Consider the following 276,741-nt stretch of genomic DNA (forward strand, 5'->3'; position numbering starts at 1 on the left):
CTACGAGGCGTTTGTCATGCCGAAGAGAAATGCGATTTTCGCGAGATACAAGTTTAGTGAGAAGACGCAAGGTATAAACGAGACTTTTGATCACTTTGTAACGGAGTTAAAATTGCTGGTGAAGGACTGTGCTTATGCAAACGAAGATGAGATGGTCAGGGATAGACTAGTGTTTGGCACAAACTCAGCAAAACTGCGAGAGAAACTTTTAAGTGCTGGGTCTGAGCTAACATTAAATAAAGCCGTGGACATCGCAAGATCGCACCAGATAGCAAACCTTCGATGCATGTACTCAGAGCGGCTCACGTGAACTGACTGTGAATGCAGTATGCAGACAACAAGCAAAAGCTCCAATGAGCGCTGAACAAAAAACGCATTACACAATTGAGAAGGCAGCAAAAGAATATGAAGCGAGTGATGCATACAAGCATATTCATAAGTGCAGCTACTGCAGAAACAAAGCACATGGTGGAAAAAGTCAATGTCCAGCTAATGGAAGACAGTGCAAATGAAGATGAGATGGTCAGGAATAGACTAGTGTTTGGCTCAAACTCAGCAAAAGTGCGACAGAAGCTTTTAAGTGCCGGGTCTGAGCTAACATTAAATAAAGCAGTGGACATCGCAAGATCGCACGAGATAGCACAAGCACAGCTGAGAACCTTCGATGCATGTACTCCAAGCGGCTCACGTGAACTGACTGTGAACGCAGTATGCACACAAAAAGCAAGACTTTTAAACAGCACTGAGCAAAAAACGCATTACACAATTGAGAAGGCGGCAAAAGAATATGAAGCATGTGATGCATACAAGCATATTCATAAGTACAGGTACTGCGGAAACAAAGCACACGGTGGAAAAGGTCAATGTCTAGCTGAAGGATGACAGTGTAAAAAATGTGGTAAATTGAACCACTTCGCTAAAGTTTGCAGGACTGGGAAAGGTAAACCCGTGCATGCAGTGTGTGATGTCTCAGATAAAGAGGAAGATGAGCTGTTTATTGATGCAGTAAGAAAGGAACAACCCTCTGAAGCTGAACAAGCCTTTGTAGACATATCAATAGGAAAGCAAGGTGTAAGGCTTACGTTTAAATTAAGTTCATAGATACGCTGCCGCTAAATATTCACAGGTAAATCCACAACTTAATACTGGGAATGCCTGTTAAACATCTTAGATTCATGAGTACTGATTTGGGTAGTGAACACTTCGATGAATGAAACCTGTTATCTTTACAACAGTTGACAAACACGCAATATAACTTGAACACAAAACATCCTCCAAATACGAACCTGATTGAAAGAAATAATGATAATCAAATCCTTGATGACAGCAACACTCATAACAGTCACAAAACAATTACATTGACAATCATGTTACATTATTTTTAAAATGTTTCCTTTTCTTTTTCATAACTTCTTTAACACACTACTTCTCCGCTGCGAAGCGCGGGTATTTTGCTAGTAGTGTATATATTGGAATATTGTTTTTATATATACATAATCAAGAGTTAATTTCAGGCTGGTGGTTTTACTTTGTACATATACTATACATACAAACAAACTGTTTATATAACACCTTCCCAACATATTGTTACTATCCCTTCCCCACTTGTCACCAGCATACCATCCTTCTTCTTTAGCCTAGCTTTTACTCACCTCCTTCAATTTTCGACTAAAGGCTGGGCAGTGATTCCTGTCAAGTCCCTTCAACAGAAGTCCTCTATAGCTTATCTACACTTTCTCTCCTCACTTCTTTATATTTGGTTTATGCTGTTCTCCTTCCATATCCTGTGGAAACACCAGAAGAACTTGCAGACTTTATGAAGACGTTAACCAAGTGGGGTAATAAATCAGACAATCATAAATCAAGGATCATTGCTATGTTCCCAGAAGCATCACACACCAATTCACTATCACCAAGGTGTATTTGTGCAGCCTAGAGGACGGATCTACAGATTCATAGTTTTTGTTACATTCTTATCGTGACATCAGTGTGAATGAATCAGACCCAGAATTTATTAGTCCGAGTTATTTTTCTGTTCATGTACTGTTTGTACTCATAAGAACATTGCAAATACACCATTCTGAATTAAGAACTTGATTGGGCTGTTGCCTTCCATACAGCCTCTGTGATGACACAATGCCTCTTTCTGCATTTTATCTATTTACAAATCATGTCATCCAGTACTGATAACAGCCCTACCCCAAATATTTTTAGGTGTTCCATTATTCTTATACATATGATCCATTGTGTCACTTTCAAACTCACTTAATTCTGCACCTTCAGCCACTTTCACTTGAACCACACATTCACAATCTGTTGCTACATGCATTAAGTAGCACTATCTGTACACATTATGCCACCACTAAAAAAGTGGTCACTCAATGTGGATGGAAATGTGTTTCATGTTCCGGTTTACAGTATCCTCAAATTTTTTAAATGGATGGTTTGGATACCTATCTCCACTAATATAAATTCAGCCTCATTTACAACTTTATTTCAGGTCAAGGACGTAGGTGTACCAACCATTTTAAGATTCTTTACATTGCCCTATGTCTCATTTTCCCCCCATACTACTGTATACCAGTTTGTCTAATTAACTAAATATATTGCATGCATTTATTAAATATAAAATTAGCCAAGTAATTGATTCAAGCTCACTTTATACCTATGTCTTTTTTACAAAAGAGTAGGCAATGTTAAAATGACTACCTAGTTAATACTGATTTGAGTCTACAGTAGTTCTCCCAAAGTGTCTGACTGTGCAGTGATCGATAGCCTCTTGACTCTGCAACTCTGACCTAGTTTAGGCAGTCTTAAAAATGATATGGTTAAAAGCACTAGCAAACATGTAATCTTGTGCCACCTTTAAATGATGTGCCATGCTTTTTGTCTTTTAATACAGCCAATCCCCACTAATCAAATATTTGAAGAAAAGGAGGTTTGTATTTGCTCAGAAACGACAAGATCAACTCGGCTGGTAATATGTGAAAACAGGCTAATGGAGCAATGCGACATCTGGCTGCTGAAGTACGTCGTGAAAGTCCCATCACCCACCTGTTAGCTGTGCAATTACGAAACATTGGAATAGGATCTGATGAGATTGCGCCATGGGTGACTTTTATATTACAAAACTATGGGGATGGTGAACCTTTGCCATGCGAGTCTAATATGTCCCTATTTTTAATGCAGTTTGCTGTTGGTGACCTGCTTGATATCCATCCATTAAAGAAAAACCAATTTAAACCGTGTAGGGATACTAGTACTGTATCTCTCCCCGATGAAAGATAGCAAGGCAAATTTTGGTTATTTGTGTTCAAGTTAGTACAATTCATTTTGAAGCTGCTCAAAAAAATATCCAAAGCATTTACACCAGTGTTTCCCAACCTCGGTCCTGTGGCCCTCCTGTGACTGCAGGTTTTTGTTCCAACCAGCTTCTGTTTTTAATTGGACTCCTGGGCTAATTAAGTGAGGTGTTATTTCCCAAGTTCTGTGGATATCTTCAAGGTTATGCTAATAAAATAAAGCATTTGTAGGATTTGTATTGATACCATTTTAATGAACACAATTAGGATACTGTTTTGCCTTACTCACATATATTCCAAATAGCAGCACAACTGTATCCTCCCCACATTCCAACTGCTAATGGGTATCCTAGCCAAGAGAGTTACACAGGATAGCAAGAGATTCAGGTTGTGAGTGCACTTGGATTGTATAATGTGTAACTGCTCCAAAACAATGCAATCTGATATACGGTATACATTTACTTGTTTTATTCTTTTTGGTTTTCCAATTGGAGCAAAGGCAGGTCAAGTGACGTTCCTCATGATCAAAGAGTGTCAGTAGCGGGATTTTACCCACAACCTCAGGGAGTGAAACCCAAAGCCTTAACCACTACACCACACAACCTGCAGGAAGGTAGAGTGCTGTAGTGGTTAAGGCTTGGCCCCCTAATTCCTGTGATGGTGGGTTCAAATCCTGCTACTGACACTGGGTGCTATAATTGAAAAAAATAAATCTGTAATAATTATATCTCAGCATTGTAAGCGACTTCGGATAAAGCTGTCAGCCATGTAAAAACTATAGCCTCTTTTGCTCTTTAGACACACATGAATGAAACCCGCTGAAGCAAATGGTCTTCTATACAGTTACAAATCCCAACACCATTTTGCATAACACTGTGGAGAATATGTCAATAATACCTTCCTATTTATTATATTAACAGTCATGGTAACCCAAAAAATGTCAGCAAATATAATTCTGAAAAAGGATTTCATTTTTATTAAAAACATTAAAAAGGACCAACCATTCAGGTATGTTTTTCACATAAATAATATTTACTCCCTGGCATTATGCCATCTCATAACTCATCAGGTCTATGATGTACATAGATATACAGTCCGGTGCACATCAAAAGTCTGAAGGTACTCTGTTGCAATACCCCAAACCACCTAAACATTTCGGAGAATTCTTATAAAAATCCACCTCCTTCTGTGTTATCAAAAAGCAATTACTAGTATCTGATTGGCGGAGACTGATATTTATTTCAGCAATGGCTGCATTCTCCAGAAGTTCTGTAACTGGTCTGGCTGATATTGACAGTCACCTTCACTCCTCCCATTGAGCACAACATATTAGGTAAGTATCAGTCAGGAGGTGGCCGGCTGGAGTTGGCCACGATGCACATAATCCAAGGCAGTAGCAATGGTCCTCATATCCATTTCAATACTCCGTGCCCAGTTCTCAACATCACCAATTTCCTGAAGAAATAAAATACAGGGACATGGTTACAGTCGCATATAACTTGGAAAAATTCAACAGCTTTGCTTCAAGTCTAATTTTGAAAACACACACAGGCCTAGTCATAGGGGTGTCACACTCAAAAGCAGTAAGCCATCTTAAATATGTTTTGCTTTTCTGCAAATATATAGAAGATGTGTCGTTTATACTGTATGAGAACAAATTAAGATCAAACACAGACAGAACTAATTCAAAGAGAGAGGGTTTAGTGACAAGTAAAAGAGCAAACCACCAAGCCATGGGAAATAAGAGACAACTGAATCCTGAAGAAACAGAGGACTGCTAATACAACTGTCATTTCACATTCAGCTGTATTATCACCACATATCAGTGTGCCTGTGAAAAGATTAAAAATGCGGATGATGGTGACTGTTCTAGCTAATTCAAACCAAAATGGTGCATGTTTCATGCTACCACATGAGACAGAAAAAGCTTTCATTACTTTTTTCTTTAAAGCATATACTCAAAGAAGCCCCAATAGACTGTTATTGCATCGAAATTTATAAACTGTGCTTCATGCTGTTAATTTTGAGCATGATTGGCCAAACTCTGGTTTTACCAAATTATTAATATTGGTTATAAAACTGAATCCAGACTGAAAGGCATGACGAATGATTAGCTGCTGCTAGTTGCAGTAGTGAAGGGGGTGGTGATGCTTTGAGACTAACATGAAGGAACAAAAGGATTACAAATGAGCAAATTTTAATCAGCTCAGCTTGTGAGAAATGACTGGGAAACAAGTTGATCCCAATCAGCTGGGCAGCTTACGAAACCTTCTTACAAAATTGTTTGGAGAGTTTAGTCTCTAAATAGGTGGACAAATATCAAACATTTTGTTGGAGATTATCATTCCTTCTACAACATCTAGGAGTTTATATTTTGGAGAATGGGGCTGCTATAACAATCGTCAGTGTCATCCCACTTTTCACTAATTAGTGGTGACAAAACAAGTAGAACTGGCAATCAAAAGCAATTGCAAAAGACCAGCAGAATAACACTGAGCAGTACAATTACAATTACTAACCAGAAGAGGGCAGCATTTAACAGGCAACTAATCTGCAAAAAAAAAAAAAAAAAAAAAAAAAAACCACACTAACAAACTAGAAACAAAAAGAAAAGAAAAATAGATTCAGATGGAATTATTAAAAAATACTGAAATCCAGTACACTCATGATATGGAAATATAAATAAAAATGCCTACTTGTTAAACTGTTTCATTTTTGCAAACTGCAAAGTAAGGAACTTAAGATTTGTTTATTTTGTTTAAGTGTGGCACTTGATAGCCAGACTGTATAAGGAGTAAACTTTTTTGAGCTTGACCTATCAAGAGAAACAATAGTAAAAACAATTATTATTATTATTATTTATTCCAACTAAAATATTTTTTAGTGTGCAAACCACTCTTCTCTAGCTGACCTGAAATCATCATTATCATATGAAAATTCCATGAAGGAAACCATTTATACTGTTATCAATGATATTACTCAAACCGGACCTGGAGCCTCATGCATAATGCTGTGTGTAGAATTCACACCTAAACATGGCATATAGACAAAAGCAGAACTGTACGTATGCACAAAAAAAAATCCAGATGCATGAATCTATGCATACGCCAACTTCCATGTTCTTCCACTACATAAATCCTGGTCAGTGTGAAAAGTAACGCACGGACATGGGGCCTGCCGCCACTCCCCTCTCCTCCCAGAATTACACCTCTTTGAATATGCAAATCAATATGAATAGCCCTTTAGCTGAGCACTCTATGAAAAGACAATGGCAAAATCGCGGGGGAAAAATAGAAAAATTTTAGAGAATACCAAGTGGAGGCAAGGAAAAATGTACTATTTGTTGGTTTAAATAGTGGTATAAACAACAAAAGGAAGTTGATTGAGTGACATAAAGTGTCAGAGAAACTCAAAAGCTCAAGTTCGCAAAGTCGCACAGTGCCCGAAATAAAAAAAGAAGTTGCCAGATATCAAAGTCGCCGTGAAAAGGTGAGTTGCAGCCCACCATCTGAGTGTCATATAGAAGCTTATTAGGGTACAGAGAAAAGACAAAAAATAGGCACACAGTGGCAAAGAAAAAAAGAAAGCTTGAAATGCCAACTTAAATCTCAAACTTTCTACTTTAATCACATAGTTTATTGTGTCATTAAAGTAGAACATCATAAACTACATCTTAAAAATCGTTTAATTTACTAGTTTCTCAAATACCATTGTAACTAAAATAGCACGTTAAATGATTTGTATTGTATGTGTTCTTCTATGTGTGTGAATTACTATGTGCTTCTTAAACGAGCTTTCTCTTCCTCCGACAGGACACAGAATCCATTACATTCATGATATTACAGCTCTCTGAATTAATGAAATACTGAGATGTATACTTGATATAATTTTCATGATGATAGGAATTAAAGCATGTTATTAAAGATGGGAACACAGTGGCGCAGTGATAGTGACAAACTGGCACCCCATCCAGAGATTGTTTCTGCCTCACGCAAGATGCTTGCTGTGCTGTGCGACCTTCAATGAAAACATTTATTGCAGCAGTACTGTCTCTTTCAAACGTACTAACCTCCTATTCCCATCATTCCTTTTCCAAATACCCAATCACCACACAATCAGCTCTGTAGATGTCAAGCCATCCGTAAGCTTAGAACGCAGATTCCTCAAAACTCTTAAGGAACATTGAAATATCTTCATAGTACGTTTAATTATTCTATCCATCTATCCATTCAGTGTCGCGCCAGCCCCAGCAAGAATATAGCGCTGCAACATGCTTAATTACCACCAATATAGATTATTTAAATGAAGTTAAAGTTTAATCTGTTGTGGTCTTTGGCTGGCTTGTCATCCCAGCCAATACCCCCAGGTTGCCAGATGGAGGTGTCCCGAAGACCAGCAGGGAGTGATGGACTATGTAGTTTTTATACACGACCCTGCTGGATACCACAGGGGCTGCAAGAGGGAGCTGCAGGGAGGGCCGAAGAATCATTTGTGCCCTATAACCCGGAAGTACATCAAAGGAAGAGCAACGTGCTTCCGGGGTGAGACGGAGGATTCGTACCTGACCCGGAAGTGATAGAGAATCACGTGGACTGGGGATTGGAAACACTTCTGGGTCAGGGAGGATAAAAGGACTGTGGGAGCTCCCAGACGGCAAGATGAGCTGGGTGGAAGGGTGGCAACGCGTCTGGGAGTCGGAGGATTGTTTATTGTAGCGATTATTGTTTGGTTTATGAGTATACTGGAGGAGAGGGTGCTTTGTGCACTGTGGCATTTAAATAAAGTCATCATTTAGACTTTTATTTGGTGTTCGGAGTCTTGGACAGGGGTTCTAGGGAGCGATACAGCCCTAATCTGTCACAGTGGCGTAGTCGGGCAGGATTCTCTGGCCGTCCTTTTGGCAAAGGACCAGTACATACATTTTCTGTGGGCAGAGAACCCCAAGACAACGGCATTCAGCCTCACCACAACATCACCAGAGCCTACCTTCACCAAGTCCAGAATGGGAAGAAAGAAGGGTAAGCAGAGCGACAACGCCAGCGGGAGAGCCATGTTTGAAATGGCTGACGCTCGGGAGGAGTCATGGAGTGGCCTTACAAGTCCGGAGAAACCTCCAGGTACCAGAAATCACTCTGGAGGTACGTGCCGGGAACGTCATTGACAACCTGTTTAAAATAACACACTTTGTCCCATGCATGTACCTCGGAGATGATCACCTGGAGGCTCCGCGGGAGAAATGAGACTGTCCTGAAGACGATGGCACGCTCTTGTTCGAGCCAGGGCACATGGGAGAAGACTTCCGCATGACAGCGGCCAGCGAGGGACACGTTAGCAGTCCCAGTGCTTTCTGGGAAAGAGGAGGTCCGCGTCCTGCTGTTTGCGCCTTCAAACCCGAAGACACGGACTTGGACTTTCCGAAGGGGAAGGGGGAGGCGAGCGAAGCACCACTCAACCCAAAAGAAGGTAAGGAGGGCCGAGAAATGGCTGATTGGGATGTCGGAAAATTAATTAAGACAGACCGCAGCTTGCCGAAGAAGGCGACCCGGCCCTCAACCAAAAAGAACTCCAATTCCCAGAAGCCTCCGTGAGACCCGTCAGAGTACGTGCCAGAAGCGGGCATGCTTATTGGCTCCCGGCCGGCAGGTAAGGCAAAGGAGGAAGTAAGCCTACCGCCGGTCGAATTAATTAACTCTTTGGACTTGCGGGAACTCGAGAAGTTAATCGAGCCCGTAAATAGTTTCTTGCAGATCCTGGAGAACATTGAGAGGATCGTTGGGGAGTTGGGAGTAGCAGCCAAAGCGCCGTTGGAGAAGGTGAGGAGCTACATGCAGTGACTTGGTGGGGAGCCACCCGTAATACATGATGCGGCGGTACAGGTAAGCGAGACCCGTACCGTAAATAAAGAAATAGGGACGCAGAGTGAAAAGGGCCCACGTTTAATCAATAGCGGGTGCCAGACAAATGTGTGCCCTACAAGAGAGGTTGGACCGTTAACCGAGTGGCCGGGGGAAGGGCCGATCAATCCAGAGCAGCTAGACAGTGCTGACTCCCGGAGCGAGGCAGCCCTAAAGACGCTGCCACCGGTCATTTATAAAACAAAATGGGTGCAGACAGTAAAGGATCTCTCTTTATCTCATAGAGAGACTCAGACTATGGACAAGCCCCAGATGAAACAGGAGATCAATAAAATAAAACAGGGGTCTCCTGACAAGTTGGAAAGGGGCCATAAAAATACAAAGGCGGCTGGGGATTCTCCTCAGTGGAGAAAGGGGTGGGGCCAGAAGTACCCAGGTGCTTCAAGTCCCACAGAGAGAGACTACCAAGGGGACTGCAGCTGTGCTATGAATGCCGCAGGCCAGGCCATGAATGGAGAGGTTGTCCTAGGAGGACAAGGGTGCAAAGCAATCATTCTTATATTGTTCCTCCTGGAGGAATCCACTTAGTAGTCTAAGTGGGCTACTACTGGAGGATGATGGGTCATCAGCATACTATTTGTTATCTGCAATTACAGACTGACTTTAGTATATACACAGAGTAGAGGAGGTCAAGGAGGCTTCACAACTACATTTTCCCAACATGTGTTATTGCATGTTGGGAATGACAGGAGATCCTAGACATGAGTAAACCTGGAGTGTACAATGATTCAACAGCTTAATTCTGTTGCTGATGCTGAAACAGGCCTGACCTTGGGTTTTCTTCAAGAGATGTCCTGCCATGATGGAATTCTGCAGCCCATCTGCTGGCTATGGCATAAGAGGTCCTGATACATGTTGATTAGGTAAGAATGAATCTTTGAAGGGGTATTATTGGTTATCATTGGGTAAATGCTACTTTTTTCTAGACTACTGTTTTTGGGGGAGAGAGAAATAATGAGCAAAATAAATCCAGAGCTTCAATCACCCACATACTTACCATTTATAAGAGTCTGGGCAAAAAAAAGGTTTAGTCTGAAAACAACATATTTAAAACTTCTGACCGTGTTTACTTTACAGAAGGATAAAAATGCATGTGGCACAGATTAACCAGCTTTGCTATCATCAGCAGTTTGTATTTGAAACGAATCCTTTCAAATGTATGGAAGAACATATATGAAGGGGAAAAAAACAGGCCATAATTATGATGGTACATTAGTTTTTAATCTTTTATACATTACTTTGTACTTGAATAGTCTTATCTCTTAACAGCTAACAACTGATCACTCTGGTTTCAAGCAGATGAAAGATATTTATTCTTTTTACTATGGTATGGCTCAGTAATGTAAAAAACAATTCCATAATGGCAATGAGCCATCACATTACAGGTGGATAATACAAAAGAGTCATGTAGGTAGCACTATTATGTTTTTTTTCCTGGAAAATTTTGTAGTGACAAGCAAAGCTCTCAAATAATCAGTCAGTGAATGTGACCATATGACTCAAGGTTTAATATGCAGCTGGTTCTGAATGATCAAGAACTGCTTCTCATTGCATAGTAATCTCACAGGGAAAATTGATCTCAGAAATATGTTAGCAACAATAGAACAAATAACTATGAGTCATCAAATGCAGTAGTCAAAAGTATTTGATCTATACTACTGCAGCTCTCAAGTTTTACTCACTACATGTGCAGCGAATGCTATTGTACTTAAATATGACTCATATTTAACATCAAAAGTGGGCAATAAGCTACCAGTACTAATCTTGCAGGCACGCTGTATTATCAGGAAAGCATTCAAATTAGACTGCTACAAACCCATTAAATCCTACAAGCCAACTGTGTTTGAAGATCACTAAAATATGTAACTCTAAAATCAGTGGAGTCTACATAAGCCTCAAAATGTAACACACTGATGTACAACATTACTTGGCAAGGCTGCAGTACTACCCTTCTTAAAATGCACGGAAATGGCAATACCATGGTTGTTAACAGAGCTTACTCAACTCTGAGTAGAGGAAAGAGTCAGTCAAGCTGTAAAGAAGTACAGATCACTGATACTTAAACACATAAATTAGGTCTTCTTACCTTTAGTGCCTGATTAAAATTCTCCACCATACTGATCCATTGAGCAGTTTGTTTAGCAAACTGGCTAGCCTGGATCTGCAATGTTTTCACTTCATGATCAAGTTTGCGCTGGTTGACATAGGCTTGAGCCACTCTGAAGAAATGGAGAGAAGAAGATTGTTTATTTGAAAGGATAATTGTATATTCTCTGCAAACAACATGCAGAAGACTCACAGGACACTAAAAAAATATGGTCAAAATTTAAAAAAGGTGAAAAAAAATGCAATGTACCATTGCATCATTTTTTGTCACGAAATAGGCATTGACAACTTTTCTATATGTCAATAGACGACACATTGCAAATATAAGCAATGCTGCAGAGACTTCCATACAAAAGCACAATCTGTGAACATTTTCCTATTTAAACTTATTATTATGGCACACTACAAATTAGAGTGGCCTATCCAATTCCATTTGATAGGGACACTTTTTTTTTTTTACAAAATTATATAAGCAAAGAGAAAGTGGAAAACAAGAGACCTCAGTTGAAATCGCTTGCCAAATCAGCTGTAGCATTCACAAACATCAACACTGTCCCGATTCTCCAATATTCATTTCTGCTGCAACAAAGCTCCACAAGCATAAGAAAACAAGGCTGATGTATCCGAAAATTATAGCGGATGCAAAGCATCAAAATATCATCTCACCTCCATGGTTATCTAATATGGAACACTTTTTGTTTTTTTTACTTTACATTTTACTGAAAATGCAGAAAGCCAACCGTTAACAAGCATGTCATGGCAATGTATGCTTGTATAGATAAATACTATGTACTGTAAAAGCGTGTAACAAAATTGAAAATATTAAACATTGTAAAATCTAGTATTGTGCGATAGCACTACTAACAATAAGTCATAGCTCATCTCACAAGGACTCTCCAAGACTTACACTTAGACAATGTATAGATGTGTCTGCTGTATACCATAATTGAGAATTCCCAGTCTTACTGTGGGGATTGCCAAGATAAAAATTTGTTGTAGAAATGTAGTTTAGTTAGGTGCAGTAAAATGAGTATCTATAGTTGTAACATATCTCTACTCAGAAAAATGTTTCAGTCCAATTTCAACTTTAATTTCTGTAAACTATAAAGGTAAAAAGGAAAGTGCAATACCTAACAATTGTGAAAAAATGTATTATACAGTATATTAATATAATCAGAATAAGAATGCAACCAAGTATTGCCATGATATTGTCTTATCAAGGTTGTTGGTTTGCGTTTTGGTGATGCAGACAACAATGGATCCCATAAGACTGAGCTTTACTACTTTTAACAGACCCAGAAACACACACAATAAACTTGGGCTTAGCATCCTAACTTTAACAGATCTAACAGGACCAGCATTGTACCTGGAATCTACCAGGACTCAAACTGCATGTAGTCTGCTGTTTGTGGTTATAACAACATCAAACTGCTTGCAAAGTTCATTAGCTATATTTTTAAATGAAAGATTACCATTTTTTCAAAATCAGAGGGCAGTACACTACTTCTACGTGACGAGATGATGTACAAGGAAAACATTACAGAGCAGTCTATAATTTACACAACAATATAAATCATTCTTAGAGCTTGTATTTCTTTTTCTGTTGGAATCAAGCAAGCCAAGGTGATTTCACCATTTTTCCTACTGTTATATACGGGAAAAAGAGTTCCACATCATGAACAACCACCTTAAGACGTTTAAGTCTTCACCCAAATGCTGTAGACATTTACTACAAAATAAAACCTCAGGTGTTATCTGACATTTCTAAAATGACACACTCACCGAGACCTGCCGTGGCGCCATTCAATCCCAACTTTGCTTAAGCTTATTTTACATAGTCTATTTTTGACCCCATGTTAAAAGTTACACTGACAGATGCTCGTTTTGCTCAGGCGCAGAACCACTCCTGTGGTGTCATATTCAGAAAAAAATATATTAATAGCCAAGAGTAGCATTATCTTTCAATGTGGGAGAGATTCACTAATTTACAAGCTAAAACAACATGCTTTTAAGAATGTATCAAGCATCTTGAAGCAATCCAAAGCCCTACCTTAAAATGAAATAGATCATTTAAACACATTTTTGGTTAACACAAATCTGTTTAAAAAAATTGTGATGACCTTGTATTGAAATTGGTAGTCACAGGTGTCACTCATTAAAGAAACTGTTTTCATGAAAAGGCTCCAGTGTTCACAACCTCTAAATTTTTCACTAACCAATGCAGGCATAGACAAAAGGGCACAGTAAACTTCAAGAAAACAACCAATCAATAAACTAGAGCTGCTTCATCTACTATGATGTACAGGAGTCAAGGTGCTAAGTATTAACACTTCAGGCAGGAGGCCAGAAGTTGAATAGCAGTCTCTTGGCCAGAATATGCCTACTGAGAATGCAAAAGGAAACGATTCACTGCTGCCAAGTTTTTTAAGGGAGCTATGGGCCCATTTTATAATGGTATAACTTGTATAATAACTTCCAGAAGAAAATTTAATTAATTTTAAATCAGAACAACCTGCAAATTAAGCAAAGTTCCTTGCAACAATACATAGCCAATACTTGTGGTCCACTCTGGTGTAGGCCAATTCACACCCTTAAATTGAAACTACTCACCATGGAAAACTGCATGCCATGCCTTTACATGCACAGCAGATGTTCCTTACAGTAAGCATTTAACTTCAATAAGCAATAAACTCCACCATGCATCTGGTATCTTTCCTCAAGCAGATTATTTGCACATTTTTTGTCACTTTGTAAATACTTAAATTTGATGTTAAAACTTTTAAATGTGTATGCTTTAGCTATATTCACTGCACTAAAATTCTAGCCATTCATTTGCAAAACACATATAATCCAATAAGAACTATAGCCTAGCCCTGCAACACTTGGGCTAAAATTCTGTCCAAAGTTGGTCCTTGTCTTAAGGGCACACACATCCACTTACATTAGTTAAACCATTTAGCTGATGAATGCTAGATTGATTGATGAGTAATGTCATGTCTTTAAAATGCAGAGAAGACAAAAATAAAAAAAATAAATCCACATACCCAGTTCTCTGGAGCTGTGAGGCAGCAGCACTAACAATATGTCCCACTACCTCTTTGTTATTGTGATAGTAGATTTTACAGTTGTATTCAATTTTTAATTGTCTTCCCCCCCACACAGTACATGTGTGAACTGCATGGTATAATCTACATTTAAAATGGTACATCCCTGACATAAGAATAGTCTAAAAACAAAATCAACTGATGATTTACTTGTATTGCAATTTACTGAATGCCATACAATGTTACAAATAAAATATTTAAATCAGTGATAACCCAGTAAACCCGATTTGCATTCATACAGTGGCTTGCAAAAGTATTCGGCCCCCTTGAACTTCAATCATTCAACATTTATTTATATAGCACATATTCATACAAAAAAAATGTAGCTCAAAGTGCTTTACAAAATGAATAGAAAAATAGAAGACACAATAAAAAATAAACATAAGTCACCATTAATTAACATAGAATAAGTAAGGTCCGATGGCCAGGGTGGACAGAAAAAACAAAAAAAAACTCCAAACTTTTCCACATTTTGTCACATTACAGCCACAAACATGAATCAATTACATTGGAATTCCACGTGAAAGACCAATACAAAGTGGTGTACACTTGATAACTGGAACGAAAATCAAACATGATTCCAAACATTTTTTACAAATAAATAACTGCAAAGTGGGGTGTGCGTAATTATTCAGCCCCCTTTGGTCTGAGTGCAGTCAGCTGCCCATAGACATTGCCTGATGAGTGCTAATGACTAAATAGAGTGCACTTGTATGTAATCTAATGTCAGTACAAATACAGCTGCTCTGTGACGGCCTCAGAGGTTGTCTAAGAGAATATTGGGAGCAACAACACCATGAAGTCCAAAGAACACACCAGACAGGTCAGGGATAAAGTTATTGAGAAATTTAAAGCAGGCTTAGGCTACAAAAAGATTTCCAAAGCTTTGAACATCCCACGGAGCACTGTTCAAGCGATCATTCAGAAATGGAAGGAGTATGGCACAACTGTAAACCTACCAAGACAAGGCCGTCCACCTAAACTCACAGGCCAAAAAAGGAGAGCGCTGATCAGGAATGCAGCCAAGAGGCCCATGGTGACTCTGGACAAGCTGCAGAGATCTACAGCTCAGGTGGGGGAATCTGTTCATAGGACAACTATTAGTAGTGCACGGCACAAAGTTGGCCTTTATGGAAGAATGGCAAGAAGAAAGCCATTGTTAACAGAAAACCATAAGAAGTCCCGTTTGCAGTTTGCCACAAGCCATGTGGGGGACACAGCAAACATGTGGAAGAAGGTGCTCTGGTCAGATGAGACCAAAATGGAACTTTTTGGCCAAAATGCAAAACGCTATGTGTGGCGGAAAACTAACACTGCACATCACTCTGAACACACCATCCCTACTGTCAAATATGGTGGTGGCAGCATCATGCTCTGGGGGTGCTTCTCTTCAGCAGGGACAGGGAAGCTGGTCAGAGTTGATGGGAAGATGGATGGAGCCAAATACAGGGCAATCTTGGAAGAAAACCTCTTGGAGTCTGCAAAAGACTTGAGACTAGGGCGGAGGTTCACCTTCCAGCAGGACAACGACCCTAAACATAAAGCCAGGGCAACAATGGAATGGTTTAAAACAAAACATATCCATGTGTTAGAATGGCCCAGTCAAAGTCCAGATCTAAATCCAATCGGGAATCTGTGGCAAGATCTGAAAACTGCTGTTCACAAATGCTGTCCATCTAATCTGACTGAGCTGGAGCTGTTTTGGACAAGGATTTCAGTCTCTAGATGTGCAAAGCTGGTAGAGACATACCCTAAAAGACTGGCAGCTGTAATTGCAGCAAAAGGTGGTTCTACAAAGTATTGACTCATGGGGCTGAATAATTACGCACACCTGACTTTTCAGTTATTTATTTGTAAAAAATGTTTGGAATCATGTACGATTTTCGTTCCACTTCTCACGTGTACACCACTTTGTATTGATCTTTCATGTGGAATTCCAATAAAATTGATTCATGTTTGTGGCTGTAATGTGACAAAATGTGGAAAAGTTCCAGGGGGCCGAATACTTTTGCAAGCCACTGTATTTATCAAGCATCTCAGAGTAGGAAAACGGTCCTAACTAGCTCAAAACTCTCAGAGTGACACAAATTTGATCCTAATCTTAGAGGAGGAGTAGGAGTAAAAGCATTTTTCCTAATTAAGAAAACTACTTCTAGCTTCACCAGAATTTAGAAGACATCATTAACTGACCTAACTCACTAAGAACTACCAGAAGATGACTTCAGGGAGAGATCTGCATGCACATTCCCAGAAAGGATACCGGTACATGTTTAAGAAATACCGGACAACAATAAACTCATAAAAAGATGTCAGTTTGACAGAAATGGAATATTATTCCTAACAAATCTTGTACATTACGTGACCGTCCATTTACACAGAGACCACTTGATGTTGGCCAAAATTAAATTGTAACGTTATGTGTAAAAACGTCACACAGATATGCGGAGCTCTGCATTTCACAAGCCCCAAGAGCAGGTTCAAGAAGGAAAGCAAAGTCTCCTGAGGCACTGGAAAAATACAGCCTCACAGAAGGTAAGAGGAGATCCCAGAGAGGGACATGGTACTGCACAGTGGAAGATGATAGGGACACTGGAATAGTGACTGACTGTAGAAACAGCACCAGAAGAGTGGTGACTAGTTTCAGGCACTGCTAAATAAATACACCCGTTAAATAAAATGTGCCCATTACTGAACTTTATTCTCATTAGGTGTGCATCTCACTCTTTCCATCTCTGCGCTTCTTAAATTATTCTTTATGCTATTGCAAAGTGGAAACAGTTACATGTAGCTTAAAGCAATATCCCATTCTTATGTTTTTCTTCTTCTTCTACTTTTATTATTATATCTTTGTTGCACAGCCTTAGCGTTAAATCAGAAAACTACAAAACGTCAATGTAACTTCCAATTTGTAGCGAAGGGTGGCATGAAGTTGTGACATCATTCACTGTCAAATGTGTTCTCCTCCTACTCATGCTGGCATTTACACTACGATACTTTGTAAATGCTACTTACGTTATATTCTGAGGTAGGACATTTTATCATTTTAATGTGACTTTCACTGCAATTTTAAGGATTAATTCTGAGCCGCTTGATAAATACATGCCCCAATATTTGATAATTAATGGATGTAACATTATGCAAGAAAGCAAAAAAATATATATCAGTAAATAGACTTACATTTTCTTTCACAGACAAGGATATTCATTCTTTAATAGAACTGCCTTTTGGCCTAGGGGTTTATGTTCCATTGTGGAGTAATAATGAGGCATAATTACTGCATGTTAAGTGTAAATGTTTGGATTATAAAATTATTTAAATTTCCCTTACATATAAAAGTACATTTAAAATACCAAATCTTACTCCTGGAACCAGACCCAGTGGTGTTTGCTGACTCACATAGTCCTGCCGTGTTCAGCCCAGAAGGAATCATATTTTAACGCTATGTGAGCTTGCCACCCACAACAGAAACGGTTTTGCTTAAGTGCAATGCCTATCAGGTGACATACATTAGTTTGGCACATTGATTGCTTTGCAACCAGGTTCTTTTCTGGAGTGTGGATTCTGTTCTACTATGGAATTTCCTTCATACAAGATATGTATCACAGGTGTGGAAATACATACAGGGTCATAGGTGGGTGCTTTACAATTGTAATTTGTACTGGAAGATGAGAAGTTTACTTCTGATGTTAATTGTGAATTACAAAAAAAACTGGTTGCACATATGCACCTAATAATTCATAATATTCTGTATTTTCAGACAGAGTGGATTAGATGCTTGAGAGGATATGGATTACTAACTCAGCAGTCTAAGATACTGAAATGCTTACTTGAAGAACAATCAGAGATGCCTCAAGGGGAGGGACTGGAAAGAAGTGCCTGTCTGACACAAATGTTACTGATGAATTGTTAATAGGGTTCAACGCTAGTCACTTGTCCATAACACATTTTGTTCCAATAAAAAGGTTGCTTATAAGTCTACATAAGATCAAGAGTTTTTTTTAAGAGAAGGTTTAATGATCATGTTTACATCGAAGACATCTGCACTGAAGTGTCATTTACGAATGGCCAGGTAAAGAAAGGTGCCAAGCCATCAACTAACTCTTTCTTGGCTGTTTAGTTGGCTCTGACAGAAGCAGTGTCTAATGAACCTACCTGGCAAACCCAAACAGCAGTGGTAGTGTATTGGGAAGAGCTAGTAGATGCCTTTGGTTGGAATACACCTAGCTTTCACCTCTTGTGGAATGGAGAAAATTTATTCTCAATCCTTATCCCTCATAGACTCTATTAAATACTTCAGTAGTGGAAGAGCTAAGTCCAATAAGCTGATTGATGGGAACAAACCAGAAGTGTAAAATAATGAAGTAACTACTTTGTTACTTAAGCACCTTTTTTTGTCTATTTGTTATTTACTTGATAAAATTTCATTTAGGGCTACGGTTTCAGTATATTTTTATGTCAGATAGCATACTATTTGCTTCACTATATTTTCCAGCAAATCCTTGTTACTCATTACATATACCAACCTAATAAAAAAAAATAAAATTTCACAAAAACAGACCTATCAGGTGTATTATCAGCTTATAGTTTAAAATTGCTTAAAAACAGCCAATAGAATAGACACATAGATATATGCCATATATCATTCAAAAACAAAAGAGCAATAGTGCGCCTTCCATTTATCATTTAGTAGGCCATTCCCATGCTTCCTGGCCACTGTTAAGACATGGAAACTGAGTAGGCACTTTCCCCACAATCATGCTTGAAAACCACATCTAAATAATTTTCTGTTTTCAAATTTGCCATCAAATTTAAAAAGAACATGTAACATGTAAGTAAATGTTTATTTCCTCTTATCTTATATGTAGCCCTTGAAGCACCAAAAAGCAGTGACTTTTTAATTTGTGCAAACAAGATATTATGGGCACAAGTAACATCTTGAGACTGTGTGTTATATACAGTTAGGTGCATAAATATTTGGACAGAGACAACTTTTTTCTAATTTTGGTTCTGTACATTGCCACAATGAATCATTATTCATAAACGCAGTGTTAATATTTGTGATCAACTATCTATTAGATTGAGAGAGACATACCAACCAGATGAACACACAGACATTTATCCTTTTGATAAGTTGGTATGTACAGTGTGTATATACTTAGGTGCATAAATATTTGGACAGAGACAACCTTTTTGTAATTTTGGTTCTGTACATTACCACAATGAATTTTAAATGAAACAACTCAGAAACAGTTGAAGTGCAGACTTTCAGCTTTAATTCAGTAGGTTGAACAAAAAGATTGCACAAAAATGTGAGGCAACTAAAGCATTTTTTAACACAATCCCTTTATTTCAGGGGCTCAAAAGTAATTCGACAAATTAAATAACTGGTAATAAAATGTTCATTTCTAATACTTGGTTGAAAACCCTTTGCTGGCAATGACAGCCTGAAGTCTTGAACTCATAGACATCACCTGATGCTGGGTTTCCTCCTTTATAGTACTCTGCCAGGCCTTTACTGCAGCGGCTTTCAGTTGCTGTTTGTTTGTGGGCCTTTCTGTCCGAAGTTTAGTCTTAACAAGTGAGCATGCATTTCAATTGTTTAAGATCAGGTGACTGACTTGGCCATTAAAGAATTTTCCACTTCTTTGCTTTAATAAACTCCTGGGTTGCTTTGGCTGTATGCTTTGGGTCATTGTCCATCTGTATCATGAAACACCGCCCAATCAATTTGACTGCATTTAGCTGGATTTGAGCAGCAGTATGTCTCTGAACACCTCAGAATTCATTTGGCTGCTTCTGTCCTGTGTCACATCTTCAATATACACTAGTGTCTCAGTGCCACTGGCAGCCATGCACGCCCAAGCCATCACACTGCCTCCACCGTATTTTACAGATGATGTAGTATGCTTTGGATAATGAGCTGTTCCACGCCTTCTCCATACTTTCTTCTTGCCATCATTCTGGTAGAGGTTGATCTTGGTTTCATCTGTCCAAAGAATGTTTTTCCAGAACTGTGCTGGCTTTTTTAGATGTTCTTTAGCAAAGTCTAATCTAGCCTTGCCTTTCTATTCTTGAGGTTTATGAGTGGCTTGCACCTTGCAGGGCCCCTCTGTATTTACTTTCATGCAGTCTTCTCTTTATGGTAGACCTGGATATCAATACGCCTACAACCTGGAGAGTGTTGTTCACTTGGTTGGCTGTTGTGAAGGGGTTTCTCTTCACCATGGAAATGATTCTGCGATCATCCACCACTGTTGTCTTCCGTGGACATCCAGGTCTTTTTGCGTTGCTGAGTTCACCGGTGCTTTCTTTCTCAGGAGGTACCAAACTGTAGATTTTGCCACTCGTAATATTGTAGCAATTTCTCGGATGGGCTTTTTCTGTTTTTGCAGCTTAAGGATGGCTTCTTTCACTGTCATGGCTCCTTTGACTGCATGTTGTCTGTTCACAGCAAAATCTTTCATATGCAAGCACTACACCTCAAATCAACTCCAGGCCTTTTATCTGCTTAATTGTTAATGACATAATGACAGACTTGCCCACACCTGCCCATGAAATAGCCTTTGAGTCAATTGTCCAATTACTTTTGAGCCCCTGAAATGTAGGGATTGTGTTAAAAAAATGCTTTAGTTGCCTCACATTTTTATGCAATCTTTTTGTTCACCCCACTGAATTTAAGCTGAAAGGTCTGCACTTCAACTGCATCTGAGTTGTTTCATTTAAAATTCATTTGTTTTTTCCATCTTTGTCTATTAGGTAAGATCAAGCCTTTTTTATCTTCTAGGGATCTTGAGAAAGCTACTCATGTAACTCGCTGTATTCTGGGATTAACAAATCCCTGATACACAGGTTACAGTTGGTCCAGAATGCTGCCGCTCGCTTTCTGGTTGGGGCAAGAAAGTATGACTCTGTTTCTCCTATTTTAGCTTCTTTACACTGGCTGCCTGTTAGTTTTCGAATTGATTTTAAAATCTTGTTGCTACTTTTTAAAATCTTTACATGGGCTTGCTCCTGCCTATTTATCTGAACTGTGTGTTTTACACCAGCCATCCAGAGTGCTTAGATCTTCTGGTCAGTTGTCTCTTGTTGCCCCTCATATCAAATGTAAAACTAAGGGGGACAGGGCCTTTGCAGCTGCTGCTCCTCGCCTGTGGAACTCTTTACCTCATCACATAAAGGAGTCGTCTACAATTGAACTGACTCCTTCAGTAATACTGGTGGTTTCCTCATTGTGATTATGTAACATTACTTCTATTTATTATGTATTTTATTTTATGTTCATATATTTTATTTCTATTTATGTTATTTATATTATTTGCTTGTTTTCTTTTATTTTATTTTTGTAAAGCACTTTGGCCACAGGATTCTGCTGTTTTAAATGTGCTATATAAATAAATTGACATTGACATACACTCACCTAAAGGATTATTAGGAACACCTGTTCAATTTCTCATTAATGCAATTATCTAATCAACCAATCACATGGCAGTTGCTTCAATGCATTTAGGGGTGTGGTCCTGGTCAAGGCAATCTCCCGAACTCCAAACTGAATGTCAGAATGGGAAAGAAAGGTGATTTAAGCAATTTTTAGTGTGGCATGGTTTTTTGTGCCAGACGGGCCGGTCTGAGTATTTCACAATCTGCTCAGTTACTGGGATTTTCACGCACAACCATTTCTAGGGTTTACAAAGAATGGTGTGAAAAGGGAAAAACATCCAGTATGCGGCAGTCCTGTGGGCGAAAATGCCTTGTTGATGCTAGAGGTCAGAGGAGAATGGGCCGACTGATTCAAGCTGATAGAAGAGCAACTTTGAACAGAAATAACCACTCGTTAAAACCGAGGTATGCAGCAAAGCATTTGTGAAGCCACAACACGCACAACCTTGAGGCGGATGGGCTACAACAGCAGAAGACCCCACCGGGTACCACTCATCTCAACTACAAATAGGAAAAAGAGGCTACAATTTGCACGAGCTCACCAAAATTGGACAGTTGAAGACTGGAAAAATGTTGCCTGGTCTGATGAGTCTCGATTTCTGTTGAGACATTCAAATGGTAGAGTCAGATTTTGGCGTAAACAGAATGAGAACATGGATCCATCATGCCTTGTTACCACTGTGCAGGCTGGTGGTGGTGGTGTAACGGTGTGGGGATGTTTTCTTGGCACACTTTAGGCCCCTTAGTGCCAATTGGGCATCGTTTAAATGCCACGGGCTACCTGAGCATTGTTTCTGACCATGTCCATCCCTTCATGACCACCATGTACCCATCCTCTGATGGCTACTTCCAGCAGGATAATGCACCATGTCACAAAGCTCGAATCATTTCAAATTGGTTTCTTGAACATGACAATGAGTTCACTGTACTAAAATGGCCCCCACAGTCACCAGATCTCAACCCAATAGAGCATCTTTGGGATGTGGTGGAACGGGAGCTTCGTGCCCTGGATGTGCATCCCACAAATCTCCATCAACTGCAAGATGCCATCCTATCAATATGGGCCAACATTTCTAAAGAATGCTTTCAGCACCTTGTTGAATCAATGCCACGTAGAATTAAGGCAGTTCTGAAGGTGAAAGGGGGTCAAACACCGTATTAGTATGGTGTTCCTAATAATCCTTTAGGTGAGTGTACATTGATCAGACAGCCAAATCCTAACTTATCTCACAGACTACAATACATATAGTCAAAAATGCTGTTACTACTTTACAAGAATACCTCTGAAGAAAACAGTTAAACAATGTTAAATGTACATCCCTCACTTGGGGGTGGTCTTCTTTGTGTTTTTATTTTTTTTTTAAACTCTTTTCACATCCTGTTCCACCCATACCAAAAATGAAGCCCAAGAGTCTTCCCAGAAGTTCACATTCCAAGTTAGCTACTCTTTTCAAATGTTCTCAATTGTCTATTATTCATGCAAAATTATAACACCCCAACTCAATGGTATATTTTAATTAACTTGCTTTTTATTACATGTTTTATTTTACTGTTCAGTAAACAGTATATATTTCTCACTTATAGTTTGTTTATATAAAAAAATAGGATCTTTACCACCTCTAAAGAATTTCTGTTCCAGAAAGGAAATGGCTTTGTTCTTTAAAAATCCAGGATGACTTCTCTTCCTATGACTTTTCCAGCAATTTTCAGTCACATACTTTATTCTTAGCGAGTTAAAGGTAGTTGTGGCATGCTCATGTCATGTGGTGGTCTGATATCCACAACAACTCAGTCCAACTAATCTGTGACTTGCTCCAACAATTGAAAAAAGGTTTTTCACTGTGGCACCAAGTTTCTCAACATAACAACAGCTAAACATAAATGGAGATCTGCATGGTGACTGGTAAATAAATACATCACTGTGCTGTGTATAAGTGACAATAAACTGAAACTTGAAATTGAGAGAATATATAGACTATTATGAATGGATATGATGTTAATTTTCAATAATGCAAGGGAAGTTTCAAATACTTGTCCAAGTAAATGTTCTACTAATTAGATATTTATTTTATACAACTCTGTATATATTTAGTTATTGATTCATTGTTAATCTTACCTAATTTAAATTTTTTTTTCTTTTCTTGCATCTATTTCTTTGATATCTTGTAAAGCACCGAGTTATATCCTGTGTATGAAAATGTGCAACAGAAATAAATGCTCTTGTTGTAGTAATAGTCCCTGGTACTACTGGGAGTTTAGTGACTCCTTCACATATGCATATACTGCAAAACTCACTAATAGCTCTCACAGTGTTCTACTGCTCATCTGCCAGATTAGAAGGATGTGAGATGTATAAATTTGGAAGGATTTTTATTATTTGTTAACTAAAGAATAATAATTAAAAAAGGCCTACCCAACATTAAGGTGGTCCACCAATGCTTCAGTCAGAGCTGTAGCGGCTGCAATGGCCTCCCGCCTGCGCTTCTCTGTAAAAATAACAATCATGAATTGGGGAAAAAAAGGGCCTCTGTAAAGTAGCACAGACTAATTGATGACAAATGCCTTTTGGTAACCTGCTCCTATTTGTAAGTCAAACACGAAAGTGTCAGTGGCAGCCAGCCAGACTCTTAACAGTCAAAAAGACCCGATTAAAGTCTGCACACAGAATAGTAATGAAGAGACAGCCTTCTGCAAAGTGCCTACTGCCATCACCCTGTGACTATCACTCTTCTAAATTCTGCACATAAATCACAAAGAAACCTGATCCTGTCATACTTTGGAATTGTTTATCTTACTGCTAAAACCCAAGTATCTGGGGATTTAACCGATATAACCTTATTGTTTTACCTTCATAAAAGTTTACTTAGAAGATGAATTCTTCTAGTCATTAGAAGCAAGCTACTAGCAGTTCAAGTTCCTGTCACACTACAGTATTATAATAATCCAAAAGTCTTTTGCTATTTTGACACACCAAAAAACTTTCCAGAGAAACTCTTCTTTGCTGTATACACTAAAGGCTGAAAGGTCTCAGCTGCAGAACAAAATTATTTAATTACCAATCCAAGTTCATGAATGAAATAATCTCATGCATGGAAATTAATGTGTAGATCTAAGTCTGTATTACTGCAAGTTACAAAGACACTGCCAATTCTGTACAGCCTACTGAAGATTAAGAATACATTTCTAAATGTACTTTGAGGTTAGAACAATGTATGAGTATTAAAGCAAATCTTGGAAGAAAAACTATTAGCACTGAAACACACATTCAATTTAAACATTTAAATAATCTTGTATCACTTAATTATCAGAACTAACTGGATTCACCTTGAAAAACCAGATGTTAAAGAGAAAAACTAAATTTTCTTTCAACGTTTGTTTTATTGGCCCCCTGTTTAGGACTGTTCCTGCCTTGCCCCCAATGACTGCAGGGATAGGCTTCAGCTACCTTGCGACCCTGTCCTAGATAAGCAGGTTAGGAAGATACAGTAGATGGATAAATGGATAACACTCTGAACATTTAAAGGCAGTATTGCTACACTGAAATATATTCAAAAGATTGAATTTTAATCTTGCGATGGTAAGAAAATAACTTCACAGAACTCCATAAGCTAAAACAAGCTCTAGTTCGGATTCCATGTTTAGATGGATCTCTGAATCATGAAAATTAAAAGGAAGTTCACATACACAGACAGACAAGATATGAAAAGCTACTGTCAGATGACCTGTCAATCTCAAACACTCCAACTCCTAACCAATTACACATGAGCTTTGTGACGAGATGGCACAGCAATGAAAGGTGGTTGTAGTAAGGTTTGGTATACTGGTTATTGCTGACTTTGTTTTATTCTGTCATTTGATTGTGGGAAAAATGTGGAAGGTATGAAATCATATTTCCATAACAAGACATTTCACATGGAAAAATCCCTTATTTCTAAAGAAAAAATCCTCATTTCTAAGAATTCCCCCACATTATATATTGCCCCCCCCACCCCCAAATGGGTTAGCAACCCTGCGATAGACCAACATCCAGTCCGGCGTTAGTTCACCTTTTAAATTTGATGGTCTGGATTTTTGCAACCCTAAACTAGATAAGAAAATGGATGAATAAATATTTAGTTTATTCTGGCCTGAATTTCTGTGCAAATTCAGAAATTTCCTAATTGTACATTTTATTTTTTTAAGAAATTTAGTAAAATGTGTACTACCTGCATATTACAATTTTTAATACTTGGTAGTCTGTTACTTTCATACCACATTTTGTCTTTTTGAATCATTTCTTTATAGATCGATGCAAATGAATGGTTATCATATATAGGTTCAGTCAGTGAAGAAACCCAATTGAATATTGTATGTGTCCATCACCAGGAAGTATTTTTTCCACCTAGAAAATATTTAAAGTAATACAGAACAAGTATCTTTACTAAAATCCAGAAGAATAAATTGTGACTTGTGTCTACCAAAAAATTATTAGGCAGGGGAGAGAGAGATAGAGAGGCAATGTGGCTTCATGGCCAAGGACTTAGTTTAAAACAAACTTGCTGGTTTGGTTCATGCCACTAATTTGTAGCATGACTTTGAGCAAGTCCCATAAATAATATATAAATTTTCATCGTGAAGATGCATTGCACTCTTAAAATGCAGTGGAACAGTATTTCCATCCATCCATCCATCCATCCATCCTCTTCCGCTTATCCGAGGTCGGGTCGCGGGGGCAGCAGCTTAAGCAGAGAGGCCCAGACTTCCCTCTCCCCGGCCACTTCTTCCAGCTCTTCCGGGAGAATCCCATGGCGTTCCCAGGCCAGCCGGGAGACATAGTCCCTCCAGCGTGTCCTGGGTCTTCCCCGGGGCCTCCTCCCGGTTGGACGTGCCCGGAACACCTCACTAGGGAGGCGTCCAGGAGGCATCCTGATCAGATGCCCGAGCCACCTCATCTGACTCCTCTCGATGCGGAGGAGCAGCGACTCTACTCTGAGCCCCACCCGGATGACTGAGGTCCTCACCCTATCTTTAAGGGAAAGCCCAGACTTGTTTTGGGAATAACAGATAACATAGAGCACATTTAACACAAAATGGTACACTACTATAGGACATGACAGGAAAACAAAAGGTTAACTAAACAAAGATGTCATAAAGCATAGAAGGGGTGACCTTGGGTAAAGACATTGGTTGATCAGTGTTTGTAGTGTTTCAAACACAAAGATGGTGAACCTTGGTGCCATAGATAGCAATTGCTTTAGCTATACATTTGGATTGCTTTGTATTTCTGGCCATTGAGAAGAATCTTGGTCTTATTAGCTTTACAGTTTAGCCATATCTAACCTCAGAATATCGAAAGGTATATTGGCATGGACTGTTTTTTTTTTTTTTATAGCCCAGCACATTTTTTAATACTTCAAAAAGTGACTTATTTTACAGTTCGCATTAAAAATATAAAGACAAGGGTTTGAACAGAAATTAATTTGTCACAATGGTTTACTTATCCTCTGTGACTTGTCCTTAGTAACTGAATGGTTTACAGTATATCTACCTTGAAAGACACAAAAAGCAACAAACCACAAAATGATGAGGAAAACAACTGAAATGGCAAATGTAAAAACAAACCTCAGAAGAAAGAACTATCTGTACGTGAAGCTTTTTAATGCAAAGAAGAATAACATAATTACAGTATATAAATTAGACTTGTATTTCTTATTGTTTATGTATTTTTCAGATGCTGTGTGAAATTAAATCCTGGGTCAATGTAACCATACCAGGTGGTCCTAGTACAAGAATCATATGTATTGGGTTTTAATTGTGTTTGCATACTTTTCGACCTTTTTCACTCTTTGATCTACCTTTGCAATTTTATTTACATTTCAAAACCTTTAGTGGAGTTCAGAAAATGGGCTTATGATAGTTTGTGTTAGATACTTCGGGAAACTAAAGATTGGGTATTATATCAATATGATATGCTAATTGAAAGCACCTATTACGGATTTCTAAAAGCAAAAAATGACCAAAAGGCATATGGAATTGTCAGATTACCCCCAAAGAAGTGCATTCTAGGTTACTGTATAAACACATCACTGCAATAGTGTTTTAGAAGTGTCCTGACTGGAGTAAATTAAAAACGATTTAAAAAATGCATATGAAAACTTCGATTAAAGAAATCAGTTGGACTGAAAATCAGCAGCTACAGTTGTACCAGAACTACATGGACTGGTCTGGAAGAATGAAATATCAAACTAAACCTGAGAGTCACAGCCAGGTGCAATATCTTCTTATTGTTTGGTTTCATATAAACGTAATTTTTTCTACTTATAAGTGTATTATTCGTAGTATATGAAAATTTAAAGATGCTCCTACATTATAAGGCAGTTTTATCACACATTAGATTGGACAAAATAAAATATAGAAACATGGGTGGTAAACAAGGAACTTTGAATACGGACTCACTCGAGCCCGCGGATGTGACTTACACAGTAGGCCTCACCGGAAACTAACGGGTTTATGGAGCAGCATTTCTTACCTTGCAATTCTTTCCTCTCATTCTGTTTAGCCTGGTGTTCCTTAAGCAATCGTGAAAGCATAGTTATTTTAACTGTTAGACAGATTAGAAATCCTGACAGCAACGATCGCAGCTGCACATTTAACGCTACCCACCCTGCGGAACTAAACCGCACATGCGCAGCAGAGCTGCAGTCAGGTTTTGGAGCGTGCGTCTCTCTAGTGGCAAGGGTGAGTTGAAACGCATTAGTTTATTATTTTTTTCATGTTATTGAGTTTCTTTATTGTTATTTATTTATATAATTAATTTATTTTAAGTTTATGCATGAAAGGTTATATTTTTAAAATGTTGAAGCAATGTTCATCCTTCCATTTTCTCAACCCTCTCTCTTATCCAGGGAAGGGTCGTGGGGATGCTGGAGCCCATCAGAATCTTTGTCCTCAAATATAAATATATTCAAAATATTGAGTGGGACCTACTGGCTTTAAGTCTTTTATTTACAGTTTTAGTTTTTTTTTTTCTTTTTATTTGAATAATATAATTTTAAAATGGTCCTTTTAACATTATTGTTTGGCATAGTGTACAAGTTTAAATAACTGCATTTCAAAGACTTTTAGAGCAGTTGGTAGAGCACATTACCTAATATTTCTTTAACTACTGATATGATTTAACAGTCTACGGTGTAAGCACATCTTTAAATTTTTTCTTAAATAAAGACTGTAACCATCCACTTTGATTATCAAATTTCAAATGTTAAGGCATATTTTAATTCAGAGCAGCAGGATGTTACAACTTTTCCTATCAGACCATGGGCATATGTAAGGAACCAAGCCTGATTACAGCATGCTATATAATTAACACATTTTAATTGCTTTAGAAAAAATGTATACATTACAATGCAATTTTAGGACTATAAAAATAACACATTATTGTTGCATACAGAGTAAAGCTGTAAAAACGTTATTGCTGAAAGTCAGAGTTATTCAGTAACGTGGTGGCTAGTTGTTAGCCGTTCAGTTGCATTTAGTCATCTGTTGCCATTCTTTTGATTCATAGTTTCAAACACTTTCTGCATGGAGTCTGTGTGTTCTGTATATGGACTGTTCACTGGGTACCAGCGTTTCTTCCTCCATCTTAAATATATGCAGGTTAGGTTGATTAGAAATTTTAGATTGGTTTAGTATGTGGCTGTCTCCCAGGACTGGTTTAACTTCTGTCTTCCTGCAGCGTTAAGTGAATTCAAAACTGAATGATGTTTTTAAAAATCTGGTTGTTTTCCTTTTGCCTTTTTCCGACAGTTGTCATTTATTAACGGAACATTTTGCTACATGCTGTGAAAATTGATTGTCAGACTATCTTATAAGGGCGCTGTTCCCAGTCAGTTCCGCATTTTTGTTTTTCTTCATGTGGATTTTATTTATTTTATTAAAATGATCACTTTACACCTTTCATACTATGTAGATCAAACAGTATTAATGAACAATGAAGTGTCTTCTGATATGGCGGTTTATAAAATAAAGATTGATTCTGTTATTTATTATATATGTGTGTATATTTATTAACCTGTTTTTGTGACTTTACACACTCACCGTTCTTTGTTCGATTACTTAATTTTATTAGTATTACTGTTGATCAAGATGGTGGCATTGCAGATAGCATTGTGTAAGGGTGCAATATACAGTGCATTCAGTAAGCATTCAAAATGCTAAAATCCTTTAAATGTATTTTTTCCTTCATCAATCAATACTTAATACCCCAGAATGACAAAACTACAACAAGATTTTATGAATTTTTTGCAAACTGAAATATCACATTGACACATGTATTCAGAATCTTTACTCAGTACTATGTTGAAGCATCTTTGGCAGCAATTAGAGCCTAAAGAGTCTTCGTCGATATGACGTGACAAGCTTTCCTTTGATAAACTTTGACCTGCTTAAATGCCACATCCAGTTGATAGGAATAACAATGTAAATTAGCATTTTTTTTATTTTTCCTCATCTGTAAAAAAATTACTAAAATTGTAATTAATGTGTATATATATATATATATATATATATATATATATATATATATATATATATATATATATATATATATATATATATATATATACACTTTAAAGGAATACATCACCCAAAAGTTATATCTTTTATATGTTACTTACCCCATGTAGTTTATAGTGATGGCCAAGGAAAAAAAAATAATCTCTTGCTTTTATGCAGAATGGAAACAAAAAAATTTCTGATTAAACAAAAGTCCATGTTGAATATATATAGATGGAAAGCAGGTCTTTTATTCCAATGTACAGATGTGTCTGAGCGTGTTCCATTTTAGTTCACAAGAGCACTTTCTGGAAGTGATTTAGTTAACAATATTTTAGTACAAATACATGTGTTTGGGATATTGTAAGCATATGACTGGATAACTTGACATGTGGATTACAGTATATGACACAAGTAACATGAGATTTTTTTCCTTTGCCATTTTCATATTGTTTGCCATTGTCCAACAGCAATAAATGTATTTAATGAAAAATGAATAGACAGTGCCATTTCTGTCTGTGGAAAAAGTAAGTACACCTATGGCTCTAATAGCTGGTATTGCCCCCTTTGACAGAAACAACCTCATGTTGACGTTTCCTATAACTGTCTACTAGTCTGACGTGGACTGAGACAAAGTTTTTCCCACTCTTCCTTCCAGAATTCTTTCTGCTGTGCAATAGTGGAGGTGTCTTACATACTCAGCTTGTTTCAGATCCCCCTGACATGTTGCTGAGATTCAGATCTAGGTATTAACATGTCCATTCCAGAACCCTCCAACTTCATTTTGTCTCACGAGCCATGTAGATCTATTTTGTACAGCCTCTATCTAATTGAAGACTCATACATTTTAACATCATCAGTGGCAAAAACTATACCTGTAGGTCGTTTGTTGAAATTCTGGATTTCATAGAGACTTTTTTCAGCATCTTGGGTTCTGCTCTCAGGTTGCACATGCTGGGATGGCGTTGCCTGGACAAGTTAACAGTTGTTTGAAATTTCCTTCACTTGTACATACTCTTCCAGACAGTGGGATGATTGACTTCCAGATCTTTGGAGATCTTTTTAAATCCCTTTCCAGACTTATATTGTCATTGAGAAAGTTTCTTTCTCTTGAAAGAAACAGTCTGGGAGTCCAGATGGGGATGTAGAAAACATCTTTAGTAGACAGCAATGTAACGAGATTTGGCCATGATAGGCAGTGTGGTGTAATGGTTAAGGCTTTGACTTTCAAACCCTGAGGTTGTCTGTTCAAAAACCGCTACTGACACTATGTGACCATGAGCAAGTCACTTGACCTGCCTGTGCTCCAATTGGAAAAGAAAACAATTTAACCATTTGTATCATAAATATTGTAAATCGCCTTGGATAAAGGCATCAGCCAAATAAGTAAATGTTAAATGTTCAACTGCTTAAACTAGGAAGTGCATTGGTTGACATTACATTTTTGATCATCTAAGCAAAACACTCTCCTCCTTCTGGATCTTTCCACCATTATCTAATGTCCAAGCCCTCTAGAGTCCATCATCTGATCAAAACTTGCCAACATTACTCCATACCCTGTGCAGGAGCTTGAGACTTATTTATCAATCAGTTCCCACCATTTAAGTCAGAATCAGTAGGGCACTCTCATGAGATACTGGGCAGCTTAAACAAAGGTTAGCTGATGCACATGAATCTCTCAAGGTTAAGGTTTTAGCAGCTGCATCTCTGAAACAATGGCGCTTACTTTTCCTATAGCATATGTTATCCTGGGCTTGTCGTCATTCCTTGCTGGTGTCTAAACAAGCAAGAAAACAATCGGGACCAAAGCTGCTAGAAGTAAAGGCAAGTGGCCTTGAGATGATAAACACTGGTGGTTTTCTAGCTGCTTAGAAGAAATAAAATACAGGCACAAGATTTTAATAATTAACTCTTATATACCCTAAAGCTAGCTAATATAACACATTTCACTTTAAAATAACTATAAAATGGATTGATCCATAAACTTAAATTTTCTATAATAGGCATTTATAACCTTCTTTCTGAAGGCCTTAGAGACCTCTTTTGATCTAGGGATGGTGATAACACACACATCAACAACAAAGAGCAAACCAAACTAAATGTCTAAGGTAATGTGTAATGTCTAATGGACGGCCGAGTTCCATGCCCGGCTGGGATGCCCCTGCTGCGTATGTTCCTTGGGAGCAGCCATGGGCTCCTCAGTACCTCCCCCGAGATGCTTGGTGGCAGCCTCCCTGGGTGACGTGGGTGCCTTAGTTTCCCGCAGGGCTCCATGGGAGTTCTCCACAGCCCTGTGGGGATCTGGGGTGGCCGCCAGGGGGTGCTGCATGGATCCCAGAGCCTGTATGGACACCTCTCAGCCGGAGGTACAGTTAGCCACAGGTGATCAAGCACCTGGAGCACTTCCGGGTGGTCCATAAAAAGGGCCAGCATCCACCACGCAGGAGCCAGAATTGGGAGGAAGAGGACGAGGTTACCTGGGAGGAGTGGTGGTGCCAAGGTGGAGAGAAAAAGTGTTTGTGTGTTGACTAAGTGCTTTTGGGACTGAGTTGCGCCTGTGGGACATGGGGAAGGCGTGTCCCATCACTGAAGAGAAAAATAAAAAGTGTGTTGATTTTACATGTGCCTCTGCGTAAGTCTGTGCCGAGTTGGGCGCTATATAGCGCCGTATTACAACAGGTTCCTCCAAGAACGTTTCTAATGATGTTTTAATCCTTAACGCCTGGGGCCTCATGTATAACGGCGTGTGTAGAATTCGCACTATAACATGACGTAAGAACAAAAACCGAAATGTGCTTATGCACAGAAAAATCCAGATGCAGGAATCTGTGCGTACTCCAACTTCCACGTTCTTCTGCTACATAAATCTTGGTCAGCATGAAAAGTAACGCACGTGCACACGCCTGCTGTCCCGCCCCAATTCCTCCCAGAATTACGCCTCTTTGAATATTCAAATCAATATAAATATCCCTTAAGCTCGGTGGTCTGTGAAAAGACGATGGGAAAAGCACGGGGGAAAGTATAAGAATTTCAGGGAATACCAAGTGGAGGCAAAGGAAAAACATGCTCTTTGTTGATTTAAACAGTGGTATAATCGACAAAAGGTAGTTGATCGAGTTACATACAGTGGTGTGAAAAACTATTTGCCCCCTTCCTGATTTCTTATTCTTTTGCATGTTTGTCACACAAAATGTTTCTGATCATCAAACACATTTAACCATTAGTCAAATATAACACAAGTAAACACAAAATGTAGTTTTTAAATGATGGTTTTTATTATTTAGGGAGAAAAAAATCCAAACCTACATGGCCCTGTGTGAAAAAGTAATTGCCCCCTGAACCTAATAACTGGTTGGGCCACCCTTAGCAGCAATAACTGCAATCAAGCGTTTGCGATAACTTGCGATGAGTCTTTTACAGTGCTCTGGAGGAATTTTGGCCCACTCATCTTTGCTGAATTGTTGTAATTCAGCTTTATTTGAGGGTTTTCTAGCATGAACCGCCTTTTTAAGGTCATGCCATAGCATCTCAATTGGACTCAGGTCAGGACTTTGACTAGGCCACTCCAAAGTCTTCATTTTGTTTTTCTTCAGCCATTCAGAGTTGGATTTTCTGGTGTGTTTTGGGTCATTGTCCTGTTGCAGCACCCAAGATCGCTTCAGCTTAAGTTGACGAACAGATGGCCGGACATTCTCCTTCAGGATTTTTTGGTAGACAGTAGAATTCATGGTTCCATCTATCACAGCAAGCCTTCCAGGTCCTGAAGCAGCAAAACAACCCCAGACCATCACACTACCACCACCATATTTTACTGTTGGTATGATGTTCTTTTTCTGAAATGCTGTGTTCCTTTTACACCAGATGTAACGGACATTTGCCTTCCAAAAGTTCACCTTTTGTCTCATCAGTCCACAAGGTATTTTCCCAAAAGTCTTGGCAATCATTGAGATGTTTCTTAGCAAAATTGAGAGGAGCCCTAATGTTCTTTTGCTTAACAGTGGTTTGCGTCTTGGAAATCTGCCATGCAGGCCGTTTTGCCCAGTCTCTTTCTTATGGTGGAGTCATGAACACTGACCTTAATTGAGGCAAGTGAGGCCTGCAGTTCTTTAGACGTTGCCCTGTGGTCTTTTGTGACCTCTCGGATGAGTCGCCTTTGCTCTTGGGGTAATTTTGGTCGGCCGGCCACTCCTGGGAAGGTTCACCACTGTTCCATGTTTTTGCCATTTGTGGAAAATGGCTCTCACTGTGGTTCGCTGGAGTCCCAAAACTTTAGAAATGGCTTTATAACCTTTGCCAGACTGATAGAGCTCAATTACTTCTGTTCTCATTTGTTCCTGAATTTCTTTGGATCTTGGCATGATGTCTAGCTTTTGAGGTGCTTTTGGTCTACTTCTCTGTGTCAGGCAGCTCCTATTTAAGTGATTTCTTGATTGAAACAGGTGTGGCAGTAATCAGGCCTGGGGGTGGCTACAGAAATTGAGCTCAGGTGTGATACACCACAGTTAGGTTATTTTTAACAAGGGGCAATTACTTTTCACACAGGGCCATGTAGGTTTGGATTTTTTCTCCTAAATAATAAAACCATCATTTAAAACTGCATTTTGTGTTTACTTGTGTTATATTTGACTAATGGTTCAATGTGTTTGATGATCAGAAACATTTTGTGTGACAAACATGCAAAAGAATAAGAAATCAGGAAGGGGGCAAATAGTTTTTCACACCACTGTAGCGTGTTGGAGAAACTTGAAAGCTCAAGTTCACAAAGTTGCACAGTGCTCGAAATAAAAAAGAAGTCACATATCAAAGTCGCCGTGAAAAGGGGAGTTGTAGCCCACCATCTGAGTGTCATATGAAAGCTTATTAGGGTACAGACAAAAAAAAAAATAGGCACACAGTGGGGAACAAAGCACGAAATGTCAACTTTAATCTCGAAATTTCCACTTTAATCACGTAGTTTATTTTGTCAGTAAAGTAGAACATCATAAACTTCATCTTAAAATCATTTAATTTACTAGTTTCTCAAATCCCATCGTAACTAAAGTAGCATGTTAAATGCTTTGTTTTGTATTTGATCTTCTATGTGCTCTATGTGTGTGAATCACTATGTGCTTCCGTTCTTTCTCTTTCTCCGACAGGACACAGAATCCATTACATTCGTGATATTACAGCTCTCTGAATAAATAAAATACTGAAATGTATATGTGATCTCATTTTCATGATGATTGGAATGAAAGCATGTTATTAAACATGGGAACATGGTGGCACAGTGATTGTTCATGTCTCACACAAGATGCTGCTGTGCACCTTTGATGAAATAATTTATTGTAGCAGTACTGTCTCTTTCAAACGTACTAATTTCCAGTTCCTGTCCTTACTTTTCTTTCTCCAAATACCCAATCGCCACGCAATCATCTCTGTAATAGACGTTAAGCCATCTGTAAGCTTACAACAACGATTCTTCAAAACTTTTAAGGAACATTGAAATATCTTCATAGTACATGTTTAATTATTTTAACCGTCTATCTTTCCAGTGTCGCGCCAGCCTCAGCAAATATACAGCGCAAAGCAGGAACAATACGTGAACTTGCTAGCGCTGCGGCACCGTGTCCTCACATGTTTAATTATTAACAACACAGATTATTTAAATGAAATTAAAGTTTTATCTGTATAATATAATCAACATATTTTGCTGCATTTCATCTTAAAAATTATATCGTCATCATATGTAAATACGCGCTTTATAAAGTGGCTCAGGTTGTGCGATATTATAACTGTAGTGCAAGTTTACAGTGGGGTAATTGTACTTATAAGTACAAACAGTTCCACAAGGAGCAATTGATTGAGTGCGTTTATAGTTCTTGGGATGAAACTGTTTCTGAACCGCGAGGTCCTTACAGGAAAGGCTTTGAAACGTTTTGCTGTGGCTGAGGCAGCGTGTGCTTGATGCTGTATACCGATAATTCTCTTTCCGATCATCTGCTGCTCTGATTTCCCACTCAGATACAGTGATAAAACTACTCCGAGTGATGCAGTGAGAGTAATATGGAAAAAGATGATCCGCTGTGGCAACCCTTAACAGGAGCAGCTGAAAGAAGAAAAAAAGATGCAGTGAGGTTTTAAACCCAAATTCAAGAACATATTCTTTCTACTCACCAGTACATCATTGCTACTCAAGGATTGATTACTTCTTTAGATAACTTCTTGCCTAAGATTAAATCTTGTAAATACGATGCTATTGTTATTTCAGACCATGCTCCGATGATCTTGGAGCTGAAATTACTAAGCCCCATACACTCACCCCAGATGGCGTCTCAATCCGCTTCTATTAGCTGACGAGAATTGTACTGAATTTATATCCAAACAAATTGAATTCTTTCTAGAGACAAATACATCCCCTGACTCTGGGAAACTCTTAAGGCCTTCTTAAGAGGACAGATTATCTCATATCTTTCCCACAGAAATAAATCCGATAGCAGAGATAAAAGCGAAATTACTAAAATAGATGAAGAACATGCCAGACTACCAAGCGAGACTCTACATAAGAGGAGGCAGGCTCTACATTCAGAATTAAACCTCTTGACAACTAAAGAAACCGAACAACTAATTTACAAATCCAGACATCATTATTATGAACATGGAGAAAGCTAATAAGCTTTTAGCAACAAATTCACAAGCAAGAATAAACACGAATGGAGATAAAATCATGAACACAAAAATATAATGTACACTTTTAGAGACTACTATAAATCCCTATATACTACTGAGTTTAAAGAAGACAATATACAATCTAATGCATTTCTGGATAAATTACAGATACCACAAATTGCGCTTTAGTGTGGAGGAGCTCGATAAACCTCTGTCATTATCAGAATTACTGGATGCTATAAAGTCACTCCAAGGTGGAAAAGCAGCAGGCCCTGATGGCTACCCTGCAGCAGTAATATACTCACCAACTAAATCAAACACCCCAGAAATATTATTATCATTGGATTTTGTGCATGGAAAATATTTGGAATACTATGGCTATTCCCTTCACTGGACCATTATATTGTTACAGGTTAATTACAATAAGATGCATTACACTAATAAACAATATGCAGTTAATTTCTCAGACAGTCTTGTATTTATAAAGCTGTGTTTGGGGTTCTTCCAGGAATGTGGATCTAAGAAAGAAAGTGTAACCACACAGGAACAGTAGCACTGCTTAAATTTTACACCGTTTGGCTTGCTCTCTCTCTCAAGGGTGCTGTTCTTAGCATAATTCTTTTTTTTTAAAAACTTGATTGCTATGCCAGTCTGCAAAACCGAAAGCTGAGAACTTGCATGCTATTCACTGGACAGGGTATGAGGTTACACTAATAAACAATATGGAAATGTATTTATAAAGCTGCTTTACTACCAAGTTTAGGTTTTATATGCATATGCCGTGGCTTTACACCAAGTTTAGGTTTTATACATTGCGATTTGAACGTGGAAACATTCTTACGCAACATTTCTATGCATCCACACCATTTATACATGAGGCCCCAGATCTGGTGCACCTAATTCTAAGTTTAGGTTTTGAGATAGTGATAAATGTAGGGTTGTAGTTACTTTTTCCACATGCATAATTTGCATTTACATTTATTTAAAGGGACTGCAAAACAGAAATATGGCATAATGTTTGTTATATCACCTTTATCTATTGTTTAAATTAAGATTAAATATTTATATGTCAAAATATGTCAAAAAAAAATATTTCATGGGGTGTACTTATTTTTTCACATGGCTCCCTGATCCTGCTCTTCATCAATAATCTGGTATTGCGACATTTATTCAAAGTATGGAGCTAATGGAATAAACACTCTAATGCTAAGCAGCAGTTTTAAATTACTGCTTGCTTGAAAGATCATAATTTGATCATGCCATCCTTAACAGGTAAGATAAACAGTCTCAGTATCTGGGAGGGCCTCATTAATATTGAGTGTGTTCACATAGTTCTTTGAAATGTATAGGGGAGGTATACTAACATTATTTGATTAATATAGAGCATAAATGTATGAACACAGCACTGATTGAATTCTTACCTGTCCTTTACCAACTCTTCATTGCAATGCAATCTCTAAAATGTATAAAAGTACAATAAATAAATATTATCTGTAAACAATTGTTATGTGTCTTATAAGTTACATTGCAAAAAAAAAAAATGTTAATCAAATGGTTATTACATGAAGCATGCTTAGAGAGTAAGCCTCGCCTAAATGGAAATACTGAGTTTATCTGAGTTTAATTTCAGTTCCACCAAAGAAGATTAAGTCAGTGTTTGTGTTGCAATTACTTAGTACGTTTTTCTTAATTTTTCATTTAAGCTGGCACTTAAGTCTCAATCTGCCTCAAGAATGATTTAAGATATGAAGAGGTAGGGAAAGTGATGGCAAAGGTGGTAGGGATGAGAACGGCGCCTGTATGCATGTGTCGCCTGGTCACCCTGCTGGACGCTGCAGAGAGTTGATTCTACAATAAAATAAAACAAAAATTAGAAGACGAATAACCTTGGTGGTCAATCATCACCCCGAAAGCGGATAGTAGATGTCACGTAGTATAAGTATACCAAATTTCAGGTCAATAGTTTAAAGGTTTGCGAGCTACAGGTGATTTAAAATCCTGAACAGACAAACAAACAGCCACGGTAGCGTACCATATAAGAAGATAATACTGTAGTCCATATTGTGTTTTCCTCATTAATAACGTTAAAAATACAAAATGTTCTGTGATTGAAATCCAGCCATTTCAATAAACCTCAAAGTAAGACAGAATATTTATTGCAGTGCACAGGAGGTGTCTTCAGGCAAATTGTGTCACTTCCAAGGAAGAGGATTATTAGTAAACCCTGAATGGAATCCACCCTAGGTTATAAAATGATATGACAGCAAAGGAGACTTAATTGGTAGGTTTACTGATCAGGATTTTCACTTCCACAATAATCAAGAATCATCTTCTCAATTCTGAGGGAAGTCAACGACAACAGACTGTATTAACAAATCAGGCCTGTCCAGCTTTCAGAGATAGTCTGTTCCTACACAAGGAACTTAAGAGATGTGTGTCACAGGAAGGATTTCATTTAGCACTCGAGACTAGAAGCAACCTTATTATTGGGTAACCTTCAGCCGTTGCCACCAGCTCTCATCCTTAACTCCATTATAATTAAGTTATTTACTATAAATTGAATTGAATAACATGTTGTTTTGAAATTTCTAACTGGCTGGCACTTGTTTCCTACTTATGTCTAGTGGCCTCTCAGGTGTAGTTTGTATGTCTGTTTTGCCCAGTGTGCTGAATGCCCATATAACTTATTAGCCCTGGCCAAGTTGTTGTTTCTTCAAACAAAACCGTTTGGGACAGGAAGACTACATGTGAAAGTTATTTAAACTAAAATCACCAAGTTCTACGGCCTTGAACATAAATGCACACACACACTCACATGGCTGTGCTGTAGTTGTAACTTCTTTCTTGCTTTGCAACTTTTTAACACTCTCATTTCAATTATTTATTTGATGTTTATTTTTACTTTCTAAAAATAATTAGCTTTTACCATTATTGCATTGTTTGTAGGACATTTTCAAGATTTCAGTTATCTACTGTTGGTATATGCCTTTATATGTGCAAATGTGTCAGTCCTGTGAGTTTTGTAAACTAAATTTGTAATATGCCTAACTTGTCATATTAGAAGTGTTAATGAGTAGAAACTCATTTTTAATATTGCCACTGGGATTTATGCATACCTTTAATTTCAGTTAGATAATTTGTTAAAGACTTTTTTTGTGTCTTATTCTGTGTTTATATGGTTACTTTTGTTAAGAACATTTTAATTTTCCCACAAAGAGCCTTAGTTACATTGTTCTGGTAAACATCGTTCCAGCTTATTAATGTACCAATTATTTGTAATCTAAGCCTGTTTAGTCAGAATGAAGAATGAACAAGACTAAAGATTTAAATAATACAAATTGATAGTGGGTGCCAGACATTCCACATTGTGCATGTAAAGAGCAATAAGTCTGCTTAGATTTTCATGCGTGCCACTGGCATTGGTGTATATGGAATAGTTTACCAACCTAAAAAAAGATATCCAGCTTACCTCAACAGACTTTTGATGAAAGATGGTGACAAAGGCTGACAAGACTTGATGCAAAGGAATAGAAAGGCTACAGTTAGTCTGCTATAAACTGAATATAACACTAGTATTATGACCTGGAGTGAAAACATAGATTACTCACAAAAGACAAAAATGAGTAGTGACTGAAAAGGCCAGTCAACAAAAGGAAAATGTGAGGCAAAATCTGCAGTCTAAACAAGCAAAAAGAAAAAACATGCTCCTCATTTACAACCACGTACAGAGGTCAGAAGATGGAAATCTGGGAAATAAAAATATATTTCTTATTGTCCATCTATTAAAAGTGTTGTCAGGAAACAAACAGGTTGTCACAATGAGTCACGGAATATCGGGCAAAGGTATGTAGAACAAAGTCCAAAAACAAGCAAAGCAGAGATCCCAAAATATAAAACAATAAAAAGCAATAACATACTAAAGTTAAAATAACTTGACCTGTGCTTTGAATATTAGGGTTTTCTGAAATATTGCAGAAGCACAGTATTAAAGCAATACATGAATATATACCTTCATTTTTATTTTCCCTGTGTCTTTGTGCAGCCTGAAATCAAGCATGATGGCAATAATATAGTGGGCATGTCATTTCCAGGAGCACACAATATTTAGTGAGGTGAAGCATGAGCAAAGTTCCTTTGAGTGTTAACTCACCCAAATCTTTATCTTATTAGTGCCTTTAATTCTTCAGACCTAAATCCAGTCCGTACATAGATTTTTTTAGCTCAGGACTTTGTTTTCTTCAGCCTATTAAATGAGTCCTGGAATAATCGTAGTTGATCTTCTTTGCACAACTTCTATTGTTGTGCTTTTTAATGTGATGACCATAAGTATGCATGGTGTTCTAGATGCAGTCTTGTTTGTGTGCTGCAGAGTCTGATTTATATTCAACAGCTGCCTAGAACGTTTTCACCTCTTTGACATATAGGATAAATATGTGTTAATTTAAACCTCCACATCCTGTGGTAGACTGGCGCCCTGCCCGGGGTTTGTTTCATGCCTTGCTCCCTGTGTTGGCTCGGATTGGCTCCAGCAGACCCCCGTGACCCTGTAGTTAGGATATAGCAGATTGGATGATGGATGGATGGATGGATGTTAGCAGGGTATCACTCACTGCTGTATATAAAAAAGTAAAAACAAAATTATTTTATCTATTTGATAAGGGATGCATTGCTTCTACCAGTACCAAGAAAATTATACTGTAGGAAATAACATTGTATTTTTTAAACATTGTTTAAAAATATAGCAAACAGATACTAAGAGGAGACTTGATTGCAGTTTTTAAAATTATGACATGAATTAGTACAGTGGATCCAGGTTGTTGCTTTAAAATGAGTTATTCAACAAGACTACAGGTACAGAGATGAAAACCTGTTAAGGGAAAATTCTTAAAAACATTAGAGAGATGTTCTAGTCAAACATAGACACATGTAGTACATTACTAAGTAGCATGCTAGAGAGCAGGACATCATTTTGTTATTTTGGAAAAATTCAGTGGAAAGGATTGGCAAACTTTGATAGGCTGAAGGCATTTTTTTTGTAATGTTTCTCAGCAGAATTGCCATTTATTTAATATGCTTCATCCTTTTGTATTGCAGTCACTTGGGCCCATTTTGGGGTAAGGTAAAAAAAAACAGCTCTGGATTTGAGATTAGTACATTACAAGTCTATTATAGTTTTGCCTTTTTATATTATTTTTTATTTCTATATTTTTTCTGACCTTACTTAGAAATTCAGTTTAGTGTTAGTTTTCCTTCATCATGTATTTTTAGTTTTAGTTTTTATTTTTATTTTATTTATATATATATATTAGTTTCAGTTTTAGTTTTAGTAATTATAGTATGGTTAAAGAGCTACTATGGAGTTTAGTTTTTGTGAATGCAATGAGGACTGATCATTAATGTTAGGTAGAATGCCTAGAGGGGATGGGTGGTCTCATGGCCTGGAACCTCCTCAGATTTTATTTTTTCTCCAGCCGTCTGGAGTTTTTTTTGTTTTTTCTGTCCTCCCTGGCCATCAGACCTTACTTTTATTCTATGTTAATTAGTATTCTCTAATTTAAATTCTTACTTTGTCTTTTTTCATCATGTAAAGCACTTTGAGCTACATTATTTGTATGAAAATGTGCTATTTAAATAAATGTTGTTATTGTGCCACAATGAAACAGAACTATACACTTAACAGGTTTGGATATAATATGAATTTAATGTTAGTGGAAGCTTGCTACACTACACAACACACTTTACTATTTAGTTTTGTTTTTGTCTGATAAATACAAGCATAATCAAAAGCAGGTACTGAATATGAACAATTTTACACAATTTTTTAATTTTTAAAATATTTTCTATTTCATTTGTGCTGAACAAATCTGCGCTGACTGTTTGCACTTTTTTCTTTTACTTTTATTGCCCAGAATGGGCCAATTTGTAATGAACTTTAGGTGAATTTTAAGGTATGAGGGTTTTTTACTCTAAATGTCTACAGCACACAACATATCCTGCTCCAACGACAATGTGGTTATAATGAATGCCTTCAATATTTCATTCAAAAATCTCAAACACTAGGCTTTGTTATTTTCTACCAGCCATATTGAACTCTGATTCCATTTTGAGGCACAAACAATTTATAGACAGAATTTTGCACCTGCAAGCCTTGAAAGATATAAAAAATAGGATACGAGATTCTACTGTGCTCTGACAGGTGTAACCATGAAAATCACGGGGGTTAAGGAAGAACAGGGCTCTTAGGCTTTAATCAGTGTGCAGACCCCACCTAGCTGTATTGAAGGAAACAAAGAAAAACAAGCATGTAGTGTGAAGGTTAGGGACAGTGAAACTTGAATAGCCCATGTATAAGAATGGTAAACCCTTAATGAGCAGAGCATGAGCAGGTGATAAGAGTATGGACAGGCACACAATGACAGAGATAGCATCTGAGATTAAGAACAATTTATACATTATCTAAACCTGTTTATCCAGAGCTAAATACAGGAACATGGAGCCTACCCAAGCAGGTTTGGATGCAAGGCAGGAAAAATCTCTGGTATGCAATATGTATGATATGGCTGATGTTAAGAACAAAAATAATATGATATTTCAACTATCTAATTTGAGAGAGAGAGAAACATTGAAAAAATGGGGACAGATCTTTTAAAGTATAATTCTGCTACTGGATTATTTTCACAACATCAGGTATTTTGAGCTGTGAATATGGACTAAAAATATAAATGAATAAATATAGAATAAATACAAAAACAAATTAGTATGTTCAGCTTTTCACCACTTGGAAGACTCTCTTCTCCCACCTAGAGAGTCAGTAGTTCAGTAGAGACATTGCTGACTTGGGAATTTCACAAGGTTTGTAAAGCTTTATTGTTAAACGAAATTTTTAAAGCAAAAGTGATTGGTCAGCAACAATATGCTGATCTTGTATGATGACCATGTCAGTCTCTGGATCAGTGCCGTTTTATTTTCAAAAATCGGGTGTGGTCTCCCCTAGACTTTCTTGTGTACTCAGATATGGAGATGGATATTTGAGGACTAAACCGCAAGACAATGATTATCTTATGTACATTAAAGAACCATCAACAACAAATCAAATTAATAATATACTGAACAATTATTGCAAAAGTAAAGTTGAATAAATGGGACTCTGCAGCTGCATGAATAAAAAAAAAAATTGAGTATGTGTTCAGATAAAGTACCACTTCTGGTTAATGGATTTGGCCCAAAAGTTAATACAGATGTAGTTTTGGTGTAACAACCACATGCCAAATTTCATCCATCTATCTAGTTGCGTTTTTGAGATATCGTGTTTATGCACACACACACACACACACACACACACACATAGACATAATTCCAAAAAATTTTATTTTCGGACTCAAGGAGTTCTAAAACGTCAAGATTCAAAATGAAGAGGTCAATTTTTTTGATGATTAGTATACTTTCTCTATACTTTGTATACTTCGAGTGCAAATTGGCAGGTGAAATACTATCGACAAAAAGCAGGCACCTGAGAAATAAACTGAAACTTTACTCATTCGTGATTTTTTTGTCCATATGGTAAAGTTTTTGTTGAACAGCACATTCCGAATTTAGGCGTTTGAATTACTAGAAGTACAAAGAAAGGCGACACGTAAATCGCTTTCTATTCCACACGCTTTACACACACATTCAGCTTGCTCTGTCACTGCAAATGCTGTGTGAAAACCCACCCTCCGTCACCAGCCGCCGTTCTAGATGAATACGTGTGGGCGGCTCGAGGTGGGTGGCTTTCAGTTTTAGAGTTAAATGTTATAAGGGTTAAAGACTAACAGCAAGAAAATGAATTCAAAAACGAAAACTAAAATTATGTTTAATAATTTATTATTTTATTTCAGTTAGTCTTTCCAGCTACTTTAATAGTTTCGTATAGTTTTAGTTTTCCATTTCAGTTTTGTTAATTATTTTATTTATACGAAAATGTTTTTTTAATAATAGTTTCAGTTTTGATTTTAGTTTTCGTTAACTATACTGTGAAAAATTAGAATTACCAGTTAACCAAAAATGTCTTTTGAATGAACTGGATTAGCTAGAGAAAACTCCTGCAGAGATGTAATGAACACTTAATCTTTACACAGTGTTTCAGCCTAAAATTTGACCCAGGTTTGTGAAGTTTTGAGGCAGTGATGCAAGGAGTGATACTAGCCATCAAACCAACCTAAGTGATAAGCAAGTAAACACAGAAATAAAAGACTAAGGTAACAGACAATTTTTACATTATGTATCTTAGAGCTGGAAATTGGAAATGTGGAGCGTGCAATATGAATTTGCTTATGCCTGTACACTTGAGTGTAATTTGCATTTTTAAACTTTAAATTAGTAATACATTTTATTATTAACTATTTACTTTGAGTTTAATATTGCATAAATTATTTTATAATAGGCTACCCTTGTTTTGGACTTTAGGGGTTCATATTTCTCAAGCATTTTGAAAGCAAAAGAGACCTTTGTTTATTTAGACTTGTTTTCTTACATTTGCATTCACACTATGAATTTAGAATAATTGATAGCAATTATTCTAAATACTTGTCTTTAATATAATGCACATACATTCTGCAGAAAAAACATTCAGTATTTGCATTTTAAATTGACAGTTGCCTCAAAATCTACCAACAAAAAAGTAAACAACTTATAGTGTATTAATAATGTGAACCAAATATTGTAATATGAATACCAAATGTGTATGCAAATATGGTAACTGTCATTCTATGTGTTCATTTTGAAATCTGAATACACAAGTTTAAACCTTCATAAACTTTGTATAGAAAATAAAGTTTAATTATGCATATGATTTAATTACTTTTAATTAAATGCATAATTGCTAGAACCAAGGCTGGCAATGGACAAAAGAAAACTTTTGAATATACCTGACCTTTCATTCCAAAATAACTCGTCAATCTAACTCCTTCAAAATGCCTTTAATTCAAAATTTTGTTTTGTTTGATACTTTATTCTATACATTTATTGGTTTTTTTTTTCTGGATGTAGTTTGTTGTAGAGTTCTTAAAAAAAGTTTCAAAGTCACCCTGAAAAGGGTTCAATGTATGGATATGGTGTGGAGACCATCATAACTCTTTTCCCACCCACACTTCTGAGAAGACGCCCAATTAGGGCAGGTGACTCTACCCCTTCTAATCCAAAGGCTATAAGAGCATGCACTTCCAAAAGGAGGTGTCTCATTTGGCTAAATGCAACCTGCTGTATGGAGCTCCAGTCTGAAGCCTGATTTCTCTTTAGAGTCTTATTGCTTTATCCAATGGCAGAAACAATTTATGTTCTGTTTTGTGCCGCCGTGTATCTGTTATTTTGGTTAAAGTTATTGTTTCACTAAATATGGTGACCCAGTTGACACCTCAACATATCATTTGGACTTGTGTATTCCTCATTGAGATGTTTCTTAGCAAAATTGAGACAAGCCCTAATGTTCTTTTTGCTTAACAGTGGTTTGCGTCTTGGAAATCTGCCATGCAGGCCGTTTTTGCCCAGTCTCTTTCTTATGGTGGAGTCATGAACACTGACCTTAATTGAGGCAAGTTAGGCCTGCAGTTCTTTAGACGTTGTCCTGTGGTCTTTTGTGACCTTTCGGATGAGTCGTCTTTGCGCTCTTGGGGTAATTTTGGTCGGCCGGCCACTCCTGGGAAGGTTCACCACTGTTCCATGTTTTTGCCATTTGTGGAAAATGGCTCTCACTGTGGTTCGCTGGAGTCCCAAAACTTTAGAAATGGCTTTATAACCTTTACCAGACTGATAGATCTCAGTTACTTCTGTTCTCATTTGTTCCTGAATTTCTTTGGATCTTGGCATGATGTCTAGCTTTTGAGGTGCTTTTGGTCTACTTCTCTGTGTCAGGCAGCTCCTATTTAAGTGATTTCTTGATTGAAACAGGTGTGGCAGTAATCAGGCCTGGGGTGGCTACGGAAATTGAACTCAGGTGTGTTACACCACAGTTAGGTTATTTTTTAACAAGGGGGCAATTACTTTTTCACACAGGGCCATGTAGGTTTGGATTTTTTCTCCCTAAATAATAAAACCATCATTTAAAAACTGCATTTTGTGTTTACTTGTGTTATATTTGACTAATGGTTAAATGTGTTTGATGATCAAAAACATTTTGTGTGACAAACATGCAAAAGAATAAGAAATCAGGAAGGGGGCAAATAGTTTTTCACACCACTGTATATATATAATATATATATATATTGTGAACGCTGGCCCGGACACAGACAGACGGACATCGTAATTCTCACCCAACACACGTTTATTTACACAGTTTATATTTACAAGTCAGTGCACGTCCTAGTGCCTCTTGCACCGTTCCCCCAAATGTCCAGGCCACACAAGTCCAATGCCTTTTTCTCCTGGCCGCCTCCAGTCCTCTCTCCAGCTCTGTCCGCTTCCACCCGACATCCACCAATGACTGGAGGGAGGCGGCCCCTTAAATAGGAACCCGGATGGGCTCCAGCTGCTTCCCGGCATTCCTCCGTAGCCACGCCACAATGTGGCGGAAGTGCCGGCTGCGGGTGTCCCCTGTCGTCTTCCCCCCAGCACTTCCTGGTGTGGTGGAAGTGCTGGGCTCCAGGGATATCCAGGCACCGGGGCGCCGCCTGGCGGTGGCCACGGATCCCTACAGGGCTGGGCTTTCAAGCCCTTTACCCGAGACCCCCAACATAACCAGGGCGGACGCCCCCTCGCGGTCTGGAGGAGGCACAATACATATATATATATACACAATTAGGTTCATAAATATTTGGACAGAGACAACCTTTTTCTAATTTGGGTTCTGTACATTACCACAATGAATTTTAAATGAAACAACTCAGATGCAGTTGAAGTGCAGACTTTCATCTTTAATTCAGTGGGGTGAACAAAACAATTGCATAAAAATGTGAGGCAACTAAAGCATTTTTTTAACACAATCCCTTCATTTCAGGGGCTCAAAAGTAATTGGACAATTGACTCAAAGGCTATTTTATGGGCAGGTGTGGGCAAGTCTGTCGTTATGTCATTATCAATTAAGCAGATAAAAGGCCTGGAGTTGATTTGAGGTGTGGTGCTTGCATGTGGAAGATTTTGCTGTGAACAGACAACATGCGGTCAAAGGAGTTCTCCATGCAGGTGAAAGAAGCCATCCTCAAGCTGTGAAAACGGAAAAAACCCATCTGAGAAATTGCTACAATATTACAAGTGACAAAATCTACAGTTTGGTACACCCTGAGAAAGAAAGCAAGCACTGGTGAACTCAGCAACGTAAAAAGACCTGGACATCCACAGAAGACAACAGTGGTGGATGATCGCAGAATCATTTCCATGGTGAAGAGAAACCCCTTCACAACAGCCAACCAAGTGAACAACACTCTCCAGGGGGTAGGCGTATCGATATCCAAATCTATCATAAAGAGAAGACTGCATGAAAGTAAATACAGAGGGTGTACTGCAAGGTGCAAGCCACTCATAAGCCTCAAGAATAGAAAGGCTGAAGAACTTTGCTAAAGAACATCTAAAAAAGCCAGCACAGTTCTGGAAAAACATTCTTTGGACAGATGAAACCAAGATCAACCTCCACCAGAATGATGGCAAGAAAAAAGTATGGAGAAGGTGTGGAACAGCTCATTATCCAAAGCATACCACATCATCTGTAAAACACAGTGGAGGCAGTGTGATGGCTTAACCGTGCATGGCTGCCGGTGGCACTGGGACACTAGTGTTTATTGATGATGTGACACAGGACAGAAGCAGCCGAATGAATTCTGAGGTGTTCAGAGACATACTGTCTGCTCAAATCCAGCTAAATGCAGTCAAATTGATTGGGCGGCATTTCATGATACAGATGGACAATGACCCAAAACATACAGCTCAAGCAACTCAGGAGTTTATTAAAGCAAAGAAGTGGAAAATTCTTTAATGGCCAAGTCAGTCACCTCGGGCCTCATGTATAACGCAGTGCGTAGAACTCGCACTATAACATGGCGTAAGCACAAAAGCCGAAATGTGCTTACGCACAGAAAAATCCTGATGCAGGAATCTGTGCGTACTCCAACTTCCACGTTCTTCCGCTACATAAATCCTGATCAGTGTGAAAAGTAACGCTCGTGCACGCGCATTATGTAACGCCCCAAATCCTCCCAGAATTACGCCTCTTTGAATATGCAAATCAATATAAATCGCCCTTAAGTTCAGCCTTCTGTGAAAAGACAATGGAAAAAGCATGAGGGAGAATTTCAGCGAATACCAAGTGGAGGCAAAGGAAAAACATACTATTTGTTCAAATAAACCATTGTATTATCAACAAAAGGAAGTTGATCGAGTGACATAGCGTGTTGGAGAATCTTGAAAGCTCACATTCACAAAATCGCACAGTGCCAGAAATAAAAAAGAAGTCACATATCAAAGTTGCCATGAAAAGGCGAGTTGTAGCCCACTGTCTGAGTGTCATATGGAAGCTTATTAGGGTACAGAGAAAAAAGGCACACGGTGGGGAAAAAGCACGAAATGTCCACTTCAATCTCGACATTTCCGCTTTAATCACGTAGTTTATTTTGTCATTAAAGTAGAACATAATAAACTTCATCTTAAAATCATTTAATTAACCAGTTTCTCAAATCACATAGTAATTAAAGTAGCACGTTAAATGCTTTGTTTTGTATTTGATCTTCTATGTGCTTTATGTGTGTGAATCACTATTTGCTTCTTAAACCGGCTCTCTTCCTCCAACTGGACACAGAATCCATTACATTTGTGATAGTTAAAGTACGTTATTAAACATGAGTTTCACGGCGCAGTGATTGTGTGCGACCTTCGATGAAATAATTTATTGCAGCAGTACTCAGGGGGCTCTAGGCTTGTGGTGGCACTGGGCAGAGGAAGAATCGGTGGCTCCTTCACCCGCCAATGTCAGTAAGGTAGCTTATGCACGGTGGATGTCCACGTCCATTGCAGACACTGCATAGCCGCCTCGTGCTCATGACACAAGCATTTAACTTTTGCCGAAATTTGTCGCTGTGTTTTTAGCTGTATTGTTATTTTCTCTTTCTGTTTTATATTCAATATATATTGGCGTAGCCACCACTGCAGTCCTTGCATTTCTTTCCCTAAATACCCAATCACCACACAATCAGCTCTGTAATAGAAGTTAAGCCATCTGTATGCTTAGCGCCGATTCTTCAAAATGTTTAAAGAACATTGAAATATCTTCGTAGTACATGTTTAATTATTCTATCCTTCACAACACTCCCAGTGAAGAATATAGGTTATGTAAATGAAGTTAAAGTTTTATCTGTATAATGTAATAACATATTTTGCTGCATTTCATCTTAAAAATGATATCGTCATCATATGTAAATACGCGCTTTATAAAGTGGCTCAGGTTGTGCAATATTATAACTGTAGTGTAAGTTTACAGTGAGGTGATTGTACTTATAAGTACAAACAGTTCTGCAAGCTGCAATTGATTGAGTGCATTTAAAGTTCTTAGGATGAAACTGTTTCTGAACCGCGAGGTCCGTACAGGAAAGACTTTGAAACGTTTTGCCGTGGCTGAGGCAGCGTGTCCTTGAAACTGTATACCGATAATTCTCCTCTCGATCAGCTGCTGCTGTGATTCACACTCAGATACAGTGATATAAATACTCCGAGTCGTGCAGTGAGAGTAATATGGAAAAAGATGATCCGCTGTGGCAACTCCTAAGGGGAGGAGCTGAAAGAAGAAGAAGAAAAAGAAGAATAAGGTGCAGTGAGAGTAACAACGCTAAAGCAGTTATGGTATTTGGAATACTATGGCTATTCCCTGAACCATTATATTGTTACGAGTTAATTACAATCAGATGCGTTACACTAATAAACAATATGCGGTTAGTTTCAGTGTATTTATAAAGCCGCGTCAGGAAAATTAGGAGTAACCACACAGGAACAGTAGCATTGCTTTGACGCTGGGTGCCGCCAGTCTGCAAAACCGAGCGGAGAACTTGCGTACGACAAGGCATGAGGTACCGTGGAAAAGTGCGTGGCTTTGCGCCAAGTGTAGGTTTTATACATCGCGATTTGAACATGGAAAAGTTCTTACGCAACATTTCTGTGCGTACGCATCGTTTATACATGAGGCCCCTGATCTTAACCCAATTGAGCATTCATTTCACTTGTTGAAGACTAAACTTCGGACAGAAAGGCCCACAAACAAACAGCAACCTAAAGCCTCTGCAGTAAAGACCTGGCAGAGCATTAAAAAGGAGGAAACCCAGCATCTGGTGATGTCCATGAGTTCAAGACTTCAGGCTGTCATTACCAACAAAGGGTTTTCACTGAAGTATTAGAAATAAACATTTTATTTCCAGTTATTTAATTTGTCCAATTACTTTTGAGCCCCTGAAATGAAGGGATTGTGTTAAAAAATACTTTAGTTCCCTCACATTTTTATGCAATCTTTTTGTTCCACCCACTGAATTAAAGCTGAAAGTCTGCACTTCAACTACATCTGAGTTGTTTCATTTAAAATTCATTGTGGTAATGTACAGAACCAAAATTAGAAAAAAGTTGTCTCTGTCCAAATATTTATGGACCTAAGTATATACATACTGTACATACCAACTTAACAAAAGGATAAATGTCTGTGTGTTCATCTGGTTGGTATGTCTCTCTCAATCTAATAGATAGTTGATCACAAATATTAACACTGCGTTTATGAATACCATACCAAATGCAATATAACAGAGACATATGTATTGCATGGTTCACTTTAAATGTTAATGCTGAGGTCTACATTGATTACTTAGATTTAACCATTCTTACACACTTAACACAGTTAGTATATTCAGTAGATCTGTGAAAGAGTAGCAAATGAAATCTCCATTCTACTTTAACCACTCCAACTAGACAGAACTTCCTAATTTTATATAAACTTGAATTTAAAAGACAGCTAACAAGCAATAAATCATCCTATAGACTGTGGAAAGTTACTAAAAAGTTAGAAACCTAAAGTACATAGCTTATCACATGATTCAATCTACACCATCTTTTAAGAGAATCTAAAGAAAATCCTTTGTTTTATAGATATTGTGATGGATGGCCAGGGTTCTTTCCCGGGCCGGGATACCTCTTAATGGAAGGTTTAGGAAAGCAGACATGCACAGGGCACTGCCTTCTCCAGTGCGCTAGATGGCATTTCCTCCTGGGTTACAGCGGTTCCACGGATTCCCACAGGACTACAGGGGATTTGGAGTTTGGCACAGTCTGGCTGGGTTCTGTGGGTTCCACCAGAGGGAGCGTCGGAGCCCTACTATATTGGGCTTCCATGACACCTGGGCGTACTTCAGGATAATGATGATGGGCAACCTGAAGTGCTCCCAGGTGCAGCATAAAAGGGACCACCTCACTTCACTCAGGGAGACAAAGTCTGGTGGAAGAGGACGGAGCTTGCGGGAGGATGAGGAGGAGGAGTGGAGGCAGAAGGAGACCGAAGGAGAGAGAGAGAAAGAAAAGAAGTCAAAGTTTGGTGTACTCCTTTAGTACTGTGCTTTTAGTACTATGCGGGGGAAAACTAAAACATTTCCCCCTTGTAAATAAAAATGTGTGGTGTGCTGGATTTCTGCCTTGTGTCTGTGTGTATTGGTTTTGGGGAGCTGGTATGCCCCCTGAAGGCCACAATATACTGTATTTACGATATATAAAAAATAGATTCAAAATAATATCCTTTAATACTTCCAACCAGGGTGTGCAATTTACAATTACCAAATTTCAAATTTGTAGTTTCATTTTAAGGTAAAACCTGAAATATATCCTGTTAATTCCTGCACCATTTTAATAATTGAACGGTAAATTCCTGAGACTTCACATCAAAGGTTTAGAGCTAAAACCTGAAGGCCTCTCACAACTCTTAAAATCAGACAAAAAGTAAAGTGGTACAGCTGTAGCTTTGTATTGTAAAACATTAAACCTGTCAGTTTGGACAGATCCAGATTCCACTAAGAGAAATTGCAGGCAACTTTAACTTGACATGGTTTGATTTATTAAGAGTTGCATTTCAGGCTGTAAGGTGGGATAGTTGCATGCTTTGATAGCTTTGAAAGAAAAAGGTTCCACAATGGGAAATCTGTAAGATACTGAGATCTAACATTCATTTTTAGCATTTTCTTTGGTAGAACTGTACAATACATCATCTTTGATGATTTTTGTACATACTTTATTTTGCTAAAATTTGGAAAGAGTGGGAATTTGCAGGGTTTGTTTATTTTTAACTGTAGGAAAGATATATTTTTAGTAAATGACTGATGTGTTTTAAAAATAAACCTCTGTTATTTGTGAGAGGAAGACTGGCATTTCTGGATATTCTAATTAGATTAGTCTTGGTAGGAGTGGAAGCTTGAGGGTGGGACAGAGTGAGTGAACCTAATAAAAAACATATAAAACACTGTCATATAGTACAAGCCAAGGATTAGTAGTTCAGGACTTAACATCTGGTTTCTATGTTTCTGTTTACAAAAATACATGAGTAAAAGTAAGATTTCACCAAATTAGATAAACAGATTCAATGTTAAAAAGCTATTTGTTCAACAACACAGCATAAAAAAAAAAACTTGTACTGTTATTTTTACAAATTATTGTAATAGGTTGTGTTATATACCATTTCTATTTGTAAGCAACATATTTATCATTTATCTCGATCATGTTTCCAAAGTTTCTAACAAGAACTGTGGCCCCGAATAACTGTGATGCTAGATTGAACAAGTTTGAAAGTAGAAGGTGTATCCATAAGGGGGAGCCAATGAGCCCTGAACCATCAACACTATATCACCCACCATACCTCCGATTTCAAGTAAAGGATTTAATTTATCACCCACACCTTTTCCAGTGAACACAGCTAAAAATAAATACAATTACAAATTAGGTGCTCCTTTTTCACTTTCTACCCTCCTAATAATTTTTCCCACTGTCTACCAATTCTGGCTCCTCAAGGTGAGGTGTTGGGCGTCCTTTAAGGAATGCTTCCCATGTCATGCCATTGTCAATCCAGAGCACTTGCAGGTCATGTGGAAGCCAGGGAATCCCCCATCCCACCACTCCAGGCAGTACCCTCTGATGACACCCAAGAACCCCCTGGCAGGACTGTGCTTATGCACTCCAAATCCCCTACAACCCTGCAGATGTCCTAACTGGGATCAGCCCAGAAGAACACTGCCACCTTCTGTACAGGTAAATAAACTGCTCCTGGTATCCACCTGCACAGTCATTCCATTGTTCTTTGTTCCCAGCCAGGATGAAGAATGTAAGCCATTCCAGGCAGGTTATTTTTCCACTCCCACCATCCTTCCCGTATAGCATCCTGGCCCGGGTGTCTCTCTGTCTTCCGTGGAACCTACAATGTATTGATATTTTGGTTTCCTCCTTTGTGCATGTGAATGTAATAATTCAAAATAAGAAATGATTTATATTAATTACATAATTCCTGTGAAAGCATGTCCACCTTGTACAGTGATTAAACTTGTAATTAGGCGTAGAGACAGTCCCTGCACAATGATGCAGACAAGTTGCAGTCATACATTACTAGATCTCAAATGTCTTGTCTGTAAGTCTTATACTGAAAAAAACTTTGTCGTCTAGTCTTTAATAGTGCATAAGTACCCATCCATCCATTATCCAACCCGCTATATCCTAACTACAGGGTCACGGGGGTCTGCTGGAGCCAATCCCAGCCAACACAGGGCACAAGGCAGGAAACAAACCATGGGCAGGATGCCAGCCCACTGCAGGGCGCACACACATCCACATACCAAGCACACACTAGAGACAATTTAGAATCGCCAATGCACCTAACCTGCATGTCTTTGGACTGTGGGAGGAAACCGGAGCACCCGGAGGAAACCCACGTAGACAGAGTCTTCAAAATCAAATCATAAACCAGCACAATGGTGGTACCTTGTTGATCTGGTTACTTCCTTTTAATGTTAATGCAAATTCACACAAACAACAAAGCTGGCTATGGTTATTTACATTCAGGTGAATTCAATGTTATTGGAGGGTAAAATCAAAGTTAAAAATATAAATACTTCAACACTGTTGAATAAAAATGGGAAGCAATTTAGAAGACAGATGGGGGAGATTGACTGCAATTCATTTTAACTTATAAAGAGCAGATGAATGCAACACTGGCTAGACTAAGAAAGTTAACAAGATTGTTCATACATTGCGTGTATTTAGCCTTAATAATCTAAGTTTATGCAAAATAATTTCTTCTTCATTGTTCCCCCTTTTATTTTGACATACTTTACTTGACTTTGAAAACCACTCATACCTACATCAGTGGAACCACTTTAGATGATATCCATATAATAAATCAAATAATTCATAAATTAGTCATTAGGGACCACAAGGCAGGCATAGTACTCTTAATTCTGAAAAAGGTTGTTTGTTGCCTCTTTACCCTGGACTGCTCTGCTTTGTAAGGTGCTGTAGTGGCTACCCCAAACAGCCTTCTGAATGAGACCCATAGGATTTATTTTGCTAATTTTTCCAGATTGGAAGGGTAAACATTATCATTTTTTTTGTAATCCTATTAAAGGATAAATGAGTGAATGTTATTTTTCATTTATTTACATGTAACTTGTGTTGCAGACCCTATATAGATTAATAGTGCATACAAAACTTTAGCCTTTTAACTTCACTGTACTCTTCTGAATTAAATCAGGCATCACCATTGATTTATTACAAGAGCAAAGGAGTAGAGAAAACCATGACTGGTATCTTGTAAAAGATCTACCAGGGTTCCTTAGGATTCCTTTCTTGGACTTCCCTATGTGGGTTCTTTTTTCAGGCCAGCTTCCTACAGTTAGCTTGTTATTAGAAAAAAATGTTATCAGTTATAACATTCAGAATTATTCCTAGAAAAAGGAAGACTTCTGTTTTTTTCTTGGCAGTTTGCTTTTGAGAAACTTTGAGGTATTTTTGTCCTTTCATTATTTCTAAAGTATGCAAGCTGAACAGTTACAAAATGTATAAACCCTCTCTGCACTCAAACACTATTTTGCAAAATGCCTTGTATAGACTCTTTCAAGACTGCTCCAGAGTGTCATTGCATATAGTGATAATCTGAATGTGGACGAATTCCTGGCTGGAAGTCTGTGCTTTGTTGCATACAAAACATAATATTTAATAAATTCTGTTTGTCATTTATTTTTTGTGAATGTGTAGAAGATGATCAGAGGGATTTTTACTTGGCAACCTTTGTTCTTTTATTTCCCACAGTCCAATAAATTTTTTATTTAACAAAGATCATGAACTATAGCTTCTCACTCTTTTTTTTTGGCTGCAGTGCTGAGTATACAGATGGGAGCCTGAGAATCATTGAAATACTGAGTTTTTTTTTTTTTTTTTTGAGTAGTGCACCTTCAAGGGAGCAAACCAGAGCTCTTTAAACTCCATGCTTGCATTTGATGTGGCTAGATGAGAGGTAAGCTTGGGTTTGCTCACAAATCAGATGAGTGAAGATTATGACTGACTTGGCTAAATACAAACAAGCTCTAGCCTAGGAACAAATGAAACTATATTTCTTACACAATTTTATCTCCAAAAATGGTGAATAAAATGAAGTGTTATGCTTGCTTTCTGGTTAAATGTCAATTCTTGACTACTGCCAAAGATTTTTCAGAAAAATATATAAACACTGCTTGAGTTTGGTTTTATGTCTTAGATTACTTGAAGTGCTCTTTATATGGTATATAGCTATTTGGCATTTGTATTTGTGTGTCCTAGTTTCTTCTGTGTCTATAAAGTACAAGAAATCTATGAGGTGTGTCTATAAATAATGAAACTGTGTTTCTGTCTTTTAAACAAAGCAGCGAGAACTGATTATAAGCACTTGCCATGCAGGTTTAAACCTGCACAACAAACAACAACACTTTCTGCTGTTTAGCTGATTGTCAGTCACCGTTTAATGCAGTTGTGTTTTCCCTTGAGTGCCGGAATCATGCTAAGTTTAAAAGCTGAGCAACGTGTCAATTTGAAATTTTTTGTAAAACTGAACAACAATAATAATAATTAATTTTATAAAAAATAAAAATAAATAATTTTATTTATATTGCGCTTTATATTTAACAATCTCAATGTGCTACAAAATAAGAATAAATTAACAAACAAGATAATCTATAGAAATAATTTAACAAAAAGCCTTTCTAAAAAGATAAGTTTTTAGGTTTCGTTTGAAAGCATCAGTCGACTGTGGGGCTCTCAGGTAGTCAGGGAGAGAATTCCACAGCCTTAGCGCCACCGAAGAAAAGGCCCTATCACAGATACTGCTAAGCTTAGTTCTGGGAACTTGAAGAGTGTTAGTATGCACAGAGCGGAGGGTGCGTGAGGAAGTATGAGGGATAAGGAGTTCCTGTAGATACAGGGGAGCAGATCCATAGATGCACTGATGGGTAAGGAGGGAAACGTTGTACTCAATTCTAAGTGGTACAGGGAGCCAGTGAAGGGTTTTCAAGATAGGAGTGATGTGGCTATGCTTTCGCACCCTCATCAGGATCCTGGCAGCGCTTTTCTGAATGTACTGGAGTCTCTGGATACTCCCAATGAGGAGCGCATTACAGTAATCCAGCCTGGATGAGAGAAAGGCATGGACAAGCCTCTCTGCATCTGCCATGGTAAGTGCTGGACGAAGTTTAGCAATGTTCCTGAGATGGTAAAAAGATGACTTACAGAGATGTTTAATGTGGGTGTCAAAAGTGAGTTGAGAGAACAAAACACCAATGGAATCTTTTCACATGCTTACTGAGGCTTACGGGGAAGACTGCATGTCTCGTGCGCATGCATTTTTCCTAAATTGAGATTGTTGCTAAAAGGAACACATTTTAAGTCAATGGATGCAGTAAAGAAGAAAACATCAGATAAATAAAAGTAAATATCTCATCCTGATAAAAGTAAATACTCATTCTGATGAAACAGAAATCTTATTAGTTGGTACCAAATCTATCCTCTCTACACTACGTGGGCTAAAAATTGACATTGATAGGATCCTGGTTGGACCCTCAGCATCAGTCCGTAATTTGGGTGTCATCTTTGATCAGCTTCTTACTTTTCAATCACACATTAGCTCAATAGTACAGACAGCCTTTTTTCATCTTCGCAACATTGCTCATCTGCATTCTTTCCTCAGTGTGAAAGATACTGAGACACTCATTCACGCTTTCATTACTACCCATCTGGACTATTGCAATGCTTTGTTTTATGGCCTCTCGACTGAATATATCAGCAGATTACAATATGTTCAGAATTTTGCTACTTGTTTACTTACACACACTAAAAAATCTGCTCACATCATTCCTGTCCTCTATGATTTACATTAGTTACCAATTTCTTCAAGAATCAAATATAAAATTATCCTTCTCACCTTTAAAGCCCTTCATGGGTTAGCCCCTGATTATCTGTCTGAGTTGCTGCTTCCTTACACTCCTGCCCATACATTACAATCATCAGACGCTAAGTTACTCACTGTACCTAAATACAGGTTAATAACTATGGGTGGCAGAGCTTTCAGTGTGATAGCCCCTAAAATTTGGAATTCTCTTCTTCTCAGCCCTCGCAAGAAAAAATCTATGATAAATTTCAAACATCTGTTAAAAACACATCTTTTTAATCAGTATTATTCTTTTTCATGTATGTAATTTCTACTGTCTTGTTAATGTGTGTATTGAATTGTAAAGTGTCCTTGAGTGTATGAAAGGCGCTACATAAATAAAACTTATTATTATAACTAAAAGTGAGTTATTGTGTCAGTCTTGTTATTTAATAGACAGACATTTAATAGACAGACATTTTCAAATGTCCTTTGATTTTACAAGTTCCCTTTCTTCTGAGTCTTCTTGATTTTGGCCTGACTGCTTAATGTCACAGGATATACAGGATATATATGGAATCTAGTTTCACAGTGGTGGAGTCCCAGGTGTGAATCTCAACATTGGTCACAATCTTTTGTTTTAGATGCCCTCTTTGCTCCAGAGTCTTGGTTTCAAATCCTAGATGGACATTTCCTGTGTACAGTTTGTATGTTTGCAAGGGTTTTCATCACGTGTCCCAAAATATGCTGATTAGGTTAATTGGTGACATACATTTGGCCTACATTTTCACAATTGGTTCTTGAACTGCACCTAACACTGCCTAAATGGGTACCAAATTCACTTGACTCTGAACATGGTTGGCAGAATATAAAACTTTGTTTACATCTGGCCACTTTCTATTCATCTAAGTGTAGTTTGCTATAGTTAATGAAGTTATCTTGTATATTCCTTCCATAATCAACATACTGTAATACTTCAGATCTTCGTTATCATTTAATCTAAGGGCAATTTTATTCCTGGATATGTCCATTGTTTAACTTTATAGGCAGTTTTCAAGTATTAAAGATTCTATTTCATCATTTAATAGTGCAGGTTATTGCTGCAGACTATATAGGATACTTCATCCAAGGACTGTTTTATATTCAACTTATAGTCCTCCATTTTTAGGATAACTTACTACATTATGCCCCTAGTTATTTTAACCAGCTGCAGTGTACTGTTTCTGTTCTTCAAGGTTATTTAATCCTTGAGCAGCTTTCTATTTTAGTTTTTCTGGATTGTTGAATCCTAGTGTAGCTCCTACTTTAGGCCCAGAGAGGTCTTTTTGTAGGCAGGGACATTTTTCAGTTACCTTCTGCCAGTATACTTCTGCTTCAGTCTAAAATAATCTTGTCTGCCATCCATACTGGTCAGTTACTGAAAGTAGGTCTTCTTTGCTCTGAAAAGGTTTAATTAATTATTGTAAATTGCTATTTGGGATTCTGTAGATCTGTAAGCGAAGCATATTTAAGCCGTAAACATTTAGGTGATTAACATATCTCACTTGCATGTTAGTCATATATTTAAAGCAAATGTAGAAGCATTGAGGCATCTGATTTCCTGGCAGGTCCATTTTTTGCTTGTAAGTCTCTTTTGAATGGAGCTTGATGGACAGAAACAGCTGCAATGTCAGGACCTGTTAGCTGGATGGCTATGCGTGAATCACCCTGGCAGTTTCTTTGTGATCGATTGAGTTGGATGACCAGCTGAAATTCTCTGTTAGGTATACACTGGCATTTGACCAGGGATAAACATTACTGCATGCTTCATTTCTGATTCACACGCTCCTAGTGACTCATCCGGTCAGCCGTTAAGAAGAACTGAGCATTAGCTCATCCTTGCCAAGAAATGCACTGAGATAAGACAGAAGCTATAAAACAGTTGGAAATTGAATGGGTCACTGAAAAGCTGCAGTCAAAATAGTTTGCAGCAATTTCAAGAACAGTTAATGTTTGTTTTAGTGACTTTCAGAAATCAAGACAATACATAGTTTATAGAAAAGGCACTTGCTTGGATTAGTAGTAAGAATAGATTTAAAGAAATATAATGCCATGAAAAATATCTTCCTTTGTGATTTCCTCTATTGTGTCAAATTTTTGACAATAAATGGTTTTAGGTCAAAATCTATTATTAGATAAAGTAATCCTGAGTAAAAGAAAATGTCAGTATTTTTTCTTTAATTAAATTAATTTACCTAATGAACAAAGTTATCCAACACCAATTGGAACTCAGTGAAAACATAAGTGGCCACTAATAACATCAATCCAATTAGGGGGATGATTAGAGTCAGCTACTGCTATTTAATGTGTTGCCCTTGTCCATTCTGAAAAGATTCAGATGTCAATTATTCCTCAACGTTCTACAAATCATTTCTAAGACTTTGGGACTCCATGCTAAAATGAAGGCAATAATCTATGAAAGGAAAACATTTGTAAGAGTTGTGAATTCAACCAGAAATGATCGGCACAGCATAAAATCATAAAGTAGTCACAAAGGATCCTAAAAAATATCAAAAAACTGTAGGGTTGTGTTGCCTCAATAAAGGTTTTTGTTCATAAGTTCAGAAAGACACTGGGCAAAAATTAACTTCTTTGGGGAGTTGCAAGATGGAAACTATTGCTAACCGAGAATTTCACAAATGTTCATCTCTCTTGGCACCACTGATTTTTCTGGAGGTATTTATTTTACTTTGTCTAAACACTGAAGAAAAATAATTCAGTCAGAACGCTATCACAGATATCTTAAAGTAGAATCCATTAGCATGCTCAGTAATTCACAATCACTGGGTTGGCCAGAATAAAACAACTTTAGCTGATTAAAAAAGGCTGTAAAGAACCAAATCAAGAACAATTGGTGCTAACACTACCAGACACCTCCTCAATGCAGAAGAAAGGGTATAACAATCTGTTTTTTTTTTATATGAAACTATTTTATATTATGTTTTTTTTTTTTACTGAAAATGAGATCAGAGCCAGAATTTCACCAAAAATAATAATAATAGCAAATAACTCCAATGAACAAACCAAAACTTTGGTGATGTCCATGGGATTCAGGCTTCATTTAAGTGTTGTATGCAAAGGTTTATGCTGGTTTAATTCAAGTTAATGTTATTCTGGACAATTTAGTAGCACAGTGGTTAATACTGCAGGTCCAGCAACCTAGTTTCATATGCCATACCTATCTGTTGACTGTGTGGGATTTGCACATTATCCTGTGTTGTGTTATTTTTTTCTCAAGATACAAAGTACAGTAGCAATACCAAATTGTAATAGTGTGGGTACATATATAACTGTGTCTTACAACAAATTGACATTGTCTGGTCCACATTTGATTCCCTCTTCCATCCATTGCTTCTGGATTAGGTGGTGTTTCCCATTGGAGTTGATGATCAAACATTGGTATTATTCTAAAATGTTTAAACAAAATTGGCATAAATACCAAGAAATAAGAAACATTTTGTAGTTTTGACTCACTATCCGCTTTTCAACTGAAAATTCCTTCAAAATGAGATTACATCACAAATAGTAATTTTGACTTTGCTGCCCTTCTTAATGAGAATACTGTATGTTACAAAAAGTTGCCTAAGAGTCTAATGTGCATTTAATACTTGTTCAAATTTGGACACATTGAAATCAACTGAGCTCAACTATTACACATTCTTGAAAACTGATCAGATTTTTAGATTAGCAGAAATAATGAGATTTCCCTACAGTAATTTTACTAATGTATCTATTTTTTGCCTATGTCCTTATAGGAGTATACTGTACAGGCCTACCAATGTTTTTCAAAATTGAGCAAGTTGAAATGGGACATTGATACACAGTAAATTTCTTGTATAATATTTTTGAAATATAGAACATTTTCAATCAAATTGCATTGCTGTGTGCTTTCTAAAGTGCATTGTGAGTCATTATAAATTACAAATGAAAACAAATTTGAAGTTCTTATAGTGTATTTATTATTGCACTGTGGTTTGCTAGTCATGGTGTTGCACTGTAACTCACAAGGTTTTCATTTCAGTCCCCACCATTTACTCACTGACAAAGAAGTCACTTAATCTCACTATGATCATATTAAAGAATACATGTGAAACAATCATTTGTGTATTACTTTAACTAAAGCAAAGCCAGAACAAAATAAATATCATATTATAAAATTGCACTCCATATTTCCTAGACACCCAACGCTTATTGAATTGTCTGTTTGTACTTCAAGCTTGTTTTTTTGTCAGTGGTCTACATGGATATCTTGTGTCATTTCCAGTTCCTCAATAGTTTTAATTAGTACTGCCAGTAATAAATGAGCTACAGTAGTCTACTGTGTTGAAAATAAAAACTAACCTGTCTGTCTCATCCTGAATGAGAAATTCCAGTATTATGTTATTACATGAATCTGAATGTTCTAGGCCACTTATAAATAATCCTTATTAGTGGCTGAAAACTGTCTGTTTCAGCAACTTAACCTACCTGTAAACAAAGATGGCAAACTGCCCTCAGTCTTTGTAGACCAGCGGAGATAAAGCACTACCGCAGAGCACTTAATGAGTAGCTGCTGTAGTGCGGTATGAAGTGCTGTCGGGAAGCTATGTGCTGAATCATTTATGGGATAAAAATGCGCAGTGTCCTTAGCATTGAGCTCACAGATGTCACAGCAAGCACACTCTGAAGGGCACCCAGTCAAGAAAATGCAGATGCGGATGAAGTTATTCCAGTATTCAGACAGAAAGTTAAGATGGTCATTGCACAATGAGACTAGGTGGGCACAGTCAATATGCAAACAAGTAATCATGCAAAGATTCTTTTTTCAAGATTCTTTATCTTGATCTTTTTATCAAATGATAGAAACTGGGGTATTTCAGCACTGATCAACATCTTTTCAACCAAAGAGAATTAATTCATAAACGGACGCCCATTTCTGACTTAATTTGCAATTTAAAAAGTTTTAATAGAATTCCAAGTTAATTGTTTTACATATTGCTCAACAAAGATGTACCAAAGTATTGCATATGTTGGTGTCATACCTCAGAAGGTGAAGGGCTCAGCATTTTGTAACCTCATTATGAAGGTACAATAGGTGAGCTACTACCCATACAAGCCATATTTTAAGTAATAACAATACAAAGGAAATCAAATATAACATTTTTGGAAGTAAATATAAACTGTTTATGGTGTATTTTTTGTTTTCCTATTTGCTTTCTTGTTCTTCTGCACATTTACTATTTTCTGGTATTTTGATACTAAAAAATGTCCAGTTGGAATAATACATGGAAAATTACATAGATGATATAGGTAAACTATGAAAAAAGAAAAAAAATATTTCCCATAAAGCAATATATCTGTTTTTACATTCATAGTTGGGAAAATATACACAGCATCAAGGTTTTAGAAATAAGCCAACTGCACACTCAAGCACTGCATAAAGTAAATAAATAAATTCCTGTTAAAAGAGACACCCAGTTTCTCTCTCACATCAGTGTGAGCCTATCATTTACAATGTTTGATATTTAATCAGAATTCTCAGCTGGAATGGCTATACCCTGACTACTGTCAATAGGTAAAGCTCTTCCCTTGATCCAGACAATGGGGCATTTGGCAGGAGAAACAAAGTAATTTTTTTAATGTAGTGCTCTCCTTAAAGTGCTGTCTGGCTTTATATTAATGTGTCCCTCCAGTTTCCACAGCTAAATGGGATCTGTGTATACTGAGTAAAATATACAGAATTCAAACAAATTTTCAACTAAATAGGTTATCCTCACCCATAACTGGTAACTAAATAAAACACTTTAGATTGATATGTACAGGTAGCCCTTGTGGTAGAAAGTTAACATCTCTCTATTATAAAAGAAAATCTTGAGACGAGACATGGCTATTTCCAAGAGATGAGACCATTGGCAAGAGATTTTTTCAAGTCCCGCCCTCCTCTCAACCACGGCCCACGCCCACGGTCCTCTTACCTCACATTCGTGTGAATGCTTTTGTCAGACATAGTTCCTGCGCTCTCAGCTCTTATAAATTTTTACGTTTTCCTTACTTTATGTTCCCAAGAAGAATTTCATCCTGAAGGGTTATTAACAGAAGAAATGAGTACATGGGAAATCCTAGCACCAAGAAACAATGAGGTCAAACGAATTAATGTGAAAATTGCAGATCGGTTACACGGCAAATTGGTTAAATGCGTATCAATAGACTAGGTGATTATGCAGAAAATGAAAACATCAACTTACAATATCCTGTAGAATATCTACAACCATTAACACCAACCGGTCTTCCACTGACCGGATTACTGTTGAAAGAAGGATGTACTGTAATGTTATTGCATAATTTATGTATGAGTGATGGGCTATGCAAAAGGACAAGATTAGTTGTATTCAAAATTGGTCGAACAATTCTGACATATAAAATTTTAACAGGCGAAAGAGAAAGGTAATGTACATCTTCCGCGGATAAAATTAGACACCAAAGGAGATCTTGATATGCCATTCGTATTAAAACGTTTACAGTTTCCTGTTAGAATAGCTTTTGCTATGACAATTAACAAATCACAGGGACAAATATTCAAAAAAGTCGGTTTATCACACACGGGCAGTTATGCATTGCTTTGTCACGATGTAACTCCAAACACGGAATCAAAATTCAAAGCGATATTGATGAAAAGTTAATTCCAAATATTGTTTTTCCTGAAGTTTTACTTTAAAAGTGTACATTTAAAAAGTATTTGCATGTTAATTTCAAAGCCAAACAGAACGAAAATGTATAACACAGTGAATACCTCTAACGCAACACTGAAATATAATTTTCTTTCAATTTATTACGTTTTACTATTCTTTACTATGGTTAATTGCTCGCTGTAATGTAAAATGGTTAGGTCTATTATGCATATGTAACAATTCCCATGAAATAACAATCTGTTTAAATCTGTTTTTACCTACATTTTTATCACTCTTTAATTTAATATTGTATTTTATCAGTATGCTGCTGCTGGAGTATGTGAATTTCCCCTTGCAATTAATAAAGTATATCTATCTATCTATCTATCTATCTATCTATCTATCTATCTATCTATCTATCTATCTATCTATCTATCTATCTATCTATCTTGTACTTCTGCTTCTCCTATAGCCGCGAAGTGGCTAGCACATACCGTCTGCTTCCCCTATAGCCACGAAGTAGTTGGCGCATACCACACGCACAGGGGTTGGCGAGCGAAGCGAGCTGAAATAAACATCCCCTAACAGGATAAATCAGTTATCAGGCATTAGAACACCTGTTCATTGTATCTTTTAATTACTCCTCAGCAAAATGCCTTGTAGGGAACATTTTTCAAAAGCAATCTGTTACAGTATGGTCAGAATGATCAGAATGATGAGGGAAACAAAGACACAAGGAGGTGTCCAGGAGGCATCCTATTCAAATGCCCGAACTATCTCAAATGGCACCTTTTGATGCAGAGGAGCAACGGCTTTTAGCTTTCTGAATGTCTGTGCTCCTCACTCTATATCTAAAGATAAGCCCATAAACCTGGCGAAGGAAGCTGATTTTTAATGCTTGTATTCCCGATCTAGTTCTTTTGGTCACTGCCCAAAAGTTGTGACCATAGGTGAGGATAGGGATGTAGTTCAGCAGGTAAATTGAGAGCTTTGTCTATCAGCTCAACTCTCTTTTTTTCACCGTGACTGACTGGGACATTGTTCACATGACTACGGATGCTGTTCCAGTCTGCCTGTAGATCATCTGCTCCCTTCTTCTCTCACTTGTGACCAAGACCTCCAGATACTTAAACTCTTCTGCAGCACCTCAACCCCAGTTCCACCCTATTCTGGCTGAGAACTTTGACCAAAAGCAAAAGCCCCCTTTCCAGAACCCTTTCATGGACCTCCCCAGAGAGACTGAGAAGTGTGATTCACCCTGAAGTTGGAACACACTCTCTATTCCCCTTTCTTAAAGATGGGGACCACTACCCCACTTTGCTAAACCAGAGGCACTGTACCCAATCATCCAGAGCCTTTAGGAACTCAGGGTGTATATCATTTGCCCCCTGAAGCCCTGCCAGTGACTTAGCAGCCTTAGCTCCAGTGATGGGCGAGTCCTCCTCGTGTTTCCTCAAAGTAGGATTTCGGAAGTCAACAAAGTGCTTCCTCCACTGCCCAGCTCTATCCCCAGGTGAGGTCATCAACACTCTATCCCTGTTATAAACAGCAAGTGTGAAGCATTGCTGCCCCCTCCTAAGTTGTATAGTTGCTTGCCAGAATCTCTTCTAGGCCAACGAAAAGTCATTTTCCATGACCTCATCAAACTCATCCTACACCCACATTTTTGCTTCTGCGACTACCATTGCCGAGCTCCACTTGACTTGTTGGTACCTGTCAGCTGCCTCTGCTGTCCCATAAACTAAGTCCTTCAACAAGACAGGCACTATTGACCTTATGGCCTCTGCTCTGTACTGCTGCCTTAGTAATGGAGGCACGGAGCATGGATTCAGGTTCAATTTTCCCCTCCTCCCTCAGAATGCAAGAAAACTTTGTCTGAAGATGTGAGTACAAGATCTCCTAAATGGAGGCGTCTGCCAAAGGTTTCCATGACACCCTCAATATATAATTTACATGGTCTGTCCAGAATCTTCTCCCATCATGTGATCCAAGTCACAACCAGGTAGTGATTACTTGACAGCTCAGTCTCTGTCTTCACCCAAGTGTCCAAGACATTTGGTCATAGGTCTGATAACAAGAATACAAAATCTATTATTGACCTACAGCCTAGGATGTTCTGGTGCAAGTGCACTTATGAACACCCTTATGCTTCAACATGGTGCTCATTATGGACAAACTGTGATTAGCACAGAAGTCTAACAATAAAATACCACTCAGGTTCATATCGGGTAGGCTGTTCCACCTAATCTCACCCTATCAGGTTTCATTATCATTTCCTAAGTGAGCATTAAAGCCCCCAAGTAGAATGATATAGTACCCAGAGGGAGCACCTCCCAGCTCCCCCATAAGGTCTCCAAGAAGGCTGAATAATCTGACTCAGTTGTTGGCACATAAACACAGACAATAGTCAGGGCCCTTTCCCTGACTCAAAATCATTCATATTGACTTAGATTTTATCAAGGACCCACTAACCACGTATGGAAAATGGAAACCAGGGTCTTGCACTGGTTAGTTTGTTGGTGAATGCCTGGTGGTTGAGCATTTACCCATATGGTACAGCCCGATTGAATAACATGTGGCCACCTCCCTGCAATTAATACAGTATGTATTAATTTTTAAATGACTAGGGGGCTCTGCCCCCTGCTCGCTTCGTATGCCAACTTCGCGGCTTTGCCACTCACATATGGGTAAGCGGATGTACAATTTGAACACATTGTTATTTTCATGGGAACTGAATTTCTAATATGTCTGATCGTTTAACTCTTTTGATTCTATGTTGCATCCCTTCTACATGATCATAAATAAAAACCTGACCGAATTGTGGTTTCTTCGAAATTAAACTTGTAGTAGCTTTAATTGTTGTAGGACCACAGATTCTCACAGCATATGGTCCAGAATCATGCAAATTTACATTTTTAGCATTGAATGATGTGAATGTGAACAGATTATTGTAGATTCGGATATTTTGCCTGTAGAGTTTGTGGATTTCACTTTGACCAAACCACAAATCTTTTAGTTCTCGCGGATACACTTCTTCATTGGGAAGAAACACTACTTTTCCCTGATGGCAACACAAATTAGACGATCTACAAGTCTCTGACTTAAACTTTAAAGCCGAACAATATACAATACAATACAATACAGTTTATTTTTGTATAGCCCAAAATCACACAGGAAGTGCCGCAATGGGCTTTAACAGGCCCTGCCTTTTGACAACCCCCCAGCCTTGACTCTCTGAGAAGACAAGGAAAAACTCCCAATAAAAAACCTTGTAGGGAAAAATGGAAGAAACCTCGGGAAAGGCAGTTCAAAGAGAGACCCCTTTCCAGGTAGGATGGGCATGCAGTGGGTGTCAAAAGTAGGGGGTCAATACAATACAATATACACAACAGAACAATTCCTTAATACAGCATAATAATAAAAATTTTAGAAGTACGGTTTAACAGTAGATGATATGACATAATTAGGTTTGGACATTTTTAGAGTCCTGGAGACCTCATCCATCTACCTGCCTCCCCATTTGGCCATGCCACGGCTGAAACGTTGCTCCGATGAACGGACCCCTCTTTCCCATGATTCCTGTGATCCTCCATCAGGGATGACTTTACCATAGGCAGGCAAACAACTTGGCAGGTGGGCCGTGGCACCAATTGCCACATTTGGGTACCGAGAAAAGAAACAGAATAGGTGAGGGTTAGTATTCAAATATAATTATCATGTTACTTATGTTATAGTGCTAATGACTAACAACAGAGATGCAGTATGTACAGTTAATCAGCAGCTCTAGTCAGGATATGCTAAACTGAAGTAGTGAGTCTTCAGCCGGGATTTAAAGGCTGAGACTGAAGGGGCATCTCTTTTTTTTTTTTTAATTTTTATTTATTAATTTTATTACAATCAATACATAGCAATCAAGTTTTTACAAAAAAAAAGAATTATGCTAAGAACAGATCGATCCCCACCCTTGAGAGAGAGAGAGCAAGCCAAGCGTGTAAAATTTAAGGCTTGTAAAAATACCTAAATTAATAAATTCTCTGTGCTTTATAAACTTATTTTAAAATATTACTGATTAGATCCTGCCATGTTTTGAAAAAGTCTGTACAGATCCTCTAACTGAGTATTTGATTTTTTCCAATTTTAAATAATATAACACATCAGTTTCCCACTGACTTAAAAGAGGAGAGTTTGGGTTCTTCCAGTTTATCAGAATAAGTCTGCGTGCCAACAGTGTAGTGAATGCAATCACAATTTGTTTGTCCTTCTCCACTTTAAGACCCTCTGGAAGAACCTCAAGGGGCATCTCTTATAGTAGCAGGCAGACCATTCCACAGTTTAGGGGCCCTGTAACTAAAAGCTCGACCTCCCACTGTTATTTTATTAATCCTTGGAATCCTAAGCAGACCGGCATCTTGAGATCTTAATGTGCGCTCAGGTTTGTAAGTCATGATAAGTTCAGACAAGTAAGCCGGACCTTGGCCATTTAATGCTTTATATGTTAAAAGGAGGATTTTGAAATCTGCCCTAAACTTAACTGGGAGCCAGTGTAAAGATTTAAGAACTGGAGTTATGTGTTCATATTTTTTTGTTCTTGTAATAATTCTTGCAGCCGCATTTTGGATTAACTGGAGGCTGTACAGAGAACAGTTTGAACAGCCAGTGAACACCGCATTGCAGTAGTCAATCCTACTAGAGATAAATGCATGAATTAATTTCTCACAATCCTGTTTATTTAGAAAGCGCCTTAATTTCCTAACATTTTTAAGATGGAAAAAACATGTTTTGGACGACTTTGTAATATGTGTTTTAAATGACATGCTAGAATCAAGCATATCTACATACTTCTGTCATATCACCTGTGTCCATATATTCAATCTCTTTTCGCTGTTCTGTTGTTAATAATTTCTGTTTTTTAACACTAATGTGATCTTTACTATCAGTTTTTTGAGACTTTCGAATTTTACTACTTATATAATCTGTAACTTGCTCTGCATATGTATTGTGCTTGTATTGAAACTTTTGAATTCCACTGCTTTCATAATCTCTAACCTGCTCTGCATGTGTATCGCGCCAACATTTTTGAACCTCTTTACAACGTTCTACTTTGTCTTCTACTCTTTGTCTTTTATTTCCAACCCCGCTTAGACTTGCTAGGTTTTCTATTCCACTTGGTCCGGGCTGATTATTACTTTCCTTATTTTCTGAATTTGCACTTAGATTATTATTGTTCTTTTTTGAATATTTTGGGCCTCTTTTCCACGCGTTGCCCTTTCTTCTTTGCTTAGTCATTGACGTGTCATCTAGAACATATAAAATTATTTTCCAGAAAAGGACTTGAACAAATGAAACAAATTGATTGTATGTTTAAAAATACTGTCCAGAAAAGCTTCTTTAAAGGATGAAACTGAGGTCTTTTCATAAACGACTTAAAATGAGGAAAAGGTTAAATTTTATGAGCTGAGAGCACTGAAAGTATGTCTGACAAAAGCATTCACATGAATGAGAGGTGAGAAGACTGTGGGTGTGCTATTAACCTGAAATGGTTGAGAGGAGGGCAGGGAAAAATCTCTTGGCAATAGTCTCGTCTCATGGGACTTGAAAAAATCTCTTGGAAAAGTCTTGTCTCGTCTCAAAATTTTCTTTGATAATAGAGGGATATGTGGATACACAATATGTGTCAGTGTTACATATATGAATGCTTACATATAGTATTGTGTCTTTTCAAGATCAGAAACCTCATCCATTTTGGTGCTGGACGTTAGTTCAAAATTTGTGTGATCAACTTTGGTAATAGATTGATGTAAGGGTAAATATTGCTTGGTATTTTGTGTTCAGAATTAGGTCTCTTTTTTTGTTTAATATCTTACTTTGCTTTAATTTAAGTTCAGACATGTGCCTTTTAACGACATTCCAGCTTATGACTTCTTGCCTTAATGACTGAACATCCATAGACTGAATCAACTAGCATCCCAAAGCAACAAAGCAGACAGAAGAATGACTGCATAGCAACTTCTTTACATTATGTATACAAATGTAGTCACAGTAAGATGCTCTCTAGCTATTGTGGCTATTTCAATGGTATTTAAGTGCACCTTGGCCCTCAGACAAGCTCTACAAGTGCTCCCAAGAAACAAAGGAAAGAAACAGAATTTGAAAGTTAAACATAATAAAACAACACAAAGAAGAAAAACATGTTAAGACTATCAGGTGCAAGTTAGATATGGCCCATTCCATTTTCTTGACCATCCTCAAGGATAAATGCAAGATTCTCAAAGCTGTGAAAGGGTATGCTCCGTTGAAAACAACCAGATTAATGAAGTAGTGAGAGGGACCCATATCAAATATAGAAAAATTGCTTATGAAATCGATAGAGAACTAGACCCAGAGTCTAATCTCCATTGGCACCACACTGATCACTAAATATGATGTGCAATTTACTTCTGACTCAGGATGGATGAGTTGCTTTAATTCATTTTGAACTGCAGTGGTGAAGCTGCAAGTGCAGATGCAAAAGCAGCTTAAGAATATATTAAAAAACTGGACAAACATATTACTATAAAGCATGTTTCCTTGAACAGATTTTCAAAATGGGCAAGACCTCTTTATTTTGGAAAAGGATGCCTTAGATAACTTTTATGTATAATGAGGCAAAGTCAATGCCAGGTTTTAAGGCATTCAAAGACTTTGTCACACTTCTGTTGGGTGTCAATGTAACAGCACACAAATGGAAACTGTTAGTGATTTATCATAGTGAAACTCCTTAGGCATTGAGGCAAATCAATAAACACTGCCAGTGTATTATCGTTATAAGAAAGCATGGATGACACAAGTCATTTTCCAGGATCCTCTACTAAAGTGCTATGTTCGGGTCCTGAAAAATACTGTAATAAACAGAAAGGGCCTTTTTTTTTGATTATAGACATATTCCAGAAAAACCACATTTTGTTGAAGTTCATCCAAACATTGCAGTGCTGTTCTTTCCTACAATGCAACCTCCTTAATCCAATCAATGGATCAATGGGTCATTGTAGTGTTTAAAGCGTACTACCTCAAAAGAACATTTAGCCAGTGTATTTTTTCAAGTGGAGAAGAAAGTGGCAAGACAATCAACGACTTCCAGAAGCATCACTATATTTACCACTGTATGTGATGGTCCAAGTTGGCTCCACGCTCGCTGGTTAACTCCGGGAACCTCTTGAACCCAGAACCGTCAGTAGTCATGAATCGGGCAAATGAGGACACACGCAGTCAGCAAGGGATTAGTGCAAAAATTTTCAGTGCTTTATTAAAATCCTAACAACAACAAACAGTGTCCAAAGTGCAGTGGAAGCTTTTCTTTAAATAGTCAATAAATAACCTAGAAAATTCAGGTGTCCAGTGAAGGTTATACTCCAAATAAAAACTCCCATTAAAAAGGAGGTTAAAATCACACCAAGAATCTGTCCTTTATAAAATCCATGTAAAATACATATGAGCCCCAGTGCCTCTCTCTACAATCTGATGTCTCCTCAGCTTACCCGTCAGGACCTCATGAGGAGATGCCTGCAGACACGTGCAGTCTTCCATTAGTCCTACCACCAGTTCTTCTGCATCCATTGGGACTCCCCCAATGAACCCCACTCACATCTCCCTTAGTGTCCATCGGCCTCAACAGGGAGACACTGCACAATGAGGCTACTCCTACTCTTCTTTATTGGTGTCCTTTTGCCATCCCCACACTCGAGTGCAAGCATACTGCCCCACTCTCTTGGGTCATACTCCCGACCACCTCATCTTCTGTATTTTAAGCCCCTTTTTGTGATTTTTTTTTTTCCCCTGCTGCAGTGCAGGCTCCCTTTATACTGCCCAGTTGAGTGTAGGTGTGGTCCTCCACCTACTCCAAGGCATGAATGAGGCACCTGACTGATTCACTCATATTTGCACGTGAATGTGTGATCCGCCAAGCACCCCTATCAACTCCGGAACAAATGTCAGCATGTTCACACCTGCACCCATTCGGATCCTGTACTCCCGATTATTTAAAATTGAGCTTTGCCATGGACGTCTTTTCACACTGTATAAAAAAAATTACTGCTACTTGAGACAATGTGACCAAATAGTGTATGAATGGGATACAGAAAAAAACATAAAAATTTAAGTTAATAACTTTAAAGAGTTTGAGCTAAATGAAGAAACCGGAAAAGAATCCAACAGCATTGGGTTGGTCAACACTTCAAATTTAGAAGTGGATGAAGAAGATATAAGGAACTTTATAGAAACTACTTCTGAAGAACTAACAAATGAAGTTATTTTAAGAGTTATTTGAACTTGAAAAAATGCATTTAAAAGCAGAAAAAAAGCTAAGTGATCAAGAAGAGGAAGTGTCAGAAAAGATACTGTGAAAGGTCTAGCTCATGAATTTGTGATAGTCAATAATGCACTTCATTGTTTTGAGGTCATGAATCCCAGTTCTGAACGTTTTGTGCTGGCAGAGAGAGGAGTAGAAAATGCAATTGGCCCACCATCAAAAGATTTTATAGGAAAAAATTAAACAGACAAGGCAGATCACATTGGGTATTCTCTTTAGAAAACCTATTTCCTACGTGGTATAATCACATTACCAACCACAACATGCGCCAACAAAGTGACCTGCTAAAGCGGGAAGTCACAATCATAGTCCACCAGATGTACTTCACAGGCCATGTGCTCAAACAACCCGAGCACTGCGTCCCCAAGATTGTGATGAACTGGAAGCCAAACAATGGGAGGAGGAGGCAAGGATGTCCATTCAAGACTTGGCAGTCGACTTGTCATGAAGGCTTCAGAGCCGTCCATGTCAAATGAGATGAAGCTGCTACAGTAGAGGTCGATCAATCCCATTGGTAATACTTGCTTCCCAATACACCAAATGATGCAGGAGGAACTAATATAAAAAATATCTGTTATTTATTTCTGTTGCAATTGTATTAAAATACAAAAATTTTTGACATTTGGCAGTTTGCAGTACTGTATATATGGTCAGAAGCAAATGTGGTTGTAAAGCAGTGTATACCTACCTGTCTACTCTGTTTGTAATAGAGTATAGTTTATTAGAATCATAAGTAACAGTACTCCTTATAAAAGTAATTTGAGTTGAATTGAATCTTTCAGTTGACTTTACGATCAATGCATAGTTGGTTCACTGTGTTTCATTCTGGCAGAAATCTTTCTTGCTACTTGATAATGTGTGACATATTAGGACTAATAATAGCCAAATAATGACCAATCATTCTTTTGTAGTGAGAGCTAATTCTAAATATTGGTATTGTAACTACAAAAAAAGTCATGCTTCACATAACTTCACAATGTTTGTTTTATTTTTTATGTAAGTACTACCTACACCAATACACACTTCTTGTTTTAACATCGATCTAGTAAATATCACTTTCCTCTCACTCGGCCACAGAGCCCGCTAACACTGAAATCAGGAGAGGTGTTCTCAGAACAATGCAAACAGGCATCTATTTAAAAAACCTTGATGTGTATTTGCGCTCTAAATGCCAAATCACTTCGGGAACTTCCTTTTTTGGATGCTAAAGGCAAGCACTTACACCCTTCTGGTAAGTGAAACTTTGACACAGTTGGAGGATAAGCAGTGATAAGACACACTTTCATCTCAAATGCTTTAAAGAAATAGTTGAATGTTTTAGAGTATTGGCGAGAGTAGCTGTATTAATTAATGAAATCCATGGAGGGTGTAAATGTAACTTTAATGTCATTGTGTAGTATAGTGGTGGCTACATCATTTAATGGGGAATGAGCAGACAGTGTAACCTAGGAGGCAGGGCATTGGATTTTAAATCTTCTAGATCAATTCACACCTCCAATTCACTATGTGGCCCTAAGCAAGTTACTTAACTTGAATGAGTGTCATTTGTTTAAAAGAAAATGGTCGTAATGTATCCTGATCTTGTACGCTGCCTTAGGCAAAGGTGTTTCCATCAGAACTTGGAAGACACTGGATGTAGTAAAGTAACAGGATTTTATCGCTGTGTGTAAGTGGCAAAAGAGACCCTAAGAACCAATAGCCAGATGTATCCTGGGTTATCTTAAAAATAACACATTTTAATATCCTCAGTTTGCCCTGTCAAACTATGGCATCAGTCAGTTTCAGAATATATGGGTACACAATGAAATTTCAACAATTGTGTATATCCAGTTGACGGAAGCTGAGCAGTTTAGCAACAACAGTGCAAATGTATCAAACTGGAGGCCTATTCTTAAATCTTCTGGCTGATATTTATGCTAAAGGTGGCTCCATCAATTATTGATTCAAGATATTGAACATTTATGGAATCAATTAAGTTCTTGTGTTTTTTTTACTACTAACCTAGAAAAATATATAGATTTCATGTTAAGTTTGACATTATAGAGTTGTTTGTATGTGCTGATCAATATACAAAAATCTAAATTAAATGCATTAAGATCCGGCATAACATGATAAAATGGGAAATGTTCAAGGGGCTTTAAATACATGTCACAGTATAAATTTAGAATTAAAATAAATTCATCTTATAAACCTTTTAAAAATGCAATAACAAAGTGCAGTATAAAATAGCATCAACTTTACAGTTTGGTTTAAAAAAATGTAAATTTAAATATCAAATGTAAATTGAATCCATTTTATGTATTCCCAAGGTTGAATGGAAAACTACAGATTAAAAAAAAATGCAATATTGAAAATGGTGATTTATTTTGCAGTTTTCAAATATTTGAAAACAACACTGTTCATTTTTTATATTCAAAGTGAGAAAACAATGGCACCAAATTAATAAAGTATAAAAAATATACAGATGGTAACTAGAATGAAATTAATGTTACTCTATCAAAATAATGAAAGGAAATACAATAACGTTACCTTCCTGTGTTTAAAAATGTGTAACAGGTTTTGAAATCTTATCAACCAAAAGAAGATACGAGGAAATGATTGCACAAAAAGTCATATGTACAGTCAGCCAGTCATTATCCAACCCGTTATATCCTAACACAGGGTCATGGGGGTCTGCTGGAGCCAATCCCAGCCAGCACAGGGCGCAAGAAAGGAACAAATCCCGGGCAGGGCGCCAGCCCACGGCAGGGCACACACTAGGGACAATTTTAGGATCACCAATGCACCTAACCTGCATGTCTTTGGACTGTGGGAGGAAACTGGAGCACCCGGAGGAAACCCACGCAGACACGGGGAGAACATGCAAACTCCATGCAGAGAGGACATGGGAAATGAACCCAGGTCTCCTAACTACGAGGCAGCATCTCTACCACTGTGCCACCATGCCAACCATCATATGTACATGTAAACTTTAAAAATTTTAACTTTTCAGACATTGAAAATCAAAAATCTCAGAAACAATAAATACATATAAATGTAACAAATAATCTCATTTTACTTTCCAAAATTTGAGGTAATGCTAATGTTTCTGATATGATGGTGGACCTCAGCAACGCATTAAGTGTACTTGCTTGAGCTGTCACCCCTAACAGAAATAGTATCATCTCTTGTTACCAAACTCTTCTTGACTTGATTCCTGTTTACATTTTCATGCTAACACTAACAGTTAGTTTAAGTCTGTCTCAGTTCTTGAAAAGGTATATCATCACTTTTCTAATATTCCCAAGAAAGTGTCTTTTGGTGTTTGTGGAAGGGGTGAGTGAAGTGAGAAGCCTAAAATTCTCATGTTCATATTCAAAAACCCAAATATTCATCCTATCTTTTAAGGTGATTGTTTGCTGTCTGTGAAGAGGGCAGGGAATGACTGTGTCCCAAAGAGTGAGCAACTTCCAGAAAGGGTGCCGGCTATGCAAAATTAATCCTTTTATGAACGACCTCCAACTGTTTGCATAGATTTCCTCTGGGGATTTAATTTTGCAATTCACAGACTTGCTTTCATGGCTCTTGGCAACTCTAACTATGTGTGACTGTAAGTGAGTGTAACAAATTTGACCACAGGGGAGCACAATTAATTTTTTAGCAACTGAAGCCTTGAGAATGAACAAAGGAGAAAAATGTTGATGCTTTTTGATATTTCTGTGAGGACACCATCTTCCATATATACTTGACTGAGTTGCATTCTGAAGGTGGAAAGCATTAATTTTCTATTTTCCAAAAACAGCATTTAATTATTTTTCAAGTATTTAAATTAAATTTGCCAATTGGAAAATAACTTGGAGCATTCAAGATTTAAGCAAAATAAGTATCTTTCCAAAAATAGGTATATACCTTTTGTAATTCAATATTTGGAAACATTTTCCAAGGGTCTGAGTACTGCGTGGAGCTTTGTTGTTGATTCATGTCAGTTGGAGCACTGATAAGTGAAGTGAACTTGCTCATGGTCACATAGTGGAAGTAGCAGGACTTGAACCCACAACCTCAGGGTTTGAAGTACAAAGTCTTAACTATAATGCCACACTGCCTGCACATTATTATTGCCCATAAGCTCAAGTGTGTTAGGGCAATACTGGAGCACAGTTGACATTTCTATAATGAAGCAATATCTTTCCTCTGATCCTCCTCCCATCTCATAGACACTACAGTGTGTGTTTTATTGGAGGAGTAGAGGAAATATGTGGGAGGCCAGAGTGTTTCTTATTTTGTTTTTTCTTCATTGTGAAATAAGAATTTCACAGCTTTTCTGGCTTATCATTTATGTCTTGAGAGCTTTTGCAGGACAGCAGTGTAAATCTGCTCCCGGGTCCCCACCTCTTTCATCCTGCTCATATGCTGGCAGCTTTTCCCTAGAGTGGTGCTATTGGCCTAAAAAAGACTAATAAAGAGGAGGGAGGGGGAGGAGAGAGAGTGACTGGTTGGTGGGAAGCTGGCAGCCAGGCAGGGGGAGTGATCTGCAGAGCTTGCTCTTCCCCTCAGCAGTCTGTCAAGCACTGGAGGGAGAGGCAGTGACGTTCTCCTGTCCTTGCTCTCACTCAGAGCAAGTGTTCCCTTAGCTGGACAGCAGTGCAGCAGTGCGCAACAGAAGGAGGGATTGTGGAAACTGGGGATAACAACAAAGACTAAAGAAGCCAGGATAATATACAATAGTGAACTACAAATTGATTTGCCAGTTAGTTTTACCATTTCATTTGTATGCTGATCACTGAAATTTGCAAATTCCTTTGGAACAAGTATGCTCAGCTTTTTCACCAAATCACCTTGCTTCCTTCTCTTTTGCTGGTGTACCTTCCTCAGCCAGCTGCCTCTGTATTTAGGGTTCAATCTGGATGTGACCAACACATTGATCAAGGAGGGAGAGCCAGGCAGTTTATTTGGATTTTCTGTGGCACTCCACCAACAGGTGAACCCACAGCAGCAGAACTGGTGAGTGTGAATGGGGGTACTTTAGACCGTCTAATGTGTTAATGTGTATAGCGCTACCTGATATGTTTTGGACATGACTTTGCTGTTTTTTTAACATGCATAAAAGCAGCACCAAGTTGCATTTTGTATTTTGACCTTGGTGTATAAGAAGCTGCGGTTCTTTGAATTGTATGTTTGAACCAACATGACAGCTATCTGAAACATCAAAGATCAACTCTGAGACACTGACTTCTTACAACCTGGCACATGTAAGTTTCAAGCAACCTTCATTTTATATAACACTTTCCACATTTAGAGCAGTAAGTCCTTTGTATATCTGTATTTTGCGCAGTTGTAGTACAGCACAGGTTTAATGGTGTACTCAAGAGTCATGGGTAGGAACTAAACTGGCAATCATGCAGTTTGAATTCTAGTGCCTTGGTTACTAAATCATACTGCCAGTCTCAGAATATGATGCCGCTTCTCCTTTCTTTGAATTTTTTTTGAAACTCTGTTCCTTTTATGTTCTCTCTTGCTTTTCCTCCTCTTCACGTTGTTCTTCAATCAGGTGTATATTTAAAAGTCCATTATGTTGAGTCCTTCATGAACTCTCTGTGATTTCCAAGACTCTTTCTCTGGTTTAGTCTTGTTGAGGTCTGGCCAGTCAGTTCAGTGTCATTAACATTGCCCACTGTGCATGGACTGATTCTTATAAGCTGGAAAGCAACTGAGCCATAGCTAAGTCTGGTCAATTAAGGAATCAATCTGTTTTTATGCAGTGTCTTTCAGAGCTGGCACTATCACAAGATGCTTAATGTAACAAACAACTTGAGAAAAAGCAAATTAGAAGATAATTATTTATAGTGCTATTCATATTATGTGGAAAATAAATTCACTCCCAGCATAGAAGTGCTAGAATAGATTGGAGAAACAGGTGACACTGTTGTTGATTTGTGTGTGTTTATTCTTTTTTTTTTAGATGGCACCAAAAAGTCAGGTCTTCAGGTTATCTTATTATTGCTGCTCACAAGACCTAACACAGTATTTGTAATTAAGTGCAAGGTATAGAAGTCAAGATTTATTGTAATTAAGGTATCAATGAAGCTCACATACATATTTTTGGAGGCATTAGCAATAACTGTAAGACAGCTGTTGACAGCAAGACTATATATAATAATATATATCACATCATAAAGTATAAAAATAAAATCTACAGTATTTATCTATTTACCTATGTATCTGCCTCACTGTAATAAAAGTAGTATCCAATTTGTTCTGTTTTCTTTAAGTATGTGATTAACCTTTACCTGTTTTTCATTTTAAAATGCACATAGTCACAGTCATGTATAATATAATATTAACAATAGTGACAGCACTAACAGTTAAAACAAAGGTTTGAAATAAGGTTTCATTACAATACTATTCTGTGGCATTGTGGTGGCATTTGGGATTTGCCTTGGTACTTCATTTTCCTTGCATATCCAAAAGACATGCTTTTTGGTCAACTGGCCCTGGTAGTCTATGTTGGATCCTTTCTGTGTAATCAGTGTGGCCAGGGCAAACTTCAGTATCCTGCAGTCTTGTATTGGAAAAAGTTGGTTCAGGAAATGAATGGATAGATGAATAATAAAGCAAATGGTTACTGCAAGAATGGTACTGTAGAACAGACAATCCAGTAATAATCACAAGTATTATACTGTGAGGCTTCATTTTGTCAATTTAGTACCAAGACCAGTTTGCTGCACGGACAGAGGAGCACACTGTAACCAGATAGCCAGGTTGTGGAGCTGTATTTCACAAGGTTTCAGTGTTCATATTGTTGAAATATTGAAATGACTATTGTATACAATTATGGTTTGCTTTGAATAAACAGCTTAGACTAATAAATATGTGTTTAAGGTGGTAATAGTGTCTTCATAGTGTAATCTATATGAATAAAATAATAATATCTTCCATCTGTCTTTGAAATGTTTGACTTCTTTTGATGTAATTTTTCCATTTTGTTTACTAGGGACCTTGTTTAAACCCACAGACTGAACCTTCTTAGTTTGTGTATTTGTTTTGTATGTCAATCACACAAAATGGTTGAACCAATTTTTTATGAAATTTTGCTTGTAGGTTTTCATAAAATATAAGCTATATGACATTTGAAAAGTTTCATCAGGGACAGGTTTGTAATACGGGGCCACCCAAAAATTGTACAATATTCCAAAATGGCTGTATCAGTCTTAACAAAAGTTTGAACCTTTCATAAAGCCAAATCAATCTGAATCCAGGCTACATGGCGTTTCAAAAATTTAATCAGGAAGGGAGGTTGTAATGGGGTGGTGGGATTATTTTGCACAATAATCTGTGCTTCAGTGTCTTGAGACTTGAAGGAATAAAACACGGACAAACTCCACATATGACTGCACATCACCTATCCATCCATCCAGTTACTTCCTATACTTAAAGGCTGTGTTATTTCTCAATGACAAACTTACATAGGCTTCACTTAGTACATTCAGTATGTTATGTACCGTTTGACACTGTTTTCTCTCCATGCCTTACCAAAAGCAAGGCAGATCATAAATTGGAAGTAGTCTGTAGTCAGATGGACAAGAAATAATTAGAATATTCCATTTACAATTTAGCTTGTGGGAGTTATAATAGAAGCTCCCATTGACTATGCTGTAATAAATAACCGCATATTCTAACATAACTAAGAAAATACTTCTATCAATTTAACATAACCTAACTAACAAATGGCCCTGATAACTAATATAAAGACGTTATACCAGCAAGCCACATTCACATCCATGTTCATACAGATTTCAAAAAGGTGACAGTTACGAAATAAAATATTTGTCAAATTTAATTTTTCATAGCACATTTTACTGTTTTACAACACACACAAAGTTTCAGACAGAAGCAACAAAAAATATGTAGGCGAATGCTTTGAAAAGTAAAAAATAAAAGCTACCTATAAATCAAGAGCTAATAAAAGAAAAAAGGCTCTCTCTCAGGTTATTAATAAATTTATAAGTTCCAGACAAATAAAACCCATAATTTTTGTTTTCCTGTAAATTTCCTGGATTCTAAATTCGCTTTGTGTAAGACTAGTGCTGTGCATTGCAGTTAATTAACACTATGCAATATGCAGCTTCATAACTTATATGAATTTATGGATTATGTACCCAAATTGTAAAACCACTTATATGGTTGTGTGAAACTGGAGCTGTCCCAAGCACCATTTGACACATATCAGAAACTTATGTAATTCATAATAGCTCCATCAAAGGCAATTGTTTTGTTATGGTGAGATTACAGAAAGCTGAAAGCACACGACAGATTAAAAATGTATTACTTGATGGCACATTTGCATTGAATACATTTACCTTTGTTCTTAAATCCGTAATTTTTATTTCACACAACTAACACAGAAGAAAACAAAAGTCTCAAGTTCTTCAAGGACCTGAGGATGAATCAGTTCTTTTTGGTCCAGCATGGCTGCACAAATATTCAGGGATATGAAGGCAAGCCTCCACTTTCCCATTGTTATGTTAAGGTGTACTCCTAAATTTCTCAAGACATATGTGAGGAAGAAAGCACTAAACACATATGTTATATACCGCTAATTAACATTGGAATCGCCTATACTGAAACAAAGTGGGTCGTGCAATGGTTAATAACTGGATGGATATTTTATCTTTTTGCTAAATTTCAGACTTCTGTGTCCTACTGTTTTGATACATTCTGAATGTTGGAAGAATTAAATAAGTTAACATTTAAAAAAAATAAACACTGTATGAATCCCAATACAATAGTTATCTATAATATATGTTTTTGAAATAAAATGTAATAATTTTGTACTATAGTATTTATGTTTATTAGATTCCGTCACTAATACAAATATTAAAATTAAATGAAATATTCTCTTTTGCATCTATCTTTTCTCATTACTCCAGTTTCTGCTCACATTTCAAAGGCATGGTTTTTGACTCTCTATTGACCATTTATCCATGAGTTTATCCAGTTCTGAGTTTGCTCAGTGCTTTGCACCATCTGATGTTACAAGCGTAGATGCATCTCTCATAATTGGTACAGGGTCAGAATGAATGCATAGAGATGTTAAGGAAAATTAATAATTAGTTACAGTTATCTTAATATGAGCAAAAAAAAATCAATGATATTAATGAGGCAGTATATTGACTGAGTCTAAGCATGGGTCTGAGAAATGCACAACAAAGCAGTAGACAGATTGACAAGACCAGGCGCTAATGCAGTTTTTGCTTAACTTTCTCTAATAGGAAAAATAGACTTTGTTAAATATGTTATCTAGGTGTTTATTTCTGCAGGTAAAGTGTTATTTTGAGATTAAGCCCAGGTGTGTATACTGGTGTTACTAAGGGTCATCAAGGTTTCTGCATTTTCTAGTTTTCTGCCTTCTAGCAACAGGATGTTTCATTTAGCCTTCAGCTATTGACCCATCTGAGAAAAGCAGCTGTAATTCTTAGCAACATTTTCCACCACCTTAAAAAAGGGATATCCAAGACTGACAGCAAGTCATGATTAATTTTATCTCCAGGTTTTCATTCACTTTTAAACATTGGAATGATAACACCATAGTTTTGTTAAATGAATACAAACATCATGAATGGAATGCTGTTTGTACTTGGGTACTGAATTTTCTAAGATCAGTAGAAGTCAACAATGAACAGCTAACAACATTAATCAGGGATTTTTAACAAATATGTTCTCAGTAAAGAAGTGAAAGAAAAGTAGACACAATGTTCCAGTTAACAGAGATAGTGGCAGTGCTGTACTTTTGACTTTTGTGTCCAATCCTTAGTGCCCTTTATACACAGTCAGTAGACACTTACTGTGTGTGGTCTGGTGGTCTTGGCTTTTCTCTTCCATGTTGGCTAGGAAGTGCCAGTGAAATCATTCATCAGAACATTGGCAGCTTTGGTTATTATAAAATTGTTGATGTAGTTCTGTGTCTAAGGTGTATCATCTAGATAGTGTCAGTAAATCATGTGTGTGAGTGAGCTATATCATGGTCAAGGTGAAACACGTGTTGTGTAAAAATTAAGAACTTAAAAAATTAAGTGTGCAGGGCATATAATGGAAGGTAACAGTGAGCATGGCAATCTAGATTAGACTTTGAAAAATAAATTGGTGTGCTGAGTAGACTTTTATTATCCCAGAGGGATATTTGTCTGCAGCAGGAAAGTATAAAACTTATGACATTGTTATACAGACAGATGATTAGAATCTAAGAGACATCATAATAAAACCATTATAATCAGTACACACATCCATAAGATTTCTAAAATTAAGAATAATTGATTTTGACAGTACCCAGTAATTAGCAAGAATCCTTACAAATAACAGAATTTGAATTTTTTATAGCTTTAGGGATAAAAGTTCTTAAATCTGTGGTACATGACACTTGGGAATCTAAATCTGCAGGCTGATGACAACAAGTGAGACTTACATGATAGCAACTGTCGTTCTAAATGTTTTTGGTAATTAAGCACAATGATGTGTGTGTGTGTGTGTGTTTGTATTTTAGGATACTAAAAATTTACAGACGTGCCTCTCAGAAGGAGTGAAAATTTTCAGAAATTGCACTACATTCTTATTAGTCTTTCTATTGTTACATTTCATAAAATCATGGAGAGCACTAATACCCCAATTTTGAGAGAGGTGAGAATTGAACCACAGACAAACAGCTACTCGGAAATGTACTTCAAAGTAAACACAGAAAATGACATGAAGAATCATTTCTTTTTCCACTAACAACACCAAAGAGAGCCATATGTCCACTTTGCCCTGACCAAAACTAATGTACATCTGACAAGTGATGCAAATAAAGTGTTGCATATATGATGACTGAGAGTGAACTTTCGAAAAATTATCATGTATTTACAAAGTTCTTTCATGCTTTAAACAAAATCAAGTGCCAACCCAGAAATGCAAAACAAAATCTGTATTGCTACAAGGGCAGCTGTGCGTTAAGGACATATACTGTAGCTGCAGGTGTAAGTTCATTTGGGCTCATATTTAATCTTAGGTGTATGAGTAACAGGGTTAGAGTGCATAACTTGCATCAAGTTGCTCAGTGCTTATAGCTAAAGGTGTTCTAGAACACTTAAAGCAATTTTAATTTTTATATAGCACATTTCATACTGGAGACTACTTGTAGTTTATGTAATTAGATGAGGTTGTTACCCAATAGGCCACACTCACAGTTAAGATCAGCAGCTGCACATGTAGTGTACCAGATTTTGATAATTACAGTGTGCCCCCACTAAAACATATTAGCCTTGATGCTTATGAATCAGGTGAGCTAAACTTGGCATCTGCATTTATGGTATGCCAAGCTCAATATTCACTTGAAAAGGCATCTTAATTATTTCTATCTGACTCCATCCTTTCCCTCTGCTCCAGGATCAGGATGCTCATGAATCATTTAGAAGCACAGAATGGCAATAAACTTTGGCAGGCAGATGTTCCCAAACAGGCATTTGGAGATGTTCCGGACTAAGCCCTGTTAACCTCCCCCACTTCTTGCTCTTAGCAGAAATTGAAGAAATGGCTTTTGGGTTCTTCCTCTCACCACTTCCTAGGGTGCCTTCTTTTCTGAGAGGTTTAACCTGCATGACAGTTAAGGGGTGAATATAAATAATTTACTGCTGGCTTCTTTGTTTTCTGTAATATAGTATTTGCCTGAACGTGAATGGGGAAAGAGGCTTAAGGGCGGTGTTTGCTGTACAGTATAGGCTGACAAGGAGCAGAGGTGGAAATGCTGTCAAACATATCCCATAATCCATCACATATTGCAATTACAGTTACCTTCTTTTACTGCTACTACATACTAAGTATTTCCTGCAAGTACAAAATTCATGTTGTTGGCATTTCTTTGAATCTTAACATCACAAATATTAAATTAGTTTCCATCAGATTGTTAATGGTATTGTAGGACTTTGGTGGCGCACAGAATCAATGTTCTGGGTTTGAATATTATGTCCAGTCATTGTCTATGAGGAATTTGCACATTGTTCCATTGTCTTCATATATTTTCCTCTGGATGCTCAGGTCTTCCCTTAATGGTGATGCAAAATTGGCTCTGTGTAAGTGAAAGTGTGAGAATATGCATGTAAACGCCTCTCACTGCATTCGCATACTGTTCAGAGTTAATTCCTGCCATGCTGCCTGTGCTCCATAGATAGGCTTTGGTCCCCATTATGGTTTGAGAATTAAATGAGATAAAGGTTAAGAATGTTATATTATGTTATTTTATTATAGGACTTGCCCTCCCTTCCAGTAGGCAGCTACTACTACTTCTGCACATATACAGTATATTTATAGAATTTCTAAACACTGTTTTGACTTGGGGAGCACATTCTGTGCAAATTAGGGTTGTTCAAACATCTCTATGTCCAGGTGTGTTAAGATGTTGGGGTTTGCAGGGAATTCAGAAGAATCTGTTTCTTATTTTTCATTATCTCATTACTACATTTTGATGGTTTTTGAATGTTTATAGTTTTGTGCAGAATAACTACTGTAGGTCAAAAATCGTAAGGAATGTATTCCTGCCAGTGTCCTATACATTGGGTAACATTACTTATATTATTTTCGTTTAGACTGTTCTCTATGCCGAAAATTAAAGAATGTTTGATTTGAAAGAGAATGGTCCATCTTGATCATCTGTGGGTGTTTGTACTCTAACTAAACACAAGTAATTAGATCAACAAAGCCTTGCTTTTTTCTTCAAATTGATCTGTTTCAGGGAGCTTTGTGTATTTTTAGACTGACTAGGATTGGTCTGTCCAGATAAAGTTTAGAACAGAATGTAGACTTTGAGACTACACAACACATAATAGTAATAATTGGAAACCCAAGGAAATACCAAAAAATTAGCTATAGATTACAGATGTAAACACTCTATAAATTGGAGAGTTTTTACATGAATGTTTCAGGTAATGAAAAGGAATATTTAAGCAGACAAAGCATATAAGTGGAGTGAGTGTAACAGACTTTTTCTGTGATTAATTTGGGATTGTAAGTGGTATAAAATCCATATAACAGCGGTCACTGTTTTATATATGTTTTATATATATATTGTGAAGGACAGCCGGGTCCCATGCCCAGCAGGGATGCCCCTGCTGCTTATGTTCCGGGGGAGCCGCCATGGGCAGTCCAATACCTCCCCCGGGACGCTTGGTAGCAGCCTCCTTGGCCGACAATGATTCCCCAACCACCCGCAGGGCTCCATGGGAGAAGGAGTCCTCCACAGCTTGGTTGGGGCCCGGGGTGGCCGCTAGGTGGGGCTGTCTGCTTCCAACAGCCCGGCTGGACAAGTCTTCAGCCCCACCTGGAAGTGCAATCAGGACCAGGTGGTCAATCACCTGGAATGCTTCCGGGTGGGCTATAAAAGGGCCCAGCCACCACCACTCGAGGAGCCAGAGTTGGAGAGTGGAGTGGTAGTAAAGGAAGAAGGGACGTGAGCCCACGGGTGAAAAAAAATAAAAGTTTGTGTATTTTTATACGTGCCTCTGTGTCCTTCTGTGTCGGGTCAGGCTCCTATATAGCACCTTTGTTACAATATATATATATGCAGCTGGAGATCCACAAAGGGAGAAAAAAATTAATCACGTATCATAAAGTAGCTTTTATTCCTGCTGCAAAAATGCAGAGTATATATATATATATTATTGCACACACTACAGACAATCTCAACTCTATGTTCTTTAGATTAATATCAATCCATTTTCCAACCCGCTGAATCCGAACACAGGGTCACGGGGGTCTGCTGGAGCCAATCCCAGCCAACACAGGGCACAAGGCAGGAACCAATCCTGGGCATGGTGCCAACCCACCACAGTTAGATTAATATAGAAAATAAAAAACAGTAAAATTTAAATTGTTCAAATTTTGAAAAAAGTAAACAAATAACCATTATAATTACTAAAAGCACATACTGACTTATCATGTACATAAGACTGTGTGCTCCTAGACCAGCAGGCCAACCTCCTCTAAAGTAACAAGTTATCACCCTCTTACTTCAGAGAGGGTCAAGATTGTAACTTGTAACAGTGGACATTTCAGTTGACTGACTCTCCTGCCAGATCATCGTTATGCTTTTTGGACTAAACTACTGGCAGCTTCTAAAGATGTGGTCACTACATACTCAAGCTAAAATAGACTCGGAGTGGACAGGTGACCCTGACCCCATTTGTCAGAGCTTTTGGACAATTGTCTGTGCCCTCCACCCTGCTGTCTGACTCATCTTTATGTGAGGTCTGCATGGACCTTGACAAGTGGCCCTCACCTGTTTAAACAGCTGCCTTTTAAAGATGAACAGCTTATATGGGTGCCCCCAACTCTGGGTAAAATGGAACTTTACCTCCTTATATCTGAAACATTGCTGCCTCTCCTGCGACATAACATCAAGCTTCAGTTAAAATTAGAATCTGAGAGTCAGAAGTCAAATACTTTAGGCCTTCAGAAGCCCCAAATAAATTCTGACTCTGTGTTTGTGTGTGGGTCACACAATCTTGTCTCCCATCTAAATGAGGCAATTAGACCCCTTAACCCTGAAGAGATAAAGTGTGCTGCTGAATATGATGCAAGGATTAGAATGAATTACACTGTTTGCTGTTATTTGTGTTCATGTCTTTGTGCACCTGGAATACCTCTCTGAAAACCCTCCTGCCTGCACTGTATATATTAGTGTATATTTCTTTGTTAATGAGTACCTGCATTCTTGTATACTGCATGGGAGTATCTGCAATCACACATGAATGTGTACAGTATTTCCATGTGTCTTTATGTGCTCAAGAAACATCAGTACCGTCCATATAAGGGGGGATCAGTGTTCAGCCTTAGCTTATTTTCTTGTTCTTTCTTGAGTGCTTTTGTGTATTTATCTCTCTTTATACCTGCAGTACAATATGCATATGTGTGTGTTTGTGTCTGTCTTTTCTCAAATAATGCTGGTGATGTAAATGTTTTGAAATAGAATCTACCATTATAAGTTTATAGGATTATCATTGTCATTACGTGTACCATTTAAAGATAAAAAATGCTTGTCTGTACAAGAGGATCTCTGTGCACCATCCTGCGTGCATTTTTTTTATTAATAGCATACACACGAGGTGTGTATTTGTGTTTGATTTTATACTTTCTTATCATTCTGTTTTTTGCTGCTTTAGACAATGTTAACTGTGAAAGGAGATATATAAAGTGAATAATAGTTGTCTATGTATAAGTGTGATGCTCTCTGTGTCTTATTATTGGTATGTTTCAACTTATGCATCAGTGTACATTTGCATTTCCGCAATTTTCTTCTATCTGCATTTGTACAGTTGTATAATATTTGTGTTTGTTTAAAACTTTGTCTGAATAAGATCATGTGCATCTGTAAACCAGAGTATGCCCATGCAGAATATTTAGCATACAGCATATAAACCTGAACATGTATGTGCAATTATACTTTGTCATGTGTTTGTGACCACAGCAATCTTATAGTCATAAATGTGTTTCTTTCTATACATGTCTGCAAGAGTCTCTGTGTATCTTTTGTGTGTAGGTAGCTGAGTCTTTATATGTCACTAATTGTTCCTTTATAGACTGAAAAAGGATGAAGCCATTATCTGGTACACCCCTGCCAGAAAATGTTGTGATTATCTCTCCCGTCTTACCCTGGAGATCTAGCAGTAATTATTCTTCCTGGGGGTGGGTTCCATTGATTTTTTTTTTTTTTTTTGGTGGAGCTCATATTACACCTTTAATATTTGCAGTTTTTTGCCTGTGTTTTAAGCAAAATTTTAAAGAGCCTCTAAACTTGGTAGGATATCTTATATCAAAGGATCCACACCAGATACGTCTGTCAAAAACGAGAGATGGAGCTGGACTGCAAAGTAAAAGTGAGGCTGTGCAATGTCTAATAAAGGTCAGTAGAGTTGGGTGAAAGACAATAAGATGAGAAAACTTAATTAAGCAGTCCTGTCACATGGACAGGTCAAATGTCAAGTGCCCTTTTTTTAAGGGTCTGCAATCAGAATGCATAGAATTTCATTTTATTTCAAGCCATTGAATCCTGCTTGGTACACAAGACATGTCACTCCATTTCCTTCTGTAGTGAATTTAAAAGTTATTAGACTCTTGTTTCTTGAAGAAAACCCCATCCTTAAATGTAATAAAGGTAATAAAGCCATATATAATTTTAGAATATCTTTTACAGTGAGGAATTCACATACTTAATAACACCTTTTAATTACCAGATACTGTATGTGAATGTGTCAAAGGGGGATGTGGGCATTTTTGTTTGTGGTTTCATTTTCTTTTTTTAGGCACTAGGTCTTGATCTTTGAGGTTATGAACTAGCCCCAGTCTTCACTGACTTTCACTTTCTGTGCTCCATGATTTTTCCCAGCTGTTGTGCCTTGAGTCTATGTCTGATTTGGTGACATCTAAACTCTGCAACTCTGATTATAAAACTATATTTAACTTAGCCCACTGACCAGTTTGGTGGTTAAGTAGATTGACAATTCCAGAGAGGATCTATAGTTGGGGTCTGGGAAGAAGATAGTGAAAGTTATATTTGCTATCATCCTCCTTTCTTTCAAAAGTGCCTCATAAGGTTTTTATTGTTTACTAAGTGGACAAAGTGTTTTCTTTAACAATTGTTCTTTATATATATATATACACTATGGGGGTAAAATCTGTGAAAGTACAAAAGAAAAATTATTATTTATAGGGGGTTTGCCCCCCTGCTCGCTTCACTCAACAACCACCCAACCCCCCCCTGGGCCTGCAATATACCCCAGCCACTTCGTATCTATGCCACTTATGTTGTGAAGAGGGGAGCTGAACGCACCCCAAGGACACACGGTCACTCCTCCGAAACCCCCTCCTAAATGGTGATACAATGGGAAACAAATACAGTTTTACTTTTACCTCCTCTTTGCTCGATCAGCTGCTGGCTTGCTGCTGCTGCCATGCTGCATGATCTGCTTCTTGTGCGGCGCTTCAAACATTTAAAAGCCTGTATAGCAGCTGTCCTACTCTTTGTCTTTTATTTCTGGCCCCATGCATGGTTAAATCTCTTGGCACAAAGTCTTGTCTCGTGGGATGTGAGTTCTTGATATGCTTTAGTTTATAATTAAAAAATGGAATAAGAATCTGAAAATCTAACAACATCACATTAAAGTTTGATAAATTCTGAAAAGAATGATACCAAACATATATATGTAGGTTTTAAAACAATCCCGATTTAAAGCATGACAAAAAACATGACATAAGTCACAAAAAATCATTGCACTTTTAGGCTTAGGATTTTATATATATATATATATATATATATTTATATATATATATATATATATATATATATATATATATATATATATATTGTGAAGGACAGCCGGGTCCCATGCCCCAGGGACGCCTCTGCTGCTTATGTTCCGGGGGAGCTGCCATGGGAAGTCCAATACCTCCCCCGGGACGCTTGGTGGCAGCCTCCCTGGCCGACGGTGACTTCCCAACCACCCGCAGGGCTCCATGGGAGATGGAGTCCTCCACAGCTTGGTTGGGGCCCGGCGTGGCCGCTAGGGGAGCTGCCTGCTTCCCACAGCCCGGCTGGACGAGCTTTCAGCCCCACCCGGAAGTGTAATTAGGACCAGGTGGTTAATCACCTGGAACGCTCCGGTGGGCTATAAAGGGCCCAGCCACCACCACTCAAGGAGCCAGAGTTGGGAGGAAGGAGACGAAGCTTGCCTGGGAGGAGTGGTGGAGAATTGTGGTTTGTGTTGTTTTTTGTTTGGTGCTTTGGGACTGTGTTTAGGCTGTGTGGCACGGGGAAGACGTGTCACACAGCTGAAGAAAAATAAAAGCCTGTGTGTTTTGTACACGTTGCCTCTGTGTGGTCTGTGCGGGTCGGGCGCTATATAGCGCCTTTTACAATATATATATATATATATAAATATCTATATATATATATAAGAATAAATATATTAAATGGATATGTAAAATCTTTGTGTCCAATAACCAGTTTGTCATGTACATTTTGCTGGGGCTAGGTTCATTTCATCTTTCTGAGGCTGGGTGATTTAATTGCATCCTTTTATTTTTTGTTGCTTGTCTTTTAAAGTTTCAATAAAAATTTCTTTGGCAATTTATAAAGAACTACAAACTTCAGACAATGAAGAATGAGAAAAACAGAGTCTATTGGAGTAAATAGTTGCTGGCTATAGGTGGAATTTAGGAAAATAAAAAATAAATAGCAAATATATAAATATTTTTTGTGTTCCCTTCCGGACTACTGAAATAAATGTCCATGAAGAGGAATGGTAATGCCTAATTTTATCTTATCTTTTTTTTTTAGTTTAATAGTTTGACCAACTATTTTATATCCCAGAGAGGCCTGAAAGACCCTGACTACTTCTATTCAGGCATCTGTGATCTTGAACTCAAACACTCTTCACAATCTGAAACATATTTGAACAGTTTGACCACTTTCAAACTCAGGAGTTTTAAGTCATGTGATCCAGAGTGGTCTTATGAACTGAATTCCTGTTCGGTCTCTCTGTTGTCCTGCTATTCGTTGTGCAACTGGTAGCCTTACACTACTCCATCCCACTTAGGCTTAAGTCTGGCATTCCTCAATATTCTGTCATCTTCACACACACCAAATCAGGCATTTGAGATCGAGAAGCATGCCCAATCGAGTCTGGTGTGACGGATGGAGTGGGGGTAGGGAAACACGTTATGGCAATAATGTATTCTCAAGGGTGTTTAAATGATGTTTGAGGTCCAGTAAGACCATCTCCCATGTGAATTATAAACTTAATAAATGCACCACCTTCTGCATCAAAATAAACTATTTATTTTCCTACTTTGCAATACAGCTGTTCATTTTACAGAATTGTTGTTGTTTCCACTTGGCTCACTCTGTTGTAAGTGGCAGTGGCAGGTGGCATTGCTCCACTGGCACCAAGCCACACATTTACCCCTCACTTGGCCCTCAGAGAATCCTGAGAACATCAGCAAGGAATTTAACAGAAGTAAGGCAGACATCACAGGCCACAGCTGGGAGAATAATATTATGGGATTTTGTGTATCACTCATTGTGCAAACTCTACTGGCTCTGGATGAGAGACAAAAAGTCAGGTTGGGGTGCAAGAATTTTAAGATAGTTCAGCACAAATGTTAGCCAAAGTAAGAGAAAGAGGCTATTCACATTTCTAGGATAGCAACACATCTTTCAGTAACATTAACAATCAGTCTTTCATGATTTTTCCAAAAGGTACTTTTGCAAAGTACTAAGCAGTCTGTTATCATGTTATCAAGCAGATATCATTATCAAATATCAATATAAACACAGAAATTCAGTTAGGCATGCACTTCTTGATGAGATTTCAAAAAACAAAATTACATTATGCACTGAAAATTGTACTGACTCCTCCTTTAAAGTACATTTCGCCATTTCTGCCAGCACAAAAGAGTTTAAAATCAAAACATGTAAGGAGGAATGTTTTAATCTTTGTTTAACATAGTGCATTTCACAATAAGTGTCATCAAACAGTACAGAGAATGATGTTGCTAAACCAATCTTTTAGATTTTTTGAGCAGACTACTGCAGTAGTTGACAAAAGCATAGCAAAGCATTCAACATTATTGCTTAAACTTTCAAAAAGCTTTTGATACAGTTTTACTCCGAAGATTAAATGTGATGTTAGAAGCTGTTGACATCAGAGATAACAACAAAAATGAACCTGTAATTGGTTAACTGACAGCAGACAAAGAGTATAGATAAGAGGTGAATGCTTCACGTGGAGTGAGGTCCTCAGAGGAGTCCCACAGGAGTCAGTCCTTTTTGCTGATTTATATTAATGACATAGAGTTTGGTACTGTTAGTAAACTTGTGAAATCTGCAGATGACATTAAAATTGGAGGAACTGCCGACACTGAAGAGACAGCAAAAACAATTCAGACATACTTGAAAATCTTCAGAACTGGATGAACATTTGGAAAATGCAGTTTAATGTAGAAAGTGCTACACTTGGGCAAAAGGAATATCAATTATAAATACAAGATGGGAGACACTGTCCTTACAGGAAGCAACTTCCCAAAAGGATTTAAAGAGTTCATGTTGACACATTTTTATCACTTTAAAATGTGCAGAAGCTATTTAAAGGGCAAATGAAATGTTAGGATATATCATAAAAACTGTTGAATGTAAATTGAGGGACGTTATGCTCAGACTATGTAATGCACTAGTGAGACTGCCTGTGTGCAGTTCTACAGTAGTCACCATGAAAACAAGAAAGACATAGCATCATTTGAAGCTGTACAGACAAGAGCAACCAAGTGCATCTCAGGATTTAAGGACATGTCCTACTCTGACAGACCAGAGAATTAAACCTGTTTAGTCTCAAGCACAGGAGACTCTTTGGGGAATTTACACCAAGTCTGTCTTCGAAATTCTCAAAGGCACTGATAAATTAGATCCAGCAGAATTTTTTTCAACTAAATGGCGAGTCACGTAGTGCAGTGCCATTAGGTCTAAATCCAGAAGCTTTTCTTTATGCAAAGAGTTGTGAAACAAACTACCAAAACAGAAACTCGGGCAACTTTTAAGAAATATCTTGATAAGATATCCAATATTAGGACAACTTAGCTCTTAGCTAAGGAAATGACACTGAGACTGAATGATCTTCTTTCGTCAAATTTCTTTTGTACATTAGTTATGTTTCTTATCTTACTACAAATCACATGTGTTATCATTACAAAACAATTATTAAAAATAAAAACAAAGTTACTTGATTTGGTTTGATGTAGGACTTTTCAGAGTCAGTGCCATTAAAAAGATTTAAATCTTAAAACCAGGAATATACTAATTAAGTCTTTATAACAATTTCCACAGTTCCTGCCATCATGAAGAACTAAGCTACAGCAAACATTAAGTCTTTCAGTCTCTGTTTAGTATAGTGCCTTTCATAATCAATTCCATCAGAAGAATATGCATATTAAATACAGAAATATCATTTATACTTAATATGGCACAGGTCATTTTATAATTTAAGCTTAATAAAATTAAACTTCCTCACTCTAGCTATATTAAACATAATCAGGTGTATTTAAAAAAGGACATGTCACCACAAATGCAGAATAGCAGTTATTTATACATTATTTCTTAAACAGAGCATTTTGAAGTCTCAGCAATTACAAAGGGCATTACATAATACAAATACAAAACCAGTTACTTAGACATTTTCAAAATAATTAATTTCATGGTCAGCATCACCAGAAAAGTCTTTATATCATAAATGCAGGGTAAGCAATCATTTAAGCCTTTACTTTATAATGCACCATTTAGTTGCAAAGATGCAGCCTCTTTCTCTATAGATTCTTCATGGGGATGTCCATGATAAAAATTACAAATACAAACATGCAGCTGACTAATCTCCTTTAAATTAAGGTGCAAGGATCTCATACAAGAGGTTTTAAATGGGGCTTGGCAGACAGCTTGTTGGGTTTTTTTTAAATTAACCACCTTTCCATCCCATCCTCCCACCACTTTTAGTCATGGCAGGAGAACCCAGGAGGAATGCAACACACGCCGTTTTAAAATAGCCCCCTAGTCTGGGAGTCTACAGTGGGGAGTGATGCCAAATAAGGCGAAGGAAACAGCTTCAGCTTGAAATGGCATCACTGGACTACAATGGGAAGCTGCCTGGGAGCCAAGAGAAAAATTCATCATTACCATCTTCCATACTTAACTCCTCCACTGCTGGACTGCCAAGGTCTTTTACTAAAAATACTCAAAACATTACCCAGATACATAGAGATAAAGAGATTCTATCTGATTTGGGGAAAGTCAAGCTATATTACTACAGTAGTATTCTACATTTCAGCACCTGTTCTTCTAGAATATGACACCTTAAAGGCTACAAATCATTAACAATGCTAGCAAATTTACCAGGGTTACATGAGGCTTCATGACACACTCTTTCTGCACTTCTGACACTGTGGTTGATGAAGGACATTCTAACTGCTACGCATAACTGCAAGGACATCTGTGGCTATGCTCTCATATTTTGCTTAATATTTAACCGCCTGCCCCCAGATACCATCATGTATATTAGTGTCCTAAAATGCCCAGGCTTTTGGAGCTTTTTACTCATCACTCTGTCTTGCCAGATATGCCACTAATGTCTGTCTAGGGTTTGTGAAGACATTAAAATGGGGCCAGGGTGTTCTGCCAGATTTTTTGCAGATTTTCCACCCATCTTAGTCATCATGGCATCACTGGGACTGCCTTAAAGTTTTTTGAGTTCTACCTTTTGGGCAGATCCTATAATTTGTTCTGGCGCAGACAAATGTCAGGGGTGCTGGGCCCTCTCCTAATCTCCCCGTGTACCTTCTCACTTTGCCCTATCATACAATCCTATAGTTTCTCTTATGAGTGATACCGTATGCTGATGTTACGTAGCTGTACCTGTCGACCTGTCGTTCCCTCTAGTCAGTTCAGCAACCCATCTCTGTTCAGCTTGGTTCATTATTGCTAACACCTGCCTAGTCCGTACTCATTCTTGAGGTAGTGGTTGATGACCTGCTGTCCTTTATTCGCCATTACTATAGTCTCTTGGTATTACAGATTCACTCTATACAACATCTGCCAGATCAGACCATATGCAGCACAATGCAGCACAGCTCCTGATTCAGGCTTTGATCTTATCCTATTTGTACTACAGCAAAACTGTCTTCTGGCTGGTGTACTAGCATGTGTCACCATGATACTGCAGATGATTCAAAATGTAACAGAATGTCTGCTGTTCAACCAGCTGAGACAGGCACATGTCACTCCTCTTTTCATATCACTACATTGTTTCCTTTTAGTGGCACGTATTAAGTTCAAATTCTTTATGCTTAGCAACAGAATAGTCAATGGGTCAGCACTGATACATATACAGTATGGAGACACTTGGGAGGTACTATGCTCCTTTTTTACCACTTAGATCTGATAATGAATAGTGTTTGGTGATGTAACCTCTGCCCAGTATTAAATCTCAGTCCAGACTATTTTCACGTGCACCTCCTAGCTGATGAAATGAACTGCACATCTCCATTTTAAATTCTGATTTGTTCGTTTCAAGACTCTTGTCTGGTGAATCTCTGTCTAACTGATATTAGCTGTTGGGTTTTTGTAATCTTGAAATTGCAACTAGCTTGTATTTTGTTCTGAACTCTTCACTTGTGATGGTCAATTTTGTGCCCGACTTGTCCTATAACACATTCCCAAACAGTCACCTGACTGATATTTGCTCAAATACGCTAACCTCTTTTATAAGTCACTTTTGAAAAAAAACATCTGTTAAGCAAATAAATGTAAATGTAATAGAAACTATTTCCTGCCTATGAAATTACTCGGATGGCAGAAAAAAGTTTGACTTAAACCTACACAGTTTTAATATCAGACAATTTTTACATTGATTTTCTTTATAGTCCTTTATATCAAATTAGTTTTATGAGTTTTGTCTTTTCTGTTTTTAGGAATAAATTTTGCATGAGTCATTTTTTATGTTTTAGTTTTTTATAACACTTAATCTTTTATGCTTGATGCTATTAGAATGAATCATTTCTCATCTGTAATTATATTTCTTTCTACCTGGTGTAATATTTATTTTTGATGAAATGCATATTTATATTTTTAGAGCCCAGGTAGATTAAACCACTTGCTCTGCATCACAAAATGAATCATTGATCAGGGTTGAATTAAATTAATGTTTTAAAGTCCTGCACTTTAGCCTCAATGTCACAATATTGACCCTTTTTGGAATATTTTCGGGTTGAATTACTGTAATTTATAAATATCTTAGGACCTATTTCAGAAAAAGACTATATTTGCAGCAATCGTTCCACCAACTTTTACACTTCAAGTATTGAAAATTAATTTTTCTTACTTATTAAAGGTTAATGAATTATCACACGCATCAATGTACAGGGTGGGCCATTTATATGGATACACCTTAATAAAGTGGGAATGGTTGGTGATATTAACTTCCTGTTTGTGGCACATTAGTATATGTGAGGGGGAAAACTTTTCAAGATGGGTGGTGATCATGGTGGCCATTTTGAAGTCGGCCATTTTGGATCCAACTTTTGTTTTTTCAATAGGAAGAGGGTCATGTGACACATCAAACTTATTGGGAATTTCAGAAGAAAAACAATGGTGTGCTTGGTTTTAATGTAACTTTATTCTTTAATGAGTTATTTACAAGTTTCTGACCACTTATAAAATGTGTTCAATGTGCTGCCCATTGTGTTGGATTGTCAATGCAACCCTCTTCTCCCACTCTTCACACACTGATAGCAACACCGCAGGAGAAATGCTAGCACAGGCTTCCAGTATCCGTAGTTTCAGGTGCTGCACATCTCGTATCTTCACAGCATAGACAACTGCCTTCAGATGACCCCAAAGATAAAAGTCTAAGGGGGTCAGATCGGGAGACCTTGGGAGCCATTCAACTGGCCCACGACGACCAATCCACTTTCCAGGAAACTGTTCATCTAGGAATGCTCGGACCTGACACCCATAATGTGGTGGTGCGCCATCTTGCTGGAGAAACTCAGGGAACGTGCCAGCTTCAGTGCATAAAGAGGAAACACATCATCATGTAGCAATTTCGCATATCCAGTGGCCTTGAGGTTTCCATTGATGAAGAATAGCCCCACTATCTTTGTACCCCATATACCACACCATACCATCAATTTTTTTGTTCCAACAGTCTTGGAGGGATCTATCCAATGTGGGTTAGTGTCAGACCAATAGCGGTGGTTTTGTTTGTTAACTTCACCATTCACATAAAAGTTTGCCTCATCACTGAACAAAATCTTCTGCGTAAACTGAGGGTCCTGTTCCAATTTTTGTTTTGCCCATTCTGCAAATTCAGTGCGCCGATCTGGGTCATCCTCATTGAGATGCTGCAGTAGCTGGAGTTTGTAAGGGTGCCGTTTGTGAGTAGCTAGTATCCGCTGAAGGGATGTTCGACTAATGCCACTCTCCAGTGACATGCGGCGAGTGCTACGCTGTGGGCTCTTGCTGAATGAAGCTAGGACAGACACTGATGTTTCTTCATTAGTGACAGTTTTCAATTTCAATTTCAATTATCAGTTGCCCTACTTGTCATTTCTTCATGCTTAAATAATCTGAATTCCCTCTTACCAGTCTTAATAGTCAGAATTTTAGTGTCAGTCTTGAAACCTGGAAATATTGGGGGTACCCCCATTCAAATCTTTTAGATGTGAATTATCTTGTGGTCACTCTTGTGTTAAGGCTATGTCATATTACACAACTTTTTAAATAGTTTTCAGTTACAGACTTTGTTTACATAATCTTAGTAAATTGGAATCAGTCACTCTGTCCTCCTGCAACCATCAGTCATGTACTGTGACACATACGTTGAAACATTCCAACCAGTCAGTGAATCATCCTGACAAGATCAAACAAGTTTGATCATCACTAGCATTACCAGCAGTCATCAAATTTGACATCCACTCTGACTAGAAGTGTAATATGAGAATGTTGTAATCAAGTCAGTCAAGTCAAGCTGGGGAGTATGCACTGGTACAGTGCGTTGCTACACCCACTACATGACGTAACAACTCAGGATCCCGGTTGGCAACCCCCCAGGCAGACACACGGTCCAGTCACACCCTCCGGAAATGACCCTCTATCTGGCGCAGCCAGGTATTACGTGGGCGACCCCTTGGCCTGGTCAGCCACTCAGGTCCCCAACAATGAGGATCTTACAAGCTGCATCACCCTCAGGGAAATGCGCCACATGGCTGTAGTGCCGTAACTCACACTCCCTCAAAATGCAGGTGATGTGCCGCATTTGGTACTCCATGAGCAACCGCTCATTCTACACAAAGTCAAACCAACGGTACCCAAGGATTTTCCAGAGAGACACAGTACCAAAGGAGTCCAGTCTTCGTCTCAGGTCACTGGATAGCATCCATGTCTCGCAACCATATAACAAGACAGGAAGCACCAGGACTCTAAAGACTTGGACCTTTGTCCTTTTGCATAGATATCGGGAGCACCATACACCCCTTTCCAGTGACCTCATGACCCCCCATGCTCTCCCAATCCGTCTACTGACTTCACAGGAAGAGTCACCAGAGACATGAATTTTACTGCCAAGGTAAGTAAACCTTTCGATAAGGTCAACACTCTCTCCACAAACAGACAAACTGCTGATGGCTATGCCCAAGAAGTCATTAAAGGCCTGGATCTTGTTTTTTTATCTAGGACACTTGCAAGCCCAGACACTCAGACTCCTCGCTCAGTCTCTCAAGTGCCCCGATCAGAGCCTCCATTGACTCCGCGAAGATCACAGTTTTGTCAGCAAAGTCAAGATCCATAAATCTTTCTTCACCAATAAATGCCCCACAGCCGCTGGACCCCACAACCTTGCCCACCACCCAGTCCATGCAAGCATTGAACAGAGTAGAAGCAAGAACATATCCATGATGAACCTCAGAATCAACTGGGAAAAACAAAGATATTCTGCCTCCACTCTGCACAGCACTCACAGTACCAGTGCATAGGCCGGCCATGACATCCAGCAACCTCCAGAGGATAATGCTGTTTGAATAATCACAGGTCTTATTTGTCAATCTTACATACTTGAATTATTAGTAGTCCCACCACATGACTACTATAGTCTTGACCTATCTGGGTTCTTCTTTGCTTGTCTTGCCATCTTTGATTATGATATGTCTTTTTGTCCTTAGCCCTTCTGTAGGCTTAATTTGTCAGGCCCTTTCCTTCTTAATCTCATTAATTGCCTTTTATACTTGTGTTTTCACTGGTTTGCTGCGTAATTTTTGCATGTTGAAACTATCAGGGCCTCCACTTTTCAGTTTTTAAGACTTATATTTTCAGAGTTCAGTCTTGCTAATCTTGTAGTCTTAGATTATTAGAGCTATCTTTTATACCAATAAGACTTTATTTTGTATTGTGTTTTTCAAATTGTGTAACATTGTAAGTTTCTCCACATTACAAATATTCATTATAATGTAAAATTAAAAAATAAACACACAGAACTGGTAAACTTTAAAGACAGATATAATTACAGTGTATGATAAATGTATAAAATTATAGTTAGCTAACAGAGTTAGGAGTAGGCAGTCGACAGTAAGTGCTCAGTGAGGGGACTGTTTTGAAGGATGTGAATGAAAGAATGACAGCTAAAATAGCTAAATTAGTGTAAGCCTCCATAATTTGGGGTGCTCATAAGAAATGTAAGTATTTACTTCATGAGTTGAAGTACATAATAAACAAGAATAATTGCATCAGATATTTGAAAAATTAAAATGTGTTCTTCGGGTTAAATGTCTAAATATTCTCCTGTAATAGAAATTTGCCATTCTTCACCCTCCATAGACGGTTAGATCCCTAGTAAAGGATCAAAAATAACATCATATTTATAATCACTGATCTTATATTAGTGTATAATGATACTTCACACACTTATGTTTGAAATTTGTCATTTATAATCTTTTGGGAGTGGCTCTTAGAGGACCACAGGTAAAGAATCAAATCTCAAAAATATCTTCATATTCGTGATCAGCACCTTCAAAGTAGCATAAAATGACACTCCATGTGCCAGTGTTACAGTTTTTCTGAACTTTTGTGAAGAAGAGTAACTTTAACACCTTACATCCCATTGCTGGGTGAACCCCAGTGGTTGCTTCACATGACATGTGCAGCTTCAAGTCCTTCTGATTATTTTTACTGAAGACAACTATTGGTTTACTCTAATTATGTAATTTTTAGATAGATAGATGGATAGATACTTTATTCATCCCCAAGGGGAAATTCACATACTCCAGCAGCAGCATACTGATAAAACAATATAAATTAAACAGTGATAAAAATGCAGTGCAAGTTAAAAAATGCAAGGTGGAGAGTGCAAAGCAGGTATAACAGTCAATAACTTAGTATACTGTTAGCGTTTACCCCCCCAGATGGAATTGAAGAATCGCATAGTGTGATTTTTATGTAATTTTATGCAATTAATTACATAATTCTGTAATTTCCTGCACAATATAGGTCCAAAAATGGCCTAAACTTAATTTGTTTCATGTCTAGTAGGTCCAAAATCGGATGGTTGTGACTACAAAAAGCCCAACATTTTGCATGACTAGACATCAAGGTGCATCGAATGAATGTCATTTGTGAGGCTTTCTTGCACCAGTGAGTAAGGTGGTGCCAGACAAAAACTGAAGTGATTGCAAAGTAATTCTTGCGAACACAAACACAACAAATAACAAGTAAGGTGTTTTTAAATTTAATGTTGTGACAGGTTTTCATGAGCAGACTTTGGGAGAGAGAAGAGAGAAGACACTTTTTTAAACTTTTAACAAAATTGAAATTTTCACCATTTATAGTGTTGTGTACAATGGAATATAATTCAGGAAATCAACTCAAACTCTTACCAAAAGAGATGTGGTGTATATAGCAGTCTTATAGAAATATGTATATGAACCTGTCCCAAATAAATATGCAGTCACATTTAGTGTCTTTCTGACTGACTACTGAACAGTGACATTAGAGAAAATGAGTGCTTCCAGTTGACCATGATACTTTAAGTGATGTAAAAATGCAGGTTCCAGAAACACATGTACCAAATGAAAGTCTTTTTCTCTTCCATTGTCAGCATTCCTTCTTGTGAGTCTTGGAAATTCAAGTGATCAAAGGTTCTTATTTCAGTTTTGCAGGTTAGAATTATTACAACTAATATTAGATTTGCTAATCTTATATTTTCAGTTTTCTTGTATACTTGACATATTTTAAGCTCCCAAGTAAATGCCCTCCACCTAAAACAGTGTTTACTTTTTTGGGCATTTATTCTGTGTTTTAAAAAACCTTGTCCCTTATGTCAATTCGCAGAGAGAATGAATCCATCATATCGATGGATTGCAAAATCCTCGCTTGACACCTGCTGAAGACCACCTAAGTGTGTGATTATTGCAGCCATCACTAAGCATAAATTTATTTGCATTTTGAGGAGTAGGAGTGTGGCTCAAGTTGTAGTTGAGGTTAATAATTATTGTTGTTTAAAAAGAAATTAGAAGATACTTGGGGTGACTTATTTATAGACTAAATGAGTGAGATGAATTGCTTACAGTTTTTAATGGTTGGTACATCTTTTGTTGCTATTGTTTATTCATTTTAAACCTCATGTTCTATACTACTGTTCTTACTGTCAGTCAGCTCCTATATAAACTCTGATTATGGGTTGTGTTCTGAGTTGTTGCCTGGATATACAGTATACTAGTTCTTTCAAGAATCTGAATATTTCCTTCTGATTTACAAACTGATGCTTGGTATTGTTTTAAGTTATGTGTCTAAATAACCTTGTGTAGGTTTTTATATATGAAGATAAGATTTTTTAGATTGAAAAATCTCCATTATTAACCCCCCTTTTTATTTAACAGGATATTAGTTGGTGCCCCCCAAGCCTCTGGCCTGCAGACTCAAAAATCCAAGCGCACTGGAGCACTGTATCAGTGTCCTATCACAGCAGAGCAGCAGGACTGCGAACGAGTGGACATTGATGAAGATGGTAAGAGTAGTAGGTGGAATTTATATAGTAGTATCACAAGCAGTCAGATTGTTTTAGTATAGTGACACACCAAGGATTTGATGTAGACAAAGGACAATGTATCACATGACCTGTTGTATTGCCCTGCATGCTTTTATATCTATGATCAGCCCAGCTGTATCTGTCATCTGATAGCTGACCTAAAGAGAAATGGAGTCCCTTGTGAGACGCCCTGGATTGTGTTTGACTGTCAATGATGTTTAAATGTGAAAGTGTAGTGAAAGTGTAATGAAAGAGCCTCTTAGTGGTGACACACCCTAGAGCAATGTCACACATTTATCTCATCTGGCATTATTTCCTTCATTGCAGCCCACCTGCAGAAGCCCTTAAGAGCAGGAGAAAATTATGTACCCTGAGCTTCCCAGTGCCAATGAATGTACAGTCCCTACATATAGCACACAAATATGTAAACACACACCAAAAGGCTATTTAGTAATTCCAATAACCTAACAGCAGGTTCTTAAACCTTGAGGGGCCGTAAACGAATATTGTGAAGAGGATTACTCTTCTCAGAAGCTACAGGCAGCAACGTAGTCATCATCCCTCCAACCTTCTTCAGAAATTACAGAATGACAGGGTTGATATGAAGCCTAATGTTGGATAAAATTCAGAACAAGATGGCAGTTAATGTGATACGCACTTCTTCATGCTTCATATTAGGCCAATTAACCTAATGTGTGTTTCTGGGACATGGTTGGAAGGCCACATGGACACACAAAGATGAGCAAGCTCTGCACAGACAGTCAGCAGATTAGCATTTGAATCCTGGTGACTGTTGTACTGTGAAATATTTATCATCCATCTAACTATCCTTCCATTTCCAGAATTAACTTAATATATTGTGGTGAATAATATTATGGAAACACATAAAATATATTAATTTTAAACAGCTAATAAGACCACCATTGCCTCCAGAATAGCTCAATTCATTCTTGGAATGCCATACATTACAACATTGGTTTAATTTTGACAAGAGCAGGCCATTCAGCCCAATAAGCTCCAAGTCCTGTACTGTATGTAGAATTATATTGCACCGCCATTCAAAATGAAAAGCCTATTGTTCCTTAAGGGATGAAGAAAATACAAATTTACATCGCACTCTGCACTCCATTGTCTGTAAATAGTAATTAATGCTTATATGTAATGATTGGAGAGGCCATGGAAGGCTGTTGACTTAATCTTGGTGTTCATAAAACCATTCCCGAATTATTTAGCAATGTGTATGGGGGCATTGTCCTCCTGAAATAAGGAAACATCATGAGAAAGCAATGGTCCTGTAAAATGGCCTCATATCCCTTGGTCATTATACGTCAATGCAGAGCAGTCATTGTTATCCCACTTCACAAGGTTGTACTTCTTTTGGCATTGGGCATTCATAATTGGCATATGCTGTTTTTATTTATGAGTATGCTCCCCTTGACTTTTGTTTGGGCACCAGCTATATGGCATCTTTGGAACTCTCATGTTGCTTTGGAAACTCTCATATCAAAGTGCTCATTGCCAGATCTCTTTTATGGCTGACAGATATTGTTAATTTCCAATAAACCTAATATGACTCATCTTTGCGGCTGCATTTGTAACTGAGATTTAGTTACTTGAAAGGTATACTCCTTATTCATGTGGTGTTTCTGTTATTTTGTCCACCACTATAGTATCATATATTTACAAAAGAAAGCTAGCCTTTTCTGGGAAAATTTACACTAAGTCTTTGAAATGTGAAACTTTTAAGCAGCATTACAATATGTCTCAAAAATAACAAAAGCAAGATAAAAGTAAAATGAAGAGTTTCTTCCATGAGAATGTGCACAACAAAAGGACAGATAATTTTGATTATGTAACATCAGTTAATTTACTCTTCAGACTAACTTGTCACCTTCCAAATTGGGTTTTTTAATGTGCACCCAGGCTCAGAGGACACACACCCGAAGAACATCATAAAAATGAGCTGAAATGCATTACTGGATCAGTGTTCTGTTAAGGACTCCGGTAGCACCTGTAAAGATACAGTATTGTGATAATAGTTGAAGTAATGCCATTTCTGTGTTTTTAGTACAGGTCTCTCTTTGTGTTCCATGCAGTAAAGGACCGTAATGTATTAAGGAGGATGTTACCTTTGCTGGTTACTATAAAATGCCTGTCATAGACATTTATTTGTTTTTGTGCCTAATTAGATTTGTCTGTTTGCTACTATGCACAGCAGGTGTGTTTGTGTAAATTTGCACACTTGCCATTCTGTTAATTTTTTAAAATGCTGTTATGTAGTACTACTAAATGCTTTGTAAAGCAATAATGTCATTAAGTCTGTTGTTACAGGAGCCATATACAGTGCATCATTTTTTCCACATTTTGTTATGTTACAGCCTTATTCCAAAATAGATTAAATTCATTTTTTCCTCAGAATTCTACACACAACACCCCATAATGACAACATGAAAAAAGTTTACTTGAAATTTTTGCAAATTTATTAAAAATAAAAAATTGAGAAAGCACATGTACATAATTATTCACAGCCTTTGCCATGAAGCTCAAAACTGAGCTCAGGTGCATCCCGTTTCCCCTGATCATCCTTGAGATGTTTCTGCAGATTAATTGGAGTCCACCTGTGGTAAATTCAGTTGATTGGACATGATTTGGAAAGGCACACACCTGTCTATATAAGGTCCCACAGTTGACAGTTCATGTCAGAGCACAAACCAAGCATGAAGTCAAAGGAATTGTCTGTAGACCTCTGAGACAGGACTTTCTTCAGGCACAAATCTGGGGAAGGTTACAGAAAGATTTTTGCTTCTTTGAAAGTCCCAATGAACACAGTGGCCTCCATCATCCGTAAGTGGAAGAAGTTCTAAACCACCAGGACTCTTCCTAGAGCTGGCCGGCTATCTAAACTGAGCGATCGGGGGAGAAGGGCCTTAGTCAGGGAGGTGACCAAGAACCCGATGGTCACTCTGTCAGAGCTCCAGAGGTCCTCTGTGGATAGAGGAGAACCTTCCAGAAGGACAACCATCTCTGCAGCAATCCACCAATCAGGCCTGTATGGTAGAGTGGCCACTCCTTAGTAAAAGGCACATGGCATCCTGCCTGGAGTTTGCCAAAAGGCACCTGAAGGACTCTCATACCATGAGAAACAAAATTCTCTGGTCTGATGAGACAAAGATTGAACTGTTTGGTGTGAATGCCAGGCGTCACGTTTGGAGGAAACCAGGCACCGCTCATCATCAGGCCAATACCATCCCTACAGTGAAGCATGGTGGTGGCAGCATCATGTTGTGGGGATATTTTTCAGCGGCAGAAACTGGGAGACTAGTCAGGATAAAGGGAAAGATGACTGCAGCAATGTATAGAGACATCCTGGATGAAAACCTGCTCCAGAGCGCTCTTGACCTCCGACTGAGGCGACGGTTCATCTTTCAGCAGGACAACGACCCTAAGCACACAGCCAAGATATCAAATAAGTGGATTCAGGACAACTCTGTGAATGTCCTTGAGTGGCCCAGCCAGAGCCCAGACTTGAATCCGATTGAACATCTCTGGAGAGATCTTAAAATGGCTGTGCACCGATGCTTCCCATCCAACCTGATGGAGCTTGAGAGGTGCTGCAAAGAGGAATGGGCGAAACTGGCCAAGGATAGGTGTGCCAAGCTTGTGGCATCATATTCAAAAAGACTTGAGGCTGTAATTGCTGCCAAAGGTGCATCGACAAAGTATTGAGCAAAGGCTGTGAATACTTATGTACATGTGATTTCTCAGTTTTTTTATTTTTAATAAATTTGAAAAAACCTCAAGTAAATGTTTTTCACATTGTCATTATGGGGTTTTGTGTGTAGAATTCAGAGGAAAAAAATTAATTTAATCCATTTTGGAATAAGGCTGTAACATAAAAAAATGTGGAAAAAGTGATGCGCTGTGAATACTTTCCGGATGCACTGTAAAGTAATGAATAATTGATGTATTTATTGTTCAACATGACAAATTGGCTTTGTCCGCATTACTACATTTTCACATAAAAGTCTTAAACAAAAATAATATCTGTCCACACAAGCATTTTCACATCATCTATGAAAGTATCTCTTTTCATACTAAAATTACCACAAATGGAGTGTAGCAATCTGCCTACACTGGGTATGTGCACAGCACAGATGCTTTTCCCAGAACTGCCAATCCCTGAAAGGGTGGCAACACCAGTGGCAACAAGGTTTATTATAAATCTGTACCTATTGATAAATTGTTTGTATTTTGCACATGTGTGCAGCATTTAAACTAAAAAATGAAATTTAGATGCGTATAAATTAGCAACATAACAAGCTCCATGGAAAGCAACTCTTCTGTGTTCCCTACATTTGAATGTTTTTCTTTTATGAAGGGTTACCAAACGGGGAATGAGACATTGTAATGAGCAGGATCTAATCAAAGAAGGACCGCATAAAATATACAAACAAATTAGATTGCGAGTTTTCAAAAAACTGTACTTTTGCCAGTCCACACCACAATGTTAAAGGTGTGTTTTCAGAGGTATAAAGCACATTTTCAGAAGCCTACAGCCTTTTGGGGGTTAAAAAGCTAGGGTAGTATGAACGCAAGGTGGAAATGGACACTAATGACTAACTTTTTAAACAAAAGTGTAATAGTGTAGTGGGGGCATAGATTATTTTGTTAAATATTTGCATAAAATAATTTTACAGTAAGGCAGAAAGGTGCTGTAATGGTTAATGCTTCTGTCTCTCAGCTCCTGGCACCACAGCCCAGTTCACAATCTTGCTACAGATTCTAAGTGATTTGCACATGGTAAATGGTAAAATTGTTTTATGTCTTGTGTAAAACAGACACAGAGGAAAATAACAACCAGAAGATGAAAATGGTAAATGAGAGTCAAACCTAAATTTAATAACCAAAAGTATATCCTATTTTTCAACAAAGCCAAGAATCATAATTAAAAAACCAAAGTCAGATAAAAAGCAGGAATTCTTACTACCTCCATTCAGCCAATGGTGGCAACTACCCTAGTGGTAGTGTCTTAGTGGGACCAGTGATGTCCTTGCTTAACATCTGATGCTTGTTTTGATTCTTTCTCTTTAGAATTTCTTCTTTGCTAGTTTTTGGGATTTTGGCACTACTCTGTTTTATTGTATGGGTGCTGTGTAAAGTTTATTTATTGTTGGGGTAGCCAGTGCACAATGCACTGTGTGTGACAACATGAACGGAAGCATCGGGACATTTGATTTCCTGATTATCCAAGATTTCCAGATGAGCAAAGTCTTTTGCGGTTGTGTGTGGAACAATTAGATTCTGTGGTTGCTAAATCCATGGCTCTGATGTTCCTACTGCGAGTTTGGTTCTGTAATTTTGCAATTGAAAAACACAGGACAGACTCTCAGTTTCAGATTAGGATTCGCCCAGTGAAATTTAAAAATTTCAAATTTATGTGGCATCTTTACTCGGAATACAACAATGGTGATTTTTGAATTTCACTTAATTCTGCTGGGGTGACCTTATAGCTACATTTTCAGAATATGAATAGATGAACTAAAAATTTACTGTAAATATTGCAAAGAAAGCACTTTGATAAAATGATAGGGTCCGGTTTTATATGTAATGTAATGTTATGTATGTATGAATATATTTAATTTGTATCTCTCTCTTTCTCTGTTTTTTCCAGAGGCAATAGACAAAGAAAGCAAAGAAAACCAGTGGCTTGGAGTTACTGTGAAAAGCCAGGGCATTGGCGGCAAAGTTGTGGTAAGGAATCCTGTACATGAGGTGGATTCACTTAAAGGATACAAAGTTATATATAGTGTACATATATATATATATATATATATATATATATATATATATATATATATATATATATATATATATATATACTAATAAAAGGCAAAGCCCTCACTCACTCACTCACTCACTCACTCACTCACTGACTCACTCACTCACTCACTCACTGACTCATCACTAATTCTCCAACTTCCCGTGTGGGTGGAAGGCTGAAATTTGGCAGGTTGATTCCTTACAGCTTCCTTACAAAAGTTGGGCAGGTTTTATATCGAAATTCTACGCGTAATGGTCATAACTGGAAGCAGTTTTCTCCATTTACTGTAATGGAGATGAGCTTCAACGCCGTGGGGGAGTTTCGTGTGACATCATCACGCCTCCCACGTAATCACGCAGTACATAGAAAACCAGGAAGACCTCAAAAAGCGCTCAAGAAAACATGCATTATATAATTGAGAAGGCAGCGAAACAATAAGAAGCGAGTTCTGCTACTTCGGAAACAAAGCACGATGTAAACCTACACTTTAAATTAAGTTCATAGACAGGCTGCCGCTGGCGTTTGTAATTTAGTGCCTGCCCATAGAAGGCCGTCCGTCAGCGGCAATCCAATAGCAAACTGCCACGGGTAAATATTCACGGGTGAAGGACTGTGCTTATGGAGAGGAAGATGAGATGGTCAGGGTGGTGTTTGACACAAACTCAGCGAAACTGCGAGAGAAAGTTTTAAGTGCCAGGACTAAGGTAACATTAAATAAAGCTATGGACATAGCACGAGATGGCACCAGCACAGCTGGGAACCTTCGATGCAAGTACACCGAGTGGCTCACGGAACTGACGCAGTGCACAGATAAAAGCAACAGTTCCAAAGAGCTGAACAAAACCGAATTACACAATTGAAAAGGCAGCAAAAATATGAAGCGCCTGATAAGCATATTCATAAATGCAGCTACTGTGGAAACAAAGCACACGGTGGAAAAAGTCAATGTCCCGCTAAAGGAAGACAGTGTAAAAAAAACCCGTGCATGCAGTGTGTCAGGTCTCAGATAAAGAAGAAGACGAGCTGTTTATTGATGCAGTAAGAAACGAATCGATGAATGAAACCTGTCATCTTTACAACGATTGACAAACACGGAATGTAACTTGAACACAACACATCCTACAAATACGACCTGATTGAAAGAAATAATGATAATCAAATCCTTGATGACAGCAACATTCAATAACACTCACAAAACAATTACTGTATATTGACAATCATGTTACGTTATTTTTAAAATGTTCCCTTTTCTTTTTCATAACTTCTACTTCTCCACTGCGATACGCTGGTATATATTTAAATGTATATATATACCCCTATCTACAGTACATACTCTCGCATAGACAAGCCACATGCTGTGGCTCAATTGTTGAGTCTTCGCCTCTAATGCCGACATTAGAGGTTCGATTCCCGAGAGGGGATGCACTGAGTATGTACGCGCGCTACTGATTCATTTTACCTTCGATCTCCTTGGTTTGGGACGTATGAAAAAATATTCGGTTAACGCAGAATCATGTTACGTTATTTTTAAAATGTTTCCCTTTATTAGCACAAGCACAGCTGAGAAGCTTCGATGCATGTACTCCATAACGCGTTAAAAATAACGCATTTAATCACACTTTCAATTCCAAGCAAACGGGAACTTTTGTCAATGCATCATTTCCTGGTACATCCATTACACTGATGCACACATCACAGCTACAAAAATGTTAGAGTCGGAATAAAGCGCGTTCCTACGACTGATCATTTCGACTTCCCGAAGCCTTGATAAAAGCATGGTTTTGTGCACAATGAAAAGCAAGCAAAATTAGATGCATTACAGAAAGCAGACTTTGTGGCTCTTACTGGGGATCATTGGACTTCCGTGACCGTTAGTAATTCTAATTACAAAATGTTCAATGATCACACTGTTTTAGCCTAATGTACAAAATAATTTTGGCTAAGGTTACTCAGAGTTTAAAGATTAAGTTGGTCAAATTACCTTTTATGTTTCTGACTTATTTTTTAAGAAGAAAAACTGCACTTTATGTTGAAATTTTGGTTATTATTATTTAAAGACAATACTATTCTGAAAATCTACTTAAAGTACTTAAACTACCACTTTATTTTTAAGTCTGCCCAATTTTAACCAGGGATGATATTTTTGTTTCTGTTTTGAATTCAAATGCAGTTTAAAGGCTTTTTTTTCAGAAATTAAAACAGCTTCAGTTTACAATATTCATGTACATGTCTATTATTTGATTCTGTCGCCCACTAAAACACTTTTAAATTAAAAAAAAAAACCATTTGCGATTTGGGGCAAATTTACGTGTCGATTACATACGATTAATCAAGATTAATTCTTACACAGCCTCTAATTAATTGGATTAATTTTTTAATCGAGTCCCACCCTAATATATATATATATGTGGATATATATATGTAGATTTGTATATATAAATGTGTATATACAGTATATATGTAGATATGTATATGTGTATATACAGTATGTATATATATGTATGTGTGTATATGTATATATATATAACTGTGTATATATATGTGTATAGATGTATATATATATATATATATATTTATATATATATATGCCAGCAACACTCATGACAATGACAAAACAATTACATTGTCAATCATGTTACGTTATTATTAAAATGTTTCCTTTTCTTTTTACTTCTCGCTGCCAATCGCAGGTATTTTGCTATATATATATATATATATATATATATATATATATATATATATATATATAGATATATACAGATATATATATATATATATACAGATATATATAAATATATATATACAGATATATACAGATATAAATATATATATATATATATATAAATAGATAGATATGACAACAACACTCAATATCAATGACAAAACAATTACATTAACAATCATCTTACGTTATTTTTAAAATTTTTGCTTTTCATTTTCATAACTTCTTTAACACACTACTTCTCCGCTGCGAAGCGCGGGTATTTTGCTAGTATATATATATAGTGAAGATTTCTGGGCTGAACATCAGTTGAGGTACATGGTGTCATAGCTGACAGATATCCATAGATAGATAGATTCATTGGTAGATCGAGAGGTGGACAGATAGAATACTATTTGTCCAAATTTTACTTTTTACAGAAGCTCTTTAAATAGATAGAATTAATAAAAAGGAAAAAATAAAACAAAAGAAAAACTTCTGGCTTGGCAGTCCAAGTCACAGTGAGGCATTATGCAAGTATATTACTTTTAGTATAAAGTAGCCCCAATAGCGTTTCTTGACACACTTCTGCTAAATTATTTATTGGCTGAAAATCCTTAGTTTTAATGTGTCAGAGAAAGGATGTGCAGCATTGTTAAATATGGCACTCAGTTTTGTTTTAATCCTCTTCTTTACTACTACTTCCAGTGGGTCCAGAATGTGTCCCACTAATGAGCCTGTCCTTTTAATTATCTAATTTGCTGAGCCTCTTCGGTGGGTTACATCTTGAAGTGATATTACCAGCCCAACACACTACAATGTAGAAAACTGCACACACAATTGCAGAAGATATGAAAGGATGTCACTACATACATTAAAGGAATACAGTCTCCTTAGAAAACCCTTTCTTATATAGTTCTGTGTTCCAAGACTAGTCCAGCCTGGCATAGATGTGGACCTCCAAGTATTTGTAGGAATGCAGTACCTTTACATCCACTCTTTGAATAGGGACCAGACATAGAGGCTCTTTGGTACAGCAAATGCCAATAATCAGTTTCTTGGTTTTGTTGATTTTAAGATGCAGACAATTCTTTCTGCACCAAGAAACAAAGTTCTCCACTTGATTCCTATATGCTGTCTCACTCCACCTGATCAATACACCACATAAGTATAGAATCATCTGAGAACTTCTGCAAGTGGCTTGACCTGGTATTATATTTATAGACAGAGGTGTACTGAGTGAAGATAAAAGGAGACAAGACTGTTCCTTTTGGTGCTCCAATGTTGCTCACATCTGTATCAGAAGCACAGTCCTTGAGTTTCACAAACTACAGTCTGATTTTTAGGGTCAAAGTCAGAGACTATGGAGTCTCTGACTAGAGATAAGGATTCTTTAAGTGATTCTAATTCTCACAGTCAAGGTTATTAAATCATATTGGTCTCATATTCTCTTTGGCAGACATGTGCTCATTTATATGAGTTGAGGCAACGTGTGAAACGGCCCTCTGAAACGAGGGATCCAATTGGAAGATGCTATGTGTTGAGTGATGACCTTTCTGTAAGAGATGACCTTGATGGAGGCGAATGGAAGTTCTGTGAGGGACGGCCCCAAGGACATGAGCAGTTTGGATTTTGCCAGCAAGGAATTTCGGCTGGCTTCACTCCTGATCAAAGTTATATTCTGTTTGGCGCTCCTGGAACTTACAATTGGAAAGGTAATCGTAAACAATCATGGACTCTACCCAGAGATGCTGTCACGAGGTGTGTTTCTTCTGGCTGGCTGTCTATGGTAAATAACAGGCACACTAGAGTAATGATGGGCTCTGGGTCTTATGTCAAAGTACATAATAAGAGGGAAACTTCTCCCAACAGAGTGCTAATCCGTTTTTCAAAGGGTACCAAAAATGAGTTCTCATATGTACCCTAACTTTAGAAGAAAGCATTGAGGTAGTAGCCAAGGCCATGTAGGGTATCCTAGCTCTTTAAATCTTCAAGGGCCACTGGGGACTGTAAGAGACCCGTAGCCATTATGGATCTGACACTGACTGCAGGTCTATAGGAAACATGCAGTCAAGTGTGTGACACAACAACACAATGAGTGCTGTATTAAAAGTCATGCTGGCGGTAAGATGATATCAAGGAAAAGAGAATGTTTAGGTTCATTTTTGGGGCAGAGTGTAGTAGAAACAAATATCCTGAGAGACTAGACAAGGTTTTAAGCTGCAGTATACAAACAGGTCTTTTTTATATTCTTCCTGCACTTGTGGTTACCCAATTTGTTGTCTATTTTGTGTGTGCCTGTAAGATACTTGGCACCGCAGAAAGAAATGTGCCTGTGAACCTAAAAGCACTCTTTTGAAGGATTAGCAAATGAGAATCCTGTGTCAAACCACAGAGAAAGGCTAAATAGATTCTGCGATGCCTTGTCACTTAGCATTTTGGTCTTTTCACAGATTAAAGCTGTAAGTAGTCTTCCTTGAAACTGCAAGGTATTGCAGTGCCTTTTGGCTTTATTGAGGTGGCAGTTTCCTCTGAAAAGCGTGTATTTTGGAGAATTTGTGTATAAGTATTTTGTGAGATCACTTAGTTGGTGTGCCTGTGAGTGTCTGTGTGGTGTGCATTTTCTCTGGCTGTGTCTTTGTTTTATGTTTGCATTGTCATCATGTAATTACTATATTGTTATATTTCACACTAGCCAAAGTACCCAAGATTTCCTGTGAATAAATACATTTTTATCTTTTGGAAATAAAACATGGCTAATCGCAACCCACAACTTGTAAGACATGATGGACTAATATTCTCTAAGGAGGTTTCTCAGCACCTTCCTGAATCCATACCTGAAATAATTCAGGCTGTTCTGGGAGCAAAGGTTGGACCTCTCCGATACTAATAAAGTGGCCATTGAGTTTATGTAGATATTGTTATGTTGTGGTGTATAAAGGTACTATCAATATGGCATCCTTGTGTTATTGTTTAATAGTACTGTTGCACACAGTGGTGTGTTGTGTTACAATGACACTTATTTTGTACCACAAGGTTGCAGCCATGCAGTCTTTTTGTGCTGTGCGCAGGTTGTTGTGACTTATTGAGATTTTTGCACCATTTGTTGTGTTGTTTTGTTGTTGGTACTAGTGTATGCTCATGTAGTCATGCAGAATTCACGTTTGTGTTTTTCTATTAGATAAATGGTGTACTTTGAAGTCATCATTATCTCAAGTGTATTTTGTGTTGTAAGGTTGTTGTGTTCATGTTGCTGTATCAGCTGCTTTATATTTTGATGTGCAGTAGTTGATTTTTTAAAGATGGTTCTATGTTGTGCAGTTGAGTTACTAATGTACTTTTTATTGTTACATATACACTGTTTTATTCTTGTCTCTTGTTTTTTATATTGAGATCGTTGTAACTTTATGCTGCTGAAACCGTGAGGCTGTGTAGTTGTAAATGTGTATATGGTGTTTCATCATGCTGTTTTGACACTAACATACTCTTATTGTATAACAATTATAAAAATGTGTGTCTGACACTCTGGCACCTTGCTGGCCATGTTGTTGCACTATTTTTTGCTCTGTTGTAATATTTCTGTATTCTGTGTTACTGCTGTGTTTTGTTTTGTGACTGCTGTTTAGTCAATATCTATTGTCATCAAGTGCTAGTAACCACAGGACCTCAGATAAAACGTTTGTTTCACACCGTTTACTTATTTTATACAGGAACAAAATAACAAGCACGCAATGGTGCCAAATAGAACAGAAATCAATATAGCTGTTGGCTATTATAAAGTTTCCTAGTTTTTCAGTCTTGTCGTTGGAATTTCTTCCCATAGGTGGATCATCTTCCAAGTGAGCCACCACCTTTGAGGAGTTCCTCCTTTTTAAAGCTGCTGGAATGTAATGGGTGGGTTTAGTTGTATTCACTGTCTGGCTTCTTTGAGCTGTGGGTGGAAAAGGAGACAAGGTAGTAGGTGATCGCGCCCCCTAGAGTCTCAGGGTGGTAGTGTTTACCTTTGACAAACCTCTGATGCACATGTGTGACACTGTTCAGCTATTGTCTTGTGCTTTTGCAAAAGTAACATTATTTTATTTTTTATCTGTATTACTACACTGTTTTTTTTTTTTCTTCTAAAATTATCATTGCCCTAGCATTGCTGCAGTATCATGAAATTTAAGAAGGTTTTACTTTGTCACTGCATTGTTGTATTTGATATCTGTGAGAATGTTGAGTATTGCTAAAATGTTTCATTGTGCTGTCATCTTGTGTGATTGATCCTGGATCATGATTTGTCCGAAAGTTAAGTGGTTTGCTGTTATAAATTTGCTGTACTTTTGTTTTGATTACTACAATAAGGCATTGTACCTGAATTTTCCTGGGACATCAATGAAATTTTGTGAGAATTTGCTATACTTCATGTAAACCGGAAGCTAAGCATGTTTGGGCCCTGCCTGTACTTGGATGGGAATCCATCTAGAAAAAGATTGGGTTGCTGCTGAAAAATGTTTTTGGTGAGGCCAGAGGGGAGCACTTACCCTGCAGTCTGAATGTGGATCCCAATGCCCCAGTGCAGTTGTGGAAACACTATGCTGTAAACATGTTGCCATTCTTTAAATGAGATGTAACACTGAGGATCTGACTTTCTGTGGTCATTAAACATCCCTGGGCATCTTTAAAAATGTGTAGTACTTATCCCAGTGTCCTGGCTAAATTGCCCATCATAGCCCCATTTATTCTGGCCCCTGAATCACCCTTGTCTCTAATTGGCTAACTATCTCTGTCACCATTTCACCACCTAATAGCTTGTGATGTGTGATAAATATACTGGTGCAATAATGGCTGCTGTTGCATCATCCAGGTGGGTTCCACACATTGGCGGTGGTTGGTTGCCCTCTGTCAAAGCTCTTTGAGTAGCAAGAAAAGCTTTATGTAAATTTAATTAATTATTAAATGACATTTAACTGAATTGTTGTGTTTTATTTTAGGGAGAATGTTATTATTAGATCGGGGTGGGCAAAGTCATTCCTGGAGGGCTGCAGTGGCTGCAGGGTTTTTTTCCAACACAATTGCTTAATAAGAAGCACTTATTGCTCTAGAAACACTTCTGCTTCATTTTAGTTATCTCCCTCATTAAGATTTTGAACCCTTATTGCTTATTTAAGTCTTAAACAGCTGCATTCTCGGTTTTTAATTGCTCCTTATTAGCAATAAGATGCAAATGACAAAAGAAACCAGCAGTTATCCATTTTGCTTGTTACCCTTTACATCTGTGTGTATTTATTGTGCACTATTTGGTTTAATTAAATACTTGGAAGGAAAGAGAAGAGAAAAAAGTGAAAGATTGAGAATTACCCATCCGTTTTACACTTCAAAGTATTTGGACGATATCCTTAGAATGGAAACAAAATCTAGGATATGAGAATGACTTGACATAGCAGAGTTAAAGCACTAACAAGCCATGAAATGTAATTATTGGCAAGGATTGTTTTTTAATTAAGCAACTGGGTTGGAACAAAAACCCGCAGCCACTGCGGCCCTCCAGGAATGACTTTGCCCACCCCTGTATTAGATACTAGCTGTCCCCCGTGGCTCCGCCCACGTACAAGTGAAACAGGACAGGGAGGAGAACCCTCCTGACGTCACGCTTTCCCCTCCCCTTGGCCCACAGCCTCTGTCTCGGATTAGTGTGAATATATCACTCCTGCAAGCGAACTGTGATTCTTAACGAAATAAGAGAAGTCACAAAATCAATTGGAATGTTCAAACAAATTATAGAAAAAAGCCTGATCAAAATCCGTTAAGTAGTTCTCTCTTTTGCTAGCTAAACAGATGTAAGACATGCCCCTAGGTTGGCGCATGAGTGAGGAGGGCCCCGCCCCCCTCCCCTCGGCCCACTGCGTCTCTCTCAGATTCACACAAATAAATCGGTACCACAAGAGAACTATGATACTTAGAGTGATGTTCAAGAAAAAAAAAATCTAAATCCGTTAAGCAGTTTTCTTGTGAGACATACAGATTGACAGATGTTGGATTTTATATACTGTATATAGAGATGTGCTCTTGGTAGTTTCACCTAAACCCATGATGTGTTGTTTTTTTGTATGTTTTCTGTTCACTGTTTTGATTGCACTGTTTTTTTTTTTAGATGTTGTTGCCCCGTGCCGATGCAGTGTTTTGCTATTCCCAAATTCATTTGGGCTTATATTTTTGTGTAGATTCAGTATTACTGAATTTTTGTTCTGCTGTCTTGAGCATTGCAAATTTACCTGTGCCTGACATATTTTTACATTGTTGTTTTGTTATTGTGAGATTGTTATTGTTTGAATGTTGTATTGTGCCATTTGTATGTTTTCCTCTCATCTAGTGACTCATGCATCACTGTGAAGCTGAAATCAATCTTCATTGTTATGTTATATAATTCTGGAAACTTCTCTTTGCTGGCTCGCAGATGCACCTTTACTTTGTTGTGTTGCCCTGACCATGCTCTGTTCCAGGTGAGACACGTCTGCAGCTCCTGAACCTTACCATGCTGAACCTTGAGATGTTCGATGATGGCCCTTATGAGGTGGCGGATGAAAACCTCAGGAACTCCTCTTTAATTCCAGTTCCCTCCCACAGTTATCTGGGTATGCTGCCCCCTCAGCATTCAGCGAGCTTAGGGGGCTGAGAAAGGTCAGTTGGTCTGGGCTGCCTAGGCAGGAGTAAATGTTTAAAAAGTGACTGTAGTGTTGTGATAACAAGGCAAACCACTGGAGTGGGGCCTAATATTTAAAGTAACCTCTTCTCTACAATAATCCATGCAACAGCAGTTTCTACATCTTTATCCTAAACCTAGACAGCCCAGTAGCCCATTCCCCAGGGTCTTTCTTGGTTACAAACCTTTCTCATGCCCCTTCCACTCTCTCTCTCTCTCTCTCCTCCTGTGTGCTCAGGCCTCCTTTTCATGACCAGTACAGTAGAGGAAATGCTGGTATACAAAACACTGGAACCGTCCGAGCGCAACAGTGGCTTTGAGGACGTAGCCCGGAATAGCTACTTAGGTTTGTAGGACATGTACCCCGCCAATGCCCATCCCCAGTGTTCACTGGGGCCCCTGGTATTGCACCCTGGTTTCAATTAATCCATAGGTCTTTAGAGTTCCAAAAAAAATAACACACCTCTGAGACCTCATCAGGAATATTAACCACCGCAACCTATAAAGGCATCTGTGTCTATTAAAAGCTGGACATTCACTCAGACTCCTGAGACCTTACTGAGCCAAGCTCTGTTCTGTCTATGACGGATATAACCACATTTTTAGCTACTATCCTGAAGCTTTATCAAACAGCATCACATTAAATACTGGACAGTTTCAGACATCACTGAGCCAAGATTAGAAAATTCAATACTAAGGCTTCACTTGGCCTCTCCTTATCAAATACTGCATAGACATACTGAGTGCTGAGGCTTTAATGAGTGTTTGTCAAACACTTGACAGCAGATTGACTCACTGAAGCAATGTCTGTCAAGTATTAGATGTACACTCTTAACTTCCACCAAGCTAAAATTAAACATTGGACACAGAAAGACTGACCTCCTAGGGTTCATTTAACTAATGTCTTCAAACAACTGAGCCCTGAGACCTCCACGACATGGAATGAAAATCTGGCTTCATTGAGCCTTCAGCCCATTATGATTCTCAGGGCTGAGCCAAATACTTTGTCCTCTAAAGTCTCAGCAGATCACTGTCCTTCTGTCAGAATGTAGGCCTTTATACTCCCACCAAACCCTGACCAGACTGAATTTAAAGACTTGTTGGTGCTTGATGAGGTGCCAGAGATGTAAGTAGGTAGCCAAGAGTACTGACCAGAATTTATAACCCCTATCTAGTAGGTTCTCAAAAAAATACCATAAGGTTCTGTGAACAGGTTGAACCAGAGTAATAGGCTTGGGGCCTCAGTAGCAAGGATTTGGGCCGCTGGCTCTGCTGGTAACCATTCAAGTATAGCATGCATGCATTTTTTTTTATTTTATTTTATTTTTTTTTGCCAGCGGTTCAATTCGCTAATGTGTTTGGTGGCAGTCTTTGTCCTCAGTTATGCATTTGGTGGTGGTGACCAATCCAGTCAGCAAGTGATGTGTTTTGCCAGCAGCCGTGTGTTGATGAATAAGGTGTGACAGTCAACACTCGTCGTGATCTCTGACATGCAGACACACACTTGTCTGGCTGGTGCATTTCTGCCAAAACTGAAAGGAAATTTGGACATTGTGCTTCTAGCTCCTCTCAGCACAGGCAGCTCCAATATTCCTTCAAAAACTCTGGTGAGGCGTGAGACTGCAGCTCAGCTCCACAAATCTGCTTCTTTTATCTGGCTGACCAACCAGATTTATTATAATAGGGTCACTAGTCTTTCATACCACTTCATATACACACCGCTACCATGACTGGCATGCCTATTGTCATCTGGCTAACTAACTGCCAAGTAACCTCCAAGCATCACTGCTGGACTGTTCTGGATCACTCTTTGCATGCTAAGATCAGAGGCCATTTCTCACTGGTCAATTAGCTGTCCATTAGTCCAAGAGTGGTCTTCACTCATTGCTATTTCTTAAAACCCACTGTATATGTCAGTGTGATATGGTAGTAACCTCCAGACAATGCCTTGGTCTTCAAGTCTATCTCAGCTGAGCTGCAGTCTAACTGTAACTGCCATGCCAGTACCTGGCTTTCCAAAGCTTTATGTGTTCTGCTTTTGCATGTGGTACTAATGCATGTGTGTCACCATCTGTATTGACCTGTAACATTACCGTTGCTATTCACAGCTGGCTGTAGACAAGTTCCATATCACATTCTAAGGTGCTGGTAAAAAATATACAGGAATGGCAAAGCAAAACTCACTTGCATGCCCAAACACCCAAAACTGAGGAAGCCTTACACAATAAAAATATAAACACGATCAGACAAAACTGATTACACCCAGTCAGCACAACCTAATCAAAGAAGAGATGCCAGTTTGATTTAATATACTTAGAAACACATACTCAGAAATGGGGTATATGGGGATCCTGAATGGTCACATAAACACACCAAGTGTGCACAGAACTGATGTATTCACCAGCATAAACACAAGATTTGTAGGACTGTGAAGTTGTTCTTTTGATTCTGATGGAGTCACACTATCTACATGTTTAGCTCCTGGTACACTTACCAGGAATAAAACCTTTGAAATGTTTGCTCCTCTATACCCCAGCAAGCCCTCACATAGGCAAAGCTCCCCAAATACCTGGTCTGAAGCACTTAATCTTTTCTGTACCTGCATTTTTGTGTACACTTCTGTTAATACTCACTATTGCATATGTTCCCACATGCGTCAAGAAGATGGAGCAATGACAGACAAGAGTCTATGTATCTTTTTAAAACTTAGACAATATATTAAGGTGTTCTCACACCAGTGCTGAGTAAGCTGAATCATATAATGCTTGCACATTGTATTTGATATTATTATAATTACTTACATTTAACAGTAAATCACATTATTTCTGAATGCAATACCATCCAGTTCTTCTAATACATCATATAAAACATGACAAATATAAATGAATTATATCAACAACATTTTTACAAACTTTTAATGTGTTCTAGTATACTTTCCAAAAGGATATACTGTAACCCATGGAGGTACAGGCACCCAGGCTGGCCTAGCAGCTGCTTCTTTCTCTATCCCTTGTAGATATATTGGTTGGACATGGTCTTGGAGGCTGCCATAATGACATACACGGAATCTCTCTGCTGTAGCAGGTGTCTCCATATTGGAATCATGTGCATATCTTTATTAAATAGGATCAAAATGGCTGAATCATGCTTATTTACATTAATTATAATTGACCAAAATATTGCTGTGATGGACTGGCGCCCTGTCCAGGGTTTGTTCCTGCCTTACACCATATGCTAGCTGGGATAGGCTTCAGCAGACACCCACAACCCTGTTCATGGGTAAGCGGGTTAGAAAATGACTGACTGAAATATTGCTCATATTAATAGTTAGTCAATTGTTTTTTTCTCCATGTATTGCTTTGTCATATCCCAAAGACAGTGTAACTTGTTATATGCCCATATCCCAAGGATGGTGAGATAAGCTTCCTCTTTTTTTAAGTTTATCAGGTAAACAAGTTATGCGAAACAACAAAGCCAGACAGCGTTGCTTGATTCAACCTCACTACAAGGTTACTTGTAAATAAACAAGCAGCACACACAGAAGGAAAAACCCAAAGTAGTCCATACGTACATATGAACAATCTTTAATTTATATAGCATATTTAATAGAAAATTCAATCTCAAACAGTTTTACATTGAAATGTTTTTATGTGCATCTGAAGTCTTGTCAGTTAAGTGTCGTCTTTGGGTCATACTGGGCTTTAGCATCCAGAACTGGACCAGGAAATTTTTAGCGTGCTAGTTTACTCTTCAAACACAGTGCACTTCAGATTAATTTAAAAGAAAGGAATATATGCATAAATGGTCACAAGTCCACAAGCATTCAAAAACAAAGAAGGGCTCAATCGTTTCTAATTTTCTGGATGTGCACTGTAAAACAATACAAAAATATGGCAGCTAACCACGCACAATTATCGTTCCAGTCTCCTTAAGCAATGCATTTATTAAAACATACAACAGTCAAGCATGTTAAAACCACCAGCACAGACAATGAGCACGGCTCCCTTGCCAGGCCAAGCATGTACAGCACACCACATGTGTAACGTGTTCATCTCTAACCTCAATCTCACTGCACTGCGCCCCTCAGCAGAGGAGTCAGGGAGCAGGTCACGCCCTCCAACCCTAATGAATTACTAGAAAACTGCCTGTGCTGTTTAGGCTGGACCTCATAGTCATTGGCAGGCCTGGCAGCATGTGCCAAATCAGCTTGTGTCAGTAACTAGAACTGGGGTTGCTAAATATTTTAAGAGCATGAAGGCACAAAAATCTTCAGTCATTATGGGCACCTCAAAATGCAACCTTGGCAGATGCAGCTCATATTTACTTGTCAGCTGCATTCTTCCCTTTTTTTTTTGTTGTCAAATACTATTCAAATTGTACCAAACCAGCAGAACCAATAAGTGAAATTGCTTTAGTTCATTGGCAGTATTCAAATTAAAATTTTAATTAGCTTTATGTGCTTGTCACATTAAAAAAACTTTGAAAAAGACTTTATTTAGATAATTTTCATTTAAATTAATAAAACAACAAGAGTTATATTAAACATAAATATTAGAATAAATTGATGACATTAAGTACCAAAGCGTGTCTGTATTCAACATTTTAAAGGAGATGAGTGCCCTCTAGTGTTAGCTTGAAGGTATTCAGCCAATATCTGTTTTAATTCCTGATTTTCTGAAGGAGGAAAAAGATGCCAATGCACCACCATCTGAGAGAATGAGATCTAAACTCATTCTCTGGCTTTAGTCTCATTTTCAAATCCATAGAAAAATTGCTATTCTCACCCTGATATAAGTGACCACATCTATAAGCACACTGGACAGAACAAGACCAGGGTGACTAACCCACCAGGATCCAGAGAGGAGGGCAACAGGAGGAGGTTTGAAAACGGCAAAATCCATTTTATCTCTCCTTCTCTCTTTCCCCTTCCTTTATTCTTATTCTTTCAATGTCCGTCTTTGTTTATTTTTTATCTTAACCTACTGTATGTGTCCCTTTCCCTATTCTGCTGTAACAAATAACAATCTTATTAGAATTTTAATGGTAATTAAACGCTATTGCTTTTATTAGATTTTATGAATGTTTGTCTCCCATGCCATTTTCTGCATTTACTTTCTTTTATTCTTTTTCTGTTTTTACTAGTCCCCATTTTAACCCACTTTGGGTTCTTATCTCTGTTAATGTTGTCTTGTGGGGCCAGACATGAATACACAATCTGCTGCTGAAAAGGCTACGCCTAGTGGGTTTCTTCCAAAAAATCCTCCAGTCCATACAACTTTAAACATTTGGGATTGCAGTGTTCCATTTCTACACAAGTATAAGACAAATATGCAAAATAACTATGGAAAGACAGGTAGAGAGAATAAGAAAATGAACAGAAGATTTGACACTGAGTGAAAATGGGTAAAATTACTGATATCAATTTAGGAGCTAAGTAGCACTAGGTAACTAAAGCTTAATGAGTAATCTGTACATTTTAATGAGTGGCAACAGACAGACACACATAGACTGTTGCATGTACTTGTACTTTTGTCTGCTATATCTTTCTGTTATTGAATTTGCATCACTGTATGGCATAACAACAGCAAATAGAATTTAGATAAGTATTGCAGTCTGTGTATATACTACATGTTAACATGCCGCAGCTATTTTCTATCATGGCATGATTGCATTTCCAATTAGACAGTAATGTTAACTTACTTTAGCTATTCGTCTCCTGTTGCTTTTTATTATCAACTCTCTTAATGACACTCCTTTTCACTTCCTTTTGATTGGGTGTTATGATAAGCTGTTTATGTCAAATGCATATTTTTATAAATATTGATATATTTTATATATCATATTTTCATGAATGTACCTACCAATGTTTTTAGCATTACATCGACTCTGATGCTATCAACTTTGAACAATAGCCAGAGTATGCCATTTGCTTTTACAACTGAGCCCAGTGATGTTTTTGAATGCGAATGTATAATCTGATTTTATAAGAAGGTTTTTCTCTTGCAACATTTTTATTTATGTTTCTTCTGAACAAATGTGATGTGTTCTCCACACACATGTGCCACACATTCATATGTTTTTTAGAGCCTCTTAAGGAGGCTTGTCAGCTGTAGACAGTCAGTTCATCGTAATGAGAAGCTTGCTCTAGATTATTGCACCAGGCTAACAAGTACAAAACTACTCTTTGCAGTTCAAAATCAAGACCCCAACTTTGAACACCATCTTCATTAGGCATTTGATTGGTTCAAAAGTGTGACACTCAATGAGCTGTTTAATTGTTCCCACCCACTTTTAAGCAGAATTCTCTCATAGTTGTCACCAGATGTGTATATTATATGTCTGGCTCTGTGAGCAACTGTGTCCTCTCTGTGACTCCGTACTGACTATTCCAGTTGCCCCCATACTAATTCTTGTCTGTGTATGTTTCTCTACCTTTTCCCCCACTCACTCTATGTTTTTGTCATGCTATACCCTAGCCCTTATGTCTGTGCTACATGTTACTTGATTCCAAACTCACATAATGTGCTTCTGACTTCCTGCAGGCTTCTCTGTTGATTCAGCACAAGGTATTACTGGACGGCGGGTACTCAGTTTTGTGGCAGGTGCTCCCCGGGCTAACCATACAGGGGCAGTGGTCCTGCTGCAGAAGGATAATGTGTACCGCTTGGTGCCTGAGCACATCTTGTGGGGAGAAGAACTGGCCTCATCTTTTGGCTATTCAGTAGCAGTGGCAGATCTTAATAGTGACGGGTGAGTTCCATCTTAGAATGATTATGTGATGGGAATACTGAAAGCATCCTTGGATACTTCTCAGAAATCCCAGTCCTGATTTAATTAAATATTGGTTCAGAAATTTTAAAATTGGATTACATCATCTCCAGTTATGGTCTTATGGCCTTGTATTGAGTAACCTCTACACTTCTATTCATTATCATCTTTATATTGATTAGTCAAAGAGAAGAAAAACAGTGACATCTTTCCTGGGAACCGAAAGAGTCTTGAAAGGTTTCCATTTTTTATGCTGTTCTTCATTGTTCTATCTTCTTTCTTTGTTTTTTTCTCTCTTATCATGGCTATCTTGTGTGTAGATGGACAGACTTGGTGGTTGGCGCCCCAAATTTCTTTGATAGAAAGGAGGAGATTGGGGGTGCCGTATATGTCTACATGAATCCATCCGGTCACTGGGAACGAGCCACACCAATAAGGCTAAATGGCACCTATGACTCTATGTTTGGTTTGTCTGTCAGTAATGTGGGCGACCTGAACCAGGATGGCTTTACAGGTATGTTGGTAGCTGTTTGTGGTCACAATCAACTGACACCCTGTAAATTACTCTATCCATTTGACTTTCCCATATATTAATTTAAGTATTTCCCTGACAGTGTTGGCCAATTCTTGGCATACATCATAAGGTTTTTAAACAATTTATCTTGAAGATTCCTCCTGGTAAATTTGATAGCCCCTTTTCTTTGCAGCTTCCACACCTGAGTTGATAACCTTTATTTGTTTTCACAGATATTGCAGTGGGTGCTCCTTTTGATGGTGATGGAAAAGTGTACATCTACTTAGGAGGAGCTTCTGGCATTAACACCAAACCTACACAGGTCTTGCTGGAACACACACTTTTCTTTCTTTAACTGTTTCCATTTGGACATTACTGAAGGTGTCTGCTTTGGTTCAAAGGGTGTGACTTTGTGATGAATCAACCCCACATGCTCATGGTAGCTGTTGTCACCAGCTCCAAAGGTTACTTTAGTGGGTGCCAGCCAAAAGTACAATACTGATTTATTCTAGCAATTTGACCACATAGTGACAACCTTGTGGACATAAATTGTCTTAAAGTCATCATAGGTTTTAGAAAGAGATTTAACTTGGTTAATTAATTGTTAGTTTTGCCTTTGGCAATGTCAGTAATTAATTAAATAATTCGGTGATACTTTTTTATTTTATTTTCCTTCCCTCTCACTGTAGAATGCAGTCACTGGCCGTTAGACTTATATCAAGATAACTGAAGCCCACTCATTTTAAGAAACAGAATAATTAAATTCAATAATAAACACAAAGACCCAGACAGACTAGATAGATAAACTTATAATATAGATGAGACTGACTGTTTACTTGCTATTTAAGTTCTAGTTTATTTTACAGAGATAAACAGTTTTACGATACCAAGTCTTAAAGGATGGTGTCTGGTGTTGTGAGGGGTTGTTGCTATTGTTACTCCAGGTTTAAGTGTAGAATTCTTCTTGCGTTGGAGTGCACTGTTTCTCTGTGTCGATTTCCTTTGTCTGTTGGATGCTGTGATGCTGCTCTTCTCAGTTCACCTTCTGCTATATCCTCTGCAACTTCATAGGCATTACTTTTTTATGACACAAGAGTTTAGATGCTGTCGTTCCCTTCTTGAAATAATTACTGCTTTTTAGTGTTCTCAGGCTGGCACAGTGCTTGGCTTGTCAGAGGGTGCCTCAGCTTTCAGGTTCACAGAGAGAGAACGGCTCATTAGTTTTTAGTTTCAGAGAGCAGGTTTCAAAGGGTGCAAGAGGTCATTTTGGACAGTGTGAGAGCAGATTGTCATGAGAAATTAGTGCAGGTAATGTTTGAAAGAATGTGCAATCTGTTGTGATTGGATTAAGGTTGCAAAACATTACAAAATCAGTGCCTTCTCATCGGCCTGTTATTTGTCGATCACAGTTGTCATTCCTTGAATTATAGGTTTTTGTTCAGACTCAAGTGTCTTAGCACCTTCTATTCTGAAACAGTCACAGAGGCTTCAGCAAAGATGTCAACTCAACTCTGATTTACAACTTTGTTATCAGATGAAGAGTTAAGCCTTTAAAGCAAAACAAAATTCTTCATTTCTTACGAATGTACTTTTCTGAATGCAAAATTAGAAAAGAACACAAGTCATCTAGTAAAACAATGAAATCAAATAAAGTTTAAAATAGCTTTGTGAAATTGGTTGGAACGAAAGTCAAGATTAAGCTTGAAACCCCTTAATTAAGTGCATCTAAGATCAGCTTTCTTCTGTTTTCTTTTATGGTTAGGTTTTGGATGGAGTGAGTGTGGCAGTCAAACATTTTGGATACTCCATATCAGGTGGCCTGGACATAGACGGGAACGCTTACCCTGACCTAGTAGTTGGATCCCTTTCAGATATTATTGTCCTCTACAGGTGAGATTTAGAGACCCTTTGATATGCTAATCTGCTGACTCATGGTTCTGAAATACCTCTGAGACCATCTGCTATATTTTCATAAATAATATTCAGCTGTCCCAGTACCTATCATACAGTGCTCTTTTTAAATAGTGTTTTTTTTTATCTTTTCACGGTTAAAAAAAGATTTTGAATAAGACTTTAATTTAGATAATTATCCTTTAAATTAATAAAATCTCAGCTAAGGAGGCCAGTATACTAAAGATAATCTATCTTTGCATTTTCTTCCTTTACGAGTGGTTAGAAGTCATCTCTTGTCATTGTGGAACACAAGGCTTTGTATCACACAAAGTGAATGGGCAGATCCAGGCCCTAGCTTATGCCAAAAAAATGAGCTTTTTGATTCACCTGAGATGCAGACAGTGAAACAGTTTGTTTAATCTTGTCAGGTCGCGTCCTGTTATTCATGTCAAGAGTGAGCTCTTCATTAACCCTAGCAACATTGATTTGCAGCAGAAGAATTGTGCAGGCCGAGACGAGGTGTGGTGAGTACCTGTGTCTTTTAAATTGATTTTTGTTTTCTGGGGTTAAGTTGTCAATATTCCAGCCAGGGTAGTTAGTGTACATGTTCTACACTGAATCAAAATAAATCACATGTGTGGAACTTCAGTAGAAAAAAATGTTCATGTTTAGAAAAAAATGAGCAATGAAATCAACTAAATGTAAAATACATAAATAATGATAATAACTTTTAAAATAAAATGTAATGTTAAACTTCAGGGAATGCCATGTAATAATGTATTACATACTGTTTTATTAACATTAGTAATGTGGAAAGTCATTATTTATTAACTCACTGGAAATATTTTAAAGCACTTTCTTGTTTATATCTCCATCAGTCTAACCTCTTGGGAAAAAACAACACATTGCAAATTGACTTTTCTTCTAGTATTTGATTAGACTGCTGTAATATTACATTTATTTGCTTAGCAGATGTTTTTATCCTAAGTAACATAAAAATGAGGTCAACATAATGGAGTAAACCTCAGTGTGGGGGACTTTTTAAGAGTAAGGGTTACAAGGCAAGGTTGCAAAAGTGATCACCACAAGTGAAGAGCTCAGAACAAAATGCAATTCCTATGTTACAAAACCTATTAACTAATAAACGTTGGACAGAAATCCAGGTGTGCGTCATTTTTGTGCAACAATTTAAAAGGTCATTTCATGCATTTCTGGCTCATCCAAGATGGAATTGAATTTCGCAAATAGGATTGGCAAGCTTTGTTGGGCTGAAATTGCTGTTTTATTCAGAATGTTCTAATGAAGTGATGCACAATTTCATGTTCTTTACTACTTCAGAAGTTCTAGTTTTTTATTTTTATTCATGGAAAAGCCATAATCCTTATGTCTGAATGAATTTTAGTTTTTACCTGTAATAGTAGTTATTGAAAGAACATACCTTGAACCCTATACAGTTCTAGGCCAGAGACTAGTTTTTAAGATTTTCCCATGTATTTTTGTGGGAATTGTAGCTGACTAAACATTTGTCTCATAACACAAACCCATGCCGTTAGGTTGATTTTTAACTCTAAATAGGCCTGTTATGAGTGTGCCCTGAAATAGACTGGTGTCCTTTTGGGTTCCAGTTGCTGCCAAGATTGGCTCAAGGTCCTTGAGATTCTTCACTGAAAACAGAAATGTCCAAATATAGATGAATGGATTTCTGATTAGTCATTCAGGCTGCATTAGCCAATAACTTTGGCATTTTAAAAATTATGCTTTACTTTATTGTGGTGGAATGTTTCAGGCTAGTTTGGGAATTCACCACACCTATGGCTCACATGTCCAGTTTTTAAGGCGTTACAAAATTTCATTTCACACTGTTAAAAATGGTAGAACTGAACTCAGTTCTCTGGAGACTTAAAATTTGACTAATTATATGGTGGGCCTCTAATGTTTTTGCAGTGTTAAAGTGAAGGCCTGTTTCACATACACTGCTCACCCCAAAGCCTACAACCCACACATTGGTAAGTTCCAGTCTTTTTTTTACTTTGACCTTTTGTTGACTGCCTTTTGTTGTACACCAATCACACTCTCCCTATGTACAGTTCTCAGTGTGATATTTGAGGCTGATGCAGAGAGAAGAAAACTAGGCTTGCCACATCGTGTAAGCTTTCTGCGTCGAAAAGAACGAGAGACGGAGTATCAGCACACCACTGAGGTGGTACTTCGAGGACAGAGCACCCGTGAATGTCATACAGAAGAATTCCAGTTGCAGGTATCTGTCAGACTAAAATTAAATGTATCTGATATTCTCTGAGTGAGTCCTGTGAGTGAAGTATGTGGAGCATTGGACACCCCTTAGGTGCAACTCTTTGTCATCTCTCTCTGAGCCATTTACCTTTGGTCTTTCTTTTTCTGTATTGTATCCAGGAAAACATCCGTGACAAGTTGCGCCCCATCTCTGTGTCATTTACGTACTCTATCAAAGATGCCCGGCTTGGACATCAACTCATCAACCAGCTTGGGGCCCTTCTACCAGTTCTCAATGCAGCTATACCCAACACTGTTCACACAGAGGTTAGTCAACCTGTTGTTGGGGTAATCATTTTGTTTCAAGAGGACACCATTCTTTCTTTAAATGGTATGAATGATCTGTGGAGGACAGACTTGAGAAATGAGCTAGGTCCAAAGTTATTTAAAGATGAAATGATGAAAAAGGAAGATCAGTAAGAAGACTACTGTTACCTACTGTTACACAATCCATTTCTCGTGTTGAGCTGGAGTGCCCCCATCTATTGTTCTTGCTCTCCCTCTATTTGAGTCTCTTGTATATACCACCTGGACCATCAGACTATCATACAATCTGGAGTAATCCTTTTTATAGGCATTATGGTGGGAAATCATAAATTAGGCTTCCTATCAAAAATCTGTTTTTTTTTTTTTTTTATCCTTCTGTCACGAAGTTCAGCGACTTTCGATGATTCTCTCAATTTTTTCCGAAAAGGGTGACATGAAGGTCACAACTTCAATGCCATTTAAAATTAGAATCCTACCTGCATATGAAGGTGGTATCACAAAAAGCATCGCCCCATCATCCCACCACCATTGTTTTTACGCCCAAAAGAAAGATTTCTCACTTTTGACTCTGGGTGATTTCTTTCAGGGTCTTCTACAAAATAATATTTAATAGTATCATTTTGAATTTTAGTCATGAAAGCTTGAGTGGATAGACAGGGTTTGAGCCATGGCAGAAAGGAACTGCACACAGACCCTCACATCACATTCCAGCTTCACCCCTCTTTGCAACCACCATTCTTTAGAGAAGTATTTCTTAATTTTTTTTTTTTTTTTGAACTCATGACCCATTCTTACCCTTCCTAGTGTCCTCGAGACTAAGAAATGCCACCCACAAACATCCTGGGGGGTTGTTCGTCCCTCATTAAGAAATACCACCAACAGTCACAGCGGACTGCAACGACCCATAGTGAGACACATCACCATATATGACCCTTTTACATTGAATACAATGGTAAATCATGTATCTGTGTGACCCAAAAGAAGACAACTAATGACCCAAGATGGGTCACGACCCAAAGTTTAAAAAACTTTGCTTTAGAAGTTAGTAGTAGAATATGCACATCTGTATACCAGAACTGAAGCACTCCTGGTTTCCACTTTTGAGGTGCTTCTTTGCTATTCATGTGAAAAATTCTTGCATTCATGAAAATACATACATTGTCTACTATACATTTCTGCATTTTATGATGGCAGAGCCCCTGCTTGCCAATATCATTTATTTCCAGAGAAGCATTTTTGCTATCACACCATTCGGATGGCTGTAAACACGTGGCATAATTTCTCATCTATGGGCTTGCATTTAAGGTCTGGGCACACATAACTGTGTTATTTGAGCCCATCAATGAGCTCTCATACCTTCAGCTACAAGGTGGAGGGACCTACGGCTTGAGCCCTACGTTCAAATATTCACTTTATTGAATGTTCCTTGTACTTGTATCAGCCAAGACTACTGAAGTAGCAGCACTTCAAAACCCAGATAAGGTCCTGGAGGGATTTTCTTATCTTATCCAAAGTTGCTGGATGCAAGAAATGTTACAGGAAGGTAGTCCGGTGGTAACTTGTGGCAACTAAGACACAGTTTTGGTTTACTCAGAGCAGAATTGTAATTAAAATGCATCCAAGGACTTTGTGTAAGCCGATCAACTAACAAGAGAAGGCATGGCACAAGGGACAAAGTAGTGTATTATGACACAACATTGTGTGCTCCATCCAGCTCAGAATGGATGTTCACCTTTTTAACATTATTTGCAAAGTGAATGCAACTTCAAAACACGGAGACATTATTCAGGTCTGTCTGCAATTTGTGAAAATAAACAAGAACAATGGAGCTAGCAAGGGTGAACTCAAAAATATGTGCATAAAAGTCAAAATCCAAACAAATTTAAACAAGTAACGTGTCATCAAAAATGTACAGTAGAAAAGAGTAAGAAAACACATAAAAATGCTAAGATGGGACAAAGACAATCAAAAAAGAGCAAGAGAGACTCAAGGTATGAGCAAGAATTGAAAGTCAAAAGCCTCCTAAAATCTAAAAGAAATCAGGAAAATGCCATGCAATTTTAAAATGAGTGTAGTGGTAAGGGGCAAAGTGCTTGGCAGGATAGACTATGGACATTTCCTCGAGTGAAACGTAACTGTTTAAAGCCCGCAGCAGCCTAAGCAAAATATGTACTATATGGACCCAGTATAAAATATAAAAGAAAGGCTTTCAGATTTAGAAAATAACAAAACATTAGGATTCATACAATCAGAACAGGACTCTCTGCTGAAGGAAAGTAAATATTTTGACTTGAAATTCTTAACAGGTGAATTTTCTTAGAGAAGGCTGTGGAGATGACAAGATCTGCCAGAGTAACTTGCGCTTGGCATTCAGATTTGGGAGGAGAGCTCCAGGAAGTGACAATTTCATTCCTCTTGATATGTGAGTACCCTTTTTACACATGCTGCTGGACATTGTATTGTTGAATGATCAGATGTGTTATTCAGAAAGCTCTCTTTCCACAGAGAAGAGGAAGATGGTATTCCTGTTTTTGCCATCAGTCACCAGAAAGATGTGGCTCTTGAAGTGACCGTCACTAATCATCCCTCAAATCCCAGAAAACCCATGGCAGATGGAGATGATGCCCATGCTGCTCAGCTGTTAGTGCATTTACCAGACTCTCTGTCCTACAGTGGCTTTCGAGGACCACAGGTATTAAGACCTCACATGTATTAACATACATTCTGTGTTGCTGACCACAATGTCAGACCTGCAGTTCCCAAGACGCACATATTGAGGTCTGTCTGTAAGATAGTCCACGATCCATGCCACCAGGTATGAATCTACTCCCATCTCAGTCAGCTTGTCCCTAAGGAGCAGAGGTTGGATGGTGTTGAAGAGCCTTTAGCCCAAACCTTTCATACTCGTGACATAATCTGTTGCTGGCATAAATGTCATCCCAGGATTTCTTGTGGTGGAACATCTACAATCTGATTTGCTGTTAGAGCTGGTCTATAAAGCCTAAGAGCCAGCAAGCCAAACTGTGCTTTGGTGGTCCATCATACCAATATATCTCTGAGGCCTGGGTTCAGGTAATTCTGGAACATATGTCTTTTTGAAAAAGCCACACAACTTTTTGGCCCCTGTACTTTATTGGCATAGGGAATGCCTTCTGCCATCCTTTCCGCATTTACACTGTTACTTCCGTATGCATTTTTAGATGGCACCATTGCTGATTTTTCTGAGACACTTGCATTGCTCACTTGGAGCTGTGCATAAAAAGTGTTGTAACTTCTACATGGTGTGACCAAAATGTATGCAAATACCTTTAAATGAAAGTCTGTAATGTGAACTTTAATCACTTCTGAACTGTTTGATTTGTAATTTAAACTGCGGAGCAGAGGGGAAAATCAAGGAAAAATGTATCTTTGTCCAAAATATTATGGAGGGCACAGTATTTATTTGTTATTGTTATTTCAATCTTCATTCAAATTCCACTTGAGACAATGATGAGATATTTATTACATTTAGTTTGTTAGCTCTTTGTTTTCTTATATGGGAATATTGAACTGTGGCTATATTTGTAATCCATTTTGTCACCATGTCTACCTACCCCAGAAATAAGCAGACCTGCACATATACTCTAAGTGTGTTTTGTGCTGCTAGCACTGATGGGTTACTTTTATACCTTCTCAGTTTCTTTGTTATTTTTCTCTGCAGGATAAACAGCTCGTCTGTGTGCCCAACACCAATGGATCCCAAGCAGAATGTGAATTGGGAAATCCCTTGAAGCGGAATGCGGTGGTAAATATGCCAATTGACCGTATATTTGATTCATAAGCTGCACAATATGTTAAATGTTCTTAAACAGAAGAGGATGGTGGCAGAAGGGCATTACTGGCAGTCTCAATATGTGTTGTATTTTTTTGGAGAACCTGGCTAAAGGATCACATTTCTTTGTTGGGTGGTTGTTAAGGGTTTGTGATTTCTACATGGAATTTAAGCCTGATGATCGTCTCATAGCAGCTCATTCACTTTTTGGCAATCTTGTTAACATGTTCTCTTTTGTCTCTTGGTAGCTAACCTTCTTTCTAATTCTGAGTACTTCAGGCATCACCATTGAGACTACAGAGCTGGCTGTTGGTCTACAACTGGCTACGTAAGTGCAGGATGGGATGGCAGGGGTTGAGAGGGGGTGTATGATATAACAGTCAGAGTGCGCTTAGCTGTAGGTTACCCCAGAGGCAGATCCTGACTGGCATGTGTGCACGATGAAAAGAGTGTGGTTTTCACAATGTGTACCAGGGGCACATTTTTCAAAAAGCTAGTGAGGATGAACTCAGCCATGTGTAACAGCTGAACTGTAACATGGGATTTTCTTTCCTTAAAGCTTCAAACTAATTATATTGCTATGTTTCCATCACAGAATCAGTGAGCAGCCAGACCTTCAGCCAGTAGTTGCAAAGGCAATGGTGGTGATTGAATTGCCTCTGTCGATCAGTGGGTAAGTAACAAACAAATTTATAATACTCGTAGACTGAAAAGAAAGGAAGGATGCTACAGAGCTGTGGTGTAACTAGAGCAGGATTAAGTCAGAGCTGCAGTTCAATCAGAGAACTGATTTGAGGTATCTACACTTAACTCAGAACTGCAAAGTAGGCAGGATCTAATCTGTAACATCTTAGAATAAACATTTATATTAGGGAAAAGGTTTCTTATCCCTCTTTTCTACTTTTTTTGTTTTACTCCTGCTGTTGGCCTTCATCTCTTTCTCTTGGTTAGGGGTTGAATTGAATTTAGTTTTGCTAAATTTGACTTTATTGTATGGAATGTTACTTGCTTTTAATAATTTTGATAAAAAAAGAACTGCAATGTAAGTAGAGGAGGACCTGAAGCGAACTGCAGCATCAAACACAGAGGGGGCTGCAGTGTAAAAACAGAATGTAGTTCAAGGGTTTCCAAAGTCTGTCCTGGGAGTCCTCGTAGCAGCAGGATTTTATTTCAAGCTAATTCTATTTTTAGTTCAGCTTCTAGCTTAATTAAGCAAACTGTTATTTCTCATACTGTTACAAATGCTGATTCTTTAATGACACTTTATTCTCCTTTACTAGATCTCGTGGTTACTCATAGAACTGTTGCTTGACAAAAAACCATTTCAGTCTGGGCAGAGTTCTCTCTTCTGAAGTTGGTTCTTTGTGCTTTGAAAAACATTCTAATTTCAAAATTAAAACTGAAATCTTTAATGTATGGTAGGCTACCTAGCAGGATATTTACTATATGGAGTTGATTACAAATCTAAATAATAAAGGTTCTTTCTGGAATCTTTGTGTGGATGTGTCCTTTACTTTGTTTTTAATATTTTCATCATCATAATGACTTTCTTTCTGATTTGCCAGGTGTTCTGGTTATTTAGCCAAATGTTTACAAATTAGCAGCTCACCAAAATGTTTGAAAAAAATGTGCCTGTAATGTTTTGCAATTGGGTTCAAATGTTACAAACAGTAATATGCATTTGCAATGTTCTGTTGTGGTAAGTGGCCAATTAATTGTGGGACTGATGCTGAAGTTGGGCTTATTAGGACACTTATGTCCTGGGCCCTGATACGTATAACAATATTCATATTTAAAACTATGGCAAAAATACAAATGTCTTAAAAATGTAAAAATCACACTGCTGTGCTTTTTAGAATGTAGAATTAGGAGAAGGTTAAAAAAGACAAGCTAATTACATGAGATCAGTCAGAGGTGAGGTGACACACTGACTCCCCATGTGGAGAACTGAAGAAGTGTAAATTAAAGACCAAGTCAGAACCTCAGTTCCACTTCACAAGGAGTCATCAACTATTTAGCACATATAGAGGTGAATTCAACTGAGGAGGACCCACCAGATCTGCAGCACCGATGTAGGAGTGGACACCAGAGGAGCAGTGCATTAGGAGGAGACTTCACAGTTTAACCACAGAAGTGAAGGCTCAGTGCAGGACTGCCTTGTAACTTGAGGTTGAGTGAGCCAGAATTGCCGTTCTACTACAGAAAGAAACATATTAGCTGAAAGAGAACTCAGAACAGCAGAATAAAGGAGAAACTCAAACAGAAAGACCATATCGTAACTAGAGAAGCTCAAACTAGAGCTACTGGACGAGCACTAGTTAAAACAGCAGTATAAATTGAGGAAGGCATAGCAGAGAGAGCCTAAATAAAGAAAGACTTGTTTAGAACTGCAATGACACCACAGAAGGGCACATCAGAACTGTAATGTAGAGGACATAACAGAATTAAGATGGATTCAGTAGTCGAACAAAAACATTTATTTATATAGGACATTTTCTTACAAAAGATGTAGCTCAAAGTGCTTTATGGGATAAAGAAAGAGAAAAAAGACAAAATGTAAAAATAAAATTAGGCAATACTAATTAACAAGTAAGGTCTGATGGCCAGGGAGTACAGAAAAAATAAAACAAAACTCCAGATAGCTGGAGAAAAAAACAATCTGCAGGGGTCTGAGGCCACAAAACCGTTCAGCCCCCTCTAAGTATTCTACCTAACATAAATGATCTCAATCAGTCCTCATGGTTTTCAGGCTTCACATGGAAGAATTTGATGATGATGGTCATGTGGACCTCTAGCCTTCAATCCATCAATGTAGGGACTGCATGGTGCTTTGATCGGGTGGTGGTGACGCAGATCACAACCACAGAAAACCAGAAAAAGAACAGCAGAGAAAGAGGGAGTTAGTACAGATTTCAGAGCCACCAAGAATGATAATGATAATTAAATGCATATACAGAATATCAGGATTAAACTAAAATGAAGCTCTGAGAAAGCCATATTAAAATAATGGATTTTTAGCAGTTTGTTAAAGTGCTCCACTGTATTAGCCTGGTGAATTTCTATTGGTAAGCTGTTCCAGATTTTAGGTGTATAACAGCAGAAGGCTGCCTCACCACTTCTTTTAAGTTTAGCTCTTGGAATTCTAAGCAGACACTCATTTGAAGATCTACGGTTACGATTTGGAGTGTAAGGTGAAAGGCATTCTGAAATATAAGATGGAGCGAGATTATTTAAGGCTTTATAAACCATTTTTAAAGTCAAGTCTAAATAACACATGTAACCAACGTAGTGACATCAGAACTGGAGAAATGTGCTCGGATTTTCTTTTCCTAGTTAGGATTCTAGCAGCTGTATTCTGCACTCGTTGCAATCGATTTATGTCTTCTTTGGGTAGTCCTGAGAGGAGAGCGCTACAGTAATCTAGTCGACTGAAAACAAAAGCGTGAACTAATTTGCAATGTTATAAGAGGTCTAACATTTGCTATATTTCTTAAGTGGAAAAATGCTGTCCTAGTAATCTGATTAATATAATCATTAATAATAATTAATAATTAACCCTAAATTCTTTGCCTATGTCTTGACTTTTAATCCTAATGGATCAAGTGTATTTCTAATACCCTCATTATATCCATTTTAGCCAATGATATAAAATAGTTTTGTTACATTTAGAGTACAGCAAAATTCTTAATCGTGCAACATGTTGCCTCTTTCTGTTGCCATAATTAACAAGAATGTACTGTGGTAAAGTGCATATGTTTACTGTAACTAACAGAAAAACACAAATGAACTTACATGATGTGCTCCTTAACCCTGCTTAGCTACCACTTCTTCAGTTTTGTTCCAAATTTCAGATAAATCCCTGAGGAAACACCAGTATAGTTAACACTGTCTCATCTCATAATCTTTGTAACATGTATTAATGAACTTTGAGTGTGTTTCATGCTATATTAATTAAAAGTGGAGACATTATAACCTTCTCTGAGAACATCTGAATTAGCCAGAGCTGCAGTGTGCCTTGGAGTATTCCATCAAAAGTAGAAGGTTAACTAGTAAAGGACTTGGCCTGACATGCAGCATAACGTCTTGAAAAAATCTTTTTGTTGGCTCTTTCCAAACTTATGTCAATGCTTTGAGTCATTTTTAAATTATATTCTTGCCTTTCAGTGTTTCCAGTTCCCATCAGCTCTTTTTTAGTGGCACAGTAAAAGGAGAGAGTGCCATGACAACAGTGGAGGAAACAGGAAGTCTTGTGGAGTATGAATTCACGGTGAGAACCTTTGTATTTAGAGAAAAGGATATGAGTGTAAAGCGAGGGTGGTTGGAGAGTCAAAGGGATGAAGAGAACAATTAAACACTTGAACAATAAGATGGAGAGGTGGTGGAGGTAATGGGACAGCATGTCATCCATGAAGTTCCACTGTAACTCCTGGGCTCCTTACTGACTTACCACATGTAGTTGTTTCTTCTGGAGCCATGAAATTGTTAGAAAAGAGAGGCAAAACTGGCATAACATAGACCAGGTGAGAAAAGTCATAGACCTGTATTGTGTAATGCTGCTGATAAAGCACTTTGAGGTTTCTTCAGCGAGAAATTTAAAATGTTAAAACAAAATGTGACTTTCAAAAGAGGGAGTGTTGCCATCAGAGTGCTTCTCCAAAAAATGCAAAACAAAAGTAGGTATGTTACTCCTAATATATTGAGATTGCCATTTATCTCCAGTGCCCACCCTTGATGTTCCTGGGAAATCAGTTTTAGAAAAAATGTCACATGAATTGTATTAAAGTGTTTTAATCAATTTTAATTTTAATATTGATATCCTAAACATTACCCAATTAATGTATGTGGCATGGTGACAGAGTGGTTAGTGCCATTGTCTTACAACTCCAGAATTACTCTTGGGCACTGCTTTGTAGAAATTGTGTATACCACAAATATCTGTGGAGGTGTCAATCCCACATCCAAAATGTGGGCAAAACTGGGTTAGCTGGTGGCTATCAATTGGCTGTGAATCATTGAGAGTAGGTGTGTGTGAGGGTGGCCTACTATGGGATGCTGGCATAGGCACCAGATCCCTCCAACCCTGAGCTAGATATGTAAGGGATGAATGGATGGATGGATGGATGGATGAGCTCAAATGTCTGTTTTTTCTTTGAAACATATTTTTTTCACGCAAGAAACTAAAGGTCTCTTTTTTATGTTTTTTATATTATTGCTTTTTAGGTCACCAACCCAGGAAAGAATCTTCAAACACTTGGCTCTGCTTTTCTAAACGTCATGTGGCCCTATGAAGTGGCCAATGGAAAATGGCTTTTGTACCCCACTAGAATTCAGTTTATTGATGATCGAAACAGCCACTGCACCTCATCCCATAGGATCAACCCACTTGGGCTAACACTGGATTCGCAAAGCCTTATAGGACAGAGCGTGAGTGGACTCAGAGTTCTGACTTGAAGCAGCAAACAAAATGTTTTTTTGGGGTGCAGATGAGGCATGTGAATTGTGAACATCATGTTATTATGTAAGATTAAAATTAAAACTATGATCAGGAAGTCATCTCACATTTGGGTGTTAAAGCTCCATGTTGTGGTCAGCGTTGTTCTCCAGTACTCAGCATGGAGGTTTTAAACTGAGACTTCATTGATCCTGGTGCATTTAAAACAGAAATCTCTGTAGCACTCGATATCACAGTTTGTGGGTCATTGGATTTGAATTTTGGAACCTCAAGGATTATTATGGGTCACCCTATAGCCCTGAACCATTCTGCTGGATTTTCCTGGCAGATCTTTTTGGTAGTATGAATATCTGACTATGCTAACGTTTTTAACATCCCAAACAGGGTTCTCAGCTCAGACAAGGAAGGTCCACTGAAGAGGAAATGAGAAACACAGTGTATGAGACCATTGGCAGAACAACACCAGCCGTGGCTGCTTCTGAAAGGAGGAAGTCTCTGTCCCTTGTGAGTAGAGGAATCGTCACAAATAAAAGGCACTCACCCTGTGCTGTGTCTGCTTTGTTGTGACTCTAAATCTGAATTGGTAATGTCAGATAGTCCACCATCAACTTTATTACCTGTCTTTTTCTACAACCTTTTCAGGATTGTTCTCTTGGTTCAGCCCGTTGTATGCTGCTACAGTGTCCCCTACACAACTTTGATGGGTCAGCCAAGCTGAAAATCCAAGGCCGGCTATGGAACAGCACTTTCTTAGAGGTAATCACATCTCATCAGAAAATTTTACTTAAAAGGCTTCACTTTAACCTGCATCCTGTACAGAAATGACAAAAGCAGCAAGCCTAGCACATGAATCCTTTCTTCAGTGCTGTGATAGATTCTCCAAAATCTCAGCAAAGAAAGCCTAAATTAATAGATTGTATTAAACCAGCAGAAAATGACATTAAAGTCCATTACAAAAAATGAATTTCAATGTCTTCTTTTTATTATCTTTAGGACTTTCCCAATGTTTCAGATCTTGAATTGCTAGTTGAAGCCAACGTCACTATCAAGTCTCACATCAAGCATCTTCGTTTACGGAATGCTAATGCAAGGGTAAAGTGTGTGATTTTGTGATGCTTAACAGGGGTTAAGCCAACATCTGTATGCATGTCAATTTCATCTTTTTATTCCACTTACTTAATCCATTTGTTCTAAATATTGGGATAAGGAGAGTCTCAGCCAGAGTCTGTCCCAGACTTGAATGTGACAGCTGAACTTCAGAGTTAGCTTCTAGTTAATGTAACATGCCTGTCTAGAGAAAAACCTGTGGAGACCAAGGAACATGTGCAGACTCAAAAAATACAGTGACTGGATAGCATTCCACCCAGTTTTCTATGAGACCTATAAGGCTGCAATGGTCCCCACTGTGCTAACCGCCATCTACACCAAATATAGCTAATAGTTCCTCTTTATTTCACACTTGATTAAAAGCTCTCCTTCTGATAAACCCACTCAAGAAAACTCTTACTTTTCCTAAACCTTTCCTTATGCAATTTACTAAGTATGCATAAGTTTAACATGTGATGTACTGGCACCCTTTTCAGAGAAGGTTGCACAACTATGACATTAGATTAAACGGGTTGGCTGGATGGATACATTTTTGTTTGTATTGTATCTTTTTGTGATGATGTGGGATTGGCTCCATGCTACTGTTGAGCCTGGGAGCCTCTCAAACTCACCACCATCGATAGTCATGAAAGCGAGATGAGCCAGGCAGATGAGGACACATACAAATAGCAAGGGATAGGTGCAAAAGTGAGAAGTGCTTTTATTTAAAATACAAAAGTCAAAAAAAAAAACACCATATATATTAAGTAAATATTTTGTAGAAATCAGTGAACATCTGGAGGTTAGCAACAGTCCCATAAATAATTCATTATAAATTACACTAAAATACTAAGGTAAGGAACTTGTCTAAAATCATAGTCCTTGGTGCGTCCTTTTAAAGTTCTTGTCTCCTCTGCTAACCCCAAACAGGATCTTGCAAAAAGGGAGATGCCTGCCAACAGACACAGCCATCCATCTCCAGGTTCAGGTCCCTACTTCTCCATGGCTCTTGGTAGGGTGCCCCCATCCAAAGCTCTTCTTACCAAGGCTTGGGTCCCTGCAACCATCTGTGGCCCTTACAGGGCTTTCATCCGAGCCTCCCCGAATCCTGCTGCCTTCCCGGACTTATGTGGAAGCAAGCCACACATCACTCCCCACTCTGCCAAAACACTCAGTGGGAGTGACTCTTTTCAGCCCCAAGTGTCGGCCACATACACCCCAAGGAAATCTCCTCCCAGCTCTCTGCGCTCACGCTATCTCTCTCTCTCACTCTTGCCTGCCTCTCTATGTCTTTTAACCTCTATCCTCTTCTTTCATTTTGTTTCTCTCTTCTTCCATGCCAGCTCCCCCTTATGTGTCTCCATGTGCACAGCACCTCAATCGTGAACCGCTGAAAGCCAATGGAGCAATCAAGACAGATCACAGCCTCACCAACCTCCCGCAGCCGTGCAAGCACGTACATCCACAGAGATGATGGAGCCAGCTGTTTAATTACTTATCTAAAATGGACCACTACTGCTTAGACACAGACCCACTATTCCACACCTTTGTTCCTGTTCTCTAGATATGCATTAATTGTCTTGATTCTGGTCTTTTTTCACACAAATATTCAAAGCACAGACAAATTGTATCGGGCAGTATCAGCATCATGCTCTGCAGGTCATCCAGCTTGTAGTTCTCCAAGATGATTCCATCATAACAATTTTCCTTTTTTTTTTTTTTCTTTTTTTCTGATGTAGGTTGCTGTGATGGTACATCCTGAGCATGCCATCTCAGACTATGAAGGCATTCCATGGTGGATCATACTGATAGCCATCCTTGCTGGCATCCTGGTTCTTGCCCTGTTGGTCTGCTTGCTGTGGAAGGTAAACCTAAGTCAGTGCTGCTGTAGCTCAAAAAGCAGCTTTAATAAATGTCCTCTTTATTCACCCATCTTTGTTTTCCTTCATATCATCTCTACCCCCCACCCTTCTTTAGTGTGGTTTCTTTAAACGAACAGAAAGGAAGCCTCAATATGAAACGGAGTATTATCGTGCCCATCTACAGGTGCAGCCCTCTGAGGCTGAAAAGCAAGCCTATGACCATTAGAGGGCACTGTGGTAATTCGCTATGCTGGCCTTTGTTGTGACAGCTTGATGTGTTGTTTGCTTTGAAGTGAAGGGCAGGGGTCTTTATAGCTGGTGTGTCAAATGGCCTTGAACACTTTTGCTGCATGTGAATGTGCTTGTCACCTCAAGTGTGTGCAAAAGTCTTCCTCAGGCAATAAAAAAACAGGGTAAGAATGTTTTAGACACCAGGAGCACGCATTTCTACATATCAGTCATCACTGGGGATTTCACTTTAAGAAATAATCAGCTAAAACCTTACAGGGAACCTACACTCTGAAAATCAGCATTTAGGAAGTAGCTCATCAGATCTCCACCCAGTGCATTTAGGAAATATTCTTTGTACTCAAATTCTTATAATCAGGAAATTCATATTAAGAAATCAAACAATACTGCCAGACAGTGTCCAATGACCTTTAAGAGACTGTGCATAGCACACTCACACTGAGAAATCTGGGGTTATTAGTTCACTCTCCAGTGCTATACTGTGAAACCAGGCCATCCACTGTGGGAGCTGATATTCTGTTAGCAGCTCATTTGTCCCACCTGGTTGAGGCAACACTGCAGACCCCCATCCAGTGGACCTCAGAGTTCTCAAAGTACTCTGTAAGAGCCCAGGTTCTGTAGAGCTTAGATTTTTAAGAGGTTCCACACACCAAGCAGTGTAGGAATCAGTGATCAAGTAGTCTGATTCTCGTATCAACCTGCTTGTATCACAGTTGAGGAAGAAGCCTGAGGGAACTGCAGGAACTAGTCCATTAAACCACCGCCTTGAGAAAACTGGGTTTAAAACATGGGTCCGTAAGGTAGTGATGAGGGCTCAGAAAAAAGAAAAAAAAAAACAAACTAATTACTGAATCCAGTGTTCAGAAAGCAGACCCTTGCACTCCACTTTACGGTACATCAGGATTTACTTGATGCATTTTCTGTCTTTGTGTTAAATTTGCTATGTTGTACTTATTTATAACAGTGTGGCCATCAGACTCCAACATTTCCAGAGGTTTCTTCACACTCTTGATAAATTCTTTTGTTGACTGCTCCTACATCCAGTCCCAACACAACTGGCTTAAAAGTGAACTCCATTTTCTGTCAGCTGTGATCAAAGGTACACCACAGTGACCGGCTTATGTGGAGAGTCACAGGGCCACTCTTAGGTGTTGAAGCTCCGTCCAGTCCTTGACTTTTGGGAGCTAACAGGAAATGAACTTTGTTTTTCCAGTTCAGCCTGTATAACTTGCATTACCTGGATTTTAATAATTAATGATTCCACTGATAAATTTGAAAATCTAAGAAGATTAGCATACCTGGAATACCAGGGTCTGATGGCCTTCACTCTGTAGTTCCTTACTGCCTGTGCGTGTTTGGGTGGCACTTTTTGTCTGCAGTGTGCAGTTTGCCTTGTCGTGAAGTAGCAGGCAACCACAGTCCTGGGTGGCTGCACTGGACATTCCTGTAAGTAAACTTCTCAGCTCTACTCCTGTAACTTAAAGAGGCCGGCTGTGTGAATGTTCTCTGAAGGTCTGTCTGGTGTTGCTACCTATTTTGTACCCAGCAGTACTGGGATAGACTCCTTCTGTCCTCATGGTCCCAAATTGCTTGATCAGATCCCAGCTCAGGCTCAGTGAGCACATTTACATCAAATTCAATTTAAGTCAAAGATGCACGCACAGAACCAAGAAAAGGGGAGTAACCTCTTTATGACAGAAATCTGGTTTCTTTAAAATCTCCATTTACTCATGCAAATCCTCATACTGTATGAAGTTCTCTTTTGGCAAAACACTTTGATGTCATAAAAAGCACTAACAAAGGATTAAATATCATCAACAACCGTCGTGAACCTGAAAACAGGCATGGGTCCTGTATCTCCTGGGCAGAATGGCATACATTAGTTTTAAAAGTAACTAAGTTACATTATTCATGGCTAACAAATAAAGTATCAGTATTATATACTTACTTATTATAAAAAGTAATACTTACAAAGAGTGCATTACTTTTATTTGTATGAAAAACTGCACATTTGACTCACCAGCATGTGTTATTATATCAATAAACCTTCATGAAACCAACCAGAATAGCCAAACATGGTTATTTTCTTTACTTTTTAAAATAGCTTTAGTCCTTTGTGTGCTATGAAATAAATTGCATTGATACCCTTTTTACATCCCCTGTGTGAGCCACCGATGATTTGCAGTAGGCATACAATCTGCTGTGCCACCCTATCACACTATTTCAGCACATCTGTAGCAAGTAGCTGGTATATGAAGTAAACTGACACTTTACTTACAGGTTTCTGTCACTGAATGGCAGGCTGCACACTCTTTTGCTTGCCGGTGAAACTGAGGCTTGCAATGGAGCAGCTCACCACTACGTTTGCTTCTTTCCTTACTCCCAGTGCTGCTAAGAGAATAATAATGCAGGCATTTTTACTTAAGTCATAAAAGTACTGAGACAGGGCTGCTCTTTACTTTAAAAAGCAATTGAACACATTACCCCAGCACTGAACGTTCAGCCCTTCAACATAAATTTAGCAATTTCAGAAATATCGAGACAGATTATTTCAACCAGGAGAAAGAATAATGTGATCACCTGAGCATCTGCCTCATAAAATTGTTCTGTTTTTTTATCTGAGGCTGCTGCATTTGTGTGTAAAGCAGACATGCAAAGGCTAACAGAGTGTAACAGACTTCAAAATCTTTCACTGTAATCCACTTGGCCAAAGACTCGTAGAGAAATCTGATGTTTTTAATCCAGTTTCTCAGAGATTAATATTCTGGTTTCTAACTGGAGTAAGGGGATACTTGGCATTTTTGAAACTGGGCTTCTGTGAATAACTGGCTTATTAAGGTACATGTGAACACACTCACTGTGTGACCCTGAAGAGGTTACTTAACAGCTGCATAATCAAAATAACTAATTCTAGAATGGACAGTATTTTCTTTATAAGAAATATCATCAAATAGTCACACTGTTAATTTTTTACAGGAACAGGTACACATGCTGGGACTTTATTTACAAGTTGTTACCAGTCAGCCTCCAGACCCATGTTTGCCCACACCTATTGAAGGCTCACCATAAGATGATCCTCTGAAGGTTTTTTCTCACGTGTCACTTGTTGATCAGTTCCAATGTACTGTATTTGCTCCCCAGACTCCAATAATGTTGATATTTTTAGAGATGGACTGCAGGAGTGCTATGGCAGTAACTGTTTTTTAAATGAACACTTTGTCAGTGTAAAATGAAGAAAAAGAACATTAAACATCCAATTATATATGACCTGCAGCAAAAACAAAGAAAAGTCATCCGTCACTAACAGTGAAGTACCCTCCTCCACTGGATGGCCTACATGCCCATTTGAGTATGATATGTTACTGTGGTAGAGTGTAAAAAATGAGCAATACGGCATCTATTATATAGGTTATCTTGTATGTCTTTATTTGGAAAATTAGCTTTATACTTGTGTAAGAAAGCTATATAACTAGTTGTAGCTTTAGTACATTCATGACCCTAATAGATCAGATAACATTTTAGTTAGGCTATCTGTGGTGGGGAAGTGTGAGTTAGCTAAAGTGGTCCAGGTGTGTGTGTGTGTGTGTGTGTGTGTGTGTGTGTGTGGGGGGGGCATTTAGTTTGTATGAGCGTACAAGATTCCCCCCCCAAAAAAAGGCAAAAGCCAAGAATGGGGATGGCTTGAACCAAGAGAGTCACCGTGCACCCATTGGGCCAGAGGTGTACCAAGAAATCCTTAAAATTGTCTCATCGACAGATCACAAAGTGGGGACTGAAAAAACCCTACAGAGAAACCCTTCTCCTGGCCTGCTGCGGCCTATGGGCAATGGTAACCTGTTCTAGATAGGCTCCAGGGCAAAGCCCTGAAAGTTTTTTTGTACAGAGGTGTACCTCCAATGTGACATCATTGTGTTTTTTCACAGTGTGGCTTCTTTAGACGTGCCCAGTACAAAGACACTGTCCCGCAATACCACGCAGTGAAGATTCCCAAGGAGGACCGGTCACAGTTTCAGGATGAGAAGTCGGGAACTTTGAAAAAGAAGGAATGGGCCACACACTGGAATGAGCGGGATGGGACCTCCTAGAGGACAAAATTGTACATAGAGGAACACTCGCCTGCTGACAGACACAATGGAAAACCTGGGTAGAGTATCCAAGATTGCAGAAACAGGACAGCAGATAAACAGACCACTCTTGTCATCATCCTCATTACCTCCAGCCTGTGATTCATCAGGCATCCAAAACAGGCCATGGTGGACCCCTGGTGGGCAAGACCAGCACAGGCCTGGACTACTGGAGCTCCTTATAGGATGTTGAGGAGCTGTCTATTCAGAAACGGAACCTTAATACCCCAAAATGGGCAAGACTGAACTATTTTGTAAATTAAACTCACCCAGTTGTTTGGCCATTCATCTACCCATGCCAGTGACTTCTATTTTGTGTCTGACTTGTTTTTCTGATGGATTTGCACCAGTTGTAGCTGATCCTGGTTCTGGCATCAAACAAAGTGCAAGGTCAGCCATCTCATCCTGCCTGATTAGCCCCTTCTTGTTTCTGAGCTTTGTGTTTAGCATTTAAATTTTATGTCAAATGTCTTAAGATGGACAAACAGGGAAACTTAGCTTAATGAAGGATGGACAGCAGCATGAAACCCTTAATCATTCATATCCTTAGTGGATAGTTGGGCAGGACCCATCATTCCCTGCAATTCAGTTTAGGAGGGCAGGACCTTCTCATAATGGGCGAGTTGCATCATTCTGTTTGGGTGGAGATGCATTACCAGGGGATTTTTTTTTGTCTCAACTTGGATGTATTGAGGATCCGCTTATGACAAAGCGAAATGGGGGGCCTCAATCATATTCAGGGTTTTTTTTATGGAAGTCAGAATTCTACTTTGCAGTTGTGCTGGGTTTCTGTTTTTTACGGGTGTCCTGGCCTTTCTACTGGAGGATGAACAGCATGCTTGTTCATCATGGTCAATACTTGCATTTTCTTATTTCTCTTTAGTTTTAGAATAGTGTAGGTTATGTGCATAGTAGGGTGGGTTCCCCTCGATGACAGGTTTCCTGAGTTGCATTTGTTACTGCTAGACTTGAAGAGGCTAAATGAGTAAGAAAACAGAGTTCAAGGCATTTGATGTCTTCTCCTCTCCCCACCTTCTGTGCTCCTAGTCAGTCACACCTCTTAATTCCTATCAAGTGGGGGCACCATACTTGATTATGGTAATTTTGTCAGATGAAAAGACATGTCATTCTTTGGGCTTTGTTTTTTTTTGTTCACATTACAGCTTATTGTTTGGTGTGGCCTGGTCTAGTCTGACTGGCATGCCCTGACGTCCTCTAGCTTTTTATTCAAAGAAGAGTAGCACTTACTAAAACTGACAGCAGCAGTTTCCTTTAGGTACAGTTTCTTTTGTTCTTTGTTTTATGTGCCTTACCTTCAGTGATCCTTTTTGGGGGCTCCTCTCATTACTGGGTTCTTCATTTGTACCACATGAATGTTCTATGAACCAAAGGATTAACAACTTGTCTCAAAACACTTTGTGTGAATTGTTTGTATAACAATGAAATAAACAAGCTACTGATCATGTAACTGTTTATAATTCTTTGTCATCAAATTACAGACTGTTACTGCCCCTAACATGCTGTTTAGTTTTGCCTTCCAGTCAGACCCTAACTATGCTTCAAAATGGAATAATCCATTTGGTATTCCTTTGTAAGAAGGGCCAGTGGGATTCATCAGTTAGTCTTTGTGGAACACACCACACTAAGATGAATGACAACAACAGGTAGACTTACCAGACATTTTGATGGTAAATACGCGTATGTACAAGCTGCCCAAAAAACTCAGCACCTCCTCAACATACAAGCTCAAGCTGGATTTTCTGGATGGTGCCTTGTGTTTGTAACAGAAACATCAGAAGGCTATGACACTGGTGTGTGGCTTTCTGGAGACAGATGCAGATCTGAATGTGCTCAGTGCCCATATTTATCAAGCACCTCGCTGCGGGAAAACAGTCCTAACTGGCTCAAAAAATCTCAGAATGATGCAAATTTGGTCCTAGTCATAGGACTTGCAACAAAAGTTTTTATTAATTCTCCTAATATAAGAAATAACTTCAAACTTCACCAGGATTTAGGAGACTCGTGAGCTCTTCTAACTCTCTAAGAGTTATCAGCAGATAGTGTTCAAGAAAAGATTGCACACACACTCTGGGAAAGGAGAAATGTTTTGCAAATGCTGGACAACAATGAACTCACAAAAACACATTGATTTGTAACAAATCTTGTAAGTTACATGGTCATTCCTTGTACACAGAGAACCCATGCATTGTCTGCTGAAGCGAAAGTTTCGGGGACGTTGTGTGTAAAATGTAGCTTTGCGATAGCGATGATTTGGGTATGTCATAACAAAACATTTCTCAAATTTTGAATAAACATTAAACACACTTACAGCACATCATGTTATATGCAGGTTTACTCACTTTCCTCACTATACCAAAAGACGTAATGTTAAAGCACGCTGCATTCATGCAAGTTAGCACTCACATAAAGATAACTGGCCAAATGTGGATGGGTGTGCATATAAGTGATATCATAGTACCAACTGTGACATAACATATTCCTGCTGTTGTTCTTCTGGTGCTTATGGGTACAAACTGTAGTGAAGTAGACAGCATATTACCCTGAAGACAAACGAGGCTGGATGGCTGGCAGAGGTACACTGCTTTGCATTCCATGAACCCCTGGAACATAAAAGGTAAAGCTCCACTTTCAGTTAATTGAAATAGCCAAAAAGTTGATAGAAATCTATGTTTTGAACCTAATACTTGTATGCAAAATCTGGTTGACCTAAGTGAAAGTGTACTCAGGTTATTATGTTTATATACACAGACATAATTTCATAAATGGTGTTTTTGGAATTAGGGAGGTCAGAAATGTTGAGATTCATCAAAACTTCAAAATGGAATTTCTGGAGGATTCCAATACGTTCCCTATACTTTGTGTATAAGAAACTCAGGAAGTCTAAAACATTGAGATTTATCAAAATCTTTGGATAATTCCTATACTTTCCCTATACTTCATATACGAGAAAGTAAAAAAGAAAGCTGCGGAAAATCTAGTAAACTTGATGTCCTGGGGCCTTATGTATAACGCCGTGCATAGAAATCACATTATAACATGGCATAAGCACAAAAGCGTGAATGTGCGTACGCACAGAAAAATCCAGATGCAGGAATCTGTGCGTACGCAAACTTCCACGTTCTTCCGCTTCATAAATCCCAATCAGCGTGAAAAGTAACACTTGTGCATGCACCTGCTGTCCCGCCCCAACTCCTCCCGGCATTACGCCTCTTTGAATATGTAAATCAATATAATTAGCCCTTTAGCTCAGCCATCCATGAAAAGACAATGGGAAAAGCATGGGGGAAAATATAAGAATTTCAGCGAATACCAAGTGGAGGCAAAGGAAAAACGTACTATTTGTTGGTTTAAACAGTGGTATAAACAACAAAAGGAAGCCGATCGACTGACATAGCGTGTTGGAGAAACTCGAAAGCTCAAGTTCACCAAGTCGCACAGTACCCGAAATAAAAAAGAAGTTGTCAAATATCAAAGTTGCCGTGAAAAGGCGAGTCATAGCCCACCGTCTGAGTGTTATATGAAAGCTTATTAGGGTACAGAGAAAAAAAAAATGCACACAGTGGGGAAAAAAGCACGAAATGTCAACTTTAATCTCGAAATTTCCACTTCCAGTTTTATTTTGTCATTAAAGTAGAACATCATAAACTTCATCTTAAAATCGTTTAATTTACTAGTTTCTCAAATCCCATTACCCTGAAGACAAACGAGGCTGGATGGCTGGCAGAGGTACACTGCTTTGCATTCCATGAACCCCTGCTAGCTAAATTAGCACGTTAAATGCTTTGTTTTGTATTTGATCTTCTATGTGCTGTATGTGTGTGAATCACTACGTGCTTCCGCAATTTATCTTTCTCTGAAAGGACACAGAATCCATTAAATTCGTAATATTACAGCTCTCTGAATAATTAAAATACTGTGATGTATATGTGATATCTTTTTCATGATGATAGGAATGAAAACATGTTATTAAACATGGGAACACAGTGGCGCAGTGATTGTGCATGACCTTCGATGAAATTATTGCAGCAGTACAGTCTCTTTCAAATGCACTATCCTCCAGTTCCTGTCCTTACTTTTCTATCTCCAAATACCCAATCGCCACACAATCAGTTCTGTAATAGATGTTAAGCCATCTGTAAGCTTACAACGACGATTCTTCAAAACTTTTAAGGAACATTGAAATATCTTCATAGTATGTGTTTAATTATTCTATCCGTCTATCCTTCCAGTGTCACGCCAGCCCAGCAAGAATACAGCGTGAGGTAGGATCAATCCGTGAACTAGCTAGCACTGCGGCATCGTGTCCTCACATGCTAAATTATTAACAATATAGATTATTAAATGAAGTTAAAGTTTTATCTGTATAATATAATCAACATATTTTGATGCATTTCATCTTAAAAATTACATCGTCATCATATTTAAATACACGCTTTATAAAGTGGCTCAGGCTCTGCAATATTATAACTGTAGTGCAAGTTTACAGTGGGGTAATTGTACTTATAAGTACAAACAGTTCTACAAGGAGCACTTGATGGACTGATTGAGTGCGTTTATAGTTCTTGGGATGAAACTGTTTCTGAACGGCAAAGTCCGTACGGAAAAGTCTCTGAAGCGTTTTGCTGTGGATGAGGCAGTGTGTGTTTGATGCTGTATACCGATAATTCTCTTTCCGATCAGCTGCTGCTGTGATTTCCCACTCAGATACAGTGATATAAATACTCCGAGTGGTGCAGTGAGAGTAATATGGAAATAGATGATCCACTGTGGCAACCCTTAATGGGAGCAGCTGAAAGAAGAAAAAAAAGGTGCAGTGAGAGTAACAACGCTAAAGCAGTTATAGTATTTGGAATAATATGGCTATTCCCTGGACCATTATATTGTTACAAGTTAATTACAATCAGATGCATTACACTAATAAACAATATGCGGTTAGTTTCAGTGAATTTATAAAGCTGCCTCAGGAATATGGATCTAAAGATAAACCACACAGGAACAGTAGCACTGCTTTGATGCTGGGTGCCGCCAGTCTGCAAAACCGAGCGTCGAACTTGCGTACGACAGGGTATGAGGTACCGTGGAAATGTGCGTGGCTTTACGCCAAGTTTAGGTTTTATACATCGCGCTTTGAATGTGGAAACATTCTTACGCAACATTTCTGTGCGTACGCACCGTTTATACATGAGGCCCCTGGTTATTACCTGTAATCTTGGGGTCTTATTGTCCCTCTGCTAACAAAAAAGTAAGCTATTAAAATTTCATAGACCGCAATAACTCAAAATCCTGCAAAAAAACTGCTTTTTATTAATATTAAGACATTGAAACATTTCTGAATATTTCCATAATTTCCAAACATTTCCCGAAAGTAATGGTGACTATCCAGCATGCTATGTGGCTCCAGTAAATTATCTCATTATTCAAAGTCCACCTGGCATGTTAAAAACTAAAAAGCGGATATAAAAAGCACACAACCACATTAAATTTATTCAGCTTTTATCTGTACCATGTGCTGTTCTCTTCAAAGACCCTTAAAACAACATGCACATCTCAGCAAAAATTAAGCATCAATGATCAACCCAGAGGTGACATGAGAGTGGCACCCCATTTAGTACACTTGCACGTATCATTAACAGGAGACTTGTAGGACATTACTATCTTCTCAGTTGGAGTTACCTGAATGCCACCAAAGTAAGTTATACTGGACAAGTGTTTTCACTTTCTAATTTACTTCAAAGCACCTCAACCTTAATGAAGATTATGGCCTAGCTTTAGAATGAAACTGAGTAAAAATGTATGAAATTGGCAGTATAAAAACCTTGATTTTTTTTTCTCTAGGCCACTTTTTTTAAGGTATAACACAGAAGCAGCCTATGGTATGCTAAGGCCATAAGGCTTGGTCATCGTACCAAAACAAAAAGGTGGAAGAAGTCATTTAAATTGAAAAAAAGAATACGCCCTCCCTGTACCTAAGCATCAGTCACCTCTTACCTCTTTCTTTTTTTATTTTTAATTGAACACCATTGTGACCATTATTTGGTAGTGACCACCATTTTTAAGATTGCATATTTTGTGAAATTAACAAGAAAAAGAATGGCATAAAATATAAAACAAAGTGAAAGAATGGTGTCTCCTCCAGGGTTTGGACTTCTGTATTTTTAAACCAAACAAATACAAAGTAAAACCAAAAACTCTTCTTTGCACCCACAAATACACCATCTGGTTATGGCTAAGGAGTAATTCAGTTCTGACCACCTTCCAAATCATCTGAATTGGTTTGATTAACCCCTATTATACATGCACATAGCATAAAGCAACAGCCCACCAGCAGGAGTATGCCAAGTCCAACGTAGACCACTGTTGTGCTCCAAAATGCAAATAAGTAGAGTGTCTTATTGCAGTAAGGAACACCACTTTTTTCATCATAGTTGGGCTGGTAGATGGAGTAAATCCAAACGTTACCTGCAAATGAGAAAGGGACACCCAGTGACCAAAAGGGCAAACAGATAAGAGATTAAAAAATAAAAGGTGGGAAAGACTACAGATAAGGGGTACAGAATTTGAAAACATGAAAAAGTTATATGCAAGAGTAGGCAACATTGATTAAAAGATGCAGCAATGGCTCAAGAGTGTTATGACCACTACTTAAATACATTTTTCCATAAAACAATGGAACTGTTAAAAAAAAACTTTATGGCTAAGTTTTGGTGATTGATGAAGTGCTTCAAAAGTTTCATCACAGACTTCACTTGCTTATCTCTGCTCCACTCATTAGATCCTCTTCAGTTTGCATATCAGCCAAACAGATATACAGATGATACCATCTCATACATCTTTCACTTCATCCTTTCCCTCATGGATTCCAGTAAGGAGAACTAGCAGAAGCTGCTGTTCATAGGCTAGCCTTTAATACCACAGCCCTCTTTAGGCTGATGATCAAACTTGGAAGTCTAGGACTGAGCTCTTTCCTCTGTGACTGGGTCCTGAGCTTCCTGACTGGTAAACCACAGGTGGTGAGAGTTGGTAATGCCCCCTCTAATACACTTAACACCAGAGCGCCCCAAGGTTGCATCCTGTGTCCTGTGCTGTATTCCCTTTACACTCACAACTGTACACCCATGCATAGTTCCAACATCGTTGTGAACTTTACAAATAAGATGGTGGTAGTAGGCTTAATGTCCAATGAGGATGAGCTGGTCTTTCTGGACACAGAAGAAGTGTTGTCAAAGCGGTGTAATGTTAATAACTTGGGACCTTAATGTATCCAAAACCAAGGAAATGGTTGTGGACTTCAGGATGGAGCAGCAGAAAAACTATTCACCCCTTAGGATTTATGGTTTCATAGGAGAGAGACAGAGAGAGTCAGCAGCTACAAGTATCTAAGTGTGCAATTATATCTCCATGTTGGTGCAAAATGCAAAACAGTGTCTTTATCACGTAAGGCAGCCGAGGAAATTTCATATCTCAGCAACAGAAAAAAGACTCCTCAGGGGCACAGTAAGATGTGTGCACTTTTCACGCAAGCAATAAACTTTTTTAATGGTTGCACTTAGGCAGGGCCTCAGTAGCCATATAGTCATAATTGAGAGGCTAAGAACCCTTTTCCCCTCAAGCCATTAAGATTTTAATCTCTGTTTAATTCTATGACTTTATACTGGCATTAGCCACCTTATGGATTTTAAACTCTAATAATCATTGCCACCTTTTACTGCATTTGTTACTTTGCATTTAACTATTTTTGCACTTTTGTGTAAGGTTTTTTGACTTGCACTTAAATTGACCTGTATACATGAATACATATATATATATATATATATATATATATATATATATATATATACTGTATATACATGTCTGGAGGTGAAGGTCTGTGATACGGCTTGCATATTTGTAGCTGGAAATCCACAAAGGAAGCAAATGAATCACTTATCTTAAAATAGTTTTTTATTTCTAAGCTTTCGATTCTTTTTAGGTACACCTTCCTAGTACCGGGTTGGACCCCCTTTTGCCTTCAGAACTGCCGTAATTCTTTGTGAAATACTGTAGATTGATAAAGGTGCTGGAAGAATACCTCAGGGATTTTGGTCCATGTTGACATGATAGCAAAACGCAGTTGCTGCAGATTTTCTGGCTGCATATCCATGATGCAAATCTCCTGTTCCACCATATCCCAAAGGTGCTCTACTGGATTGAGATCTGGTGACTGTGGAGGCCATTTGAGTACAGTGAACTCATTGGCATGTTCCAGAAATAAGTTTGAGATGATTTGAGCTTTGTGTCATGGACCATTATCCTGCTGGAAGTGCCGATCAGAAGATGGATACACTGCATTCATAAAGGGGTGGACATGGTCTACAGCAAAACTCAGGTAGGTTGTGGCATTTAAATGATTGCTCAATTGGTATTAAGGGGCCCAAGGTGTGCCATTAAAACCTCCCTAACACCATTACACCACAACCATGAGCTTGAACCTTTGATACAAGGCAGGATGGATCCATACTTTCATGTTGTTGACACCACATTCCATATGAATGTCGCAGCACAAATCAAGACTCATCAGAGTAGGAAACATTTTTCCAATTGAATTGTTGCCTCAGTTGCCTGTTCTTAGCTGACAGCAGTGGCACCCGGTGTGGTCTCCTGCTGCTGTAGCCCACCTACTTCAAGGTACGACATGTTGTGTGTTCAGAGATGCTGTTGTGCATAACATGGTTGTAATGAGTTTTTATTTGACTTACTGTTGCCTTTCTATCAGCTCAAACCAGTCTGACCATTCTCCTCTGATATCTGGCATCGACAAGCCATTTAAACCCAGAGAACTGACCATCAACTAGATATTTTCCCATTTTTAAGACCATTCTCTATAAACACTAGAGATGGTTGTGAGTGAAAGTCCCAGTAGATGAGCAGTTTCTAAAATACTCAGACCAGCGCATCTGGTACAAACAACCATGTCACGTTCAAAGTCACTTAAATCACCTTTCTTCCCAATTCTGATGCTCCGTTTGAACTTTACCAGGTTGTCTTGGCAATGCCTACATGCCTAAGTGCATTGAGTTGCTGCCATTGATTGGCCAATTAAATATCTGCATTAACAAGCAGTTGAACAGGTGTACCTAATAAAATGGCTGATGCATGTATATTATATACTGTATATATAATTTTTTAGCTACAAATTACCTTTTTTATACTGTATATGTACACCAATCAGCCACAACAATAACATAACTGATTGGTGAAGTGGATGACATCTCATTACAATGGCATCTGTCAGTGGGGTGGAATATTAATGGTGATGTGTTGGAAGCAAGAGAAATGGGCAAGAGTAAGGATCTGCGTGACTTGCATAAGGGCCAACTTGTGATCCCTAGATGACTGCATCACAGCACCTATAAATTAGCAGGTCTTATTGGGTGCTGGCCATGACAGAAATGAACGCACAGAACACACAGTGCATCAAAGCATGCTGCTTACGTGGCTGTATAGACCATAGCTGCAGACTGGTCAGAAAGCCCATGCTGAACCCATATCCTCTGTCAAAAGTGGGTATAGTAGGCACATGTGCGTCAGAACTGGACCTCAGAGCAATGGAAAGAGAAGGCATGCTGTGATGAATGTTTTCTTTTAGACTATGTGGACAGCCAGGTACGCTTGTGTCATTTACTTGAGGAAGAGATGGCAGCAGGATGCACTAAGAAGGGAATAAGGTAAGCCAGTGTAATGCTATGGACAATGTTCTACTGGGAAACCTGTGATCCTGGCATTCATATGGATGTTAAGATAACACATACCAGATGTACCACCTAACTAAAGATTATTGCAGACCACATACACCCTTTCGCGGCAATGGTATTCCCTAATGACAGATCCCAAGCCAGGATAGATAGATAGGGTTAGTATCAGGAAGGGTCTCAAGCTATAAAATGAAGAATACAGGGAAGAAGACAGAAGAAGAAAACAGGGATGGAGAACAGAAAAGGTTAAGTTGAAGGTAAGAGTGAGGATACTGAATGTGAAGATAAAGACTGGGAAAGGAAGAGAGTTGGCAGATTTGATGGAAATGAGGAAAGTGGTTAAGTTGTGTGTGCAGAAATAAGATATAAAGGGGAATAAGGCAAATAAATCTAGGGAGGCTTTAAGTTGTTGCACAATGGAGTTAATTGGCAAGGGAGAAATTGTGTAGGTAATATATACAGTGGTGTGAAAAACTATTTGCCCCCTTCCTGATTTGTTATTCTTTTGCATGTTTGTCACACAAAATGTTTCTGATCATCAAACACATTTAACCATTAGTCAAATATAACACAAGTAAACACAAAATGCAGTTTTTAAATGATAGTTTTTATTATTTAGGGAGAAAAAAAAATCCAAACCTACATGGCCCCGTGTGAAAAAGTAATTGCCCCCTGAACCTAATAACTGGTTGGGCAACCCTTAGCAGCAATAACTGCAATCAAGCGTTTGCGATAACTTGCAATGAGTCTTTTACAGCGTTCTGGAGGAATTTTGGCCCACTCATCTTTGCAGAATTGTTGTAATTCAGCTTTATTTGAGGGTTTTCTAGCATGAACCGCCTTTTTAAGGTCATGCCATAGCATCTCAATTGGATTCAGGTCAGGACTTTGACTAGGCCACTCCAAAGTTTTCATTTTGTTTTTCTTCAGCCATTCAGAGGTGGATTTGCTGGTGTGTTTTGGGTCATTGTCCTGTTGCAGCACCCAAGATCACTTCAGCTTGAGTTGACGAACAGATGGCCGGACAATCTCCTTCAGGATTTTTTGGTAGAATTCATGGTTCCATCTATCACAGCAAGCCTTCCAGGTCCTGAAGCAGCAAAACAACCCCAGACCATCACACTACCACCACCATATTTTACTGTTGGTATGATGTTCTTTTTCTGAAATGCTGTGTTCCTTTTACGCCAGATGTAACACATTTGCCTTCCAAAAGTTCAACTTTTGTCTCATCAGTCCACAAGGTATTTTCCCAAAAGTCTTGGCAATCATTGAGATGTTTCTTAGCAAAATTGGTAATGTTCTTTTGCTTAACAGTGGTTTTCTTGAAATCTGCCATGCAGGCCGTTTTGCCCAGTCTCCTTCTTATGGTGGAGTCGTGAACACTGACCTTAATTGAGGCAAGTGAGGCCTGCAGTTCTTTAGACGTTGTCCTGGGGTCTTTGTGACCTCTCGGATGAGTCGTCTCTGCGCTCTTGGGGTAATTTTGGTCGGCCGGCCACTCCTGGGAAGGTTCACCACTGTTCCATGTTTTTGCCATTTGTGGATAATGGCTCTCACTGTGGTTCGCTGGAGTCCCAAAGCTTTAGAAATGGCTTTATAACCTTTACCAGACTGATAGATCTCAATTACTTCTGTTCTCATTTGTTCCTGAATTTCTTTGGATCTTGGCATGATGTCTAGCTTTTGAGGTGCTTTTGGTCTACTTCTCTGTGTCAGGCAGCTCCTATTTAAGTGATTTCTTGATTGAAACAGGTGTGGCAGTAATCAGGCCTGGGGGTGGCTACAGAAATTGAACTCAGGTGTGATACACCACAGTTAGGTTATTTTTTAACAAGGGGCAATTACTTTTTCACACAGGGCCATGTAGGTTTGGATTTTTTTTTCTCCCTAAATAATAAAATCCATCATTTAAAAACTGCATTTTGTGTTTACTTGTGTTATATTTGACTAATGGTTAAATGTGATGATCAGAAACATTTTGTGTGACAAACATGCAAAAGAATAAGAAATCAGGAAGGAGGCAAATAGTTTTTCACACCACTGTAGTAGTATCCAAATATCTTAAGGATAGTCTCATTCCCACCCCCCTTTCCACCCTCTCAAATTTACACAGTTTTTAATGTTTGGAAAACAAATGGGATTAAATCATTTACAGATTTCTATATAAATAATGTCTTTGCATCCTATGAACAATAACATTTCAAATTTAGTCTCCCATCAACACAATTTTTCCACTATCTCCAAATTAGAAACTTTGCTAAAAAAATCTTCCTCACCTCCCACCTATTTCTGTTCCAGAAGAGATATTGATCAGTCTTGGAGACTCGGATAGCATTTCTATAATATATAAAAACATTTTAAAGGCCCTTCCTTTTAAAGATCCCAGAGTACAGTGGGGAAAGGATCTCTTATTCAACATTTCAGCTATGCACAGAACTCACTCAAGCTCCATATGTCCAAAGCATTCAATTATTCAACTTAAAATCTTTCATCTATCTTGCTTAAAATTGTCCAAAATGTTTTCAGGGCACGATTCAATCTGCTAATGTTGCAATCAAGGTCAAGCTTCACTAGGCCACATGTTTTGGGTGTGCACCAAATTAACATCTTTCTGGATACAAATTTTTAAATGCCTATCAGACATCATATCATAATCCCTCCTAATCCACTAACACTAGAATCTCTGAAGCCTGTGAAAAAACTTGTAATCCTGGGCCACCTTAAATTCCTTCGTACCGATAACAATAAATAATGATATATTATTTACCCTGTACAACTCCAGGTACCTCATTCCCAAATAAACTCACTTGAGCTCTTGAGAATTTTGCGACTGACTCAGCTCCGGCAGTGTGGGGATGGGATAGCAGACTGCTTGCTGTTTGTGCTGATCGACACATTTGCAAAACAAAAGACGCTGATGGAGAGGTGCAAAAGAATTTAAGGTAGTCCGGGATTATGAATTTTATCATATGCTTCAAGGATTCCAGTGTTAACAGCTGTGTTTGGTGTCCTCCCAGATGGGCTTAAAGTACAGAAGGACAAACAAACTGTAATTGCCTTTACTTCACTACTAGCACGTAGACTTATCTTGTGCAAATGGGAGCCCACCTCTTTTAAGTCAGTGGGTAACTGATGTTATATACTATGTGAAATTGGAAAAAAATAAATTCTCATTTAGAGTATCTGCTCAAAACTTTGCTAAAACCTGTCAGGACCTAATCAATACTATTTAGAACTAGTAAAATACCCGCGCTTGCAGCAGAAAAGAAGTGTGTTAAAGAAGTTATGAAAAAGAGAAGAAAACATTTTAAATATAACGTAACATTTGCTTTCTATTCGTTTGCAAAAGCAAAGTCCTTCACCAGCAATTATTTAATGTTAGCTCAGACCCAGCACTTAAAAGTTTCTGTCGCACTTTTGCTGAATTTGTGCCAAACACTATTCTATTGCTGACCATCTCATCTTCATTTGCATAAGCACAGTCCTTCACCAGCAATTTTAACTCAGTTACAAAGTGATCAAAAGTCTCGTTTATACCCTGCGTCCTCTCAATTAACTTGTATCTCGCAAATATTGTATTCGTCTTAGGCATGACAAACGCCAGCGGCAACGTGTCTATGAACTTAATTTAAAGTTAAGCTTTACACTTTGCTTTCCTATTCGTTTGCATCAGCACAGTCCTTCACCAGAAAGTTTAACTCAATTACAGCAATTTTAACTCTGTTCCAAAGTGATCCAAAGTCTTGTTTATACCCCGCGTCTTCTCATTAAACTTGTATCTCGCGAATATTGTATTCGTCGTAGGCATGACAAACGCCAGTGGCAGTGTGTCTATAAACTTAATTTAAATTTACGGTTTACACTGTGCTTTTTTTCCGCAGTAGCTGCACTTATGAATATTCTTTTGCTGCCTTCTCAATTGTGTAATGCGTTTTTTTGTTCAGCGCTCTTTGGAGCTCTTCCTTGTTCTCTGCGTACGGTCTTCACAGTCAGTTCACGTGAGCCTCTCGGAGTACATGCATCGAAGGTTCTCAGCTGTGCTTGTGCTATCTCGTGCAATGTCCATGGCTTTATTTAATGTTAGCTAAGACCCGGCACTTAAAAGTTTCTCTCGCACTTTCACTGAGTTTGTGCCAAACACCATCCTGGCCATCTCATCTTCGTTTGCATAAGCACAGTCCTTCACCTGTGAATATTTAGTGGCAGAGTGTTTCTATTGGATTGCCGCTGACGGATGGCCTTATATGGGAGGGCACTCAATTACATGGGAGGCGTGACGATGAGGGACGCAACTCCGCCTCACACGGCGACCGAGCTGTAGGCTATGGCCATATTTATGTACTTAAGTAGGTTCCAGTTATGACCGTTACACATAGAATTTCAAAATGAAACCTGCCTAACTTTTGTAAGTAATCTGTAAGGAATGAGCCTGCCAAATTTCAGCCTTCTACCTGCACGGGAAGTTGGAGAATTAGTGATGAGTCAGTGAGTGAGTGAGTGAGTGAGTGAGTTAGTCAGTCAGTCAGTCAGTCAGTGAGGGCTTTGCCTTTTATTAGTATAGATAAGCATTTATATTGGGGGAAAAGACTCCTTTCTTTCTTTACTTGTCTCAATTGTTTTACTCTGGCTATTGGCCTTTCTCTCTTTCTCATGTGTGGTTGTTTTTAATTGAATTTAGTTTTGTTAAGTTTTGACTTGATTGTATGGAATGGATCTCCATCCATTATGTTTTTAATAAATTCAATAAAAGATAAAAAAAGGATAGTCTCATCAGTTCAAATAAGAGGCTTGTTAGGGTAATAAGTGTCAAGCTGGACCTTAGTAATATTAGTTTGTGCATATGCTTCTCAAGCAGGCTGCGAGGAAGAGGAGAAAGACGATTTTGGGCACAAATGAATGAAGAGCTTAGAGCAGTACAGAAAGGAGAAAGGATGATTGTTGGTGGTAATCTAAATGGGTACATGGGAAAGTGTACATGGAGAATGGGGAGTAGTGGAGAGAAATGGGGATTGAGAGAGGATAGAAGATTTTGCAATTGCATTTGATTTTTGCAACTGTTACCAAATTTTCTTTAAAAGAAAGTAAGTTAGCTGTGAAGCCAGATAGGCTTTCTTTCATGTAGAATATCTCATTTGAAAGAGATAAAGAATTGTAAGGTTATAAATGGGGAAAGTGTGACAGCACATCATAAAGTGGTTGAGATAAACTGGGAGATCAGAGTCAGCAGGTAAATGAAACCAGAGCAAGCAGTGCCAAGGATAAAGTTGTGGAGATTAACAGCGCAACTGGTTAGGAACAGATTTGGGTTTGAATGAAATTCCATCATCTGAGAATGTGGATGAATGGTGGGAGAAGAAGAGCAAAGTAGTATTGAGAGTAGGGGAAGAGGTGTTATGCAGGATGACAGGACAAAGACCCAATGGGGAGAAAGGGATATGGTGGTTGTCCTGGAATGTAAAATTGTCCAATCCTAACAGAGGGTCACAGGAGCCAATCCCAGCCAGCACAGGGCACAAGGCAGGAACAAATCTTGGGCAGGGCGCCAGCCTACCACAGGGCACACAAACACACACACAGAGCACCCGGAGGAAACCCACGCAGACACAGGGAGAACATGTAAACTCCATGCTGGGAGGACCCGGGAAGCAAACCCAGGTCTCCTTACTGTGAGGCAGCAGCGCTACCACTGCGCCATCGTGCCACCCTATGTAAAATTGTCTTATTTTAAAATTACAGACTGCTTAAATTAAGTTTTCATGAAGAGGAAGAAGTATACACAGATAAAGTTTATATAGATTTTATGTACAGTTATGCATGTAACAGATGAATCTCTCGAAACTATATGTTTTATAACAGGCATGTCAAACATGCGGCCCCCATGACAGATCCTAGTTAGCACTGAACTTGTACAAAATGATTACTATTGTTTGTGACTGAATCATTCTGCATCTTTGGTGTTACTTATTGACTTTTCTTACTTCTGCCTTCTGACAAAAGCGCGTTTTCCCATGGCATTACAGTACCGGAAACGTCTTCTGCTAGTATAGCCACGAGCCTTGACCAAAGTTAATGAGCCACAACGTCACAACTGAAGTGCTAGGCTGCAGCAGCAGGTGAGTTTATATAAAGTCAAAACTTAAATATATAAAGTCAGCATCAGAATATATAAAGTCAGCGTCGGAATATATAAAGTAAGCTCTGCAATATATAAAGTCAAAACTTCAATATATAAAGTCAGCGTCGGAATATATAAAGTCAGCGATGGAATATCCATCCATTTCCCAACCTGTTGAATCCAACCACACGGTCACGGGGGTCTGCTGGAGCCAATCCCAGCCAACAATGGGCGCAAGGCAGGAACCAATCCTGGGCAGGACACATGCATCATTTTCAAAACATTAACCGAACAGTGTTTTTTTAATTTATTTTTCTGAATACGTTTTTGTTAATTTAGTTCAGTTCAGAGTCGTTTCAATCAATAGATTTTGACTTTCACTTTATATATTCAGGAGTGAGTTTATAAATTCCAGCGATGACTTTATATATTCAAATTTTGACTTTATATATTCGGAAATGACTTTATATATTCAAGTTTTGACTTTATATATTCCGACAGTGACTTTATATATTCAAGTTTTGACTTTATATATTCGGGAATGACTTTATATATTCAAGTTTTGACTTTATATATTCTGACGCCGACTTTATATATTCACAAAACTAGCAAAATACCCGCGCTTCGCAGCGACGAAGTACTGCATTAAAATTTTTATTAAGAAGAAAATGTAACCTTTTTAAACTGAGGGAAAATATGCCAATAATTATTTGTTAAGGATCTCTTTGTATACCACGTTGTCACTTCGGCCCTCCGGTTGTAATATGACCAAGCTGTGCGCTGAGCTTACTCTTGAGCATACAACTTACAGTTGGCCATGTGAACAGTAATCTTGTCTCAAATCTCACAGCTTGGATTGCTGCTGTCCTAATCGGTTTGAGTTTCATGGTTTGTTTCAATTATGACGGTATTTGCAGGATTTGTTGTATTGAAGTGACATTCGGCATTTGTCAAGCGTTGTAAGCACACAACCGGTTTCAGCGATAAAATCACATCCAGCTTTTGAGAGTTTAAACATTCATAAACATCAAAGTGTCCACTACTGAAATCGTCACCTGTGAACCTAAGATGTTTAAGAGGCATTGGCGGTTGTCGAAAGGTGTAAAATATTTGGCCATTTCGGTACACTTGAAAGCGACAACCGAACAATTCAGCGGCAGCCATCAACTCACATGCAGAACCATAGGTGAAGGGCTTAAGCATTTCACTCTTATAGTGCTCCTGTGTAGTATAATCATCAGTCCACACATTGAACCTGTCCCAGTCATTCAATACATAAGACACAATGTTCCTCCGGATATCAAGAGCCTGATATGGCCGTGCAATATGTAACAAAGAGAATGGAAAAGGTAGGTGGTATCTCCGGGCATGGAAATAGTTATAGTTCTTTGATCGATAGTGATCATCTCGATAGACATGGTAATGGGGGTTGGAATGATAAAGGAAATGAGTACTTGAGCAATGTAAAGTAAGTGTAAAATATCTATACAATAACTATAATTGTAATAAACAAACAATAAAACAGCGGAGAAGCCGTGGATTAAACAAAAAGGCTGTAGTTATCAGTAGGGAAACGTGAATCCCATGGCGAAGCAAGGAAGGGAATGTAGAGACTGGAGCGACGGACGGCCTTATATAGGCAGGCAGCCAACAACGTGGGAGGCGTTGGGATGGGGACCCAACGGCGCCTCACACGGTGACCGAGCTGCAGGCTATGGACGTATATATGTACGTAAGTAGGATTCAGTTAGCGTTGGGAACCCGTGTACTAAATTTCTTGAAGATGGGCCCGTAAGTAACAAAGACTGTTGAAAAGTTCAATATGGCGGCTGACAGTGGCATCATACCACCGAAATAAGTACGTTCATTGGTTTCGGTTAGTGCAGGGAAGCCGCCTACCAAATTTCGAGAAGATGGGGCCATAAATAAAAAAGTTCAACATGGCGGACGTTGTTGACCGTTATGACCATTACACATAGAATTTAGAAATGAAACCTTCTTAACTTTTGTAAGTAAGCTGTAAGGAACGAGCCTGCCAAATTTCAGCCTTCTACCTATACGGGAAGTTGGAGAATTAGTGATGTTGGAAAATTCAATATGGCGGCTGACAGTGGCGTCATACCACCGAAAAAAGTACGTACATTGGTTTCGGTTAGCTCAGGGAAGCCACCTACCAAATTTCGTGAAGATGGGGCCGTAAATAAGAAAGTTCAACTTGGTGGACGTTGTTGACCGTTATGACCGTTACACATAGAATTTCGAAATGAAACCTGCTTAATTGTTGTAAGTAAGCTGTAAGGAATGGGCCTGACAAATTTCAGCCTTCTACCTACACAGGAAGTTGGAGAATTAGTGACGTTTGGAAAGTTCAATATGGCGGACGACAGTGGCATCATACCATCGAAATAAGTAAGTACATCGCTTTCGGTTAGCGCAGGGAAGCCGCCTACCAAATTTCGTGAAGATGGGGCCATAAATAGGAAAGTTCAACATGGCAGACGTTGTCGACCGTTATGACCGTTACGTGTAGAATTTCGAAATGAAACCTGCGTAACTTTTGTAAGTAAGCTGTAAGGAATAAGCCTGCCAAATTTCAGCTTTCTTCCTACATGGGAAGTTGGAGAATTAGTGATGAGTCAGTGAGTCAGTGATTCAGTCAGTCAGTCAGTTAGTCAGTGAGTGCTTTGCCTTTTATTATTATAGATCAATGTATTTGCCTGTTTGGCACCCCATAGTATATGTGTGTGTGTATATATGTACACATGTATGTATATATATATATATATATATATATATGCCAGCAACACTCATGACAATGACAAAACAATGACATTGTCAATCATGTTACATTATTATTAAAATGTTTCCTTTTCTTTTTACTTCTCCGCTGCCAAGCGCGGGTATTTTGCTAGTATAATATAATGAATATAATATAATAATATAAGGACCTAAGAGGCTAAGACTAATTGTACGCTGTTGTACGGAGACTGTATGGAAATAAATTGCTTTTCTTTAAACTTTAAGTGTTACATTTTTTAAAGTTTTCAGTATTGGAAAGAAAGCTACAGTAACTTTGTATAATAGTATAATAGCATTTTTTACAGTGCTTACTACACCAATGTTTACCTCACATTTCACACAAAGCCCAAAATTACACACACAAAACGCTGATTTTAACATGCAGAGTTATGTGAAATCAGACTATATACGTACCTGTAATGAACCAGCAGAACATGAACAGAGACAGCAGCCCATTGCACATGGTGGAACCTCCCCTTGCATTGGACCCAACTTCCTCTGCTTCCTTGCCAAGGTGGAAGAAAGACAGGAAGTCCATTACAAGAGAAAACACTCCTGACACAATCAAGTAGATGGGGATATAATGCTGGACAGAGCAGGAATTCAAGTAGATCGAACCTGAGAAAGAATATTAAAAGAGATAAGAGCTTTTAATTTAAAAAAAATGACTAAACACACACAACTCCCTGGTAAAAGCAAATAACTACTGGTTTACCTATGGTGATCTGAGCCACTGGCAGAGCACACATTATCATTCTGAACATCCCTATGGAAAAAATAAAACAGTTAAATGTGACAGAAGCATGTCATAATTTACAATTGTAATATGAGTGTTAGAGAGGACAAGACATCATGCATTGATCAACTGACACATAATTAAAAGAATAGCATATACAGACCATGTGCATTTCCTAAAGAACTAATCAGTCTGAGTGTTCCCAGGCATGCAAGAAAGTGGTCTGCAGAACACGTAAGAAAAACCCCAGCAAGCAGTATTAGAATTTCATTGATTAAAATGCATTGAAGCAGCAGAACACCAGCATTCTTTTTTCCCCTACACCATTCCTTTTAAGGTGTAACACCACAGCCTACAGTATGCTGACACTCTAAGGCTTCAACACCAAGTGTAAAAGTGTGCTCTTTAAGTGTCTGTAGGCAAACTCAACTGCATGATGAAGAGGTCTCTTGTGAGGAGATACACTCCTTCTAAATTAGATATTTGTGGGTAAAAACTAATATTTACATTACAGAGAAAAACTTTTATAATCTGACCTAGTATAACCGACCTTATTTATGAAAGCAGACCAAGACATCCACATTAGTGTTAGAAGTAATTGCCAGCCACAGCAATAAGCGTTCCAAAGAACATAAAAATATACATACATGATCCAGCTGGGTGCACTTTAGTAGTCTGGGGTATCCGGAATTGAAGATTTCGGTTTTCTTCCATGTTTTCAATGTGTGTGTATTTCTGTGAAAACAGTAGATTGATTTTAAAATGCATGTCCAGTAATTCCAGGGGCATTTCAGAGCTGCACACCATTACATCACTCCAACCATCACTCTATAACATTCTAACATTCTTTTAGTAGGCACCTGCATTTTCTTGCCATGCTGACATGGGTTGTGCACATTAACATCCCATAATCAGTCAAAATATGTTAGCATAGCACCACTTTGGACAGACAAATCCATAAGCTCCTGTTCCTCTTCACCACTGTTCTGCATCACCAAAGGTCTGTGTTTCTGCCTCCCAGGTTAGGGATAGCCAATTGCTGACAGTCTTGACTGATCTCCAGGGTCCTCATGCATAACGCCGTGCGTAGAATTCGCACTATAACATGACGTAAGCACAAAAGCCGAAATGTGCTTACACACAGAAAAATCCCGATGCATAAATCTGTGCGTTTGCCAGCTTCCGCGTTCTTCCGCTACATAAATCCCGGTCAGCGTGAAAATTAATGCTCGAGCACGCGCCTGCTGTCCCACCCCACCTCCTCCCAGAATTACGCCACTTTGAATATGCAAATCAATATAAATAGCCCTTAAGCTCAGTGTTCTGTGAAAAGACAAGGGAAAAAGCAAGAGGGAAAATGGAAGAATTTCAGTGATTACCAAGTAGAGGCAAGGAAAAACATACTATTTGTTGGTTTAAACAGTGGTATAAACAACAAAAGGAAGCTGATCGAGTGACATAGCGTGTCGGAGAAACTCGAAAGCTCAAGTTCACAAAGTCGCACAGTGCCCTAAATAAAAAAGAAGCTGTCAGATATCAAAGTCACCGTGAAAAGGCGAGTCGTAGCCCATCATCTGAGTGTCATAAGAAAGCTTATTAGGGTACAGAGAATAAAAGGCACACAGTGGGGAAAAAGCACAAAATGTCAACTTCAATCTCGAAATGTCCACTTTAATCGCATAGTTTATTTTGTCATTAAAGTAGAGCATCATAAACTTTATCTTAAAATTGTTTAATTAACCAGTTTCTCAAATCACATCGTAATTAAAGTAGCACGTTAAATGCTTTGTTTTGTATGTGTTCTTCTATGTGCTCTATGTGTGTGAATCACTACGTGCTTCCGGGCTTTCTCTTCCTCCAACAGGACACAGAATCCATTACATTTGTGATAATTCAGCTCTCTGAATAACTAAAATACAGATATATATATGTGATATCATTTTCATGATGATAGGAGTTAAAGCATGTTATTGAATATGGGAATACGGTGGCGCAGTGATTGTGCACGACCTTTGATGAAATAATTTATTGCAGCAATACTCAGCAGTACTAGGCTTGTGGTGGCACTGGGCAGAGAAAGAATCGGTGGCCCCTTCGCCCGCCAATGTCAATATGGTATCTTATGCATGGCGGATGGCCACGTCCATTACTGACACTGCATAGCCGCCTTGTGCTCATGACACAAGCGTTTAACTTTTGCTGAAATTTGCTGCTGCATTTTTAGCTGTGTCGTTATTTTCTCTTTCTGTTTTATATTCAATATATATTGCCGTGGCGGCCCCTGGGATCTAGCGGCCCTGTGCAGGTGCACAGTTTGCACATGCCTAAGGCCGCCCCTGCAGTATTGTCTCTTTCAAACGTACTAACCTCGAATTCCTGTCCTTCCTTTTCTTTCTCCAAGTAACCGATCGCCACATAATCAGCTCTGTAATAGACATTAAGCCATCTGTAAGCTTAGAGCGCCGATTCTTCAAAACTTTTAAGGAACATTGAAATATCTCCGTAGTACATGTTTAATTATTCTATCCTCCACGCCAGTCCCAGTAAAGCATACAGTGCGAGGCAGGAACGATCCGTGAACGGAGCGCCAGATCCTTGCTAGCGTAGCAACACCGTGTCCTTTAATCATTAACAACATAGATTATTTAAATGAAGTTAAAGTTTTATCTGTATAATATAATAAACATATTTTGCTTCATTTCATCTTAAAAATTATATCGTCTTCATATGTAAATACACTCTTTATAAAGTGGCTCAGGTTGTGCAATATAATAACTGTAGTGCAAGTTTACAGTGAGGCGATTGTACTTATAAGTTTGACTGTACTTCTTTCTGAACCGTGAGGTCCGTACAGTAAAGGTCTGAAGCGTTTGCTGTGTCAGAAGCAGTTCAAATAGGAAGCATGGCTGAGGCAGCGTGTGCTTGATGCTGTATACTGATAATTCTCTTTCCGATCAGCTGCTCCGAGTGGTGCAGGGAGAGTAATATGGAAAAACATGTTCTGCTGTGGCAACCCCTAACGGAAGCAGCTGAAAGAAGAAGACGAAGGTGCAGTGAGAGTAACAACGTTAAAGCAGTTATGGTATTTGGAATAGTTTGATCATTCCGTGGACCATTATATTGTTACTGCTTAATTACAAACAGATGCATTAAACTAACTAACAATATGTGGTTAATTTCAGTGTATTTATAAAGCTGTGTCAGGGACGTGGATCTGAAAAAGAAAGATAAACCACACAGGAATAGTAGCACTGCATTGATGCTGGGTGCCGCCAGTCTGCAAAACCGAGCGGAGAACTTGTGTGCGACAGGGTATGAGGTACCATGGAAATGTGCGTGGCTTTACGCCAAGTTTAGGTTTTATACATCGCAATTTGAACGTGGAAACGTTCTTACGCAACATTTCTGTGCGTATGCACTATTTATACATGAGGCCCCTGCACACTACCATTGAAAAACAGATCAAAAGCTAGTTGATGATAATTGAGATGGATACTGATGTAAATCCATTTGACTGGTGGAAAACAAAAGAAGTACATTTCCCAAAATTAGGTAAACTTGCAAAAAAGTACCTGTGCATCCCTACCTCAAGCTGCCATTCTGAGAGGGCTTTCAGCATTGGAGGAAATGCTGTTCTGAAGCCAGATGCTGTGGACAGACTGGTGTTTCTGTCACACAACTTGAAGTTTCCTCAGTAGAATTTTACAATTGTTTAATTTTTTTCTGATATGTTTGTGCAATATTGGACAGAATTTGAAGTTAGTAATTTGTTTAAAAATGTTCTAAATTTGTACTTTTTGTATCATTGTGCAATATATAACGGAACCTGTTTACAAATGCCTTAGTTTATTCCTGTGCAGTATTTGACAGAACTTGATTTTTACACTATAGTACAGCGTGTTAGATTCTTGTTCTCGCTTGTATACTGCACAATTCACCTTACAGTAGAGCAGTTAATGTTTATCCACACTGTAATGTTCATGCTCTGTTGTTTAATTATGATTAGCATTTTGTTACCTTTGGATGTATGTCTTGGTTACATTAAGGGTATGTATCTATTTAAAATGCTCTAATTATAATAGCTTTGTTGGTCTTAGTCCAAATTTTTGCATAAATCCTGAAGGCCACTTTGAAATGGTTTACTCATGCGTGCACTGTTCAATCCCAGTATTACTCTGACTGGTGACTAATGTTTTTTGTATTTAATGTTAAATTTATGTTTTCATACTTCAGCTTTAAGTACATACATCAGACCTGCTCTCTTAAACTGTTGTTTCTATTAATCTCACTAACAAGCTAGAATTAATATTCTATTAACAAGAGCAAGATAGATCAATAAGACTTTAACAAACATGTTTTTTAAGGATATAAAATATCGTCTATTATTATTGTCAAAGTCCCTGAAAACATCGAGATATAATTTTTTGCTGATATAGCATACCCCTAGATGCAAATGAATATAGTGTTACGAAAAACTCAGCAGGAAACATACAAATGTTAAGCAGACTTGTTATCTTATAGAATAATGCATGTCTAAGCTTAGATAAACTAACCAGTGTGTTAATGTCTGTCAGAAAATGCGAAATATGGTCTTTTGGTGACTTTATGGTTTTAGCATGTATCTCATAATTAGCTTAAAATAAGTTCTGGTTGATAGGGTAAATAGACAGTTTTCTGATTTAAAAATAGCCATCAAGTCACAGTAAATAAGAGAACACAGCCATTCAGAGGTAGTAGACACTATACAACCATTGAGAGGTGCAGACGCAATGGCATTTGAGAGAGGCAATTGTGACAAAGCTCCGCTGATGTGAAAAAGAGAGGATGTGGGCAGTTCTGAAGCTACACTTAATCATAATGTTGTCCAAGAACTAAAGTGTAGTGCCACATACAAAAAAGTGGACCAAGGCTGCATCATGAAGTGCAGTTCTTTAAAGAAATGCTTTGGTTGGATTAAGAAGAATGGGCTCTTTAAATTACATGGACATCTCTCTCCTGGTTATACCTGAGAGAAGCTTGAAGTATGGATACTGATTTGAATCATTCAGGTTGTATTTTCTTCTACTTTTGACTTCCAGTATTTAATCACTGATTTCTCTGCTGATAACTCTAATGATTAAAGTAAGGTTTGAATATTTCCTCACATTAACTTGCCTTGTTCTACCCAACTGATTCACTGTTTGTTCAGCTCTTTCAAAAGTACTGATCTGGCCTTGTTAAAGAAGGTCTTCCATGTTCGTTCAGGTGCAAGCCATGCTCATGCTGTTAGAATTGTACAGCACTTTCATGGGTAACGATGAGATAGCTGAGGGATATAGGTGCCTCTCTGGACCCTGCTAAAGTACTGAAACTAGAGGTGACCAGCCTCAGTCATATTACTCCATTTGACCTTTATGTTTGAGACATGAGTGATGAGTGGATGTCACATTGGTTAAGTAATTCAGGGTGTACATGTAAATCAAGGTTAATAATTTGGGCATTTCCAGAATTAACATTTTATATTCCATTTTATTAACATAAAAAAACATCCTTAGAGGTTAAAGTGGCTTTTGTGGACACTTCTACACCATAAAACAAGGTGCCCACACAGAGTTGCAATGTCCCATGCCACTGGTACTGACATATCCCAATATCGTGACAGATGTTGGCTGTTGAACCTCATAACAGCTTGGGTGGTTCTTTTTCTGTTTGGGTTGGAGAATTCAGGTACTGTCGTTCCCAAAAACTATTTTAAGTGTTGATTTGTCAGACCCAAAAACACAATTCCACTGTGCTACTTTCCATCTCAGATGAGACCATGTCAAGAGCAGTCAATGGCACTTTTGGACAGCGTTGATGGCGTCTGAACCATTTCCCAAGCCCATGTCAGGATATTCATTACAGAAGAATGACAGCTTTTAGAACAGGAATGTCTAAGGGACTGGAGATCATGTGAATTTAGAAGAGGTTTTCAGCCTTGCCCTTTACACACACTGACATTTGACTGGATTCCTTGAATGTTTTAGTTATATTGTGCTTGCACTGTACAGAGTGAATTGCTAAAAATCCTACAAATTTTTCTATGGTAAACATTGTTCTCAAAGTGCTGGATTATTCACTTATACATCTGGAAACCTGGTGAGTCCTAATCCATCCTTGCTTTTAAAAGGTCTTATTTTGAAGGCTCCTCATATTCTATAGCTCAATTGACTCACCTGTTTAACATCACCTAATTCACATCACTGTGTTATTTCAAATGCCACATCATTTTTTGAAACTCTAATATCCCTGTCACAGCTTTCTGGAATGTTTTTCAGGGATTCATCTCAGAATAAACATACTGGAGACAAGATGAGATGTAATGAGCAGGATTCGGAGATGCACTGACGTGATCCTTGCAAGTGGAGACGTTGCCAAGAGTTTTGTATTCTGAAGTGTGAGAGTTAATTAAAAGATACATTTTGCTCCTAAAATCTTTGTTTTTTGGTTGCCACTTAAGAAGCCTAGCGGGAATTTTTAAAGCTTTTTTCCCCTTTAGAAGGTTTTTTTTGCCTTTTTTCACCCACACAGGAGCAAAAGCAGCTAATTGTTTGGGGGAAGTAACTTGTTACACATACTGGTTCATGTCATTTGTATGGAAACTTGTATCACTGAGACAGAGTATGCAGCAGTAGCTGACTCCAGCATCTTGGTAAATAAATAACTTATGAATAAGTGATGAGTAGTTAAAAGTAATAGTAACAGCAATTCCTTAGTGTGAAATATCAAGGCATATACAGATTAATCAAAGCACCATATAGCACTCGTATAGTCAAGTATTAACGTTAGCAGAAAAGTGAGGGCACACGTTCATAAGTAATAAAGCATTAATTTTAATACAGGCTGTCTTTAAAGCAGTAAGCTGAAGGGCTCCACAGTATGTGGGCATAAGGTGTCAATCAGGCACAAGTGACTGCAGAAGCAGATAAGACAATAAAAACTTAACTATCAGCACATATTTAGTAAGCAGGTTTTCTAAGTAAGAAGTAAAAAATATATTAGACTGAACAGTTCTTAGTGGACAGGAAAGTAGAGCTGTTAAAAGGGCATCAGTGTGAAGCTTCATTTGTACGAAGAAATACAAACAATGTGAGTGGAGAGTTTTTAAGTAAGGAACAAGAGGGGTGAAAATTTAGGAGAACAGACAGAGAAAAGTAAAGTAAGAGAAAGTTAACCTCATAAAAGGCAGGCAGTCAAGGAGGAGAAAATTACAAGAGCTTAAAGGGGTAGAAAAAGTTTAAATAACTGTATAAATTCTTTAATCTGATTTTTTTGGCTTACCTTTTTACTATTTAAGCTGTTGTTCCCACGTGTTTTAGAGTCACAACCATAATTCCTGTCACTAAAAAGCTCCTTCCATCTAGCTATAATTACTATCAGCCCATAGCACTGACTTCCACCATCATGAAATGCTTTGAGCGGCTGGTTATGCAGAGTATTAAGTCCATTCTTCCCCGCTTTCATGACCCTTTTTAGTTTGCATACAGGTCAAACAGGTCCATAGAGGATGCCATTTCTGCTGCTCTCCATCCAGCTCTCACCCACCTGGACTCAAAGAACTCCTATATGCGAATGTTGTTCTTAGATTTTAGTTCAGCATTCAACACAATCATTCCCCAGCAGCTAATACAAAAACTCAGCCATTTGGGACTCAAGACCTCTCTCTGCAACTGGGTGTTGGACTTTCTTACAGGGAGGCCACAAAATATGTGAGCCGGCAATAACACCTCTAAGACCATCAAGTTGAGCACATGGGCCCCACAAGGGTGTATGCTCAGCCTGTTGCTCTTTACTCTGCTGACCCACGACTGTGTACCAATCTACAGTTCCAATCACATTGTCAAGTTTGCGGATGATACAATCATGGTCGGCCTCATCACCAACAATGACAAAGCCAACTACAGGAACGAGGTGAGCCAACTGGTCCAGTGGTGTAAAGACTACCTGAACGTGGGAAAGACCAAAGAGACTGTGATTTCAGGAAAGGTCCTTCACAGTACCCCCCATTGACCATCGATGGTGTAGCTGTGGAAAGGATGAGTAGCACCAAGTTCCTGGGGACTTACATCTCAGAGGACCTCTCCTGGTCAGATAACATCACATCACTGGCCAAGAAAGCTCAAACCCACCTCTACTTTCTACACAAACTGAGGAGAGCACAAGTTCCACCCCCTATCATGTGCTCTTTCTACCAGGGCACAATCGAGAGCATCCTCTCTAACTGCATCTCTGTGTGGTATGGAAGCTGCATTGCCTCCTGTAGGAAGTCCCAGCAAGGCATAGTGGATGTGGCCAGTAAGATCATTGGTGCTCCACTGCCCTTCCTCAAGGACATTTTCCACACCTGTCTCACCCGTAGAGCCATCAGCATTGCTGGTAACTCCTCCCACCCCTTTCATTCCCTATTTAGCCTCCTCCCTTCAAAGAAAAGGTACCGGAGCCTCTGGGCCCGCTCCACAAGACTGTCTAACAGCTTCATCCGCCAAGCTGTCAGGATGCTGAACTCTGTCCACTACCTTCCCCTCTGGCCCCCTGCCCCTGGACCGTAACAAGAGTCACTATCTATCAAGTACCCTACTTCAGCTGGTATAAAAGGACTCAATATTACATCTGCTGCTAACTATCTGTCTTTTTGTACATCTCATAAGCTACTCTATAGTGCACCTTCTCATGTTTTTTTACTGTAATTGGCTTTTGCACTGATGACTATTGCACATTGTACACAGGTCTACTTTACAAGTTCTAATGTTATTTATCTTGTATATTATACTTTATACTTTTTTATACATTATTGTAATACGGAGTTGAGAGAGAAACAGTATTTCGATTCTCCTGTATGTTCTGTACATATAGTGAATTGACAATAAAAGGCTATTTGATTTGATTTGAAAGCATTTGATTTATATACAGTATATAGTCTTGTTGGATGTTGGACTTTTTAGATGATGGCTTAGAGCATCCAGTCTTCTGTGAGAGCTACATCTGCAGGAGATATTAGCTGATCTACAACCTCAAGCTCAAAGTCACTGAAATGGAGGAGAATTTGGCTGGCGTTGTAGTAGAGAATCAGTGGATCTGGCCCAGGTGTTCTTTAGACAGATAGTGTACACCACTAAGGTGGCATGGGAGGAGACTCCAGATTAGACAGGTACAGAGATATGTGGGCCACAGGCACAAGATAACAGTTGCACAATATCCATGGGCATTGATCCCAGAGTTGGAAATGTTAAACTGTTTTCAGATCCTTAAGGAGCTGGATGGGGTCTCTGACAATTCTGAGCTGGTAGGCAGGCATGAGGAACCCCAACGGGCCACCTCAAAGCCATTTCCCAGAAAGATAGAGTAGGTTGCTCCAGAGGGAGTCGTGCACTTTGTGATAACCCTTCAGGATGAAATTCATCAATAAGATTTGGACATAGTCTTCTTTTACTGAGAACTTAAAGTGAGGAAAACCCAAAAATGTATAAGATCTGAGAGTACAGGAACTGTGTCTGGCAAAAGCATTCACACGAATGAGAGGTGAGTGGACTGTAGTCGTGGTTGTAAATGGTTGAGAGGAAGGTGGGACTTGACAAAATCTCTTGGGAAAAGTCTTGTCTCGCAGGACTTGAAAAAGTCTCTTGGAAAAAGTCTTGTCTCAAGAATTTCTTTTATAATAGAGCGATATATAACAAAACAAATGGTAAATCAGTATTGGTAATACTCAGTCCAAAATATTTGGTACTGCATCCAATGTAAAAACAGCAGACCTCAACTGATCAATTTTCTGAATGTGACTAATAATTCTCTCTTGCCTAATTATACACACAGTACAAGTGTATCCTCAGACACTTAGTCTGAACAGGTGCGCTTCATCTTAGAATATATCTGAGAACACAAATCACATCTTTATAACTAATTATGCACACAAAGAAACATGATTTCTACAAACAAAATTTCAAAAGAACAGGCCATTCAATCCTACATAGCTCATTTCCTACATGCCTAAAATTTCTGATCCTTTACTCCTATGATTATGAGATACAGATATGACAGTTACAAAGCATGACCAGTATTCAGGCCATTGTACTCCTTGGGTACCCCAACCTGACTACTTCAAACAGATGCTGGGGAACTCCAGCACATCATAAGCAAGATTTATGAGAGTTTTAGACCTCAAGGGAGGCCAGTCTGCTGCCAAGGGAGAGGCAGTGAGTTGAAGTGTGCAGAAAACAGAATATAAAATGTGTTGAAGTAGTAGACATACTGAAATGAAGATGAGTAAACATCTACTGCACACAAGATACAATATGGAAAGGTAAAGGTATGGAAATGCTTATTGGTGCTTCTGCCAGTGGAGTGGGATTGCTATAATTCAGTCAGAAAAAGCAGCCTGCAAAGTGGAGGAGGCGAAGAAGGTGACCAAGTGTGTTGCAGAATTCTTAAGATGACTGTTAACCAATTAAAGCAGTTTTGGCATGTGCCTAATTGGGTGGCAGAAGTGACAAAGAGAAAGACAAGTTCTGGGTCAGCCTCATAGGGCTCATATCGGGAGTGCCTTAGGGAAGGGTGTGGTGTTATGGGTCCACAGCTCGTTGAGAAAAGGCCATTTTTAATAAATAATCGATGTGCTCGCGGCTTAGCGAGGGGACGTTGGGCCATAGTGGGCCGCGGGGCGATCCGTAGGGTGTGGGCGTTTCTCACCTAGTGCACAGGTGAGGAACTGCCCACATTCATGATTGTCCCGTGGCTAATGCTGCAGCTGCGGTGGCCCTCGTCATTTTTAAAAAGAAGCGCGAGTCGGTTTTAAGGGAAAAAAAAGAAACGTTCGGTGAGAAAAAGGAAAGGAGAGGACGGAGGTTACCGGGAGCAGGAGAGGAAGCAGGTCGGTGAAAGAGAGAGAGAGCCGCGAAGAGCGAAGCGGACGGCGGCGAATGAGCGCTCGTGGACAGCTGCGTAGAAGCTGGGTGTTAGGCCGACACCCACGTGTTTGTGTTGATGTCGCTCCCGCTGAGCGATCAGGTAGCGGGAGTGACCAGGGAAAGCGACTGGCCGCATGAAGGCCATAGAAAGGCAGCGGAAGTCGGGAGACTTGGTGGTGGGAATCCCCAACGTGAGCGACCTGGCCGTTGTGGGAAACCAAGTTCTCCGGGACTGGGATGAGTGCCATACCGAAGCCAGGGATCGGGAGGTCTCCAGTCTCGGGCGTGTGTTTCAGGAGGGCAGCTGCAGAGAGCGTCTTGCCTGCTGCGATGCCCAAACGGGATTAGCAGGTGAGACGCATACAGAAAATAGGCACCGGATTTGTTATTGTTTTAAAGACTGCTTCCATAAGAAGATTTAACATCACGTTTTAAAGGATTGTGTTTTTTCTATTGATTTTTAACCTCCACGTGTTCTTTTTATGGATTATTTATTTAATGAATTTTGAAGATCTGCACTATTTATTGGAACACTGTTTTTGATTTGTTGACTGCTTTTAATAAAAGCACTATTGCACTTTTTGCACCACCCCTTGCTCAATTGTTTATTTGCCTCCACTGACTAGCTCACTCGGTAACATTATCGACGGTGTTGGGTTCAAGAGTTCCCAAACAGCCATGGGAGTGTGGAGCCAGAACCCACATCGTCACAAAGGGTGATTGTACTGGATGGCCACTTAATGTAGATAGGCATGATGGAGCCATTGCTGATGTTTGTGAGTTCATTGGGGTTTTAGCTTTGGCACAGAAAATACTAGGGCAAAAAAATTCTGGTCTTTGATGAAATTACTATATGCAACATCATGTTAAAATGGGGGAAAATATGTTAATTTATGTATCTGGGAGCACAACAGACTACAAAGTATTTGTTAGTATGTGGATTGATCAGGTCATGGTGAAAAATGTGATGCTGATCCCTGGAGAAAGCTGTGTGTCACAGCTTTGCTTGGTTTTAGGAGATCTTTTAGTTAGTGGCATGAAGAAAAGTAAGAAGTACACACTCACCTAAATGATTATTAGGAACACCTGTTTAATTTCTCATTAATGCAATTATCTAATCAACCAATCACATGGCAGTTGCTTCAATGCATTTAGGGGTGTGGTCCTGGTCAAGACAATCTCCTGAACTCCAAACTGAATGTCAGAATGGGAAAGAAAGGTGATTTGAGCAATTTTGAGCGTGGCATGGCTGTTGGTGCCAGACGGGCTGGTCTGAGTATTTCACAATCTGCTCAGTTACTGGGATTTTCACGCACAACCATTTCTAGGGTTTACAAATAATGGTGTGAAAAGGGAAAAACATCCAGTATGCGGCAGTCCTGTGAGCGAAAATGCCTTGTTGATGCTAGAGGTCAGAGGAGAATGGGCCGACTGATTCAAGCTGATAGAAGAGCAACTTTGACTGAAATAACCACTTGTTACAACCGAGGTATGCAGCAAAGCATTTGTGAAGCCACAACACACACAGCAGAAGACCCCACTGGGTACCACTCATCTCCACTACAAATAGGAAAAAGAGGCTACAATTTGCACAAGCTCACCAAAATTGGACAGTTGAAGACTGGAAAAATGTTGCCTGGTCTGATGAGTCTCGATTTCTGTTGAGACATTCAAATGGTAGAGTCAGAATTTGGCGTGAACAGAATGAGAACATGGATCCATCATGCCTTGTTACCACTGTGCAGGCTGGTGGTGGTGGTGTAATGGTGTGGGGGATGTTTTCTTGGCACACTTTAGGCCCCTTAGTGCCAATTGGGCATCGTTTAAATGCCACGGGCTACCTGAGCATTGTTTCTGACCATGTCCATCACTTCATGACCACCATGTACCCATCCTCTGATGGCTACTTCCAGCAGGATAATGCACCATGTCACAAAGCTCGAATCATTTCAAATTGGTTTCTTGAACATGACAATGAGTTCACTGTACTAAAATGGCCCCCACAGTCACCAGATCTCAACCCAATAGAGCATCTTTGGGATGTGGTGGAACGGGAGCTTCGTGCCCTGGATGTGCATCCCACAAATTTCCATCAACTGCAAGATGCTATCCTATCAATATGGGCCAACATTTCTAAAGAATGCTTTCAGCACTTTGTTGAATCAATGCCACGTAGAATTAAGGCAGTTCTGAAGGCGAAAGGGGGTCAAACACCGTATTAGTATGGTGTTCCTAATAATCCTTTAGGTGAGTGTATACCAAGGATGAACGTTTTTAAGTTGAAGTAGGAGATTGAGAAATGTAATCTGTTGAAGTATCGGTATCAAGAGCAAATGAGGTTTCAGAAGCATGAGGCGCAAATGTCAAGCGGGAAGCGATGAAGAATGTCTGGTTGAAAACAACGAAAGTCTTTGGTTAGACAAAGGGACAGCTGAGACACAAGTAAACACATTGGAAATAATGTTCAGGTGGAGTTTTTCCAACTAGAGAAAAGAGGAAATGTTATAAGAATTGGCAGAAAACAAAAGCAGAAGGCAACAGGGCAATTTATAAGTAAGCAAAGCAAAATGCTACAAAAGAAGTTGTGAAAACTTAAGATTCTAATAGACAGAAGTTTAAAATTGCGCTGCAGAATGAAGATGAAAAGAGAAATGTGTTCAGGATAGCAAAGCAGATGCCAAAAGAAAGAAAGAATGTAGTAGGTGTGAATGGCAGGAAAAATAATGAAAAGAACATTGTGATTGATAGTAATGATGTTAAGAATACCTGGAAGAAGTAGATGGAAAGGTTGTTGATTGAGAGGTATAAAAGAAGTTCTTTCTGAGTAAATAAAAGGGCAGAACTGTAAGTTTTCATAAGATTAGGTAATGAAAGCACTGAACATGAAGAAGATGGGCCCAACTGGGGTGATGTTGGAAAAATTAAAATAGTGGAAAATCTTGGATTTAAAGGATTCACAGACCAGTGTATCATGAATTATGAAGAAATGATTTTGAAAAAGTGAATAGAAGTTTGCAAATTCCAGTAAACAAAAGAATGTGCTCTATTGGAGTTTGGGTATAAATCATTGATTGACATTTTGGAACAGTTAATAAGGGTAGTTAAGATTGTGCTAAAGAAAAGAATTAAAGATTGGGTGAATATTAGATTAGATACCCTACCTTTTATCATTGCAGAACAGTTTAAATACCTAGGGGTAAACATCACAAGTAAACATAAATATCTTTATCAACAAAATTTTGCCATCTGCATGGAAAAAAGTAAGCAAGACTTGCATAGATGTTCAACCCTTCATCTTACTCTAGCTGGAAGAATTAACACATTTAAGATGAATATTCTTCCTAAGCTCCTTTTTTATTTCAAAACATTCCAATATACATCAATAAATCATTCTTTAAGCAATTAGATTTAACAATAATCTAATTTATTTGGAACTTAAAACATCCACGCATCAAAAGAGCGACCCTACAAAGACAAAAGGCAGAAGGTGGCATTGCTCTACCTAACTTCCAGTTTTATTACTGGGCAGCAAATATACAGGCGATAAGAACCTGGACACAAGTAGAAGAACATACACAGCCCTGGTCGGCAGTAGAACTAAAATCCTGCAGTACTTCTTTATATTCCCTGCTTTGTGCCCCAATAAATGCAAGTTATCGGCAGTACACTAATAACCCAATTGTGCTCCACTCACTTAGAATCTGGAACCAATGTAGAAAGCATTTTAAGATGGAGAAGCTTCTATCTGTGGCACCTCTGCAAGAGAACCACCTCTTTCAACCTTCACAAACATATGCAGTTTTTAATATCTGGAAAAAATTTGGGATTAACTTAGAGATCTTTATATAGACAACGTCTTTGTATCCTATGAACAATTACATTACAAATTTAACATTCGAGCTACACATTTCTTTCACTATCTTCAAATTAGGAACTTTATTAAACAGAACCTGCCTGATTTTCCTCATCTTGAACCCTCGTCCATGCTGGAAAAAATATTGCTCAATCTCAAGGATTTAGACACCATCTCTGCAATATATCAAATTATTTTACAATCCCGCCCTTTCAAAGATCCAAGAGGACACTGGGAAAAAGATCTGTTAATCAATATATCAGAAAAGGAGTGGAAAATAGCAATGCAGAGAATTCACTCGAGCTCCATATGCGCAAAGCATACAATTATTCAACTCAAAATTATATATCGAGCACATCTGTCTCGACTAAAACTCTCCAAAATGTTTCCAGGGCATGATCCAGCCTGCGAACGCTGCAACCAAGCTCCAGCCTCACTGGGTCACATGTTCTGGGCCTGCGCAAAATTAACATCATTCTGGACCAATATTTTTAATTACCTCTCAGACAGCCTTGGTGTCACAATCCCTCCTAACCCATTAACAGCTGTGTTTGGGGTTATAAATGGTTTTAAAGTGGAGAAGGACAAACAAACTGTGATTGCATTCACTACACTTTTGGCATGCAGACTTATCTGGCTAAACTGGAAGAATCCTAACTCTACTTTTTTAAGTCAGTGGGTAACTGATGTTTTATACTATTTGAAATTGGAAAAAATCAAATACTCAGTTAGAGGATCTGTGCAGATTTTTTTTCAAAACATGGCAGGATCTAATCAGTAATATTTTAGAATAAGCTCTTAAAGCACAGAGGAAGCAATTATTTCTGCATTTCTTTTTCTTCTCCATCCATCTCTATTGGCTTATCCAACTCATCAATTTAGGTATGTTTACAAGCCTTAAGTTTTACTCCGCTGGCCATGCTCTCTCTCTCAGGGGTGGGGTTCGACTTGTTCTTCATCCTACTTTTTGTAACAACTGATTGATTTGTATGGAATGATTGCAATAAAATTAAAAAAAAAAAAGACTGGGTGAATGTTAGCTTAGTTTAATTTCATGCTTGGGAAGATAACAACTGGTATTATCTTTGTTACCAGTAACGGTGTACTGCACGATAACGTGCAGTGAATACGCTTGACTTTAGCATTCCTAGTTGCCATACTCTTTCTCTGTACGTTTACCATTCGTTTGCTCAGAGGTTGATGCACTTTCTGCTTCCTAAGCAGCTCTTCTTTTCTCCACCCTAGCAGCCCGCTGCTTCTCTTCTTTTGTCTGCATCTTTTCACGTGAAAACTTATTGTTATTTTTTGTGTTGCCATTACTTAGTACGTTTTTCATTAAGTTGGCACTTAAGTCTTTAATCTGCCTCAAGAATGATTAGCGAAGGTGGTAGGGAATGAGAACGGTGCCCATACTGCATGCACCACACAGCCACCCTGCTGCACGGTGCCGAGAGTTGATTCTACAATAAAATAAAATAAAAACAGTAACTAAAATTATCACCCCAAAAGCGGATAGTAAATGTCACGTAGTATATGTGTACCACATTTCAAGTCAATAGGTGAAACGGTTTGCAAGCTACAGGTGATTTAAAATCCTGGACAGATGAACAAACAGCCATGGTAGTGTATTATATAAGAAGATCAGGCAAATACATCGGGCAAATGGAATGATGCTGCATTATGCATTTGTAGATATCAAGTGGCCATCTGACAGGATTCCATGTTAAGTAAGCTTTGAGAAAATTAGGTGTGGACAAATAACAGCACCACAGACACTAACCAATGTATGGGGAAGCAAGAATGGTGTTCAGGACTGCCGAAGGGGATAGTGAATGTTTTGAGGTGAAGATTTGGCTCCACCATGTATTCATTCAAAGATAAAGGTGTTAGGAGAAAGACCAAGGTATGGATTGTTTATTTTGGGTGCATAAAAATATAGTATTGAGATGGGCATTCTGCAGGTGGTAAGTAGGACCTTTATTTGTAGAAAGTGTACAAAACAGTGCAGAATCCTGAAACAGTACACATGAGTATAGATATTGGCAATTAAGCTGTTTTTGAAAAAAGCAGAAAGGGTCTGCTGCTTACTTGATATGTTAAGTCAAGACAGAGCTGTGGACATGGCACTGAAAACCAGAATGAAAGGTGCATGGAACAATAACAACATTTATTTATATAGTACATTTTCATATAAATGATTTAGCTCAAAGTGCTTTATGGAACAAATTACTGGAGTTGTCCACTCACGTTCTTACTTCTAAAGAGTCTCTCTGGTATTGTCAGGAAAGTTTATGAAAGCTATGTAAGAAACACTGTGTTGTATAGGGATGCGATTTTCCCACTGAAAACAGAACATGAAACAAAGCTGGAAAGAACAGAAATGAGAATGATCAGATGGGTGTGTGGAGTGTCACAGAGTGAAAGGAAAACAAGTACAGAACTGAGAAAAAGGTCTGGCATGGAACCAAAAGGTGTTGTACTGAGGAGAAACAGAAAACGCCATTTTGAGAATGCAGAGCAAAAGGAAGATGATGACTAGGTGAAGGGATGTGAAAAGGTGGAGATAGAGGGAACGAGGCCCAGAAAGAGACTGAACAAAGCATGCTTGGGGGTCATACTAGGTGACATGAGAAGAATGGGTCTAAACTCCAAAGGATGTCTAGTACCACCGAGGGTGGAGGAAAAAGATCTGGGGCCTCATGTATAAACGGTGCGTACGCACAGAAATGTTGCGTAAGAGCTTTTCCACGTTCAAATCGCGATGTATAAAACCTACACTTGGCATAAAGCCACGCACTTTTCCACGGTACCTCATACCTTGTCGTACGCAAGTTCTCCGCTCGGTTTTTCAGACTGGCGTCACCCAGCGTCAAAGCAATGCTACTGTTCCTGTGTGGTTACTCCTTATTTTCCTGACGCGGCTTTATAAATACACTGAAACTAACCACATATTGTTTATTAGTGTAATGCATCTGATTGTAATTAACTTGTAATAATTGTGAACTTGGCCCCGGACACAGACAGACGGACATCGTTGGCTCCACCACACACTGTTTATTTACAATACTATTTACAAATTGGACGTGCACAAACCCCAGTGCCTCTTGCACCGATTCCCCCAATGTCCAGGCCACACAGTCCTGTGCCTCTTTTCCTCCAGTCCTCACTCCAGCTCCGTCCTCTTCCACTAATGACTGGAGGGAGGCGGCCCCTTTTATAGGAACCCGGATGGGCTCCAGCTGCTTCCCGGCAATCTCCCGCAGACACACCTCCGTGTGGCGGAAGTGCCGGCTGCGCACCCGGAAGCCGTCCGGGTGTCCCCTGTCGTCTTCCCCCCGGGCTCCAGGGATAATAAGGCACTGGGGCGCCGCCTGGCGGTGGCCACGGGCCCCTACAGGGCTGGGCTTCCAAGCCCTCTACCCGAGGCCCCCAACATAACCAGGACGGTCGCCCCCTCACGGTCTGGAGGAGGCACAAGCCCTCCTCTCGTCCTCCTGGGCGTCCCGGCCGGGCTCCAGCCCAGGCCAGGGACCACAAATATAATGGTCCAGGGAATAGCCATAGTATTCCAAATACCATAACTGCTTAGCGTTATTACTCTCACTGCACCTTCTTCTTCTTTCAGCTGCTCCCGTTAGGAGTTGCCACAGCAGATCATCTTTTTCCATATTACTCTCACTACACCACTCGGAGTATTTATATCACTGTATCTTCAAACTGTACGTTTTGAAGAATCGGCGCTCTAAGCTTACAGATGGCTTAACGTCTATTAAAGAGCTGATTGTGTGGGGATCGGTTACTTGGAGAAATAAAAGCAAGGACTGCATGGGCGGCCATGCCAATATATAATTGAATATAAAACAGAAAGAGAAAATAACGACACAGCTAAAAACGCAGCGGCAAATTTCGACAAAAGTTAAACGCTTGTGTCATGAGCACGAGGCGGCTATGCAGTGTCCGCAACAGATGTGGCCATCCACCGTGCATAAGATACCATATTGACATTGGACTTTCTCTATTGGACATAGAGCCGCCCCGGAGTACTGCTGTAATAAATAATTTCATTGAAGGTCGCACACAATCAGTGCGCCGTGAAACCCATGTTTAATAACATGCTTTAACTATCATCATGAAAATAATATCACGTATACATCTCAGTATTTTAGTTATTCAGAGAGCTGTAATATCATGAATGCAATGGATTCTGTGTCCAGTTGGAGGAAGAGAGCCAGTTTAAGAAGCACATAGTGATTCACACACATAGAGCACATAGAAGATCACATACAAAACAAAGCATTTAATGTGCTAATGTGATTTGAGAAACTGGTTAATTAAACGATTTTAAGATGAAGTTTATGATGTTCTATTTTAATGACAAAATAAACTACGTGATTAAAGTGGAAATGTCGAGATTGAAGTTGACATTTCGTGCTTTTTCCCCACTGTGTGCCTTTTTTTTTCTCTGTACCCTAATAAGCTTTCATAAGACACTCAGACAGTGGGCTACAACTCGTCTTTTCACAGCAACTTTGATATGTGACTTCTTTTTTATTTCCGGCACTGTGCAATTTTGTGAACGTGAGCTTTCAAGTTTCTGAAACACGCTATGTCACTCGATCAACTTCCTTTTGTTGATTATACAATGGTTTATTTGAACAAATAGTATGTTTTTCCTTTGCTTCCACTTGGTATTCGCTGAAATTCTTATATTTTCCCCCGTGCTTTTCCCATTGTCTTTTCACAGAAGGCTGAGCTTAAGGGCGATTTATATTGATTTGCATATTCAAAGAGGCGTAATTCGGGGAGGAGTTCGGGCGGGACAGAAGGTGCGTGCACGAGCGTTACCTTTCACGCTGATCGGGATTTATGTAGCGGAAGAACGTGGAAGTTGAGTACGCACAGATTCCTATTTCGGCTTTTGTGCATACGCCATGTTATAGTGCGAGTTCTATGCACGGCGTTATACATGAGGCCCCTGGAGAGGAAGCTTTTAAACTGGTGATGATAATGATAAATAAAACACACCACTTATAAACAACATTTATTTACATAGCACATTTTAATACAGACAATGTAACTCATAAAGTGCTTTACAAGATGAAATAAGAAGGAAGATAATATAAAACATAAACAAACAAGATTAGGCAATAATATTATACAGTATGTACCAAAGAAAAGGAAAGGTCGAATGGCTAGGAGGCCAGAAATGAACAAAAAAAATTGTCAAAACAGAAAATTTTAATGAAAACTGTAGAATGATTGTTACTGAGTGAGACAGGCCCATAACAAAAAACTAAAAAGACAGTTTTGACAAACGGTAGCAAAAAGAATGATACTCCTTTTTATATGAACTTTCTTTAATTTAGTAGTAGTTTGTTCATTCAGTCATTCAATACAAGACCCACTGAGGATTTGAATGCAGGTGTATGGATCAACACTAACCACTGGGCTACCAAGCCATCCAACCCAGAAAACACATTTACACATTTCATTTCTGGCATAAAAGGTTGGCATGTATGTCGTTTTTTTCCTCACTGCATTTCTCCACTACTACAATCAAATTAGGCAACCATTTCGAAGCATGTTTGCAAAGCTAATAACAGTATTTTACTCTGTATGCTATATTGAATTGTTCAGTAATATGAATTATCTGTGCTTTGTCAAGCTGCATGGCTCCCATCACCCATCAAGGTTGATTTCGAGCTCTTGGGATATGGTGTTATACACTGCACCACAAGACATTCAATTTAGTGACCCACAGCAGATCACTTAAAATGCAGGAGTGGATGAGTGAATTCAATCCATTAACCTTGATTGGTTATGTAATGACTACAATTTTCTAATATCTCATCCAACTGTTTCTTCAAAGTTATCACGTTATCCAAAAGACTAAAAGTACATGACTTGGCTGTGTGTTCAAGATTCCCACAGCAACGTATGTGAAGGTGTGCTTCCTGGTTTCCTTTGTGAATTCAATTCCCCAGAGCAGGATATGGACATAGTGAGGTCCTAAGCAACAGAAAACGAGAGGCCCTACATGGCCAATGTTAAAAAAGGATGTGTAACAAACGAACTTGACAAGAATGCTTCCAAAATACATAAAAACCCACATACTGGGGTGGTGTTTTGCCCCATTAGGAGCTTAGAAATATGCAAGTAAAACAGGAACAACTGAGGAAGAATTATGAAATTTTGAGAGACCCCTTCAAACTATTAGGCTGTAAGCTGTGCCGTGTTCAGCTTATTCCTACATTCAGTCCTGCACATCCCCTAAATTCAGTGGCCGTGAGTCTACTATTCACTAACTGAAACAATTCTGTTGGAGCATCTTAATCGGGCCCTTGAGAATCTGAAGTTCTAGGTCTTAATATCCCCACAAAGCCTCCTCTGTTCACTTCGCTTAGCCTTTCACAGTCGATCTTGCCTTTGGAGGCACTTGTCTGCATTTCTTTGATGTTATATCTTTTTTTTGGATCTTTCTGACCACAAATACATTCGGTACTGTAAATGCAGTTTCACCAGTGTGTTACTGGGACTAACTATAATCTCCCTTGATTTGTTTTAATAAACCTGTTCGTTCTCTTGCTGAAAGTATAGTAGATTTAAATGTTTTATTTACAAGTTCATCCATACCTCTTCTATTACAGGATCGAAGATAACCCAGAACAAGACACCTCTAGATGGGTGAAATGCCAGTCATCATGGAGCACACACACCTGCCATTGTTCACACAAAGAATATATAAACTTCCTAGTTTTACGGATGAACAAGTAATTTTAAAATTAGCACAGGGTGATTGTTCAAACGTATCACTGACAATCACTAAGTGAAGAAACAAATGTATGAGATCTGTAAATTGCTTTGGATACATTTAGTAAATAAATAATAATAATACATTTTATTTATATAGCGCCTTTCCCATGCTCAAGGCACTTCACAGAATTTAAGAAAGAACAGCAGGGTATACGGCATATAGCATTGTACAAACCAGATAAATAAAGTGGATTAAGACAGTAAATTCAGAGAAAGCCTAACAGACAACATAACTGATGGTCTGCACACACATACAGGTTACATGAGCATCTTGACAGAGAGGTAAACTGAAAGAAGGGGAATGAAGTCAGGTAGAGCTGAAAGCCTTCCTGAACAGATGAGTTTTGAGTTGTTTTTTAAAAGAATTCATAAAATAATAGCAAAATTATGAATACAGTATTATCAAAACTGAAATGATCTTCCATCCATCCATCCATTTTCTAACCTGCTGAATCTAAATACAGGGTCACGGGGGTCTGCTGGAGCCAATCCCAGCCAACACAGGGCACAGGCAGGAACCAATCCTGGGCAGGGTGCCAACCCACCACAGTGACATGATCTTTCTTTTTTTTTTTTTTTATTAATTTTATTACAATCCATACATAGCAATCAAGTTTTTACAAAAAGAAGAATTATGTTAAGAACAGATCGATCCCCACCCCTGAGAGAGAGAGAGCAAGCCAAACTGCGTAAAATTTAAGGCTTGTAAAAATACCTAAATTAATAAATTCTCTGTGCTTTATAAACTTATTTTAAAATATTACTGATTAGATCCTGCCATGTTTTGAAAAAGTCTGTACGGATCCTCTAACTGAGTATTTGATTTTTTCCAATTTCAAATAATATAACACATCGGTTTCCCACTGACTTAAAAGAGGAGAGTTTGGGTTCTTCCAGTTTATCAGAATAAGTCTGCGTGCCAACAGTGTAGTGAATGCAATCACAATTTGTTTGTCCTTCTCCACTTTAAGCCCCTCTGGAAGAACCCCAAACACAGCTGTTAATGGGTTAGGAGGAATTGTGAGTCCAAGGCTGTCTGAGAGGTAATTAAAATTTTTGTCCAGAATAATGTTAATTTGGTGCAGGCCCAGAACATGTGACCCAGTGAGGCTGGGACTTGGTTGCAACGTTCGCAGGTTGGATCATGCCCTGGAAACATTTTGGAGAAATGATCTTTCAAGGTAAAAATACAAACTATGGCAAGAGGGCATCCAGACTTATGCAACAGCAACTTCATTTTCAATTTTATTTTTGAATATTCTGACTCACGACAAAATGAGTTCTTGGATGCATATACAAATAATGAGACACAGAATCTACACAGCTGTCTGCTTGCCTAACAAGCAAAAAGACAAGTAAACACAAGTTCTATTATTATCATGAGGCAGTGAATGGCAAGCTTTGATGGGCAAAAACTGCACAAAGTAAAAACAAACACATATCCTTTCATTTACTATGCAAAACTTTGCTGATTGTTTGCTTCTGATTTGTTTCTATTGCTATGCATGTGCAATTCATTTTTTAACTTGTCTTACTTATCCTATGAAATACTGTGAATTGGAATGTCATTTTATTTTATATTGTCTTTTCTAAATGTCTTTAACATTAAATAAAGGCACCGGTGCTATGACCCTAAATTGGACAAAGAGAATGGAAAATGGATGGATGGATGCCTTCCAGGAGTCTACACAAATATACAGTGGTGTGAAAAACTATTTGCCCCCTTCCTGATTTTTTATTCTTTTGCATGTTTGTCACACAAAATGTTTCTGATCATCAAACACATTTAACCATTAGTCAAATATAACACAAGTAAACACAAAATGCAGTTTTTAAATGATGGTTTTTATTATTTAGGGAGAAAAAATCCAAACCTACATGGCCCTGTGTGAAAAAGTAATTGCCCCTTGTTAAAAATAACCTAACTGTGGTGTATCACACCTGAGTTCAATTTCCGTAGCCACCCCCAGGCCTGATTACTGCCACACCTGTTTCAATCAAGAAATCACTTAAATAGGAGCTGCCTGACACAGAGAAGTAGACCAAAAGCACCTCAAAAGCTAGACATCATGCCAAGATCCAAAGAAATTCAGGAACAAATGAGAACAGAAGTAACTGAGATCTATCAGTCTGGTTAAGGTTATAAAGCCACTTCTAAAACTTTGGGACTCCAGCGAACCACAGTGAGAGCCATTATCCACAAATGGCAAAAACATGGAACAGTGGTGAACCTTCCCAGGAGTGGCCGGCCGACCAAAATTACCCCAAGAGCGCAGAGACGACTCATCCGAGAGGTCACAAAAGACCCCAGGACAACATCTAAAGAACTGCAGGCCTCACTTGCCTCAATTAAGGTCAGTGTTCACGACTCCACCATAAGAAAGAGACTGGGCAAAAACGGCCTGCATGGCAGATTTCCAAGACGCAAACCACTGTTAAGCAAAAAGAACATTAGGGCTCGTCTCAATTTTGCTAAGAAACATCTCAATGATTGCCAAGACTTTTGGGAAAATACCTTGTGGACTGATGAGACAAAAGTTGAACTTTTTGGAAGGCAAATGTCCGTTACATCTGGCGTAAAAGGAACACAGCATTTCAGAAAAGAACATCATACCAACAGTAAAATATGGTGGTGGTAGTGTGATGGTCTGGGGTTGTTTTGCTGCTTCAGGACCTGGAAGGCTTGCTGTGATAGATGGAACCATGAATTCTACTGTCTACCAAAAATCCTGAAGGAGAATGTCCGGCCATCTGTTCGTCAACTCAAGCTGAAGCGATCTTGGGTGCTGCAACAGGACAATGACCCAAAACACACCAGCAAATCCACCTCTGAATGGCTGAAGAAAAACAAAATGAAGACTTTGGAGTGGCCTAGTCAAAGTCCTGACCTGAATCCAATTGAGATGCTATGGCATGACCTTAAAAAGGCGGTTCATGCTAGAAAACCCTCAAATAAAGCTGAATTACAACAATTCTGCAAAGATGAGTGGGTCAAAATTCCTCCAGAGCGCTGTAAAAGACTCATTGCAAGTTATCGCAAACGCTTGATTGCAGTTATTGCTGCTAAGGGTGGCCCAACCAGTTATTAGGTTCAGGGGGCAATTACTTTTTCACACAGGGCCATGTAGGTTTGGATTTTTTTTTCTCCCTAAATAATAAAAACCACCATTTAAAAACTGCATTTTGTGTTTACTTGTATTATATTTGACTAATGGTTAAATGTGTTTGATGATCAGAAACATTTTGTGTGACAAACATGCAAAAGAATAAGAAATCAGGAAGGGGGCAAATAGTTTTTCACACCCCTGTATAACACTGGCATTTTCGATGGTCTTAAGGTTTTTCTCTCCTTTATCTTGTATTTACATATGTTTGCATTCCCTCTTGCAATCTTGTGTTGACTTATATTATTTTTGCATGCATTTAGTTCTAAGATGATGCCCACTGTTAGAGGCACTATATAAAATGATAAATATATTTTATTAAGTAAGGACACAATTAGATAACCCAACAAAAAATAAAAACTCAAACCCCAGTAACTGTTGTGTTTCCTTATTTAATTCCCCAGTTACTTACCCTGGTGTGTGCTACATCGGTATATAATACAAAACAAGTTAAATCATAGTAGGATCAATGTGTTCAGCAGCTGTAATAACTCTCACTTGAACGATACCACAAAGAGTTTACGCTGATAAACAGCAATGCCGTGCTTCGACTCTCATCTCCAACAAGGCAGCTGAGCCTAGCCCAGTTCAGCCCGAGCTGTACGATTCCCTTTAATCCACACCACATACGCAAACATCACAGCAAATAGTCGCACCCTGCTTAAGCAAACGGTAAAATTGAGAGTGTTGTATCAGAAGATAAAAAAATGATGAAATAAGCTCGTTTGTATACGTGCACTTGTCAGTCCTGCTCTGATAACTGGCTGTTCAGCCTACACAGCTCAAAATTCCAGCCAGTAACCGTGGTGGAGCTTAAAGGGGATTTGCAAAAGGAATGTGGGGCCACATACAATGGACCACTATGTATTTACAATGTGGAGGATGAACTCGCTCACGCTTTATTATCATTTTCGCTATCGTTTTCAAACTAAACATCTTTCAGTTTGGTATACGAACTCTGGTCTAATTCTGAACAACACATTATTTGCAAATATGCAGCCGCAAAACACACCCTTACAAAACAAACCAAAACCAAAAACTCTTTCTAGACTTTTAAAAAGATTTAAAAGTAGCAGCGTACCTGTTCAATTCCTGAGAACAACCCAACAGTTACAAATTGGTCGCCGCAAAAACACCCTTACAAAAACAGAATAAAAAAAAAAAACTTTGGACTGAAGTTTTAAAAATTCTGAAAAATATTAGCATATCTCCTCGATATCCGCCGCCTACACCGATCTGTGAAGTCCATAAATTTGATGCTGCTCGTCCAATGAGTTGTAAAGGCGCCTTGTAATGTTCAGTTCTAAATAAACTCGGCCAGCTCGGTGCTTCTTTGCTTTTCCCGTTCGCGTATGTGCTTGTGAACTGGGCCGGGAGAAGATTTTATATAAGGGGCGTGGTCATCTTCACCGTAGTCGCAGGCCATTGCTGACAGATTCAGCAGCTGCTGGGCAGAATTTGGAACAGTTGCTTTAGTGTATTTGTAACTTATTGTCAACATGAGTTAAAACATTCAAACTTAGAAGTCGTTTAAATGTCAAATTAGCTTTGTATAGTATAACATCTCACAGACACTCCCTCTCCTCCAGAACCTTGAAATGAGAAAGACTTCATGGTCTTGTTGAAAATATATAGGCTATACTGGAGCAGAAATAGACAGAAACTGTTTGACCCTTTGATATCCTAAACTGTGGACTCATAGATCTGAAATAAATCAAATAGAGACCTTTGCTGTATTTTCAGAAATAATTATCACAGTCAAGAGTGGCGTTTGGGCGGTGGCAAGTGGGGCGGCTGTCCCAGACTCCGCGCCTAAGGGGCCCCTGCTTCTGAGGTCCGCGTGTCCCGTTTGAGCGGACTTATATTCTCCAGTTATATTTTGACAATGTCCGCATGTTATCTTGCAAATATTTAGATGAATACTGTAATGAGAAAATCAGGTGTATGTTAAAATTATTTTATTAAATTCACGCACAAGTTTATACAGTCCACACATACTGGTAACGGTTTGACGTAACCGGCCCCGCGTGGGGTTGGTCAGCCCCAGGCCCCGCATACTCCCTAAGGCCGCCTGTGTCAGTATCTACACGTATAGTGTTTTTTTTTATAAATAGTGCTTTATAGCCCTATTTTGAATAAAAGCATTTATTAAAATATGAGAATAAGGGTTGGATTCTCTCTTTAATCTCTCACGATCAATATTATATTATCTTGCTTTTCGGGATATTGGTTAGAAGTCATCTCTTGTCATTATGAGAACGGGCAGATCCCGGCCAAAGCTTATGCCAAAAAAGGAGCTTTTTGATTAACTTATGAAATCAAACAGTGAAACACTTTGTTTAATCCTCTCAGGTCATGTCCTGTTATTCTTGTTGAGAGTGAGCTCTTCATTAACCCTAGCAACATTGATTTGCAGCAGAAGAACTGTGTAGGCCGAGACGAGGTGTGGTAAGTACCTGTGTTTTTCAGATTGATTTTTGTTTTTTGGGGTTAAGTCATCAGTATTCCAGCCAGGGTAGTTAGTAGGTTGAGACTATTTAAAGCCCACAGCTGCCTAAGTAAAATATGTACTATTTGGATCCAATATGAAGTAAAAAAGAAAGGGCTTTCAGATTATAATTTAGAAATGAACAAAACCAACACATTCGGATGCATACAGTCAGAAAAGGACTCTTTGCTGAAGGAAAGTAAATATTGAAACTAGAATGCTTAACAGGTGAATTTTCTTAGAAAAGGCTGTGGAGATGACAAGATCTGCCAGAGTAACTTGCTCCTGGCATTCAGATTTGGGAGGAGAGCTCCATGGAGTGACAATTTCATTCCTCTTGATATGTGAGTACCCTTTTAGCATGCTGCTGCATATTGTATAGTTCAATGATCAGATCTGTTATTCAGAAAGCTGTCGTTTCACAGAGAACAGGAAGATGGTATTCCTGTTTTTGCCCTCAATGACCAGAAAGATGTGGCTCTTGAAGTGACCATCACTAATCATCCCACAAATCCCAGAAAACCCATGGCTGATGGAGATGATGCCCATGCTGCTCAGCTGTTTGTACATTTACCAGACTCTCTGTTCTACAGTGGCTTTCGAGGCCCACAGGTATTAAGATCCCCCATGTACTAACATACATTCTGGTATGACGCTGTTCATGTATAGTCTATACAGCCATAGGCACACAGTCACATATGAGTAAAGGGTATTCAAAAATCAGACAAGGAACTTCATAGTTTGATCCTCAAACATTATGTTAGTGTGTAACTTCAAGGGCACATACCTTAATGGAGGATGAAGGGTTAATTACAAAGTAAATTATTTTGCATGTTTTACTTTACTGACAGGTTCAATCATTTTCTTAAATATATGCATGAACATAGTCTCCAGACTTTTCATTTATCAAACATTTAAGAACTGTGTTACTTTTGCTTGAACGGTCTGTAAAAGAAAGCTTGCTATGTATGTGGTTACACTGAATGTACAGACGGAGGTGACAGTAGTACTGTTGCACGTACAGAGTACAATGAAATTCTCATTTGCATGTCCAACCAACATGCAACACATTAACACTTTCTGGTGCCATGGTATTCAAGAATATATCAAAATACACAACTCCATTTTATTTAATAAGAAACACAAATCCTGTTAACCCTGTAATGTGTAGTTTGCATATGTAAATACAAGTATAGAAAGCCTATACAATCCTATGTATAAGATGCATATTTTGACGTGCACACCAGTAATGATGTAAAAACAAAAAGAAAAAATGTTTAAATATAAATCACAATGTTTCTGTTGGTGAGAATAACACTTTATACTTTGGCAAGGTTAAATTCACAATGCAGTGCTTTTTTTTCATCTGCCTCCGCTATCAAGATCCACTGTCATTGTAGGTGATGCTAATATGCAAGTGGTTCTCATTATACACACTATATAAGAAATTCAGGTAAATGGTGTTGTTGTTGTTGCAGGACCTAAGGACATGGACTACTACAACAGACTCAGAGAATTAAACCTGTTTAACTTCAAGCAGTGGAGACTGCATGGTGACCTAATCCAGGTCTTCAAAATCTTCAAAAGCACTGATAAAGTGGATCCAACAGAATTCTTTCAGTTTATGGGATAATCACATAATTGAGGGAACAAATGGAAATTAAGTGGAAGTGCATTGAGGACTCAAACAAGGAGCCCTTCTTTATACAAAAATAGTATCTGGATGAGATATTGGGACAGATTTGCTATTAGCTAAACAAACAAGCACAACAGACTGAATGCTACGTACTCCTCTCATTTTTCAAATTTCTTATACTCTGTGTCAATGATAATTATAGATGAGTATTTTTCTAACCAGGTCTTTATCTCACAGAAATAACAGAAATACAGGGATGCCATGTGTCATATATGGCATTAAATAGTTCAAAATAGAGACAACTGCATTCATTCTGTAATCAAATCAAACTATAAACATATTTTTAACACTTTGTTGTTAAAACACATACTAAATTATCATTGGCAGTGATTCTTAACCTGTGAATTGCAGATTACAGCAAGTATCGGCATCTGGTGGCAATGGAGCTCACAACCTCCGGAAATATATTCCAGGAGCAAGATAAAAATTAATTTGGACAATCATGAAGTGAAGGTTATTTAAACACAAACTTCATCCTCCAGTTCTTATACTGTATGAAACAGACAAGGCCATATTACAATCTATTGTTTCTGATTTCTAGGGACAATACCTTCACTAACAAGGGACTGCTTTGTATTAATCACAACTCTTGAAAGGTAGGTCCCCTTCGGACAACTCAGCAAGTGTATGAGATCTAATGAGTCTGTGGGAAGTAAAATAGTGGTGTGCCTCGGGATGTTTTTGGGTAACAGAAAGTGTGCCACCACAGAAGAAAGGATGGGAAACAGTGCTATACAGAGGTAAATTATATAATACTACAAAAAAATAAAAGTACAAAGTGTCCCGTTTTCATTTCAGGTTGGTTAGGTCAGGTTGGGGAGCATCCACAGGTACAGTGTGCTGATGCACCCCCCACATGACGAAACAGCTCGGGATCCTGGTTGGCAACCCCCCCAGACAGACACGCGGTCAAGTCCCACCCTCCAGAAATGACCCTTTATCTGCTGCAGCCAGGTGTTATGTGGGAGTGCCCTTGGCCAGCTCCAGCCACTCAGGTCCTCAACAATGAGGATCCTGCAAGCCAGATATGGGAATCACGCCACGTGGCTGTACTGCCATAACTGACACTCCCTCACAATTCAGGTAATGTGTCTCTTTCGGGACTCCATGAGCAACTTCTCATTCAACACAAAGTCAGACCAGCGGTACCCAAAGAGTCTCTGAAGAGACACAGCACCAAATGAGTCCAGTCTTTGTTTCAGGTGACTGGATAGCATCTATGTCTCGCAACCATATAGCAAGACAGGAAGCATCTGGACTCTAAAGACCTGGACATTTGTCCTTTTGCATAGATATTGAGAGCTCCATACATCCCTTTCCAATGACCTCATGACCCCCCCATGTTCTCCCAATCCATCTGACTTCATTGGAAGAATCAGCAGAGACATGAATGTCACTGCTGAGATAAGTAAACATCTCGACAAGGTCGACACTTTCTCTGCAGAGGGACATACTGCTGATGTCAAGGACACTCACAAGCACAGACACTCAGATTCCTCTCTCAGCCTCTTGAGCACCCCGATCAGAGCCTCCATTGACTCTGCGAAGGTCACAGCATTGTCAGCTAAGTCAAGATCAGTGAATCTTTCTTCACCAACAGATGCCCTACAGCTGCTGGACCCCATAACCTTGCCCAACACCCCTGCAAGCATTGAACAGAGTAGGAACAAGAACACATCCCTGATGAACCCCAGAATCAACTGGGAAAAACACAAAGGTTCTGCCTTCACTCGGCACAGCACTCACAGTACCAATGTACAGGCCAGCCATGATATCCAGTAACCTTGAGGGGATTTCATGAAGTCTCAGGATTTATCTATCTATATAATTCACTAAGTCCATGGCAAGCAAGACGCACGCAAGACAGAGCCCCGCCCACCAACAATTTACTAAGCGGCCGACCATGGCACGCAAGACAGACCATGGGATACGCACGACAGAGCCCCGCCCACCAACAATTCGAGCGAGATCGAAAGCATTTGCCAAGAATGTTTTTATTAATCAAGAATATATAATTCACTAAGCAGCAAGCACGCAAGAAGCAGCACACAATACAGACCATGTGATATGCACGACAGAGCCCCGCCCACCAACAATTCACTAAGCAGCCGACCATGGCACGCAAGACAGACCATGGGATACGCACGACAGAGCCCCGCCCACCAACAATTCGAGCGAGAGCGAAAGCATTTGCCAAGAATATTTTCATTAGTCAAGAACGAAAGTTGGAGGTTCGAAGACGATCAGATACCGTCGTAGTTCCAACCATAAATGATGCAACTGGCGATCTGGCGGCATTATTCCTATGACCCGCTGGGCAGCCAACTGGGAAACCAAAGTTTGTGGGTTCCAGGGGGAGTATGGTTGCAAAGCTGAAACTTAAAGGAACTGACAGAAGGGCACCACCAGGAGTAGAGCCTGCAGCTTAATTTGACTCAACATGGGAAACCTCACCCGGCCCGGATACAGAGAGGATTGACAGATTGATAGTTTATCTTGATTCTGTGGGTGCTGGTGCATGGCCGTTCTTAGTTGGTGGAGTGATTTGTCACAGCCGTATCCTTAAGCCCACCCCATTTGGACAACTGTGTTTTTCAGGAAGTGTTCACCCATCAATATACAGTATAATTATGCGGCATATGCTACGCTGCAGGTTGGCTAGTTGTAAATAAATGTAAATTATGTAACTAAGTAGCACATTAATTACTTCAGAACTACAATTATGCATGGTGTTCTGGTATTGTGAGGCGGTTCCGCTGTGAAGTTTGCAGTACAGCAATGAAAAGGTCAAAATAATGTGAATTAAACAGAGTCGAAGTAAAAAGTATTCATTCAATTGAAATGGCTGCAGTTACGAAGGACAAAGAATTGTGGGAAATTGAGATATAAAGCCCCGTCTATTTGCCAGCGCGAACTTCAAAATGAAAATGCAAAGTGGAAAATGAAAATAAATTGAGCAGCAGGTGGCACCAGTGCTTATTTGAGTTTTACTTTTTATTTTGCTGTTAAGGCTTGAAATGAAATTGCAAATGATGGTATTTTATTGTATGTTTATTTGTTACTGCATTTTTGTGTGTAGACTTTGAAAATGAAATTGCAAATGGTGTTATTTCATTTTATTTTTAACTTCTGCTGCATTCCTGCACATAGACTTTTAAAATGAAATTACAAATTGTGTTAATTCATTTTATTTTTCATTTTTGTAGCTTCTTACTAGTAAACTTTGAAAATAATATTGCAAAAAAGATTGAATTTTCATTTTATAATTTTTATTTTTATTTCCTTTCATGGAGAAAATACCTCCCATAGAAAAAGGTGTTCTTAATAAAATAGCAACATAATCTTCCTGTACACAATCACTACTGTGTCAAAATAGAGATATAAGCATGTGCTCTCAGTGTACATCACTTCTTACCTTTTTTGTTTTACATTAGCTGTTGCTGGACAGCTATATAAGATTTTCTTTGAAGACTGGGTAATGGCTAGAATTTAAAAAAAAATAAACTAAAAAAAGTATTACAAATTGAAATATGATTGGCTAATCCACGTTACCTAAAATTATCCTTCCTAATCCACTTCAGGGAAAGATGCCTTTAGAAGAGTTCTTTGGAGTATATAGAATCCCCCATGATGTTGACCTAAGAGTTTCGAAGAAAAAAACAGCAAATAAAATGAAAAGATTGAAATGGGTAAAAGAATAAAGGCATTAGTTGGAAGATGACTGGAAAAGTGTATTATAGCATCCAGGAGCCATCTTATCTGTATTACAGACATTAGTATTACAAAAGTTCCTCTAAAAACCAATTAAAGCAAAGCAAAGCAAGTTTATTTATGTAGCACATTTCTTAACATTAGGCAATTCAAAGTGATTTACATGATTAGGACAAAATACAATAAAGAAATAAAATACAGTACAACCAAATGATGGTTAGAAAGACAGAAAACTGATAGAAAGTTAAAACTGTCACACACATGCACATGGGAGACAGCTGAAGGTCACACAAAGTGACAATTCCATGCCAGACCAGGGGGTGGCAGAATACACTGATATTTCCTCTTTTTTATCTGCAGATCAACCATGGGAAATTTTGCCTGGATCTGAGGACGTCACTTCCGGTCCCAGCCCTGGTACGTCATTTCTGGTTCCTGCCCTGATAACATCACTTACTCTGCCTGCCTTTAAAAACGGCATGTTTGCTTAGTCTGTTTGATCTTGTTTGGACTGAAATCTGTCAACCTATTTCAAGTATACAGGCGGCTGCCCCCAAATCTTTTCCTGTGTCCTTTTGAGTACTTCTATAAAACAATATTTAAAATGAAGAGGTTAAAATGGCGACACAGCAGCATTTTAGTTCAATGATAGTGAAGCACAGTAGATAATCAGTCAAATACACAGGAAAATAAGAATGTTTTTAAATTTGATTCAAAAGCTTCTACTGTTGGGGCATCTCTAACCTGTTTTGTTTTTCCATTTTTGCATTGCATAACAGCCGAAAGCCATTTCAGCCTGTTTTGATCTTACTTTAAGTATAACCAGCTGCCCGGGCCCTAAAGATCTAAAGAGGTCTATTGGGTCTATAAACGGTTAGCACCTCTGTGATGTATTCTGGGCCTAAGCTGTTTAATAACTATTAGTATTTTAAAACCAGTATCTTAAATTCAGTCCTATAGTTGACTGGAAGCCAATGTAATGATCTTAGTACTGGAGTAATATATTCCCGTTTTCTTAATTTTGGCAAACATTTTGACATCAGCATTCTGAACAAATTGCAATATTTGAATGTTTTTAGACATTAGAAATTAAGCCCCTGATGAAGATATGCTGTGCCACTTTTAAAATTGCTTAATACTGTTGTGACTAGTACAGGACGTAATAAGCCCCAAACCCCAGACTCATCATCACCCATGCAAGTCCCAGGTTCAAATAATTTTTTCTATCTTTACATAATATCTTGACAAAAGCTTCTTTTTAATTCTCAGTATGATTCTTTCCTTTTCCCAATTTTTACTCACGTGGAGGAGGTGGAGTAGTTCCTATTCAACCCGAACCCAGGAGTACTCCTGGTGCAATAAGATTACCACCTAGAAGCGCTTCCAGGTCAGGCATAGCTTCTCTAGGATAGGTGAGTGTCTGGCAGCATCCAAGTGCCCCAACAAGGCTGCCCATTATGACGACAGCTCCCATGCTTCCCTTGTAGGTACATAAATGGGAGGTCCATCAAAGGGATAATTCTACCCAGAGTACTGTTAGAATACATGGTCGCAGGAGGCAGTTTCTCTCTGCCTTTCCACTACTTGCCTCCTAACTAGGAAAGGGAACACAAATCAACTCAGTCAGGATGTCTGACCATCCCAGTCAGAATGCCCATCCATCTTGTCTTCCATCACACCATACATGAAATGAAGCTTCAGTTAATGTACCCAGATGTGTGCATTGCACTTCACATTTGTTGCACATTACACTGTGGCCAGAGCAGAGCATTGTTTTAGTAGAATGAAATGCACTTTGGGCGGCACAGTGGCGCAGTGGTAGCGCTGCTGCCTCACAGTAAAGAGACCTGAGTTTGCATGTTCTCCCCATGTCGGCGTGGGTTTCTTCTGGGTGCTCTGGTTTCCTCCCACAGTCCAAAGACATGCAGGTTAGGTACATTGGTGATCCTAAATTGTGCTTGGTGTGTGGGTGTGTGTGTGTGTGTGTGTGTGTGCAGTGGGCTGGCGCCCTGCCCGGGATTTGTTCCTGCCTTGCGCCCTGTGCAGGCTGGGATTGACTCCAGCAAACCCCCATGACCCTGTGTTAGGATATTGCGAGTTGGACAATGACTGACTGAGTGACTGTATTGCACTTCATGATGTACCAAGACTGAATGGTCTTGTGATCGTGGTTTCAAATGGAAACTTGGCCGTCAAGTGAATTCTGCAAAAATGATTAATTAATGAGGTAAATAATGAAGTCATTACTGCTGCAACAGCTAGGAGGTAAATTCTGTAGAAATGAGTGCAATAAGGTAGGACTTGTTTGTTTTGCATGCTGTGAAAAGATCTTTTGTTTTATTCAGAATCGCACACTGAAAATCTTTTGCATTTTGTTTCAAATGTTTAAAAAAAACAAACAAATGTGCCGGTAATGTTCTGCATTTGGGTTCAAATGTTACATACAGTAATATGTATTTGTAATGATAAGTAGCCAATTCTTTGTGGGGCTGAGGCTGAGGAAGGACTTATTTGGACAGCTATGTTCTGGGCCCTGACTTGTATAACAATGCTCTTGTTTAAAACTATGGCAAAATACAAATATTTCTAAATTTATGTATTAAAAATGTAAAAATCATACTGCTGTACGTTTTTGAATGCAGAATAGGAGAAGGTTTTAAAAAAACAAGCTACTTGAAATAGATCAGTTAGAAATGAGATGACCCACTGACTTAAAACATAAACCATAACATTACATAAAAAACATAAGCCTGCAGAGACATGGGATCCCCACTGGGGAACTGAAGGAGTGTAAATAAAAGACCAAGTCAGAACCTCAGTTCCACTTCACAAGGAGTCACTATCAGAACTATTCAGCACATTTAGAGGTCAATTCAGCTGGGGAGGAGGACCCACCAAATCTGCAGCACAGATGTAGGAGTGGACACCACAGGAGCAGTGCATTAGGAGGAGGCTTCACAGTTTAACCACAGAAATGAAGGCCCAAAGCAGAACAGCCCTGTGAGATGAGGTGGACTCAACTAGTGCTGTTCCACTACAGCAAAGAACACATTAGCTGCAGATTAACTGAAGGAGGATTAAGAACAGAATATCCATCCATTATCCAACCCACTATATCCTAACTACAGGGCCATGGGGGTCTGCTGGAGCCAATCCCAGCCAACACAGGGCGTAAGGGAAGAAACAAACCCCGGGCAGGGCGCCAGCCCACCACAGGGCACACACACACACACGGGACAATTTAGAATCGCCAATGCACCTAACCTGCATGTCTTTGGACTGTGGGAGGAAACGGGAGTGCCCAGAGGAAACCCACACAGACACAGGGAGAACATGCAAACTCCACGCAGGGAGGACCTGGGAAGCAAATTCGGGTCTCCTAACTGTGAGGCAGCACTGCTACCCACTGTGCTGCCATGCTGCCCCTTACTGAATCCATTTGTTTTAAATTCTGGGCCATGGAAAGTCACAGCCAGAGTCTGTCTCAGACTTGAATGTGGCAGCTGAACTTCAGAGTTAGCTTCCAGGTAATGTAACATACTTGTCTGGAGAAAAACCTGTGGAGACCGAGGAACATGTGCCGACTCAACAAATACAGTGACTGGATAGCATTCCACCCAGTTTTCTATGAGACTTATAAGGCTGCAGTCTTAACCACTGTGCTAACCGCCATCTACACTAAATATAACTAATAGTTCCTCATTTCATACTTGATTAACAACTCTCCTTTTCCTGACCTACTCAATTAAGAAAGCTCACTTTTCCTAAACCTTTCCTTAAGACATTACTGGGTATGAGTGGGTAACTATGAGCAAGTGCACCCAGTGAAGAACTGGCATCCTTATCAGAGAAGGTTCCTGTCTTGTCCATAATTTTGTTGGGTAAATTCCACCTCCCCACATCCATGACATTGGATTAAGTGGGTTGGTTGAATAGATTTTTTTTTCTTTTTTTTATAGCCTCCAGCTCAAATATCGACTCTGTATCCTTTGTTCCTGTTCTCTAGATATGCATTAATTGTCTTGCTTCTGGTCTTTTTTCACACAAATATTCAAAGCACAGACAAATTGTATCGGGCAGTATCAGCATCATGCTCTGCAGGTCATCCAGCTTGTAGTTCTCCATGATGATTCCATCATAACAATTTTCCTTTTTTATTTTCTTTTTCTGACGTAGGTCGCTGTAATGGTACATCCTGTGCATGCCATCTCAGACTATGAAAGCATTCCATGGTGGATCATACTGATAGCCATCCTTGCTGGCATCTTGATTCTTGCCCTGCTGGTTTGCTTGCTGTGGAAGGTAAACCTAAGTCAGTGCTGCTGTAGCTGAGAACGCAGCTTTAATAAATTTCCTCTTTATTCACCCATCTTTGTTATCCTTCATATCATCTCTACTCCCCACCCTTCTTTAGTGTGGTTTCTTTAAGGAAGCCTCAATATGAAATGGACTACTGTATTATCGTGCCCATCTACATGTGCAGCCCTCTATGGATGAAAAGATGGCCTATGACCATTAGAGGGCACTGTGGTAATTCACTATGCTGGCATGTGATCGCTTGATGTGTTGTTCATTTGTTTTGAAGTGAAGGGCAGGGATCTTTATAGCTGGTGTGTCAAATGGCTTTTACTGCAGGTCAATGTGCTTGTTATCTCAAATGTGTACAAAAGTCTTCCTCAGGCAGAAAAAACAGGGTGAGATGCTTAGCAAAAAGTGATAAAATGTTTACCCATTTCTACATATCAATCATAACTGGGGATTTCACTTTCAGAAATAATCAGCTAAAACCTTTTAGGGAATCTACACTCTAGAAATAAGCATTTAGGAAATAGCTCATCAGACCTCCACCATGTGCATTTAGGAAATGTTCTTTGTACTGTAACCTGGTTTTAAAAAAAAATGCTATTTTGTCTGCAGCCACTCAATTTCCCATAATCAGGAACTTCATATTAAAAAAGCAAATAATACTACTTACTGCCAGACAGTGGAAAAAGGCTTCTAAGAGACTGCGCAAAGCACCCTCACACTGAGAAATCTGGGGTTATCAGTTCACTTTCCAGTGCTATACTGTGCAACCAGGTCATCGACTGCAGGAGCTGGTATTCTGGAAGCAGTTACTTTGTCCCATTTGGTTGAGGCAACACTGCAGACGCCCTCCCAGTAGAACACTAGGCTCTCAAAGTACTCTGTAAGAGCCCAGGTTCTGTAGAGCTTAGATTTTTAAGAGGTTCCAAACCCCAAACAGTGTAGGAATCAGTGATCAAGTAGTCTTATTCTCGTATCAACCTGCTAAAATCACATTTGAGGAAGAAGCCTGATGAAACTGCAGAAACTAGTCCATTAAACCACCGCCTTGAGAAAACTGGGTTTAAAACATGGGTCCGTAAGGTAGTGATGAGGGCTCAGAGAAAAAAAAAAACGAACTAATTACTGAATCCAGTGTTCAGAAAGCAGACCCTTGCACTCCACTTTACGGTACAACAAGGTTTACTTGACATATTTTCTGTTTCTGTGTTACATTTTCTATGTTGTTCTTATTTATAACAGTGTGCCCAAAAGGCACACTTTTGATACATTCTTTTGTTGACTTATCCTACATCCAGTCCCAACACAACTGGCTTAAAAGTGAACTCCATTTTCTGTCAGCTGTGATCAAAGGTACACCACAGTGACCGGCTTATGTGGAGAGTCACAGGGCCACTCTTAGGTGTTGAAGCTCCGTCCAGTCCTTGACTTCTGGGAGCTAACAGGAAGTGAACTTTTTTTGTCCAGTTCAGTCTGTATAACTTGCATTACTTGAATTTTAATAATTAATGATTCCACTGATAAGTTTGAAAATCTAAGAAGATTAGCATTTCTGGAATTCCAGGGTCTGATGGCCTTCACTCTGTAGTTCCTTACTGCCTGTGTGTATTTGGGTGGCACTTTTTGTCTGCAGTGTGCAGTTTGCCTTGTAGTGAAGTAGCAGGCAACTACAGTCCTGGGTGGCTGCACTGGACATTCCTGTAAGTAAACTTCTCAGCTCTTTGTATGCCTTATTTACCTACTCCTGTAACTTAAAGAGGCCGGTTGTGTGAATGTTCTCTGAAGGTCTGTCTGGTGTTGCTACCTATTTTGTACCCAGCAGTACTGGGATAGACTCCTTTTGTCCCCATGGTCCACTATTGCTTGATCAGATCCCAGCTCAGGCTCAGTGAGCGCATTTACATGAAATTAACTTTAAATCAAAGATGCACGCACAGAACTGTGAAAAGGTGAGTAACCTCTTTATGATAGAACTCTGGTTTCTTAAAAACCTCCATTTACATGTGCAAATCCACTTATGGAGTTCTAATTTGGCAAAACACTGTGATGTCATAAAAATATACTAACAAAGGATTAAATATCATCAACAACCATCATGGATCTGTAAACAACCATGGAGCCTGTGTCTCCTGAGCAGAGTGAGATTCGTTAGTTTTAAAAGTAACTTAAATTACTCATGGCTTCAAAAAAAAAGTATCAGTATTATATAGCGTGACAGGCTGCCACTGCCATTACCTGGCCAGGATGACAACTGTATGGAAGGACTGGGGGAGAGAGCATTGGCAAGGCAATACCTGAGAGCAGCTCTCCTGGGCGGCTGTGGCACCATAGATTCCTGCAGGGTATGCTGTGAGTTGGAGTTTGGCACAGCCCTGTTGGATTCCATGGGGACTGACAGGAGGAGCTGCAGAGACCTTCACTGGGCTTTCACCACACCTGGGAGTGATTCCAGGTCCAATGAATAAGCCACCCTTAACATTCCAAGGGCCATCATAAAAGGAGCCACCTCACTCCATTTGGAGAGCCAGAGTTGGGAGGAGGTGGACGAAGCTTGCTAGAAGAGAAGAGGAAAGGAGTGGAGGTGGTGAAAAGAGGGTATGAGAGAGAAAGAGAGAAAGAAAGAAAAGAAAAGGACTGGGTTTTGGTGTACTGTGCTGTGGGGAGCAGAGAAAAGTGCTCCCCAGCTGTACATAAACGTGTGCTGGACTGAAACTTGTGTCTGTGTCTTGTCTGTCAGGGTCGGGTTAGGGCGGCTGTATGTACCCCAGTTGTTCACAATAGTTATTTATTATAAAATGTAATACTTACAAAGAATGAAAAACTGCACATTTGACTTTCCAGCATTTGTTATTAAATCAATAAAACCATACTTGAAACTTCATGAAACTGACCAGAAAAACCCAAACATGATCATTGTCTTTATATTTTTTAAATAGCTTTAGTCCTTTGTGTTCTATGAAATAAATTGCATTGATCCCCTTTTTACATCCCCTATGTGAGCCACCGATGATTTGCAGTAGGTATACAATCTGCTGTGCCACCCTATCACACTATTTCAATACATCTGTAGCAAGTAACTGAGTTAAAAGTAAACTGACACTTTACTTACAGGTTTCTGTCACCTAATGGCATGCAGCACAGTAATTTTGCTCCATACCTTACTCCCAGTGCTTCTCAGATAATAATAACGCAGGCATTTTACTTCAGTTAGAGAAGTACTGAGACAGGGCTGCTCTTTACTTTAAAAAGCAATTGAACACATTACCCCAGCACTGCTTTAGCTGAGTGTGCTGCTGAGGTCAGCACTGTTCGTTAAGCCCTTCAACATAAATTTAGCGATTTCTGAAATATCGACACCAATTATTTCAACTAGAAGATGGAATAATGTGATAGCGTGAGCATCTGCCTCATAAAATTGTTCCGTTTTCTATCTGAGGCTGCTGCATTTGTGTGCAAAGCAAAGACATGCAAAGACTAACAGAGTGTAAGAGACTTCAGAATCTTTTAGCGTAACTTTGTTAAGGGTTTACTTGGCCAAACAACTGTACAGAAATTTAATCTAATCTTAATATCCTGGTTTCTAACTGGAATAAAGGGAAACATGGCATTTTTTGTAACTGGGTTATAAAGTGAAATGCAAACACACTCACTATGTGACCCTGCGGAGGTCACTTAACTTACCTGCCCTTCATTTGTTATATAAATAATTGTACTCTAGCCTGATGTTGAAAATCACCTGAGTTTGCTGTCAGACAACTGCATAATGGAAATAACTAATTCTAGAATGGACAGCATTTTCTTTTGAAGAAATATCATCAAATATTTGTATTGCATTTGTCCTTACAAAAGCATATTTGCTTTACCCAATCTGAGCAACTAAAAGCCATTATGGGATCTGAACAACAATAACAGAAAGTCATTCTAATATAAAAGGACTAGCAAAAAGTCACACTGTTAATTTTTTACAGGAACAGCTACACATGCTGGGACTTTATTTGCAGGTACAAGTTGTTAGCAGTCAACCTCCAGACCCATGTTGACCACACCTATTTAAGGCTCACCACAAGATGATCCACTGAAGGTTTTTTCTCACGTGTCACTTATTGATCAGTTCCAATGTACTGTATTTGCTCTCCAGGCTCCAGTGATGTTGCTATTTTCAGAGAAGAACTCCAGGGGTGCTGTGGCAGTAATCATTTTTAAAATGGCCACTTCGTCAGTGCAAAATCAACAATACAGAACAATACACAGTCAATTACATATGCCCTGCGATGAGCTTTATTGTGGAATGCAAAGTACTCTTCTCAAATGGATGACCTACATGGTTCTTAAAGGACTTCTCCATTCCAAAAATGATTCATTCTTCTGGTAGCATAAAAAATGAGTAATATCTACCATATAGGTTATCTTATATGTCTTTATTTGGAAAATTAGCTTTATACTTGGATAATATTTAGATGGAAGAAAGCTGTGCAACCAGTTGTAGCTTTAGCACATTTATGACCCTAATAGATCCAACAGCATTTTTGTTGGGCTATCTGTGGTGGGGTTTGGTGAATTAACAAGTGGTCCTGGTGTGTGTGTGTGTGGCATTTACAGTCTTTTAGTTTGTATGAGCTTACAAGATCACCCCCACTCAAAAGGAAGAAAGCCAATAATGGAGTGCAGGCTTGAACCAAGAGAGTCACCGTGCACCCATTGGGCCAGAGGTGTACCAAGAAAGTCCTATAATTGTCTCATCAACAGATCACAAAGTGGGGACTAAAAAAAATCCTACAGAGAAGCCCTTCTCCTGTCTAGCTGGGGCCCATGGGCAATGGTAACCTGTTCTAGATGGGCTCCAGGGCACAGTCCTGCAGGTATTTTGTGCAGAGAAGTACCTTCAATGTGACATCATTGTGCTTGTTCACAGTGTGGCTTCTTTAGACGTGACCAGTACAAAGACACTGTCCTGCAGTGCCACACAGTGAAGGTTCCCAAGGAGGACCGGTCACAGTTTCAGGATGAGAAGTCAGGAACTTTAAAAAAGAAGAAATGGGCCACACTGGAATGAGTGGGATGGGACCTCCTAGAGGACAAAATTTTAAATAGAGGAACACTCACTTGCTGACAGACACATTGGAAGACCTGGGTAGAGCATCCAAGATTGCAGAAACAGGACAGCACATAAACAGAGCACTCTTGTCATCGTCATTACCTCCAGACTGTGATTCATCAGGCATCCTAAACAGGCAATGGTAGACCCCTGGTGGGCAAGCCCAGCACAGGCCTGGAGTTTGGGAGCTCCTTGTAGGATTTTGAGGACTCGTCTAATCAGATATGTAACCTTACTACCCCAAAATGGACAAGACTGAACTACTTCGCTCGGTGGTTGATGGGTGCCCACAAGGTGACACTCCACTGGTCATGGGTGACTTCAATGCAACCACTGGCACTGACAGGGCTGGCTATGAGGATTGTCTCTGACCCAATGGGTCTGGTGTCCATGGTGAAAGTAGCTCCATGTTCCTTGACTTTGCAAAAGGTCAGGGGCTGCAAATCACTGGATCCTGGTTCCGGCTCCCTTAACCGCATCGTTGGACTTGGTACTTCAATAATGGTGGTGCAGTGAAGGAAATCAATCATATTCTCGTGGGCAGAAGCTGGAGGCTCTTACAAAACTGCAGGGACTACAGAAATGCCCATTTTGTGAATTCTGACCACAGACTTGTTGTTGCTACTCTGAGGGTCCAGCTTAGATTCAGTAGGTTACCACCAATAGGAAAAAGAGGCAGGATCTGGCCAGACTCCAAGATCAGGCTGTTTCTGACGAGTTTGCATGAAGTTTGTGTGATTAACTTACAGATTTGGATGCGACTGCCAATCCTAATGTGATGTGGGAGATCTTCTATGACAAGACCCTGAAGGTTGCTGAGGGTTGTGTTACCAGCGTTCCCAGAAAGAGGTGTTTCATCTGTCAGGGTACTCTGGATATCATCGAGAGAAGTTGCGGAACATGGCTTGATGGCAATTCCAGTCTGTACCAGGAACTGAGAATCTGTGAGCAAGTGACATACCATCTACGGTCTAGTGACCCATGTCCTGCTTACAAAGGAATTTAAAGCTGATCCTCCGGCTAGGATGTTGGATATCTCTGGGTTCATGGTTCTTGAGATTGATCCTCCAATTAGCTGTGAACCACCCAATCTCACTGAGATTGCACAGGTACTGAACCAGCTGTTGGAAGGCTGCAGGGATCCGTGGTATCTGGTGACAGGGGAAAAGTGGAACAGACCCACAGGTACTGTCCAGGTGTTAGTGTAAGAGGAATAGGGCAATGCAGGTTTTGAGGAGAGAGGAGGTGTAAATCTTGTCCACCAAAAGTCTCTGAAAGAAGAGACACAATACCTGATCTATCTTTGGCATGTTTTTCAGCACAGGTGGTCCCTTTGTTCAACATTCCTGAAGATATAGCTAATTACAAAGACAGTGAGATGAGCATGGGGAATAACGAAATGTTTATCTGGATCTAGTGATATAAGCTATAGGATGTACATAGCACCATTTTACTCTAATCAAGCAGAAAATAAACTTTATCAAAGCAGTATGACACTAATGGCAGAAATAGCAACAGTGTTGTGATCAAAAAGATAAACTAGTACATTCAACTACAGTATCATGGACTTGACCAATATGGAGAGGATCAAAGAAATGTACAAGAATACAAAAGGAAGGTGTGGAAAATCCAGTAAGTCAATGCCCTGGTTATTACCTGTAATCTTGGGGTGTTATTGCCCCTCCACTCTCAATAAAAATTCCACAGACAGTACTAACAGAAAATCCTGGAAAATCTCTGCTTTTGATTATTATGATGGCATTGAAGCTTATGATAATTTCCATAATTCCCAGACCTTTCCCAAAGTAAAGCTGCCTACTCTGAGTGCTCTGTTGCTCCTGTGAATTACCTCATTATTCAAAGTCCACCTGGCATGTTGAAGAGCAAATAGAAGCAGTAGACATAAAAAACACACAACCACATTGAATTCATTCCACCTTTATCTGTACCATCTGCTGTTTTCTTCAAAGACTCTGAACACAACATGCATATCCAAGCAAAAATTAAACATCAATGATAAACTCGGAATGGCATCCCATGTAGTACATTCGAATGTATCACTAAAGAGGGGAAGTTGTAGGGCATTACTATGTTCTCAGTTGAAGTTATTTGAATGCCACCAAACTAAGTTATACTGGAGAAGCGATTTCACTTTCTAATTCATGTAAAAGCAGCTCAACCTCAAGTAAAAATGTATGGAATTGGTGGTATGAAAAAAACTTGATATTTTTCTCTATATCACTCCTTTTAAGGTGTAACACAGAAGCAGGCTATGATATGCTAAGGCCAAAAGGCCTGGTCATCGTACTAAAACAAAAAGGTGGAGGGAGTTTTTTAAATGGAGAAAAAGAATACAACCTTCCTGTAGCTAACCGTCAGTTATCTCTTGCCTCACTTTTTTATCTTTTTAATTGAACACCAGTGTGATGTTCCTTATGTTAACCTTTATGAAATAGACCACTATTTTTAAGATTGCAATTTTTGCTAAATTAACAAGAAAAACAATAGAATAAAATATAAAACAAAGAGACAGAATGGTATCTCCTCCAGGGTGTGGGCTCTAATTACTGACTCACTGGCAACCTGGCATAATATTAAACCAAAGAAATACAAAATAAAACAAAAAACTCTTCTTTGCACACACAAATACTCTGTCCGGTTACAGACAAGGAGCAGTTGAACTCCACACCCTATTCGCATCATTTGTATTGGTTAGAGAAAACCCAAAACACAACCCTATACTGGCCCCTATAACACATCCACACAAGAAGCAACAGCCCACCAGCAGGAGTATACCAAGTCCAATGCAGACCAGTATTGTACTCCAAAATGCAAACAAGTAGAGCGTCTTGTTACAGTAAAGTACACCACTTTGTTCATCATAGTTCGGCTGGTAGATGGAGTAAATCCAAACGTTACCTGCGAATGAGAAAGGGGCACCCAGTCACCAAAAGGGCAAACAGATAAGAGAATTAAAAAAAAAAAAGAAAAAACAACAGTATGGAAGGGAAAGATTACAGATAAGGTGTACAACATGTGAAAACATGGACAAATTGTATGGGAGAGTAGGCAACATTGACTAAAAGATGCAGCAATGGAGCAAAAGTGTGATAGCCACTTGTGAAATACATTTTTTCTTAAAACAATGGAACTGTTTAAAAAACATTATGGATAATTATTGGTGACTGATGAAGTGCTTGAAGAGGCTCATCAAAGACTTAACTTGCTTATGTCTGATCCATTCTTTACATTCTCTTCAGTGTGCATATCAGCCTAGTATGTATACAGATGATACCATCTCATACTTTATATATATATATATATATAAATATAAATATATATATATATATATATATATATATATATATATATATACACACACACGCACACACACATTTCTCCGAGTAATCATTTCTCTTTGTTTGCACTAATGTGATGTTTACTTTCTTTGCTTTGACACTGTCGTTTTTTTTATGCTTTCATATTCTGTATCTTGCTCTGCATGTGTTTCCCGCCTAGGTTTTTTTTTTGAGTCTTTTGAATTTCACTTTTCATTATCTCTAACCTGCTCTGCATGTGTTTGTCCCCCTTGTTTTTTAACCTCTTTATGATGTTTTACTTTGTTTTCTACTCTGTCTTTTATTTCTGACCTCGCTTTGTCCTATTTTTTTTTCAATGACACCTGGTCCGTGGTGATTATATTCCCTTTTTCGAGTAATAATTTCCGTTTGTTTGCGCTACTTTACATCTTTTTGCGATCTTTACATTCTTTTTTTTATATTTTATAATTTTCCTATTTTCATATTCTTTAACTTTCTCCACATGTGCATTACACCGTTTTTTTCCCCATTTATTTATCAGTTTTCCAATTAACAGTAACATACATACACATCTCTTCAAATAAAATTTCAAAGGTATCGACAAACATATTAGTGTTGAATATCAGACACGAACAATAAACCTATAATGCCTAAACCTCATATCCCACCCATAGGGCTACAAAAAAGATAAAATAGATAATGGTTAATTAAATAATTAAACAACAAGAAAGTAATTTAAAAAAAAACCCTAATACACAGGATGCTACAAAAAATAAGTAAATAAATAAATAACAATTAAAAAAATAATAGTAATAAAATAAAATAGGAAATAAATAAAGTTCAATCAGGTGCAATTGTTTCCAAGGATCTAAAATAAGAAACAAAAGGTTGCCAGACCTTCAAAAACCCATCAGCTCTCCCTCTCAGACTAAACTTGATTTTTCAAGTTTTAAAAAGAACATAAGATCCTTCAGCCAGCGGGCCATGGTCGGGGGATGCGGAGCCTTTCAGGACAATAATATTCTACGTCGTGCTAACAGTGAAGTGAAAGCGATTGCATTCAATTGTGTACTATTAAAACATGTATCATGATCTCCAGTTAACCCCAAATATAGCGATCAAAGGACAGGGTTCCAGTCGGATTCCAAAAACATGAGAAATAATGTGAAAATAGGAGGTCCAGTACAACTGGATTTTGGGGCAAAGAAAAAACATGTGGCTTAAATTGCAGGGAGAGGAGTTGCATCGGTCACATAGGTCAGGAACATTGGGATAAATTTTAGATAGTTTAGACTTTGACCAATGTAGCCTATGTACTACTTTAAAATGAATAAGAGAAAGCCTTGCACAAGATGAGGAAGTACGAATCCCCTTAACTACACTATCCCAGTAGCCCTCTCTGAAGTCCAGACCCAACTCCTCTTCCCAATTTGAAATAGTTTTACTGTCAGAGCAACTGTCCATTGAAAGAACAGTATTATATATTTGCGAGGTAAGAGATTTCTTATGTGAAGAAAGTTCAAATAAGTCTTCCCAAGACTGTTTATGTGGGCGAATGGGAAACTCAGAAAAAATAGTGGAAGCACAGTGTCTAACCTGAAAATAACGAAATAAATGAAATGAGGGCAAACCATATAGGGACGACATATCCGTAAAGTTAAGAAAGATATTATCCTTATAAAGATCGGAAAAACATGTAATGCCCTTTTTATCCCATAAGTTAAATGTAGAGTCTAAAAGGGAAGGGGGAAAAAGGTGATTATTACATAGTGGGGCCAGAGCTGAAGCAGAAACAGATTTGAAGTGGCGTCAAAATTGATGCCATATCTTGAGAGAGTTAAGTACAACAGGGTTATCTGTATATTGAGTAAGGGATACAGGGAGGGATGAAAATAATAAAGCGGGGAGAGAGGTCGAAAAACATGATTGAGCTTCTAGCTGACACCAAAATGCCTGAGGATCTTTTAGCCAATAAATGTATTTTTGAATGTTAGCTGCCCAATAATAAAACATCAAATTGGGTAAAGACAGAACTCCACTGAGTCGGCACTTTTGTAATTATGACTTGCGAATTTTGGGAGACTTACCTCTCCATATGAATGAGGAGATCATTTGATCAATAGATTTAAAAAAAGATTTGGGTAAGAACAAAGGAATGCACTGGAAAAGGTATAAATATTTGGGTAAAACATTCATTTTAACTACATTAATCCTGTCCAATAAAGATGCCAGCAAATTAGCCCGTCTTTAAAAAGCTGACCTTACATGAGACAGTAGAGGAGTGAAATTAGCAGCCCGTAGAGCCTTAGGTGAGCTAGTCACATTCACTCCCAGATACTGGAAACCAGTATAACTCAGGTGGAAGGGAAGGTCAGTCTGTCTGAGCCGTTGCGCAGCTTTGTTTATAGGCAAGCATTCACTCTTTTGAATGTTAAGTCAATATCCAGAGAAGAAACCAAAATCTTTTAGTATTTTCATAACATGTGCTAGGGAATTAGTCGGGTTTGTGAGATACTGAAGTAAATCATCTGCATACAAGGCCACCCCATGTTCTATATTTCCACGAGTCACGGATCAATGTATCCATTTTGAGTCATAAAGTCTGAAAATTACTTTGACATGGCAGATGGGGTTTTTATGCTGGAGGCAGATCTATCTAGTCGGATCAATAACACAGTTTAAATCCCCCCCAAAGATCAGAAGGTGTGTATTCAAATTAGGGATCATGCTCAAAAGATTATTAGCAAATTGGGTGTTGTCAAAGTTTGGGGCATAAACATTCACCAAGCCAATAGGATTGTGCAGGATAGTCCCTACAATAATTAAAAATCTCCCATTTTTGTCTGTTATCGTCTTAGAAAGTGAGAACTTTATTTTATTACTAATTAAGATTGCAACACCTCTTGCTCTGGAGTCAAAACTGGAATGAAAGACGTGACCTATTCATGGCGTTTTAAGTCTTTTCTGATCCTTAATACGCAAATGAGTCCCCTGAAGAAAAATAACATCTGCTTTAAGACGCTTTAAATGAGTGAGAACTCTAGATCTCTTGACCGAACCATTCATACCCTTCACATTCCAGGACAGAAAAATAATCGGGCTCCCCATAATGTTACTGTCAACCATATTGTTTTTTTCCAAGCAACGTTACTGTACAGCTATAGTACCGAACCCCACCCCTCACCCACTTAATTCTCTTCCCCAAATGAAGAAGACAGCAGCATAACCCAAACATCTAGAACCTCCTATCTCGGACTCCCACCACACTATTCACATAACATTATAAAAAAAGAAGAGAAAAAAATAACCTCACTCGGTAAGATGAACATACCAGTCTAGAGAAAAAAACAAACACCTCAAAACCAGCAGAATGTCCTCAATGATTAATTAAAGCTGTTAATTCAGTGTCATATAGAAATGAGCCCTGTAACCGTGCAAATAAAAGATCATTAAGGTAAAAAATAATTACTAGTCTCTGCACAAATCTTGCACAAATTTGTCGGCGTCTGACACAGATTGCAGCCATTTTCTCTCTCCGGTTGGCAGAACGATGCGCAGTTTAGCTGGATAAAGAAGCACAGGCCAGAACCCCCTCTTGTAGAGCTCTGCCATGGCATCCTTGAACCCTGCATGCTGCCTTACCACTTCAGGGGTGTAGTCCTCGTAAAACCGAATCTTATGGCCATTGGAGACCAGGTCAGCTCTCTTACGTGCTTCGCGAATCACCAGATCCTTTATTTGGTAGCGATGAAAACGCAGGATAATCGGCCAGGGTTTCCCCCCAGCAGCCGGCTTGGAAGCTAGGCTCTGGAGTACCCTGTCCATCTCTGGCGGTTAAGTAAGCACCTGTGATCCAAGGACATCGACAAGGAGTTGGGAGAAAAAAGTAGTAGGGCGTGGACACTCAATAGCTTCAGGTAAACCCACAATCGGAATATTATTGCGTCTGCTGCGCCCTTCTAGATCTGACATCTTGGATTTTAACCACTCGTTATCTTTTTGGAGCAGTCCGCCTTGATCTGGTCTAAACATTGATCAAAATCGGTATGAGCAAGCTCGAGAGAACTAATATGTAGACTATGGTCATGTACTGCAGATTGAACACTGTCCAGCTTAGACGATAAATTTTCAAAAGTAGGCTTAAAGTCCACAGACAGCGCATCTCTGTGATCTTCTAGCAGAAGGCTAATCTGCGCCATAGTTGCAGGTGCCGACGGCGGTGTGTTTTCTCGGTCTCGTTCGGATTTATCCTTCAATTTAGGCATTCTACAGGTGGATTAAAAGTAATACAGTAATCCCTCCTCGATTGCAGGGGTTGTGTTCCAGAACCCCCGCGATAGACGAAAATCCGCAAAGTAGAAACCATATGTTTGTACGGTTATTTTTATATATTTTAAGCCCTTATAAACTCTCCCCCACTGTTAACATTATTATAGCCATCTAGACATGAATTAACACCCTTTAGTCAAAAGTTTAAACTCTGCACCATGACAAGACAGAGATGACAGTTCTTTCTCACAAGTAAAAGAATGCAAAACATATCTTCCTTTTCAAAGAATGCGTGCCAGGAGTAGAGAATGTCAGAGAGAGAGAGAGAGAGGGAGAGTGAGAGAGCACGAGAGAAAAGCAAACAATCAAAAAATCAATACGTGCTTTTGGGCTTTTAAGTATGCCAAAGTACCGCGATAAAGCAGCATTTTTTAGAGGAGCATCCGTATCCTTTAGGCAAATAGCCTCTGTGCAAACAGCTCATCTGCTCACACCCCTTCCGTCAGGCGCAGAGAATGTCAGAGAGGGTGAGAGAGACAGAGAAAAGCAAACAATCAAGCACCTGCATGGGAAGCATATCACATATCATTGAGGAGTTTTATTTAATACGTAATGCGTGCTCTGATTGAATAGCTTCTAAGCCATCCGCCAATAGCATCCCTTGTTATAAAATCAACTGGACAAACAAACTGAGGAAGCATGTACCATAAATTAAAAGACCCATTGTCCACAGAAATCCACGAACTAGCGAAAAATCCGTGATATATATTTAGATATGCTTACATTTAAAATCCACGATGGAGTGAAAGCCGCGAAAATCGAAGCACGATATAGTGAGGGATCACTGTACACGTAAAAGTTCCTAAATCTGGGTTTCAGAACAAAAAGTGTGAGGTTTGTAAGATAAATATAGTACAGCGTAGCAGATTCCATTTTTTTTTGAGCCTTTTGAATTCCACTGCTTTCATAATCTCTAACCTGCTCTGCATGTGTTTAGCGCCAACGTTTGTGAACGTCTTTATGAAGTTCTACTTTGTCTTTTACTCTGTCTTTTAATTCTGAGCCCGATTGGATGTGCTTTTTTTTCAATTCCACTTGTTCCGGGCTGATAATTACTTTCCTTATTTTCTGAATTTGCACCTAGATTATTCTTTTTCTTTTTTCTTTATTTTTTTCTCCAATGCTTTTGAGTCTGTTTTCTCAGCGCTGCTTCCTTCTTCGCTTAGTTGTTTACATTTCATCTATAACGTATTGCCCTTACATGCTTTATATGCACTGAGAGCCCTGGATCTGTTTGTGCTCAAAGACTTACACGACTGAGTGTTTTGCTGCCCGTGGTCTTATTTGATATTGGTTGTAAGTATGGCGTGTCTTGCAAGAATCTAATGTTCTACGTCCCTACGAGACGGTCCCGGGTATCTCTTGGCGCAAAGTCTCATGTTTAACGTCCCCGACAAGGCAAAGCCCTCACTCACCCACTCATCACTAATTCTCCAACTTCCCATGTAAGTAGAAGGCTGAAATTTGGCAGGCTCATTCCTTACAGGTTACTTGCAAAAGTTAAGCAGGTTTCATTTTGAAATTAATCGATGCGATAAGTCGCTATGATAACACAGTGGCGAAACAGAGAGGTACAGGAGGTAATAAAGATGTAGAAGGAGGCAAAGAAGACATTCAGTCAGAATGAATTTTACAATAGCGAAGGCAAGGACAGGGAAGGATTTCAGCCCGATAAAGCAGATGAAAGATGAGCAAAGTATAGTGTTGAGTGACCATGATAGTTTCATGAATAGAAAGGGGTACTATGAAAAGCTCCTTAATGAAGAAAATCTAAGGGCTGTATTTGGAAGTGGAGTCCAAATGAAGGGCTAATAACAAGGAGGCACTGAAAATAATAAAAAAGGGAAAGGCAGCAGAACCAGAAATACCAGCAGAAGTGTGGAAGAGTTATGGGGAAGAGGAGTAGATGTGTTGTGGAATCTAATGCAGAAGATCTATGAATAGGAGAAGATACTGGTGGAGTAAAAAACTGTGTGATTGTAGCCATTTACATGGAGAGGGGTGATATTCAGGACTGTGGAAACTATAAAGGAATAAAGCTGATGTCACACACAAAGAAAATATGAGAAGGGTTAAAGAGAGAATGCTTAGGATATGAGACCACCATAGGGGAGTAGAAGTTTGTTTTATGTCAAAGTGAAGAACAGCTGATGCAGTCCATGCAATGAGATGGCTCATATAGAAGCATCATGAAAAACATAAAATTGTATATATTGTGTTCATTGATTTGCAGAGGGCTTATGATAGAGTGCCACATCAAGAAGTCTGGAGGTACATGAGAGAGAAAGCAGTACCATATAAGTATGTGAAGATTGTCCAGGAAATGTATGAGGGAGTGAGGACTCAGACTAAAAGCAGTTTTGGGTATAAGAGACAAGATCCCAGTCAGAGTAGGTCTACATCAGGGAAGAAGCTAAAAGAATGAAGAGCTATGGAAGATAAAAGATTGAAGATAAATAGGAAGAAGACAGAAAATTTGGTGTTCAATGATCAGGTTTCAGAAGTTAGGCTGCAGGGAGGGCTATTAAAAAGAGTGGACAAGTTTAAAAATCAAGTCAAATACAGTTGTGTGAGGTAGATACAATGAGGTGGCCCATGTTATAAACTCCAGTCAGTTATTCAGGAGTCTAATGGCCTTGGGAAAGAGAGTTCTTTAGGCTGGAAGTCCTGCTTTCCATACTCCTATACCTCCTGCCTGAGGGTAGAAGAGTGAACAGTTCATGTTGGAGGAGGGTGCGGGGGTTGGGGTTTGGGGTCCCTGAAGATCGAGGCAGTTCTCCTGCGGACTCTGCAGTTGTACATGCTCTGCAGAGAGAGCAGTGGGGTCCTGGTGATCTTCTCAGCAGTCTTTACCACTCTCTGCAGGCATTTGCGGTCCATAGCAGTAGTGTTGCCGTACCACATGGTGATGTAGCTAGTCAAGATGCTCTCAACAATGCAGCTGTAAAAGTTGCCAAGGATCTTAGTTGACACACCAAACCTCCTCAGCCTCCTCAGAAAGTACAGCCGCTGTTGAGCCCTCTTGACCAGTTGTGTGGTGTTAAGAGTCCAAGTGAGGTCATCACTGATGTAGATGCCCAGGTATTTAATACTGCTCACCCTTTCCACTTCAAGCCCTCGGATGAACAGTAGCCAGTGAAGTCTCCTCTCCTTCCTCATGCCATTATCATCTCCTTCATCTTGTCTGTGTTGAGGGTGAGGTTGCTGTCCTCACACCATGATGCCAAACTGTCCACTTCCCTTATGTAGGCCGCCTCATCCCCACCAGTGATGCGTCCAATCACTACATGTTCTTGACACGAGTGTGTACACGCTTACTACACCAATGTTTACCACACATTACACACACAATAGCCCAGATCTAAAACTGCTGGATTTTCACATGCAGAGTTATGTGAAATCAGACTGCACCTACCTGTAATGAACCAGCAAAACATGAACAGTGACAGCAGCCCATTGCACATGGTGGAACCTCCCCTTGCATTGGACCCAACTTCCTCTGCTTCGTTGCCAAGGTGGAAGAAAGACAGGAAGTCCATTACAAGAGAAAACACTCCTGACACAATCAAGTAGATGGGGATATAATGCTGGACAGGGCAGGAATTCAAGTAGATCGAACCTGAGAAAGAGCAATAAAAGTGATTAGAGCTTTATAATTTAAAAAAAATCACTAAACACACACAACTCCCTGGTAAAGCAAAGAACTACTGGTTTACCTATGGTGATCTGAGCCACTGGCAGAGCAAACATTATCGTTCTGAACATCCCTATGGAAAGAATAAAACAGATAAATGTGACACAAGCATGTCATAACTTATAATTGCAATATGAGTTAGAGAAGACAGGAAATCATGGATTAATCATTTCACAAATAACAAAAATAATAGCATTTAGAGATCATGTGCTATTCCGAAAGAACTAATCAGTCTGAGTGTTGCCAGGCATGCAAGAAAGTGGTCTGCAGAACACGTAAGACAAACCCCAGCAAGTAGTATTAGAATTTCACTGATTAAAATGCATTGGAGCAGCAGAACACCAGCATTCATTTTTTCCCTACTCCATTCCTTCAAAGGTATAACACCACAGCCTACAGTATGCTGACACTCTAAGGCTTCGACACCATGTGTAAAAGTGTGCTCTTTAGGTGTCTGTAGGCAAACTCAACTGCATGTTGAAGAGGTCTCTTTCGTGAGGAGATACACTCCTTCTAAATTAGATCTTTGTGGGTAAAAACTCACATTTACATTAAGGGGACAAAAAAATCCATGTTTTATAATCTGACCCAGTTTAACCTGCCTTATTTATGAAGGTGTTCAAGTCGTCCACATTAATGTTAGAATTAATTACCAGCCAGAACAATAAGTGTTACATAGAACATAAAAAAGTACCTACATGCTACAGCTGTGCTCACTTTAGCAGTCAGGGATATACAGAGAAGAGGGTTTTGGTATTCTTCCATGTTGCCAACTTGTGCGTAATTCTGTGAAAACAGTAGATTGATTTTAAAATGCATGCCCAGTAATTCCAGGTGCATTGCAAAGCTGCACACCATTACACCACTCCAACCATCATTCTGCAACATTCCACCATTCTTTCAGTAGGTACCTGCATTTTCCTGCCATGCTGACATGGCGTTCGCCCATTAACATCCTATAATTAGTCAAAATATGCTAGCACAGCATTACTTTGGACAGATTTGTAATAGACAGGGAACTGACAAATACATAGACCCCTGCTCCTCTTCACCACTATTCTACATTACTAAAGGACTACATTTCTGCTTCCCAGGTTATGGACAGCTTGCCGACAGTCTCGACTGATTTCCTGGTGACTCGGAAACAGTAAACTGGAAAATGAGGGCACTAAGTGTCATTACTATAACAATTACCCATTATAGGGTGAAAAGAAAAGCAGTGCCACTCCAACGGGAGGAATATTTAGGGCAGTGCTTGTTACTGGCATAGGAAGTATAGGAAGATGGTTTTGGCAGCAAAAGATCTCCAATCTGCAGGATCACCTCATGCTCATGTTCACTGTTCTGCTGTGTCACTACTGCTGCTGTCTGCTAAGCAGAATAGTGCCTAAGAAGAGTCACTTTTTCACACTTTATCACTGTACAAGCCAGTGAAATGACACCTAATTAGCGATGCTCAGATCAATTTGCAGCCAATCTAAATCAGACAATTTTCACTAAAAAAAAACTTGATCAGTAATCAGTAAATTGGCCGATCACAAAAGTCGATCACTTTAGCCCCTGCACAAACCAGATTGCATTACACTGTGACTGTCAGACAGCCAATCCGCCAGCAACCGCGAACACACAACAGCTACCACTGTAACAGATGTTTTATGTTGATTTATGTGAGAAACTATTGCTTTGTGTGCTTCTCAGAAAACATAGCATTTTGGAAAAAAAATATTCAGCCCTCGGAGAGTTAATAAAACAAGCAATTATAACATCCACCCCAATCCCATCATACACAATGAAAACAAGAAAGGTGACTTTTAAAAACCTTTATACGGGATGAAAGCCTGATGTGGAAAGGCAGGTCATTCCAAAGGCTAGGAGAAACAACTGAGATAGCTCTGTCTCCCCTCGACTTCAGTTGAGATCTAGGAACTACAAGGAGTAGTCGTCCAGTTTAGCTCACTGCTCTCAGTGCTGCATAAGGATGAAGGAGGCTGCAGATTATTTTGGAGCGAGACCATGCAAGGCTTTAAAGATTTTAAAATCAATGCAACATCTCACCATTAGCCAATGGAGAGAGGCTAAAATGGGCGAGATATGATTCTTTTTTCTGGGTCCAATTAAAAATCTAGCTGCAGCATTTTGAACCAGCTGAAGGCGCAACTGAGCAGATTTGGGCAGTCCCACATATAAGGAATTACAATAATCTAGCCAAGTAATAAAGTAATGAATGACTGTTTCCAAGTACTGAAACAAAAGGATTTTAACTTAGAAATTTGCCTCAGTTGGTAAAAAATGAACTTTACTACTGTGGAGATTTGTTTTTCAAAACTTAGTGACAACTCGAAGATGATACCTCGGTTATTGACATCACTGTGATTCATTGCTGCCAAGGAGCCTAACTGAGTGCTAATTTCAACTGCAGATGTGGCAGGACCAAAAATAATGACCTCTGTTTTATTTTTGTTTAATAGTAAGAAATTTTGCACCATCCGATATTTATTATTCTCAAAGCATTTCAACAGCTTTTTGACAGATGACGCGAAATCCGGACAAACTTTGAGGTATAGCTGTGTATCATCAGCAGCATAACAATGATACGCGACATCATGTTTGTGAAAGATGGCCCTCAAGGGGAGCAGATAAAGGGAACATAGAAGGGGAGCCAGGATAGAACCTTGTGGGACAGGAGCTGGCTGGGAGAAGTTCCCATTTATGTTAACAGACATAAGGTAGCACCCAAACCATTTCAATGCATAGCCTGGAATGCCTACTTCATCCTCAAGCCATTTTAACAGAACTCCATGGTCCACTGTGTCAAATGCCGCACTAAGAACCAGTAAAACTAAGATTGTAGAAGTGACTGAGTCCAAAGTTAATAGAATATTACTTGTCACCTTCAGCAAAGCCGAATCAATACTATGATGTTTTTTAAAACCTGATCGAAACACATCATATACATCGTTATCCTCCAGATATGAAAGTAACTGAAAATAAACCACATTCTCCATAATTCTGGACAGACATGGGAACTTATAAATAGGCCTATAGTTTGAAAGAGCTCTAGGATCAAGTGTGGGCTTCTGCAACAGAGGCTGAACAATTAAATGTTTAAAGTTGTCTGGCATTACACCAGATTTTAGACAGTTGTTAATAACAGCCAAAACAATTGGACTAATATTTCTGAAAGTATCTTTAAATAGGCGTGAGGGTTTGATATCTAGCGGATAATTGGAATGTTTCATATGCAGGATTATATCAGCTAATAGTTTGAAAGGAAGTAAACTAGCTGTACACTGGCCTTAGAGGGGCTGGTGTCATCCCACAGTGATCAACACCTGGAAGAGTAATGCTGGATCGAATGGCTTGGACTTTATTTATAAAATTGAGAAAAAGCTCACAGGTCTCAGGGGTATTCTCAGGGAAGCCGCTGACAGGTGGGTTTAAGAGAGTGTTTATGGTGCTAAACAGCACCCTAGGTCTGGAGGCAACATTAGCAATTAGATAAGATAAATATTTGATCACAGCCTCTTGATAGGACTTCCAGCAAGTTCTAAGAATTTCATAAGAGACCTGCAGTTTGTCCTTTTTACACCTCCGTTCAGCCTGCCTGCATTCCTGCCTGAGCATATGAGTAGCGTCATTTAACTAGGGCTGATCACTGGCTTTATTCTTGGCTCTCCTTAACTTTAAGGTGCGACCAGATCCAGAGTATCCTTACAAGTGAGATTGAGAAGCTTAACCATATCTGTAACACCTGAGCACACAGAGAGGGTGTCTAACACCAAGGGTAAACAAATGTCAGAGAAGATATCACAGAACTGCTGCGCTATGTCCGCATTTATACTGTGTGAAAGGCGCTGTGGTTTAGTGAAACTGATAGGTGGATGCAAACAATTTAAAAAAAACTGCAAAGTGATCAGAAATACTGACATCAGAGATGTCCAGGTTATTTGCAGAGCGGCCAAGTGTTAGAACGAAGTCCAATGTACTACCTGATGTGTGGGACTTGACACAAGCGGAGTAAAATTAAAAGAGTCCAAAAGACCTAGAAAAACTTGAATTTTCAAATCTCCTAGAATCAGCATTCTATCAGTGTGTGACACCATGAAAGATAAGAACTCTGAGAACTCCTGAACAAAATTCTTATGACATCCAGGAGGTCTAAAAACCAGTGCACATAGTACAAGATTTGTAAGGTCAATTTTAAACAGCTGAGCCTTAAAACTGGAGAAATTGTCTACAGTCAAAAGCCTACATTTAAAACGATTCAGAAAAACGATAGCAAACCCACCACCTTGATCGGCGATTCTAGGTGAGCTTAAAAAGGTACAATCAGGAGGGGAGAGATCATGGGGAGAAATTGAGTCGCCAGCACTTAACCAAGTCTGACATAAATAGAAAGTTCAGGTTGTGGGATGTAAAAAAGCCTATTAAAATAAAATATTTGTTGGCTATGGACCAAATGTTCATTAAGGCCATCTTCACGGAGTAGTTTGAAGGTGTCTCACGGCCTTTTTGATTGGTTTTTATCATATGTGAGTATTGAAGTGAGTGAAGTTTAACAAAGTTAACTCCTCCACCCCTTGCACTTGATCCAACGAGAGAAAATCCACGAGCAGAACAGATGGTAGGAATTAAGCTGACAGTCAGAGAACTGGAGCGCATACTCCAGTGCAGCCTCCGACAAGATCCGTAATGTATATAGTGGGGCCATCGTAAAATTCCTAGAGCAACACAGTGATTATATAATCCAGCTCCTAGGCGAGGCATTGAGTTCAAACTCCTCAGCTCAACAGATGAATAAGCAGTTACCATTAAAATGTATACACTTACCTCATAAGCTGAAGAACAGGGGATCAGATCCACATTTTATAATTACACCTCAAAAATTATGAATGTGTAGTTGATATACTAAAGAAAAACAACACACCTGTATAAATATGACAAATTTATATTTTAACAGCAAAAACGTAATGCAATTAATGATTTAAAATGTGTATGTATATTTAAATTTAAGCAGAATTTCATTGGCAATGTTAATTGATTGTGTGAAAAAATATATAGCTCTCTCTCTATATATATATATATATATATATAATATATATAAAGAGAGAGAGAGAAAGAGAGATGGTAAAAACTACTTTAAATTAAACTTTGCTGGTACATTACAGAAAAAAATTTAACAATATGTATTACTGATATATATTTTTGCACATATTTTATTAGTATGTATTTCAAGGAAGGTTTATTTATTTTATTATTTCTATGGTCATTGGACAATAAGCCTACAAATTTTTCATTTTGAAGATATAAAAAATGAACAGTTAACACCTGAGGTGTATAGTTTATTTATATAAATAAACTTTAATATAGGACATAAGACTTCTATTCATCTGGTTACGCAGGAGATAAAGGGATAAAGGGAAAGAAAAAATTGGACTCAGTATTGGACAATCAAGTAACATGAAATTGGTGATCAGTATCGGCCTTAAAAAACCTGATTGGAGCATCCTTACACCTAACTATGTGCACCTGTTTTCTTTAAACGTACACAACTGTACACAATAGTACTCAGGCAAATGCTATACTTTGCAATGCCTGTCTTTTTGCTTGATTACAATTAACAGATAAATTATTGACCAAAATAATGAAAACTATGTCTATAATATGTTGAGATGGTTTAGCCATTAGCTGGACTGCAGCTTTGATTGAAAAATCGGGGGTTGGGTGGGAATCACTTGGTAATGGAGCCTTGGTAATGTATCCATTACAATAGCTGAAAAAGGTTTATTGAATAATGAACACTGTTTTAATTGGTAATGAAAAGATCAAAGCCAAATGACACTTTTTTAGAAAAAAAAGAGGAATGGAGAAAGGGTGAGCTAAAGAGGGTGTTTCTGTCACACAACTTGAAGTTTCCTCAATAGAATTTTACAATCTTTGTGCAACAATCGACAAAACTTGAAGTCAGCAATTTGTTTAAAAATGTTATGGATTTCTTTTTTTACAGTATGTATCTTTGTGCAATATATGACAGAACCTGATTACAAATGATACAGTTTTTTCCTGTGCAGTATTTGATAGAACTTTGATTTTTACACTAGAGTACAGTATGTGAGATTTTGTTCTTGCTTGTATGCTGCACAATTCACCTTACAGCAGATCAGTTTATGTTTATCCAAACTGTAATGTTCATCCCTGTAGTTCAATTATGATGAGTATTTTATTCCCTTTGGATTCATATCTTATTTACATTAAGAGTAAGTGTCTGTTTAAAACACTTTCATTATAATAGTTTTGTTGGTCTTAGTGCAATTTTCTGTGTAAATCCTGTAGGTCACTTTAAAATAGTTTACTCATACTTGCACTGTTCGATCTCAGTATTACTTTGGTGATTAATGATTTTGTGTTATTTTACTTCAGTTTTTAATAAATAAATAAGACCTATTCTCTTTATCTTTTATTTCCATTAATCTCATTAGTAAGCTACAATTAATATCCTATTAACAAGACCAAGACAGATCAATAAGACCTTCATAAACATGTTTTTAAAGAATGCAAGATATCTTCTAATTATCGTTATGGTCAAAGTCCCAGAAAATATCAAGATATAATTTTTTGCCAATATTGCATACTTCTAGATGCAAATGAATATGCTAATACAAAGAACACAGGAGGAAACATGCAAATGTGCAGCTAACATTAGGCAGAAGATGTTATCTTTTAGAATGATTCATGTTTAATCTTAGATAAACTAACCAGTGTGTAAATGTCTGTCAGAAAAATGTGAAATGTGGGCTTTTGGGAACTGTGTTGTTTAACGTGTATCTCATAATTAGTTCTGGTGGATAGGATAAATTGACAGTTTTTTGATTTTCACTAATGTCACTTACTAAAAATAGCCATCAAGCCACATTATAAAAGCATACAGCCTTAGAGAGGTAGTAGACACAACCATTGAGAGGTGCAGACACAATGGCTTTTCAGAAAAGCAATTGTGACAGTGCACCACTAAATTACACAGACATACCTCTCCTGGTTATACTAGAGAGAAGATTGAAGTATGGACACTGATTTGAATCATTCTTGTTGTATGTTCTTCTACTTTTGACTTCTAGTATTTAAAGTCTGATTTTTCTGCTAATAAACCTAAGTAATGATTAAAGTAAGGTTTAAATATTTCCTCACTGTAACTTGCCATGCTCTGGCCAACTGATTTGCTATTTGTTCAGCACTTTCAAAAGCAGCGATCTCGCCTTGATAAAGTAACTCTTCCATGTTTGTTCAGATGCATGCAATGCTCATTCTATTAGAACTGAACAGCACTTTCAGGAGTAACAATGAGCCAGATCAGCGATATAGGCTTCTCTCTGGACCCTGCTAAGGTATTGAAATTTGAGGTGACCAGCCTCGGTCGTATTGCTCTTTTTGACTTTTATGTTTGACACATGAGTGATGAGTGGATGTCACATTGGTAAATACTGCAGGGTGTACATGTAAATCAAGGCTTATAATTTAGGCATTTCCATAATTAACTTGCACACCAACATATAAAGATTCTTAGATGTTAAAGTGCCTTTTGTGGACGCATCATCAAAAAACAAGCTGCTCTCACAGAGGTGCAAATTACCGATAGCAATGGCACTGACACACCCCAATATCATGACAGATGCTGGCTGTTGGACATGATAACAGCTTGGATGGTTCTTTTTCAGTTTGGGCTGGAGAATATGAGTGCTGTCTTTGCCAAAAATTATTTGAAATGTTGATTTGCCAGACCAAAAAACACAATTCCACTGTGCTACTTTCCATATCGGATGAGACCAAGCCAAGAGAAGACGGTAGACTTCTGGACAGTGTTAAGGTATGGCTTCTGAAAGTTTCCTCAAACCCATGTCAGGATATTCATTACAAAAGCACAGAAACGTCTAGGACTGGGATGTTTGAGAGACTAGAGATCATGTAAATTTAGAAGTGGTTTTAGGCTTTCCCCTCTACTCACTGACAGTGCATGCACTGTAGCGCTGTGGTGGGCTGGTGCCCTGCCCGGGGTTTTTTTTCCTGCCATGTGCCCTGTATTGGCTGGGACCCTGTAGTTGGATTATAGCAGGTTGGATAATGGATGGATGGATGCACTGCAGCGCGTGAAATGCTAAAAATCCAACAATTTTTTTCTTTGGGAAACACTTTTCTCCAAGTCCTGGATTATAAAATAAAAATATGGGAATGAGTATAACATAAAGATATACAGGAAGGATAGTCAGAACAAAAAATAAGGTGAGGTTACTGTTTTTGTCAAATAGAATTTAATGCAAGTTCTCTTCAATTGGATGATGAGCCCCACCTTAGTGAGGACATCTAGCTTATTCTGTAAAGCATTAGGGAAAGAGGCCTTATTTTAGGCGCGTGTTATATACTGCCTAATGCAGATAGTAATTTCAACACTCATCTTTTAATATATTAAAAAAAAACACCTTTACCGGGAATATTATTGTCGTGGGGGCCATTAACTATCCCAATATTACCTGGGCTAACCTTGAAAATAGCATAAAACAAGAACAGGAGTTTTAAGATGTAATCAGTGACTGTTTTTTAAAAGTACCAACGTGGGGAGAAGCCTGTCTGGATTTAGTATTTTGTAATAATCAGGATAGAATTAAGGGTGTAAAGGTGATCGAACCAATAGGGTCAAGTGACCATAATATAATGCACAGCTGCAAAGACTAAAACAGTTAAGTTTAACTTTGGTAGGGCTCATTTTGCGCATCTGAGTCTAAGGAAAATGTTCAGGAATAACCTTTTAAGTGTTGAGACAATCGAGGAGCAGTGGAACAGGTTTAAAAACATTTCATATAAAATATAGGACAGGTACATACCTGGATTTGGAATTAGTAGGAAATTTAAAATAACTCAGCAGTGGATTAATAGTTGAAAAAGAAGCTGCAAATTAAAAAAAAAAACAGCTGTATAAGGCATATAAGATCATATGAGAACTTGAGGGAAACCATTAAGGATATTAGGGTAGCAAAAAGGCAGTTAGAGAGGAATATAGAAGAAAAGATGAACAATGACCAAAGAGATTCTTTCAGTATTTCAGTAGTAAAAAAAAAACAGTGAAGGGGAAGGTGAAGTGCCTCAGGAATAGTAAAGGGGAATTTAAAAATATAGACAGTGAAACAGCAGATGCTCTAAACTCACATTTGTCTGAGGTGTTCACATGTGAAGAAGTAGATTACCTCCCAGCTGTTAAAGGGACTACTAAGGAGGTATTGAGTGATTTGGAAATTGTAGAGGGAGAGATATTCCTTAGATTAAATAGGCTGAAATCAAACAAATCGCCAGTACAGATAATATTTATCCACAAGTGCTTAAAAGGGGTTAGAGAGTACATATATAAACCATTGACACATATTTTTAGGAAGTCACTGTACACTGGGGAAATTCTGAGGGAATGGAAAAAAGCAAATATTATCCTGTTATATAAAAAAGGTGACCAAATAACTATAGGCCAGTAAGCTTAATGTGCATTACAGGTAAATGAATGGAAGGAATTATTAAGGAAAATGTTGTGCAGGGATCAGTTCTAGGGCCACTGCTATTTTTAATATACATATATGATTTGGATAGGAATATAAGTAACCAGCTGGTTAAGTAGGTGGACTAGCAGATAATCTGGAATTCATTGAATCATTACAGAGGGACTTGGACAGAATACAGGTTTGGGCAGATTTGTGGCAGATGAAATTTAATACAAGTAAATGTAAAATATTACACATTGGAAGTATAAATGTTGGGTCTGAATACACGATGAGAGATCTGAAAATCGAAAGTACACCTTATGAGAAGGATTTAGGAGTCATAGTGGACTCAACACTATCAACTGCCAGACAGTGTCCAGAAGCCAATAAGAAGGCTAACAGAATGTTAGGTTATATAGCATTATGTGTGGAGTACAAGGCCAAGGAGGTTCTGCTCATGCTTTATAATGCACTGGTGAGGCCACAAGTGGAGTAATGTGTACAATTTTGGTCTCCAGGCTATAAAAAGGACATAGCAGTGCTAGAAAAAGTCCAGAGAAGAGCGACTAGGCTGATTCCAGAGCTACGAGCGATAAATTATGAGGAAAGATTAATAGAGGTGAGCCTTTTTAGTTTAAGCAAAAGAAGATTAAGAGGTGACATGATTGAAGTGTGAAATTATGAAGGGAATTAGTACAGTGGAACAAGACTGTTACTCTAGAATCAGTTTATCAAGAACAATGGAACACAGTTAAAAACTTGTTAACGGTAAATTTCACATAAACATTAGGATGTTTTTCTTTATGCAGGAAACCGCAGAAACAAGGAATAAGCTACTAAGAAGTGTGGTGGAAAGAAGGACTTTAGGGACTGTCAAAATTTGACTTGACGTTACTTTAGAGGAATTAAATGCATAGGACTGGTGAGCTTTGTTGGGTCTGTTTTCGTCTAGATTGTTCTATTGTTCTAAAAAATACCTTTTAAAAAACAGTGCATCTAATTAGATAAAACATGAAATACATTGTCTTTATACTATTTTTGTTTGATTACAAGTTAAAGTAAATTTGCAAATCACTCATTGTTGTTCTTATTTGCATTTTAAATACTGATCCAACTCTTTTGGATTGGGGTTGTATGAGTAAATCAGTTCTCAATTTCAAAACAACAGGAGAAGTAATTGAACGGCAGTTTTGTGGGTTTTTTTTTTTGCAAGTTATAAAATTAATTTAGAAATCATAAGACAAGAAGTTATTTTTATCTGGAAAAGCTGAACTAAAAGAGACCAAGAAACACACTTTTTTTTTAAAAGGAACAACTTATAAATGTCTTTCATGTGCAGTGCAGGTGGATGTACAGTTAAAACAAATTACACAAAGCTGGCTCTATTAGCATCTCCATCAAGACAGGCTAAGAAACATTTGCAATTTAGCAGTTAATCTGGCTTAATGTCATTGAGTTCAAATTTGTGTTTCTCTACAAAAAGTGGCAATTCATTTGTGGAGCAAGTTGACTAATATTGTCAAGTAACAACATGCAGATAGAAAAAAGTATTGCAATACTCAGAACAGGTCCGACTTGTTTTTCCTCCTGATTACTAAGAGTCTGAGATCCTGTGTATGCTGCAAGCCAACAACAAAATAATGCACTGCAAAGATGAGTTACAGCAGAACTGCCAAAAATGAGAAGCAAGGTGTGGCCGCAATTTTTAACCTTCTACCGTTTTCTTTAACTTGTGTGTCAAATGAACTCATGTCTTTAAAAACAAAGCTCATCCTTTTAGAATTACAGGCTCCAGTTATAATATCTGGCTGCACTGTTACAATTTTCCATTAATTTACAGCATAATCCTTGTTATCATTAAATACAGAATTTTATCATTAAGAATCAATGCAGGTGTCATGTGACTTTTACAGGGGTCATGTGACTCAATAATGGCATCTCATTGTATTTTTTGCATTTCACAAGCAATCTGTAGTGGAGTGTGCATGTGAAGTGTAGTGAAGCATTTTTTCATCTGTTCTCACCCTACAAATGAGCCAGTAGTTGTAATTTTATTTTGTTGTCAAGTTACGCAAAATCAATTTAACTTTACTTTAGTCTACTTACTTAAAGATGGCTAGCATAAGTTAAACTTTTGGATAAATGGAGATACTATCTTTGCTCTCTATAGCTTTATCTAGAGTTTTAGTTAATGCCGTTTAAGTAAGTAACACTGCTTTGTGAATCACATTCTTTACATATGTAACATTAAGCTAACTGCAGGGTAACCTCATTCTGCAAATCAGGAGTGGTATTTTATTTTGTTAGTAGAGCTGTAAAGTTTATCCATACGATTTCAAGCCTTCAACTAAATTACAATGTTAAGTTAGCCTAAGTACTTGTGAATGTATAATTTAACAAGTTGCTAACTAACTGGTAAACAAATTCTATCTTTATTATAGCTGATGTTGCTCTCCCTTTATTAAAATACTGATACCACATACTTGTAACTTAACATTGCAGCATGAATCCAGAATAAATTAAAAAAATGAGACAATCAAAATTATTGTTTTTATTTATTATTTTGGTGCAATTTTTTTTTGTTTTTAATTGAAACTGGTCCCTGCCCCAAATTATTTTACAAGTCAAGTGGCTTTATTGTTATACCTTCAATATGCAGTATTGCAGCATACAATGGCATGAAATAATGTTCTCCAGGACTGTCATACAACATATGCATAAATAAAGGATAAGTGCAAGATACGTAAAGAACTATTTTGCAGATAAATAAATAATGATAAATAATCCATAAGAGGTTAGACATGTGGTAACATATCCTTTTAGTCTGATATCAAAATACTTATTCTATAGGTGTTTGTATATTTAGAGAACTGTTACATTATTCCATCCATCAAACTTAACAAATCTGACAATATTTACTCTATGTATAAATGTATATACATACTGTACACACACATATATATATATATATATATATATATATATACATATACTGTATATATATATATATGTATATATATATATATACACATTTATATATATATAGTAGGTGTATGTGTATTGTAATTACATGAAGTTGATCTTTTCAAGGTACTAAAGTATTACTTGTTCATCTGGTTTGTGTGGAAGGGTAAAATTAAAATCCAGCTTAGGGGTTCTAACTGCTATGAGGTCTGCCCTGCCCACTGAGCCATTTTAAATGCACCAAATGATAGCTTTTGTGTTTAGTAATAAATTACGTGGGAGAAGTCAGAAAACAATGAGAAACTTTCTGGTTAAAGAGATATGTTCACATTTTCAGAAACAAATCGTGATTCATTGAATATCTTTGGATAAACTTCAGAGTTTAACTGTCTGCAAAAATAAGCATCTACTTGTTCAACAGATCTACTTGGAACTAAAAACAAATACAGTGCTAAACTTCCAGATCTTTCCATTATGAAATTTTGAGAGGCCCCTTCAAACTATTAGGCTGTAAGCTGTGCCATGTTCAGCTTATTCCTACATTCAGTCCTGCACATCCCCTAAATTCAGTGGCCGTGAGTCTACGATTCACTAACTGAAACAATTCTGTTGGAGCATCTTAATCGGGCCCTTGAGAATCTGAAGTTCTTGGTCTTAATATCCCCATAAAGCCTCCTCTGTTCACTTCGCTTAGCCTTTCACAGTCGATCTTGCCTTTGGAGGCACTTTGTCTGTATTTCTTTGATGTTATATCTTTTTTTTGGATCTTTATGACCACAAATACAGTCGGTACTGTAAATGCAGTGTCACCAGTGTGTTACTAACTATAATCTCTTTTGATTTAAAAAAAAAAAAATTAATCCACACTTTTGTTTTCAGTCGACTAGATTACTGTAACGCACTCCTCTCAGGACTACCCAAAAAAGACATCAATCACTTGCAACGAGTGCAGAATGCAGCTGCTAGAATCCTAACTAGGAAAAGAAAATCCGATCACATTTCTCCAGTTTTGATGTCACTACACTGGTTGCCTGTGTCATTCAGGATTGACTTTAAAATTCTGCTTATGGTTTATAAAGCCTTAAATAATCTCGCTCCATCTTATATATCGGAATGCCTGACACCTTATATTCCAAATCGTAACCTCAGATCCTCAAATGAGTGTCTCCTTAGATTTCCAAAAGCTAAACTTAAAAGAAGTGGTAAAGGGCGTCCTTCTGCTGTTATGCACCTAAAATCCGGAATAGCCTGCCAATAGGAATTCACCAGGCTGATACAGTAGAGCAGTTTAAAACACTGCTGAAAACACATTACTTTAACATGGCCTTTATATAACTTCACTTTAACTCAATTTAACTTAATCCTGATACTCTGTATGTTCAATTCTTCATAATAACTATTCATGGTGGCTCTAAAATCTGTACTGACCCCTACTACTGCGCCACCACCACCTACTCAAAGCATCATGATGCTCTGATGGATGGATTAAAAGCCAGAAGTCTACATGACCATCATCATCAAGTCCATCCTGAGAATCCTAAATCCAAGGAGGACTGTTTCATTTATGTGAGGTAGAATGCCCAGAGGGGACTGGGTGGTCTCATGGTCTGGAATCCCTACAGATTTTATTTTTTTCTCCAGCCGTCTGGAGTTTTTTTGTTTTTTCTGTTCTCCCTGGCCATTGGACCTTACTCTTATTCTATGTTAATTAATGTTGACTTATGTTGTTTTCTTATTGTGTCTTTTATTTTTCTATTCTTTATTATGTAAAGCACTTTGAGCTACTGTTTGTATGAAAATGTGCTATATAAATAAATGTTGTTGTTGTTGAAAAGAAAATCCAAGCACATCTGCCCAGTTTTGATGTCACTACATTGGTTACTTGTGCCATTTAGAATTGACTTTAAAATTCTGCTTATAGTTTACAAAGACTTAAATAATCTCACTCCATCTTATATTTTGGAATTGTCTTTTTTCTCTTTCTTCATCATGTAAAGCACTTTGAGCTGCATAATTTGTATGAAAATGTGCTATATAAATAAATGCTGTTGATGTTATTGAAGAAACAAATGTATGTGATCTGTAAATTCGTTTGGATACATTTAGTAAATAAAATAGAAAAATTATGATTGCTTATTATGATGAACTGAAATGGTCTTTCAAGATAAAAATACAAACTAAGGCAAGCAGGTATCCAGACATATGCAACAGCAACTTCATTTTCAATTTTGATTTTGAATACTCTAATTCACGACAAATGAGTTTTTGGCTGAGTATACAAATAATGAGACACAGAATCTACACAGCTATCCTTTTGTCTAATGGATGAAAAGACCAGTAAACACAAACAAAAGTTCTATTATTTGTAGGAGGCCGAGAATGGCAAGCTCTAAAGGGCAAAAAGTGCACAAAGTAAAAACAAACACCTATCCTATTTAACATGTAAATCTTTTGCTGATTGTTTGCTTCATATTTGTTTCTATTGCAATTCATTTTTAACTTGTCTTATCCTGTGAAATACAGTGAATTGGAAGGTCATTTGATTTTATATTGTCTTTTTAAATGGTTGGCCTTAACATTAAATAAAGGTACCAGTGTTATTACCCTGAATTGGACAAAGAAAATGGAAAAATGGATGGATGGATGCCTACACCAATATTAAGACATTAGAAAAAGACAGTGTATTATATTTTCTGTCATTTATCTTGTATTTGCATATGTTTGCATTCACTATTAACATCTTGTGTTGACTTGTATTATTTTTGCGTGCATTATGTACTAAGATCATGCCCACTGTTGGAGGCACTATATAAATGGGCACAAGCACATAACCCAACAAAAAAAAAAGAAAGAAAAAAAATGTGTTTCCTTATTCAATTTCCCAGTTGCTTACCCTAGGGGTTATGTCAGTTATACAAAACAAGTTAATTATAAAATGATTAATATGTTCTGGAACTGTAACAAGATATTTTTAACTATACCACATAGAGTTTATGCTATGGAAGCTTATTCTTGTAGTTTACTTTGTCATTAAAGTGGAACGTCGTACATTTCATCTTAAAATCAATGTTTAATTTACTAGATTTTCTCAAACCCCGTTATAACTAATGTAGCACATTAAATGCTTCATATTAAGTGTTCCCGACCCCGTTGTTAATATCTACGTGCTTCATAAACGTACTTCCTCTTGCACTGAGAGGAGGCGCAGGCAGCGATCGCCATACGTCATGATATTCCTCTTCTCAGAACATTTAGAATGCGAAGACAAATACTTCATATCATTTTCATGATGCAATGCATTAAAGCATGTATTAAAAATGTGGGGGCAACGTGGAGTTCCGATAACGATGCTGCATCGCAGTAAGTTGCCCCAGCCAGTTGTTTGCATGTTTTTGTCTGGTGGGTTTACTCGGCGTTCTTCAGTTTCCTTCTAAAGGCGTGCAGGATGTGGATTATGTTATGGCAAATTGATAGTGTTTGCGTGTGTGTGTGTGTGTGTGTGTGTGTGTGTGTGTGTGTGTGTGTGTGTGTGCGTGTGTGTGCTCGTATTCACCCAGCGATGAGCTGGCGCCTCGCCCAGAGATTGTGCCTGCATCACACACGATGCTTGGTGGGACTTGCGCGACTCTGGATGGATAGAATAATTAAACATGTATAAACGAAGACTTTCCAAAGTTCACTAAAAGTTCCGAACATATCAAGTTTATAGTTAGTTTTACTTTCACAAAGATGTTTATTGTGTGGTGTTTGGTTATGTGGGGAAAGAAAAAGATAAAAGATACCACCTGGAGGTGTGGTGCGTTTGATAGAAACAGCAAGCACGCAATAAACAAAGCCCATGAAGAACGTCCATTGAATTCTGCGTTCGTGTCTCCGACCAACAGCTCAAGAAACCAACATTTACACAATATTTCAGTTAAACTATTTCGATACCCATTCATACATCAAGCTTCTTGAAGGCTCGTCACATCTGCCATAACGGTTCTCTACACGGAGCGTACACCCGGGTCCATACTGCAAGGCTGCAGCTCTACCGCCACGCCACCGTGCACCCACTATACACGCTTTAATGTATTTCATAATGAAAATGGTATCAATTATTTATCTTAGCATTCTAAATGTTCAGAGAGCAGTAATATGAAGTTAATAGTGCCATGTGTGGCAATAGCTGCCTGCTATTCCTCTCAGTGAAAGAGTAAGTCAGTTTAACAAGCACATTAACCATTAACAACTGGTCGTGGAACACTTAATACAAAGCATTCAATATGCTACACTAGTTAAAACGATGTTTGAGAAAAGTTATTAAATTAAACATTGATTTTACGACGTTCTTCTTTAATGACAAAATAAACAATAATAATAATACATTTTATTCATATAGCGCCTTTCGGCAGGGTATACAGTATAGCATTGTACTAAACCAGATAAATAAATAAAGAAGAGTAAGATAGTAAATTCAGAGAAAAAGCCTAACAGACAACATAATTTAAACAACGGGATTAAAGTGGACATGTCGAGATTAAAGTCGACATCGACATACAGTACATTTTTCTTCCGTCTTCACTGTGTCCGTAGTTTTTTCTCCATAGCCCTATGCTGATAAAGAGCAATGCAATGCTTTGACTCTCAATTCCAACAAGGCAGCTGAGCCTAGTCCAGTTCAGCCCGAGCTGTGCATTTCCCTTTGATCCACACCACACATACGAAAACATCATAGCAACAAGTCATACGCTGCATACGCTAACAGTAAAGCGCGCTAACAGTAAAGTTAATAGTGTTGTATCAGAAGATAAAACATGATGAAATAAGCTCGTTTGTATACGAGCATCTGTCAGTCCTGCTCTGACAACTAGCTGTTCAGTGTACAGAGCTCAGAATTCCAGCCAGGTGGATCATTATCCATGGTGCAGCTTATAGGGGTTTTACAAAAGGAATGGAAAGCGACATAAATGGAGCACTACTTATTTACAATGTGAAGGATAAACTCGTTCGCGCTTTGTTATCGTTTTCGTATTGTTAGCAAACTCTTTTTATTCATATGTCAGAGACACATTATTTTCAAACATGCAACCTACAAAACAAAACCAAGAAAAAACTTTCGCCTAGACTTTTAAAATTTAAAAGTACTAGCATACCTTTTCGATGCCCCAGAACAACACAACAGTTAAAAATATGCAGCCGCAAAGACACCCTTACAAAAATAAAATAAAAATCTTTTGACTGAACTAGCCTACTAAAAAGAATGAAAAATATTAGCATGGGTCCTGGCTGTCTGCCGCCTACTCCGATCCGTCAAGTCTATGAATTTGAAAATTCTCATCCAAGGAGTTTTCAGGCCGCCTAGTAATGTTCAATTCTAAACAAACTCGGGCAGCTCGGTGCATCTTTGTTTTTCCCGCTCGCGGGTGTTTTCGTGATCTTGGCAGGGTCTCCGGGGAGTTTTTAAATAGGGGGCGTGGTCGCCTTCACTGTAGTCGCGGGCCACCGTTAACAGTTTCCGCAGCAACTGCGCAGTTTTTTGGAATAGTTGGTTTAGGGCATTTGTAATTTATTATCAACGTGAATTAAAACATTAAAACTTAGCAAATCCTTTAAATGTGAAAATTAACTTTGGAGTAGTGTAACATCGCACAGACGTTCTCTCTTGTTGATACCTAAAAATGAGAAAGACTTCATTGTCTGGGTGAACATATACCTTTTGACCCTTTGATATGCAACCTGTGGACTCATGGATCTAAAATAACTCAAATAGAGACCATTTGCCCCATTTTCAGAAATAATATTCAGTTAGCCTAGTACCTACACATATAGTGCTTTTTCTAAATAGTACTTTATAGCTCTATTTTAAATAAAAGCATTTAATAAAATATGAACATAAGAGATGGATTCTCTCTTTCATCTCTGACGATCAAGCATCATTTTCTTGTTTTCCAAGTGGTTACAAGTCATCTCTTTTTGTTATATGACACAAGAGTTTGTATTGCAGAAAGTGAATGGGCAGATGCAGGCCAAAGCTTATACCCAAAAAAATGAACTTTTTGATTCACCTAGAGAAGCAGACAGTGAAGCACTTTGTTTAATCCCCTCAGGTCACATCCTGTTATTCATGTCAAGAGTGAGCTCTTCATTAACCCTAGCAACACTGATTTTCAGCAGAAGAATTGTGCAGCCCAAGATGAGGTTTGGTGAGTACTTGTGTCTTTCAGATTGATTTGTGTTTTCTGGGGTCAAGTCATCAGTATTCCAGCCAGGGTAGTTAGTGTACATGTTCTACACTAAATCCAAATAAATCACATGTGTGGAATCTCAGTAGAGAGGTAGAATTGCTAACAATAAGAAAAAAGAAATGAGCAATGAAGTAAACTAAATGGAAAGTGCAGAAATAATGGTACAGTAATGAATTTTAGTATTTAAGTCCAGAGAATGCCAGGTAACAATCTAATGTTAAAGCCTTATGTTTAGTCCACATGAATTGTAGTTTTTAGCTGTAATAGTAGTTATTGAAAGAACACACTCTGGACCCTAAACAATTCTCAGTCAGAGAGTAGATTTTTAAAATTTTCCCCTGTATTCTTGCAAGAATTGTAGCTGACTAAACATTATAACATAAACCCATGCCACCAGGTTGATTTTTAATAGACTGGTGTCCTTTTCGGTGCCAGTTACTGCCAGGGTTGGCTCAAGGTACCTGAGATTCTTCACTGAAGTAGAAATGTCTAAATATAAATGAATGGATGTCTGATTGGTTATTCAGGCTGCAATAGCCAATATCGTCAGAATTTTACAAACCATGCTATATTTTATTGAGGTGGAATGTTTCAATGTTCAGACTAGTTTGGGCATTCACCTATAGTTCAAACACCTATGATTCACATTTACAATTTTTAAAGGCTACAAAATTTCATCTCACACAGTTAAAAATGGTAGAACTGAACACTTGACTAATTATATGACGGGCCTCTTCTGTTTTTGCAGTGTTAAAGTGAGGGCCTGTTTCATGTACACTGCTCACCCCAAAGCCTACAACCTACACATTGGTAATTTCCATTCATTCTATACTTTGTCCTTTTGTTGACTGCCTTTTGTTGTCCACCAATCACACTCTCCCTATGTACAGTTTTCAGTGGGATGTTTGAGGTTGATACAGAATAAAGAAAACTAGGCTTGCCACATTGTGTTAGTGTTCTGCATCATAAAGGATCAGATACAGAGTATCAGCACACCACTTAGGTATTTCGAGGTCCCTCAACTGAAGAAACCAACCTGCTAGATGGCAGCTTCCCTGGATGGAAAGTGTTCCCTGGATTCCCGCAGGGCAGCATGGGGCATGGAGTCTGGTTCTTTAGCCCTGTTTGGTGCCATGGGTGCCACCAGGGGGAGCTCACCAAGAACCAGGGGGATATTACCATGACGTTAACTCAGAAGTACTTAGGAGTCACGAGGACAGAAACCCACAGTACTTCCGGGACACCTGAAGAAGGCGTTTGACCCAGAGACGGAACACTTCCGGGTCATGGACTATAAAAGGATTGTGGGGAAACCCCAGCAGATCAAGCCGGAGTTGGGTGGTAGAGTGACGGAGCTGCTGGGAGTAGAGGATTGGTTATTGATTATTGTTATTGTATTATTGAGAATTGTGGAGTGTGTGGTGCTTTGTGCACTTTATTCAAAGGAATTATGAAATACTATTCTTGATGTTTTACAAGTGTGTCTGGGACGTCTGTCTGGTGGGCTCAATGGGGCAACAGTGACCCCTAATGTCCACAAAGGACAGAGCAACCGTGAATGTCATGCTCTTGTTGGTTTGAAGCAGGCTAACATTGACTGATAAAATGGTAACAGGGCACAAGGCAGGAACCAATCCTGGGCAGGGTGCCAACCCACCACAGGACGCACACAAACACACCCACACACCAAGCACACACTAGGGCCAATTTAGAATCGCCAATCCACCTAACCTGCATGTCTTTGGATTGTGGGAGGAAACCGGAGTGCCCGGAGGAAACCCACGCAGACACGGGGAGAACATGCAAACTCCACGCAGGGAGGACCCGGGAAGCGAACCCGGGTCTTCTAACTGCGAGGCAGCAGCGCCACCGTGCCGCCCTCTATTAAAGACCCCCCTTTGTTAAATTAAAATATTGTTACTTGTTTTCTTCTGCAGTTTTGGCAACAAGAGTGTGAATAGACTTCTCTGATAATTGTTTTTCTAACAGTATATGATCGGGGACTGCAATGTGAAAAGGAATAGCTGGCACCCACAAGGTAGGCATGCCTTTTCAAATATGGCTTTACTCACATGCATGACTCAGGAATGTCTGTAGGCCATTATCAGAGAGCTCTGAAATTAAAGTGATAGGGAGCAGCTGAAGAAGAAGAAGGAGGAGGAGGAGGTCTAGTAGTTGTTTTTGTGCAAATATATTCGGCTCAAAGTGACTCCTTGAGGGTGTTAGGAGTGGTTCTGCACATATGCCAGTATTAATTAAGAAAATCAAGTAAGGGCCTTGATAAATTTAGCAGTGGTTTTCCTAGCTAAACTGCCATTAATTTAGTGACAATAGCCCAAAAAGTATATGGGAACAGAAGCATAAGTACTTAGGAGGCTCCCTGATAACAATTCTGTGGCAGTTCCACAGGCAGAAACCCTTTACCCTTAAATCCCTAATGCTCCTGCAATCCCAACAATAATTAGCCTTTCAAAATGTAACCAGGAGGATGATGAATGGGCATCTTGTCTACTACCTCCTCCTTATAATAAAAATCAGAAGGCTGCTGCTGCCATCCCTGTCCCAGGATATCCTTCCATTGCCAAGCTAGCAGTTGCAGACAAGGGTTTGGAGATTGTTACACTGTAATGGCGGACTGATTAACTAGACACTTAAACAAATCTAAACGCACTATGAAGCTGCTCAAACGAGAGAAGAATACAAGAGAGAGACATAGGTATGTTTGAAGAGAATGGCAGGTGTAGAAATGTTGTTTAAATTATGTTGCGAGAAACCAAAGAATGTTCAGCCTGTCTGAAAGTGAGGTATTATGCTTAAAGGATGACATGTGAATGGGACTTTTTGTCTGAAATATACTGCTATTAAAATTAATGTTTAAGTATGTGCTGGCGATATATTGTGCACACAAACCTAGAAATATCTGAAATAAATTTACAGGGCTTTGAGTTAAATTACGTTAAAAATATGAATTCTGAATATGTGCAATAGTTAGTAAAATAAAGATGTCTATAAAAATGTTTATAATTGTGCAAAACAAAAGGAGACCATTTCTTTTAAGAATAAAAATTCTACTGGTGTGTGTGTGTGAGTCCACTGTGATGCCATTGGGAAGTGCAGAATATTTATTAAATGTGAGTCGTTAGGTAACTGAAGAGGCGTAGTATGGTGGCACAGTGTTTGGCACTGCTGCCCAGCAATTTGAAATACAGGACTTTAAATGGTAAAAGCTAGAAAAATAAAACTTGAATGCATTTAAATTTGTTAAAGATAGTTTAAGTAACACCGAGTATGTTGTGCAGTATGTGAATGAGATCTCTCTGACTGAAGTGCAATTAAAGAGCTTGAGTCTGAGGATATGTTTGGTTAAGGACAGTGTGTGAAAGTATATATGAGCTGTTTGAAAGGATGAAGCAATTGATTAAAATGTGCATAAATTTATAGATTTCGAATTCACATTAAAATGCTATGATTAGGTACAATGAAAAAATCACAAATTTGATATAATGTGTGTACCAATTTACATTTAAATGCTGGCCATACTCAAATGGAAGAAAGTTCTTTTAGTAATTTTAAAGTACATTTAAGGTAAAAGGAGACATATTCTCTAAAGACATTAAGGAAGCCAATGAGCTAATGATGAGCACTAGCCATCAGTCCAGGCAGTGTTTCATACTGACATATTAATAATATTAAGAAAAGGATGTATAAATAATGCAGGGGACTAACTAATTAAAAAAAAAAAGGCAGACTGTGATTTTTCCACAGAATCAACACCCTGGAAAAATACTGGGAAAAATCTCAGAAAACACAAATGAAAAAGAGTGCATGAATAGCCTTAACAGGGAGTTAGGGGTAAAATAAATCAGTATTATTATAGATAGATAGATAGATAGATAGATAGATAGATAGATAGATAGATAGATAGATAGATAGATAGATAGATAGATAGATAGATAGATAGATAGATAGATAGATAGATAGATAGATAGATAGATAGATAGATAGATAGATAGATAGATAGATAGATAGATAGTATACAATTTGCACTGGCTGACTTAAGGTCTATATTGCACATTGGGAGAATGATATGGAGCAGTTTTATTCTGAGGTCAGGGCCATGATTGTTTTTTTTTTTTATACAGAACATTTTCTTTAAAGTATTCCAATGTTTAACTGAAAAAAACACTAAAATCTCCATTCTCAATATACAATGGTGCAATGTACTAACCAGCTGGAAGGCATTTTAAAATACAAATAGAATTATAAAGCATTTGATGCATGTGATATATTGATTTTCTTCCCATACACTCCTTATATTCATAATAATTTGTTTTGTTTTACATGTGAAATAGAATAATAGGACAGAATGGTAATGTCTGCATGACCAAAACTGATGGAAAGTTTAGGTTTGCGTTTATTTTCTAATGAAACATTCTGGACACTTTGATAAATGTCTGAAGCCTAAAGTAGAATTGTATGTATTCATTTAGTTAGTAGAATAATAAGAAACATAACTGGGATATACAGTATGTAAAGAAACTTTTAGCTTTAAAATAACATACTGAAAGATATTAGTAGAAACATTTCAAGATAATTACTGTTATTCTAAGTGAGCTTTAAAATAATTTAAGGGACTTTATGTAGGAAATGATTAAATATATTTTATATGAATTACCCTGATAGCCTTACAGAGATAGCGTGAGAAGCTCAGTCATCCAGGAGGGGCTCAGAGTAGAGCCGCTGCTCCTCCGCATCGAGAGGAGTCAGATGAGGTGGCTCGGGCATCTGATCAGGATGCCTCCTGGACACCTCCCTGGTGAGGTTTTTCTGGGCACGTCCAACCGGGAGGAGGCCCCAGAGAAGACCCAGGACACGCTGGAGGGACTATGTCTCCTGGCTGGCCTGGGAACGCCTTGGGATTCTCCAGGAAGAGCTAGAAGAAGTGATCATACTTCAGCAAGGTAAGATTCACGATGCAATGCTTCTTTTTCATCTGCCTCAGCTAACACGGTCTACTGCCAATGTAGTTGATGCTAATATGCAAGTGGTTCTCATTATACAAACTAAATAAGAAATCCAGAGCACAGGTAGATGCTGTTGTTGTTGCTGCAGGTGTTTTCACTATTTGACAAGTCAATTCAATTTCTATGCTTTCTAGCTATTAAGAAATATACTGTATAAGGTTTTCGTTTTTCCACATTACTTAGAGTTCCAAGATCCATATGGCTGGATGAATGATTCAGAACCACTTGGTAATTTAAAAAACAGATCATATGAGAATAGAGCACAGCCAATCAAGTCCATTGCAAGACTTAAGGACATGGCCTAATCGAACAGACTCAGAGAATTAAACCTGTTTAGTCTGGAGCAGAGGAGGCTACATGGAGACCTAATCTAGGTCTTCCAAATCCTCAAAAGCATTGATAAAGTGGATACTTTCAGTTTATGGGTGAATTGCATTGTTGTGGACACAAATGAAAAATAAGAGGAAGTGCATGTAGGACTCAAGCCAGGAGCACTTCTTTATATAAAGTGTTGTAATCTGGAACAAATTACCGAGACATGTAGTGGAAGCAGAAACCTTGACAATCTTTAAGAAATATCTGGATGAGATATTGGGACAGCTTAGCTATTAGCTAAGCAAACAATCCTGACGAACTAAATGGCCTCCTCTCATTTGTCAAATTTCTTATATTCTGTAGGAATGATAATTATTAATGAGGATTATTCTAACCAGGTTTTTATCTCACGGAAATAAAAGAAACATAGGGAGGCCACTTGTCATATGTTGCATTAAACAGTAAAAATAGACACAATTGCATACATCTTGTAATCAAATCAAACTTAAAACACTTTTAACACTTTGTTGTTAAAACACCAAATTATCAATAGCAGTGATTCTTAACCTGTGAATCGCAGATTACAGCAAATATCAATATTTGGCGGCAATGGAGCTTACAACTTTTGCAAATTCATTGCAGGAGCAAGATAAAAATAAATCTGGACAATCATGAGGTGAATGATTATTTATTAAACACAAACTTCATGCTCCAGTTCTTTTATGAAACTGGCAAGGCCACATCACAATTTACTGTTTCTGTTTCTTTCACTAATAAAGGACTGCTTTGTATTAAACATAATTCTTCAAAGATATGGGATGTATTATCCCTCTATGTCTGTGTTATTTTGCTCATTTAATTTTTTTTTTTTATTTGCAATTTTTTGTCTTTGAAACTCTGCTTCTTAGGTCACCATTCTGGAGGATTCTCATTAGATGGAAGATAATAATACCTCCCATATCTTTCAATAGTTATGTTTAATACAAAGAAGTCCTTTATTAGTGAAGGAACTGTCCCTAGAAATCAGAAACAGTAGATTGTGATGTGGCCTTGCCAGTTCCATAAAAGAACTGGAGCATGAAGTTTGTGTTTTTTAATTTGTAATAATTTTTTGTTTATTTTTTAAAAATTTTAACCATTACTCAGTCTTCACAGAAGATCTTTTATATCTTTACAGCAAATACAGCAATCTTGCATTTATTATAATTCTTATCAAATGTTTTATCCTCACTTAATTCATTCAGCACTCCTATCTGACTCCAATTTCCTGCAGCCTTGGTTCTGCCATTATTTCCCAGGCTAATGAACATGGCACATTCTATCTTGTTCATCAAGGCTGCCTGGCAGGCCTTCTCCCCTCCTTGGTCCCGATCTAGTTTCTGCAACCATTATCTCTGGTCCTCATCCCTTGCTCGCCACCTGGAGAAGAGAGGGGCCTGCCTGTTAGCCTCTATTAACACATTTGACTTTGAGATATTGGTGGTTTCCAGCTTGCTAAGAAAAATAAAAAGTAAAGGAAGTAAAAATTAAAAAATAAAATGAATTATCATAATTTACAATTTCATTTTAAAAGTCTATGCACAAAAATGCTGCAATAAATAAAAATAAAACAAAATAGCACAATTTGCAATTTGATTTTAAGCCTGAACAGCCATTAGTAAGAAAAAATAAAAAGTAAAAGTCAAATAAGCACTGGCACCACCTGCTGCTCATTGAATTTCAACATGCAAATAGTGCTGGCAAAAACACGGGGCTTTGCAACTTGATTTCCCACAATGCAATTCGATTTCCCATAATTGTTTATCCTTCGTAACCATAGACATACTGTATATAGGTAGACACCGCACTCACTGTGTTGCCCAGTTGACACGATACGTCAGCGCATCCACCATATTGCGAGTGGCAAAAGTGCCATTTAAACTTATACAGGTAGACATGGCAACCCGATTTTCAGATGAAAAAACAATAACGTTTAATAAAACAGTTTACATACAACAGATTTTGGCGAATCGTTTAAATGCAATAATTTATATCCATTTATACACTAATAATGGAAATTATTAAATAATAATAATTATTATTATTATTAGGGCAGCATGGTGGCGCTGCTGCCTCGCAGTTAGGAGACCCGGGTTCACTTCCCGGGTCCTCCCTGCGTGGAGTTTGCATGTTTTCCCGTGTCTGCGTGGGTTTCCTCCGGGCGCTCCGGTTTCCTCCCACAGTCCAAAGACATGCAGGTTAGGTGGATTGGCGATTCTAAATTGGCCCTAGTGTGTGCTTGGTGTGTGGGTGTGTTTGTGTGTGTCCTGCGGTGGGTTGGCACCCTGCCCAAGATTGGTTCCTGCCTTGTGCCCTGTGTTGGCTGGGATTGGCTCCAGCAGACCCCCGTGACCCTGTATTCGGATTCAGCGGGTTAGAAAATGGATGGATGGATTATTATTATTATTAAAGAATTCCTCCCATATAAGTAACATTTCTCGGATTGCCTTTTTCCATCTCCAAAACATTTCTAGATTTCATCCTGTTCTTATTCAACACAGTACTGAAGTATTGGTTAATGCCCGAGTCACCTCACATATACAGTGGTGTGAAAAACTATTTGCCCCCTTCCTGATTTCTTATTCTTTTGCATGTTTGTCACACAAAATGTTTCTGATCATCAAACACATGTAACCATTAGTCAAATATAACACAAGTAAACACAAAATGCAGTTTTTAAATGATGGTTTTTATTATTTAGGGAGAAAAAATCCAAACCTACATGGCCCTGTGTGAAAAAGTAATTGCCCCTTGTTAAAAATAACCTAACTGTGGTGTATCACACCTGAGTTCAATTTCCGTAGCCACCCCCAGGCCTGATTACTGCCACACCTGTTTCAATGAAGAAATCACTTAAATAGGAGCTGCCTGACACAGAGAAGTAGACCAAAAGCACCTCAAAAGCTAGACATCATGCCAAGATCCAAAGAAATTCAGGAACAAATGAGAACAGAAGTAATTGAGATCTATCAGTCTGGTAAAGGTTATAAAGCCACTTCTAAAGCTTTGGGACTCCAGCGAACCACAGTGAGAGCCATTATCCACAAATGGCAAAAACATGGAACAGTGGTGAACCTTCCCAGGAGTGGCTGGCCGACCAAAATTACCCCAAGAGCGCAGAGACGACTCATCCAAGAGGTCACAAAAGACCCCAGGACAACATCTAAAGAACTGCAGGCCTCACTTGCCTCAATTAAGGTCAGTATTCACGACTCCACCATAAGAAAGAGACTGGGCAAAAACGGCCTGCATGGCAGATTTCCAAGACGCAAACCACTTAAGCAAAAAGAACATTAGGGCTCGTCTCAATTTTGCTAAGAAACATCTCAATGATTGCCAAGACTTTTGGGAAAATACCTTGTGGACTGATGAGACAAAAGTTGAACTTTTTGGAAGGCAAATGTCCTGTTACATCTGGCGTAAAAGGAACACAGCATTTCAGAAAAGATCATCATACCAACAGTAAAATATGGTGGTGGTAGTGTGATGGTCTGGGGTTGTTTTGCTGCTTCAGGACCTGGAAGGCTTGCTGTGATAGATGGAACCATGAATTCTACTGTCTACCACAAAATCCTGAAGGAGATTGTCCAGCCATCTGTTCGTCAACTCAAGCTGAAGCGATCTTGGGTGCTGCAACAGGACAATGACCCAAAACACACCAGCAAATCCACCTCTGAATGGCTGAAGAAAAACACAATGAAGACTTTGGAGTGGCCTAGTCAAAGTCCTGACCTGAATCCAATTGAGATGCTATGGCATGACCTTAGAAAGGCGGTTCATGCTAGAAAACCCTCAAATAAAGCTGAATTACAACAATTCTGCAAAGATGAGTGGGCCAAAATTCCTCCAGAGCGCTGTAAAAGACTCATTGCAAGTTATCGCAAACGCTTGATTGCAGTTATTGCTGCTAAGGGTGGCCCAACCAGTTATTAGGTTCAGGGGGCAATTACTTTTTCAAACAGGGCCATGTAGGTTTGGATTTTTTTTTTCTCCCTAAATAATAAGAAACCATCATTTAAAAACTGCATTTTGTGTTTACTTGTGTTATATTTGACTAATGGTTAAATGTGTTTGATGATCAGAAACATTTTGTGTGACAAACATGCAAAAGAATAAGAAATCAGGAAGGGGGCAAATAGTTTTTCACACCACTGTAGATTACTGTAATGCTATTCTATCTGGCATCCCACAAAGACGTATCCATTGTTTACAACTTCTTCAAAATTCTGCTGCCAGGATAACAACCTACTGTTCTAAATCCACTGAACATATTACACGATTCTCTCTCAACTTCACTGGCTCCCTGTTCACTACTGAATGCAATACAAAATACCGCTCTTAGCAATTAAAGTTCTCCACAATCTGGCTTTCCCTTACCTCACTGTTCTCCTACAGACCTACACTCCCTCTCGCTCACTCAGATCCTGTAATTTGAGAGTATTCAGTTCTGCAATATGGTGCAGCCTTAGTTTGTGGAAGGCAGACAGAACTAAAGACATGAGCATAAAATGATGGCTGTTAATTTCAAACTGTGTTTCCTTGATGTGCTCCTTGAGAAAAAACACATCATCTGAACCAATCTCAACCCAAACAAACTGATTGATCAAAGATACACTGACAGCTTGCCCTAATGTCGACTGTCGGATAACATGCTCAGCTACTTTGACCACCTTGACTGTACCCTTAGAAGGAATCATCAAACCCCATTTGTTTTTTAATGTGAGCAAGTGGTAGCTTTGATCATATGATGCCGGAGCAGCATCTGTTACCAAACTAGCACGGCACACATCACAGGACATCTTTCTCAAAATCCTGTCTAAGGGCTACCTCCCACTGCTTCCTGGGTTAGATTTCTTTGGGAAACCTTCGAAGTTTGAGAAATGTTAACAGCTAACAACAATCTACATAGTTAGTGACTAAATACGTTTAGCCAAAACGTTGTTTGGAGGCTCACTTGAGCACATAAATGCATAGCTTTGCTATATTAGCCTGGCATAGATAAAATTAAGATTATAAAACGGGATTTTCTAATGGCCAAATATAACCAAAACAATTGTTCAGCCTTACCTATGAAATGTAATCCCCTGGGATCTGGTTTGGAGCGTACAGCGGTTTGTACAATCCCAAGCAGCACATGCGTGAGGCATTTTTATCCATTACTTCACTCCACAGCAGTGCCACTCGCAATATGGCGACGACGTTGACGTATGATGCTGCAGGTCATGTGGCGTCTAGTAATTCTATGTCTGTGTTCGTAACTGCAGCCACTTTGATTGAATGAATACTTCTCACTTCGACTCTGTTTAATTCACGTCATTTTGTCCTTTTCATCTCCTTACTCCGAGCTTCACAGCGGAACTGTCTCACAAAATCTGAAAACCACGCATAATACTAGTTCTGAAGTAATTAATGTGTTATTTAATTACAGTATTTAACATGACAAATATAAATTAATTTCATATTTATACACAAAAATAAAACACAAATATAAAAATAATATGAAACAATAATATATTCACGTATATTTTGGAATTATATTTTTGGAATGATATGTTCCTTTCTAGAATGGTTAGAAAATTGATTCCTGTTTGATTACACTTCATTATTTTTGTGTATAAATATGAAATTGATTGATAGACAATAGAGTTCATATTTCCATCCATTATCCAACTCGCTTTATACTAACTACATGGGGGTCTGCTGGATCCCAGCAAACACAGGGCGCAAGGCAGGAAACAAACCCCAGGCAGGGTGCCAACCCACCGCAGGGCACACAAACACCCACCCACACCCCAAGCACACACTGAGGACAATTTAAGATCACCAGTGCACCTAACCTGCATGTTTTTGGACTGTGGGAGGAAACCGGAGCACCCGGAGGAAACTCACCCTGATATGGAGAGAACATGCAAACTCCACGCAGGAAGCGAACCCAGATCTTCTAACTGTGCGGCAGCACTGCTACCACGGAGCCATCGTGTCGCCCACAGTTCATATTTGTTACTCATATTTCTTAATGAGGTGGATTTAAAAAATGGAAAATGAAGCATTAATTAAACGAAAATTACAGATTATGGAAGGTCTCTAAATGTAAACGTATCACTTTATTTTAAAAAGTAATGAAATAAAAGTGAAAAAAAAAACTACTGCATCACCTTAAATAGTTATAACAATAAAGAAATAATAATGTAGAGTACCTGGGTCTGAACATGAGAGCGACAGCGTCCTCGGGTGGTCGAGATCTGTCAGAGCAGACAAGTGACAGGTCTACAGGGGGAAGAGGTTGCAAAAGCAGCTCCACGATAGTCCTGTTGCAGACACGGCGCATAAAGCACCTCCGGGGCGTCTCCAAGCTGCCACTGTCCATCTGCCTCACAGCGCTGGCGGATAGTGGGCACAAGCGTTGCTTATGTGACAAAGGGACGAAGTAGCGGGGAGATGCCACGAAAGCGCTCACTAAGTGTTTCTACAAACGCTGCTCGTTTAACCGGCTTCTCCGCTACTTCCGCCCCTTCGGACAGTTGAACATATATAATTCAACAAAAAGATAAAACTACAAACCGCCTCGTTTTCACTTCAGTGTAAATAAAAGTAAATTATGACGTAATCAAGGTTACTTTTTGTCATATTAAAAATTGTAATTAAATCACGGAAGCGTATTAGAGTCGCAAAGAAGAAGAAAAATACAGACACAGTGAGGAAAAAAAGTATGCCGCGATTAAAGTCGCCATTTCCACTTTATTCTCGCAGTAAATAGCACATTAATTACTTCAGAACTTCAATGGTCTTCGGCTTTTGTGAGCCGGATTCGCTGTGAAGCTCGCAATAAGGAGATAAAAAGGTAAAATAACGTGAATTAAACAGAGTCGAAGTGACAAGTACGCAATCAAAGTGGCTGCAGTTACGAAGGACAAAGAATTGTGGGACATTGAGATGCAAAGATCCGCTTAGTTGCCAGCCTATTTGCATCCTGAGAACTTCAAAATGAAAAATGCAAAGTGGAAAATGAAAATTCAAATAGCCGCAGGTGGTGTCAGTGCTTATTTGCATTTTACTTTTTATTTTTGCAGACTAACTACTGTTCTGGCTTCAAATAAAATTGCAAAGGGTACTATTTCATTTTACGTTTAACTTCTGCTGCATTCCTGTGCATAGACTTTGATAATGAAATTGTAAATTATGCTAATTCATTTTATTTTTAATTTGTCCAGCTTCTTACTCGTAGACTTTGACAATGAAATTGCAAAAGAGAATTGCATTTTCATTTTATAATTTTAACTTTCATTTCCTTTTATAGAGAAAATACCTCACAAAGAAAAAGGTTTTCTTAATAAATTAGCAACAGAATATTTCTGCACATCACCACTTGCTGTCACAGTCGCTATTGTGTTAAATGGAGATATAAGCATGTGCTGTCAGCGAACATTACTTCTTCCTTTTTTTGTTTTACGTTAGCTGTTGCTGGAAAGATATAGAAGATCTACTTTGAAGACTGGGTAGCGGTTAGAATAAATAAATATATATGTAATATATATATATATATTACAAATTGAAATATGATTGGCTAATCCACGTGCTACCTAAAATCATCCTTCCTAATCCACTTCAGGGATAGAAATGCTTCTTTGGAATATATGGATTCCTCCAGGACGGTGACCTAAGAGTTTCAAGGAAAAAAAATTGAAAATAAAAAGAAAAGATTAAAATGGGCAAAAGAACGCAGACATTAGATGGAAGATGACTGGAAAAGTGTATTATAGTCACCATCCAGGAGCCATCTTATCTCTGAGGCAGATAACATTTGCAGTATAAAAGTTTCTCTAATAAACGATTAAAGCAAAGCAAGTTTATTTATATAGCACATTTCTTAACATTAGGCAATTCAAAGTGATTTACATGATAAGGAGAAAATACAATAAAGAAATAAAATACAGTACAACCAAATGATGGTTAGAAAAGCAGAAAATGACAGAAAGTTAAAACAATATGTAAAATGAAGAGAATAAAACAGTGACACCGCAGCATTTTAGTTCAATAATAGTGCAGCACAGTACTTAATCAGTCAAATGCATAGAAGAATAAGAATGTTTTAAAATTCATCTTAAAGCTTCTACTGTTGGGGCATCACTAACATGTTTTGGCCGATTATTCCATTTTTGCATTGCATAACAGCTAAAAGCCATTTCAGCCAGTTTTGATCTTACTTCAAGTATAACCAGCTGCCCGACCCCTAAGGATCGAAGAGGTCTATTGGGTCTATAAACGGTTAGCACCTCTGTGATGTATTCTGTGCCCAAGTTGTTTAATAACTTGTATTTTAAAACCAGTATCTTAAAATTAGTCCTATAGCTGACTGGAAGCCAATGTCATGATCTTAGTACTGGAGTAATGTATCCTCTTTTCTTAATTTTGGCCAACATTCTGACAGCAGCCTTCTGAACAAATTGCAATTTTTTAATAATCCTTTTAGGCAGGCCTGACAACAGAGCATTGCAGTAATCTACTTTGCCTAAGATAAAGGCATGGATAAGTTTGTCCAAGTCTATTTGTGACATAAAACCTTTGGTTTTAGAAATGATTTTCAGACGATAAAATGCAGATTTAGTTACCGTTTTAATAAGATTACTGAATCTTAGATTTGCATTCAGATGTACCCTAACATTTTTGACATGTTTTACAGCCTTTAGTAAGAAGCAATTTTAAGTCTTTCCTATTTATTGCCAAATAGTATAATTGCAGTTTTATCTTTATTTAATTAAAGGAAAGTTTGATGCATACAGATGTTAATTAGCTGTAGGCTCACACACACAGTGAATCAATAGAACTTAAATCATTTGAAGATAGAGGCAAACAGATCGTATAAACGGTGCGTACGCACAGAAATGTTGCGTAAGAACTTTTCCATGTTCAAATCGCGATGTATAAAACCTACACTTGGCGTAAAGCCACGCACTTTTCCACGGTACCTCATGTCTTGTCGTACGCAAGTTCTCCGCTCGGTTTTGCAGACTGGCGGCACCCAGCGTCAAAGCAATGGTATTGTTCCTGTGTGGTTTACTCATTATTTTCCTGACGCGGCTTTATAAATACACCAAAACTAACCGCATATTGTTTATTAGTGTAACGCATCTGATTGTAATTAACTTGTAACAATATAATGGTCCAGGGAACAGATATAGTATTCCAAATACCATAACTGCTTTAGCGTTGTTACTCTCACTTCTCCTTCTTCTTCTTTCAGCTCCTCCCGTTAGGAGTTGCCACAGCGGATCATCTTTTTCCATATTACTCTCACTGCACCACTCGGAGTATTTATATCACTGTATCTGAGTGTGAATCACAGCAGCAGCTGATCGGAAAGAGAATTATCGGTATACAGCTTCAAGGACACGCTGTCTCAGCCACTGCAAAACGTTTCAAAGCCTTTCCTGTACGGACCTCGCGGTTCAGAAACAGTTTCATCCCAAGAACTTTAAATGCACTCAATCAATTGCTCCTTGTAGAACGGTTTGTACTTATAAGTACAATCACCACACTGTAAACTTGCACTACAGTTATAATATCTCACAACCTGAGCCACTTTATAAAGCGTATTTACATATGATGCGATATCATTTTTAAGGTGAAATGCAGCAAAATATGTTTATTAAATTATACAGATAAAACTTTAACTTCATTTAAATAATCTATATTCTTCACTGGGAGTGGCGTTAAGGATAGAATAATTAAACATGTACTACGAAGATATTTCAATGTTCTTTAAACGTTTTGAAGAATCGGCGCTAAGCTTACAGATGGCTTAACTTCTATTACAGAGCTGATTGTATGGCGATCGGTTACTTTGGGAAAGAAAAGCACTGACTGCAGTGACGGCTACGCCAATATATATTGAATATAACACAGAAAGAAAATAACAACACAGCTAAAAGCATGCGACAAATTTCGGCAAAAGTTAAATGCTTGTGTCATGAGCACGAGGCGGCTATGCAGTGTCTGCAACGGACGAGGCCATCCACCGTGCATAAGCTACTTTACTGACATTGGCGGGCGAAGGAGCCACCGATTCTTCCTCTGCCCAGTGCCACCACAAGCCTAGAGCCACCCCTGAGTACTGCTGCAATAAATTATTTCATCGAAGGTCGCACACAATCACTGCGCCGTTAAACTCATGTTTAATAACGTACTTTAACTCCTATCATCATAAAAATATCACGTATACATCTCAGTATTTTAGTTATTCAGAGAGCTGTAATATCACGAATGTAATGGATTCTGTGTGCAGTTGGAGGAAGAGAGCCGGTTTAAGAAGCAAGTAGTGATTCACACACAGAGCACCTAGAAGATCAAATACAAAACAAAGCATTTAACGTGTTACTTTAATTACAATGTGATTTGAGAAACTGGTTAATTAAACGATTTTAAGATGAAGTTTATGATGTTCTACTTTAATGACAAAATAAACTACGTGATTAAAGTGGAAATGTCGAGATTGAAGTTGACATTTCGTGCTTTTTCCCCACCGTGTGCCTTTTTTTCTTTGTACCCTAATAAACTTTCATATGACACTCAGACAATGGGCTTACAACTCTTCTTTTCACGGCAACTTTGATATGTGACTTCTTTTTTAATTCCGGCACTGTGCGATTTTGTGAACGTGAGCTTTCAAGTTTCTCCAACACGCTATGTCACTCGATCAACTTCATTTTGTTGATTATACAATGGTTTATTTGAACAAATAGTATGTTTTTCCTTTGCCTCCACTTGGTATTCGCTGAAATTCTTATGTTTCCCCCCGTGCTTTTCCCATTGTCTTTTCACAGAAGGCTGAACTTAAGGGCAATTTATATTGATTTGCATATTCAAATAGGCATAATTCTGGGAGGATTTGGGGCGTTACAAAATGCGCGTGCACGAGCGTTAGTTTTCACGCTGATCGGGATTTATGTAACGGAAGAACGTGGAAGTTGGAGTACGCACAGATTCCTGCATCTGGATTTTTCTGTGCGTAAGCACATTTCGGCTTTTGTGCTTACGCCATGTTATAGTGCGAGTTCTACGCACGCCGTTATACATGAGGCCCCTGGATATCACCAGCGTAGCTGTGCTAATTAATCGTGCCGACTTATAACAATCTACCAAATGGAAGCATGTAGAGGTTAAATACAGGGTGAGTCAAAATCATGTTAACACTAATGGACTAACTTATTTTTATCTCGACCACTCCTTCAAAGGTCAATGAATAGGTCGTGGTGGACCATTGCCATGGCCTCCACAATCCCCTGATTTCATCTTGTTATGGGGTATGGTGAAGGAGTGCATGTATAGCAGGAGGGTTCATAATATCAATGACCTGAATTACAGAATACGGACTGTGGTATCATCTATTCCCCACGAAATGTGTGCCCAGGCTTTAAATGGTACTGTTGCCTGTTGAACATGATGATGAACAGGTTGTGACATTCCTGTAAATCATCTTGCACATATGAAGTATGTTTTGTGAATAAATAATTACCAATGTCAACAAAGTAACTCCTGTCTTTTAAGTGTGACCTAAACCGGCTGAGAGCTACCTCAGATATTCCTACCCAGTTTTCAAGCTTTTCAAAGAGTATTGCATGGTCAACAGTATCAAAGGCAGCACTGAGGTCTAGCAGTACCAGAACTGTTATATTTCAAGAGTCTGTGAATAAACGAATATCATCTCAAACTTTAGTAAGTGCTGTCTCAGTACTATGATGTTGCTGGAAAGCTGACAATAAACCATTAAGACAGCCATCAGAATTTAAAAAATTATTGAATTGTAAAGAAACAGCTTTTTCAATTATCTTACCTATAAAAGGAAGATTTGAAATGGGTCTATAGTTATTAAGTACTGTGGCATCCAGGTCGCTCTACTTAAAAAGGAGCAGTCTTCAATGCTTTTAGAAATATTCCAGCTTTTATTGATGCATTTACAATTTGCAGTAAATCTGCTGCTATACTACCAAGAATATTTTTTAGAAAGCCTGTAGGCAAAATACTGAGGTTGCTGGAAAGTAGTGTGTGGCGCTCCCGATATCTATGCAAAAGGATGAAGGTCCAAGTCTTTAGAGTCCTGGTGCTTCCTGTCTTAATATATGGTTGTGAGACATGGACGCTATCTAGTGACCTGAGACGAAGACTGGACTCCTTTGGTACTGTGTCTTTCCGGAAAATCCTTGGGTACCGTTGGTTTGACTTTGTGTCTAATGAGCAGTTGTTCATGGAGTCCCGAATGAGGCACATTACCTCATTAAAACATAAGTAACATGATTGTTATAATTTCTTACTAACCCTCACCTATTCTGTTTCTGTTCTCGGTACTCAAATGTGGCAATTGGTGCCACGGCCCACTTGCCAAGTTATTTGCCTGCCTATGGTAAAGTCATCACTGATGGAGGATCACAGGAATCATGGGAAAAAGGGGTCCATTCATCGGATTGGCTGGCCGAACAACGTTTCAGCCGTGGAATGGCCAAATGGGGAGGCAGCTTGATGGATGAGGTCTCCAGGACTCTAAAAATATCCAAATCTTATTATGTGATATCATCTACTGTTAAATTCTGCTCCGTGCTTCTAAAATTTTTATTATTATGCTGTATTAAGGATTTGTTCTGTTCTGTGTATTGTATTGTATTGACCCCCTTCTTTTGACACCCACTGCATGCCCAACCTACCTGGAAAGGGGTCTCTCTTTGAACTGCCTTTCCAAAGGTTTCTTCCATTTTTCCCTACAAGGGTTTTTTTTGGGAGTTTTTCATTGTCTTCTCAGAGAGTCAAGGCTGGGGGGCTGTCAAGAGGCAGGGCCTGTTAAAGCCCATTGCGGCACTTCCTGTGTGATTTTGGGCTATACAAAAATAAACTGTATTGTATTGTATTGTATCTTTTTTACCTGCATTGTGAGGGAGCGTCAGTTACGTGTGGCGTGTTTCCCCGAGGGTGATGCGGCTCATAAGATCCTCATTGTTGGGGACCCGAGTGGCTGGACCAGGCCAAGGGATCACCCACATAACACCTGGCTGCGGCAGATAGAGGGTCATTTCCGGAGGGTAGGACTGGACCGTGTATCTGCCTGAGGGGTTGCCAACTGGGATCTCGAGCTGTTTCGACATGTAGTGGGTGCAGCAACACATTGTACCAGTGCATGCTCCCCAACTTGACGTGTAGGCAAAATATCAAGAGTTCAGATAGAGGGTTTTAGACACTTCACGATCTCCTGAAGACTATTGATGGAAATATCGTCAATCTAAGACATAGTGGCCATATTTATCCTGGTGCTACAGAATTAAGATGATCGGTGTTCCTCTGAATAGAATTCATGACTAATGTATTGTTTCCAGTTTTTGACAGAAAAATAACATAAACTCATCACACATTTGAACAGTTAAAAAAAATCAGAGGCTGATTTAGGCTTAGAATTAGTGAACTTATCAATGATGCCAAACAGCACACATGTATTATTAGTGTTTTCATTAATAATCCGAGAGAAACATCACTTCCGAGTTATAAATACGCAGGCCATCTTTATAGATGTCACAGCAGAGCTGCAATTTATGTTTACTCCATTTATGCTCCACCTTTCTGCATTCTCATTTTTTTTATTTTTTTATTTTATTAATTTTATTACAATCCATACATAGCAATCAAGTTTTTACAAAAAAAAGAATTATGTTAAGAACAGATCGATCCCACCCTGAGAGAGAGAGAGAGAGCAAGCCAAACGGTGTAAGATTTAAGGCTTGTAAACATACCTAAGTTAATAAATTCTCATTTTTGATTGAATACCAATACAGAGTTACTCCAAGGTGCTTTCTGTCTGCTAAAATTGGTTTTGATCAAAACAGGTGCTACAGTATCAATAACCCTTAAACATTTCAAGCTAAAGTGATCAAGCATGACATCTACTGACTCAGAACTTAAGTTACACCAGGGTCATCTTAACATATGGGCACTGGCTGGAGGTCCTAGGAGCATAGTGCTCATGATGTTTCTGATGCTTATGTATGTTTCTGTTTTGCTATCAAAACAGGGGCCACAGCACACTACTTTGTCCAGGGGCCTATGATGCTGACGGCCCTGAGGTAAGGCACTGTTAACTAGTGCGGCAGTGTTATCAGTTATGTACCTTTTTAACATACGTAGATCTGTTTTGAATATCAGGACCAAATACAGAAGTGCTCAAATAGGTTCATGTCCTTAATATTAACAGATGGAATACAAAATTAGCAAGTAAACATGACTAATTTTAACTAAGGAAAAGCTAAGGGGGTTGACCATTAGAATGGCTGAAGGAATGGCTACTGAAAATGGGACTTTGCAGCCATATGAAAAAGAAAAGTATACATTTCTATCAAAAACATACATTTTTGGGTGTATCTGAACTTTTAAGTGGGGAAGGGTGCCAACCCACCGCAGGACACACACAGACACACATTAGGGCCAATTTAGAATCGACAATCCACCTAACCTGCATGTCTTTGGACTGTGGGAGGAAACCGGAGCGCCCGGAGGAAACCCACGCAAACACAGGGAGAACATGCAAACTCCACGCCGGGAGGACCCGGGAAGCGAACCCAGGTCTCCTAACTGTGAGGCAGCAGCGCTACCACTGCACCACCGTGCCGCCTACCAGAAGAGATATCCCACCTGAGAAAGACTAGGGAATTCACTAGAAAGCTTTTCATGAGCCTGCAGGACAGTAACATTCCAGTTTGCCAGAAGGTGCTCTAAATCTTATTATAGCCCAGTACTTGTTCAAGATCACTTCAACCCCATATGTTAGCCTCAAATGGGGTTTACAGGGTGCATCGTGCCATTGCTATAGAGAGCCTAGAGTTGGGTGGCAGGGATGAACAGAGACTACAATTTGGAGAGGAGGAGAGTCTTGAGCAGTGAGGAAGTCACAAGATCACAACTTTGGGAACAAAGCTTATGTGTGTTTATTTAAATTCTGTAAGGGAATTAGGTTTCAGTTTCTATTTTATTCATCTCTCACCTTTGCATTTTGATTGGTTGATTAAAGCGATGGAATTGCTCACAAGAAGGAGTAGGAGAACTGAACAAGTGGAGAAAATACAGTAGTGATAATATGTTTCAGACAAATCTGCAAAAACATCAATGCAAAGTCAGGTGCCACCATGAACTGAAATATTATTTTGAACAGTTTTAATTAAACACTCAGGAGAACATCATTTAGATTTCTTACCAGCACAAAATAAGTGCAAAATGAGTCAGGATTCAGGACAGCACTTCTGCACGGTGTGACCAAAATGTATGAAATGCCCTTAAATGAAAGTCTGTAATGTGAACTTTAATCACATCTGAATTGATTGATTTGTAATTTTAAACTGTGGAGCAGAGGAGAAAATGAAGAGAAAATGTGCCTTTGTCCCAAACGTTATAGAAGACACTGTATTTATGTGTTATTGTTACCTGCAGTTCATTCAAATTCCACTTGAGACAATGATGAGATATTTATTACATTTAGTTTATTAGCTCTTTGTTTTCTTATATGGGAATATTGAACAGTGGCTATATTTGTAATCCATTTTGTCACCATGTCTACCTACCCCATAAATAAGCAGACCTGCACATATACTCTAAGTGTGTTTTACACATACACACACATTATATCTATATCTATATCTATATATATATCTCTATATATATGTGAACAGTAATCTTGTTTCAAATCTCACAGCTTGGATTGCTGCTGTCATAATCGGTTTGAGTTTCATGGTTTGTTTCAATTACGACAGTATTTGTAGGACTTGTGTTGAAGAGACATTCGGCATCTGTCAAGCGTTGTAAGTATACAACCAGTTTCATCGATAACTTCACATCCAGCTTTTGAGAGTTTAAACATTCATAAACATCAAACTGTCCACTACTGAAATCGTCACCTGTGAATCTAAGATGTTTAAGAGGCATTGGCGGTTGTCCAAAGGTGTAAAATATTTGGCCATTTCGGTACACTTGAAAGTGACAACCGAACAATTCAGTGGCAGCCATCAACTCACATGCAGATGCATAGGTGAAGGGCTTAAGCATTTCACTCTTATAGTGCTCCTGTGTAGTATAATTATCTCCTGTACCGTCATCAGTCCACACCTTGAACCTGTACCAGTCATTCAATACATAAGACACAATGTTTCTCCAGATATCAAGAGCCTGATATGGCTGTGCAATATGTAACAAAGAGAATGGAAAAGGCAGGTGCCATCTCCGGGCATGGAAACCACTCGGTAAGTGACAGTTCTTTGATCGATGGTGATCACCTCGATAGACATGTTAATGCGGGTACGGTTGGAATGATAAAGGAAATGGGTACCTGAACAATGTAAAGTAAGTCTAAAATACCTACACAATAACTATAATCATAATAAATGAACAATAAAACAGGGGAGAAGCCGTGGATTAAATAAAAAGGCTGTAGTTATCAGCAGGGAGACGTGAATCCCGTGGCGAAGCAAGGAAGGGAATGTAGAGACTGGAGCGACGGACGGCCTTAAATAGACAGACAGCCAACAACGTGGGAGGTGTTGGGATGGGGGACCCAATGCCGTCTCACACGGTGACTGAGCTGCAGGCTATGGACGTATATATGTACGTAAGTAGGATTCAGTTAGCTTTGGGAACCCACGTACCAAATTTCTTGAAGATGGGCCCATAAGTAACAAAGACTGTTGAAAAGTTCAATATGGCAGCCGACAGTAGCATCATACCACCGAAATAAGTACCAAATTTCAGCCTTCTACCTACACGGAATTTGGAGAATTAGTGATATTGGAAAGTTCAATATGGCGGCTGACAGTGGCGTCATACCACCAAAATAAGTACATACATTGGTTTCGGTTAGCGCAGGGAAGCCGCCAACCAAATTTCGTGAAGATGGGGCCATAAATAAGAAAGTTCAACATGGCGGACGTTGTCGACCGTTATGACCGTTACGTGTAGAATTTCGAAATGAAACCTGCTTAACTTTTTTAAGTAAGCTGTAAGGAATAAGCCTGCTAAATTTCAGGCTTCTACCTACGCGGGAAGTTGGAGAATTAGTGATGAGTCAGTGAGTGAGTGAGTTAGTGAGTCAGTGAGGGCTTTGCCTTTTATTAGTATAGATATATACATATATACAGTGGGATGCAAAAGTTTGGGCAACCTTGTTAATAGTCATTATTTTCCTGTATAAATTTTTGGATGTTACAATAAAAAATGTCAGTTAAATATATCATATAGGAGACACACACAGTGATATTTGAGAAGTGAAATGAAGTTTATTGGATTTACAGAAAGTGTGCAATAATTGTTCAAACAAAATCAGGCAGGTGCATAAATTTGGGCACCGTTGTCATTTTATTGATTCCAAAACTTTTAGAACTAATTATTGGAACTCCAATTGGCTTGGTAAGCTCAGTGACCCCTGACCTACATACACAGGTGAATCCTATAATGAGAAAGAGTATTTAAGGGGGTCAATTGTAAGTTTCCCTCCTCCTTTAATTTTCTCTGAAGAGTAGCAACATGGGGGTCACAAAACAACTCTCAAATAACCTGAAGACAAAGATTGTTCACCATCATGGTTTAGGGGAAGGATACAGAAAGCTGTCCCAGAGATTTAAGCTGTCTGTTTCCACAGTTAGGAACATATTGAGGAAATGGAAGACCACAGGCTCAGTTCAAGTTAAGGCTCAAGTGGCAGACCAAGAAAGATTTCGGATAGACAGAAGCGATGAATGGTGAGAACAGTCAGAGTCAACCCACAGACCAGCACCAAAGACCTACAACATCATCTTGCAGCAGATGGAGTCACTGTGCATCGTTCAACCATTCGGCGCATTTTACACAAGGAGATGCTGTATGCGAGAGTGATGCAGAGGAAGCCTTTTCTCCGCCCACAGCACAAACAGAGCCGCTTGAGGTATGCTCAAGCACATTTGGACAAGCCAGCTTCATTTTGGAATAAGGTGCTGTGGACTGATGAAACTAAAATTGAGTTATTTGGGCATAACAAGGGGAGTTATGCATGGAGGAAAAAGAACACAGCATTCCAAAAAAAACACCTGCTACCTACAGTAAAATATGGTGGTGGTTCCATCATGCTGTGGGGCTGTGTGGCCAGTGCAGGGACTGGGAATCTTGTCAAAGTTGAGGGACGCATGGATTCCACTCAGTATCAGCAGATTTTGGAGACCAATGTCCAGGAATCGGTGACAAAGCTGAAGCAGTGCCGGGGCTGGATCTTTCAACAAGACAACGACCTGAAACACTGCTCAAAATCCACTAAGGCATTCATGCAGAGGAACAAGTACAACGTTCTGGAATGGCCATCTCAGTCCCCAGACCTGAATATAATTGAAAATCTGTGGTGTGAGTTAAAGAGAGCTGTCCATGCTCGGAAGCCATCAAACCTGAATGAACTAGAGATGTTTTGTAAAGAGGAATGGTCCAAAATACCTTCAACCACAATCCAGACTCTAATTGGAACCTACAGGAAGCGTTTAGAGGCTGTAATTTCTGCAAAAGGCGGATCTACTAAATATTGATTTCATTTCTTTTTTGTGGTGCCCAAATTTATGCACCTGCCTGATTTTGTTTGAACAATTATTGCACACTTTCTGTAAATCCAATAAACTTCATTTCACTTCTCAAATATCACTGTGTTTGTCTCCTATATGATATATTTAACTGACATTTTTTATCGTAACAACCAACAATTTATACAGGAAAATAATTAACTATTAACAAGGTTGACCAAACTTTTGCATCCCACTGTATATATATACTAGCAAAACACCCGCGCTTCGCAGCGGAGAAGTAGTGTGTTAAACAAGTAAAGAAAAGGAAACATTTTGAAAATACCGTAACATGATGGTCAGAGTAATTGTTTTGTGTATTTGGCGGCAGCGTCACGAAGTTGTTTTCATCTAGCTGCATCAGAAAATGTACCACGACGTCTGACATGCCTCCTTTTTACTGTTTTCTCACAGCTTGGATTGCTGCTGTCATAATCGGTTTGAGTCTATATATATATATATATATATATATATATATATATATATATATATATTGTAATGGACAGCCGGGACGACCCTGCTGTATATGGTCCGGGGGAGCATCCATGGACTTCTCAGTACCTCCCCCGGGACGCTTGGTGGCAGCCTCCCTGGTTGATGATGCCTCAGTTTCCCACAGGGTTTCATGGGAAATGGAGTTCTCCCCAACCCTGTGGGGACCCAGGATAGCCGCCAGGGGGCGAGGCACAGATAATTAAGCCCAGCTGGTTTATTAATCGGGCCCACACGGGAGTGCAATTGGGAACAGGTGAACAAGCAACAGGAGCACTCCTGGGAGGGCCATAAAAGGAGCCAGCAACCATCAGGTTGCCTGAGAGGAGTGGTGGTGCCAGCGGAAGGATTGCTGTGTGTAAAGTAAGGTGCTTTGGGACTGTGGGGTTCACAGGAAAGACGTGCCCCACAGGGGAAGAGTGTTTGAACTGCTTAAGTGTTTGGGACTGTGTTGGGCCAGTGGGACACGGGAAGACGTGCGCCCACGGGTGAAGAGAAAATAAAAAAAAAGATTACACGTGCCTCAGTGTGAATCTGTGCCGGATCGGGCGCTTTATATAGCGCCTTATTCCAAAAAAACAACAAATCCCAAAAAAGTTTGGACAAGGCCATTTTCACCACTGTGTGGCATCTCCCCTTCTTCTTACAACACTCAACAGACGTCTGGGGACCGAGGAGACCAGTTTCTCAAGTTTAGAAATAGGAATGCTCTCCCATTCTAACACAGGTGAAAGATCTGGACTGCAGACTGGCCATTTCAGTACCCGGATCCTTCTCCTACGCAGCCATGATGTTGTGATTGATGCAGAATGTGGTCTGGCATTATCTTGTTGAAAAATGCAGGGTCTTCCCTGAAAGAGATGACGTCTGGATGGGAGCATATGTTGTTTTAGAACCTGAATATATTTTTCTGCATTGATGGTGCCTTTCCAGACATGCAAGCTGCCCATGCCACACGCACTCATGCAACCCCATACCATCAGAGATGCAGGCTTCTGAATGGAGCGTTGATAACAACTTGGGTTGTCCTTGTCCTCTTTGGTCCGGATGACATGGCGTACCAGATTTCCAAAAAGAACTTTGAATCGTGACTCGTCTGACCACAGAACAGTCTTCCATTTTGCCACACTCCATTTTAAATGATCCCTGGCCCAGTGACAACGCCTGAGCTTGTGGATCTTGCTTAGAAATGGCTTCTTCTTTGCACTGTAGAGTTTCAGCTGGCAACGGCGGATGGCACGGTGGATTGTGTTCACTGACAATGGTTTCTGGAAGAATTCCTGAGCCCATTATGTGATTTCCTTTCAAGTAGCATTCCTGTTTGTGGTGCAGTGTCATTTAAGGGCCCGGAGATCACGGGCATCCAGTATGGTTTTATGGCCTTGACCCTTACGCACAGAGATTGTTCCAGATTCTCTGAATCTTCGGATGATGTTATGCACAGTTGATGATGATAGATGCAAAGTCTTTGCAATTTTTCACTGGGTAACACCTTTCTGATATTGCTCCACTATCTTTCTGCGCAACATTGTGGGAATTGGTGATCCTCTACCCATCTTGGCTTCTGAGAGACACTGCCACTCTGAGAAGCTCTTTTATACCCAATCATGTTGCCAATTGACCTAATTAGTGTTTATTGGTCTTCCAGCTCTTCGTTATGCTCAAATTTACTTTTTCCAGCTTCTTATTGCTACTTGTCCCAACTTTTTTGTGATTTATTGACACTGTGAAATTTTTAATCAACATATTTTTCCTTTAAAATGATACATTTACTCGGATTAAACGTTTGATCTGTCATCTACGTTCTATTACAAATAAAATATTGACATTTGCCATCTCCACATCATTGCATTCAGTTTTTATTCACAATTTGTTTAGTGTCCCAACTTTTTTGGAATCCGGTTTGTGTGTGTGTGTGTGTGTGTGTATATATATACACACAGTATATTTTATATATATATATATATATATATATATATATATATAAATATACTGTGTGTATATATACACACACACACACATATATATATACAGTGGTGTGAAAAACTATTTGCCCCCTTCCTGATTTCTTATTCTTTTGCATGTTTGTCACACAAAATGTTTCTGATCATCAAACACATTTAACCATTAGTCAAATATAACACAAGTAAACACAAAATGCAGTTTTTAAATGGTTTTTATTATTTAGGGAGGAAAAAAAATCCAAACCTACATGGCCCTGTGTGAAAAAGTAATTGCCCCTTGTTAAAAATAACCTAACTGTGGTGTATCACACCTGAGTTCAATTTCCGTAGCCACCCCCAGGCCTGATTACTGCCACACCTGTTTCAATGAAGAAATCACTTAAATAGGAGCTGCCTGACACAGAGAAGTAGACCAAAAGCACCTCAAAAGCTAGACATCATGCCAAGATCCAAAGAAATTCAGGAACAAATGAGAACAGAAGTAATTGAGATCTATCAGTCTGGTAAAGGTTATAAAGCCATTTCTAAAGCTTTGGGACTCCAGCGAACCACAGTAAGAGCCATTATCCACAAATGGCAAAAACATGGAACAGTGGTGAACCTTCCCAGGAGTGGCCGGCCGACCAAAATTACCCCAAGAGCGCAGAGACGACTCATCCGAGAGGTCACAAAACACCCAAGGACAACGTCTAAATAACTGCAGGCCTCACTTGCCTCAATTAAGGTCAGTGTTCACAACTCCACCATAAGAAAGAGACTGGGCAAAAACGGCCTGCATAGCAGATTTCCAAGACGCAAACCACTGTTAAGCAAAAAGAACATTATGGCTCATCTCAATTTTGCTAAGAAACATCTCCATGATTGCCAATACTTTTGGGAAAATACCTTGTGGACTGATGAGACAAAAGTTGAACTTTTTGGAAGGCAAATGTCCTGTTACATCTAGCGTAAAAGGAACACAGCATTTCAGAAAAAGAACATCATACCAACAGTAAAATATGGTGGTGGTAGTGTGATGGTCTGGGGTTGTTTTGCTGCTTTAGGACCTGGAAGGCTTGCTGTGATAGATGGAACCATGAATTCTACTGTCTACCAAAAAATCCTGAAGGAGAATGTCCGGCCATCTGTTCGTCAACTCAAGCTGAAGCAATCTTGGGTGCTGCAACAGGACAATGACCCAAAACACACCAGCAAATCCACCTCTGAATGGCTGAAGAAAAACAAAATGAAGACTTTGTGGTGGCCTAGTCAAAGTCCTGACCTGAATCCAATTGAGATGCTATGGCATGACCTTAAAAAGGCGGTTCATGCTAGAAAACCCTCAAATAAAGCTGAATTACAACAATTCTGCAAAGATGATTGGGACAAAATTCCTCCAGAGCTGTAAAAGACTCATTGCAAGTTATACAAACGCTTGATTGCAGTTATTGCTGCTAAGGGTGGCCCAACCAGTTATTAGGTTCAAGGGGCAATTACTTTTTTACACAGGGCCATATATATTAGAGATATATATATATATATATATATATATATATATATATATATATATATATATATATATATATATATATATATATTACTTACATACATACATACTTGGTTCGACATTACTTGGCAACAGGGAAAGTGGGGCAAGTTGCACTGGTGCATTTGTGTCTCCCATAAAAGTAACTTTGTGATTTTGCAAGGGTAAAAACGTCTGCTGACGTGTCAGATTCTTCTTTAACTCTTCTGCTTTCTGTATCTTGTGCATTGCATTCAGTTCTTTCAGGTTATCTTGATGTTTTGTCTCATAGTACCATCTTAGATTAAATTCTGTAATTACAGCCACATTAGCTCCACAAATGAGACACACGGGTTTATCGGCAATGTCAATAAACATATACTCAGCCTCCCATCGGTTTTTAAAGGCTCTATGTTCAGAATCACCTTTCCTCTTCGGCATCGTGTGGGCTAGCTTCGCAATAACTTGCAGCATCATAAGCTAGACTTGATTGACGCGGTAAGTGTTCGGCAAGGCAGTTAAAGCGCTGCATTATGGGATCTGTAGTTTATTGTATTACCAGCGCTTCATATCCCCGGGTCATTAATAACAATAATATATAAAATGATCTCACGGGCCGGACATAATTACACGCCGGGCCGGATGTGGCCTGCGGGCCTTGAGTTTGACACATATGGACTAAATAGAACTTGAAAAGATATATTTTTTCAAATGTGATCGCGCAATTCAGATCGAGTTGACGCGCACTACAGTACATCGAGCCCGCGTGCTATTGTGGTGTTTCCTGCGTGCCTCAGTAAGTCATCCTCCCCTCGCTCTTACTTTTTTACCGTTCATCTAATGAATACACTGAGTATGGCTTTACCAAAACAATCATTGATCGCGAATAAAGTATCCTTTATTCATAAAGCTTCAATTGGTGATCTGTCTTTCTGCGTTAAGCGCATATTTTTTCATACGTCTCAAATAGGGTTGCCACCTGTCCATTAAAATACGGAATCGTCCCGTATTTGAAAATGAAATTGCGCGTCCCATTTTGAATCAATATTGGGCCTGTGATCACTGTGGTCTTGGCCCCCGCTGCAGTATGCGTCCCTTATTTTTTTGTATTAAAAGTGGTAACCCTAGTCTCAAACCAAGGGGATGCGAGGCTAAAATGTATCAGGAAGCGCGCGTACATACTCAGTGCATCCCCTCTCGGGAATCGAAGCTCGGAAGCCGGCGCTAGAGGCGAAGCCTCTACTATTGTGCCACGGCGTGTGGTTTGTCTATTTGAGCGTAGCAGTATAATTCAGTTTTTGTTCAGCACTCTTTGGAACTGTTGCTTTTTGTCTGCGCACTGTGTCAGTTCAAGTGAGCCGTTGAATCTGGTTTTATATGTCACTCGCTTGCTTCTAATTGTTTCGCTGCCTTCTTAATTATATAATGTATGTTTTCTTCAGCGGTTTTTGGAGCTCTTCCTGGTTTTCTACGTACTGTGTGATTACGTGGGAGGCGTGATGATGTCACACGAAACTCCGCCCCCACGACTTTCAAGCTAAACTCCATTACAGTAAATGGAGAAAAATAGCTTCTAGTTATGACCATTACGCGTAGAATTTCAAAATGAAGCCTGCCCAACTTTTGTAAGTAAATTGTAAGGAATGAGCCTGCCAAATTTCAGCCTTCTACCTACACAGGAAGTTGGAGAATTAGTGATGAGTCAGTGAGTGAGTGCTTTGCCTTTTTATAGTGTGTGTGTGTATATATATATATATACACACACATACATACACACAGAGTATCAGAGGTGGGTAGTAATGAGTTACATTTACTCCGTTACATCTACTTGAGTAACTTTTTTAAAAAAAAAATTGTACTTCTAAGGGTAGTCTTTATTTATTGTGCACAATTACAAGCAGCTTAGCACAATATCATACTTTGTTTTTATTCTGCCGTTTCTTTATTATCATCATCATCATCAGTATATCTGTGGTGAAACTCTAGCATTAGTATCAGAAAAGTACACATCATCATCATGATTTTCGAAAAAAGGACAAAACGTCATCATGAGTACCACTTTGCAACTGGGTAGATGGATAATCGTGATGCTTGAATGTGAACTCATAGTCCTAGCAGGGACTTGGTGTACGTTGCTTTACTACTACTTGCGTTCTTTTTGGGGGTAGGACAAATTCTTATCTTAATCAGACTTTTAGTGTAATTCCTTGGAGTAATTCTGAGATGGTTTATGAATATGGACACAGATTTTATCCCCACAAAAAAGGCTGTTTTAGGTGCAACAGCCTAGGTTATGAAGCACTGGCACATCAGCACAGACTCGGGTTCATTTCCAGCTGGTGTTGCTTTCTGTGTGGAATTTACAAGATGACTTGCATCACTGTGAAGTTCTTTGCCTGCTATCTCATTCAAAGATAGCTGACCTCTTGGAAAATTTGTCATCTTAGGTGTATAACCCTGGCATTTAGCCTGGGTGATCTCATGCCAGACCACCCATCTAAGTTTAGATAGAAGGATTTGGGCAGGAACATGTTTGGTGAAGCTTACAATGGTGTACAAGTGCCATCACTCATTTTTAATTATAGCTTTACTTTATTAAAGTTAAACACTTAATTCTTATATTTATAGTTAAATTATGCCAAGATGGAATGCTGTTTATGAAATACTAATACATTTTTTTTATTTAAAAATGGTAGCTACACTTTTTTGGTGAATTTCATGGCAGAGTCGATCATTAACCACTAAGTGACAACACTAGAATAAACTTCCCTTTACTTTTCATCACTTTTAGGGTGAGGGTTATGGAGGCAACGATCCAAATTAAAGAGACCAGGGGCCTCATGTATAAACGGTTAGTACGCACAGAAATGTTGCACGAGAACATTTCCCCATTCAAATCACTATGTATAAAACCTAAACTTGGCGTAAGCCAAACACATTTCCACAGTACCTCATACCCTGCCGTGCGCAAGTTCTCTGCTTGGTTTTGCAGACAGACGCCACCCAGCATCCCGTGTGATTTAATCTTTCTTTTTCCGATCCACATTACTGACGTGGCTTTATAAATACACTGAAATTAAGTGCATATTGTTTATTAGTTTAATGCATGCGATTGTAATTAACCTGTAACAATATAATGGTCTACAGAATGGTCAATCTATTTTAAATACCATAGCTGCTTTAGTGTTGTTACTCTCACTGCACCTTCTTTCAGCTGCTCCCGTTAGGGATTACCACAGCGGGTCATCTTTTTCCATATTACTCTCACTGCACCACATGGAGAAGCTGATCGGAAAGAGAATTATCGGTATACAGCATCAAGCACACGCTGCCTCAGCCATGCTTCCTATTTTAACTGCTTCTCACACCGTAAACGCTTCAAAACCTTTACTGTAAGGACCTCGCGGTTCAGAAACACTTTCATCCCAAGAGCTCTAAATGCAATCAATCAGTCTATCAACTTCTCCTTGTAGAACTGTTTGTACTTATAAGTACAAATAACTGTAAACTTGTGAGAGTTATAATATTGCAGAACCTGAGCCACTTTATAAAGCATGTATTTACATATGATATTTTTAAAATGAAATGCAGCAAAATATGTTTATTATATTATACAGATAAAACTTTAACTTCATTTAAATAATCTATATTGTTAATAATTAAAGGACACGGTGTCGCTACGCTAGCAAGAATCTGGCGCTCCGTTCACAGATTGTTCCTGCACGCCTCGCACTGTATGCTTCACTGGGACTGGCGTGAAGGACAGAATAATTAAAACACATACTACGAAGATCGATCTCTCTCTCTCTCTCTCTCTCTCTCTCTCTCTCTATATATATAATTCACTAAGGCAAGACACCCATGGAAAGCACGGCGGAAGGGGTGTGGATTCACTAAGCCGCCGACAAGCAAGACACCTATGGCGCACACAGGAAGGAGCCACACCCACCAACTGCAAGAGCATTGGATACGACAACTCACACAGCCACGCCCACCAACTTGGACGCAATAACACAAAAAAAAACGGCGTCATTTATATTCGTCTGTTGTAGAGGCCACATGCCTCTATGAACAGTCAACATCGCTCGGAGGTGCATGTTTCTCGCGGAGGTGAATCGCCATATGCAGCGTGTAAAACGGTTTTGAGGGTATCCCATGGGATCCTTAAAACAATCCTTTACAACTGAGGTTAAAACACAATGAAGTAAGCGGTCTTCGGTTACAGCGCACGACCGCGTGCACCATAGCAAACTGTTTTTACACGCTACATACAGCAATTCGCATTAGTGACAAACTTGCGTCTTCTTCAGTCATGGACAATTATATGTTGCTCTCTCCAGAGTTCCATCTTTTCATTCACTTTTTGTTGTATCCTCAAACCCTCCCTTTTTAGACAACTGTGTCTTACCAGAAGTGTTCAACCATCAATAAATTATTATGTGGCGTTTGTTATGCTGCAGGTTCACTATTGTGTTGTATTTTGCCCCCTTCCAGAGTTCCATCTTTTCATTCACATACCGTTGTATTCTTACACCAACCCATTTTAGACAACCGTGTCTTTCCAGAAATGTTTAGCATTTAATACATAATTATGCATGAGATTGAGCGTGTGTCTACCCGGCGCAGAGAGGCGTGGGTAAGCAGTTGAACCCCATTCGGGCTGCAAACCATGGAATTCCCACTAAGTGCGACTCATACACTCCCACTGGTTACGTCCCTACCCTTTGTACACACCCCCCTCCCACCTCGCTACTACCGTGGTCAGGTGTCTTGGTGGATTATATATAGAAAACCAGCCAAAACTGCACAGAGCAATGAAACGTCTACATCAGTCACAGGTGCATCTGGACTGTGTAAAGACGACAACGACTCAAGTGATGAGTTGGAGGTGGACACATGAGCAGGCAGTGCATACTGAACAAGAAATCAGCAGAACAGCATGACGGGGGGAGCAGAATAGACTTCCTTCTCTTCTTCTCCCGTTCCACCCTCCGCGCCTGAGCGCCGTGCACCCCTACCCTATCCCTCCGTCTGGCAGGAGAAGGCGCGATGGCGGTCCGCCAGTTTTCAGTCAAGGACAATTGTGTGTTGGTTCGTTCCATGTTTTGTTACAATGTTGCTTTTCTTGCTGATTTATTACATTACCGATTTTTCAAATGTTAATTTTCTCCCTGTGCTTAAAAATCATTAAAAAACCGGCCTGATTATGTGGCGTATAGTATGCCGTGGGTTGGCTAGTATTTCAATGTTCCTTAAAAGTTTTGAAGAATCAGCGTTATAAGGTAACAGATGGCTTAACGTCTATTACAGAGCTGATTGTGTGGCGATTGGGTACTTGGAGAAAGAAAAGGAAGGACAGGAATTGGAGGTTAGTAGGTTTGAAAGAGACAGTACTGCTACAATAAATTATTTCATCGAAGGTCACGCACAATCACTGCACCACCATGTTCCCATGTTTAATAACATGCTTTAACTCCTATCATCATGAAAATGATATCACGTATACATCTCAGTAGTTTAGTTATTCAGAGAGCTGTAATATCATGAATGTAATGGATTCTGTGTCCTGTTGGAGGTAGAGAAAGCTGGTTTAAGAAGCACGTAGTGATTCACACACAGTGCACATAGAACATCAAATACAAAGTAAAGCATTTAATGTACTACTTAATTTACTAGTTTTTCAAATCCCATCGTAACTAAAACAATTTTAAGATTAAGTTTATGATGTTCTACTTTAATGACCAAATAAACTATGTGATTAAAGTGGAAATTTCGAGATTAACGTTGACATTTCGTGCTTTTCACCCCCACTGTGTGCTTTTTTATTTTCTCTGTATCCTAATAAGCTTTCATATGACACTCAGACGGTGGGCTACAACTCGCCTTTTCACGGTGACTTTGATATGCAACTCTTTTTTTATTTGGGCACTGTTTGACTTTGTGAACTTGAGCTTTCGAGTTTCTCCAACACACTATGTCACTCGATCAGCTTCCTTTTCTTGTTTATACCACTGCTTAAACCAACAAATTGTACGTTTTTCCTTGCCTCCACTTGGTATGCACTGGAATTGTTCTATTTTTCCTCATGGTTTTGCCATTGTCTTTTCACAGAACGCTAAGCTTAAGGGCTATTAATATTTATTTACATATTCAAAGAGGCATAATTCTGGGAGGAGTTGGGGCGGGACAGCAGGCGTGTGCACGTGTGTTACATTTCACGCTGATCGAGATTTATTTAGCGGAAGAACTTGGAAGTTTGCGTAAACGCAAAGATTCCTGCATCTGGATTTTTCTGTGCATACGCACATTCCCGCTTTTGTGCTTCTATGCATGGCGTTATACATGAGGCCCCAGGCCACCTGATCCTCAGCAACTTTTACCAGCTTCTCTGAAAGAATACCCAGCAGGCCCTAGGCCCTCTCCCTGTAGGTCACGCCTGGTACTGCCTCTGTAGGACTACATATCCAAATCATCTGAACTGGCTCCACCTAATCCCCTCCAAAATAGTTCTATACTGAAAAGCCCTCACCATATACAGATTAAACCCAGCAACCCTGTTTAAGAATTTTATTTAAACTGCTTGCATTCACAATCTTGCGTTGTGGCTCATTTCCCAGCATTCATGATTATAGGTTAGGACAAAGCCCCTACAGTACATCACTGGCATGGTCCAGTTCAAAATCTTCATAAATTGCCCTTGCTACACTGAGTTATTGGTCAATCATTTGTTAATGGTACTCCCACTCTTAGTTGTAGGGAACAAGCCACTCATCGTCCTTTTTGGGGAGGTTTCTGAGTTTCATAACAACTGCATTACACTCAGCTGGAGAACACTACAGATCACAGTTGCTACAGGCCCAAGAGAATTACACCCTCCATAAACTGCTGAGATAACAGTGCAGGGTACTTTTCATACCTTGGAAGGAATAGCTTACCAGCATTCTCTGGTAGTCAAGCGACCTATGCTGCCTATTCAGCCTTGGCTTGAAAAAAATGCACTTTGCAGGTATGTGGATTTATCAACAGCAGGGCAAACAGTGAAGGTAGTTACACTCATGCAATAAGGGGGGAAAAGTGAGACAGATCCACACATACTAGTAGGAGTGTGCGATACATATCGTCTATGATAGTATGTTAATTATTGTTTTAAAAATATGCAAGATTAAATTATTGAGTATGTCACTCACTTTGCAAAAAACAAGGAAAAAACACTGAGAGTCGATATATTCACTATCTCATATAACCTATTAGGACAGCCTACTGCTTGCGGGTGCATGGTCAGTGCACAAGTGAAGCTAGCATAGCTGCCCAAAACTGAGTGAGCAAACAGTGCTGGGGATATATAGCCTTGCAATCTAAATCATTAAGATTTATTTGCAAGATGTGGATCATCCTCACTTACATGGAGATGGTTTGCCTTTGAAAAGATTGACATTGTTTAAAAGGCAACAATCAGCAAACTATGTCAGAAATCGTTTACCGTTATACAAAGATCAACATCTAACCTGTTTCACCATACAGTATAGAGTCCTGTGGTGTCAGGCAAAAAAAAACAATTTCAAACAAATTGCGTAGCGTTCAAACAGATTATTTTTATTTCCGTAAGAAGTATACATCGCATCACTTTTTCCACATTTTGTTATGTTACAGCTTTATTCCAAAATTGATTAAATTCATTTTTTTCCTCAGAATTCTACACACAACACCCCATAATAACCAAGTGAAAAAAGTTTGAGGTTTTTGCAAATTTATTAAAAAATAAAAAAACTGAGAAATCACATGTACATAAGTATTCACAGCCTTTGCTCAATACTTTGTCGATGCACCTTTGGCAGCAATTACAGCCTCATGTCTTTTTGAATATGATGCCACAAGCTTGACACACCTAACCTTGGCCAGTTTCGCCCATTCCTCTTTGCAGCACCTCTCAAGCTCCATCAGGTTGGATGGGAAGCGTCGGTGCACAGCCATTTTAAGATCTCTCTAGAGATGTTCAATCGGATTCAAGTCTGGGCTCTGGCTGGGCCACTCAAGGACATTCACAGAGTTGTCCTGAAGCCACTCCTTTGATATCTTGGCTGTGTGCTTAGGGTTGTTGTCCTGCTGAAAGATGAACCGTCGCCTCAGTTGGAGCGCTTTGGAGCAGGTTTTCATCCAAGATGTCTCTGTACATTGCTGCAGTCATCTTTCCCTTTATCCTGACTAGTCTCCCAGTTCCGCTGAAAAACATCCCCACAGCATGATGCTGCCACCACCATGCTTCACTGTAGGGATGGTATTGGCCTGGTGATGAGCGGTGCCTGGTTTCCTCCAAACGTGACGTCTGGCATTCACACCAAAGAGTTCAATCTTTGTCTCATCAGACCAGAGAATTTTGTTTCTCATGGTCTGAGAGTCCTTCAGGTGCCTTTTGGCAAACTCCAGGCGGGCTGCCATGTGCCTTTTACTAAGAAGTGGCTTCCGTCTGGCCACTCTACCATTCAGGCCTGATAGGTGGATTACTGCATAGATGGTTGTCCTTCTGGAAGGTTCTCCTCTCTCCACAGAGGACCTCTGACAGAGTGACCATCGGGTTCTTGGTCACCTCCCTGACTAAGACCCTTCTCCCCCGATCGCTCAGTTTAGATGGCCGGCCAGCTCTAGGAAGAATCCTGGTGGTTTAGAACTTCTTCCACTTATGGATGATGGAGGCCACTGTGTTCATTGGGACCTTCAAAGCAGCAGAAATTTTTCTGTAACCTTCCCCAGATTTGTGCCTCGAGACAATCCTGTCTCGGAGGTCTACAGACAATTCCTTTGACTTCATGCTTGGTTTGTGCTCTGACATGAACTGTCAACTGTGGGACCTTATATTGACAGGTGTGTGCCTTTCCAAATCATGTCCAATCAACTGAATTTACCACAGGTGGACTCCAATTAAGCTGAAGAAACATCTCAAGGATGATCAGAGGAAACAGGATGCACCTGAGCTCAATTTTGAGCTTCATGGCAAAGGCTGTGAATACTTATGTACATGTGCTTTCTCAGTTTTTTTTATATTAATAAATTTGCAAAAATCTCAAGTAAACTTTTTTCACGTTGTCATTATGGGGTGTTGTGTGTAGAATTCTGAGGAATAAAATGAATTTAATCCATTTTGGAATAAGGCTTTAACATAACAAAATGTGGAAAAAGTGATGCGCTGTGAATATTTTCCGGATGCACTGTATGACTATCAGGCGCGTTTTATTTAGCAAACCATCTTGGTTGGGAGAGTCCTCGATTCCAAAGCACTTTTTTCTTCTTCTATTATTTAAAATACTTATACAGATCCTGCTGTGATGACATAAGGGAAGGAGCGAAAAAATAAAAAGTAAAAAAAAAGTCTTTTAGCAGCTATTTAAAAATAAAAATAAAAATAAAAAGTAAAAAACACAGGCATTCAGAGAAGGCACACTGTCATTAAAAAATCAGCTACTTGATAAGACTTGAGGTGAACAGTGCTGTAAACCCATTTGAGTGAAGGAAAACACAAGAAGTACATTTCCCTAAATTGGGGAAACTTGTAAATGTACCTGTGCATCCTGGCCTCAAGCAGCCCTTTGAGCACTGGAGGAAATAAATATTCTAACACATAACCCTGCTGCTCTGAAGCCAGATGCTGTGCACAAACTGGTTCTTCTGTCACACAACTTGAAGTTTCCTCAGTAGAATTTTACAATTGTTTAATTTCTTCTGATATCTTTGTGCAATACTGGACAGATCTTGAAGTTAGTAATTTGTTTAAAATGTTATAGGTTTGGGTTTTTGTGTCTTTGTGCCGAATATGACAGAACTGGTTTACAAATGCTACAGTTTTTTTTTCTATGCAGTATTTGACTGAACTTTGTATTTGCACAGAAAGGCACAATGTTAGATTTTTGTTCTTGCTTATATGCTGCACAGTTCATCTTACAGCAGAGCAGTTTATGCACACATTTTAAAGTTCATGCCCTGTATTTTAAATTTGATTAGTACTTTATTCCCTTAAAATTCATATCTTGTTTACACTAGGGGTGTCTGTTTAAAATGCTCTCCATTGTAATAGTTTTGTTGGTCTTAGTGCAATTGTCATGTAAATCCTGTACTGTAGGTCACTTTGAAATGGTTTACTCACACTTGCACTGTCTGATCTCAGTAATACTTTGATTGGGGATTTTAATGATTTTGTATTATTTTACTTCAGTTTTAAGTAAATAAATAAAACCTGTTTTCCTTAACTGTTGTTCCCATTAATCTTATTAGTAAGCTACAATTAATATCCTATCATCAAGACCAAGCTAGATAAATAAGACTTTTATAAACACATTTTTGAAGGATGCAAAACATTGTCTAATTATCGTAAGTCCCAGGAAATAGAGATTTTTTTTGCCAATATCGCATGCCCCTAACAAACTAGACCTTTACTTGTCCAGGTGTTAGCGCAAGATGAATAGGGTAATGAAGGTTTTGAGGAGAGACAAGGTGTAAATTTTGTCCACCAGCAGTTTCTGAAAGAAGAGATGCAAGATCTGATCTCTCTCTGGTATGTTTTTCAGCACAGGTGGTGCTGAAGATCTAGCTACTTACAAAGACAATGAGATGAACATGGGGAATAAAGAAATGTTTATGTGGATCTAGTGATATGGCAGCAGTGTTGTGATCAAAAAGATAAACTAGTACATTCAACTACAGTATAATGGACTTTACCAGTATGGAGATGATCAAATGTACAAAAAAATAAATAAATAAATAAAAAGG

At 38.7% G+C, this 276,741-nt stretch overlaps 4 protein-coding genes and 1 long non-coding RNA gene across 10 annotated transcripts; 2 read left to right on the plus strand and 3 right to left on the minus strand.

Annotated features, from left to right (window-relative positions):
- Positions 1-4,252: 4,252 nt before the first annotated feature.
- Positions 4,253-28,552, minus strand: bloc1s1 (biogenesis of lysosomal organelles complex-1, subunit 1). Its single transcript, XM_039747355.1, has 4 exons — positions 28,373-28,552; positions 24,278-24,350; positions 11,304-11,436; positions 4,253-4,757 (listed from the first exon to the last, which is right to left on the minus strand). The coding sequence occupies exons 1-4, from the start codon at positions 28,431-28,433 to the stop codon at positions 4,647-4,649; spliced, it is 378 nt and encodes a 125-aa protein (XP_039603289.1). The 5' UTR covers positions 28,434-28,552; the 3' UTR covers positions 4,253-4,646.
- Positions 28,553-77,959: 49,407 nt separating this feature from the next.
- itga7 (integrin, alpha 7) lies at positions 77,960-148,025 on the plus strand. 3 transcript variants are annotated; one of them, XM_039747358.1, is made up of 26 exons: positions 77,960-78,406; positions 102,887-103,014; positions 108,707-108,786; positions 113,017-113,272; positions 118,040-118,171; positions 124,782-124,989; positions 125,328-125,521; positions 125,755-125,843; positions 127,284-127,411; positions 127,843-127,938; positions 129,359-129,420; positions 129,502-129,671; positions 129,827-129,973; positions 132,280-132,395; positions 132,479-132,665; positions 133,674-133,757; positions 134,033-134,112; positions 134,380-134,457; positions 137,949-138,051; positions 139,005-139,208; positions 139,621-139,740; positions 139,879-139,992; positions 140,230-140,328; positions 142,062-142,187; positions 142,300-142,421; positions 146,357-146,444. In XM_039747358.1, exons 1-25 carry the CDS (start codon positions 78,216-78,218, stop codon positions 142,408-142,410), a joined length of 3,303 nt encoding a protein of 1,100 aa, XP_039603292.1. In that variant the 5' UTR covers positions 77,960-78,215; the 3' UTR covers positions 142,411-142,421; positions 146,357-146,444. The 3 variants fall into 3 exon arrangements, with proteins under 3 accessions (XP_039603292.1, XP_039603290.1, XP_039603291.1); XM_039747356.1 differs by lacking the exon at positions 142,300-142,421 and having other exon boundaries at positions 146,357-148,025; XM_039747357.1 differs by lacking the exons at positions 118,040-118,171; positions 142,300-142,421 and adding an exon at positions 118,478-118,585 and having other exon boundaries at positions 146,357-148,025.
- Positions 148,026-151,859: 3,834 nt separating this feature from the next.
- On the minus strand, positions 151,860-192,071 carry LOC120525233 (transmembrane protein 272-like). Of its 3 annotated transcripts, XM_039747361.1 has the most exons (6): positions 191,793-192,071; positions 166,610-166,697; positions 165,942-165,992; positions 165,641-165,844; positions 158,589-158,649; positions 151,860-153,037 (listed from the first exon to the last, which is right to left on the minus strand). In XM_039747361.1, the coding sequence occupies exons 2-6, from the start codon at positions 166,674-166,676 to the stop codon at positions 153,034-153,036; spliced, it is 387 nt and encodes a 128-aa protein (XP_039603295.1). In that variant the 5' UTR covers positions 166,677-166,697; positions 191,793-192,071; the 3' UTR covers positions 151,860-153,033. The 3 variants fall into 3 exon arrangements, with proteins under 3 accessions (XP_039603295.1, XP_039603293.1, XP_039603294.1); XM_039747359.1 differs by lacking the exon at positions 158,589-158,649; XM_039747360.1 differs by lacking the exons at positions 158,589-158,649; positions 191,793-192,071 and adding an exon at positions 191,124-191,290.
- A 17,857-nt stretch (positions 192,072-209,928) lies between these two features.
- On the minus strand, positions 209,929-237,224 carry LOC120525235 (transmembrane protein 272-like). 2 transcript variants are annotated; one of them, XM_039747363.1, is made up of 6 exons: positions 236,964-237,224; positions 228,223-228,286; positions 220,048-220,135; positions 219,372-219,422; positions 219,071-219,274; positions 209,929-210,925 (listed from the first exon to the last, which is right to left on the minus strand). In XM_039747363.1, the coding sequence occupies exons 3-6, from the start codon at positions 220,112-220,114 to the stop codon at positions 210,666-210,668; spliced, it is 582 nt and encodes a 193-aa protein (XP_039603297.1). In that variant the 5' UTR covers positions 220,115-220,135; positions 228,223-228,286; positions 236,964-237,224; the 3' UTR covers positions 209,929-210,665. The 2 variants fall into 2 exon arrangements, with proteins under 2 accessions (XP_039603297.1, XP_039603296.1); XM_039747362.1 differs by lacking the exon at positions 228,223-228,286.
- LOC120525237 lies at positions 234,977-241,431 on the plus strand. The gene is made up of 3 exons (XR_005632914.1): positions 234,977-235,188; positions 237,918-238,013; positions 240,045-241,431. It is a non-coding gene; the product is annotated as an uncharacterized LOC120525237 (long non-coding RNA).
- The last annotated feature ends 35,310 nt before the right edge of the window (positions 241,432-276,741 follow it).

The sequence above is a fragment of the Polypterus senegalus genome, chromosome 3, assembly GCF_016835505.1.
Source record: "Polypterus senegalus isolate Bchr_013 chromosome 3, ASM1683550v1, whole genome shotgun sequence".
In the NCBI taxonomy this organism is placed as follows: Eukaryota; Metazoa; Chordata; class Cladistia; order Polypteriformes; family Polypteridae; genus Polypterus; species Polypterus senegalus.

Bases quoted from the DNA above. Each gene is read 5' to 3' on its own strand.
- LOC120525235 (XM_039747362.1), bottom strand. From the start codon at position 220,114: ATGGAAGAATACCAAAACCCTCTTCTCTGTATATCCCTGACTGCTAAA. The intron at 219,275-219,371 runs GTAAACCAGTAG...GCTCTTTCTCAG, and splicing joins AGTGGCTCAGATCACCATAG to GTTCGATCTACTTGAATTCC. The intron at 210,926-219,070 runs GTAGGTGCAGTC...TCTCATTCGCAG, and splicing joins GTTTTGCTGGTTCATTACAG to GTAACGTTTGGATTTACTCC.
- bloc1s1 (XM_039747355.1), bottom strand. From the start codon at position 28,433: ATGCTTTCACGATTGCTTAAGGAACACCAGGCTAAACAGAATGAGAGG. The intron at 24,351-28,372 runs GTAAGAAATGCT...TTATTTTTACAG, and splicing joins TGAGAGGAAAGAATTGCAAG to AGAAGCGCAGGCGGGAGGCC. The intron at 11,437-24,277 runs GTAGGCCTTTTT...CCATTTCTTCAG, and splicing joins GTGGACCACCTTAATGTTGG to AGTGGCTCAAGCCTATGTCA.
- LOC120525233 (XM_039747359.1), bottom strand. From the start codon at position 166,676: ATGGAAGAAAACCGAAATCTTCAATTCCGGATACCCCAGACTACTAAA. The intron at 165,993-166,609 runs GTATGTATATTT...TTTTTTCCATAG, and splicing joins AGTGCACCCAGCTGGATCAT to GGATGTTCAGAATGATAATG. The intron at 153,038-165,640 runs GTACGTATATAG...TCTCATTTGCAG, and splicing joins GTTCTGCTGGTTCATTACAG to GTAACGTTTGGATTTACTCC.
- itga7 (XM_039747356.1), top strand. From the start codon at position 78,216: ATGCTCAGCTTTTTCACCAAATCACCTTGCTTCCTTCTCTTTTGCTGG. The intron at 125,844-127,283 runs GTCTTGCTGGAA...TTTTATGGTTAG, and splicing joins TTAACACCAAACCTACACAG to GTTTTGGATGGAGTGAGTGT. The intron at 134,113-134,379 runs GTAAGTGCAGGA...TTTCCATCACAG, and splicing joins GTTGGTCTACAACTGGCTAC to AATCAGTGAGCAGCCAGACC.